A 286,936-nucleotide genomic window follows, 5' to 3' on the forward strand; every position below is an offset into this window, starting at 1 on the left:
GCGGCGCACAGTTAGCGACACGTTCACCCAGCAGCGGTTTGTCGTCCAGAGAGAGCAGGTGGTTCACATGCGACATAACAGTTTTGTTTCCCTCTGGTTTCTGCTTGTGTTGGGAGTAAACAGTTAACGTCACTGTTAACGGTCAGGGGCAGACAAACAAAGAAAAGACCAATAACAGCGGACGATGAAACTAAAAATAAATTTGCAAATCGCTGTCATGTGGCGTTGTCATGGAGGCGTGGCAAAGCTGACAACAACAACTGACTGACATCACACAGGCGACACTGGATCTCTGGGAAGCAGTGAGGCCCAAAAATACACCTGCAATCGCTGCTTCCATAAATCTTCGAGACTGCCACTTTAATTATATGATTATATATTTGTTTGTTTATTTGAGCATATTATTATATAATTATGCATTTATTCATTTATGCGGGGATTTAATTATACACCTACAGTACTTTTGTATGTTTATATTTTTTTTTAAATAAATTTAGCTTTGGCCCCTGAAACCCTCCATAGGCAGTACAGCAGAGATAAAGTAGCATAATTATTCTCTTTTTTTTAATATTAGTATTTCTTTTGTACCTTTGTCCCATTTCTGTCCTCTTGGCGACCGCCGGGTGTCCCCGAGCCGTAGATTGGGAACCTCTGCGCCGCCTGAGACTCATTTCCTGATTGGCTGACTGGAAGCTGCGTGCTGTCACAAAAAGCCCAGCTGAAAGGACTTCTCTCTGCTGGTAACTTTCTGTCAGCCTCTTGACAACCACACACGCGATTAACTGGCGTGTCCACGTGCTCAATCAATCAATTAATCAATCAGTCCGTCATGGAATTATTGGGTCGATATCTGGACAGGAGCAACTCCATTAGGTGAGTTATCTTTTTTTAATGGGTGACGTTTAAAACTTATTTTCTACATTTTAACACCTGCTTACGTGTTAAGTGTTACAAAGAATATAAAATCTAATGTGTGGACTGAACTGAAACAGCTTATTTACACAACATAGATGTTGTTGTCTTGCATCGAAACATCAGCACCAGCTATTCAACACATCTGACAGCAGCAGGCAGGTACTTACCTCAGCACATAGCCTACAGCTGCAAGTAGCTGTGAAATGTGTCATTTAACTACAGATTAACTCCCAACGTAAAAAAAAAGAAGGGGTGGATTTGGAAAGTCGAGGCTGTGGGCAGGCTGCTGGGAAAATATTGAAAGTGCATTCACTGAGCTAACCTTGGACTTGAACCCAGGTAGCACCATGAATGCAGGCAGTGTACTGAGTACATGGAGTCCTTCCTGTAACAAAAAAAAAAACGGCCATGCTGCTGCAGACACAACTATTGCTCAAGCAGAAGAAAACGATTTCATGAAATAGCTGCTTTCACTTCTGTTTTTGAGGCACCATATTCAGGCCTTTTTCTCTTGTCAAAAATGAGTGGAAAATAACGGTGAATCAGTTTCTCATGTCACTGTTTGTGTTGTTTCAGCTCTGTCACAACTCAAGATGTCATCAAGGAGGAGAACCTGAGAGATGACCTCAAGTTTTACTTCATGAGCCCGTGTGAGAAGTACCGGGCCAGGCGACACCTTCCCTGGAAACTTGGGGTGCAGATTCTCAAAATTGTCATGATCACTACACAAGTATGTCCCCTGAAACATGTTTTCCAGGAATCAGCAAACGAGTTGGTGGTGATGTTTGTGTGGAGTTTCACATGGGGAGGGGTCCTACATAACATCTGAGACGTCTGTTTTTGTCAAATGGGAGATGATGAAATCGGTGAACTCCACCCATGTATCTGCACATTGCTCCTCTGGCTGCTTGTTATTCTGAAGAAAATAAGTATGTAGTTGTTTCTCTAGACTGCAAAAATCAAACAGAAAAATAAGTACACATTAACGTCACCTAGGACATGAAGTCCTTCGTTGTGCTCTTTAAAATGCTGAGAGAACAAAGTTCGTATCAGTGTTGTAAATTGAAATGACAGATATTGCAGGTTGTTATGATTTCAGCTCTGGAGGCCAACATTACATAAGTTGAAACCAGTGGTGTACAAAGTAAAAGAACCGCACTCAAACAGTTATTATCAGCAAAATGTACTTCAAGTATCTCAAGTAAAAGTAGTCATTGTGTAGTCAAATGTAACATTTAATCCTTCAGTTTAGATCAGAAAATAATCAAAATCAACACATCTGGAGATGTTTGTTTTTCACTTGACAGGAAGGGGAGAAAAATTAAAATCTGACAGTAAGAGGTCACTAAATCTGTCAAGTGTAGTGAAAAGAAAGTACAGTGTTTCTTCACATTTGGCATCAACATTCGTCCTGAATGTTCTGATGCTTCACGCCCGTCAGTTTTAACATGCATCTCGAGTGACCACTTCTGATTGGATCTCACTTCCCTGCTCTATATGCAAATAAACACGCATTACTGGAACAAACAGATGTGTTTTTAAACAAAGAAAGAAATATCTTCATGTATAATATTTGCTGAATTAACAGGAAGGCTCAAATAGTTAAAGATTCGCTGCAGACTGTGTTTCACAAAATTTATAAAGTTTCTCATAACGCAACAACACTCAAAATTGAGCGTTTTTGTAAGGGAGTCTGGGGACTTTATCCACAGTCGTCAAAGAAGTTACCTATTGGTTACTGTGTACTGTATTTGTAAAATTTGACATGTTTGATCCGATCACAAGTGGACAGCTTTACACCTGGCAGCTCACAGCTGGCATTAACTTTGAGTGACCACATGTGATTGGATCTCTTGTACCCGCTCTATATGCAAATAAACACATAATGGATACGTTTTTTACACAAAGAAAAACATATCCTTAGGTGTAAGGTTTGCAGAATTAACAAGAAGGCCCAGATAGTTAAGAATGTGTGGTAGACAGCTTTTCACAACGTTTATAAAGCATCTCTAAATATAAGAAGTCTCAAAATGATGTGTTTTCTGTAGCTCATCCTCTTTGGCCTCAACAACCAGCTGGTGGTGTCCTATAAGGAGGAGAACACGATAGCCCTTAAAAACCTCTTCCTGAAGGACTACAGTGGCGTGGACGAGGACGACTACAGTGTTGCTGTCTACACGCAGCAGGGCGTCAAGGAGAGTCTGTTTTATGTCCTGGATCAGGCAAGTTCCTTTACGTGCACACATGAATATTTTCCGATTCCTTTGCTCCTCTGTGACAGCAAATTGAATATCTTTGGATTGTGGACAAACTCAAGACGTTTGAGGACGTCATGTTGGGCTTTGGGAAACATTTATTGACAATTTTCGCCATTTTCTATCATTTTATAGACCGAACAACTCATTGATTGATTGAGAAAATAATCTCCATAATAACGGACAATGAAAATAATCGTGAGTTACAGCCCTAATTCAAGACATGGCTGCACAGACCTGCTCAGAAACATGAACGCAATGGTCATTTTGTTCAAGTAAACAGGGATATGAAATACCACATATCCCAAATGTGATCAAAACTGGGTTGCCAGTCTTTATGTGGTTTAAAACAACATGATACATTTTCTTCAGTTACCAGTTAATCTGACTCTCTTCGTGTGTGTAATACGGAAATTGCAGCTTCTCTTCAACGTTCTGTAAATCGCCCTGGGTCAGTGTGTTTTACTGGAGGCTTCTGATGTTTACAGTACAGCCAGTTAGGCCGGCTCACTGTGGGTCCCATCAGCTACGCTGAGGATGAAGATGGCCAGCTGCTGCCTCTCGTCATCTGTAAAGAGTACTACAAGAAGGGCAGTGTGGAGCCGTCAGATGAGGCTTATGACATAGACGCTCAGCTGGAGGAAGGTGAGGGGAAGCGATTATATTTTGTGTTATTTTTGCTGCTTATTTAGGCCATCAGCATCTCAATCTCACCTTACTGTTACGTTACTTACGTTCTGTTCTTAAAATGTCTCTCTGCTTTAAAACACTTTAGTAGTTTCAGATTCTGTCACAAACTTAATTTCCTGTGTTTTAAACAAACACTTGTATGTAACGGCAGCAACCAGTTATTCTGTTTCTCAATGCATCGCTGTGGAAATGCTTGCGCCTGTATTTTGCTGTAAAGCAGAAGTGCAGATCATTATTCTGATGACACATCACACATTGAAAGGTTCCCTCTGTTCATCTCCCCTCTCTCAGTTTGTATGTCACATGATCCAACGACTGCAAACCTGTGGAAAACACAGAATTCATCCTTTTTTGATCTGGACTTTTACAGGTATAGATCATCCATCAATACGACTGCAGCACATTCATTTTATTTTATTTTTTTCTCTTTGTATATTAAAATCCTCTTTTTCCCTTCCAGGCTAGTTGACATCAAAATAACCTTCCAGCTGAAAGGAATCAACCTACAGACAGTTCGTACACGGGAGTTACCGGACTGCTACTCTTTCTACGTTGCGGTACGCTTCAGCCATATTTTCTATCATTATGAAATGAAGTGTAGGTAAGCAGGTGAAATCCAGTTGAAGACTTTGTTACTTTTCATTGGTGAGTAATAATAAGACAACACATTTTTTAATAACTTTTACTAATCTTGTTTACTCTCTTCCTGTCTCTAGATAACATTTGACAACCAGTGTCACAGTGGGAAGGTGAAAATATTCCTGGACATCGATTCTGAGAGCTCTGCGTGTAGAGGCTGGAAGATATCTGGGACGGGTAAATTGTAGTTTTCTAATCTAATGGAGAAACTTAAAAGGAGATGATGAATAAAACCAACACAGACAATCAATACTAAGAGGATAAACAGGACTGATTATGAGATGAAGAGCTGTTTGTAGATTTTGGCTGTTACAGAGTGCAGACAGTGGTTAGCACACAAGCATATCTGTCATATTTATACATTATTTTCAATCAATAAAATTCTTATTTATACAGTATAAGTAAATAAATATTAAACAAATCAAATGCAGTTCAAAGTGCTTTACAAAACAAAATGTAGGCTGTTTGAAAATGAATAAATAAAGGGATGCGCACCGAAAAAAACAACCAAAGACGGCATTAAAAGATTGGTAGTTTAAATAATGTGAGATAAAATATAGTTCAGTCAATAAAAATAACAATAAATAAATAATGGAATTGGATAAAGCTACATATTAATAATTGGTTATGATTTAAAAGATAAAACGTTAATTCAATAAAATGTTGATTAAATAACAATGATAATACATAAACGTTGGGCTATAAACGGACTACATTGCGGTTGCATTACTAAAAACGTTTTCTATTAATTGATCAATCCTACAAATTGTAAAGTTGGAGTTAGATGTGCCAAATCTCTAAACGATTTCTGGGTTTTAGGACTACAGACTATTCAAATTGTACTCAGTACTCAATTATTATTATTTAAAAGTAACTTAGTAGATTACACAGTGTAATACATACTTAAGTGAAAGTACAGACTAGGACTTGGAGGAACTTTCAACCCTTGATATAAGCAAATGTACACAGTATGGTCACCATCAATTTTCCCACTTTCCCACTGTGATATATGGTAGGTGACTTGCGAATACTTCTCTGCAGTTATCCAGAATTAACTTAATGTACTGCATGTTCACAACACTGTTTGACCCAGTATACAGTTTAATTGTTGACTGGTAATGAGGCGTTTTCCTGTAAGCTTATCAGTAATGAGTGTGAGCGAGTTCAGTGAAAGATAAACCCTCACTATCAGCACACTTGTCTCTATTCCAGCTCAGAAGAACACGCACTATCTGCTGGTGTTTGACGGCTTCGTCATTATCGTCTGCCTCACGTCAGCTGTGCTGTGCACACGCTCCATCGTGCTGGCTGTCGGTCTGCTCCAGGTCAGCTGTTCAGTCTCTGCTCCTATTATATAATATCATACAGGGAGTGGTTTTTTCCTTCCTGGTCAGTCTTTCCTGCTTCTAGTCTGGTTTTCTTTATTTAGTTTCTGGTTGTTAAGAAAAGGAAAGTGATAAGGACAGATATGTTCTTTAGGCAAATGTCACAATAAGCACAAAACATTCAGATTAATTCATTATGACGTTATCTTAACGTCCTATCCATATCAATCTGCAGGATTTACTTACTGTTCTGATAATGTTGTCTATTCAGATTTACCATTTAGTGATTACATCATTCTGTGTTTGATAAGAAACTGAATTTTCGTTGGCGTATTTTCAGAGATTCTCCAGATTCCTGCATGAAAACTACAACCGCAAAGTGTGTGAGGATGACCAGGGTGAGTTCCTGAACGGCTGGTACGTGCTGGTCATTGTGAGCGACCTGTTGGCCATAGTTGGGTCCATACTGAAGATGGAAATACAAGCAAAGGTAAAATGGCTCATGTGCTTCTTTCTATTTTTAGAGAGACAGTTACTGTGGATCACCTTTTTTCGATTTTACAACCTGTCGTCTGGGAGCGTCTCAGTGGACTTTGGAGTGAGGAGACTTCAGTGTAGACACTGTAAAGATCTGTTTATTTTAACCCGACTCTCTGTCCTTTATATAGCCACCATGTTAAGTGTCTACCCCAAGCTTGACAGGAGGAAATATAAACGATTCCCTTATACACCCTCCCCCCTGAGGCTTTTGTTTTAGAGGAAGACACTGCTGGTCGTCTGTTGTGAGTGTTGTGGATGACTCCTGACGGTGTCTTGAATACACTGTTCACGGCTGACATTTTGACTTGTCATAGCAGGAAAAGCAGAGGTGTAAACATTAACCTTAACAGTAAACATGCAAAATACCAGAGTTGTAAAACTGGCTCACTTTAAAGGAGCACAGCCACAGTGTTGGTGAGTAGTGAATTACATGTAATTAAACTAGTAGTTTTTCATTTTGCAGTTGTTTGCTGGTAGTTCAACTAGTAGTTAATTTACTTATTCACCCATTTTTTTTTTTTCTTTCACTGAAACTACAAAACAATTTTTGGCCATTAAGGTGCACTATGTAGTTTTGGAGAATAAATTCAAACTCAGAATTTTAATATTTACAATATTAATGAGGTAATAAAACAAACTCATAAATATTATAAACAAGCTGTTCTCAGAGGAAAATAAGGTCCCAAACACTGTTTGATGCTAGAAAGGTGGCAGGGTCCGCCACATATAAACAAAGTAAAACAATCAAAGTCAACAATTGATAAGATGTTCCTCTGTTGCAGTTCCACATTGTACTTTAAACCCTAATAAAATAATCCACGCCGATAACTTCACAGTTTACTGCCAGCTGTGCAGATTAACGTGACTGTGTAATTAACCTACTTGGTGCAGTAGAGGTCTGACTGTGCCAACTTTTACCAACACTGAATATTTGCTCATCCCAGACTGAGTCCAGGCGAGTAAGATGAAGATCAAGCTGCTTTCTTTGTCCTCTTTGTCCTGATTTCTTTTTTTCCCTCTGTCCTGTAGAGTCTGACCAGTTATGATGTGTGCAGTATCTTCCTGGGAACGTCTACGTTAATGGTGTGGGTCGGTGTGATCAGGTACCTCGGATACTTCCAGAAATACAACGTGAGTCTGTGAGCATTTTCCTCGCTTCGTAAGCGACCTCACAACGTCTTGATGAGCCACACAAACAACCAACTGTGTGCAGAGTTGGTGCTTTATTTATTCATTCATTCATTCAACCTTTATTTATACTCAAAAGCTCATTAAGGGACGACCCTTATTTGCAATGACATCCAGTGAATTACAAAACAAAGGGAAAAAAACAACAACAAATAAAGATACAGAAAAGGCAGAACCAAATTTGGCTAATTAAAAGCCATTAAAAACTTTTAGATTACAGAGGATTATTTGATAAATAAGATAATTTACTGTATTTTTATTTGACATTTTTGGCAAAATGTACTTTTCACCCCCTCTCCACCCCTAATGAAACTATTTCTTTCCTTCACAGTCAAGAGGCTTATGTTTTTTCTTTTCAACTCCACTACATTTATCTTTTTGTTATTGTCATTTTTGGGAAAAAAAGTGCAAAAAAATAAAAAGCAACAACAAACAAATCGAACAACAAAACAATGACATGTTGTTTTTTGTCTTTAGCTGTTTTTTGATGTATCAATTGTGGTGTAACATCATGTTTCCACACTTTTCTGTGTCTAGGTGTTAATTTTAACCATGAAAGCAGCCTTCCCCAAAGTGCTGCGTTTCTGCTGCTGTGCCGGCATGATCTACCTCGGCTACACCTTCTGTGGGTGGATCGTACTGGGACCGTACCATGAGAAGGTAGCTATAACTGGTTTGAGGCAAGCAGATGAAGCCTGGTGGGGGTGCCGGTATGAATCACTGCAACGGCTGTTATTGTCACGAGTGTGAGGAAATGAGAGGAACTAACAAGGCCTTTGTTTTTTTTGCTCCAATTTATTCCTGCAAAATTGCTGAGGCCTAAAGAACATTATGTCCTGCTAATTCAGCGAACTGCAAAAATGGCCTTTGGCTTCTTCTTCTTTGCAACTTAAAGTTATCAGTCTTTTAGTTTGTTGTTAATATTAACGACCACTAGATGTCAGTATGTGTTCAATCTATTAAACCTACAGCTTCAACGAGCGCATCTTTCCATGCTTGGAGCCAAACTGTGAAAAACCCAGACACAAGCTCTTCCCACAAACACACCTAAGCATTCACAGACTTGTCTCTGCTTGATACAAGCAAGTATTTCTCGGTGGATTTGTTTCCCTTTTTATCACAGTGAGAGAATCGAGAGAGGACATAGATTAATGTGAGAGAAATGTGGGATGAAAGATCTCACTGCAGTGCTGTAAGAAGTAGCTAAACCATACTTGAGCAAAAGTAAAGATATCAATGTTACATACTTGAGTAAAAGTCGTCAAGGGACTGATGGTAAATGTACTTAAGTATTTTACATTTGTTTACATTTCAGTTTTCTGATGATCTGAACCAGTTTTTATCCGAATGCTGATAAAATAAATTAAAAAATAACCCTTTGGCTCTGATGCAGCACTAACTAGTAACTAAAGTTATCAATAATTGTAGTGGTGTAAAAGTACAATATTTACCTCCGAAATGAGCGAGAGTGGAAGTATAACGTAGCAGAAAAAGGAAATACTCAAGTACTTTAAAGCACAAGTACGCCAAAATAGTACTTAGGTACAGTACTACAAAAAGTACAAAAAACGTCATACTTGAGTAAAAATAAAGATACTGTTTTAAAATATAACTTTTACTCCTTTAAGTACCAAAAGAACATAGTATTTTCTGCATATACTGTATGTGTTGACTCATCATCAGCCGAGCATTTTTCTAATGATGCTGATAAAATGGATCTAAAAAATGTGCTACTTGCAAGAAACTAGTGACTAAAGTTGTTAAATAAATGTGGAGCAAAAAGTACAAAATGCCTTCAGAATGTGGTCGAGTGGACGTATAAAGTAGCAGAAAAAGGAAATACTCAAGTACTGAACTTGAGTACAATTCTGTACTTCTTTGATTGAATGTAACTGATTACATTTAGTCAAGGACCGTCAAAATGGGGATGTTATGATTCCATGATCAGCATCTTAAACACTTGAGTCACAACGAAACAATCATATTTATTTATTTTGTTGAGTTCCCCTTCTTGAAGGAGAAAAAACTGCTCAAACTACAAAAAAATGACAGTCACATTGAGTTTAAAATCTCTTTGACAAGTGATTTTAATAAGAAGGTAAAAAACGGAGAGCGTCATGGTTTTTGTGTGCTCTGAAAGCAGAGAATCAACAGAGATTAAAACAGATGGAGATCCTTGGACAAGCAGTGCCATCAGAGGAAAAAATGCATGTGTTTAGCTGTCCTCGCCCGCTTAGATAAATTATTTACGGAAGTCCGAGCATGCAGTGGGCGTCTAAACAAGGCAGCGCTCCTGCTGTAGGAGGGACGAGATGTGACATAGATCAGTCGCCCCGGGCCGAGCGACGTCTCACTGACCAACTGGAAATCTGTTGATAATCTTAAACTGAAGAGGAGTAACTGCTGTAAATAAGTCTGTAGTGCGCTTGTCAGGTCAGTTTAGGTGAGGATGCTGATGACTTATGGTCCACAGCTGGACTGACTGCCTGTGGACAGAATCATTCAAAAATAATGCATTTGTGTTTGCAGCTTTTCATTTGTAAATTAGCTGTTAAATGAGCTCATTGTTTCATATTCAAACCAAAAGAACGGATGATATCGTCACATCAGAATCACATTAATTGCATCTTTCCACAGCAGTCACCTGCAGTCGAAGTGCAACAGGTTTCAGTTCTGTGTGTCCGACCCTGCAGTCGACTGATACTCGGTCACGATATTTACATTGCGGCGGTTGGGGGAGTCCCCCGTAGTGTGCCGTCAGCTCTTCCAGGCTCTTCTGTGTATTTACTGAAGGAATAAACAGAGGATGTTCGAGGACCTGCCATCCCACACGTCTTCAAGTGCTGTGCCCTCGATCCATACGGTCGCAGTGGGATGTTGTGTTAAGATGCTATCACAATCTAGAGAAACTCCTTCACATAATGTTTGTGCCTGGCGCTCAGGCTCTCCTTTTCAGCCATCTGTTACTTTGTTAGTCTTTCTGTCTTCATCGTTACGCCTCTATTAACCGTCATGCTCATGTCCGTCTTCTGCAGCGCCTTCTCCTATACATATTGGTTTAAGGACCAATGTTTTTGATTTGTCAAAGTGCTGGTATACTGGTAGTGCTGTTTTTTTGCCATTAAAACAATTAATATAATATATTAGGATGAAACATGAAACTCGCACAAATGTCCAGTACGATAGAATGATGAAGTGATGACATTTACAGTATATCCAAAAGTTCACCATGACCTCATAATAGTCTGCAAGAAAAGGTTTTAAAAAAGTCCTTTTTTTTATTGAACCTTTATTTAACCAGGAAAGACGTCTCATTGAGATAAGCAATCTTTTTCAAGACAGTTCCTGCCAAGATAGGCAGCCGCACAGTTTGTTATAGTTACAGTTGCAGACTTTAAACAAACATAATAATAAAAGTGTGAGCGGTTAGTCGTTCTGGGAGCCTGAAGAAGAAAAGAAAATGTCCAGTAATTCACAAGCAAAAATTAGAGATTAGAAACATCAGATAAAATAGTTTGTCGCAGAAATACTCCTTTTATGTACTGGCCTTAAGTTAACTGTTTGCCTAATGTCTCCTCTTCTAGTTCGAGGGCCTGAGCCGTGTAGCCGAGTGCCTTTTCTCCCTGTTGAATGGCGACGACATGTTCACCACCTTCGCCCAGCTGAAGGACAAAAACACTTTGGTGTGGCTCTTCAGCCGGGCCTACCTCTACTCCTTCATCTCCCTGTTCATCTACATGGTGCTGTCGCTCTTCATCGCCCTCATCACCGACGCCTATGAGACCATCAAGGTCTATACATCTTCTTACGTAGAGAAAAAACATTTTGTCATTTGCTGGTTGCATGGTTCGATTATTTGTGATTTATCCAACAGAGCTACCAGAAGGAAGGATTCCCGTTGACGGACCTGCAGAAGTTCCTGAGAGAGCAGAAAGATGTCCGTGTTGCAGAGGAGGGCAGTCAGACGGACGTCAACGTCAAATACTCCATGTTCTGCTGCTGCCAAAGGTGAGACGGTGAACTTTTGATGCTTTTAATGATATAACACCTACGTACATCACTTAAACGTAACAATATTATGGTTTAAATGCCTCCTCGCTCAAGCGCAGTGCGTAAGCTAGTAACACATCTCTCATTCCTCTACTTGTATTTTCATTATTGATGTGACAGTTGACAACCTGCTCAGTAACGACTGACAGCTGCAGCTCTAGAAAGATGTAGTGGGTGTTTCCAAGCAGCACCAGGAGCCTCATTACGGAAAAATGTCCGAGCATTCTTGTCCTATTTTAAGTTTCAAAGATGGGAAAAAGCTTGTGTCTTAATACAGAAGCAATTCCTCAACTCATGGTTGTGTCCTATCCTGTCTCTGACCTCGTATGTTAACTTAAGAAATCCTAACTAGTTTAATCTGTAAACAAGTTTCTTCAATCAGCACCCATACTGTTAGCTTCTTGACAGTCTTAGACTCTCCAGTAGGCTAATGCCATTGTTAACTTCTTCAGCAGGCTAACATTGATGTAAGCTTCTTCAAAACGCAAACGTCAGGGCTAGCTCCGACAGGCTAACCTCAGTGTCAGCTTCTCTAGTAATTTAAGGTTTGCATAGCCTTTCAATCAAAATATTTCAGTGTTCATGTTGTTCCCCATCTTCATTGTCATTGCCATACAGACCTACTGTAACAATAGTGGTGCTGCCATTTTTGGCAGTCATTTTGAATTTAGGACGGGGTCTATAGAATCCTATCATTGGAAATTGTTAGGATGTTTCTGTAATGGTTAGGCTATCCTAACCAAAGATAAGATAGGATCTATTTCTTACATGCAGATAGGAAACATGCAGATGTTTTTTTTTAGTTTTAGTAAAAATCCTGAAAGTCATCTTAAACTGAGACTTACAATGAGACCCCTGATGTATTAGTTTGATCTCTTTTTTTATTAAAGAAACACTACACATACGGACACATTCCTAAACAGAAAACTCAATCTGCTTTGCTTACACCTTGTTGCTACAGCAGGACGTTGTATTTCTCTATACGTCCCTGTTTGTTGCTCATTCCTTCTCTATGAGCCAATCTCTAACATCAGCGGGCAGCAGACTGGAGCGGAGTTTCCTCCACGCTGTGGTTTGGCTCGCGCATACGTGGTCTGAGAGCAATGAAATTAGTGGTGGGAGCTATGCAGACACACCCAGTGATGGGCTGATTACAGAGAAACTGAGGCTGTACGCTGGGAAGAACCCCCACACACACGCCCCTCTTCACCCCCCTCGGCCATCGCTGCCTCTTTGCTGCGTTGCCTCCAAAATAAACAGGCCTCGATCAACACTCAGTTAAGACTCAGCCAATTGGGCCGGAAAAGTTTTGTTAAAGCCCGGTGGTTAATTAGGAAGATATTTGATCCGAGTGTGACGGGTGAAAGTTTAACTCCAGTTGCCTTTTTAATGTGGTGTACAGTTTAGTTTAGTGGCTCTCTGGTGTGTGGTTTCTTCTTCTTCTCTTCACTTTCTTATCCTACTTTTGTAATCGGATGACTGATTATCATCATAAGAATACTTTTAATTGCGGTTATTGTTGGTTACAGGCCACATTGGAACATTTTTCAGCTGATGTTTTATATGCATCAATGAGTGACGTGGCTACAAAATAATGGAATGGAAAACAGTATCTTAAATCAACGGAGCAAAACCAAAAAAGTGTATAAAACAAACAAGTAAGCACTAATACAGGATTAACGTTGTCAAACATTCATCCTACACCTTCACCCTCCCTCAGACCATCAGATGACATTTCTGACGATTACGTCCTGTGCAATACCTCCAAAATGAGTTGCATTTCTTGTGTTTTCAGTCATCACTTCCTCTTTAACTGTTTGTTTCTACCAAACAGAAAAGTTACAAAACTCAACCAAACGCAGCACTTAATCAGACTGCGGTGCGTTACTTTTACTCTTGGTTCCCCAAAATGTTATATAACGATAAAATATATTATTAAATCTCCCTATTTTGCATCAATTAAGTTTATATTCAGGAAAAGACTTTACTGCAAACCGACACCAGGCCTAGTTTCTGAAGCCATCACCATCCTTCCACATAAAGAGCCCATTTTAGTGCGAAAAGATGTTGTTTATGCCAGAAAACCAACTACTGTAGTCATCATTTGCCATCGGACTATTATTTTCTGCATGCCAGAACCTCGAATGTTTGTACACACTGTAAAAATAATTTAGAGTCATGTAATCAGTGGGGGGAAAAAACTGAATATAGTTAAAGATGGAAAAGTTTTCTTTGCTTTTTCTAAAGTATCAGTTTTTCTTTTCAGGGTTCTTCCATCATTATTGCTTTACCAGACATTAACACTCTCGACTCTGTGGTCTTCTCTGCGAGCTCCACAGCCGATTTCTATCAGAGTAGTCCGCTTTTCCCGCTCAGAGTGTTTTAAGGAAATTAAGTCTCAGTTACAGAGCCATTATGTAATAATGTATAATAGTGCAACGTGATGCAAAAGTGACAATTGATTGTGCATTTCTGTGTGGAGATGAAGGCTTTTTTTTAATAATGTAGTCATTAGGAGGACTCTTGTCAAGTTACACTCGGTCTGTAATTGCAATCATTTGCAACCTCTGACCTGAGCAAATTTCATTTCTACTAGTATCTTTGTCTCGCTGCGCTCACAAAAATTAGATCAGCGTTCTCAGCAAACACGTTAATTAATGTCTTACTGGATGAAATTTCATCTGCATACAATTAGCCTCTTCCTGCTGTTATCTTCTGCTGCAGCTGCAGTCAGTAAGTCTTGTGTGGAAAGCAAGTTTGGTAGTAAGAGTGTCAGTCTAAATGACGTATTATCGCTTAAGAGAGACTTGAATGCATCTGCTGCAAATCATAACCAATTTACACAATATGATACAGCAGCTTAGCAAAAGAGTGGAGGAGAGATTTGATAAAAGGAGCACTTGGCTTTGCATTAAAGGATAAGTTCACCCAAAAATGAAAGACAAGTGGAGTTTTGTGGTCCTCAAAACTTTTAAAACGGATAAAAATAATAGAAAAAACTCAAAATAGCTCTGTACAGCTAATGATTTTAGCTTAGTGGCTGCAGTAAAGATTTCGGTTTTAAAGAGTGCAAATGGCTTATGGCTTCTTTTAGCACGATTAAGCTGGACGGAGCAACTTTGTTTTCCTCATCTACTTCAGTTCAGTTTAGGAGAAAGCTGCAACGCTGTTTTGCTGTGAAGATCCAGAAATCTTCTCTCGTCTTTCTATCGGTATGAAAGTGAGAAGATAATGAATCTCACTTTCGGATGAACCCATCCTTTTAAAACAATGTACACTGAAACCTTGAGTTTTGCTTTCCAAGAGAATGATTGGACAGAACTTCCTGCTTTCTGTGAAAATACGTTCACAACCTCAAACAGCTGCAGCAGTTTGTGGAACAGAGAGTCTGAGACTTTCTCTACAAACAACAGCGGTACAATGTTGTGCACATCATAAAGATGAAGGGAAAATGTCTGATTGTTTACAGATTTAATTTAACAGGAACATAAGTGGCTGTTTGCTCTCATGAGAAAAACAACCAAACGCAAAACTGTGTTCGAGACGCTCGTTGACGAGGCTATCATTTTCAAACTGCTTGTTTGGGGGATTTATTCTCAGAGCGGGTACACACAGTCACCAGAAATACAGACCTCTTCCTGCATCCCGTCATTGACTCTCTTTGTGTCCAGGCCAAACCCTGCATGCAGGTGGAAGCCCACAGAATAAAGAGGCATGCTTGTACTTGTTTGAATTGTAGGAAATTAACTGAGTGGATGAAGACTGTGTAGGGGATTACCTAACAGTTTATAATGTAGCAAGAGTTTAGAGAAACTTCCCCGGTCTGAACAAACAGCTGCTGAATTTAAACTCCAGTGACCTTTTTGTGACTTGTTGGATGTAACGTCTCAAAACAAATGACTCAGAAACAGTCTGAGATAATAGTTTCACTCAACGCTGGTGTCGCTGACTTCAGTATTTAGCAATAGTTGAAGAAAAATCTGATCAAGAGATAAGAGATTCAGACTTAAATGTTCACATGGACCCCAAAGCATTTTTGCTGGTCTGAGCCTGGTCTGTTCTATATAAGCCCACTCTACCAAACACCCCTTGAAAGTATGATATTTTATACATAGACACATCTAAAAGTGTGTAAAACATGATGTCTGGTGATTCAGCACAAACATCGTATGAATTTGGCTCATACCCTTTTGATAAAGCTTTCATTATTTTGACCAAATTTTCGCTTCTATACCTGCTGTTAACTCGTACCAAGTAACATCGATTTGATGAAAAAGTGGTCCTGGAAACAACAGGCAGACCAATTTATAAAAGTTGATATTTTATTGTTAGAAGTGATACTTTTTCAATGGGATTTACGTGAAATTAAGGACGTGAACATAACTGTAGGTGATTTGTAAAAGGTCTGACAGTCGTGTTGTTTTGTTATACAGTGCATTCTCCGTGTTTCTTTCCCTCTTTGAAACTATATATTTATTCCAGGCAGACAGAATGGGATTAAGCGTTTATGTGGTTATAGCCGCCAATATTTTCCCATTGATCAAACTATCAAAGAAGCACTTCACCTTTTTATTCAGATTTTTTGAGTCCATCCTCAAGTCCAACAGATTACTTTTTCATTTGGGTTGTCCGCTTTTTTACTCAACAAATCATATAATTATGAGAAAAGATTGACGCAAATGTCTAGAAGTGTAAGATAAGGATCCATGTAAGGGCAACTGCTTTCGACTTGAATCATAACAAACCACACCCACGCAGACCAAATGAAGCCGGGGCCATTTCAACACATCTGCATCTTGCAACATGAGATCATTTTTCTTCCAGATTAACTTTGACACATTTCTCAAACCAAATCAAATGCCAACACACGGGGAACACGTTAAATGCCCTTCAGTCATTTGTGCCAACATTTGGACTTTAATGATTCAGAATATTGACCAATATCAACAATGTGTGACAAGAACTGACAAGAACTGTATGATACATTGCCGAGACATTTGCTGATGCACTGCCTTTTATTAATGACCTAAAGTAGAAAGCATGTGTGTTCAACTTGATGTCGGGGTGTCTCATGCTTCTCTCTGAATCATGATTTTGCAGGGTTCCTGAGAATGACGATGTCATACTGATCAGCTGACCGCCATCTCACCTGTTCATGGAGGAGGAGACTTCAGACGTCTGATATGGACTTGGAGATGAAACAATACACCGCACAATCCTGAGGAATAAAGTGTCACTGTTTCAAGAGAGATTCTTTCTGTGAGGTGCAATATGAGGCTGTTCTCCTGAAGATGAAAGTGGAACTAGAAACAAAAACGTTTCCTAACGGTATCTATTGAAGTTCAGGATGCTGTTGAGAAGTTTACAGGGCCTGTTTACGGTCTGCACATGCATCAAGTTGCCAAAGAAATGGACTCAGTGTTTTCTGCATTTCACTGTTGCTGCAAACTCTGCTGCTGTGCGACATTGTGCTGTGCAAGATGTAATTTATTTGTCAAGTGTTGTAAAGATTGCAGTAAATCTAATTTTTTCATTTGTTCATGGTATGTTAATGTTTCCTGTCTTTGCTGTAAGTGTGCATATTGATCTTGAAGTAAGCCAACGAAGCTGCAGACTAACTGGATTGTTGACTTGTTCAGTATTATAATAACCATAGAGGGAAAGTAATATATAGAACACAAACACACAACACATTATTACATTTCTGAGGGTTTTTGTCATTGCATGACACATTCAGAGCCAGGTAGAGATTGAGTAAGCAGGGAGTTTACCGTGACTCCACCGGGACTACAGTGTGAGTCAGTTTTATCGCCAAATCTACCAGCAGGTTTAGATGTTGAGACAAGCCGGAGCATGACTTCTTACTTGGAGTGTTCTTACTTTGATAAAATCAAAAGACGGTGTTCTCTTGAAACCTAACGATACGCTGGATCAAATTAAGAGTTATTTATAGTGAGCCCTCCGTCGTCGAGTGGTGCCATTTCATTTTAATGTCATCCAAAACATCTTTTGACTGATTTCATCTTGTATGTGACACGATGCCTGAGGCAGAGGTGATTTTATGAGCCCTGTTAATGAGACAATACGTCATTAAGTGCCACCCCATTGAGTGTATTTCCTATGTGGCAATATAGTATATGAGTAATATCTGATTTTGAACCGAGATGCAATTTCAAGTCAAAACTGAGACCAGGGCAGGGCAAATAAAATCAAATCCTTAAAAAAAATTAAGAAGCAAGGGCAGGGTATTTACTTAAAGGATCTCCGTTTAAAAGATCTGTGTGTTTGTGGGTCAACAAACATCACTGTCTCCTTTCAACACAATGTGATCTACTAATGTCAATATGCGTGTGTGTAATCTGAACAAAGCGAGACGAGTCAACACTGCATTAAAGACGACTATGACTGGGGATCTTCGTATAAACAGTTGTGTAGTTCCAAACATAAAACCCGTCATTTAAAGGGGATTCGCATGTTTAGTGAATTCAAATATTATATATGTTCTTCGGGACAGTTGGGTGTGTTTCCGAACTTGGACTGCACTTTTGCTGAAAGAAGAAAGAAGTGAGTTGTAGCCTGGATGGATTGCCAAATAAGCAAAGCAGGTAACAGGCCCATGCAGGGCCCCAGACCTCCTGGTGCCCCAAATGACCTCAAGCTAATTTAACCAGAAAACAAGAGTACTGGTTGGGTTCTAGTGTCTCTGGGCTGCCAGTCTACTGTGTGCCTTGTGTTTAACGGGATCTTGGAGGAGACAAAACAAGGCACATACACTCTATACTGACTCCACACACAAAGCACAGTGTGTGGAGTCGGTATCGGGGTCAAACAACAAATTTGTGGGACCCCATTATCAATAAACCCGGCCGTGCTTTGAGATCGAGGAATAGGGTAACTACCATTGTCAGTGATAACTTTTGTAAAGTCCCAATAATGAATCACTCCAAAATGAAAATACTTCATTACAACTGATGAAGTAAATTGAGTAAAAGTAGACAATGTTATCAGCAAAATGTACTTAAAATATCGGAAATAAAAGTGCTCGTGCATAAAAATGTGGCTAACTGTATATTGTTTTTTAATTATCAATACTAAGTAGGGGCAAGTATGTTTTTACTATGGAAAGTGGTCGATGTGGAGCTAGTTTTAACTGCTTTAATATAGCCGACAGTTTTGTGGCCTTGAGGGGGACCTGTTATTAAACTGAAACCAGGTGAGAGGTTTAGAGATGACGTGTGTCTTTGATGCAGCTGAGCAACTCAGAGATCTGAAACGTGACAAGGGGCCCCAACTGGACACATGCCTGAATGAAAAGGGTCTTAAAGGGGTCATAAGACAAAAACAATGTTTTTTTTGTTTTTTTTTTCTAATGTTAATCTTAATCAAAAAAACAACAAGGCCTACTAACTTCAACTTTAAAGTAAATGTAGCTTAGTAGAGTAAAAGTACAATTTCCCTCTGAAATGTAGTGTAGTAGAAGTACAAAGTAGCACTCAGTGTTGTAAAAAGGACCCAAAGGTCATACATTTCAGTAAAAGTAAAGATATCATGTTAAAATATTACTTTGGCAAAAGTGAAAGTCACCCTAGTACTTGAGTAAACATCCTGAAGTATCAAATATTTAATGTACTTCATTGTACTTCTATCAAAAGTAGCTACAAACATTACACATATATTTACATGTATGTTTACTGTTTAATATGGGTCGACCGATGACTAAGTTAAAGGGTAGCTTCACCAATTTTACTCATTAAACCGTGTTTACAGGTCTTGAGGAGTCCTACGAGGTACGTGAAAAAAGTAATATAAAGCCTTGTGTGACTTCAGACTGACGCTGATGTGATCTGATAAAGCGCCCCCAGTCACTCAGTGGCCAAGTTGCATTGTGGGTAATGTTGGCACGAGTCCACTGATCTACACTGCACTCCTATAGCACTGTTGGGCTCATTATGGACAGTTTAATAACAAATAACCAAACTTGATACAGCAGAACCAGAGATGCCCCCTCTTCTATTATACACATTCTTCTTCCGTTTCAAAACATGGCGCCTATATCACCCACAATGCAACTTGGCCACTGAGTGACATCACTGGAGGGAATTTATTTAATCACACGCAGCTTTTTTCTTTCTTCTGTTCTCCAAATATCCAAACACACTTAATTCATACACACTCTACCTATAATCTCATCTAATTACATATGCGGCAGGACTCAACACCTGTAAACACACTGTAATGTGTAAGTTACCCTTTAAGTACCTAAAAACTGCACTTAAGTAGAGTAATGGAGTAAATGTACTTAGTTACATTCCATCACCTTGGGAGAAGTGGTCAAGCACGTGTTTTTTTCAGGTGAAATAAATAGTTTGGAGTGTCATGACTGAAATGAAATCCTGTAGGATTGTCTTCACTTTTTTTTTTTCCTGCCTCGCGCGTTCAGCAGGAGGAGTTCACGTGTGAGCCTGGGTGGCACACGCCCTCTACGTCACCGAGCCGGAGCCTCAGCCTGGAGACGGTCACTCCTCTTGACTTCAGTCCGTGCTGTGAGCGCTGGTCTGCCGTCACCTCCTTGCCTCTGTCCGTCCACCGCCGCCGCTGCTGGGGGGGAAACATGTTCATTACCTCGGCACGGAACATTTCGCACCCTGTAGCCTACTGACGCCCTTCATTCACCACAGGTAAACTCACCTGGCTCATTGTTTTTTTTCCTCCTGCCTACCTGGGTTGTGCTTCTCTTTAACATGACCTGTTATGTCTTTTTGTTTAATTTATCTTTCTGTGGGAAATGTCCTCTTTCCCTCTTTTCCGTTGTCGGGTTGTGAAGTTATTTGCATAAGAAAGGAGGGGAAACTGCACTTTAGACTGGCTTACACTGAAAATCTCGTTTCGCAGCATATCTGCAGTGTTTGTCCACAGGAATGTTTGAACAGATACTTTCTAATGTTACTCGACTGAGTTGAACGTTTCGGCTCTCATTTTACTGTCTAAATGGAGTTTACTGTGGTTTTAGTTGTATTCAGAGTAGTAGTATCTTATTGTAACTTGGTTTTGGCATGTGCACTTGCATCCAGAGTCAAGTCACCAGTACAAAGTTGAAGTACTTCGGGGCAAGTATTATATTGTTGCAGCTTTAGTAACAAGTTACTTTACAAATGAAGATTTGTGCTTACAAAACATGAAGAGCTCTTTAAACAGCATGTTTTTTTTGTTGTTGTCTAAATTAAACTAAATAAAGAAGTAAAGCTGATACAATCAGTCTATCAGACAGTGAGATGAATGACAGGAAATGATTGGGCAACTATTTTAATGATCATTTCAGTCAACGCTCAAAGCTTTTTCTTTTAATAACATTTTTTGTGATAATTTTGGATTTCGGATAAAACAAGCATTTTGAAGTTGTCACTTTTTGTTAATTGGACTCTGGGTAATCATAATATGTACTTACAGTATATAGCATAGTGTATTCTTCAATATTCCTCAATATAGGGCTGCAACTAACCAATAAATACATTAATATTTATATAAATTAAGGTACCTGATTATTAGAGCAATTGTTTCGTCAACACAATGATTTTCAGAATCTTAATTTCCTATAATAACAATAATAATAATAATAATAATAATAATAAACTTTATTGATATACCGCGATCCATACATTAAATGCAACTCAAAGTGCTGAACATAAAAGCAGATGATCAAAACATTAATGATTAAACAATAATAACAAAATAGAATTGAATTTAAACGGCAGATTAGGATAGAAGATAAAACAAGAAAAGGCAAGTCATCAGGGAAACGCTTTAAGAGGAAGCAATTTCGAAGAATGAAACAATAGTATTCAAACAGCAGGATAAGATAAGATAAAACACCATTACATAAATCAGCTCAGGAGAAACAATAGTAAAAAGATGTGTCTTAAGATTTCAGTTTAGACTCCCTAAGACCTCGTAGCGGACTGTTCCAGAGGTTTAACCACGCCTGCCTCTCCGTATTTTTTTGTCTTGACTTCAGGAACAATCTGGGATCCAGTAAGCCAAGTCCATGTCTTTACATGTCTTGTTTTGTCCCAACATTAGTCCAAAACTCAAATTTATTTAGTTTACGATCGCATAAGACAAAGAAAAGCAGAAAATCCTCATTTATTGAGGAGCAGGAAAGTGGTATTTTGCTCGATGAATAGCAGTTTTTCGCCTAATCATTTCAGCTCTTCTTGATCTGATAAATGAAAAAAGAAAACAAAGAAAAGGAAGAGCAGTAACAAAGAGAGATACTGACAAAGTAAAAGCACTCCCACAACAGGCAAGAAAAAAGCAAAAGCCATTTCAAAAAACATTAATTGGATAAATATTTGTATGAAATTAAATTAACATTCAGTTACATTAACCCCATAAAGCGTTGCCGTTATGCTGGATAACTTAATAAATAGTAAAAAGTACATTGAAAATATGATTTATTATCTGATAAAATAATCATAAATGTTTGACTTCTTACATTTTCTTGTTCTCATTTGACAGAATCGGCTCTAAAATGGCCCAGCAGAACCTCAGCTGTCACTATAATGAGTCCATGGGCTTCTTCTACCAGAACATCAACGCTGAAGATAAATGGGACAAAACGCAGCTCATCCTGGTGCAGGTGGTGGGCTCTCTCTTCTGCTGTTTCATCCTGGTCTCCAATGCCATGGTCGTAGCTGCTGTCATCACCAACAAGAGGTTTCACTACCCTTTCTACTATCTTCTCTCCAACCTCGCCGCCTCGGACTTCCTGGCCGGCATCGCATATGTGTACCTCATGTTTAACACGGGCGAGGTGTCACGTAAGCTCACAGTGAAAGGATACTTCATCCGTCAAGGTCTTCTGGACATCAGTCTCTCGGCCTCGCTGGCTAACCTGCTGGTCATAGCTCTGGAGCGCTACATCTCCGTCATGAACTGGAAAGTCCACAGCAACCTGACGAAGAGAAGGGTGACCCTGCTGATCGTGCTGGTGTGGGCCATCTCCATCTTCATGGGGGCTGTGCCGAGTCTGGGCTGGAACTGCATCTGCAACCTGAGCGACTGCTCCCAGCTGGCTCCCATCTTCAGCCGGAGCTACCTGATCTTCTGGTCCGTGTCTAACCTGGTGGTGTTCCTGGTGATGGTGGTTATCTACATGAGGATCTACACCTATGTCAAGAAGAAGACGTCTGTGCTCACGCCGCACACCAGCGGCTCCATCAACCGCAAGAGGACACCCATCAAACTCATCAAGACGGTCATGGTTGTGCTCGGTAAGTGCTGGTCATAAAAGTGTCTGTGCTTCAAGATTCATGCGACAACAGTGAGTCAGAACATTTACAGCATTAGTCAGATGTAAGTAGTAGTGGTTTGCAGCTCGTCTGGGGTTTATGAGGACACTGAGTCACTGCTGAGCAGGCTGGATTGTAACCTGTGTTTTCCTGATAAGAGAGAAAAACCTTGAGCATTATAACAAACACTTAAGATTCTCAGTGAATGTAGGGAGTTGAAAATGAAAGCAGAAGAGGAGTAGGCAAAAAGTTTCTTTTATTTCTCTGTAGCTTGTGTTATTTGTCTCCACAGTCCGATTATTTGCTCGCTCACTCACCCATTATTGCTTATTCTGTCATTTGATCACGTGCTCATCAGATCAATCATTCAGTGCGTGTGATGTAATAATTAATTATCCATTGCCCTGAGGGACGTCCTCTTTAAAAAAAAACCCAAGAGATTCAGCTTACAGGATGTCAAACAAGGAAGGGTTAATACCTCACTGAATCGTGGCTTGGTGCCAGACTGTGTTGCTTTATTGAAGTCTGTTGTATGTTGTATGACTTCTAATGAAGAAATACCTCCAGAAAACACACTTCACAGACTATTTTAACGACTGATTTTTTTGTTATCAACACACTGTTCATTCCTTGAAAGGCTCCTGTTCACAGTACAATTGCTGTCATCAGTGGAAATCAGTCAGACGTGCCCACTTTGATCACAAATAAAAGAAAGATTAGTTGTAAACCTACTTTCTGAAGTGTTCTTTCATTTTCTGAAGGCATTTCTTCTCAGAAGTCATGCGACGTAGATGTGTTTGGTTTGAGTATGTTTCAGTAAAGTCTGGTACCAAAGCAAGATTCAGAGATGTATTGACCCTCCCTTCTTATTTATGTTCCTTGATGTAAAACAGGGAAATAAAACCAAATAAACCTGCTATAAATTGCTTAAAAAATGAGTGAATTATGGACTTCTGTGCAGTTCATTTTCAGTTCATCAGCGAATCGTTTAACCAACTAATTTGTGCAGCCAAACTCAAAAAGTCTGAAGTTTCAAAAAAGAGAAATATTCAAGGTGCTCTACTGGCATTAAGGTTAAAGGTTAAGGTTATGTAGATGCCCATTTCATACTGAAATTCTGGAAAACAAAGACAATGCATGTTAAAAGCTAATATTTAACATGCATAGTCAATGTTTTTGAAGAATTTCATAATGAAACAGCATCTCAGGAAAGGCTATTTGACCTTTTTGCTAGAAGAGTGCTTTAGATTTTTCTCCACCAAAGAGCACCTTCATCACAACTTCCCTTTTCTTTCTGAAGTCTGTAGTTTCCGTCTCCTCTCACGTGTTTTCATCCTGAATGAGGCTCTCATATATCCTGGTCTGGCTCTCTTTGTTTAGGTGGTGCAACAGGATACTTTGCAATAGAGGCAAAGAACTCAAATTGTTTCCCTCCCAGCGCCTTCCTTTAAAAATTGAACAATAGGACTGTACCAGTTTTTTCAACTGGGGCGCTAAAACAGGGCGCTAAATGCATATTACCATGCCAGTACAGCACACATTGTATACAGTTAATGCCATACCATCAGACTCAGGAATTCTGGTGAGTCAGATGAGTTCATCTCAGCGTTGAATGCACTCAGTTTGCTTCTTTTATTCACTCCTCATGCATTCATCCAGATAAAAACACGCATGAGATAGTGGTAGTGATTTTGGCGCAGTCGCCCTGCAGGATAAAGGTTTGCCATTGTTCCTTGTCTCTTTGGGAACTTGGCGTGCCGACCAGATGGCTCGATACACTTTGTAGCGTAGGAGCCGTCTGCCTCTGTACACACTTTATTCCAGACTGCTGTGTAATTATCTCTCCCTGCAAGGACACTGCTGCTCAGCCTGTGTGGCGAACCGTCCACACCACACCACACTGGCCTTCAATGAACGTCCCCTCCTCCCCACCCATCAAAAAAGGAAAAAAAGGCAAAAAGGAAGAGGAAGAGGCTATACTTGAGGTCAATTGCTTTCACATCCTTTGCAGAGTTCCCTTAAGCCTGTGGAAGTTTTAGCACACAGGTGTCATTCTTAAATCTGCTGTGAAGATTGTAGAAAAGTGCCTGATGCACTCTTATCGTAGAACATCTGAGAGAAAAAGGACTTCAATCTAAAAGGATATCAAAAATACATATTTTCCTCTTGCCTGTTGTGATCTTTATCTATCAATATCATTGCCACGTTTTGGAGATGTCTGCCCGCTCTCTAATATAATGGAACTAGATGGCTTGTGGTGCTTGAAATAATAAGTTTGAAAAACTCAGCTCAACCTTTTCCAGATATCATGATTCAGTTATTCGAGATAATCCGCAGATGTTGTCGTAAGCAACTTCATGTCACCCCTCATCACTTGTTTCTGCACTATGTAACTTCAGTGAGAGGGTATTACATTTGACAAATTGTTACAGACCTGGGATTTGCATTTACGACAGCGGTGTTGCACTCAGAAACGGTTGGGGGGGGCGCCAAATCACACAAAATACCAATTTCTACATAATGTTGCTTTAGTGGCTGAGCTGTAATGTTTGTTAGCTTAGTTAGCTGACCTCTCATAAGCAGGTTATGATTTCTGGAAAGAGTCTTTGCTGTTGAATTTATTAAATAGATTTTTTGAACGTTTTGAGCACTACAAGCAAGCTATTACTATTATATTCGAGAGAAAACAGACATCTCTATGGCCAATATCTCTAAAATTCAACAACTCGCACCAAAACAATCTAGATAGATAAATAGCATTTGGGTAAAAGAGGAGGTGTATTTAAAATTGGGGTGCACTGTCCCTTTAGGACAGACGGTAAGGTCCAGGGCCATCATGGGATATTTTAGGAATGGCAGAAAAATCCTTTTAACTCTTGTTCCAGGTGAAAAGCAGTTTGCTGAGGCGGAAATCTCAACTGGGCAAACCAGTTCGTAGACTAGTAACCCACACATGCTTTGTTTGAACCAGAGTAAAATTAATGAGTTAAGCGTTGGACAGGGACTTCACATTTGGACGCTGGTGTTTGCCTGTGCTGGCATCAGCAACCTAAGAAATAAAGGACAAACTCACAGGTGTGCAGTGAAGTTTTTCCGGTTACTCTAATATCTGACAAAGAAGTATAAGGAATGACTTCTTTTGGGCTCTCTTCCTTTGTACTTCACTCCTCATGGCACTAGTTTGGTAAAATATATTTCTTGTAGTTTAATAGCTGACAGCTGTAGTATGCCTGCCCTGAGCGCACTGGAGCCTGTTTGTGAAGTGAAGCTTTTAAACTACGCTACGCATATTCAGATTTGTTTTTATTCTTTCACTGCAACCACCATCATCAAACGAATACCGACTGAGAGCAGAACATGTGCTTGAAACGTGTGTCCCTAAACCCCTGTTGTTTTTTTTCTCTTCTTTGTCAAAGATTTAAGGGGAAGAAAGTCCACTTTTAAACTTCAATACATGAAAAAGTGCCAATGGAAGAAACATTTAATAGGTTTTCTCACTCAATTCCAGTTCAGCTCACTTTATTTTGAGCATGCGGGCCATCAAAGACAAAGGAAAGAGGAAGGAATAAAAATAGGATTTAACTGTAAAAATGTGGCCAACCTTTTGCCTTTCAGCCCAAAAAGCAGTGAAAAACATAAAAGATCAACGCGTCTACCAGATCTACTGTAGCTGTATGCACATGTACCCGTGTGACAGACAAAGAGAGAGCGAGGGTTGTATAGAACAGTACTTGTTTTTGTTCTGCAGATATATTGAAGCTGTACAGATGCTGGTTGTGTCAACACTACTGTTGGTAGACAAGTCGCAGCTTGTAGCTTCCCTTCAGTTCCAGAAATCTCTTAGTCGCTCTGTTTTGTGCCCAAACATGTTTGAAATCGATGGCTAATTAGCTGCCTCAGTGGTCCTGTGAACTACCATTTTATTTACCAAACACACAGCATTAAGGAATGAACACAATACTGTCATTGTTTCTCAACTGGTGCCTGCTTGTTGCAATAGTACAAGAATGGGTTGATGCACATCTGGGCAATCAGATACAGACACTTTGATTTGGCGAGCCACCAAACCCAAAGTGTCTGAATCAATATAAGGGTGCATTAAGCAAGAGTTGTTGGTGGTTAATAAAGTACTTGGCAATGCTTTACAGATCAGAAATAATATGATTTATTGCAATAATGTGTTTCGTCTTTCCACATTTTACGTCAGATTCCTTTAGGTGGGACTGTTTATCTTTCGCCAAAGTAACTTGTTGATGTAATTAAGCTTGAAACACCCTTATACTGGAAAAGGCTGCAGGGAATCAGGGCTGTACTTAAAAATAAAATGTATAAACATTTTTATTTACAGGTTGTAATAAACCGTAGATTTCCGCTTCATACTACACCTTAAGCCAGTGCCTGGCAACATCATGGCGATAACATGACTCCAGAAAGTTCCTCCACGAAGACAAGAAACAGTCTTTTAAAACTACCTTTTTGTGCAAAGTGTAACACGGGGAAAGCAGACACATGTGAGAAATAAGAGTCTAAACAACCAAACTGTGTGTGATTTTCTCCTGAAGGGGCCTTTGTGATCTGCTGGACTCCCGGCCTGGTGGTTCTGCTGCTGGACGGCCTCAACTGCTCAAGCTGCAATGTCGTGAAATTAAAACGCTGGCTGCTGCTCCTGGCTGTGCTCAACTCCGTCATGAACCCCTGCATCTACTCCTACAAGGACGAGGAAATGTGGCAAACCTTCAAGAACCTCCTGCGCTGCATCGGAAACGGCACGCGACGGCAGCGCTCGACGAAGGCCAACGCCAGGCCGCTCAGCTCTGGTCAGGACACGGGCAGTCAGCTTCCATCAGAGGAGACAAAAAAAGACGACAGCATACTCAAGACCTGAAACTTGTTACCAGAACTTCTGTTCAGCTCTGACTGGATGTACCTTATGAAAATACAGACAGGAGGTGACCTGAAAGAGAAGGTACACCATCATCTCCAGTTGGTCTCAGGGGGTCGTTAAACTAAAAGTACTTGTTTGAAGAGACACTACAGGCCAGCTGCTTCACTATAGAGCTGGAGGTAAGAGACCTTGATGGACTACTAATTCCCTAAATGGAGGCAAGGTTTTCAGGATCTTACTGTTTTTGGACTCATAACTCCCATTCGTGTGTAAAGTGGGACCCCTGTTGCTCTTTTGGTCTTCCTCGTCACATTCCTGTGGGTAATTTAAACTTGGATAAAACTGCTCTCCAGTGGCTGAAGAATCCAGTATGAAGAAACAGTGGTACATTTCTACTTCCATCTGTAAAAACGGCTAAAAATCATGCATACTTTCATACTTTCTCCCGAATATAAAGTCGTCTACATCTGCTCGATCTTGTAAGTTTACTTCACGTGTAGCTTTCGAGAAAGCAGCACTGTAATGCATGATTTAGTTAAGAAATGTAAGTTGTTCAGAGCCAGGTACTATAAAACTGTAGTTTTGTTTGGGTAGGGCACAGTTTTTTAAGATTATTTCCTGTTTTTAAGCTAAAAATACTGTAAACTGCTGTACTATACGTATGTATCTACTTGTACATCCTGTAAGATGCTTTCAGGAGGAGGTGAAGTAATGTCTAACCTAGTTCACACCCTTTTGTCTTCTGTAAGGCAGGTTTGCCTCTGGGGAACAGATAACAGGGTCGCTCCTTTCTTGTACCTTTTGTTATCTTTTTATCGGTTCATCTAAACAAACCGATTCATTCTCGCCGGCAGCACCTCGTGGCGCCAAACTCGTTCTCCCTGTAGCATTTTAACACGTCCGCTTCAACTCACTGAATGGCTGCTGATGCTGTGACGAAACAGCTGTTCACCCGACATTGCAGGGCTTTAAAAGTGATTGCGACACACTGGATTCCTGCAGGAACCGAAGAGGATACGACTGAATAGACTGTAACTCTGACAAATACATACATGCATACGACTTCATTGCTAAATCATTGACAGGGTTCAAACTGCTGTACAGTATTTATACTACTCCTGCTGTAAAGGACACAACGTCACCAAAGCTGTTTTGTTTTTATCTTGGGAGTGTCGGAATGCCACATATGAGGTTTACAGCTCAAGTGGTGGTGTATTGTTTTTTTTTTTATTAAAATGAGATTATTCATGGACAGTCCTGTGTGGCATGCCATTGGACTTCTGGAAATCATATAAATGAACTGTTTTTAATTAACAGCTTGTGGAGTTTCATGTTTTTTTTTTTCTGTTATGTGTACAATATGTGGATTGATCCAGATGAAATGACATGATACAGAAACAGCAAGCAGCTCAGGGGTTCATTTGAAGAGCTTGCAGCTATATTTCAGTAAATAACGAGTATGACTTTCACTACACAGTTAATAGGACCTCTGATATGAACATCAGTTTGAATATGATCCCTCAAAGTCACGTTTAAGTCATGCGATCGCATTGTCGTCTGTTTAGAGCCTAACACTGGCTTTTTACGTCTAGCGATTTAATTTATGCTTAGAAAATCACAAAAGTTGTGTTTATCTGTGGAGATTATCTTCCTGAACAAAACATGTAAGTATCATAAACTTGTGTTTGCCACAGAGCTTATTTCCTTCAAAAATGCGTCATCGCTACGCCACTCTGTACTTGCAAAACCAATGTTTGCAGCAGCTAGTTTGTAGTGCAAATTAGCAAATCCTAGCATACTACATGTTAAACTAATATGGTCAACAAAGTAAACATTGCACCTGCTGAACATCAGAATGCTAACATTGCTTTTGTGAGCATGTTAGCATGCTGATATTGGCATTAGGTCAGCCTCACAACACCTGTAGCTGGCTGTAGCTTTTGTTAATTGTTGCACACACCTCCCACTGTGCATCCAACCTTTGCCAAACCGAACCACAAGATTACTTGTAAATCCTGTTTGGCTGAGTCAGGTTGTCTCCTGAATTTTAAATGAAAACAACTACTGATGTTACTGATTGTGCAGACATTAGTGTGCTAACAAAAAACAGTCTTGTTACATGACTTGTACTGCAGTCTGATGAAGTACCGTTCCTTGAGATTTCTTATGCTTGAGAGCCGCCACTTTAGGATGATTTACCTTGTTCAGGCCAATTATTTCCACTCAGGGAGTTAGCCTGCATTATCAGCTAAAGAGCTGAAAAGCAGAATTGACTCTTAGTTGGAGGAACAAGATCCTCCTCTGAATTAGCCTGCAAAGCACTTAAAACAATATCAGTAACCACATAATTCAAATTTACTACAGCTTTCAGTGATTGGCTGCGTTAGCTGACACTATTTAAATTGCCCTTTTATATGTCATCGTATGTGCATCTGATGCTGTTTAATACTACATACTGTAGCCAATGTAGTACATAGCTCCCCAGAGAGCCTTTGAATCGTTACATCTGCCCTCTAATTTACTCAAGTCAACATGCTTGAAATGCAAGCCTATTGTTCATAACCTTTCACTCTTTGCAACCACAAACCCACGGCTGTTTTAATTGTTCCCTCACTCTGTTGGTAACCGGTTTTTATTACAATCCTAATCCCATGTTTGATCCCTTTTGTGCAGTAAAAACCCACTCACATTTAATCCACTGAAACACAACCAGCATCCTTTGACAGCAGAAGAAAAGATTCAACAGTTAAAACATTTTCCTCATAGAAAACTACTCAGTTATGTTTCAGGTTGCGCTTAGGCTTGATTAAACTCATGTTGTCTCCATTAAAAATATGCTATATTGTAGCGACGACTGTGTCCTAAAGCGCTCTGTAGACCTGTCGTGACTGCTCCTTGCCACTCCGGTTTTACATTCCCAAAAACATGAACTGTAAACTGTGTGGTGTGGCAGACTTTTTTCTACTGCTGTGCTGTAATTATGCATTCTTGAAAAGCCAATTAAATTTCACAGATGTTCATAAATGCTGTCTTTTGGTTTGGTCTTCATCTCAGGGCGAAACAGATGTAGGCAGCGAATGAAAATGCCCATGGGTACACAGGGTATGATGTTATATAAATATCCCTTGTGCCATAAAGGCGAGGACTCATTTGGAGGCGAAGTTCAAAGTTAAATAAGGTATCACTTATTTCCTCCTACATAGTTGCGACATACATCATTATTCAGTGTGTTTATTCAACTGAACTCTGATACACATAGTTTTATGGCTGATAAATAGAGGCTGGGAACTTCACTGTACAATGCTGACTCATACTGTGTACAGGAGAGGACAGCGGTACGGTAAACGTGACAGTGTAAGATTAAGTAATCAGACTGGATTTAGTGCGTGAACAAAATCAAGCAGTGACGCAATTCTCCAGTGATCAGAGTAACTAGTATGGTGATTTGTGGCTGGAAGCTTCAGAAAATACTTGTTGTAGTATATTTGTCCAACAATTGAGTAGTTTGGCCCTTTTTTTTTAAAGTAACATAATGCAGAAATTGGCATTGTAAGCAATTTGCCCCCCCCCCAGAGACAAGTGATAGGGGGGCAACCAGAGACACCATTCACCCTAATACAAGACACTGTACCATCACCATGATTTCTGAAGCTGCTATTTTAAGGTTGAAAAAGTAACATAACGCTGCTGTTATGGGTTGATCAATGTTGGCTATCTCTTTAGTTTTGTTTTTGGCAACAGTATTAAAATATGTAGCCCGACCACAAGATCACAGGTCTGGAGCTGATGTTTCCTGTTGACACTACATGCACATTGAGGAAGACAATAACATCCTTTCTGCATTGTGAGCTCAGTGTCCTGGATATAATATTTTTTACCCTTCCGATCCAGTGAAAACCATGTCTTCTTAAAATTTGCTGATTTTGAATTAGATTTTTCCTCATAAACTGAAGGATTTAGTGTTCCTTTAAGGTTTGAGATCATCATTTTCATCATCATCATTGAGAAATGCATCATCACAAAGCTGAAACAGGGCTTTTTCCTCTGAGTTTGTGAAAACTTGACTTTGTTGGGAATGACGATCTTATAGAATATGATCCATCGCTGTAGACTAAACTACCCAGCAGTATATAAAGGAGTCAAAATGAGCTCAACCATTAAAATCTACAGCAGAAGAATGCAACACACACATCCACGCAGCAGTCTACTTTTAATCCATAAACATCAGATATAATAGTAAAACACTGACGGGGATCATTTTTCTGCAGAATACTTTGATTTTTGATAATCCCAGTTAATTTTGCTGCAGGGGTGTGTTGGTGTTTGCACACAGGGACGGGTTTGGGCTAGCTAGTTAGCATACTAACTGCGGTAGATATCTGTAAAACACAATATACATAAATCACAATGTTAAAACTGTTATTTCTTAATAATTTTAGTTATTTTTTAATGTTTTCAACTACAATTTATACACATCGCACCTTTAAATAAAGTAAAGGAGCTGAAGATTTCTTCCACCACTGTGCCTAAAATGTAAAGTGTGATAACATTAAAGCGTCTATAGTCATGTTTACAAGAGTTGAATGCTCAAATTATATATCAAGTTCGTTGAAATAAAGTTTGCCATGCTGAATATCACTAATTTAAGAAGGTAGAAATGGAGTCAGCTCATGTGATAGAAACAGTGGTGGTCAGTTCAGGGTGTTTCTGACCTGTAGGACGTTGAAGGTGAGTTGAAGCACCTCGTGAATGAGTACATAATCAGACTGTGATTGGAGAGCCTCTTCTGTTGATTGGACAATTAGGGACAAAGGAGAGGGTGGGCCACAAGAAAAAAGGGGTAAGGGTACTTTAGCGGGGTTGAGGTGACCGCACACACACTCACACACGCACAGATTTGGCCATCCAGTCAGTCAGTCAGTCAGTTGAGAGCAGGTCCAGCCATGGCAGCAAACCTCCTCATGGCTCTACAGACGGCAGCATCCTTCTACCTGTGTTTCCTGCTGGTAAGTTCTCACACAGTCGAAGATTTACACATATGAATTAGATTGATTTAAAAAGATTTGATTACAGAGAGGAACTGGGACTAAAAAGCCACATTTTGCTAAAGGTTAACCTGTAAATGTACTGTGCATTGATGTGAAATGAGGGCAGAGGTGGTGCATGTTATTAAAAAGAAAGAACACAAACTACTGTGTAGACTGAGTGTACAATATTCACATTTTCATGTATTGCTGAGGAACCCTCCATGCTTTTGTTGTCTTGTCAGAAACACTTGTTGCTGTGAGCATGTGGTCCTGGGCTTGTGGTGTTTCTGTGTATCGCTGGGTTTATTCTCAGCTTCTTGTGGGGCTGATTTCCTCGATAATGAAATGTTCTGTAATCAGTTTTAAATGAGAGATAATACTGTGTTACTGTGATAATACTTAAGCTACCATAGTGCTTTTGCTTGTGCTGTTAATGTTGTCGGGTGCTGTTTGATTTTACTCTTTATCATTTTGGCTCCAAACCAACAAAGCTTTACACAGTCGAGTTATGTATTTAATTCACTAACACACACTAACATGAACAGCCCTGACTCTCTGATAAGATATTTACACACATTAGGCTTTTCAAAAATGTTGACACATATGAAAAAATTGCCTTTGCATAAAAAAGCTTCCCGTCTTGCCTACAGGGAGGGAATTGCTGGCATGATCTGGACAACACAGAGTTCGACTGTTGGCCCATCAACGGTCCAAATGATTACAACATGATCAGCTGTGGTGGTGAGTATTTATACATGTATCTGTTTGCCTGGCTCTCTGTTTGGTTAACTGCTTCACTGCAGCTGGTTTTTAGACGATTTAGAAAAATCGGATGTTTTTTCCTTTTGTGGCTGAAAAGGAAGGAGGCAACCTTTGAAGCATTTGTCCAGGATTAGTTACAGTGACTTGGGTGATTTATGTGCAAACACAGCACATAGTATCACTCAACATATTGTATGCAGACTCTTGTGACTGAATGTTTGCGTTGAGGCGACATGTGTGTTGTCACACAGGTCTGGAAATGGCCTGGGTGCAGCGTCCTCCAGAGAAAGTAACCAATGGGGAAGAGTTCAACGTCTCGTACACGGTGACAGCATCAGATTCCTTCTACGACTACACAGTCAGGAACAAGATTTTCCAGTTCAGGTGAGTGTGTTATAGAAACGCACCTGGAATCCTAAACGTCTGCCATGCCCAGAACGCACACACAGGCAGCAGACACACAGTTACAGAGACATATTAATACGCTCATCTGTGATGAGTCTGCTGGGAAAAGTTACTTCCTTCCTGATGACTGAAACACAAACACACACACACAGACGTGTGCCAGCTGCCTCACCACCACAACAAAAGGAACAGTGTGTGTGTGTCGGAAGTTTTCAGAAATCAATATTTTAACTATGTAGTCTCAATAAACTTTACACAAAAAGCAAGAGGACGACTGAAATTAATCAGATAATACAAATAATCTATTACTTATTTCTGACTGATGAATGTGTGTAACTAAACATGTCATATAACTTAATTTGGGCTAAAACCTGCTTTTATTTTCAAGTTCAAGCTGTAAGAAAGACGAGCTGGTCTCTTCTAGCATAAACATCATCATGGGATTGTGTATTTATTAATGTATTTGTCTATCCACCCTTGCTCCCTTGTAGTAACGCATCAGACGCAAAGAGATTCTGTCATGAACACGACTGCCCGGCAAACTGGAACAACGCCAATGAAATGAACTGTTGCGTGTATCACGCCAACATCCACTCCTGTCCTCTTGGTCTCATGGTGAGTACCCGGCAGCACTGGTGTCATGTCACCAAACAGATGCAGTAAGCTTCTTAGGACCTCATTATATACTTTAACTTATCGTTTAGGATAATCTGATTCATTGTTTTGCTAGTCATTTAAGCTTTTTACATTCTGTTGAACCCTTGTACAATGAATTAACTCATAATTTCAAAAGTATCTGTTTTTAAGGTACAAGGTAAATTTAGAGTCTTTGAGTCCTGCTACATCAATTATACGGAGTCAATTTGAGCAAAATCTTACTTCAGTTGTAATAAAAGTTTTTGAGATAAGTAGAGACATATCATCTCCATGAATGAGCACACAGCTTATTAAACCCTGAACCGTTATAATACAATGCTGGCACTTACTAACAGGTGAATAAACTGTCTTAAGGACACATTTTGGACTCAAACCTCCCCCAACTGTCGCTCTGTCTCCTCTCAGAAACAAGGTGGGATCTGTGGCCCGTGGATTCCTGACGATGGTAAAATAGTGACTCACACTGTATCCAAAGCAGGCAAGATGACCCAGAAATACTGGACTTCAAAGGTGAGCCAACCCAAACAAAACTCTTCAAAGGAACGGGTAATTTCTTGCATGTGCTGAGGTTTGGAGAAGATCTGCAGTATTTCTTACAGTCCCATATCAAATATCTAATTTCATGTACCGTCATTAACACCTTTTTTGGGGGACTGTCAAATGGCAGATGTTCAGCTTTGACTTTGTTGTCTGAGGGGGATTCATCTTGCACCCAGCCAAAATATAAAAGTCACGATCAAAGTGACACACTGTAAAGGCTGCAGTCTGTTATGTTGGTATGTCACGATACAACATGGCAGCAGGTTGTAATTACTTGTCTCTTAGCAGAAAATTACAAGGGCAAGCCGTTCTTTGGGTTGTGGCTCATCAAACGACTGTAAATGTATAAGTACTGAAAACTGAGTAAAAAGAACAAGAATGAAATCATTTATACTAAAGTTTTATTGTTGTGGTTCAGCTCACACATACATCCACGTCTCTGATGGTTTCCTGATTGTTTGGATTCATTTTTAGGTCAAAGTTTTCTGAAGGATTTCTTTCTTTCTATATTTTTTAATACATGTAGTCAGAGGTCTGAATAATTTGCAGAACTGCTTTTTCATTCATGCATCTAATGAATCTTTCATTGAAAAAAAGTTTTTAAAAAAAAGAAACATTATCCATCATACACCTTCCTCCTTTTTGTTTTAATACACATCCAAACTCTTCCATGCTACAAGTTTGTTTTTGGTTTCTCTCATGGTGTTTTCTCACACAGGTGGTGTTGATCCATGTGGGAGTCACCTCAGTCATTGCTCATATCAAAATAGGACAGATGCACGCAGCACTGGAATCCAAAGTGCTTGTGGTCAGCGCTCAAGGTCAGTCTGCTCACACCCGTTGTTGATTTGCTGAATCAGTACAGTGTGTGCTGAGTAATGGCCTCTGCTGCTCAGCCATGACCTGTAATAACAATATAAGCACAACATTTCTGAGTTGTTGAGCAATTTTAAATCACTTTTAAAGATTTGTTTTAATTGAAAGTCCTTCTTATAAATGTGGTGTTTACTTTTTTTTTGTCTTTATTTCTTCTTTTTGGTTTGTTTTAATGTACCTATTGTTTTCTTGGTGTCTTTATGGTTTTACTCGTCCATTGTTATATGTTTTATGTCTCTATTATTCCTTTATGCCGGCCTGTTTGCTCTTACATTACCTTGTATTTTATTGTTGTGTTTTTGTGTTTGTTTTAAAGCACTTTGTAAGGCTGGTTTTGATTAAATAAACTAATAATAACTAATAATTACACAGCACTAAATAAACAAGCTTTTTATTTACCAAGCAAAGACACTGAGAGCACAGTCTTGTTTACATCCTGAATCCTCAGACACTTTAGGAAAACATGTGCAGTTGTTTGTGACCTTGCAGTAGACTATTATTTTAAAACAACTGCCTCACTATCAGCTTCATTAAAATAATAAACATTGTTTTCATGTGCATTATCATGTGCCCCAGTTACATTTTAACTCAATCAGTGGTGTATTTAAGTCAGATTTGAAATAATTGTACTCTACTTGAGTTCTTCAATTTTCTGCTACTCGTATTTGATAACTGTAGTCACTTTTCAGATTCAGGTTAATGCAAAAGTGAGTCAACAAACAAATCATGATGTATTATTATGGGTAAAGATGGGATAAAATAAGAACTTAATGAATACAAATTGGAAAACTTGGCAAACTGACTCAAATTAGCCCCACCTTTAAATAGTTGCACACATGAATGCATCAATAATTATGATCCGATAATTGAGGGGTGAGAACCAGAGGGGCATACAGTAAGAGACATTTGACCAAGTTTACAGGAGAGAGCCAAAACAAAAAAATGGCCATACCATGTCATATTTATCCTGACTATGTTAAATAAATTCAATCTTTAATTTAAAATCTGATGACAGTATATCTAATTAACATTTTTTTTTTTACATTTATTGAAAAAGCATTGAAATAACACGTTTAATATAAGTGCACTTGCATCCTTTGGGTGCCAAAGAGTTCACAGTGTTCAGTGTTGGGTCTTCTGGTTTTCGATTAATAACTTTGGGTAGGTTAAGAAGTCACATGTGCTCTTTCTACAGGAAGAGAGCTTTTATTTAATGTAAGTATATAAAAGTTATTTTCGCCCAAAATGTCTCAACACCCCTCTGGTTCTCACACTTCTTAATGTAAGATACATTCTTCTAAAATGAACTATATTTTCAAACTATTCCAGAATTTGGACTGAGAGACTTTTCCTCTTAAAGGAGTATTTTTACAGTGTGGTTTTGTTGCTTGTAGTTAAGTTAAAGATCTGAGTTCTTCCTCTGCCACTGAATTCAGTGAAAGGGAACCCAAATTGTATGATGTGTGATTGTGTTTCAGTGTGTGGGGATGACGTCTGTGAGCCGGAGGAAAACTGTCTGAACTGTCCTGCAGACTGCGGCATCTGCCCAATGTCCATCACTACCAAGGTGGCCATCGGGCTCCCTGTCGCTCTCTTCAGCAGCGGCTTCATCCTGACCATGGTGGTCAGTCTTTGCTACACAGACACACGCACTCACACGCACTCACACACTCACAAACACAGGAGGTGATCATGCGCTGATGTTTATCTGAATTTCCTCAGTGGCTCCAGTACCAGAAACAGAGGATGTTTTGGGATGAAAGCTGGATCATCAACTACAAGAGCATAATATTTAGTAAGTTGTCCCACACTGGGGCTGTTAAAAGACTCTGTTTACGGATGTACAGAAAACTCTCAAAAATAATCTATATATCTCTCATGTATCTGTTAGAAATGTTGCTATGATGTGAATAGCATTCTCAGATTAGACTTATTATGTAAATAAGAGTGGGCCATAACTGAAGTTTACCCACTGAACACCTTCCAATGAAAGCATTTTTTCATCGATATATACAACACAGGCGTGCTTGGACTCGATTTTAACACTTTTATATTTCAGCAGTAGATTTTCTCCAAACTATTCTTAACATTAAACTGAGCTGGTCTGTACTTAAATGTATGCAGGTAGAGTGTGCTGCTTGGGCCTCGGCAGCACCACCAGCATACAGCGCATCAAGAGTATTTCCACCATCAGTCGCACGACTGATGTGACCGTGTGTACCGGGATCAACACCTGCTGCAAACAAGGCTTCATCCAGCCAGGCATCTAGTGAGCAACACCATTATTAGTTTATTAAATGCTCGTAGTAATATAAGTAATAAAATGCAATGTAAAGTAAAAATGTAATATATGATGAATATTTTCTTCTATATTGTATATTAAGGTGATTTCGTCTCACTTGATGATCTTAACTGTGTTGCAGTGATGGGAAGACGGTGGCAGTGAAGCACATCCAGAATAAAAATTTCACCCTCTCTAAAACCATTAGGAAGGAGGTGAAAGAAGTAAGGTGAGGAAAATCCTGCAGAGGAGCAAGAGAATGATTTTCCTGACATAATAAAGTCTCCCAACTGAAAGAACAACTCCTGCAGCTTGGGTATTTTTGTCATATCGGCTACAGGCAACTGGACCACCCAAATCTATGCAAGTTCATTGGTGGATCCATCGAGGTCCCGTACGTCAGCATCATCACAGAGTACTGCCCCAAAGGAAGCCTGTCTGATGTGCTGCTGAATGATGACATCCCCATAAACTGGGGCTTCAGGTGGGAGAAAAATCACAGTTTAAGTTTTAAGATGTTGACCATTTAGCGGATTTTCCTTTCTTTGTTTACCTTTCCTTTATCTTTCGAATATTTCTACGTTTTTAAAGTTTGAAAGCTAAAATCATGGTCTTGTCACTGCTTGTTGTTGATAGGATGAAGGATTTTAGGGTGTTTTATTCGACAGATGACTGTTATGGAATGCAAAATGTATTTTTCTGATTAAAACCTCAGCAGGAAATGCCAGATTTTGGTTTGAATCCTTCAGATGAGCCATGATGATGACTCAGTATTCTACACCACCAGTGAACAGTCACATAATCTATCATAGAAAGGGTTAAAATACATTTTATTCAATAGACAGTAATGCAATTCAAGCTGCGAGAAAGTCAGTATTACATTTCTGTGTTGTCTGCAGACTGTCCTTTGCTACTGACATCGCCCGTGGGATGTCATACCTCCACCAGCACAAGATGTTTCATGGGAGACTTCACTCCAGAAACTGTGTCATTGATGATCGCTGGGTGTGCAAAATCTCAGGTAACAGTATATCATCCTCAGACACAGATTATAACCTTCAACTAGTCTTTTTATCAGAGTATGTAGCCTGACAAGTCAAAGTGTTCACCAAAGTTCGTCCCCATTGTGAGAATTCACTCCATGTAAAGTAAAAATTAAGTGTGTTCTGAGTTTGTTACATCACGGAAAGTTGTGTCATTAAACACCTTAAACTAGCAGATATCCTCTGCAATCCTCCATTAAAAGGGTTTATTTTCATTAGTTTTATTATTATTTTATTAATCATCCATTCATCTTTTGAATGGGTGTTTTTTTGTTTGTTTGTGAACTTATCCATTATTTAATCACAACAAACCAACCGGCAGACTTAATGTTGGCATTTCTGCAAACCCCAATCTATTAAATTAAATAAGCTTCTTTAAATTTAAATTTTCATGTTGTCACAACACTGTGGTTCAGGTCTTGTTAGATTGAGGAACAAAACCCAATTGGTCAGGGTCAGGAAAAGATGTTTTGGCTCAAAATATTTGGTTTTGTTGACACAAAGCTGGCTGCTAAATTCCCGGACGTCTCCTTGAAAACATGGAAACGTCATCCCGAAAATGTACAAATATAACATATCTGTGGTTTGAAGATGTGATAAGTCTCTCAACACACAAGAAACAAATCATGTCTTTATATGAGTCATTGCACTACTCTGCCAGATCCTACACCAGCACCAACGTTATCATCGAGGCAAAAACAACACCCTGCTCACTGTACTCTGTATTTTTCTGTGTTTGGCTTCAGATTATGGGCTAACAGCCTACAGAAAAGAGAACTTAGAGACCTTCAATAATGGCTTCACTTGTGGGGATGTAAATCGCATATATTGTGCCCCAGAGGTCCTGCTGGGAAGCAGCACCAACATGACACCAGCAGCAGATGTCTACAGGTGTGTTGGTCTGTCACAGTATAAACGGCAATATGTTTTTGGATTGTAATACTTCAGCCACAGGACAGTGGAAAGTGTCTTCATTCATATGAAAGGTGTTGCTCTTCGTAACTGCACTGGCAAATAGATGGAAAATGAAATCCTTTCTCTGCTCTCCCCTCCTCTCTGCAGCTACTCCATGATTCTGGTTGAGATTGCAACTCGCTCTGACCTCATTTCAGTGAGTATGACAGCCGTCTCTGAAGATTACAACCTTCGGCCTCCTTTTGAGCTTTGCTTTGTAACCAGCAGTCCTCTCTGTCAGGACCAGGCTGAGGGAGTGAGGCTGGATCTCATGTGGCGCCCCCCTCTGCCTGAAGTCAAAATAGGGAAGACAGATACTGACTGTCCCAGTCAAGGAGACTACTGTGAGGTCTGTCACATGTGCAGAAGTTGCCAGAACTGTAAATGTTAGATGAATCTTATGTCATGAGAATATTTTTGTATTTAACAATAAGGTGTTGCTTTCTACTCTGAAACTCTCGAGCAGCTCATTAAGAAGTGCTGGTCTAATAATGTCACCATGAGGCCCACGTTTGAGCAGGTGAAGAAGATCCTTGACAAAATGAATCCACACAAAGTCAGCCCTGTGGACATGATGATGAACCTGGTAATAACCCACTGAAATATGGAGAAAATATCATGGAATAATACTAATGTAAAGATGCACAGTATACATTATAATAACCTGAATAGTACAAGAAATACACCATATGTAATGTGACATTATTTGGATCAGAGAGTGCATTTCCAAAATGGTTGTATATCCAAGACAAATGCTGAGAATACAAAATGAAATGCTATTTGTGCCATCTGGATGGTTGTGAGTTTCAGACACAAGTTTCTTTAACTGCAGATGGAGAAGTACAGCAAACATTTGGAGTCCATAGTTGCAGAAAGAACACAAGACCTCCTTCAAGAGAAACAAAAGACAGATCGCCTCTTATACAGTAAGATGTGAAACATTTGCATGTCTCTGATAAGTGTTCCCAGGCAGAATCATGCTATCAGCCAGGTACAGCTGTGTTAGTAGATAACAGAGATAACACTCATATATATCAAATATAAGCAGGGCTGTATTTGTGTAGTGCATTATGTAAGGGGTGATAAAGAGCAAAGTATAAAATGAGCAGATAGACATTCATGTGAAAGAGTTGTTACTGTTTAGTTAATGTCAATTCATTATTCATACAAATTAATCTGGAAGCATGAAAGCACACAATCAAATGTGCTCACTGCCATCTAGTGGTACAGAAGCAGCACTGGAGCATTTTTCAGCAGAAATAAGTCATGAAACTCCTGTGCAGGTATGTTACCAAAGCCGGTGGCTGATGACCTTCGTCAGGGTCGAACAACAGAGGCTCAGAGCTTTTCCAACGCCACCGTCTACTTCAGGTGTGTGTTGTGTAAAGCAAGTTCATCACATGAAATTATATTTTTAAATGGACATTCTCCCAGTTGCAGTGTATAACCTAAATATGTCTCAATTTAGTTTATAGTCTCAGTTTTTTGTTTTGTTTTTTTGAATTTTTTTTCACCCCCTTTTATGTTATTTTACAAGCAATTTCAGATTGTATGATAACTGACTCTGTATTATTCCTGTGACAGTGATATTGTCGGCTTCACTCAGCTGTCTGGTGCCAGCACTCCCCACCAGGTTGTCAACTTCCTCAATCAGCTATACACCACCTTCGATGACATCATTGACAATTATGACGTCTACAAAGTGGAGACAATAGGCGATGCTTGTAAGAAAGGATGAAAAAACTAATTTTAAACTACTACAAAGTGATAAATCGTTTTTGATAAAGCATGATTATATGGAAGCCCTGAGAGGCATGTAAGAAAAAAAATATCTGGTGATTTATAAGTCTTATCCAAACTGTTTTATTCTCCTGTGTTTGTCACTTAAGAACAAGTAATCTGTTAAATGGACGGAAAAAGTTTTGAATTTTGAATTTGTTTCGGTCAGATTATTACTGTTGCAATAATCATTATGGCCACTAGAGGGTGGCGCACACCACAATGTTATTATGGATCTCACTGCCTCTGTTCTCTATAATAATGTGGTGGTGCACTTCACCTTGTTGTGGTGAAATAGAGTATTGCAACAACAAACACAAAATTAACCTGACAAAAAAAAGAAAAAGGAAAAAAAAGCAATATTAAAAACACCTGTCACATTTTTTAATAACCATTAACACGAATGAAAGAAGGTAACAGAAGAATGATTCATACGAAATGTTTAAAATAATCACCCATCAAAACTTTTTTCTAAACAGATGAAATAAAAGCAGCATAGAAAAATGATGAGACTAAAGTAAAGAAATACAAAAAAACCCTACACATTCTTTTCACCCCCTCTTAAGTAATAAACACAAGAGAGAAGAGAAGATCAGACATGCTTCCCCAGATTTTTTTCCTCACTTGCCTTCAGGGCTTCCATAGCATTCTAAAAAATATATCTCAGCTTAAAAACAAGCAGATGAAAATATATGATTGGCATCTAAAAAGGCTAAAACAATATTTACTGTCTGAAGAGCAACTGAATGTGTGTTCTGACGTTTTATTATCAGATTATCTCCCTATCCCTCTTCCTTTATTGTTGTTTTCATGGACTAATGGCTCCCCCTCCAGACATGGTGGTCTCTGGGGTCCCTCAGGAAAATGGCATCAATCATGCTGGAGAGATAGCCAGCATGGCACTTGATCTGGTCAGTGTCTGCCACAGTTTCAAGATCCCTCACAAGCCTGACACACAGCTGAAGATACGTGCCGGCATCCACTCAGGTGCCGACTCCAATTTTAAAAATCACATATAATCTTAAGTTTGAGGGCAGTCCGATCACAGAATATTTCCTTTTAGCCTCAGAAACCTCTTTTTACTTTAATTCATTTAGGACACAAGTCATCAGAAGTGTATGATTCACAATAGCAGGACAATGACCCTTTATGCAGTATTTTCCCAGAGATAACAGATGGCTTTCAGAGGACATATTATAGTTTTACAATGTTCAAAGGTTGAGAATGTGATAGACTTACCATAAACAACCCGTATGCACATATCAGATGCTACTGTATTGTATTGATCGATAGATATATAATGTTTCATGAGCAACACCAAAGCTTTTACAGTTTTTAATATCTCATCATGTTGAAAAGGATAATGCATTGTTATTGTGATCATTTCCCAGTCTAAGTCTTTAAAACTTTTTTTTGAGAGGCATTTATTCAATTAAATGTATTATATATAATATAGCTAAAGTAAGAAAAAAGCCTGGTACAGCCTGGTCTGTACAAATAATCAATTCATTATTATTTTTGCATCACATACCTCCAGCTAAAAAGATGTTTTTATGTGAAGACTTGCATCATCAAAATGGGCCTCACTGATACATGACACATGACACAAGATGCCTTTTTTTTAAAATACATATTTTAGTAAAACTTTCCCTTCTTACTTTGATAAATGTTCCTGTTCGTCATGAGAAAACCCTCCTGTATGCTCGTACCTCTGTCATTCATCCTGATCAGCTCCACATTTACACATGTATGCATCAATATCACAGTTTTAGTTCTCAGGGTTTCATCTTTTCGTTGATTTTACTGCTTCATTTATATATTCATGTGGGCAAAAGTAACTTAAATAACCCCAAATGCATTTTGATCATGCAGTGTTATGCAGTGCTATTCACCAACAGTGTTGCTCTTTGCTGTTTTTCTCTGCCAGGACCTGTAGTTGCTGGTGTAGTTGGCACCAAAATGCCCCGATACTGCCTATTTGGGGACACTGTGAACACATCATCACGGATGGAATCAACAAGTGAAGGTAATGAAGGATTAGACACGCTGCCTTTCATCCAATTAAAACCTCAAAGCGAAGCAGTAGGTCACACAAAATGTCAGGTAAAGTTATTAATGAAGAGCTTTTTCTGCACTGCTGTTGTAACTGGCTCCAGTGGCGTTTCAGGATTAGCCTTTGGCCTGTGCTTTGGCTTCTGCAATGGTGTCAAACATGATGGTCTCTGTGGTCGCTCACCAGCACATCGCAGTGGAGTTAGCAACACGGAGGATTGGACAATGTGCTCGCCAGGCACTTAATCCTCTGCATTAAACTAATGGGATGACGGAAGAGCACTGAGTGACTTTTGGTCCAGAAGTAAAAACAAAAGCCTAAACTTTAAAGGAGCACTATGTAGTTCTGGAGAAGAAATTCACAATCATAATTTTCATATTTACAATATTAATGAGGTAATAATACAAACTCAGAATTATTTTGAATTTCCATAACGGAATAAACAAGCTGCTCTCGGAGGAAAATAAGGTCCCCAGAACACTGTTTGAAGCTAGAAAGGTGGCAGGGTCCGCCACATAAAAGCAAAGTAAAACAGTATGAAACTGTGTTCTCCTTTAAGGTCAGCTGTTTATTCAGTTTAATTCAGTCATGAAAACAAAGAGAGGAGATCTTTCTCTCTCTCGTCTGATTAAAATTTCTTCCCCAAACTACACAGTGCACCTTTAAAGATAAATAGATATATTCAGAAATGAATTATGAGATAAATTCTGGACTGTGTGAGTGTTATACGAAAAGTTAGAGCTAGGTTTGTGCACACAGTGAAGCGTCCTATACAGTATGTTGCAAAATGTGTGAGTTACATAACTGGTATATACATCTCATACCACCTTGTAATGTATGTATAAGATTTAAATGCAACAACATACGGCGTACTGAACTAAAGATACAAAGCAGACTGTACTATTACTACTGTATGAAATTGGTTTTGAAGTGACTATAATGATATGACAAAAATCCAACATATTATGTAAGATGTATTATAACATCTACTCACAAATGAACAGATGTTATATCGAACTGCAGCAATATGGTTTTATATATGTAATTTCAATTTGCTGATCAGCACATTGTGTACAAATAATGTTGATTGAACTGAGGTTATCAAAATCATGCAGTACATTTTAGACATAATGATGCACCAAGATCATACAAAACAATACAACTGATACAATTCATTTCAGGCATACCTTGTTCGTATTACTGCATAGTATCACACGCTGTGTATGTCCACAGCTCTGAAGATCCAGGTGAGTGGTGCCACAGCTGACCTGCTTCAAACACTCAGAGGATACGTTCTGACATGCAGAGGAACACTAAATGTGAAGGTAACGTTATATTCATACATTATGTGTTTATGTTATATATTCGCTATGCTAAATAATATTGACATATATTTGCTGGGTGCAGTGGAAAACCCAGGAAATGTATGAGCTTCCTGTAGCTGTTCTGTCAGCGTTTTGTCACCCCCAACACATCAAATACAGCAGCCTGGTCAATGGTCCAACACTTCTAAATTTGACGCTGTAGTTACACCTCCAGCATCACTTCTTGAAGCGCCCCTCTAGTGCAAGTGGAGTCGTTGGATGGGTCATACACAAGACGTTCTCTCCGGAGATCCTGTTTGTGACCAAGAGTCAAGAGTTATTTGTTTTTAAGTTATGTTACGTGTAACTGTGATGACGTCATGTGAGTGATGTACATATTGTCCCACAGGTGATCCATGTAAAAAAAAAAAAAAAAGAAACCCGATGCCTATATGGTAGATAAAACATTTTAAAGTGCTCTCTACAGTGACCCAATGTCTCTCTAGGGTGCCCTTTTTATTTTCTTCACACTTCCCCTCAGACAGCCTGAGTCTGCCTCTGCTTCATAAAACGCTGAAGAGAACTGAAGAAGCCCCTTGGATGAGATTTAAAACATTTTCAAGTATCTACAACTAAGTTCAGTTGCCCTAGATTCAACCCTCCTTGGATAGCCATGACTTGGATGACTGAGTGAAAATCGTTGGAGAGAGGGTTGTGTTGATTACATTCCTGTCATGGTCATGGTGGTTACTCTGGTGATTGGACCTTTTTTATTGTGTTGGAATGAAGATCTCACTGGACAGAGCTGATACACTCTCAGTTGCCTGTTTATAAGGTTCTTGCAGATAAAACTAAAGCAGTCTAATACAACCGTCCTACAATATATCCTGCTTCCATTAAAGGTTTATATTATTTTTTTGCATCTTTCTTCTGTCAATGAGTGTAGGCTAAATAACAAAACACCTCTCTGTATACTGAACACTATAACCTTTATAAAGGAAGGATTTATTGCAGGAATGATCTTGGGCTAGGTGCATCTAATAAACTGGAGTGTACATCCACAGCATCTCTTGAATTTAACCCAATTAAAGTGATGAACTTTGTTGCATATAATGCTTTTTACTTCCTTTGATGTGTGCCGTTGTGAAGTTAACTGCTAAATACGCAGTGATAACCACATACAAGCTGGTGTACTGCTTTGAAAACCGACTGAAAACGACAAAGGATTTATGAGGCTAAGATTTGAAAAGATCACAGGAAATTCAAAACTTCCCTCCAAGGGAAAATAGACTGGGTGTGTCTGGTATTCATTCTCTTTTTCGGGGAGGTACTGCATTATCCAGCTCCACTAGCTTCTAATCACATTGCAACCTAAGACCTCTTTTTGGGTGGTGCCCGTGTGATTATGGGGGAGGGGTTTACTTCTCGGGTCCCAGCGGACAGGGCCTGCATTGCTGACACTTGATGTCTTGCTAAGAGGTGGCCTCAGCTGCTGCTCTCTGCCCCCCATCAAACCCTAATGGCTTTATTTAAAATTCAAAGGCACACATGCTTTGCAATATGACTCTCCCCTCTTTCTTATTCACTCCGTCTCTCAATTTTCTTGACCCGACAGGGAAAAGGAGACATGACAACATGGTGGCTCGAAGCAAAGAGAGAAGATTACACAGACCCACTGACAGGCACATCTGAATACAGAGTGGGGGTCCCTGTACCAGTTAGTGACTAGATCTGTAAAACGTGAAGAAATGTGTATGGAAACTGTTCAGGTTTTGTGAGTTAAATGTGCAGATACAATGATAGGATGAAAATCTAGTTAATTATAATTTTAATGTCATACTAACTTGTAAATACAGTAGATGTTACCATTAAAGTGTTTAAAAGTGTTTGCCATTATCATGGTTTCATTGTTGTGACAAGAAGTGATGATGACAAGTAAAATGATGACAAGTAAAATCCCTCTGAGATTAATTTGTAGAAATAACCAGAAAAGCACAATATTAAAAAAAAACAAAAAACTATGGAGATAGTCAAATGACATTATCATTATTTTATAATTATCATTTCTTTGCACAAGCTGGGAATAATGTAAAAAAAAAAAATATGCAGAGAAATGTGCCAGGATTGAGAAAATAATCATAAGTTAGCCTATTATTTTTTTTTCTCTCATGTAAAGTTTTGTTTGTATTTTTACGACACAAAGCACTTTTGTCTTCTTCTACATTAAATGGGCACTATGTAGTTTTGGAGAAGAAATGTAAACTCAGTATTGTAATCCTATACTACTACTATACTACTGTAATACTACAAAAAGGGGCAACACAGTTTCATACTGGTTTACTTTGTTTATATTTGGCAGACCCTGCCACTTTTCTAGCTTCAAACAGTTTTCCTGGGACCCTATTTTCCTCTGAGAACAGCTTGTTTGTTCAATTATGGAAAAAAATAAACATCTCTGAGTTTGTATTATTACCTGATTAATATTGTAAATATTAAAATTCTGAGTTTGAATGTCTTCTCCAAAACTACATAGTGTCCCCTTTAATGCTTCTTATGATTTCCAAATGATGTGGTTTGCCTTGAACAAAATTGTGCATGCCTTGTTGATGCAGCATAGATTTAATACACAGAAAACACATAGCCAACTCAACTGAACTAGCTGAATTTTTAAATAAGAATGTACAGTTGTCTGTCTGTAGTCATTTTTGTAAGGTGTTGCTGACTGTGCAGCGCAATAAGCTGTTTGACTTCGTTGGTCTTATTCAGTGATTATATAAATTACAATAAAGTTACTTTGAAGCTTCATTTTACAATTGTGGTGTATCTATCTGTTAGGCAAGACATTTTTTGAAATCTTGATCCTTCTTGACTTTGGCTGATATTTCTGAATATAGCACAATAAATAACTTAAATGATGAAGTAATTATTTTCTAGTTTGTTTGATGGTAGCCATGTCTTAATGTCCAAATTAATAATATTCCCCTAAAAACACTTACAGCGTCTCACAGCCGAGGGCCAATCATGTTGAGCCGTGCTTGGTTGCTAGACAACGAGTCGGCCAATTAGCGTGCTGGTTGGTTTGCGTGCCCTGGTGTGTAGTCTGTCATTCGGACGTTTTCGACATGGATTAAGGAGCTGCAGAGTCCTGAAGCAAGGAGGAGTTGAGAAATACATTACAAACTGCTACGTCAAGTAAGTATTTTAAACACTTTTACACACCTATTTGCTCATAACGTCAACATTTACAACACGTCTGCTTCCGTATCTCGTCAACTTGTTTGGCTAAAATAGCCAGAGCCGCTCGGCTTCAATGTCAGATTGTTTTGACTCAGTGTGTAACGTTAACGTTTGGTGTCAAAGAGCTGCATAACGATGGCTGAGGAACAAAACACGTCTACGAAATATCTCCTCAACAACACGACGTTAACTCAGCTAGGTTACATGTGTATGTGGCTAATACAGTAACTTACAGGCGGTGTAAACGCTAGCATAAATAATGTGACACATTAAGCATTTGTTTACTTAACGTTAGCTTACCGGAGACATGTAGCTAACTAGAAGTGAGGTAAATTAAGCTAATATTTTCTGTCCATCTAAATCTGTGTTTTGGGTTGGGTTTTTTCCCCCCCACAACCTTTTCTGACGAGTTCCAGTAATTATAAAGTTACTGAGATGACACTTTAAAGTTTTATTGCAAACATTTTCATTTCAAGAGCACTAAAGTGACTTCAAGTTGACTGCATAGATATTGTGACATTTCACAAACACTAGGATATAATGCCTATAAAATGTATGTTAGTTTATTAGGTGCACCTAGCTAAATCTAATGGAGTGTTAAAACAACAGCCCTGCAATGAATCCTACCTTCATGAAGGTATAATGTTAAAAACGAGGCAAAGGTAGCAGCCGAAAGCATAGCATAGCAAAATACAACATATGAAACATGATACTGTACACAAAAATCTACAGTAAACAAAAGAACAGCTATATGAACACAGTGGCCTCTCCACATTCCTGATGCCCTTAGTTGTTCCATGAGCAAGGTGCATAATGAAAATGCATTTTTTCCCTAAATCTGTCAACACCTGGGGTACATTAAAAAACACAAACATCTGCAGGAGTGAAGCTGGTAACAGATATGGGTACAGAGATAATTTTGAAGTTTACCTAGTATAACTTTAAACATAAAAAACTGCCAGCAATGAATGATGTCCAGCCCACCAAATCATAAAGAATGTAATGCAATTTATTGAGGTATTATTTTTGTCAGGGCTGTTTTTTTACACTATATTAGTTTTAGCCAGGTTTAGCTACAAACTGAATGCTGACAGATCAGTATGAGTGTCCTGTGATCCCGTCACCCCTCTTGGTTGAAAATCTGATTTAAACTACATGCCTCTTAGGGATCACAAACCCTAATATCCAATGATTCAATTCTTTGGAGACTGTATACTGTAAAGACATTTGACTAATCAGTTAAAGGTTAGCACTTGTGGAGTAGTCAGTCTAAGAAGGGTCTAGGCTTCTTAAGCTGTGGGGCTGTAGGCCTGCCATCTGTCTCACCAGGTTGATTAAGTATCACTGAAACCAAAGAGTAGGTCCCCTGAGTTGATCATGAGCCGCAGCTTTTTCATGACGGAATTTATAAATAGTTCATAAAGTTTTCTTATAAAAAGAACACTATAACTTTTTCATTAAGGTGCACCATCATATAATTTAGGGGCACCCAATAATACATTTTGTAAAAAAAAAAAAAAAACGGAATAAAGTTGCAAATACATGTTTTTCTTCATTTAAATTACATGCAACAAGAAAATGTGATAACCTAAATTGCAAAAGAACTAAACTCTTAAATTTCAGGTGCACCGGTACGTTCAATAAAATTGTTAAGTCGGACTTGACAGATTTTGGGACGCATGTGCGACCTAAATGGTCACATGTTGGTGTGTGTTTAGTGTGTTTATTTGTTAAAAACACAAGCACTACTCCTACAGGACAAAAAATGTTTTTGTTCTGTGTATCGTTGTATGGGTCTGCAGACAAGTCACCATACTGTCTGTCTGGGATTAGTCTGATCAGCTGATGATAAGAGCATTGAGATGAGACACAGGCTCTGGTAGCAACATGCATCCTGTTAAATACTCAGCAGTGACACCCACAGCAACGATAACAGTCATAGTAAGAGTATAGTTTAGCTCCCTGCCAGTGTTTGATAAATGAATTAGCCTTTGTCCTCACACACTGTGTTATTTAGGTTACTGCGTGTTTCCTCCCCTCACTGCTGCATGTTTACTTCCATTGCCTTGTAATCCAGACTGTGTTTAATGAGCACCGTTAATCTGACCCTCTATTTCAGGAGTGGAGTGCGTAGGTGGATCTTGTGGCGAGCTTTGTGTATCGTGCACATGTAATAGATGATCCAGACACGTAGCCTGAAGGCTGCACTGCAACAATGCCAGAGTCGTCCCTGGGTGAGTTCAGATTTTTGACATTTTTGAAGAACAATGAATATGCAGTATTAAGGAGACATGTTGTCTGTTGTACTCAGACTTTGTGAGTCAGAAACAGGTTAAACTAACAGATGATGTTTGTTTTTCACTTGTAACATTAACTATATATATGGGTTATCATTGTTGTGTCAAGCATTAAGAATTTAGCTTGTCCTCACTGTATACATATAAAGAATGTTTGACAGACATTTTTATCCACAGAAGACAAGGACATTTGCAGCAGCTCTGAATGTAGAACGTCCCCCTTGAGGCAGTTTAGCCAATCATCGCTGCCACTGCACAGAAAGTCTTACATGCTCAGTACCTTCTGCACAGAGCACAACGTGCAAGAATGTCGATCACACATCAATCAGGTTGGTAACCTCACATGTGTCTTTGATGTATTATTAGCACAGTTATTGATATGTAAAAGCCTGTGTTTAGTGGTCTAAGACATGTGCAATATGGCTGCAATCATTTACTTTTTTCCTCTACTCTCCCTGGTACAGGAGGTGTCATCTCTCGGCCTCCCACCAGTTTGGACGGAGTCGGGCGGCAGCTCAGAGATGAATGTTGTGGCTGTGCTAAATTGCATGTACGACCTGATTCAGATGCACCGCAGGGGCCTCCGGAGCCTGGAAAACATGGAAGTGGAGCAGCTGAAGTCTAGCAGCAATGTCGACTACCTGCAGCTCACCAGCACTCGGCTAAAAGTACAGTAACATTTACACCATCTTAATATGAAAATATAGATCATAAGGCTAATGTGGACCAAAACTAAGCACCTCAAGAGTTGCTTGGTAATACTGAAAACATTAACTCTGATATTAAGTGCCCATGTCTATGTCAATGCTATTCTGTTATCACAGGAGCAGCTTGAACTGTCTAAAAGAGAAAACACAGGACTCCTTGAGAGAGAGCGACAACTGCAGCTAAAAGTGAAGAGTTTGCAAAACTGCCTGAAAAATGAAAAAGAAGAGGTACATTATTTGTTTATACTGCCCCTGACAATGTTGAGTTAATCCACAGTCAGTTTTTTTGTCCCAGCTACAGACACGACAATATAAACAACAGTACACACTTGTTTTACTCCCCCCTGCCAGGTGCAAAAACTTCAAAACATAATTGCAAGCCGGGCCAGCCAGTATAATCATGAGATGAAAAGGAAAGAGAGAGAATTCACCAAACTGAAGGAGCGCTTGAATCAACTTCTGGTGGACAAAAAAGAGAAGAAACAAGGTTAATAGAACCAGTCCACCCTGATCTAATCCTTTGCCCCAAATTTTGACATTTTGAGATTAAATCACTGTCTTTACACACTCAAATGTTCACACCTTTCTCTCTATGTCTGATATCCTATATTTGACCTTTGCTTCCAGCTATTGATGTATTAAACAACATTGGAAGAGCTGATGGGAAGAGAAGTCTTTGGAAAACTGAAAAGACAGAAGCAAAGTAAGTTATGTCATTTTACAGTATCTATGAACTTTGTCTTGAAAGAGTTGTACTTTGTAATATACAGAAAGTACTACTCACTTACTTTTGCATCTTAGACAAGTTGCACACCAGCTCCTTTGTCAGTTTTCTAGGTGACACAGATTTATTTTAGGAACACAGGCTTCAAACATGGTGGCGCTGCTGAATGAATCCTGAATGTTGCTTAAGCTTTAATTAATTTCCTCTGAAGATGTATCACATGAGATTATAACCAATAAATAAACATAGATGATTGTCTTTCTGATCCCAAGGCATGAGGCTGAGATGTATAAGACTCTGCTGAGCGACTATGACACCCGGCAAAGGGAGCTGCTGCTGGAAAATGCAGAGTTGAATAAAGTGTTGCAGCAGATGAAAAAGGACATGGTGTCTATTCTGAGTTCAAAGAAGCCGATCCTGAAGGGCGACAAATATCAAGATGATGGTGCACAGGTAGGACAAGTTGTTTTTCTCTTTTATCTTGCTAACATTTAGCAGTAAAATGAGAGATGCTACTTTAGCGCTCTGACTTCAATGTTCAATCTGACTACAGGGTCATTTCATGCCAAATCACTTAGAATTCAGAACTTTTCCCAGTTGGTGTCCCAGTCTGGGTCTGTATTAATCAATATATTAATCAACATATATATATAAAAAATAAGTATATATATATTTTACCTGAAAGAAGAAACTTTCATTTTCAAAAATAAGTGTCTCCACATGTTTTAATTTTGTTGCAACCAAATTTTTATTCTGTGCAATATCAATGTATTTCTATCACATTTAGAAATTATCTGCTCCTGCGTAAACCTGCCATAGACATTGCTAAATATAACTTCAGAGATGAAATAAAAACTTTTTTAAGATACTGTGACTGTATATAGAAGGATTAGTTTGATTTCCTTTTTTATGGAAAAGTAAATAGTCATTGCAGAGATGAAAAAGATGCCATGTTACTACTACTATGATACTACTTCTGCTATAATTAGACACATATTTTCATTGTCATTGTCAGGCTGACTCGGAGGATGAAGAGGAAGTCTTTGATTCTAGTAAAGAAAGCGTAGAGCTGTATTGTGTTCACGCCCGGGAGAAGCTGACCAACAGTATTCGCCTCCAGTGGAGAAGACTGAAGAGCCACGTTGAAAGATTGGACAGCCAAGGTAGCCCTCATGCAGCTCTGTCACTGTTTGACCTTTATACATGAAGGAATGCCACTTTTTGTCATTGTCATGTAAGGATTCCACAAACTGTCTGTTTCTGCATTGTTTTACTATTATCATTTACTTGGTGTTTGTGTTTTTTTTGTTAGCATCTTTGGCTCAGACGGGCGGGAGTAGAAATAGTGATGCTGTCTCCCAAGAGACTCACAAGGAGGAGATGGACAGACTGAAGCTGGAGATCCAGCAGTGCAAAGACTTTATTCAAACACAGCAGCAGCTCCTGCAGGTAAGACCAAAGCTACCATGAATTTTTAGCTATTAATCTCCCTGGAGAGTTTTTAGTAGGAGTTTGAGGGCTTTACATTTTAAACTGCTTGTTTAAACATCAGTTGACCCATGACATTTTGTCTTATACCAATGTATTATCTTTGTTGCATAAAATCACTTTTCTTTTTTTAAATCCTGCCTGTTCCATCTTTCTTGCAGCAGCAGCTAAGCTCTCCATGTGATGAAGAGACGGCGTCGCTGCTGAGCGACTGCTACATGCTGCAGGAGAAGGAGCGCCTCAGAGATGAGTGGAAGACGCTGGAGGAACAGAGGACGATCTTTGAGCGGGAGAGGAGGAACTTCACTGAAGCAGCTATCAGACTGAGCCACGAGGTGATTTGTAAAAAATTGTCCAGAAATTTGTATGAAATAGAAGTTAGGAATACAACAAATGTTACTCTGTTTGCCAAGAGGCCTTGTTTATGTCTTTGTGCTCACTTTAAGTTGAAAAAGTGAATGTTTTTTAAATGACTTGCGTCTGGTTTAACTTGCAGAGGAAGGCTTTTGAGGAGGATCGGGCAACGTGGCTCAAACACCAGTTTTTAAACTTGAGTCCATTTCCTGACTCAAAGAAACCCCCGATGTCAAAGTCTAAAAGTGCCTTTTTATTATGTGAGTGTCTGTTGTTTTACAATGTACTGGACCTGTTCACCAACTTCCTGATATTGGAATCCTTAATTGTTTAATAATTAATTGTAATTTATAAACTGAAGAATAATGATACTTATGGATTATGAATAGTCTGAACAATGTGCCAATCTTTTATACCCCAACTGTTTCAACTAACTGAATAATTAAATTTTTTTTACAAAGTGGGATCATATTAAAATTTTGTTCCCCTGCTTGATGTTTACTATCAACAAGTCAACTTCCTGATGAGATCAATAAAATAAATAAAATTGAATCTCTTCTTCGCAGCTGAAACAAAGGCGAGTGCTGTGTCGGCTCCAGAAAAGCTAATCAGATGCCCGTCTGGCACAAACTCGCCCACACCCAGATGTGTCCCACACACATCGTCGACAGCAGACCTGTATCGCACACTTTGCCTTATTCCAGAGAACGGGTACAGTGTCTTTATTTGCACAGTGATTTGTGAAATAATGCAAATCATGACAGGCTTTACCTGTTAATTAACGCCGACTGTCAATTTTCATGTTTCAGCTCCACCAAACCAAAGAGAAAGACTGACCATGCAGAAGAATCCAGCGTCTTTTTTAATGGAAAGGCTCCAGTTCGACACAAACAGTGGAATGACAGTGAAGAGCACAGCAGCCACACAAAGGAAAAGAACAGCTCTATATGAAGCCGTCGTCATCAGAATTATTGTTGTTGTCAGTTAATTCCTGATTTGTGGTATTTCAGAAATACACCTCAACTGTTTATGCCAAACACTTGCAGATGAACTGTAGTCAATGATCAAATAGCTGTGCGCATGTGAAGTGTTCTGTGAGACTGAGGGAAAGTTTGTGATCTGTTTCTTTTTTAATAACTATCTGTTTTATTTTTTAGATTATGTGATAAATGTGATACATTTTCCACACCCAAGCAGCACTCCTTGCACCTGTTTATTGACTATGTGATACATGTATTTATTTATTTATGTGATACTGTAAATCTTCAGTCTTCATGTCATATGTCTAGGATCCTAATCCGAAGCTAGTATTTTTTTGGCAATGCAGATGTGCCACAAAAGATCATGTGTCCTGGGACATTGCTTGTTAGTGGTGGCTGTTGCACCTAAACTTGCCTAAATGTTGCCGTTTATATCACAGCTTTCCAGCTTCGGTTCGTCGTGTTACACTCATCACCTGGCACAATGGTTTATAGTGTAGATTTAATGCTGCTGTTTCGTTGAATGCAATAAGAAAACTGGGTAAGATATGAATGTATGTTGTTTTTGTTTAACATAGAAATGTGGTTTACAACATTGTTTTCTAGTAACTGTTGTATTAGCAGCAGGTAATGTACGATGTGAAATAGAAAGAAAAGGCTGTGAAATTTAACACAAATTACACAATGTGTTGTAGACACTGGCACTGAGGTGAGATCACTCTGATGTCAACATGAATGTAAACCCCTCTCACCATTTTCTTTTTAAATTCATGTTATTTTAGTTGCTTTATATTGACAGATTAGCCTGATTGTAACCACAGGAATGTACCATGATGTATTCTAGACAATCCCATTTTTGAAACATTCATTATACAGTCTTGAAACACAAGTTTCTTGTCATTTGACCTTTATTGACCTCTATCAGAAACAATGCTCAGTCACTGATCAATGTTACTGTGTCACCTGTCCTGTCCCAATAATTGCTGTCAACTTATCAAAAAGGGGACTGTAAACCACTCAGTGAAGCAGCAATCCAACAGGACAGACCAGTACTCAAGTAAGTACTGAACCGTCTTGCAGTATTGGCAAGCATCATTGTTATCGATTTATATCAAGTCTGCAGATATTGTACAGGGATGATTTTGCATTATTGTTACAAAGCATTAAAGTACATTATCACAGAAATGTACTCAATACCATGACCACAGAAAGTTGTAACTGAAACTCTGATTTTTGGGAGTGGTGACTTCCAGTTTTTCTCTGGAGGTGTCTGTTGAGAGCATTTTGCACATTATTTTTTTGAACAATAATGGTATAAATCTCCCAAACTGTTCCATTTAGCGGCAGCACAGTGACACATTAGTTGGCGCTGTTGCCCCACAGCAAGAAGGATCTGGGTTCGAGACCAGGCACGGCCTTTCTGTGTGGAGTTTGCAGGTTCTCTCTGGGTACTCTGCCTTACTCCAACAAGCAAAAGACATGCAAAAGTTAGGTTAATTGTTAATCAGTAACTTAAAATTGTCTGTAGGTGTGGTTGTTTGTCCCTATACGTCAGCCCTGTGGTGAACTGGCGACTTATCCAGGGTGTATCCCACCATCGCCCAATGTCAGATAATGTTTCAGATAATGGATTGATGCAATATGCAAGAATTCTAGTTAAAACTAAAGAATTAGCTAAAATCATTAACATAATGTGAAGAAATAATGTCAGATGTCTATGTATTGTGTTGCATATCTATTGAAGTAGTAGGCATGAAGTAAGCATGCTAAACAGCTACCCCCAAGCTTGTTTGTATTTCCAGGTGAAGTCCGATGGTGAACAATACCTATAGGATGCTGCAGGGATGACATATTTTGTAGGCGAACAACAATTAGCATTGCCTTGGCTCCCTCGATATAAAGCTTATGGGATTTTTCCATTGGATTTTGGTTTATTGCTCTGTGGCAAACTACATTGCAGTTGCATGAGTTTAACGTCAACAACACAAAGTGTCTTACTACAAAGTGTATTTTTCTAAAAAAAGGGTCCCATGTTCCCCACTGTTCACCCAAAGAGTCCTATGTTCCCTGCTGTGTATGTGACCGGGGAACACAGGAACTTTTTTTCGAAAAAGGGCCCTATGTTCCCCGCTGTTAGGGTTAGGGTTAGGTTAGGGTTAGGGTTCCCCGATCGGGGAACATAGGACCCGGGGAACATAGGTACGCTCCCGTTTTAGGACCCACTCCTGCAGCAGTCTGTTTGTAAAAATGGTAGTTTAAAAAATGTGTAAATCAACTATAATTAGGTATCAATAGAATGTGATGAAATAACACTTGATGTTATGTTGCAGAGATATCTATTTAAGTTAGCATGCTAAACAGTTAGCCCCTAGCCTGTTTGTACTTGAAGAGGTGATAGTCTGATAGTAAACAACGCCAACAATCCCTTGGTTCTCGGAGCTCCCAGTCCTAACAGAGTCAGCTAATACAAGCTAGCTGCTAGCTGCACAGTTAACTAGGCTTACTAGCTAACAGCAGCTACAGTTAACAGTTACTCTGGTGATAAAGGCTAATGCCCCCTATTTGTAATAAATAGGAATTTGACAGCTGACAAGTTCTCACATATTGCATGTAATACATTGCAGTAGCTCTGTGGAGTCGGTATAAATGAAAGAACTTGAACAGAGACTTAATTTGAGATGCAGTCAAGAGCCGATCAAATTTTATTTCAAGATAAAAATGTAAGTGACTGACATAGGACAATATTATTAAGCACACTGAGCAGTACAGCTGCAGGCCAGGTGGGCCTCTGCTGTTTCCCTCAGGTCCACACTGTTGTTGGTGATGCTGCTCAGACTCTCTGGGCGATTCAGGGCAGACTCTGCACAAGTGAGGGGAGAAAAGCGATTAGGAACTGTAATTTTTCTCCATATTCTCAATTTCTGTCTCTTGAACCAGCTAGGATTTCTTGCAGACTCACCAGCAGGCACGCAGTGGTAACCGATAGTGACAGTGGTGGTCTTCACAGGGAAGCAGCCGGGCAGGCAGCGCAGCACGGGCTCAACAGAGAAGCATTTGGATTCCTGGCCATGGATGTTCACCTGCTTCTCCAGCTGCACAGATTCAAGCTTCATACGGCACTCTGTGATAGAAAGGTGTTGATCATCATTACGTGTTCAAAAGACTTGCTTTAACCAAATGCAGTTAAAGCTAAAAATGAGTGTTGCTGTCAATGAACCATTGTGTCTCACCAGTGGTGTCCCTACAGCTCTCGGCAGGCAGAACCCAGGAATGAGCATAACTGACTGCGCTCTTGGTCACACGTCCGTTGGGTGTGCGGTACTCCTGTCTGACTTCCCCATCAGCCTTTCCACAGAGTCCACAGGTTTGTCCCTTCATCCAGTCCACCACTTTAACCTGCATGAGAAGATCGAACGAAAAGTGTCATCGAAAGTGTAACAGCTCTTTAAAGATCTTTATCTTTTTTCTCAGAGGTCAAAGTTGTAAGCCTGGAAATCCATTTATACTAAAAAAAACCTTTATATTTAAAGGAAAGGATGTTAATTTTACATAAACTTGTCCATAGTTAATGTTGCCTTTACCGTCCATGAGTTCCTGTCGAAGTAGACTTCATGAAGACCAAGGCTGGGAGCATACACAGAGATGCCCTCACCCTTTGGTCTGATCTGGATTTTGGCTGACAGAACAAACAACCGGATCAGAATCCTTTACTTCAAACTAATTTAAATACATCACATGAAAATAATTTTAAACTTTGTGTACCTGTAGGATGCTGGTAAGGCAGGTTGTTAATGGGTATTTCCATTCCATTGACCTTCACGATCACGTCAGTGTTCTTCGGGTACAGGTCAATATCACTATAAGTGCAGAAGCGATAATGTTATTTAGTTTTTCCGCCTTGTGGATGGAAACCACAGATTCATTCTTGTTTTTAATGTACACTCACATGTCAGCAATTTTCACATTGATGTGGTTCTGTTCAATGTGATCCTTCTTCAGCAGAACCATGAATTTCAGCTCATCTGTGCAATCCTGTGCCAGAACTTGGTAGCAAGACAACGGCATCTCGTTCTTGTATTTCCTGCCGTTGAATGTGGTCAGTGCGTCTCTGTTGAAGCTACACTCGGCTATGAAGAAAGAAAATTGTTAGTAATTAATGTTTATGGATTTCATATTAAACAAGGTGTCACCTCTTACCTGCGGCAGCCTTTGCAAACAAGTAGTGGACTTGATCAGCTAAGCCATCGAAGGGGGTGAGACCTTTGATTCCATCAAGCGGCAGAGGGTAGGGAAGATGCAAAGCCAGCTTATAGAAAGTACGCTGGGGACAGAATAGTTCACAATTATTAGAAACAAAATGCAAAAACAAATGTGACTTTATATTTTGGGAGAAGTATGTAATTATTAGTACTGTTGGTGATTTCCAAATGAAGTCAATGGTCCTGTCAGATGTGGCAATCACTGTCATTGATAGCTGATTGACGCTGTTTTCATCCTTTCCTTTAATCAAGCCAGGCAGCATGTTAGCAGGAATGAGGTCGTACACCCTGTAAAAGAATTTCCAAATGTCAGACATTTCACATCTATTATGCATGTGAGTAGGCTAACAGTCCATTGGAAGTTGCATACTTCTTTGCGTAGTGTTTAATGGAAGAAGGGAGGTCGTTCCAGGCAACTCTGACGCGAGCTGCAGGGCTTGGACCAACAAGACCAGTCTCAGCTGTAATCATGGTGTCATACTGCTTGCATTCTGCTCCCCAGCCGATTTTAGCCTATTGAGAGACAGATGCAATGATAGGATGGATGATTTTAACAGTAGCCTTTTTAAATTGTGTCCTTGTATCTATATAAGCAAGACAATATCTTACAGTGACTTTGTGCTTGCTCAGCAGAGCTCCATCAGCACAGAGCTTCCAGTTGTTGTCGGCAGCCAAGGCAGCCAGAATAATCTGAAGTCTGGTGGAAGGTTTGTCCAAGTACACTGCCAGCTGGTATCCCATCATCTTATTGTCGGCTCTGACAGCACGGACGATGATGGCAAAGGCAGGAGGTACTTCATTGCCAAGGAATTTGTTCTGTGAGAACGATCGGGGTTAATTCAGTACATCAACAAAACCCATTAGTGAAAAGATTTGAAGATGTTTTTTAATTCATTTAAGATGACCAAAGATTCACCTGTTTAGTGAGGGCCTCAAAGCTTGCGGCACTGCTTCTGCTCTTGGAAAGTAATGCTGCTTGAGAAGTGAGAGCCTACAACAATAATGCAAGGAAGTTAAAGGCCGCCACGAGAAAGCTGCAACTTAGGTCAAAACATGTTACAACTGCACAATACATTGTCGTTGGTTAAAGCACCATCTAAACATACCTGCTTCTTGTGGTCCTTCTGGAACTTGTGGGGATAAGCCACTCTCTGTTCAGAGGAAATATCTTTGTCAGATCCCTCACTAACTGTTACATGTACTTATATTCTTACACGCAACGTCCCAAAACAATCTTAAGGTGTTTACCTTTGAGACACGAGCACTGGAGCGAGAGGAGCTTGAGCTAGCACTGAAGAGTGATGCAAGGCTAGATGCAGAGCTGGTCCTGGAAGAAGAGCTGCTCACAGATCTGGAGGAGCTGCTGCTGCTCCTGCTGCTGCTGCTCCTTCTGCTGCTGCTGCTGCTGCTCCTTCTGCTGCTGCTACTGCCACTGCTGCTGCTGCTGCTGCTGCTGCTCCTACTGTTTATGCTTTTGCGAGCAGCTACATCAATGGCCTTGCTGGTGACCCAAGATGAGGAGCTGGAAGAGGACTTTGAGCTTACGCTTGAGCGAGAGCTGCTTGAGCTAGAAGAGGAGGATGAGGTGCGATTCCTCAGACCAGGAGCCAGGATCTTCTTCAGCTTCATCAAAGCTGGTCTGCCCTCAACGATTTCTTCTTCGCTCAGATTGATCTGTTTAATAAGCTTCTCTGCAGCCTTTGGTCCAACTTGAATCTCCATCTCCAGTCTCTCAATGACTTCCCCTTCAACTGAAAGTGAAATTAAATAATTCCATTAATATTTGGTGCCATTAATGCCATTAATATTTGACATTAAACACCTGAGATTGAGTATGAAAGATCTCCATCCAGTACTTGTTAAAACTCGGGCATGAGCAGTACATATGGATGATGGAGGCTTCAGCTTTTGAAATATGAGCCCTATGTACCACTTTGAACTGGATTAAGCAGTGATGAGCCCATAGAGAGGTTGAATTAACCAGTTTAATATAGCAGAATATAGCAGCTTAATCCATGAAGTAAAGTTCGGTCTGAAACCAAAATAATCCAGAACAGCAAATAGGTCGTATCATTCAACACGATCAAATGCTTTCTCTGCATCAAGAGAAAAAGACATTCAGGGACTTTTTCAGAGGCCAAATAAATGACATCAAATAATCGTCGTTGGTCAGCTAGCATTTTCTCAGATTTGTCCCCATATATGTAAAACATGGCCTTTTTTTCTTAGAAGGTAGTGTTCAATTGAATGAGTTGTAAGCAGGTCAAATATAGTTTTGAGTTCCAGTCGTTTTTTATAAAGGCCTCGAGGTCGAGCATATTGCTTGTCAATCTCTACGATTTGGTGGGCCAGATCTGATCGCTCTTCACAGGATTTTGCTCGACTTGGCACCTTTCGGTGCGTCAGGGTTAGAGGGTTTGTCAGGAGAAAAGTTAGAGAAATAAGAAAAGGAACACGAGAAAAAAGACAGGCTTTGTTTTGGCGTGGAAGTTAGAGGGCTGAATGTAATAAAAAGTGAAAAGTTTACTGGAGCATTCACCTATCAACTGGAAGTCGTCATGCCATTGTTTCTACAAAATGCAGTGCAAAGTATTGTATTCTGAAGACTTACTTGGTTTGAAAGAAAGAATAACAGAGTGCTTTCCAGCCAGTTTGTACAGGGGAATGTCCCTGATGAAAGCGGCATTGTCAGTGGCAACCTTGAAACAGCCCTTCAGTCCAACGGCAGCAACTTTAGCACAGTACTTCTTCTCATACTGAGCAGCTTTGGTTTTCACAATGTGCTCGGCATCAGCCACATGTTGGTCAATGATCTCTGAGGACTGTGACTATGAAAAGAATGAAATAATAATTATTTTGTAAATGTAGATACTTTTATAGTTATTTTAAAAGACAAAGGTTAAATGCTCACAGAACTAGCAGAAGCAGATGCAAGCTTAGAAGTGAGAATCTCCCTTGAGAAAGGCTTCAAGACTTTGGCAGGGATGATGGGAGTGATTCTTGCAGCAGCAAGATCCTCAATGTTTCTTGCCACAGCAAAAGTCTCAACACTGTTGAAAGAAAAAGAACTTAATCACATAAGCTCAAAAGATAAGTACTTCTTACAAGGTGCAGACAGAGTTTTAAAAAGTCAGACTTACTGCACAGCTGCAATGTTTTCAGGCACAGAAACAGGCAGGGCTTCGATCTTAAAGTTGCCCTCATTGATGTCAAGCCTTGCAACGATCTTGGCTGGCACAATCGAGTTCAGTTTAGCTCTTGAAATCAGCGCAGCCTGGAGCATGGCAGTGTTAACACCCATCACAGCAAATGTGTTCACAGCAACACTAGAAGCAGAGGACATTTGTAAGTGACATCTCATGACATGATGTACTTTGAACTCATTTATGTGTCAGACATTGTATATACCTTGGTCTGATCTCGGTCTCCAACTGAATGTCTGTCTTCAGAAGGTGAGCCAGAAGGAAGTTTTCTGGCAGAGCTGGTGTTGTGGTGGCCTTGACTAAGAAAAAAAATAAAACCATGCATCACCACCTAGTATAATTCTTTTAACGATCTTGGTTCCACTATTAGATGGCCAAGACAACACCTTTTCTAATAAGAAAAGCTACATTAGTGGGATAAGTACCATAACAAGCTAAACTGTGGATGTTTTTATAGCTTCCGCTTACCTTGGACGGCTGCGGCAGCCACAGCAGCAGTGTACAGACTGAGCTCCATTGGAAGACCAGCAGCAGTAGGCAGGATACGCCTCACCTCAGTGGCCAGCAGAGGCTTAGCAACATGGAAGGATGAACCAGACAGCAGAGCCTTGATGGCATTCTTACCAAATGTATGCAAAGAGGGGCCAGTGGCGAGCTGTAGGGTGGAGTTTACAATTACTATTGTGTCTCACAAAAAAATGTGATAAACAATTATGAAATCGGTCTTGACGTTGACTTTGGAGTCGTACCGCAATGGCCTGGTCAATTATGTTTTTGTCAATGTTGGCAAAGGCAATTTCCTGTCCGAAGAATTTGATGTAGACGGAGGCCAAAGGTGTTCTGGCGGGTAAAGACCTCAGCTCAGAGATCTGTGGAAAAAGGGAAAACATCGTCAAACTCATCAATAGCTTGCTGTGTTTTATCATGCGCCATTATATTCTAATCTGTTCTTGTATTTGCGACTTCCTGGTGTTTCATTCCTTACAGCCTTAATGACACGCTTCATCTTGGTCATCCTGTCGGCATTGTTGATCAGTGCAGGGTTTTTCAGAAGAGCCTCCTGGAGTCCCTCAGTTCTGACTCCAACCTAGGACAAATGCAACATGTTAAAAACATCACATTTCTGATTGAATACCTCAGAGAGCAGGTACTTTCTTTTCCTTATACCTCCAGAACATCAGCAGCAGCTCCAGCAAGGTAGGCGCTGGTCTTGGCCACAAAAGATCTGGGCAGAATGGTGGCAGCATCATTGATGTAGAAAGCGCTGGCAGCAGCACCAATCATCAAGGGACCTGAAAAAGTTTGATGTTAGTCAATGCTACAGAAAAGAAAAGAAACTTGAGGTAACATTAATCAGATGTCACATCTGCCTTACTGTTATAGCTGTCCACATGGATGGCTTTGCTGAAACGCATGCTCAGTCTGTTCAGCTTTGGGCTCAAGATTTTGACAGCGACGTTGCAAGCTGCAGCACTGCAATGAAAACATACAAGAGCTGAGTAAGTGGACATGAGGAGATAGACTTGATGATGAATGGGGATCAGACTGCGCTCTTACACTGAGGCATGGATAGCAGCGGTGCTCCTGGTCAGGGACTTCATGTGTGAGTAGGTGAAGCTTGCTACCTGCAGATTCTCCTCTTGCTTCACAATGTTGGCAAGAGTTGTCACCAGACCCATGGCAGGCCTTGTCTCAAACAGCAGGATGCATGCAAGCATACGCAGCTCAGGGTGAAGAGCCTTGTCCATGTACAGCTGAAGAGCCAGTTCTTGGATCTAATTTACAGGAGAAAGCAAATTGAGTACGGAGTTTTATGTAAAAACTAGAATAGCTTGAAATACTCTTCAGTGTTAAGAGTTCACCATTCTGGGCTCCTTCTTTGCAATGTTCCTCAGAGCCATGATGGCATCAGCATGGACTTTCATGGGCAGAGAAGCAGCTGCAGTGCCGTGGATGGGCAGGATCTTTGTGATTGGTTTAAGGCTTGAAGGATGGCCAGCATTACCCAAAACCTTCAGGAGCAGGATGATTTCTTGGGTATCAGCTTTAGCAACAGCACCTGCAAGGAGATCCTGGATGGGCTGATGAGGAAAATGAGAAATTAGAATAACCATTTCTCATCCTGAAATGTGCAGGAGAGTTTAAAGTATATGAAAAGAACCAGGTTGAATCACCTTGATGAGTTCTGCAGGGCAGACAGCCATTTCAGCACAGTATTTGGAAATCATGGTACCATAGCCAAGGAGGATGATCTCACGCAGAATTGGGGTTTCCACTATTTTGTTGTTGACTGCCAGGGCCTAGAAGAGAGCAACGATCAGAAATTTGTTGTGTATCCATTCTTATTGCCACCAGAATAACTTGCTTTGTTGTTTATATGTTGATTTGTTGTTCATACCCACCTCAAGCTGCTTGATGGCCTCAGTGCTTGCTGACACCATGTGAATGGATGCAACCAAAGCCTGAGCTGCTTCAGCAACAGTCAGGTCATGAGCCAAGAATTTCTCCTTGATGAATCTCAGAGCTGCAGGAGTTCCAATGACGGGGATGGCATCCAGGATCCACTGTCTGGAAGATGAAAGTGGAGTGAGTGAACCTGTACACATGCCATATATTGTCTTTTTCAAATATTAAAAGTCACCTGTAGGCTGGTCTTGTTCTGTACTGGCTCCAGAGCATTTCCAGGTCTTCAAAACGGGCTGAGCGGAGGAGCTGAATGAGTTCCAAGAACTTAAGAGGGGCATCCTCGTGAACTGTCTGCACGTTGTGGGTGACCAGATGGTTCAGAATCTCCACAATCTACATGTAAGAACACAGGATTAAAGAGGAAGTCATTTAATATAGTGGAGATTCACATACTGTCATTTATGGCTTCACCGAAGTAGTCTGAGACGATACCTGGGTCTGCACATTGTTGACCTTGATGAGCTGGATGGGTGTCTGAAGGAGCTCAGTGGAGAACTCGTACTTCAGAGATCCACGGTGAAGATACTGAGCTGCGATGGGTGCAATTGGGGCCTTCTGGATCTCAAGGAACACCAAGGATTGCCTTGAAAGTAATCAGAGAAAGGTTCATCTGCAGCTCCACCACCTTCAAACAATAGCTTATTACATTCCCAGTATCTTTTGACATACTTGGTCTGCATCTGAGCAGCGCCATTCATCTCAGTGAAAGGTGAGAACTGGATCAGCTCATTGACAGCTGCCTCAAGGACTACAATGCCGCCAGCAGTTTGCTTCAGGATGTAGTTGTACGCTGTGGCTCCTCTTAGGTTCTTTGAATCCTGTGAAGATGAACCACAAAGTTTCTTAATCTCATGCAACATTTCATACTTTTGCATTGCACAAAAATGGCTTGAACTTACCTGCTGACACTTGGCACATTTCTCAGTATATGCCAACCCCAAGTCCTTCATGACCTTCTCCTGACAGTGGTTCAGATCCCTGGTCTTTGTCAAAAGGATGCGTTCAGCCTTTTCGTCTTCAGCGATGGCATAGAGGGTTTTGCATACACCCTGAGCTCCAGCCTGATGAGAAGAGAATACATTTACGGGGAGATTCAACTTCCTGTAAAGGATTTAGGATCAGTGCTAAAGGATCTTTGACAAACCTCCTGCAACTCATAGACGTTGTGTGTCTTCTTGATGTTGAGCTGAAGGACATTCAGGATACCTCTGTAAACGTTAAGCACCATTGTAGAGACTCCCTCAGGGGCGAACATTTTCCCAACAACACCATTGGTGTACTCAAACTTGATGGGTGTCATGAGCTGAGCTGCCAGGGCTGAAGTCAGCTTGGTTGCTGGGATTAAAGGATCCTTGGGCCAGATGCCACTCAACTCAAAGATTTCCGGTTCCGCAAGCTAGAGTGAGAAAATGAAATGTATAACATGTCGTTTGTCATGTGCGTTTAAAATGAAAATGGATTGTTTTCTTAAACATGATTTTTATCTTTACCTTCAGCATGTATATATTTTCGGCTGTGGCACTGATGAGAACTTTGCTGCTGATTTTGAGCCCAGCTTTTGCCAAACCCTCCTCGGGCAAACCGCCCAGGAGCAACGTCTCATACTTGTAAACATAAGTCCTGCCAGCAGCAAACTCAGGAGCTGTAAGAACAATTTCACTCAGAGAAGTGAGAAGTATTCCACCTTATCCCCAAAAATATCCGAGTTATATCTGACATCATCATGAACCATGAATTATGAAACAGATAGATTGTACCATGATAGTTTACTTTCAGTTAACTTTAGCTGCGGTAAATGTTGCAATGCAACGTCTTTCTTTTTTTTTTTTTATCAGTCGCCATATATTGATCGAAAAAATTAAAATAAGATCATAAAAAAGTCCTGAACTTACCAAGGTTATGAGGTTGACCAGCTGAAATAAAATTTAAAAGAAATCAGTAATCCATCAAGTAAATGGTAAAACTATTAAATCTAATTTCAAACATTTTAGCACTTTTTATAGAATTAGAAAAATCCAATGTAATATTATTCCATTGTAGATACCTTAAAATTCAAAAACTAAATACTTAAAGGTAGAAGTGAAATTGAAAAATGTTTTTCAGTTTTCAATTTTGTCTTTAAATTAACTTTATCTAATTAAACATTACATTCCATTTACTGGGGTCATAATATGACTTAAAAAAACAGGAAAACTGGAAACATCAACCAGTTAGCCTGCACTGTTACATTAGCAAAGAAAAAAGCTCAAACAAAGGAATTGTATTTTAACTTAAACTTACTTCATGACAAACTGGATAAAAGTTTAAAAACAATGTGCTGTTTACATAAATGAAATGAAATTTAAAGCCAATGTACCATGATACACAACATTTAACTTTAAATTCTTTGTTAAAAATAAACATTTCACAGAGATTATTTTAAAACGACACAAAATGTAAAGTAATATTCAGTGTCTGATAAAAATTGTAAAAAAGTAATGCTTTTGTAAAAACCAAAGTCGTACTCACCCACAAGGGCCAGCGTAAGGGCAAGCAAAACCGCTCTCATGGCTGATGGGGTTGTGAACATCTGCAGTCACAGGCAGCCTTTTAAGAAAAAAATTCTGCTGACAAAGCACAACCAGGATGACATGGAGAGTACATCTGATAAAGGCACTTTATGAGATAGATCGGTTATATCGCCCTTTAGATTCAAACAAACTGTCTTTTTGAGTATGGGGCAGTGTGTTGGATGGGTGGATGAAAAGTTAGGGTCACCTGACCTTATTCTCCTCAAATCTGCCAAGTCAAAGTTAATCATCCTGTTTCAAAATGTTTGCTGTGTCTCACAATTCATTTTACAATAATATGGTAGAAGAAAACCCTGTTTTCCTATAATAATCCTTTCTTTATTTGAAAATATCACCTTTGGCAGTTACTCTATGTGTCCTTATTTGTAAATATGTAGTTTTTATTTGATATACCATATAAAAGAAGAAAAAGAAACAATTTAAAGATTTATAAAAAAAAAAAACATATCGTGAATAAACTTAAGGAGTTTAACAGTTAGTTACAACCTTTTCCCAAACGATGAAAAGAAACCCATGTTGTTGTTTTTTACCCAAAGTTTGTAGGACCCCACATTTTTTATTAAAGTTGGAAAGAAATGACAAAATCTTTATTTAGCTCGAGCGAAATTGATTCTGTTAATTTCTGCTTCATACTCGTTGGCTTGAATAATTGTTGTCTTCCATTTTTCATAACAGAGCTATTCATTTATTTTGTGAATGCTGTAAATGTCTGTGCCTTCTCTTCATCATATTGTTGAAAAGGAGTTTCAAAGTTCACACAAGAGGGCACCACGACTGTGACTGTTTGCTCACTGTATTTGCCGTGGTCAGGGTGACCACTGACGTGATGACATTTCTGCTCCGTTCAGCTGTGAATTGGAGGTGTTATTACCATGCGTTGACACAAAATGTTTTTTGCTTGTTCATTTACTAACAAGTGTCGGTGCGGCTCTGTCTATTTCTTGAAAATACGTCCAAGCTTAGTTGACAGGTGTTTCAATAAATCTCTTTAGTACATGTTCTTCATTTTAGCTGTTTACAATGAATCTACACAGTGCTGGAAAATTCATCATTAGCAAACTAAATAATACAGAATATCAATTATTAACAAATATTTCTCTTTCATACAGTAGGCAAGCTCTATTGACATTTTCAAATGTAATCTATTTTCTCTCCTGACTTCACCAGCTGGGAACTCATTGACAATCCTGTTATGGATAAACTGAATGACCCTTTTTTATTTAAATTACTTCTCAACCTTGTAGTCTCATTACACTATAACCAAATATATAAACTATAATTAACCATTTAACACCTGTTTTCCACAGCCTTGTTGTTGTTGATTTATTTCTAAAGACCTTTTTATTTTTAATTTTTGTTTTTTATTAAGAAGTGTTTATTTAAATTATAGTATAGTATTTTACATCTATACTAAAGTATTTTACATCTCAATTCATAGATTGCGGGTCCGGACGCTGGTGGTTTGACAATTTTTCGAGCCTACAGTGAACCGTGAGTCAAGTCATTTCTCTCTTGACTTTTTCTGATATCTAAAAAAAAGAGTGTTACCTATTGCCCAGTGGTATCATTCTTAATAACTGAATAATAAATGTCTCCTGTATACTGTACACATTTCTAAAAGGTCTTGCCACAGAGTTAGATGATGTGTTTGCAGCATTTCAATCACAAAGTTAGTCAGTTGTCATTTTTAATTATGAATGACTCAGTTTTTCATTTATTACATTTCTTTTTAAATGATAAAATAATTAAATCAATAATTGTTTTGTTCATGTTCACATTTGATTGAGTAATTCATTCACTGTCTCTGTACAACTCAGTACATTCAGGCATATTCATGTATTCACAGCTATCGTATATATGGGCACGACAAAAATTTCATACAACAAGCAGTATGCAGGGAGTGCTGCTCGAGTGTGGAAGATGATGCTTCTTTGGCGCTCCTCAGTTTTGGGATCCTACTAGTTCAGAGTTGTTGAAGAAGTCTGAGGCACTAAAGAGGTCGATGGGTTAAAAAACCTTTCAAATCTGATAAAAACATGCGCCTGCATTGCAGCCGTTAAGGCCTTCATCAGGGCAAGTACAACATTTTTGTCATCCAGATGTACTTGTAATCAGCTCTGAATCTAATTGAGCTCTGATCTGTCTTAATTCCTTTGATCTTTGTAACAATTGTTCTCAATTAACATGGCCAGATTAACATGCTAGAGAGGTAAAAATTATCTTAGAGCCCCTCCTGATGCACAATTTCATGTATGAACACTTCCCTCCTGGCCTTGCCTGTGAAATTTCAGAGCTGTGTGAATAATTCCCCCCAGGGATTTATAAAGTATTCTGATTCTGATTCTGATCAATATATTGCCAAAACACTGATTTTCAAATAAGAAAGTCATTTTTTTGGACCAGTTCTATATTTTGATTAGAACAGATGCCGTTAAAGTTAGAAGTTTGTAACCTGTATTAGATTAGGTATTAGTCTCTTAGGCAACATGAGGCATTTATGACTGACAGGGGTGAGGATGGCTGTACATATTTTCTCTGTCATACTCCTTTTCTCAGCATGCCGAGTCAGAGGGTTAGAAATAATGAAGCACAAATGGACCCTCTGAAGTGAGGGCCTCAACATCAGGAATAAAACAGGACCTTTAAGATTTTAGTTGATATAACCATTTATCAGTGCATATTCACAAAAAAAAAATGCATTTAGTCAAAACAGGTGAACCTGCACAGTGTCCCACTTTTCATGCATCCTGTTTTTTTGCCAGTTTATGGATCTGCAACTTTAACATACTCAGATATACTTATACTGGCATTATACTAATACAACCTTGTTTATCATAATGTCACTGATTTTGAGAAGGCTGGGCAGATTGATAAATTGTCATTTATCAAGAAATTGTTGCAACACGAACCTCCCTTAAAAGCACAAAATGATGTTTTTACAGTGTTGTTTTCATCTGACATTATCTAGATACAGCAGGTAATTTGGTGAGCTTTAAAGGTGCTGATGGGCATGTTTGAAACATCAAACAAAAAGAAGTGGCATGTTCAACTCAAAAGTCCTATCAGTGTACTGGGTGTCTACACACACAAAAAATCACAAAACAACTGATGACAGCCTGAAGGGGGCCTCGGGCTGAAACGTGTCTGTTTCTTTCTGCTGCTGTGCCTTATTAAAAGTATTATCAAGGCTACTTAATTGCGAGTGCTGATGACTTCATTTGATATTTTGATATTTCTGAAATAGCCAAGCTCGCCGCTTACCCCTGCTTCAAGTGTTTATGCTAAACGTAGCTAATCGACTAATCATTCTCTATATAAACCAAAACCCCTCTATTCTCTATAATATGATAAACTGTATAACTCTATAAACTGTATAACTCTTTCCTGTTCTGTAGGAAGGACAGCTGAAACAAAGGACACTCACAAAATGATATTGATATTATGTACACTATTACCTTTTTCATCATGTGCAGTATCATTCATTACTATTATCATATATAATATAATGTTGATATTATTTGTATTATTACGTTGATTATCAGGTGCAATATTACTTCTTTTTGCTACCTTCAATATCACTACCAATTTGACTCTCAATGTCATTGTCAATGCTACTTTTTTCTATTTTAGTTTATTTTTAGTTTACTTTTGTACTTGTCATACTTCTATTGTTGTTGTATTGGACACTGGTTTTTGCATTTAACTCATTAAACACTTTATATTTTGTATATTTCACTAATATTTATATGTATATAATATAATATAATATAATATAATATATAAACTTTATTTATATAGGACCTTTAAAAACAGAGTTTACAAAGAGCTTTTTTTGCAAATAAAGCAAAAGCAGGAAACTCAGGAAGACGATATTACAGAATAAACACTCAACAGTCAAGCCAAACACAAGGAAGCCTCATCTTAGGTGAGTTAAAATAAGAAGCCAGAACAGAAAGTGTAAGAGCACAAAAAGTCAATATGTTCAGGAAGTAATGCAAAAATAGAAATAAATAATAGATTAATATCAATAAAGGACGATAAGAAGATGACATCACATCAAGACAACAAATAAAAGCAGTAAAGAAAAAAAGACATCACAAGGGAGGAATTAAATTTAATACTCGTATTTTCTTAAACTGCTGTGGATGACCCTGACCTGGGGAACCTACTAGTTATCACTGTTTTGTTTTTTTGTTTTTTTTATTGTATTGTAAATATTTGTAACAATCTCCTTTGGGATTATAAAGTTCAATCGTATATTGTCAGTCCCAGTCAAACACATTCATTTTGAATTTTCAAAATTTACACACCGACGTGACTTTATGTCATGTCTGTTGTCTTAGACTGAGTCGACTCTGGAGAATCATGTTTGCCTGTTTATGATTTTGCCTGCATTTTTAATGATTTCTTATTTATTCATATGAGCTATGTTTCATATTGACATGTACGGTGGTGATCATAAAGAATGAATGCGAAGTGAAAGTGAACTTTGATTTTGTTTTATTGATGTTTAGCAGCTGCACCTGTAAAGAAATTCAGATAACACATGCTTGATGCTTCTGATATTTATTTAAATTTACAGATCAAACGAAGTCATAGCGCTTGAATGAAACACAGAATAAAACATGATATGGCTGAAGGCAAAGATGTTAAGCGCACTGAGCGGTGCAGCGACAGGCAACGTGGGCTTCTGCTGTTTCCCTCAGGTCGACGCTCTTCTCGTAGATGCTGCTCAGACCCTCAGAGCGGTTCAGGGTAGTGTCTGCGAAAATGGAGAGAGTAAAGCAGTTAAAGATAAGATAAATGCAGTATCAGTCAGTTTTGTGAAGACTGTTTCTTGCAGACTTACCAGCAGGCACGCAGTGGTAGCCGACTTTGACGGTGGTGGTTCTCAATGGCATGCAGCCGGGCAGGCAGCGCAGCACGGGCTCAACAGAGTAGCATTTGGACTCCTCGCCGAGGTGGATCACCTGCTTCTCCAACTTCACAGATTCAAGCTTCATGTAACACTCTGGAGAAGAGTGAAAAAGGCAGGTCAGCAGTGTAGAAACACGTTTAACTACAGTTGTCCTTATGTATTGTTTCTTGACAGTTTTTTCTAGAGTTATTTAAACACTGATGTGGTGTGGTTTGTTATAATTACCAGATGCATCACGGCAGGTCTTTCCAGGCAGAACCCAGGAATGAGCGTAGCTGACTGCGTTCTTGCTCAGGCGTTCGTTGGGTGTGCTGTACTCCTGTCTGACTTCACCGTCAGCCTTGCCACAGAGTCCACAGGTCTGTCCTCTCATCCAGTCCACAACTTTGACCTGAAAAACAAAACCCAAACAGTTCAGCGTTTGCAGATTTGAATCAAAGTCAAATGCGATCCAAATTTAAAGATGGAGCCAGATTTGTTGCATCACCTTCAGTGCGTTCAGATCAAAGTAGACTTCCTGGAGACCATGGGTGGGAGCGTGGAGAGCGATGCCCTCACCTCTCTGTCTGATCTGAATCTTGCCTGAAAGTGCAAATATGTGATTTTTTAGCTTTCAGCTAATTAAAAAAAATGTGAGCTTGACAGCTAAATTTGAATTAATAAAATAAAAAACCTGCAGGATGGTGATATGGCAGGTTGCTGATGGGGATTTCAACTCCATTAACCTTCACCATTACAACACTGTCCTTGGGGTACATGTCGACATCACTGTTGAAACACAATTGAAACACATGTTATATAGTCAATTTCCAGAAACGGACCATTGTCTGTCTTTCCCCAAAAAGATTTAGACATAAATGCTGCTTGTCCTTACATGTCTGCGATCTTGACATTGATCTGGTTCTGTTCCTGTGTCTGGTCCCTCTTCAGCAGAACTATGAATTTAAGTTCTGGTGTGCAGTCCTGAGCCAAAACTTGGTAGCAAGAATGGGGCATGTCGTTCTTGAATTTCCTGTTGTTGAATGTGACCAGTGTGTCTTTGACCATGGCACACTCAGCTGGAGAGGACAGAAAAGATGAATTATTATCAGTTTTCTACTAGTTGTCCACGGATCAGCCTCAGTATTCAGTGATTCTTCAAATGTCTTCACCTGCGTGAGCCTTGGTGAGCATGAAGGAGATCTTGTCAGCCCAGTTGTCCTGGTACGCTTCCAGCTCAGCAGCGGTGTCTCCGAATGGCATATTAACAGGGAGACCAACGTCGAGTTTGTACATGGTCCTCTGTAATATTAAATCAAAATGGTTATGAATAGTGTGCATATACAAACTGGTTGACACAGTACAATGCAGATATTTTCTGCACGCAGATAAAACTGTACCTTTGGGGTCTTCAGCACGACATTCAGGCTTGTCTCAGTAGCAACAGCTATAGTCAGTCTGATCTGATTATGACTGTTCTTGACCTTTGCCACGCTGATTTTTGCCTCCTGAACGATGCGGGAAATGTACTCAGAGATCCTAGGCGGACATAAAGATTAAGGTTATTTTTAAGTTTTTAATAACTTGAAAAACGGATGAAAATGTTTGAAATCTGAATTAATTTGTGACATTACTCCTTTGCGTAGCGCTTCATGCCCTTTGGCAGTTTCTCCCAGGACACCTTCAGGAGGACTGCGGGCTCTTTACCCACAAAACCAGTCTCAGCTATGATTTCTGTCGTGTATTGTTTGCACTCAATGCCCCAGGCAAGCTTGGCCTGAGAGAAATTTAAATCAGTTAACATCTAAAGCGTGATACACATTTGTTACTTTTTCCAATGTAACCAAATCAAAGTTTTTTACCATCAGCTTGTGGTCACTCAGCTTCACACCATCAGCACAGATTCTCCAGTGGTCGTTCTCGGCCAGGTTAGCGAAAATGACCTGCACTCTGGCAGCGTTTCTGTCAAAATAAGCTGCGATCTGGTATCCCTGAACCTTGTGGTCGGCTCTCACAGCGCGGATGAGGACGGTCACAGCAGGAGAGATGGCGTTGGCCAGGTACTTGGCCTTAGAGTGCAAACAATAGATTAACCCTAATGAGTTTTATAAATGTTTAATTTTGTTTTCCACTGAGTACAAGAGTCCTGACAAGCCTTGGTCTGATGACTTACCTTGTTGTAGATGGCTTCGAAACTATAGGCGCTGCTCTTGCTGTTGGTGCGGGCTGTGGAGAGGGCATGCTGCGAACAAAGAAACCATACATTTAACCTGTTCAAACAGAGTACATGATGCAGCTGTCTCAAAACAATCAGAAGATTACCTGGTGGATGTGGTTTTTAGTAAACTTCATCGCGTACAGCTTTTGCTGTAATGGAAAAATAAGTAGATTAGTTGCTGCACATACTTTATGATTCTGTTTTTTAATAGAGTTGGAGTTGTCTCACCTTGGACAGGGAGCTGGACTGGGAGGAGCTGGAGCTGGAGGAGCTGGACTTGGAAGATGAGCGACTGGTTGAAGCGCTGCTGGAGGAGCTCTTTGAGCCAAGGCTAGACCTGCTGGAGGAACTGCTGGAGCGTCCACTTGATTTGATGCTGCTGCTGGAGGAGCTGCTGGAGCGGTGGGTCACCCTCTTGGATGTCGTGCCGATGGGTACATCAGCATTGACTATCTTGCTAGTGCGGCGAGAGGAGGAGCTGGAGGAGGAGCTGGAGGAGGACCGTGATGACGCAGAGGAGGAGCTGCTAGAGCGAGAGCTGAGAGAACGAGAGCTGCTGGAGCTGGAAGAACTTGATGTTCTGTTCTTCAGACCAGGAACCAGGATATTCTTGAGTTTCATCAGCACGTTCTTGTCCTCAAGAATTTCCTCTTCTTCGCTCATGTTGATCACTTTGACGATCTTTTCTGCTGCTTTATCTCCGACCTGAATCTCAATTTCAATCTTCTCAATGATTGGTCCGGCAGCTGCAACCAAATAAATAAACAGATACTACATTTTAGCAACTTCTTAAAAAAAAACAACTCTATCAGTAATTTAAGTCATCCATTTCACTTGCCTGGAGCAACCTCAACTGAGACAGCATGTTTTCCAATGATGGCGTAGAGTGGGCAGTCTCTGATGAAGGCGGCGTTGCGAGATTCGATCTCAGTGCATGCCTTTATTCCAAAGGTTTCAATCACAGCACACATTCTCTTCTCAAAGCCCTTAGGGAGTTTCAGTTTGCTGACAATTTTCCATGGCAGGTCAACAGGAATGATTTCAGATGATGCTGACTGTGAGACGACACCAGAAGTCACCACGTTAATTTGAAGTAAGGTAGATGTTTGTGTTGGAAAAGGCGGTCAATGATTCAAACTCACCATATCACCAAGCAGAGAGGATGACATCCTAGAAATCTTTGAGGTGAAGATCTCCCTTGACAGCTGTGTTGCAACTTCAGCTGGAATCATTGGTGTCATTTTGGCAGCTGCGAGGTCCTCCACATTTCTTGCGATAGCAAAAGTCTCAACACTGTTTAAGAAAAGAAAAATAGTATTAAGAAAAAGATTCAAAACCCGGTGATACACGCTGCTTGGTGATGTGATGTACATACAGTGCATTTGCGATCTTATCGATGCCCTGAACAGGCAGGAACTGAAGCTTGAAGTTGCCCTTGATCAAATCGATTCTTGCTTCCATCTTTGCAGGAACGATTGTGTGAACTCTGGCTCTTGACATCAGGGCAGCCTGGATCAGAGCGGTATTCACTCCCATAACTGCATAGGTATGCATGGAGATACTGTAAAGGACATAAAACATTAACATTAAGTGTTTACGTTTTTGTTTTTTGATAATCAAACTGATTAAGAAAGGAGCGTAATTAGTCCTCGAGTCTCAAGTAGATTACCTTGGAGCAATGGCAGCCCTCATGCTGATATCAGACTTCAGAAGCTGGGCAGCGTGGAAGTTCTCAGGCAGAGGTGGTGACACAGTTGCTTGGACTACAAAAAACACATATTTAGCATCAGTATACATCATTTTTTAAATCAGCAACAGTTAAGCTACACCAGTGGAACCTACACTCAACAGATGCAGCAGCCACGGCAGCAGTGTAGAAACTGAGCTCCATGGGCAGACCGACAGTGGTGGGAAGGATGCGACGAACCTCAGCAACCAGCATTGGTTTGGCATAATGCAAGGCGAAACCAGACATCAGAGCGTCCAAAGCCTTCCTGCCATAAGTCTGAATTGCTGGTCCACTTGCAAGCTGTAAACATGAAATTATCAACAAGATATCAGATAATGAGTTCACAATAGAAATATTATTTAGCAGTCATTTGTGCAGTAGAAAATGCTGTACCTCAATCAACTGATCAACAATGGCTTTGTCAATGTTGGCAAAAGCAATTTCCTGTCCGAAGAACTTGACATACATGGAGGCCAGGGGCTGGCTTGTGGGATGAGCCCTCCAATCAGAAAGCTGTGCAGGGAAGGAAATAGTAAATCAAACACCATAGCTTCTACAAACAAATTGCACTGATTGCATAATAAGATCCCTTGAACTTACAGCCTTCAAGACTTGTTTCATCTTCACGATCCTCTCAGCATTCTCAGGAAGGTTGTGGACTTTCAGAAGGGCCTCCTGGATTCCCTCAGTTCTTACTCCAAACTGAGAAAAGGAAAAATAGCCAATATAGCCATACTAACTATACCTTGCATATAATTACAGCATATATTTACAGCAAATATATCTAATCTGAAGATTACCAATGCACAGAATCCAAAGGTTAATAGCCTGAGGTGTAGACATTAATCCAACAGGCTAGCTATATTTCCTTAACCCTAACCCTGCCCCAAGGTTTGTAAGTCTTGCATGCCAGATATATATGAGCATTTCAGAGCATTAACCTGCTATATGAGACATGATTGTCATACCTCAAGAACATCAGCATAAGCCCCTGCAAGGTAGGTGCGAGCTTTGGCCAAGATGGCTTTCGGCATAACAGTTGCAGCATCGTTGATGTAGAAGGCGCTGGCAGCAGCACCCATCATCCAGGGGTCTGCGGGGAGAAATTCTCTGTCAAACCACATTTAAAAAAAAATTTGAAATCTCTCATGATACATTTTTATGCTGCTGTGCTCTTACTGTGGTAGGCATCGAAGTGGAGTGCTCTGCTGAAGCGGTAGCTCAGTCTGTCGAACTTGGGGCTGAGGATCTTCACGGCAACGTTACAAGCAGCAGCACTGTTCAGAGTTAAAGTATATGAGATTCTAGGCGCTGACATGTTTAAATGGCAAGAAACTGGAAAAAGAAATATTTAAATTCTTACACAGAGGCAAAGTCAGGAGCGGTGTTCTTGGTCATGGCCTTCATGTAAGAGTAGACAAAGCTAGCGACCTGCAGATTTGATTCCTTCAAAAGGGTATCAGCGAGAGTGGTCACCAGACCCATGGGCAGCTTGGTCTCAAACAGAATGATAGCAGCGACCATACGGAGCTCTGGGCGGAGAGCCTTATCCATGAACAGCTGAACAGCTATATCCTGGACCTAATTCACAAAGATGAATGTTATTAATGAAACTGCACAACAGCTCTGGAGTGCATTTGCTTATAATAATGGTAGGAATCAGAAAATGAGGTCTCACCATCTTGGGCTCCTTCTTAGCAATGTTCCTCAGGGCCAGAGCAGTATCAATGTGAACTCTGTGTGGCAGAGAAGCACCAGTTGTGCCAAAGCTGGGTAGGAGCTTCATGATTGGCTTAAGACTGGCAGGGTGGCCAGCGTTACCCAGGACTTTAAGGGCGACAATGAGCTGCTCAATTTCACCTTTGGCGACAGCCTGGACAACAATCTCATGGATTGGCTGTGGGAGGAACAGAAAAAGATTCAAGTCACTGGTGTTTCAAGTCAATTTCAGTCATATAAAACACATGTAAAAGTGATACATACCTTCACAAGCTCAGCTGGGCAAGTTGGGTTCTCTGCACAATATTTAGCAACCAGGGTACCGTATCCCAGCATGACGATCTCACGCAGAACTGGGTTTGATTGGACCTTGTGGTGCATAGCCAGGCCCTGAGGAGTGGCAATAAAGATAAAGAACTGAGTATGCCTCCCAGTTCTCACATAATCAACAAAAAGCTCAACAAAACCTTTAGTATTGACCTACCTCAGCAAGCTTGATGGCCTCCATGTCAGCTGTCACCATGTGCACAGATGCCAGAAGGGCCTGAGCAGCTTCAGCAATAGTCAGCTCACCAACCAGGAACTTCTCCTTGAGGAACCTCAGAGCAGTGTGAGTACCAATGGCAGGGATAGCATTCAGGATCCAGTGCCTAGGGAAGAGAGATATTATTATTTTATCAAGAGCACTATTTTCCTTTGCCCTTCATGGACTGAAAGTTGCAGTTACCTGTAATCTGGTCTAGCTTTGTACTGAGTCCAGAGGGCCTCAATATTCTCAAATCTTGCCACACGCAGCAGCTGGATGAGCTCAATAAACTTCAGAGGGGCATCTTCGTGGACCTTGGCCACGTTGTTGGCCACCAGGTGGTTCAGAATCTCGACCATCTGTCAGTAAACAAAATATTTCCTGTGTCAAAGTTTGTTGCTACAGGATGAATTAAACTAAAATCTGATTAAGAAGGAATATTTCTTAAAGTACCTGAGCCTCGGCATTGCTGATCCTCAGAAGCTGGATGGGTGTCTGGAGAAGCTCGCTGCCAAACTCGTACTGCAGGGATCCACGGTGAAGATATTCAGCTCTGATGGGCTCCACTGGGGTATTCTGGATCTCCAGGAAGGTCAGGCTTTGCCTGTGAGTAAAAATAAGCACTACATCAGTCTGTACTGTGACACTTTGTGCTGAGGGAAATGCTTCTTTTTTATTTAATCCACATACTTAGCCTCCATCTGGGCAGCGCCATTCAAGATGTTGAAAGGTGAGAACTGGATGAGCTCTGTAGCAGTTGCCTCCAGGAGCAGAGCACCTGTGGCTGTTGGCTTCATGACGTAGTTAAAAGCAGCAGTTCCCTTCAGGGTCGTTCCTCTCTGCATTGACAAACCAACAACTGTCATCACACTGGCAGTGTCCCGGAGAGTATTAGAGAGTATGAAGGGAGACAGAAATTGCACTTACAGCTTCACACTCAGCGCATCTCTCAGTGTAGGCCAAGCCGATGTCCTTAACAATTCTCTCCTGGCAGTGGTTCAGGTCCTTGGTCTTGGTCAACAGGATGCGATCAGCCTTTGCGTCCTCACTGATGACGTAGTGGGTCTTGCACACACCCTGAGCACCAGGCTGGTTCACAAACATCAATATAAAATCAATATAAAGTCACTTTAAGTATTGCAGCATTTTATAGGTTAAAACTAAAAAAAAAGGGGCATTCATACCTCTTGCAGCTCATAGACATTCTGAGTCTTCTTGATGTTCAGCTGGAGGATGTTGAGGATTCCCCTGTAGATGTTCAGCACAGTTGCAGAGACGCCAGCAGGGGCAAACACTTTGCCCACAACGCCGTTAGCGTACTCAAACTTGATGGGGGTCAAGAGCTGAGCAGCCAGGGCTGAGGTGAGTTTGGTGGCTGGGATGAAAGCATCTTTGGGCCAGATGCCACTGTACTCAAAGATTTCAGGCTCAACAAGCTGTGAGGAGGAGTGACAGTTTGAATGAATGTGAACACTTGGAGAATCATTATTCTAATTCACTTGTTATTGATTATAAATGAATAGTGTTAAAACATTTTGAAGGTCTTTACCTTCAGTATGAAGACATCAGCAGCCACTGGACCGATCAGAACTTTGCTACGGACTTTCACTCCGGCCCGTGCCAGACCCTCCTCAGGCAGGCCGCCCATGAGAAGTGCTTCATATTTGTACATGTGCGTCCTTCCCGCAGCAAACTCTGGGGCTGCAATAGTAGACAAGAAAACAAACTTGAGTGAATGCATTCAGTAAAATTCGTAAACTGAGAGACAGAAACATGCTGTTCTAATTTTTATTTAATTTGACATTTTTAATGTGATGAGTGACAACTTACCAAGGTTGACCTGGTAGCAAGCTACAAAATAGAAAAAAAACCAGGTTATTTTGGTGTTCATAAAGGAAAAATAAGTTTTAAAAAACTCTGGAAAATGGAGATATACTTTTCCCAAAACTGGCAAATTGACACTTATAACTTAAGAACTTAATGTCTATTTTTTCTGTTGTAGCATTGGTCATATATAAACATTACACTAGTAGTTAAAATACAATTATTGTCAATCAGTATCTTATTTAATTTATTTTTTCCAAATAAAACACAATATCAGGGTTGAATTGTAACACCCCTGTAATCATTACTATTATCTCATTCTACAAAAAAACATTTTCCTAAAAATAATGTCATTTTAAGTTTTATCCTAGTTTGAATTCACTGTAAATGCATAAAGACATACTTACTGGCAAGAGCCACAGTGAGAGCTAGTGCAAGCACCCTCATGGCTGGTGAATGTGAATGATGGTAACCACAGGCTCCCTTTTTAAAGCCAGTTTTTGCTGACTGTGTGCCAGTCAAAATGTATCATTAACTAAATATCAGATTTCATTGTCACTGATGTTACGGTGCCCTGAATACGCAGGTCAGACAAACAGAGTGCTTTCCTGGCACAAACAGCCTGATGTCCAAAACCCAAAGAAGTTTTCTCTCTCATGACAGAAACAAATAATCATAATCAATTATTACAACCGAAAAAACATTCTAGTGAAATAAAATGTGTAATGAAAATATGTAGGATGTTATCATAGAAGGTCGAGACGTGGACGTTTCCGTCTTTTCACAAAATGTCATGACCTGCAATTTTGTCAACCTGATCCTGAAGTGTTGACACGCCAAAGGCAGCAATCTGACATATATTTGTTCAAGAAAGAAAAAAGTCTAAAAACAAACAAAACAAAAAAAATAATGAAGGTGCTCTTTGGTAGGGAACAAAAAAAAATAAATTCAAGGCACTTTTCTGGCAAAAAGGTGGAAAAGCCTTCATTGGTGATGGCTATTTCATACTGAAATTCTTAAAAACATTGACGGTGAATATTTTTAAAAAAGCTGAGTCGCAACCCACGCGTAGAGGCACACATGGCCTTCTTCATAATCCTCAGCACACAGTTGCCCCTTTATGAAGGTTGAGGATAATTGCCCACACTTGAGTGAAAAGAATTTAAATAAAGGACAAACTGGGAGAAAAATTAGCTGAGATAAAACTGAAGTGGAACACAAAACAGTGCGGAGCACAAAACAGTGAGTGTTCATACAAAGTCACTGTTTTGTGTTCTGCTCTCAGTATATCCATTTTACTCTCAATTTGTCCTTCATTTAAATTATTTTTCTTTTTTTCCCCACACACGTTGTACAGTACAGCCATCTAGAGGTCAGGTGTATTTGTCACCTGTGAATTTACCTGTTTCCTGCTCAGGTTTGTGCAACTATCCTATACCTTTATAAAGGGGAATCGGTGTGCTGGAGGTTAATAATAATAATGATAATAATAAAACTATGTAGTGTAAAAAAAAAAAAAAATTGGCATCATGCAAACAGACAAGCATGGTTTAAAAAATCCTGAAAATGAATGAATATTAGGTAGTTAGTATCAGGACTGATGTTGGTTGGAAAATGTAACCTAGTGAAAGTTTAAAATAACATTAATATGTAGTATTTTTATGGGAGTTTATGACATGGAACATGGACGTGTATTTTTTAAATTATTATTATTATTTATTTTTTTATCATTTGCATGAGGATATGATTTATGCTAAGCTATGCTAAACTCTGTATATATAGTTATGGCAACATAAAAGTTCATTTAAGTTCTTCATTTTACGAACAACTTCGCGCTGTACGCTGTCCAGATGAAGTTTGTACCATGTCAGCCCCCGTACAGACGTGACGTCGCTCACAGGAGTTGTGGACAGTTTGAAGTCGGGCTGAAACTGGACCGACTCCACTGAAACTTTGAACTTTAAATCCTCGTGCTGGTCCAAAAATGTCCTGGTTTCTTCTGTTGCTGTCGTCGACAGTGTTGGCCTGCAGGGCTGCAGTCTGTCCGTGCGAGAGACCGGAGCTCTGTCTGCACATCCGACAGGAGAGAGACTTTGAGGTAGCTAACGTCAGAAAACGTCTGTAAACGTTAGCTTGTCAAACTCACGACAACAGTTACAACGTGGTGTTGTTGGACCTCCACTACCATCAAAACGTCCTCAACTCATTACTGACAGCTTAGCTAGCTAGTATTTAAACATACCATTAGGTGTTCATGACTTTAGAGCTGATGCTAACTGACAGTGATCGATTAGTAGGTTATTGATGATCAGTGTAAACTGAAAGATGGTCATTATGGCAGCCAAGCTGCTGCTATAGCCCAGACCTGACAAGTGTAGCTGAATTATTTCGAGATAAATATAATGATAAATTAAATAGGGGGGAGAAGTTTCTGCCCGGTGATAAAAATATATCACAAACCTCTTGTGCACATGACTGTCATAAAATTGATGTCTTATGATAGAAGTCCATAAAATGTTACGCTCTGGTAGTGAGCATTAAACTGGCATAGTCACCTCCAGAAGATTGAATTTATCATAGTCAAGACTCATTTATAAATCCAAAAGGTTTACTCAGAGCAGACAAAATAACACGTCTTTAGCCATTTCATGACAGAGGAAATTAAAAGTGACAGGAAAGCGTGAATGTATTGGTTTTATGGCAATAAGCACTATTTAGTGAACCTATCTACTGTAGTTCCTGTTAAAGTTTCACATTTAGATGGTTGTTCCTCTTTATCCATGCATGCAGTGTCTGTGTTTGGTTTATTGTCATGTGATATTTGAGAAGGTTCCTCTTTTTAGGCACATCTGGCCTCTTGGACATCTGTTAGGTGTGTCATATTGCTTCAGAAATCACACATCAAAGTGCTAATTTTAAAAAAACAAAGCGTTTGTAGCTATTCAATCATCAATAGTCAGCATTTTACTAGACAAATTCTACAAATAGACCCTTCTCAGCTGCATTCCAGTGGAATCTACTACTTTTTAAATGTAAAAAATGATACGTAAACTGATAATGTTTTGTCTGAAATTCGTCAGTCAAAAAATGCTGAAAAGAAAAAATAATGGGACATGAATTTGAATCGGAGCAGTTAATCTCACAGTCATGTGTCCGTGTTGTTTTTCTGTGTCTCTTTCAGGTGTTTGTGTTTGACGTCGGTGGAAAGACTTGGAAGTCCTACAACTGGAGCATGGTGACGACGGTGGCAACGTTTGGAAAATATGACCCTGAACTCATGTGTTACGCTCACTCTAAAGGAGCACGGGTTGTACTCAAAGGTAGAGTGAGTTTCGCACTAAGCTACAGTATGAATTGGTCATGATTAATTTACCAGCAGTTTTACAAAGGTCAAAGGATAAATTTATAGCACCTACATGATAGGTTTTTTTTGTAAAATCTCCCACTGTCCATCAGCTCAGTGAATCTTATTGTTCATTTCTTGAACTGCTTCTCGCTCCTGCTGTCAGCAGTTCATCGATACATCTTCCTCATAATCATGTTCATCTCTGTCTTTCCTTGTTGGTGGGAACAGGTGACATTCCCCTCTCCAACATTGTGGACCAAGCAAACAGGACAGCGTGGATAACAGAGAAGGTCAGCTTGGCCAAGAGTCAGTTTATGGATGGGATCAACCTCGACATTGAACAGTCAGTGGAGGAGGGCTCACCAGAGTACTATGCTCTGACAGACCTGGTCAAAGAGACCACTGAGGCCTTTCACAGGGAGATCCCAGGTTCACAGGTGAGACTGTTTTGACATTGTTGTGTCGGCCATATTCTTTTTTCTTTTTTCTGGTAAATTCAGTGAAAGCCTCAAACCTCTCTATCACCCTAAATAGGAGTTAACCAGGTCGGAAAGTGAATGAATAAAGTGCTGTTTCTTATCCTGATCTCTAGGTCTCATTCGATGTTGCCTGGTCACCAAAATGCATCGACAAGCGCTGCTATGATTACGTAGCCATCGCTGAATCCTGCGACCTGCTGTTTGTGATGTCCTATGATGAACAGAGCCAGATCATGGGCGACTGTATCGCAATGGCAAATGCCCCACTCTCTCAGACACTGAATGGTTTGTTGTCCTGTTGTTCGGTCAGCTTGTTAATGCAGACAATACTCACCAACACATTTGTGTGTTGTATATGTATATGAACTGCCTGTTATCTTTCTTTTAAGCTTATGACCAATATTTGAATCTGAAGATTGATCGAAAGAAGCTGGTGATGGGAGTGCCATGGTACGGCTATGACTACCCATGCCTCAACCTCACCCAGGTAAGATAGTGTTCAATTAAAAAGCTACACAGTTAACATGTTAGCTATAAAAAAAATATATACATGGCGTGTCATGTGTCATGATATTTTTGACAGACATGCTGACATTCATGGTCCTCAGAGGCTGAATGTGACAGTAAGATGCAAGATGAGACAAAAGCTTAACATTAAGCTACACTAAAGATGTTAACAAACAAGTTAGACAAACATTTACACATCAAGCACGTATTAGTAAAATCAAATCGAACAGTGTTGACCATGAAACGTATCACATGTTTGACGTTGGTGAACTCTTTTCATGTAGCCAGCAGCCACGAGCAGTTTGACATTTTTGGAATTAGGTACATTAGGAGATTCATGATCCTCACAGGATTAATCCTAACACCTTTAGTAATCCTCTGACCTTTCTGCTAGCATCACAAGCAGGTCAAAGTTTTCACTTACTTTGAGAACATTTACTCGATGTATTGACAAATGTGATACAGACATTCATGGTCCCCAGACTATAGATCTTAAAAGGGAATTCCATTTTTTATTAACTTGGGCCCTATAAAAACATGTTTCGGTGTGTAAATGATTCATACCTAAAAAATCTGGCCACATGGCTGTAACGTAATCCTTTGGTGCAACTTCAGCATTCAAAGTTACACCCAAAAAATACCAGAATTTCCCTTTAATGATTTGCTAATCCCTGGCTTTTATACTAGCACCATCATGAGGTTGACATTTGTGGTTTTAAATGAAACAAATTTATGTCCACCTCAGGATGATGAAGATCCTTTTACTTTTCATCTAGCACCATCTTCTGGTCAAACATTATACCTGTCTAGCACTTTGGTTTATGTCCAAATACATGTAAAACTTATAACAATCCCATCAGCATCATCAGCATCATGCATGTGGTTAGCATTCTGAAGTAAACACTTCATATTGTCAACGGATTCATGAAAAAACTAAAACTAATAATGATTTGATTCTATTGACAAGTACTGCCTGTGCAGCCAAAACCTCTGTTGTTGTCCTCCATTTATTTTTAAAAAACTTTAATGAACTGCAGAACTTGCACTGAACGACATGTTCCTTCATTACCATGAACGTGCGCACTTTATTTTTGAGTCAGGCCCACATACACCGTACTGCTCCTGTAAATATTGACAGCAGCACTAAAAGTGTATTAATCTGACCTTACTGTTATTTATGCAATGTTCATTTCCTAGTTAATTCCTCCAGCAGAGACAGATGGTGAGAGGGAAGTCAGAGAGGTTTAAGAGACAGACTAATTAAGGCATTATTATGTTGGTACTTTTATTGGATTGGTTGACAATAAGAAAACATAAAAGCACACCAGAGTTTTGGTTTAATGCATTATATAACTCATTTAAAGATTGCCTTTGTTATGATATACGGTACAATTTAACATCTTACATTATTCACAATGAAATTATAAAGCTATGTCTAGTTAAAGTATTTCACCTTTCCCCTTTTTCCTGTCATCCGTGCTCTTAAATGGTATTTGTTACATCCCAGCAAATGTTGTTAAAGGGAACGCATTATTTACACTTACATTACTGTTGCAGGATATTGTTATTTGTTCTGTCTTAAATGTTAACACAGGTATCCCTTTATGTCTTCTCCACTACCAGGAGGGAACATGTTATATAGCCAAAGTTCCTTTCCGCGGAGCCCCCTGCAGCGATGCAGCTGGAAAGCAGAAAACATACAAGTGGATGATGAAGCAGGTCAACATCTCACTGTCCGGCAGGCTCTGGGACAATGAACAGCAGGCTCCTTTCTTCAACTACAAGGTACATTGTGTTTATTTTATAGTTCAAGTCTTTATTCTGTTTTAATTTGCCTTAAAATGTACAATCGGTTTGTGCTTAAATGTTTTATTGGTTAGCAAAGTGGGCACCTATTTTACGTATTATTTTTCTTTCTGCCAAGGTCAAGCTTGACTGCTATAGGTAATTTTTCACGACTCAACAAATCAGGCAGAGCTGTTTATTTCAAGTGTTGGCGTCCAATCGAGCTACCACAGTGTCACAAAACAAATCACCACTTCAAAAAAGCAATAAAACATTACTGCTGAGCACTGTCTCGTTGGGCCTTAGGGTCTTCTCACACCACACGATGGCGCCTTCATCAGCTCTCATTTTGTTGTCAATCATCTGCACTTTTTTCCCCCCACAGGACGAGAAAGGACAGATTCATCAGGTTTGGTACGATGACCCACAGACTATTTGTCCCAAGGCGGACTATGTGACATCTAAAGGTTTGAGGGGCATTGGCATGTGGAATGGCAACATCTTGGACTACAGCGATGAACCTGTCGCCAGGCAGCAGACCGCGATGATGTGGAATGCTCTCTTAGGATGCTAGCTGGGATACGGTTAACACTGCTGCAGAAATTTACATCGCTACTCAGCCTGCTGTTTGTTGCTAAGTCAATATATCCTTCTGTTGCAGTAATGGGGTGAGACTTCTCTCTGAGTTCAGGGACGCATACTTGCACTTCAGGGTTTATTGTGGCTTTTATTGCTGTTGTCTTTGAATGTAGTTAACGTCTCAGACATTCCTCTGTGCTAACAGAAGCAACTGTCATTCTACAACCAATCATTGTAACGTGACGGACACAAACAGTGTTTTTGATTGAGCTTACTGAGCTCTGTGCACTTTATATTTTCAAAAATAAAACATTTTCTGAAGCACTTTAGTTTTAGCTTTTCTTCCGTCAACAGTGTCAGCATCACTAACAAATCAAATGGCATATTAAAGGGTAACTGCTCCTTTTGTGGCTCCAAAGGAAGCTGCGTGTAATACATACATTTCCTCCAGTGATGTTACCTAGTGGCTCAGTTGCATTGTGGGAAATGTAGACGGCAGGAACATGTGGAATAAAAAAAGCGATATGTCTGGTTCTGCTGTAATGATTTAGATCAGTGTAGATTAGACTGGTGGACTGCTTTTCAAAACCTGGAGCCTACATTACCCACAATGCAACAATGCTACTGAGTGACATCACTGGAGGCAGTTTATCAGATTACATGCAGCTTCCTCTGCTTCCTCCACAAAATTCTTCATTTACTTTTTTCACATACAGCAGTACTCCTCAAGACCTGTAAACACACTTAAATGTGTAAAAATTGGGGGAGTTACCCTTTAAGTAAAAATAAAATGTGGAAAAAACAACAGCACAAAAATACAAAACTCGCGGACAAAACAGTAAACCGTGTAGAAAGTACAGCTGCATAAAATCAAACACTTTAGACACAAACATGCAATAAAATCTGTCTGGTCCCCAGAGACAACGGTCTTCTTCACAGTTCTGTATCTGCTGAGTTAGATGGAGGTGCTTTGGACCTGCGCTCTGTCCCGTGTTGGGTTTCCAAAGCAGAGAGAGACCGTGGGACCAGGATGACAGGACTGGCTCTTCTTCTGGGCCAGCTCAGCCTTCAGGGCCCTCAGCTCTGTGGCAGCCTGTTTCCTCAACTACACAGCACAGTCATTGAAAAATAACACAGTTTGTTACTACAATACACCAGATGGCACAGCAGCTGTAAGGCAGCCTAACCCGATAAAAGGAGCTCATGTAATACTTAAAGTAAAGATTAAAACATGAGTGTTTTTAGGCTATCACGCTAAAATCCCAGTCGTAACAGGGTTTGTTGAAATGGAAAGTACATCTGTGTGACTTTGGGTTTTATAAAAATGACTATGCTGAGTGTGAAGTGGATATGGGGCTTAAAATGAACCAAATAACTATGTATTTATTGTTGGAATATGCTGACAGAGTGTTGAAAAAAGATGTGACTTTGCAAATTAAAAAAAAAAAAAGTCTCATTACCAACAAGTTAAACACAGCATGTAATTTCAGCTAAAACCGGTCTCTCAATCAAAACAAGACGTAAGCAGTGTGGGATTATGGGAGTTGTTGTCTTTATTGTCAAATATCCATCATTGCTGATGAAAATCTATCTATGTACACTCAGAGATGTTCATGGACGAGGTAATGTTTGAGATTTTTATTCACGTTGTGTTTATCCTTGTTCGCCGACTTTCTCACATAAGTTAAAGCAACAGGTGGGCAAATGAAACGAACCGTTACCTTGAACAAAATTACGGATTTCTCTGGTTTGGAACATTGTCCAAAATGTTTGGACTAATGGGATAATACACAGGTACACAACTCAAACTCTACTCGTTTTGGGAAATTTAAATGCAGAAATGTTACATATTATATCTGTAGCTTCCTTTGTTACTTGATAGAAAATAGCTTGATAGAAAATCAGTTACCTTTATCTCTGTTACCAGCTTCATCTTGGCGTCCTCTATCTTCCTCTTCAGGTTGTCAATCTCGTGGCTCTCTGTCATGATCTGAATGATGAGTTCATTCTGAAATTCACAATCTGTCTTTTAGTGATTTATGTGACTAAAGTTTGACAAATTTCATCAAATATGTGTTTTATTAACTGCACTATTGAAACTTTGAGCCAGTAAGTTCTTCAATAGACCTTTTCATCAGACATGCAGTAAAAAAAAGGTATATTGGCAACATTTGGACTTATACTGAATCTACTGAAGAATGCAAGAAATCTGAAAAGAATTATTCATCCAAATATATTCCTCGCTACCTTTTAATACAAGGCAAAACTGACAAAACAGTTTATAAAATCAAGATAGACTAGATTTTACCTTCATGGAGGATCTGCCCTGCCGCCTTGGCTTCCCTCTGTTGTCTCTGGCCTGCAGCTGGTGCAAGAGTTTGTTATAAAACGTCTCCAGCTCTTGTCGCAGGTTTCTCAGATTTTCCTCCAGCGGTGCCGTGGCTTTCTTGGTTTCAAAATATTTCTTCTTCCAACTGTCGCGAGCTATTCAAAAATAAGAATTACATTTTTTACTTCTTCTCCATCTTCATCTTATTGACCACTGCAATTAAAACATCAAACACCGTTATGTTACACGTTTTTGGAAGCACATAAGGAACAATTATGGGGACAAAGTAAGAACTTGGATTATTCCTTCTAAAATACTTTTTTAGTATTTCTTCCTCGCCTTGGTTCCTGCGGTGTCTGTTCTGAGCCAGCAAATCCTTCCCCTTTCTCAGCAACTCTTGCCTCGTCCACTCCAGCTGCTTTCTCTCCTCCCTCACCAGCTTGATTTCTTCGATCAGTTCCTCTCCTAACACACACAAACCATGTCAGTTGTGCTAAAAAAAATGTAATGATTATTAATGCTTGGTATGTGGCCAACGGGACAGCTTACTGTTTGTCTGAAAGACGGAAGAGCCGGACGTTTTTTGTGTGACCTTGGCCAAGTGTACACCTGGAGGGGGAGAGGTGCACCGAACAGGCCGAGACAACACCGCGGGACTTTCTGTCACCTAAAAACAAGCAATAAATACAACAGAATGAGTCTACTGAACATCTAAATAGACTTTTATGTCTGTATTCCAGCTCTTTGTTCACTTCAGAGAGCTCACACACTCCAGTAGGCCCACCTGCTGACACTGGAATTTGGACTAATCACCAAACAACAAGAAACTGAACACTTCCTGCTTGTTTTTAAAGTCCTGTGGGAGACATGCTGAGTTATATGTATAAAAAAGACATATATAATGCAATACATTACTCCACTTGTTGGTTTATTCCTGATGGACTTCAGAGCATCCTTTGATTTCCCGAGCCTGCAAACAGACACACGGTTAGAACAACCAGCTGTGGTAGCGCTGGTATTCGCTGCAGAGTACAAATGTGGCACAGCACCCATCTGTGAGGGAGAAGCCTGAATCTCTGTCCTCCAGAGACGGGGCTTCTCCTGAATCTCTGGCCGCTCTGTTCTGTCTGTGGTGCTGTTTCTTCTTTCTGGAGCTTTCTTCGGCCCCCGGGAACTCCTTCACCTGAGCTGAATCAGCCTCACGCCGTTGTAAAGCTGCAGGTAAAGAGGAACCGAAGAGCTTAGTTTTGTGATGTGAGATCCAGAGGATTAGTTTTAAAGAAGGGCGCTGATATGGGCACATGTACAAACCTTTTCCACCAATGCCTAAATTGCCTGGTTAAAGGGGCAGTTCACCCCAACATCAAAAATACGTATTTTTCCTCTTACCTGTAGTGCTACGTAACCATCTGGATTGTTTTGGTGTGAGTTGCCAAGCTTTGGAAATGTTTGGAGATAGAGATGTCTGATTTCTCCTGAATATAATGGAACTAGATGACACTATGTTTGTAGTGCTAAAAGTGCAGAAAAATGTGGTGACGTGGTTACTCAAAATAACCCTGTAAGACCCTGTAATGAGACTTTTTGAATGTCCATGGAATCACCATGCAAAAGAGAGCACGAATCTAGTCATGGACGAGGGGCATGTACTTGTTACAGCGCTGGATGTTGATGGCTGAGCTGTGGCGAATTTAGTTAGCCTCTTGTTCATAAGTATAGATGCACGTTTCCTTCTGCGTGGTGATACAGAAAGAAAATAGTTCCGACTTGAAACTGCTCACGACAAGGTCTGTGGATTATTGCTATTGGAGTAGCAGGGTCATGATTTCGTGAAAGACTTTGCCGTCACACCAAAACAATCTGGATGGATAAACAGCACTACAGGTAAGAGGAAATGTGTGTAATTTTGATTTTGGGGTGACCTTTACCTTTAACCATATTATAGAATGCAGTGGAAGCTACAGATGTACTTCTTTTTTCACGTTAAAAGAATTAAAGATTAATTTTAGGGGCTGTGAGCTTGTCTGTTTGCCTGCAATGGGCTTTTCAGTGAAGATGACCTTTCTGCACATCCACAGTGAGGACATTTCAGCAGAGATGACTTCCAAAACATGGTGAATATCAGCAGAACTGAAACGTGCACTTTCATCACAGGACATAACTGCACAAGAGCAGATTCAGGCAAGGTGCCACTTGGAGGCAGATAACCCGTCACAGTAATGACAGAAGATTTGTACAATGACAGTGAATAGTAGATTCTTTGTTGCAGAGTAAATGTGTGTATTGTACCTTTAATTGTACCTTTATTCTGTGGAACAGCCTGTGGGGCTCTTTGATTCTGACGCTTCCTTAGGCAACATTCCTGCTCTGCCCACTCTAAATTGTTAGAAGAAAGACCCCCCTCTTCATTTTCTCCCTCTGCCTCTGAAGAACCATAGCTCTGCTCCTCATCTTCTTCCTCCTCCTCCTCTTCCTCCTCTTCCAGGCTGGGGGTGGGAGGTGGCTGATGGGAACACTGGGGGATGAGGGGGAATTTAACAGGCTCTTTTGTTCCTGCTGGCAGGCTGCACGTCTTGGGAGGGTGGTAATAGGTCTGGTGGTCTGGGGAGCTGCTGCTTGTGTCGGGGGTGAGAGACTGGGAGCAAACGCTGCTGTCGCTCTCCACAAAGGGCAGCAGGTAAAGCTCTGGCTGTGGGGCCTGCAAACAGGTGAAGACAAGATATTAAACATTAAAGGATAACTTCACCAAAAAAGAAAATTCAGTCATTATCGACTCACCCTCATGTCGATGGAAAGTGAAGTTTCGTAGTCCACAAAACATTTCCGTAGCTTCACAGCAAAACAGAGTTGCTGCATTCTCCTAAACAACTGAAGTACATGGGGACTTGTTTTGAAACGTGAAAAAACAACAGCAAAAAAAGAAACAAACATACAGTTTGTCTGGTGTAATCAAAGTCTCCATGAACCCTGAGATCCCAATTTGATCTGAGAAAATGTTATTTACAGCCTTTTAAAAGTGTTAGCGCACAACCCGTCTGAAGTAAATAAATATTGTTTTTTTCAAATCAATTTGGGATCTCGGGGCTTCATGAGACTCGGATCACACCAGACATGCTGAATGGAGCCTTTTTTCGGTTGTTTTTTTGACATTGTAAAACAAGTCCCCATCTACTTTAGTTGTTTAGGTAAATGCTGCAACACTGTTTTGCTGTGAAGCTCCAGAAATGTTTTGTGGACTACAAAACTTCACCCATCTTTCCATCGCCATGGGGCCGAGTACATATTGACAGAATTTTCATTTTTGGGCAATCTTATCCTTTAAGCATCCAAAGATCACCAGATAATGCAGAATTGCTGAGCTAAGAAACACATTAGTCAGATCTAAAAGTACATCCGGGAATCACTGAAGTTCATAACAAATTAAAGGAAAAAAATTGCTGCATAGATGGAAAACAAACACAAAATTTAAAGGTAATAGTCACACAGACACACAATAGTCATCCACCTTCTGTGACTTGGCGCAAAAGAGCATATCAGGTTCTTTAGACATTTTAGTTCTTTCTCCTTTGAAAACCTGAAACACTATCTAACTATAAAGAAAGAATCTCTGTCTGTCGGTTTGTTACAGGCATATCTCGAGAACTGTCCAGCCGATCTACTTCACACTTGCCAGGTTTGTTGCTGAGGACCAAAGGAAGTGCAGTGTCGAATTAGGTACAATTTGGACATACAGCTGGACTCACGTGATCCCTCTCACGTGATCTCATGGGGAAGCAGACATAAACAGAATGGAGATCAGCGTGTGGCAACAACTTGCTGCGATGACTCATGGCAGTGAGAAAAATACTAAAGCAGACGGTTAAATGAGCCTGGATGAGTCAGCAGATGTGCTCAACACCAGTTTTCTTCAGCGAGAACTGGAGGTGAGATTTTAAGTTTCTGTCAACAGTAGTATGCTAGCTAGAGTTAGCCTCCAGAAGAGTGTTTATCGTTGCTTGACGTTGGTTGTTGTAGTCCAATGTAATCATCCAACAAGTACTATTAATAATACCAAAAAAAACCAAATCTCACTAAAAATGTAAAACATATATATATATATATATATGTATGTAATTTTTCTTCAAGAGATTCTTGTATTTGTTAAGGAGGAAAAACAGTTAAATGTATATATGAAACATGGATGCTACATACATATGGTGGAGCGAATGTTTTCACTTTCAGATCCCTCTCCTGTTTGCTCTTGACCTGTAGTAGAAAAGAATTTGCTTGTTGTGAGAGGCGTGACAGTAAAATCTGTGTTCACTCTCTCTCTCTCTTCACACACACATACTTTACACCCTCTAGTGTTGGAGCTTGAATAGTGAACTTGTTAATCAAACTGTCTGCATTGTTTGTCTCGACGGTCTGCCCCGTGAAACACAACCAGCCATAGAAAATAAAACACAGTAAACAGCCAGCTGCTCTCACCAGTGCCAAACTGCGCCCCACACATTTCAGGAAGGAGAATTTGTCGACGCTCCTCTCTGCGCCAAGGAGAGCTCCAAGCTCGCTCCTCAGAGTTTTCAGTGTGATATCGGGATAAACTCTGATACCACAGTGGGAAAAAAGGAGATTTATATTTAACATAGGATCAGTTGACTTTATGACATATGTTTTCACACTGACAGCAAAGGAGAGACCACATGAAACAGCATCTTGTCTGGGTTTCAATTGATTTTAGTTGCCTGTTATAGTCTAAATGCTGTTAACACAAATAAGAATGAAACATTTATTATATGCTGGAATTAAACAGAAACACAGAAGTTTAAGCTGTTATCAAGCTTTAAAAGCAAGTATGATATATTTACTCACGTGCTGTACTGCACTTTGAAAACTTTAAGCTACTGACACTTATTTTGAGACTTTTTGGTTTCCCTTAAGTAAATATTAAAAAGACATTTTTTTTCTTCACAGTATTTGTCTGACAGTTGCTGTGACTTAGCAGATTAAGACTGGACAAGTAGTAAGTAACAATCCAAGAGGACGTCACTCACTGAAGGGGTTTTATTAAATTATTGCTTTACTTTAACTTACATTTATTTATGTCAAAACCCTCAGAACAGTTATAAATGCAGTTAATGATGGTTCATTAAAAAGAAGAATTGGAATACCTGATAACAAAACTTCCTAATCAGTGCAACAAGGTCTTTCAAATATCTCTCTAAAGCATACATATATATAGCCTTTGGATGTGTGAAACCAAGCTACAATTTAAAACAAATTCTCATCCACTTGTGGGTTTAATGTCTTGAAACAAGTTAAAACATTTGCAGCAGTTTCACCTGATGAAGCTGGCAGATATGAAGCTCTCTATGGCTTCAGCAGGGACTTTATTGAGCTTCACATCCCACTGGTCATCTGGCACATACAACACATGGAGCTCCACAAACTGAACACATACACAACAGACATCAATACTTTTCAATGAGGATATGTCTTTACAAGTAACTCTAATTCCATTACATCAATCCCTTCAGCATACCTTGCAACTGGCTGGTCTTCTGCCCTCAGGATACCTCACTGACTCACAAGACAGCTCCATTATCAGTCCAGCTCAGCTTCAGGAGCGGCAGAAACAGCCTCACTCAGACAGGAGGGTAGATTTCCGTTAGTTTATTTGCAGGAAGCCTGTGGAGGCGTGGACTGCCAAGTAACAATCTGGTGTAATCAAACACAGTCAGTCGTCTGGTAGAGTTTCTTTTATGAGCGTTCCAGCAGTGGTTGCTCTGGTGCTGATGATGACAACTAGAGCTGGAAATGTCTTAGTTGCACCCATAAGGTAGGTATAATCAATTTTTATACGCACTCTTTCATTAGCTATTTTTGTATTCATTTAAGTTAAAAGTGTGACTGCTGGCATTGTGGTTATGGGATTTTATTTTACATTTTTTTCATTAAAGTATTATCTGGACTGAAGGAATTATGTAGTTTTAACAAGGTAAAGCAGCACGTGATATGGTTGATTTGTTTTGTCGTATTGTTTTATAGCTCATCTGACTACTTTACATTAAACAAAATGAATTCATAAATTAACAAACTCATAATTACATGGGAAACAGGGTTTTATGTAGAGATTGTCTTGTATGGCAGGTTATGATGTTCAGTGTGATGACGCATTTTCACCACTAGAGGCCGCAGCTCCATTTTCACTGATGCTGCCTTCACGTACACTAGGAGTTGTTAAGGTCGTAATAATTAACAAAAAAATAGTTTTTTTCCCTTAAAAGCCCAGCCGTGTTTTTAAGGTGAGGTTTACATTGACCAGACAACATACACTAGGACGTCTACAATCGATAACAAAGTCGAAGTATTGGAGAATTTTCGGCAAAAATGTGAACGAAAGCATAAATAATGTTAAAGCTATACATTTCCCCCTCATTGCTGTGAATTTAGATAGTGAATATTTTCTTCAGGCTCCAACTCCAACTCCAACAAAAAAAGCTTCTTCCTTTCACATGTACCTGTTGTCATTTGGTGAAATTTCCTCAAATAAGTTCAGGTGGAGACAGTCGGAAAAATAATAATCGCAGTTTCCGCACACCTCATGAAGGCAACATCGGCGGACACTCCTTTAAATAAAACCGGAAACGAGGAAGAAGTAGTTAACAAGCTAGCTTAGCAACACTGAAGTGTTCGTAAAGTTTCATACTATTCCTTTTGAAGACTACATTCCCTCAAAATCTTAACAATGTCGGGATCATCCAGCATCGTAGCGATGAAGAAAGTCGTGCAACAGTTACGCCTTGAAGCTGGCATAAACAGAGTTAAGGTTAGTCACTGGTTTAGACCGCTAATCATTTAGGGCGTGTGTTGTGTTCACTTGTTGCTTTCTTTTTGTTGTAATGCCGATGATGTGACCCAACAGACCCGCTTTATTTAGGTTACAGAGCTGTTACAGTAGACATCATGGGATAACTCTCCGGTTGTTTCCCACAGGTGTCCCAGGCCGCAGCGGACCTGCAGCAGTTTTGCCTCCAGAACGCCCAGCAGGACCCTCTGCTCACCGGCATGTCGTCCAGCAACAACCCGTTCAGACCGCAGAAAGTCTGCTCCTTCCTATAGCACCGACTGACCGAGCCTCTGCCTCTGTGAGTACCACAGCAGCCAGACCAGCTCAGTTCATTCTCTGTGGTTGTCACAAAACTTTCACCACCTGTTTTCGATCACACCCATCGATTCTTACAACATCTTATTCACTCAGATGAACGTTAGTTACAATATTGAGCAGTGGTAGTAGAGAAGCACCAATAGATGGCTGCACTAGAAGCTCTGACTTCAGTTTGAACATCTTGAAAAGACACATTTCTCCACATTTATGGAGGGTTTTAAAGGCCAAACCGCACTATATATAAATACATTAATGATTATTCAATTTAATACTTACAGAGACATTGTGTAGTTTTGTGGAAGACATTTTAATCATCTTCAATGAAGAAAAAAGTTTTATGCCTTAACAAAATCGCTTTCACAACACAATTTTATGCTGTTTAACTTTGTTTATATGTGGCAGACCCTGCCACCTTTCTAGCTTCAAACAGTGTTCTGGGGACCGTATTTTCCTCTGAGAACAGCTTGTTTATTCCCTTATGGAAAAGATCTTTTTTTTAATTCTGTATTATTACCTCATTAATATTGTAAATATTAAAATTCTGATTTTGAATTTCTTCCCCAAAACTACGTAGTGCTCATGTAATTGTCACCATAGATAAATGACAAATTAAATATATTAATGTTAAATTTGTGTACTTATTTATTTTATTTATTCACACATTTATTTATCTATTTACAAATGTATTTATATTTATTACCATGTATTTAATCTACATAACTGTGTATTTACCAATCAGTATGGAGGGTTTTCTAGGGCAGAAACTAAATATATTCAATATAGAAATAATTCTGTAATTTATTTCCTAAATAAACAATTAAATAAAAAAAATATATAATTGATGCTTGTCCCCATGAATAAATCCTGAATGAAGACACATGAAATATGAAATTGTAAAAACTGTCTGTGTATTGATTTATGTACACTTACCTATTCATAATTTCATTTATATTTAGGTTTAATATGTTATATTTATAGTCTGTAATACTGTCACCAATCACTAGATGGGAATCTTCTACACCACTTAGTGCATTATTTTATACACATTTCCTTCTTCTGCCTGACATGATATCTGGGAAGTTTTAGATCATGACTTGAGCATAAATAGTTATATGGGTTTCAGCAATTGGCTGCAAAACACTATTGATATCAATATTTTACCATTATGGAAACTGAAATGTAAGTGTTTTTCTTGGCAAGTCACTTATTGTCCAAAGTAACACAAGATTACAAACATCATTATTTACGGAAAAGGAAAAAAACACAGACACTTGAAGACCAACTGCATGTCAAGTGTTTTTTTTTCTTTTCCATAAATAATGATGTTTGTAAACTTGTGTTACAGGATAGGCATGTCAGAAAAGCTTTAACTGTTTTTGTACCAATATCACTTATCACTACATTAGGATGGAAATGGTTTCAGTTTCTTAACTCCTCTGACAGTAGCTGAAAACCTTTTGGTTATTGAAGATGTCTTCTTCTTCTTTGGAAACACTGATCAACATTTTTACCATTTTCTGACATTTTATAGATCAAACAACTAATAGGTTAATCGACAATTAAAAATGAACATTATTTGCAGCCCTAAGTATACATACGTGTGGTGCTACACTACAGTACCTGGAGCAGCATGTAAGAGACCATAAACTAATTTCAAAATTGTTGGATGACATACAGTTCTGCTTCTGAGAAAAATGTTATTTAGCTTCGACTAATCAATGTGATGGTCTGGCAGGTTGTGGACGTTGTGGTGCCTTGTAGAACTGGGCTGCAGGACCTGCGCTGTGGACTGGAATCGTCTCAGGAGTGTTCGGGAATTTGGGGACAAACATCTAACTTAACAGTTTTTTTGTTTTGTTTTTTACTTTTGCCTTTGTAAAATCTCACACAGAAACATTTCCAGGTGCTCATGTGGCACAGTAAATGTCTTAACCTTCTTAGAAGGCTTAAAAGTAACTAACCCATATCAACACACACGTGCCTTTTGAATTGTACATTTTATCATGCTGATTTTGAGAAGAAATAAATGGTATTTCCACATTTTAAACTTGCAGCTACATGTTTTATTAAAGAGTATATACACATTTAGAAAAGTGTTTGTGTCATATGCTATTAATTTGAAAGTCCCGTCACATACAAAAGCAGCTGCACTGTAGACAATTTGAAGGACTTCCACATTTCCACACACTGGCTCCTTTGCACTTAATTCACTGCAATTACATCGACTTTGAATGTGGCCCAAAATTTACCAAACAGTTTATGAATATGATAGGAACTTAAAAGTCAATACAAGTCTGACATACAAGATAACACACTGATCCGAGTTTTCAGGTTATAAAGATTCCTGTGGAGTCCCAGCATGTCTCCCGACTAACAGAGATGGAAAAAGTCCTTGTTATGAGCTACAGGCTCCTGTCCCACCACTCAAGTCTCCAGAAGGAATCACAGATGCAGCTTTATAGAAGCCATGTCCGTGTGTGTGACAATCTATGGCGATGTGCTCTCATAGAATCCAGTCATGAGCGTTCAACCTCCAATTGTGTGTAAACTGTTGGCTACTAGTCGTCCTCGAATCTGGATATCCACTTTAAATTCCATCTGTACAAAGCCACAAACAGCGGTAATATCTTGGATAAGCTGGTTGATATTTTGCTTTCAAAGCTGGAACTTCCGTCTGCAGGCATCGTTCTCATGGCGCTGGAAACAGAAAAATGTTATCTTTTAGATTTACAGGAGAAAGCCTGGGACATTACTCAAATGTTGACTCGCATTTAAAGAGTGCTTTTAACATGTCACTAAAGTACATTGCAAACAAATATGAATGCTGACAACTCATGCAGTTTTTGCAGTAGTCTCCCTGCCAGAGTGGCATGAAACAAATTACTATTGATAAAGAGCCGACATTAGATATACAGTACAGCTCTTCTTGCATCTCAAAGAAAAATGTAACAGCAGGGAGACTCACCTTCAGGACCCACTCGTACTCCCCAAACTTTGAGTCAAAGGTGCCTTTCTGTAGAGAGCGCAGCTTGAGGGTGAAGCGGGGTCCAAGCTCTTGAATGCCAACTTTCTTCTCATTCTTGAAGATGTACCTTAAGAGATCCAATAAACTGTTTAATATTGGCCTTCTAAATTTTAAGAAAAATCTTACACAGCTTCTGAAAATGGACCAAAGGTCACAGTTAAAATTCTCACCTGTGGAATCTGAAAAAGACGAAGTCTCTCTGATTGTGGAAGGTGGCGACCTGTCGGCCCACAAACTGGGGGTCTTGTGGAAAGAGAGCGGCAAACAGCCGGCCGATGCTGTGGCCCAGACGTGTACTGAAGTTGTTGAGGATCACCTCTGGGGAGTGTTCAGTTGGCTCTTTGCCTCGTCTCTGCAGAGAGGAAACAATAATTAAGATGGGATCACACAGAAACATGCTATATAAACCCACTATCATTGTCATGGTGTTACACATTTAATCAGAACAGAGACGTGGGGGAAAGAGTTTGGATTTAACAATTTACCTTCATCTCCTTACGTAGTCTTACACTGCTGACCTTGAAGTGTGCCGTCGGCCCATCAGGTAAATGACAGAGAACCAGACCATCTTAAGTCACAGTTAAGGGAGCAGACATTAAAAACAGCTCAGCTAGTCAAAGTTTGCCAGGGTAGAGTCGTATTTAGTTACTCGCTGTGACTTTCTAGGGTTCCACCAAATGTCCTCTGTTTAAGTGCTCTGTTAACGCAGGTGTGTGCATCACTTCATTTGCAACAAGCAGGAGAGCAAACCAAACCAGGTCTGGTCTGAAGCAAAATATTTTGTTCTATTAAACCATGATGTGAATTTTGGAAATGGTTACACCTATGGACTACAATGCTCTGGAGTTATTGGAAATGTCTGATCACACAAGTCAAACAATCCTATGCAGCCACGACTGGAATAGTATAATACTAATAATATTAGTGCCACCTAATTTTTATCTGAAACTGCGCAGGAATAGTGGGTTTAAACAGAATGAATACACATGCAAGAAAAAATGGATGCATAAAAATAATTGAAATGCCAACATTATTAATGAAGCTTTGGACTATTTGGTACTTTCATACTCATTATTGAGCTTTCTTTAAATAAAAGTGGTCTGAAGTTGGTGAGATTCAAAGGCAGAGTAAAGTTGCCTTGATTTGATTAAACAGAGTCCTGACACAGCTGGGTTTGAGGATACTGGGCACTTTGCGATCCTCGTTGATGACCACGACGTAGGTGAAGTTCCTGGCGATGCACTGAGGGACGACCCTCTTCAGGGCCAAACCTCTTCTGTAGTACACGTGGGCGTTTGGGATCACTGTGGCCAGCTGCTCACAAAACCTCACCGTCCTCTGAAAGAAACATCAGAGAAGGATCAATGTGTTAAACAGACACAGTTTGAAAATGATGTGAGACATTGTAACGCAGATGCCACTTCACTACCTCAGGACAATTCCTACAGCGTCTTTAACATGTCAGTCACACACTGAAGGTACAACAGCCTCAATGTTTTATTACCTATTCTGGCAACTTTGATGAAATAATGAAAAGTGTCATGCAAACACATATTTTTCTGAGCAGCTGCCACTTACCCCTCTGGGTCTGTCTGATGTTGTGATGAGCACTTTGGGGTTTGTCAGCCCGTTGAAGTAGGAAGAAAACTCATCAGTTCCCTCGTCAAATGCAACCTGAAGATGACACACAAATGAATGCAGATTCAATCCAATTATAACCTGAGATCATTTTTCAAGCTCAGCCAGATTTGGGCCATACCTCTTCATCTTCTGGGTTGACTGTTGTCTCGTCGTACACCCTCTGGTTTTCTATCGTCTTCGGGACCTCTTTTGGTGGTGCCTACATTAGGGACAGAATAAAGGAAAAAAATGAATGCCCAACATCAACACTACTACTTTATATAATGGTAAAATATATTTAAGAGTAAGAGTGAAATGAATGGCGTCATTTGGGACAAGACAGAGTAAAAAAATAAAATAAAAAAAAAACTCACCTTGTCACCTAAAGCTTCCCTTTCTTTTTTCTTCTTTTTCTTCAGCTGTATCTTTTGCTGAAATATGAAGACAGAGAAAATGTGAACACAGAAAATACAGGAGGATTGCGGTTACATCTAAAAAACTAAATTGATTAATCGTCAGAAAATTATGAACAGCAGTGAACAGCATATCAACAACAATATCATTGATTGCGAAATGTTAGGGCAGGACAAATTTGTGATATAAATTTTGGATATTGCCTGATTTATAGCGATATTGGACATTTTTACCCCATCAGTATCGACGCATGCCTTAAAAATTGAGCATTGGTCGTTTTCGAAGTTGCGACCTGAAGATGCCACCTTGGTCTCTTGTAAATGGTAACAGGCATTTAAAAAAAAAAAAAGTTTTCAGACTAAGATGGATCCAATACCTATCTGATAGACTGATCAACAATGATTATACACTACTCAACATTAGTCAATGATATTGGGATGTGGGTGCATATATGCATGTGCATAGGTATGCACTACAAGTCAAATGAAATGTGTCCAAAAATATTCACAAAACAAAAAATAAAAATTCAGATTCGTCACAGAATCTAGTGAAACACTAAAAAATATCCCAATACCCCCAACTAACTTTAAGGTTGTAGTGTATTGCATGTATAAATCATAAGTCATGAAATCATACTGCAATATAACCAATTTCTAGAGCTTTTAGATAAATATCGTGGGGAAAAATGTCAAACATTTTCCTCTAAAATGTAGCATGGCACATAGCATAGCATTGAAGCTCCCAACTAAAGTACATCATATTTGCAGTGAATGTTACCTTACACCTACACTAAATATGATAATATTAGGAATACTCTCAGCTTAACACAGTGCCATTCAACATGAACCAGACCTGAACTTTATCACCTTACATGAAGAGGGTATTTATGACAAGACTGTCTGTTATATCGGACTGCATTGGTTCAGCTAGCTGTAAGTAATAAGCTAGCAGCTAAGTGTACAGTAGCTTAGTTATCTTACTAATGACAGCGCCACCTACTATAGTCCTTTTGTTACCTTTCTTTTCTCCTGCTTGAACTTCATGAACATGACGTGTCTCCGCTGTTTATTCTTGATTTCGGACACACTGAAGGTGGGGGGGAAAGCAGCAGCTGCCTGCTCGCTCTGCTCCATCTTCTCCTCCTTCTTCTCAACAACTCCGCTGCCTTCTCCATTTCCCTCCTCGCTTACCCTCTTCTTCTTCGGCGTCTTATTCTTCTTTTTCTTACCCTTGTTGTCCTGACTCACGGGGACCTCTGTGATGTCCATCTTGTGTCAGTTGTCTGTTTTGGCTGTTATCTTTGCCCCTCACGTGTGTGCTGCCTGTCGCCTGTTCGTGTGTTCACTACCGGGGACAGGAAGTGACCGAGTTGTGGTCGTCGGAGAAAATGTGGTGGGGACACCTAGTGGTGAGGAGGAGTATAGCGGGGGGAAAAGTCCACACCTACAGAGGCTCCTCTCTAGTAAAACAAGGCTATAACATATGCCGAAATTACAAGAAGGCCCAAGTAATTAAGAATGTGTCAAAAAGAGCACTTTGCAAAGTTAATAAAGTCTCTGCTAACTCAACAACTCACAAAATGGAGAGATTTTATAAGGGAGTCTGGGGAACATCTCTCCCTCTTAATCTCCTTGCTGTTGTTGACTGTAGTTGATGTGGCTGCTTTGACCTATAATACATTGGTGTTCAAGATTGCCGTCTGCTGTAGTGCAAAATGTTCTCAAATTATTGTTAATCATTGTTAATAAGGACCAGATCTGTTGTTGTTAGCAATGCTGGCTCAGGTGTGCCAGAGCTGACCAATAAGAGCCAACTGTCTATTCAGGAGGGGGGGGCACCTTAAAGAGACAGGAGCTAAAACAGACCAGACCATGGAGAAGCTTCTTTCCCCAGGCTGTGAGACTCCTCAGTTCCTCCCTCCACACTCCACACCACTCCATGAGTCCTGTTTTTTGTTTTGTGTTGAATGATTTCTCTATGTTTGCAACCTGGTTTGTAAATAAATGACTAATAAATATTTTTATTCATGTACAAAAGCAGAGTTTAATCAATAAATGCTTTCATTTAATAGTTTATTTCTTATGAAGATAGAAGTGACTTCTGAAACAGGACAAACTGAAAGACTCCAAGCAGGTACATTAAACCAAGGTGGTCTCTGGAGGTCATCTGCATCTAAAACCAAACGCACATGCAGTTATACCCTAACTATAATCCTCTCCTATGGGCCCTACTTTATGGAATAAAACCTAATCAACATTGAAGTCTGAGGACTTTGAGTCTATTCGTTTGTACATGCAGTGTGGTTAGAAGTCCGAGCCCATCTTGCTCTGATGAAGACTTTTTTTCACAGTTTCTCAATTCATGTGAAGCCAGCTCATTTTTACCTAGGGCCCCTTAAACCGTTCAATCCATCCTTTGTCAAGAAAAACAAAACAAAACAAAACAAAACAAAACAAAAACAGAAAACAACAGCAGCAACAAAGAATTTGTAATTTATTATTGATAAAATCATTCATTTCAATTCATTTCATCTGGAGTAATAGTAGCATGATTGTATAGAACGTTAAGTTTAATGCTTAAGACGTGATTTTGAAAATAAAAGCATTGCAGATTTTTCATTGATTAAAATACTTAAAACACTCAAAAGAGATCAGTTACAAACATTAAAACATGAAGTAGAAAACATACAAAATGTCAGCTCACAGCAGTTTTAAGTCTGGATATGTAATGACATAGTCAATATGATATCTGACTCCAGTCTTGTTTTAGTTTTTGTGCAGCCACACTTTTCTTTACATTTTGATAAAACTGGTGCCTTTAAAGCTCTCTGTGTTCAAAATCAGCTTCATCTGCACATGGCTCATACTCTCTGATCAGTGCATAGAAAGCCCTCCCAACTTTAACATCATTAGTGCAGATCGCTCCTCCACCTCTGCTCATCTGACTCACTTCTCTGTTCATATCAGCTATGCAGGTCCAACCTCGATCAGGTGTCACACACCACTTGGAGTGATCGACAGTATCACTGAAGGGCTTCCCACTCGGGAGCTGTACTGTCTTCACATTGTACACATGATGACTGATGGTGGTGCTGCAGTTTGAAGGCAGAGGGCGACGCATCCTTCCCCAGCTCTTAACATACAGATTCTGCTGCAAGTGGTTCACAATAAGGCCGGAGTAGAGATCTACAATAAAACAAAACATATTATGTATAAATATATAAAAAATCAGTCAGGACAATATATTAGAAATACATTTCACACACAAGAATAAAATTGCAACAAAAAAGCAGTGATATACAGAGAATAGTTTGTTGTTGTCAACAGTACAGGCAGCCTGACACTTCCAGGACGAATAAAGGGTCCCTGTGGATCTTCTGTGTCGTGCTGGAAGCCGGTTGTTAGTTTATGTTAGCGGGCTCCATTTCTAAGCTAACGATAGCGAAGCAGAGAGAGGCACTCGAGAACGTGCATAAAGTCACATCCTTTGGACTGTCACAGAAAATCCGACCCGAGTCCTTCACAAAGAAATCAACAGTACAGCAGCATTAAACAACTTAACAAATCATCCACAGGCTTGAATAGGCAACCAAGAGAGACGGGAAAGATCTAATTTTTCATGGCATGACCACTAAAAGTGATTAATACATGTAAATTACTAAAATTATTACATAGAGCCCCTTTAAAGTGTAAAACTGTTCCCAATTTTGCTCTGTTAAAAAACTTTCATCATCAACCTAACATGAAATCTTAACACTTGAATCCTGAAATGTGTGTTGAAAACACTCACCATCCCCAAAACGTGTGTATTTTGCAAAGCTTGAGAACGGTTTTCCAGCCACTGAAGTCAGCGGCATCACACGATACCAGGGTGCCGTTTTTGGGTAGCAGCTTCGCTGTGCAACACATCGCAGCTCATTGTGAAAGGTTGTCGGGATGTCAGAGTCAAATGAATAAGCGTGGATGTACATGAGCTGCAATCCTAAGAATTCAGTTGAAAATTGCATGATTATATATTTGGCAAATAACTTTGATCAGTAAACAAGATTGCAGTATAACTGGCGGTGACCAACCTATTTCCTTGAATTTATCATAGGAGTAAGTCACACACATGAATGTTTGAGCGTTGTCATTTGCACTGTTTGGCCAGAAGGTTCTTCTACTGGCTGGAAACTTTGGTGTACTGTGTGAGAGCCAAACTCCAGTTTGTTTGTCCAACATCACGACTCCTTTAGGAAGAAAAACAGTAGAAAACAACAGAAACAGAGTTTTATTGCAGTATGATGTTTGTAATGCAATAAGGTGAAACACTGCTGCACTCACCTTTACTGTGGCCAAATGAGTTGGAAGCGCTACCTTCTGGAGGCTGGTCATTATAGAGCATGTATCCAAAGCCTTCAGTCTACGACAAAACATTTCTCTGAATCAGTGTCCTGAATTAATCAAAGTGCTGTACAAGAGACTCGTTAATACGTCACCTTTGTGGCATAAAAGTCAAAAAGAGGTTTCAGGGTGTTTGCCAGAGTGCCAGTGTTACTGTTGATCTTCTCTCTGCTGGGTTCCCATCCTTTGGTGCTCCCATCCATATACAGATACGACAAACCATCATCAGTTCCTTTGGGCAGCTTGTATAAAATATACCTAATGATACAGATTTACATCATTTATTCATATTATGTATTCTGCTGACACTGAGAATAGGTGAAAATATAAATTGCCAAATCTCAAAATTTCCACCAACCAGTCCACCTCGTTTCCAGCGTCATTCCTGCATTTCACATCTGAATCACACCCTTGAAAAAGGATCCCAACACTTAGAAGGAATCTCATCATTGTTCCCTGAAACAAACATAAATCATGATAGAATAAGATGGACAGGAGGTGGTCCAGACACCATTCATCCTATTACAAGACACTGCAACATCAAAATGATGTTATAATTGTTATTTAAGGTGAAAAGGTTCCATAATGTGGCTTTAAAACCACATACAGGGAAGACTGTCAGCGATTCGATATGTACTTGAACACAGAAACACAAGTCTGTGCATGAACCTATGACTTATGAATGTACTTTTGAGTATTGCCAAATTGAGAAAGTAAAAACAATTGGTCTTAAACTCGCCAGTGATTCTGCCTTTCATGAAGGAAAACTACTGTAGCTGTGATACATATTTCCAGCTAAGGCAAACACAGAGGTAGAATCTAGAATCTGTCCAGGAAGTGAGAACTTAAATTAAGAGCTGATGTTGTTTTAGGTCAGCAGGTTGCAAAAGTTGGTTTACACTTTCCACACGCTGTAACTGTAACACAGAGGGGTGACAACCAGAGGTGGCAAAAGTGCATTCATTCTTTTATCAAGTAGAAGAACGGATACTAAAAACAGGAAATAAAAAGAATACTTCAACTACTTTACTCAAGTAAAAGTAATAAAGTAGAGGCTCTAAAATGTACTCAAAGTATAGAAGTTAAAGGGGACATTTCTACTGCTCGTTTCTGTGCAAAGCTGAAGCTGAGCCTTTGTCACTTCACACCTTTTCTCCTCATTCGAGTCTCCCTCTCTGCCTGTTTCCGTCTTGTTGCTTCCTTTCTGTCGTTTTTGTCTTGCGACATCTGCCGTGTGTGATATGCACTGACATTGAAACCAGTCCTGTGATGTTGGCAAGGCGGCGTGCAATAAGGCAAAATAAAAACAACTGATAATTCCCCTCAAATGCATTCAAACTAAAGTAGCGAGCATGTTTTGAAAATGTAAGGAAAGTACAGACATCTGAAAAATCTACTTAAGTACAGCAACAAAGTATTTGGTACTTCCCCTCTGAACAGTGTAAGTGTCAGTAAAGTCTTGGGCAACCACAGCCCCACAGAGCAGCTTCAGGGCTGACTGGCAGATTGTACACGGCTCTGAGAGATGAACATCATTCTTTCAAAAGATATTTCCTCGTTTGCTTTTACAATGATAGTAGGAGAGATTGTTGCTGTTTTTAAGACTTTGTAATAACATATGCTTTGCATTATTTTCCCACTCATTCAAACCAGTCAGTGACCATTTGTGCCTCTGCATTCATCATGTTTCTTTCCTTATTTTTACCTTGAACTTGTTATGAATGTATCACAGATTCTTTTAGGCACCACCATCAGTGGTTATGAGGAACACTCATTTAATTTCAAAGCTTTTTTAAGAATTTCACCTATGATTTTGGAAGAATGTCAGTTTAAACAGGAGGTTGAGTTACCAGAGATCTGCATTTCTATAGAGGAACTTCCTGGACCAACAAGATTAATGTCACAGATATCGCAACAACAATTTTCAAGAGTATGACATGTCAAAAAAACAGCAAACACATTAAAACAACGTCTCCTCTCAGCAGCAAGTATGTTTATAATCCTGACACTGGAACAGAAGAGTTCATTTCAATATTCTGATATATGTATATGTATAAATATGCATTTTAACAATTTAAAGTTGTATCTATAAGTATTTTGAGCATAATTTTAAACATGTGAACATTTTACTCACGTATTCAGCCATCATCAGCTCTCTTCACAGTCACCTATACGTCTGTTTTGCAAAGCTGCCTTTCAAAATATCTCATTGTGAAATGAAACTGACACCCACATCTCTTATATTTCATTTACTTCCTTGTTATGAGTTCGAGTGAAAATTATTCATTGACTGAGAGCAGAATGCTGATATACCTGTTGTAAAATGTGAACAGTGGAAGGGATTTAAATGCTGTGTGGGAAGTAGGACCCAGTTTATGACTGAACTCTTGTATCAAGGCTCAGCAGAAAGACTGGTCATCATGAAAGTGAAAGGTGGTTTCACAAATGGTTTTGATAACAGTGACATTACTGCACCCATCTGGCACTTGCAGGGCATTAGAACAGATAACATGCCAGCAAAAAGGAACTGAAGGCAACACGAAAAAGTGCAGCAACAAAAGGTTCATTTTGTTGCGGTCACAGTCTTCACCTTTTTGTAAAATCACAAAACATTCATTAGATTGGATGTTGATGGCGTCTGTCTTTCAGTGATTCAGGGAATGTTTCATGGAGCAAACTGCTTTCTTTTTCAGAAACACCACACACACTCACACTGACTCACCAGTACAACACCAGTCTGATACGCAGCTGGCCACTGGGCAAGGTCCAGTGGAGAAGTTTGTGGTTACGGGACTTTATTATCATGTTGTCTGTAATCTATTTATTTAACCGACTTGGCCAGGTCTCCCTTCAAAAAGACATAACTGACCTTAGTGGGACTACAGTGATGACACTGAAACGCTTGTTTCTTACATGTTTATTATTCAAACAACACAGTCACATCATACAGCCTATGTAACATTGTAAAAAAAGACAAAAATTACACAAATTCACACAGCTGGTGGAATAAACCATATATTCTTCACGTCAAAGGCCTCAACTGATAATATCATGCTTAAAATGTTGTGGGATTTTGGCGCCCCAGTGCAACACCACCGTCGTTAATACAAATCCCAGGTCTGCAACAGTTTGCCAGACGTAAGGTAGGTGGCTAACTACAAACAAAACTCATTACGTTAAAACAATGTTATGTGTTGAAAACGTGTACATTGAAGTAAACATGTATGTAACGCTGTGATCCTACCCTCTCACTGAAGTCACATAGTGCAGAAACAAGTGACGGGGGGTTGGAGTGTCAGCGGTTCAATATGTACTTGAACACAGAAACACAAGTCTTTGTGTGAACCTATGAATTATGAATGTACTTTTGAGTATTGCCAGATTGAGAAAGTAGAAAAATTGGTCTTCAACTTGCCAGTGATTCTGCCTTCAATGAAGGAAAACTACTGTAGCTGTTTATATATCACCAGCTGAGGCAAACACAGAGGTAGAATCTAGAATCTGTCCAAGAAATGAGAACTTAAATTAAGAGTTAAACTTATTTTAATATTTTATTTTATTTTATCTTTTTAAATTGATGTTTAATTCAACCCTAACAGGATCTAACTTCACACATCAATACACATTTAGTCCCATACATTCAAAATAAACTCAAACTCAAACCATGCTGTGTGAGACTAATCCAGTACCAATAATCCTATCTTTCTCTCTTTTTCAACAACTGATGTACCAGTCCACCGCCTGTCTGAAGGCCTTGTAAATCAGGGGGTTGTAGGAGCAGACCAGCCCCCCAGCACGCCACATTTGGGCTTCCTCCCTGTTCAAATCCCCCAGGCAGGTCACCTGGTCCTCATAGGCCCATGACACGCACCACTTTGAGTGGTCGTAGTGAGACTGGAAGCGGACCGGTCCGGGGAGCTGAACCCTCTTGATGTTCAGGGCGTGTCTGGGCAGGGAGCAGTTGGAGGGCAGCTCGTGACCTTGTGTCTGCCAGCTCTCCACCAGCAGGTCGGCATCCAGAGCCTGAGCCACCCAGCCTGTGTAGATGTCTGAATGAATAACAGAGACGGGGTGAGTTAAGCTTCATTGACATAAAATACGACATAAAAAAGCAGACAGTAAATGTAGGTCACACAGTTAATTAAACACACAAAAATAGTTGAATGTTTTAAATAATATTCCAACAAATTGTTTATGTATCTTGTTTTGGTAGTTTTATAGATAATAAAAAAAGAGAATTAACACATGACATGAAATCATCTGCATTTGCTGTCTTAACTTACCTGAAGTAAAGTACAAGTACCTCAAAACTGTATTTAAGTACAGTACTTGAGCAAATGTACTTAGTTACATTCCAACACCGAGTTTAGAGCAGTGACCACACCCAAGATAAATCTGAGCGGTCATAAGATGATTTAAAGTGATGAGAAAGAAAAAACAAAAACTCTGTTACATTCCTGACTGATTTTTTCTTCTATTTATCAACAAAAAGCAGGGTCTTCTGAAAATCACACAAATTAAGTATGTGAGTAAGTAAGGTTTTCTGAAAAGTTCCAAAAACTGTATATATTCTTTGTACAGCAGCCAATGAGCAATTAAATGTCTTACTAGTAAAATATAAATGACCAAGATTATATGAGGAATATCTTACCATCCACAAAGCTTTCAGATTTGACAAAGCTGACAAACTTGTCTCCTCGGATTGTGAAAAGTGTTGTCACACTCTTATCTGCTGCCGGTACTGGTTTGGTGCCCTCACATAACTGCGCGAGCTGCGGCAGGTCGGCCGAGAATGCAGCAGGTACAGAGCAGTTGTAGAAACGTGGGTAAAGATACGCCAACTGCTTTGCTGGAGAGGGAGGAGAGAAACAAGAGATGCCGTGTGTTAGGAAACTAAAGGGTCCACTAGAGGGAGCTGATTTACATTTTACCTGATTGGGTTTGAATTCATTATTAATTTGCTGTATATTATATCTGTGTCTACAAGAACACGGCTATACAAAAGATTATTTTCTTTCCATGTTCATCTATTAATTGAATTGTTTTGTCATGTATTTTGTTAATTATCTAAATGCTTCATGTATTCCAGATTTTCTCTGTCCAACACAAAGTCGAAGTGGGCCAACCTAAAATCTTCAGAGTCAATTTTATCAATGAGACTGACCTCACTCTCCTAATCTTGCTGTTTGTTTGATGGCAAAGAAAGTGGATTCTCCAAAATGTTGTGATATTCCTTTAAAGACCTGTTTAACCATTAACATGTTTCTTTAGCTGGTAGAACTTGAAGATACTGATTAATGTCACAAAATACACGTGATCACAATAAAAAACAAATGCATCACGGATTAAAACTCTACATTCGTCAAACCCTGTAATCATTGCAGGAACACTGTGGACAATATTTAATGACAACCAGACCTTGTTTAAACCAAGAGAAAAAAAAAGTGTGTTTCATTTGGCCTGTCGCTACAATTTCCACAAGAGTCAGAGAGTAATATAACATAACGTGTATAAAACTTTAATACATTGTTGTCATCATCAATGGTGGTTGTTTCAAAATGAAGACAACTCCCATCATCCCATGCAACTTGCTACTTGCCATTGCTTTGATCTGGAACAGGAAACTGTACAAGATATTGCCGCTTTATTAGTGATTATCAAGCACTTATTAATGCCATGTTCTCCAAGACAATGTTCTACAACTACCAGGCCATAGGGTCGTCAAAAACCTCAAAATATCAATACATAACAATTCTGAATATGTGAAATGGATTCAATACTCCTTTTTTTCCAGTATCTATTCACCAAATGCATTTTTTTGCTATCGTCACCTGCAGCGAGTTCACACACATGCACCGCTGCAGTGCCCACATAGCTTCACCTCCTCCAGAAGTGAATTAACTGAGACACTGCTGTTCTTAACACGCAGTAAACAAGCCTTGTTGTATTTGTCTGTTAATAAAAATCTAAAATGTAATACCCCATCGATGTTGGGGCAGTTTTTACTAAATATCAACATTTTTCAAGGTATTACATCGAAGTAAGAAATTCAAGTATTACGACCCAACCCTACATGAACATAATTTGTTTTGAGCAAGAGCTACTGTAGAACGTCACACACGTGGTGCCCTGGCAGCTCGGCTGGTAAAGCGTGCACAGAGTCTGTGTCCTCAAATCCAATCTGCGGCCATTTGCTGCATGTCAACTCCCCCATCCTGTTTCTTGTCATCTCTCCGAGCTGTATTATCTAATAAAGCCACGAAAAGGCCCCCCAAAAAAGGAATGGTGAACATATAATTACTTGGACACTGTTAACACTTGAAGTTTTGTGCCTTGTTACATAAGAATAAACCATATTTATTATGTGTCATTAATTGAGAATGACTATTCTTTTGGTGCTACCACCATTCAAGGCCCATACTGAGCAAAGCATATAAAGATAATAATTCAAGTACAACAAGTTCCTTATTTACTATCAACAAGCAGTGATCAGGAGGTTACTGAGGAAACCCTAACCTTAACCCTGGCATTAATACGTACTTTATAATGACTGGTAAAAAGCCAATATGCATGTTGATTAGAAACTAGTTAAATGCTGTGTCTTTTCTAATTTTAAATCTTATTAATAAACAATATTTTTCCTTCACAAGGTTTAACTGCTGGACACAAGATGTCTCCAATTTTACTAACCAATTTTCAGTGTATGCGCCTTATGTTTTTACATCATACTTGTTTAATTTTGCCTATTGGATCATGAGTTTTAGTGGAGGGGGGCGATTATAATAAGAGACTAGACCCTTCAAACATTGAAGACATACTGCAAGTCATGTCTGTATGGACTGACATAAGACCAGACCACTGTGTAAATGTTTTCTTGTTTTTCAGCAAATAGAGAATTTTGCAAGTTGCAGTCTGCCATGTGTACAGAACTGTCGAGCCCTGTTACCTCATGAGCGTTCACTCACCTATACTCAGGAACTGATCATAGTGGTAGGTCATACAGAGAGCAGTCTGGCCGTTGACTTTGCCAGAGGAGGGGTAGAGGTAGCCCCTCTCAGGGAACGAGGGGAAATGGGGGATGCTGTGCGACAGCCAGAAACCTTGAGAGCGATCAAAGAGCAGAACCCCTGCAGGATGCACACAAACGACACTCAATGCACGTACGCTGAAAACCAGCATGCAAAAACATTTTCATCAAAGTCATGTCAGGGAGGTCGATAACCCAGAGTCAACAGCAGTTATCAGACGGATGCTCTTTGCCTGTTTCTTCCCCCTGAAACTATATTGATTTGGTCTTTTTTGCAAAATCAAAGCATTGCCTGGAAATACACCTGTCACAAAAAACAGTGCACAGGTCTTTGAATGCATCATATGGCAATCATTTTTCATATTAGTATAACCGATGGACAACTACAAAATGTGCAATCTGACGCTTTTTATCCAGATCTTGATAAAAAAAATTATATATGTACCAACATAGATGATGAAAAATGACTGTTCTGTCTAAAACACACATTAACTACAAATACTGGACTGAATAGTGTGTGATAATATTGTCTTTTAAATGTTCTAACATTATCTGTTGTGAAGAGTAGTAGCGTCTTCATACAGACACAATCACAATTCATCCTATTGAAGTCAAATCAAACCTTCAAAACTGCTGCAAACAAAGCCGAATTTTCATAATTCAGTGTACCTTTAGTGTGTCCATATCCTTGGAGGTATTTCAGGATCGGCGGTCCATCATTGTAGAGTGCGTAGACTGAACTGTTAGACTGAGGGAAATCATTGTTTTATACAAACAATATGTGGAGGGGGATTTTTCTTCAACATTTCAGTCATTTTGTTTAATCCAGCCTGTGTTCAGCTTGTTTCACCTCGCTGAGAGCTAAGTGCCAGGATCAAAGTCTCACATTTGTTTATTAAATGTGAGCTCAAGAGCCAACAGACAGTTAGCTTAGCTTAGCACAAAGACCGGAAACAGGGTATAGTCTGAACTGTTTCCCTGAGCACCTCATGGTGATGACAAGACTTCATCAGTCCTGGCCAGTGATGGAATGTAACAAAGTACATTTACTCAAGAACTGTACTAAAGTTAAATTTTGAGGTAGTTATACTTTACTTGAGTATTTCCATTTTCTGCTACTTTAAACTTCCACTCTGCTACATTTTGGAGGACAAAATTGTACCTTTTACTCTTTGGTTACTAATTACGTTGCAGTTTGCATTCTGCATCAGAGCCAAAGTAGCACATTTCTAAATTAATTCATTTTATCGGCAATCAGTAGAAAACCCACTAATTTCAATAATTAGAGAAATGCTGAATATTGTATCCGATAATTGGTCAACCCATTATTATTTATGTATGATGATGATGATAAGTAATTTTTGATAACAACTACATTTAATATCAGACACTTTAAGATTTTACTCTTGTACTATATACAAATAGTAAATGATTTTCACGGTTACCAAAGTAATATTTTAACATGATATCTTTACTTTTACTCAAGTAAGACTTTTGTGTATTTTTTCCAACACTGGTTATGGATAGTTTGGCTCATAATCCCTCACCAATGTGTCATTTACCGTTCAGGCTGGGGAAGCTCGTTAATGTCCGGCTTCAGCTCAGTTCCCCACAGCAAACGGAAATAGTGTCTACTCAGCAATCTGGCACCAGCATCAGCTCTGTTAAGTCTGATTAAAGCCTGATGCAGGGGCTCCATCTGTCTATACACAGGAGTCAGAGGATAAACCCCACTTAAAGAACAAGGACGTGATCTCACCATGTAGACCTTTCCCTCATAAAGCTGGTTGAGTGTGCTCCCTATGGCTCCTTGACTGGTGTTCACCATGAATTTACTCATCTGCCAGCTCCCCACTGAGGAGTCCAGGTACATGTAATCCACCCCACTGCCCACCTCACCAATCAGGTACCTGGGCAGCTTGTAGATGATAAACCTGCAGTGGAAGGAGGGAGAAATAATGTTTTCTTTTGTATTTACCAAAATAATGTAAGAGATTTTATTTTGATTTCATGTCCAAATATACAGTTTATCTGTTTATCCTCCAAAAGGCCGAGCACTATATCTTGAAGCGTCTAATTGTGCCATTCTCAGTCAGTTAACTGCAATAAATCATATAAACTCACCAGTCAACAGGCTCACCAGCTTCATTTCTACAGGAAATGTCAGCACTACACACTGTGCAACACAAAAGCACGATAATAATCTGTGAGCATAAACTGAAGCGTGCGGCCATCATGTACGACTCCTCCATGTAGAGTGAACACAGCAGAGAGCAAAAAAGGGAATTCGAAATGTTTTGTTACTTTGTGTGTTTCATGATTGGGCAACTTTGAAAGTGAATGCAGTGCAGCTGCATGTAGATGCAAAACAGGAAGTCATAAGATGTGATCACATGACAAAGGGACAATAAAAGGACAGTGAGAGTTTAATGGATCATAATTAGATTAAATGTTTGGATGCTTTCATCGGCTCTCAATCTATGAGTCTACTGTAGATGCTGCATCTTGATTTATCCAGTTATTATCCAGATTTCAGTACGAACACTTCATCTTTCAGGTCATCTTTTATTAGCGATGGGGCCGCTGATCACTGAACTGGAAACCATCTGGTGGGAAACTTTCACCTGCGAGCAAGAAGAGAAATGAAACTCTTTGATTGAACTTTGAACTTTTTCAGCAGCATTGATTTAGGCTGATTGATTAAATGAGAAGCAGATCTTAGCGAGAGAGATTTAACTTAATTAGACACAAAACTGACATTGAGCAGTTTCCCCTCTAATCTCTCAGATTAAGAAAACCACAAGTGGATGGTAAAAACTCTACTGAACTCTAAACTCTACTCTCTCTACTGAAAGTAAAATACATGTAACAGTAAATTATTGACATAGAGATCACATGGCAAGAAGTTGAATTAAAAACATGTAAGGTAACATTTTTTATTCAGTGTTTGAGCTCAGTGACTTTGTGGCTGCGTGTCCAGACCACATAAAAATGAAAAAATCTGTAACCACACGTATGTTGGTTTGCTTTTTAATCTTCTTTTCTTATTATATTTAGGCTTTGGCCACAAGGGAGTACTATTTTAAGATAGAGTTAAAATAGATAAATAAAGATAAAGATATATTTATAATTATATATACTGTACAAAAGACTTATCTGCATAAACTGTATCAGCAGATGGTCTCTGGACAATTATTACAGAGGTCATAGTTCACTTAAACTCATTGTAGCTGGAATTTATTTCAGCATGTTTACATACACCACTTTTAAACAAAGCACACTTTGTACTTTAAGCGTCCATTAGTTAAAACTTACAGTTGTATTCATGGTTAATAAATCAACTGCTTGTGTTTTATAAATCAATGAATTGCCAGGTTGTGAAAAATCTCCTTAACTGGTATTTATCAAGCAGCACCCCTCCAACGGACTGTACCATCATTTACCTCCTTGGGAAGGTCTGCAGAGCATCTGGACCCAAATCCATTTATGAAAAACTTGTTAATATTTATAACTGCAGACTTGATGGCTCCATAGAGGGTGACCAACCCATTACCCATCATGTATGACTAACATGACAAAGACACACTCAAGACATGAATTAAAGTCTTAAATTAAAGCAAAGACTAATGTACTTTACATTAAAGGTTGTGTCGTAAATTTGTATGATCGAATTTGAGCCCTTTCTGAATGATTTCTGAGAGCTCAGTTATCCAGTTTCCATCCAAACCTTGTGCGCAAGTCATGAAAGGAGCAACCATTCTCCTTTACTGAAAAGATAAAAAGTAGATGTGAACCAAATTCACATTTTCTTTGGACCAGCTAAACACATTGGCTAACATGGGTCTTACTTACAGCTGCCAACATCACACCTGGACCGGACTACAGAGGAAGGAAAACTAGCCTCTTGGCTCATTGTTGCATATTTACAGTAATGTTTATTATTAGGCCATTTGTTCCTGTGAAAGAAAGAAAGAAAGAAAGAAACAAACAAACAAACATGGTGACAATCTAGATATTGAGAAAACAATGAGACCTCATCATATGCCAGTACAAACTATTTCTGCAAGTTGTACACTTGTTTAAAACAACTGACTGTTGATAATAAAATAGGCTTACTTCCTTTGTTTTTCACCACCTTAGACATTACAAATGTTGCTCTTATTATTGGCTTACAATTTATTTGTGGAACAGTAGTAAATTATATTCAATAAAGCCTTTAGTTCATATTGATAAAGCCTTTATAAAGGTGACAGTGGTGTTTACATCATGTCTGTTTACTGAATGAATAAATAACTTATGCACACATTATTAAACAAAAAAATCTGCATGTGCACTCAAAAAAAGCAAGACAAAAGTGTATGCCTGTGTGCACATTACGTGTATGAAAGTGTAACCACACACACACACCCTGAACAGGTATAACAAGTTGAACTTAACCTAACATAGCTTCCAATAGCCTAAGAGCAAAAGTAGCACCACCCTCTCTACTAAATACTCGTTGATCGGTAGAGACTCTTTCTGCCGGAGACACACAGGACAGACAGACAGCAGGTAAAGGAGGAAGATACCATGGCAACTGCTTCAGATCAGGTAACTACGCTTCTTTTTTTACACAAAAAAGTTTTGAAACAGAGCAAGTTTTTTTTGAAGATACCTTAAATAATTCAGCACTGGATTTTATCTAACTTTTGAGGTGAATGACCACCAGGCCAACAGTCTGTTCTGCCCAACAAACCAGCGTCCACGTCTCAAAAAATAAATAACCATGTTGAAATCGTAAGCTATTGTCAAAGCCTGATGCCGAAAGATCGTCACATTGAGACTAATACTATAAATGTGCACAGTTTTCATTATGAGCAATTCAAATGTGTGATATCATATTAACCCCTTGTCTTGCTAAGTCTTACTAATACATTACAGGGATGAATGAGTGTTGGAAAATGGCAAATAGTTGTGCTCAAGCAAACATTTGAAATTTTAAGTACATGTAACATAAAAGAAAAATCAGCTAACTGTAATTGATAAACATTTTGGATGTATCTGTTACAGCTAATCGAAATAATAACAAAGTGCTGAACATATATCCCAGGTGACTACAAACTGACTAAAAGCTACATTTTAAAAGAAAGAAAGAAGAGAAAGACAATACAAAACAATATGTTCATCCAACTACACACTTATGTCACACCTCAATATGTCAATAATCTGCTCCTACTGTCTGCAGAGTGTGGAGTTTGTGCGAACAGGCTACGGCAAGAACACAGTGAAGGTTCTCGTCATCAGGAGACAGGGGAGCCACCACTCCATCATCGAGCTGAAAGCTGACGTGGAGCTCACGCTCAAATCACGCAAGGATTACCTGACCGGGGACAACTCAGACATCATCCCCACCGACACCATCAAGAACACCGTCCACGCTCTGGCCAAGCTCAAAGGGGTAGGATGAGGAACATGGCTACAAATTACAGTTATATGATATATCTTTCCACTCATCACAGCAAAGAAGAAAGATCTTTGTCATCCAGCTTTAAACTGAACTAGAAGCAGCTACATAGAAGTTTGATATGAAGAGAGATTCAACAGGATTAATGGCAAAATACAGTACTTGTGACCTGACTGTACTTCTCAAGGGTTAATTTCTATAGACTGAATTCATTTCATTAACACAATTTAGAATTTTACAGGGATTCTCGTTTGTTAAATTAAAATACAGAGATGTTACAGTCAATGTGGCGCCCCTCTCCCCTCTACTGTTGCATTCACACCACAACACTGCTGCTGTTCAAAGCTTTGACCCCCTCAGGTGGTTGCCAAACGTCAATGTTGCTAAAGCTACTGTAGCTAACGTATCAACGGTCACAAATCTCATACAGAGATAAACAAAACAATCATTTTGGACCCAACAAAGATTAATTCACAATCATAATATTGTTTTTTAAGAGAAGGAGATGCTTTTTTCTGCACCTTTCTACAACCTCTGTAGGTGTATTATTTAAAAAAAAAAAGATTTGTCAACATACATTTTTTTTTAAGAGAGACAGCTAGGTATTTAACAATTATTCAATTAATATTTAATTAACAAGTATTAAGTAACTGTTAACAAATGTATTTTGTTACTAGAAACATGGTAATTAAGCTCCAAACTAACTTACCTTTATTGTAAATAAGGTACTCCTAATATGGTCTTTCATTGCCAAGCCACAGCTCAAACACACACTGATCAAATAATATCAAGAGGAAACAAACCTGTTGACTTTAGTTTTAGTCTGCCCTTCCTTCATGTTTCTATTCATCTGTTGTTGATGTTACTCAGACTTCTTTGAGATGGTCTTACCCGTCGCTCTGCTTTTTATTTTATACGCACCTGCTACAGGTAAAGACCATCGAGCAGTTTTCCCTGGATATCTGTAATCATTTCCTGACCTCTTTCAACCATGTGCTGAGGGCCAAAGTTCACATGGAGGAGGCGCCGTGGAAAAGGCTGGAGAAGGTAAAAAACAGTTTTTAGTGAGAGTTTGCCTTTTTGATGGCAAACATGTGGAACCAGTGATACTAAAGTGTAACTTAATGTGTGTGTTGTAGCATCAGAGCACACTGTTAAACCACTGGTGGTCAGCAAAAAACAGGTTTATGTGACTAACAATGGTTGAAGTCTCTGATAGAATTCATCCATAATTATTAGCAAATAGATGAAAAAACATTGTAATTTACCTTAACTCATCATAAGAAGTGTGTCTTTTACTCAAACTATTTAAGCAGCACCATAACCTGTGCACATCCTAACTTATTCAACTATGTGACACATCAATCCTCTAATGTGATTTTAACCCAGTTTGTCGTCATTTATTTTTTTTCTCAGAATGGAGTAGAGCATGCTCATGCATTTATCATCAGCCCAGATGCTTGTCGCTTCTGTGATGTTGAACAGAATCTCAATGGTAAGCACAATTACAGACCCACAGGCAGTATTTGAAATCAGTGTAGTTGAAATTGCATTCTTCATCTGTGTCCAGTTTCAACTCTTAAGGCATGTTGATTAAATCCTGTTAACTACGGGATCTATAACTGAGGCTAGGTCCTTAGCATTACTGGATGTCACTGATGCTGCTGATGACAGAGTTGTGATGTTTCCTGATGTTTCTAAATTCTCCACACTCACCAACTCTGTGCCCCACGCAGGTATCCCCGTGCTTCACAGTGGGGTGCAGAACATGACGGTGCTGAAAACCACCCAGTCTGGTTTTGTGGGTTTCCACCGAGACCGCTTCACTACTCTGCAGGAGGCCAAGGACAGGTGTTTCTGCACCTCTGTCTACTCCAGGTGGCGCTACAACAAGATTCAGGATGTCGACTTTGATGCTGCATGGTAATCATCTGATGAAAAACGTCTGTTAAAAATCTCTTTTTCACATCAATCAGACAAAAACTCTAAAAGTGAAATTACATACTTTCACCGCCCTTCCAGGAAGTGTGTGAAGGAGACGATTATTGAGAAGTTTGCTGGCCCCTATGATAGTGGAGAGTACTCACCATCTGTGCAGAAGACCCTTTATGAAACACAAGTTCTGGTTCTGGACAGAGTTCCTGAGGTAAGCCCCCATTTTAGATCATAAGATTTATAACAAAGCTCCAGTTAAAATAGGTTTTAGTCGTGTCATCAATGCTTCCTACACATGTTCATGACACATGATTACTTGTCAAAAGAGAACAGTAAACACGGTAAAAACAGAAAAATAATTTAAGAAAATGCACATTTTCTAGGCAACTGTCTTCACTAACTCTTAAGTTTAAAAGAACCACATAAAATTTTTACAACCAATAATCTTATGTTGAGATAATTTACTTTTCTTCTTTAGAAAAACTTGAATGTTACTGTGCGTTCATGTGCTGCTGGCATTAAAACATTTTTCAGACTTGAACAGTTCTCATGAATGCCCTCTCAAATCGGAACAGCAACTCGGAAAGTCTAAGAAAATTTTGGTACATGAGTTGATGTCATATGACTCTAAAACATGGCGGACAAAAGTAAATATTGGGTTGATGGAGAAAAACTTTTACCAAAGTCACGTATTGTATAGTCATTGTAACATTTCCAAATATTGGAAACAGTTGTCAACATGGTGTTTAAACACTCTGAGTGATAAAATGCAAAACACCTTCTTTATGGTGTCCATGTTGCTCCGACATGACGCACATGAACACATCGAAGTCAGAAGAACGACTTTCCAACTCAGGAGTACATCAACGCAACATGGGAAACAATTATTATTATTTTTTATGTGTTTCAGAAATTGTTCACAGAAAGGGTGTGAAGCCTATTTTTCATTATTTGGGTTCTCTAGATTAAATGGTTGCCATTGAAAATATACAACTACTAATTGTAATTCACATTAATGAGTTTTCTCAACAATTCTTGACATACTGATTTTGTTGTTTCTAAAAAAACAATTAGTATATAAGTATGGAAGAAAGTCTCAATAAAAGGCAATGCACAAATATTCTTGAGGACAGTTGCCTTGAAATGTTTTTTTTTTTTTTTACAGTGCAAGTACAGTCAGCCATATGTGTCTTTACAAAAACTGTATGGCAGATGACTTTTGCGCACACAAAAGTCACTGTACGGTCAAATGAGGGAATGAATGCCTGGAGGACAAACCATTATATGTGTTACATCGCATAAGACAATCTGAGCTCATTCTGAAAAATCCTGGTCTAAGTATTCTGTCTTCTAGGTGGATGAAATAGAGATGGTCATGCCCAACAAGCACTACTTTACCATAGACATGACAAAAATGGGCCTCAGCAACAAAGATGAAGTAAGTTCTGTTATTACAACTAATCTTTAAAAAGGTGTTAAATCATGAATTACTTGGTTACTGACAAGTATTTTCACACTCCCAGGTTCTTCTTCCCCTGGACAACCCCTCAGGTAACATCACAGGAACAGTGCGCAGGAAACAGCTGGCCAAGCTGTGAAGAAAATGTTGCTGATCTACGAATCAAATCAAGTTCTGAGAAGAATGACCTTTAAACATACAATCAAACACAAGAAAACAAAAACAAAACAAACAATCACAACTGCAACTCAAGATTTCTCAAGCACAATAAAGCTTTTGGTCATGTAATGTGAATCTATAATAGAGATAATATAATAAAAGAATAAATTGATAAACTAATGTTGTTCTTTGGTGAGAAAAGAGCACCATTTATTGCAAATCTTTGATTCAGATATTCAAACTCCAGTGTTATGTTGCACATGTACATTGGTCATACACACTTCAACAAAGTTGTCTTTAAGACAATGCTGAAAGCACCACAGGTAGGAACATAATAAGAATATATACACATAAATAATTTCATATCAAGAGCTTTGAGCCTAGATAACTGCAGGAACAAAGAGGCTTTCGACTGACTTCTTGTGTCTGGGAAAACAAAATGCTTCACTGTTACATGCCAAGGACGACTCAGGGATTCAGCTGCGCGAGTTGGAGCATAAAAACTGATTTTAGGGCAAAATACGATGCAGCAGAATAATTTTCTGCTTGTATCAAAGTGTTCAGGTACGATAGGACATACAGTTTTCAACTTTATATCATCTTATATACAAATATTTTTTTTTAAACCAACAAAGGTTAATTCACATTGTACACACGCACGCACACAAAATCATGGTCTCCTCAAATTTCCTTCTTTTAAATAAAACCCACACACACACACACACAAAAAAAACATAAAAATACATTTCTCAAGCAGCAGAAACAAGAATGGCTGAAAGGGTAAACAGCTGAGTGGACTCCATGTGCAACCCATTTTTGGGGTCCACGCTTATAAAAACATACAGCATTCAAATCCCGTTAAGGTGCCACTGTGGCCAGAGGAGTCTTTATGAAGCAGTGGCTAACCTGGGGTCACCTGACACGATGATTGTCACTGAGGTGGGTGCACTGACGGCCTGCGGTGCTACGAGGCATTGGTCTTCAGGTGTTGAGTTTGCAGTGGCTTCACGTGATACTCGTAGATTTTCAGCGCAGGGCCGAGCTTTATCGACAGCCCTGTCAGGACGTCGTTACGCGTCATCAGGAGCAGGGACTTGCCATCGATTTCCTGTCAGGTGGAGAGAGAAATATTTTATTTTAACCCTCCGTAGCTTGTTTTTTATCACGCGACAGGTATCCTGAGCAAGGAGAGCACTCCAACCTGATCCTGAAAAGCTGTGGCTTGCTCCTCAAACCCTGTTGCTTTGAAGTAATTGACGACATCGGCGACCCCCCAGCTGGCAGGATCCGGCAGCTGACCGTTCTCCACTGGGCTGTGGGGTCACAGTGAATGGTTTAATGTGCGCTCAACTGTAACAGCTGTTCAGCAACAATATACAATGTCTTACACTTATTAGAGATGATACCTTTTGGTGTCAACAGAGCCATTTGCCTTGTCTTCCATGCTGGCTGTAAAAAAAAAAGCAACTATATAAATACAGTAATAATCATCAAAATGTACATTGCAACATGTAGTAATTCCAACTATCAACTTCATTTTTTCAAACATCTGACAATCTAACTCTAACCCACAATTAACTGAAAAAGTGGTGATTTTTGTTTATAGATGAATCAACCAGTTCCACAAAAAAGGCAATACTACATAAAATGAAATACATTATGAATATTCAAAATCATTACCAGGGCTGCAACTAATGACTTCTCATTATCAATTCATCTTTCAATCAGTTGTTTGGTCTGTAAAATTGAAAAATATAATTGTGAAAAGTCAGTAACTAAATGTATCAAATAAATGTAGTGGAGAGGAAGTATATGTAGCAGAAAATGGAAATAAGTAAAGTACCTGAAAATTGTTCTTAAGAACAACACTTGAGAAAAATTAACTTAGGTTTATTCTAGCAGTGATTGTTTGACATTTTGACACAAAGAGCTTCAGTTTTACTGCAAATATCTGCCTCAAATATCAGTTTTCAGCCTCCTTGATGTCTGGATCATGAGTTGTTGTGCGAGTTTTAAACAGTGGTCACAAAACATGGGATCGTGATTAACCTATCAAAAGGTTATGATGGGTTTCAGCAGCACACAAAAACTACTTTCAAACAGACACTTTGCTGCTACGTTTGACTGCCTGTGTTGTCACTGAGCCCATGAAACATTAATTCAGTCTCTTACAATCAGTAACGCTGCAGGGAGTTTTCATCAGATGTCTTCTCTCGGAGAGCTCAGTGGGTTGGCAGCTCAAACACCTTCATTGTTTCTCTTTCACAGTCCGTCTTCACTGCAACCACAGTAAAAACAAGTACAGCTGGTGAAGCAGTAAAAGGGGACATTCACAAGCCAAACGTAGCTAAAGAGCAAAGCTAACGTTAGTACTGTGTCAATAAGTGACATCGGGGAGCTGCATTGTGAAAATGACGACCTAAAACTCACGTTAGCTGGAATAATAACAGCAAAATAACGTTCACGCCGAATGAAAATGATTTAATTGCCGCATAAATTATTAAAATTAGAAATAGCGCAATAACTGCAGCACAATAGCTAGATAACGTTACGCTGTGTCGATAGCTGATATTTAATCGCTATTTCGTATTAAGCTAACAGGGGTAGTTAGCTCGGTTTGCTAATACAAAATTTAACAGTTACCTTATTTTAGATGATTCCTGCTTGACAACAACAGTTCGTCCGAGATAGACACGTACTTTGGATAAGAATAAAACTGTCTAATAACAGCGACGGTTTACAAATACAGAAAAGGCGATAATTGTTTGATAAAATCAAGATTTAATCAAGTAAAGCCAACTAGCCCCTCTTCATCCGTTTAGCTTCCTTCGCCCACATGACAGCAGAGAATCATGGGAAGTGGAGTTTTTTTCTCCCGCCGTTTGTAGTTCAACACCAGCAGCCACCAACAATACATACAGTGATATCTCTCTTCACACAGGACACGGTCACCAACACTTATAGTTTTTAATAAAAAGAATTTATTATAGTGACATATCCTTTGTTACATAAAATCTGCTACAGCAAAGTATATTCCCCTTGCAAACACAAGTAAATATGGGTGGGAAAAAAAAAAAACGTGTCAGCCTTCTAAATGATGTGCAAAATGTCCCACAAACTAAATACAGACACATTTCAGATTATTGATCCCATACTGGCATGTGTGACTAGCTACGAAGAACTCATAAACTGATTTCCTTCAGGCAGGAGTGTGAGGTGACTCAGGGAAAAGTGCCATCAATTACATCAAATATGACAAACATTATTACACACATGGGGGAGAATGACACATGAGAAGAGCTGTGGATTTCCTACACACATTCTGGGAAGGTTTACACACAGGCAGTTTGGATTGAAACATGCTGAAGTCCCAGGTGTAGTTTTCAAAGTTGATCCAAATTAAAAAACACGTTACCGATTCTGCAATTACATTCTGTTCACCCCTTCAAACTGGAGAAGTAATGTTGGATCCCAGTTTATCAAGTTAATTACAAATCAAAAGAAGAAAAAGAAAAAAAATAAGTTAGATTAAAAAAGGCATCAATGTGTGTTAACTGTGGTAAATACGTTTATTTCTATATATGATTTAGTTTTTAATATGGGCAAGTTTTTCCAAAATAAAAGTACAAATAAATAATCCAATATATTCACCGTCTATAACACTTTTGTGAATAAAACAGTTGAAGTCTCCTTATATATCGTGACAACTATGCAGGTTAAAACATTAAAACTTTAAATTTATTAGACATCTCTAATATAAATAAAATAGCATCAGAAACAGTTGTGCCTTTTGAAATAAAATTAGGGCTAAATAAAATGTCATCATGTGCTCAATATATGAAAAAAAAAAAAGTTAAATTCAGGCATAGCCAATATCCATATACAGTACATCAGTACCTTAAAATAAAAAAGCATTCAGTCCCCAAAGCTTTTTCACATTTGGTTGTCTAAGATTGTTGAAATTGATTAAATTGCATTTTTCCTCATCTACAAACACTTGAGCACCATGTCAAATAATGAGCAAAACTTCGGAAGAGACTGTCAACAAACGCATCATTGTATCCATAAGATGTGAAACGCAGAAGATTGATTTCCCCACAACCCTGAGTGTCCGACCTGCAGAAATGACCTCGAGCTCTGACCTCCGTGTGGATGGCAGAGAAAACTTCCCCTGTAGGGAATCAAAGGACCACAGACACAGGAACAAGACATCTCTAAATTCAACAATGGACACCTTGGCCTAGTAGATCCTATGATCACCTGTTAAATACACATGTCAGCCTGCCACGCGGGTGAGGACTTTTCAGAGGCAGGGACTACATTTCAGCAACAAGGACAGGAAGTGTGAGAATTCAAGGGAAATGAATGGTGCCCGGTATAGAAAAATCCCTCATAAAACTTACATATCTCTTAGGGGGAGAAATATATATTAAATATGTGTAGACAATAACTTAACAGGAGAGGTTAACAATGAAACAAAATGTTCTTCAAAGTCAGACTCTTGACCTTATTCCCTTTAAAAATCTGTAACAAGACCGCAACATTTTTGTCTGTGAACGTTCTCGAACTGACCTGACTCAGCCTGAGCAATTTTGCGAGGAAGAACGAGCAAATATTGCTCCATCACAGTGTACAAATTGGTTAAAAAAAATGATGCAAAGAGACTACAAGCTATAATTGAGGTAAGTATATGTTTCAACCAAGTCGTGACCAAGATGAATGAATACTTTTAAGGTTATGATATTTCAGTTTTCTGTTATTATTTAAGGTGAATGATTTAATTTTGCTTTCATGGGATTTTGCAGAGGAATATGTCACTCACTCACTCTTAAAAACTGCTTCAATATCCCAGGTTATGAAACAATTTAAAAGGTAACGAAACAAAACAACAACAAAAAATGATGGGAACACTTTCAGGGAGCTATTAGCGTGTTGTGACGCTGCTGTACAAACGTAACAAACATGCAAAAGTAAAAATGAAAATAAAACAAATATGGCAGTTAACACAATGATTTCCAAGTGCTCTGCTGAAGCACAACTAGCATTTGAAAACAAAAATCAAAAAGCAACCCCGGATGGACAAAATATGTGTCTGTGTGACCAACACTGCTTTGTATCCACAACAACATACTCTGAAGGAAATTTAACAATCTGACCTTCCTGCTGTTAAACAAAAAACGTCTATGCAAATCATACATTTTTGCACATACCAATGACAGATGACCTGTTAAGTCCTGTGGAGTGACAAACTTCAGTTTCCCTTCTTGTGAGACAGAGATGTACCTGAAAAATATATCATCTCATTCCATTCATTTAATACCAAAACTAGTCTGAGGTAAAAGGAAATGTCCTGTGACTGGATATGGATAAAACAATGCTACAATTGATGAGTTAATACAGCACTGACAAGTTTCTGCTTCATTATAACACTTGTCACTGTTGATCAACCTCCTCAAGAATTAAATGTCTGAGCGCTAAATCTCAGAAACTTCAAGAAGTCGTCAGTTTTCCTTCACTAAACACGAGTTTCTTTGAATTTTGGTCATGCTCTAATAACACAAAAGTGTTGAAAGTCTTTTGTCTCATATATGTATATTCCTATATGCACAAATACACGGTTCTAGGTCTTAAGGACGCCAGAATGATGAATAACGGTTAATGTTGAAGTGTTCATGATTAATGAATAATTAACTGAACCCCAAAACACACTCAGGCATGTAACAGATGACAGATAACTGGAAAAACTCAATGCTGGAAATTCGAACAAAATCAATATCCCTTCTTTTTTTCCCCAAAGCTTAAATCACAATATGTGCAACACCAGCTAATACAATCAATCACTCTTTGTGCCACTTGAAAATGGGCAATAATATTAATTTTCATGTTGCTTTTTCAAATAATTATTTGAGAAGGAAGGCTTTTCAGAGGTGGCAAACAAAAAAAAAAAAAAAAGAAAACAAAAGAAAAAAGACAAAAGATGAAAACGTGGTCTAGTATTTTTGTGTTGCAGCACAGGGGGTGTCTGCATAATGTGCCTGTGTATAGGTTAGTGCTAACTGCACGCAGGATCATGGCAAGAAGGACCTCATTCAGCTGTGTGGAATGAAGGAACGAGGCATTTGTTTTGAACACGTGACGGCCTCTGTTCCACCTTAACCCTCAGGAGAGTGCAAATATCCCAAAACACGTGAGCCCTGATGGGACTCTTGGCCCACTCACTAGAACTCAGCAAACTCTTTTGCACACTTTTCTGTTTGTGAGACATGGATGTCCTCCTCTTCGTAGTCGTCAAAGTTGCTTGTGTCTCCTGGTCCTCTGCACTTTGGCAAGAAGGGCGCTTCAACCTAAGAACAGAGAAGAAAATAGGATGTTTTTCTTTTTCAGATTATTAATCAAATATACCAACTCAAATGATTTTGACAGCAAGGAATTTCTTAGTCCCTTTTTGTTTATAGAGAGTGACACAGAATAATTCATTAAACGTACATTCTAACTTCCAAGATAGCCACGATACTCCTTAAAAATGTTTAATTTGAAGGTCTTAAAATTCATTCATTAATAATTTAAAATTTAATTCAATGCACAATATGTCATTTCTGCTGCTAGGGGTCTCTCAATCAAAACAGCAGGGCAGTTGGACAGAGCTGCCTCTCAGCTGTTCAGACCCAGCCAGCTTTTGAGGAGAGAGTCAGGTGCAGGGCCAGACCTTCTGGAGGAATGAACAACTGCAGTCACATCGGATTCTGCTGTCATTTGGAGCCATTTACTGATGGTAGGAGAGCGCAGCGATTACTTTTCAGCCTTTGGGATTAAAGAAGTGGCTTTATTTAGGCAACAACGATTTTACGGAGGTGACCTACATTGTTGGGTGTTTATCTAGTGTAATGGTGACTGCTGAGTGAAGCTGGAGGGGAACTGCACTTTACTTCATGAGGTTACTTTACAGAGGAGAGAGGGGAAAAGAAGAGAGAGAACCACAGACTCTGGTGAGTACCGAGTTCGGTCAGAGGTTGACCTGGATTCAAACACACAGTCAGTGCATGCCGTTGCTTGTTAGCTTGCAGCTAATGTACAGTACAGTACAGCATCAGTAATACAGAAGCTGGTTGGGGCCAATAAACACTTGCACGTGTAACCTATAAACAGCCGCGGTCAGACTTGCAGGAGTACTGTGGAGTAACACAACCACCATTGCGATGAGAATCTATCGGACCTGACACGAATGTTCATAGATGATGTAATCTTAAAAGGTTTTATTCACATTATGTTTAGCCTTTTTCAAATAAACTTAGATTTCCCCTGGGTTTGCACATTGTTGGGAACATTTTGACTAATGTAAATAAAAAACTCAACATGTATAACAAAGGTCTAGTCATTTTTAGACATTTTAATGCAGAATTTCTTTCTTCTTTAAGTTCTTTGTAGATTGAATCAGACTATCTTGTAATATCACATTCTGTGGGCATACTGTCAACTTTAACAAGCGTGAGACTGCACTGCATAACGGTCATAAGGCAAGACAATTCAGTGGAGTTTGCAGAGAGTGACCCCGTCTCCTGCCTATTTATACTACATTTGAGGTATAGATTTTAAAAACAGCGTTATCTGACTTTTTTAAGCACAACAACAACAAAGTTTTTGGATTCAAAACCCCATTATAACACCTACCTTTCTCTCGTATATGGCGATCCAGTCTGTTGTGGAGAACCACTTGTGATTTTTTATGTCATTCACACCATTCTTCAGGTTGCCAAATCTCTTTGTCAGGTCTACCTGGAGCAGGTTTCTTAGCAGATCCTTCAGGTCAGAGCTAAAGTGAGACGGGAATCGTACCTACAGGAGTGAGAAAAGAGGGGGACAATGGATTATCAAGCCATATGTCATTTTTACTTACTTTAATTGAATATGCTTAAGGAGATGAGACACTAGAGAGACAAAGCAAAGTTGATGCATGTGGTTGAAAAACAAGCGGTGAAATGACAGAGCAATAAAATATTTTGACTGAGACTTTGCACATACCTTGCCAGACACAATCTTTTCGTAGATCTGGATAGGCTGGTCAGCAAAAAAGGGAGGGTAACCAGCAGCCATTTCATAGATAAGGACTCCAAGTGCCCACCAGTCCACAGCTTTGTTGTAGCCCTGGAAGAATCAGAATCAGAATCAGAATAAAGTAACCAGAGAAAATAAAATAGGAGTAAGCAGTTTACATCATATCACTGGTGAAGTAATTGAATCAGTGTTTTTAAACAGTCCGTTTAACATTTGGTTGCAGATTCTTTGCATTTGATGACTAGCTGAAGTGAACACCCAAAGACATAAGCACACACGTCTTTGTTCTAAGCTTCAATTCCTCCTTTTTCACTTTTTGTTTGTCTCGTCAACTTATTATTTACACTGTCCAGATATGAATGTGAGAAAATGATATTGAAATGATATTATCATAATATGCATGTGGGCTATGTTGGGGTATAAATGACTGACCTTGCTGAGGATGATCTCTGGAGCGAGGTACTCAGGAGTTCCACACAATGTCCAGGTCCTGCCTTTTACTCTTTTGGCAAAGCCGAAGTCTGTGACCTGAAGAGAGACCAAATGTAGTGTGATGAGGAAGGCAAGCATGTAAGGGCAAAGTAAGCATGTACTACACTAAGCCTACGTTTGTTTGTCAGGTTTTATCATTATCTAACTTGGGGTCAAACTTAATGAATGTATTAATTTGCTATTCTTGGCTGTTACCAGCAGGGACATAGTTTACAGACTTATTGATGGCTGACACTTTCTGTTTACTTTTCTTATATTAAACGTTACACACCTGGATATACCCATGTTGATCTATGAGCAGGTTTTCAGGCTTCAGGTCTCTGTAGATGAGGTCCAAGGAGTGAAGGTACTCAAAGGTGAGTATTATCTGAGCTGCATAAAATCTTGCATGGTGTTCACTGAAAGGAGGGAGGGTGGACAGTCAGACATTGGCGACTATTCTCAACTCTCTTCTGAGCGAGGGAGCTAATTCAATCGTTCAGTGTACGTCCACCTTCAAATTATGCCTTTCTCAAGCTATTTCATCAGTGACACGAAAAAGTGGAAACTTTGTCGAGTCCAGTGTTGGGTAACGTTACTTTTAAAAGTAACTCGTTACTTTACTGCATTATCTACTGAGAAAAGTAACGCGTTAGAGTACTTTAGCGTTACCAAAAATTATGGTAAAACTCCTTTGTGACTCATTGCGCACGTCGGTTATATTGTCCAGACGGCGTGTAGCCAACTGTACAAGTACTTTTGAATGTATTGGCTCTACCATCATTTTGTAGCCTTCTTTACGGCCCACAATCGGTCACTCTGCAGCCTGATAGTAGGAATGACGAAATACAACATTTACAGCTGTTTATTTTGCTAACAATCTGACATTGAACTGGGCAGAGGTATACAGTATTATGTACAGCTATTTCAAAGAAAACAATACAACACGGCCCTTTATAGCCCGGTTTATGATGCAGCTGACAAGCATTTATCCTCCAGGCACAACTTGCATTTTACCGTGATGTTGTTCTTGTCCTTTTTTCGCCCAAAAATTCAAAACAATGGGAATATTTCTTCAAAGTTAATGCTGTCCTTTCTGCAATCTTGCTACATTGAATTAGCTAGCTATGCATGCGCACTGACACAACTGTAGGTTTACCTTCCACTGGCACGCAGCCGCCTGCTGAGCAGCAGGAGAGAAACAGAAAAAGTGCAAATGCTTCAGGGATTTTATTTTTGTGGCGACAAAGGGAAAGGAACAGACAGCACATTGTTTTTTCAAGTAACGATTACTTTTATGAAAAAGTAAATTAATAACGGATTACTTGAATTGCAGAACTAACGCGTTACGTTACGTTACTCGTCACAACAAAAAAGCAATCAGAGTACTCTAACGGATTACTTTGTAACGCGTTACCCCCAACACTGGTGGAGTCTTTATCCACTGATAAGTGGCCGACACAACACTCTAAATAAAAGAAATAAATAAAATACTTAAAAGAAAATGTTAAATTCTTCGTTAATTATACCTGAACCTTCCAATACGTCTGAGGTGTGAGAACATCTCTCCACCGGGAACGTACTCCATCACCATGTAGAGGTTTGAGTTGTCCTGAAAAAAACAACAACAAACAAATGCAGCTGATTGCATCTTATTTATAGATATCAATTGTATGATCACCTTCATGTTGGGAGAAAAACACCCCAATCTGATTAAATGTTGGTTGCTTGCTGGTTATTTTGAGAAGTACTGTGACAGGGGAACACAACAGGCCTGCTAGGTTAGCGATAGGATGTTGTATCCATGTAGTTTGGTTGTAAGCAGTGGGTGTAAGCACGTACCTTGAAAGAGTACTCCAATCTGACGAGGAAAGGGAAGGAGACGGCCTGTAGTATTCTCTTTTCGTTAAGTGTGTGTTCTATCTGCTTCAATTTCACCACCTGGAAAAACAAGGCAAAAAAGGTATTAGGCCTATATTCAGAAGAGGATGTTGTTGATATTTGCTTGTTATATAATTGGCAAATTACAAAATATATGCATTAAGTAAGCACAAACTGTTGAGTCTCGATTAGATGTTGCTCTATTGTAGATGTTTTGTGGTAGCCGTTTGTTTTTGTTTTTTTTTGCTTCCACTGCGGGTATCTTCCGTTTACAGTATCGTGTGTTGAGTAATTTTACTAAGTTTCTGATCATTGTGGTTTCTTGTCTTATTGACACTACGTGATTTTGTACAGTCGTCTTTCTGTTGTTCCTCTTTTTGTAGAGACCACAAAAAGACTTTTGTTACATTTTGAAACTGTGTCTGTCCCCCTCTCCAATCAGCTACTGACTTCCATTCATTTCAGTATGGTGTGATCAGTATGTGATGATTTTTACTTGTGGCTCCAGAGGAAGCTGTGTGTAATTTGATAAATTGCCTCCGGTGATGTCACTCAGTGACTAAGATGCACTGTGGGTAATGTAGGCACCAGGTTTCAAAATGCAGTCCACTGGTCTGCATTGCACTCATATAACACTGTTGGACTCATTACAGACAGTTTAAAAACAAATGATCAAAATGGATACAGCAGAGATATCACCTTTTTTATTTCACACATTGTCCATCTTTTTTTAGATCCTGGCACCTACATTACCCACAATGCAACTTAGCCACTGAGTGACATGACTGGAGGCAATTTATCAGATTAAAGGAAGCTTCCTCTCTGGAGCCACAAAAGTTTTATACTACTTCTTTATGCATGTAGTAATAATAGTAAAAAAAGACCTGGAAACACACTTACATGCATAAAACTGGTGTACTTATCCTTTAAAGCAACAAAATGTAACTTTCTGGAGAAAGTCAGTTGTCCAGAAAGTTAATACTGATGCAAAACATCAGTATTTGAAAACCTGAGGATGACACTCAAGAATCAACTACAGTGCCTATAAAAAAGTATTTACCACTGAAACGTTTCCCCTTTTATTGCATTTATAAAGTAATAAGTAATGTCAATTAATTTAAAAAAATATACATATAAAATTTTAATATAGATATAAAATAAGTGATTGAATAAGTATTCACCCACTTCAAGTCAGTATTTGGTAGATGCACCTTTTATTCACACATGAGCCATATTCCTTCCATTCCTTAATGATGGATTTAACTGAAATCCGGGGGATGTTCAGTGACTTAGAAATGTTTTTGTATCCATCCCCTGACTTATGAGTAACGTTTTGTTGCTTTAAACTTAAACTAAGATTGAGCTGTATGATATAAAACATTTCTCAAGAATTACTGACGAATAGTTGTAATTTATGCAACTTATTTAAAAAGTCAGCCAGTCTGGTGCATTTATGAGTTGGTGGTAAGCTCGGACGTATGAGACTTGAGAGTCAGGTGTTCAACAGCACTGCCCGCAAGAGCTATATTATATGAAAATCAAAGTCTGAAGATCTAAATAAGTAAACACAAGCATCGTGGAAATGAAAGCCCTGTCTTGCAAGGTACTTGGTTTAAAAAGACTAGTGTTCACAGGCTGGGTCTTTAGTCTGAGGTGCCAGAGATTCAAACAAGCATGTCAGCACACTAGATTGTCTCAGTCCATAGGTTTAACCCCATTGCCACACAATGACAAAAACACCTGGCCATGACACTTACTGTGATGAATAACCTATTGTATCTCACACACATTTCAAGTCCAAGTCTCTGCAGGTGTATTTGCATACTGTACTGAAATATCTAAATGGAAAACAATGGCTACTGTAAGGCAGTAAAAACACATTCAGAAATCTTTCTGACCACAGTTGTCTGGCAGTACAGCTAAAACAGAAAGTCAGACAGGTTTACGCCTGATAACAAAAGTGTGAAATTCAAGGGAACAGCTAGACAAGCAACTCACTGAGGATGTGCTAACCTCCTCCCACAACTCTCACATCAGTATTTAGAGAACGAAACTCTCATGTGAAGCCTCTCTGAGGTTTTCAGCGATAACGTGCCGGCAGCGCATGAGAGGAAACTTTCCATTTCCTTTTATGAGACGTGCCGCATTTATGTAGTTACAGCATTTGTCAAGCATGCAGGAGACTGCTTTTCACATACTGATCAAGATTTACAACACAAGTTCTTATGAGATGTTTTCTTTAAAACCACATGCTTACTTTTTGTTTGTCCAAGATCTTCATGGCGTAGAACTGGTTCGATTCTTTATGTTTGACGAGCATAACTCGGCCGAACGAGCCAGTGCCCAGAGTCTTGAACCTATCGAAGTCATCCAGGCCTGTTGTGCTCTGAGGAAACACATTGTAAGTGGAAGTGAGACAGCGAACTGAGGACTGAAAATGCTCAAGTTCTATTTGTATGTTTGGGTAGCTCTTGTAAATGCCACTGGTAGGACAAATACATAAGCTGGATGGAGATGTTTTTACAATAAATGCCTCTTACTGACACAATACCATTACGCAAACAGCGAGCATTAAAGTCAACAAGATGTGAGGAGGAAGTGGCTTGGCGTTATCACATATCATATACAATGTCTAATCGTTCTGCATCATGAAATAACAGATGAGTCCAGAGTGCAAAGGGAAATTTGAATAGAGAACAACGTACCTGTGGTGGACACTCCCATTTTCTTAAAAAATCTTCTTTGGCTTTAGCTAAGAACTCTTTCACTATAAAGAGAGACAAAAGTGTGATTTCACTATGAGCATATTGGTGCCCGCACAAGGTCGGGTAACAGGTTGGGGGAACTAAGAAACTGGGGCGGTTTAACGCGTTCAGGAAAGTAAACAAAGGCAGTTCACATGTTGAGGGAAATGCATTAAGGTCAGGCAAATGTCAAGTACTGGGGATGCAGGACTATACTGGACAAAACAGCAAAAAATACCGCCTAAAAACAACTCAAAACCACACGTCTAAGCAGGAAATTCTACTTAATAAAGTGATGCAAAGAGCTCTTGTGGTCTTTACAGAATCGGCCAATTCAAACACAAGCTATTCTGCATCCCTTTCAGGAGTAAGTGGGAGTCAAAAGGGGAGAGGCAGATAAAAAAAGACAAAATGCAGAACATAAGTGAGACTAGAGTGCAGGCATTAGAAAGACAGTGCATTGTGAAAGTCACAGCAGACATGAGATGTCCAAAGTCACAGAGTCATGGCAAGTATCTAATGTCTAGTTGGTGTTGTACTTTGTATGCAGATTTAAATGCATGCCTGGCATTAAAGGACCGCTATATGTGTGGAAGCTGTGTGTTAACAGACTATCCGAATTAGATATTATATAACACAAGCCTTGTAGGCCTAAACTACAGAATAAACTTTTACTCTGTGACTTTGGATGGCTCATGGAAAATATGAGCATACCAAAAGTCTCTACAGTTCACCAAGGGTTTGCAGGAACATTCACCCACATGGATGGAAATGATGGAGAAGAGAAAGAGAGGAAGAAACATTTATGAAGTGCGTAAAAACAAGAACATTTGAGATTCAAGTGGATTTAAATGCAACACACAACAAAATGACACTGGAGAGGACGACATAAGGAATCCCTAAAACCTGACAAAAGTTATTCTACACTGAAAGACAAAACTGTTTTAGTTGGAGGACTTTTTTTATCTTACATTATCTTTCAAACGCTAAAACAAATAGTGATTAAAGAATATGTCAGTCAGTTCTTTACAATTAAGCAAAATTGTTATACAGTTTCTTGTCTCGGTTTCTTGTTTTTGATTCTGCAAAATGGTAGTATTAAATATTTAGAACCAACGCTCTCTCTTTTTCTTTCATTCTTTCTTACCAGTATTGGAGGAGGCTTTCATTATCCTCCACTGAATAAAATGATGTTAAACTACAAACATCCGTCACAAAAGATATAAAACAACAGTGATTGAAAAGACATTGTAAAAAGCACACATAACAAGACATTTCATACTGGAAAAACAGTACACAAAAATGAAAGGAGGACAGCGTTATTAAGATGAAGTAAACGACTGAAACACAACAAATGGTCTGTTCTACAAAGTGTTATGCCTAAATTGCTTTCAGTGATGTCTCTGGTGGATCAAGAATGTGTACAAATACAGCAACCTGATGAGGAAGGTGATGGGAAACTCCAAACGAGTAAAGACCTTGAAACCGGGCTGCTATTGACAAACTATAGATGGCCAACCTAACAACCATGTACATGAAGAAAATCAATAATCAAACTTAAAGGCTTACCAAACCCATTAGAAGACAATTTAAAGAACGCCACTTGCTCTATTTTATATGCTACATTTAATCAGTTCTGCTGCAAACAACGGGTAAATGCAAGCGGAGACAAATCCCGCTCAGAGCAGCAGAGGGTCGCCGCCACACTTTAAGTTTAAAAGCAAAATGTCGCACTTACTAAGCTTATCCCACATGATGGTGAACTCAGAGATGCGAGGCACCTCACTCTCTTGTCCTCTCTGCTCCGTGCTATTCTTACGATATTTGTGGAAAATACGGCTGGCGAAGGAACCCTGGGCCATTTTGACACCGTGAAACTTACAGGCTCAGAGAAAAAAGGCAACCGTTTCAGCCCAAAGACCAATGAGATATACTAACTTCCTGTTTGCAGCCCAAGTGCACTGCAATGCTTGGCTAACCACATAAAGTTAAGCTTCCTGTTCAAGTGCTCTGCTTCAGTTTCAACGGCATGTCTACTTTTTCTCCGTGGTGGCGTTGTTGAAAACACTTATTGGTCTCCTGTGCAAATGGTGACCACGTTTTGACAAAGGTGAGCAAAGTCAGCAAAGCACACACATAAGCCAGCCTCATAATGTTATGTCAAAAACAAGGCACAGCTGTGGTGCATTCAGAGAGCTGATAAGGAAACTGTAGGCCTGTCACACCCACTGACTGACTTAGAGGGGGAAGTTATCTCCAGGTTATCGTGCTCTCTGGTGGTGAAGTTTAATAATGCAGCTTTCTTCTGTGCATAAAGTTAAGAAATGACCCTCATGCTGCATGTGGTGTTCCAGAAATGTGGTTTTGGAGTGGCACCAGATATACGAAGGATAAGGTCACCCAAAAATGAAAATTCAGTCAATATCTACTCACACACGTGCCAAAGGAAAGTCAGGTGAAGTTACATAGTCGACAAAACATTTCTGGAGCTTCAAAGCAAAACAGGGTTGCAGCATTTTCCAAAACTGAACTAAAGTAGATGGGGACTTGTTTTAAAATGTAAAAATAAAAAACTTAAATTGGCTCCATACAGCTTGTCCAGCGTAATACAAGTTTCCTGAAGCCCAGAGATCCCAAATTAATTTGAAAAGATGCTATTTAGACCCTTCTGTTAATCCGACATCTTCACTGTAACCGCTAAAGTAAAAGCACTAGCACACTTGTCAAATATGGTTTGTTTAAATACATTTTGGATCCAAGGGCTTCTGCAGAGTTGGATTACAGCTTGTTTCCTCCCCTAATCTACTTCAGGTGCTTGGGAGAATGCTGCAACGCTGTTTTGTTGTGAAGCTCCAAGAAGGTTTTGTGGACTACAAAACTTCACCTGACCTTCCATCGGCATGAGGGCGAGTAGATAATGCCTGAGTTTTCATTTTTGGGTGAACGTCTCCGTGTAACACCTACATTTGTAAATGACATACATGACATAAATGTTTACAGTGTGTTTTTGTAGCTCTGTTCACATCACAGTGTTCATAGTATATAACCCTCAGCCCCTCCCTGTAGAAACTACAGGTGGCTTAAGTCACAACAAGCGGCAGACTGTATGGACTACTGCCAATCAGAAAGCAGGTCAAGATCAGTGTTCTCCAGACAGACTGACATAGTAGGCATAGTACAGTTTAGTGGATTACCTCGATCATTAATGACAAATGCACCCTGAACACAACAAAGTGCCCTCTGGCTACTTCTCTCAAGTGATCGATGGAGCAGTTAATATTGCAGAATTGCTATCATTCAACAGATTTGACAAAGAAGGGAGCTGCTTTTGAATCATGTTATAGCATCAACACAACAGGTGAATGTCACTGTAAGAACAGGCATAACATTTCGATTTACACTAAATTTGTTGACAGCTGACTTGACGAGCCATCTTGTAGACCTCCTTTAAAAGAAGAAAGGGCAACACTATAAAGCAAAACATGTGTTTATTACAATCTTTAGCCTGCTTTGACCACATCAAGCAGCCTTTTGCTCAACTTGCCTGTTATCATGTACCTGTTGTTAGCAGTGACTAGGCCTTGTACTGCAGCTTTAGTTCAAACCAGTGTTTGCTGATGTTATCTGGCTCCAGCAGGCAGCTGACATTAGTTAGCTCTTTGAAAATTAAACATGTCGCCTTGATAACTTCAGTTTAACGTCACAGAGAGCTTTTGTTTGATTGAGTCGAGGATGCTGCTGTGGGAAACCTTCAACGTAAAGGTGAGGACCTCACTGCTGCCATTTGCTCATATTTCGCTTTCAATAATTAGCTAGCTGCATCATCTGTGACTCCATACCCAAGTGAGACAGGCAAACAGAAATCGTTAGGAGGCAGCTAGCACACCTTGTAAACTACCCTACCAAAGATGGTTCTTCTCTGCAACCCTTATCCCTGTACTGTCTGCCAACACTGGACAACAACTGCTAAAGGCTGACTTCATCCACTGACTTCATTATAAGCAAGCTCAGGCAGAACAATAGCCAACGTTACACGGCTAACAGGCTAGCTGGATGGTTTTCAGGTGCTCACCGCTTTCTTGCTCATTGCCTTTCTTGGCAGTTGCTGCGTTTCCCATCGTAGGAAGACAGGGCGATGCACAGCTGGCTCGGAGCGATGATGGTGGCGGTTAGCTAACAGGGTCCTCCGTTAGCTAGCTAACAAATTTCAGCTTGTGCTAGCTGCTTGGCTAACAACAACATCAATGTCTTCTCTTCGTGGACAGAACCTCGACGTGCTCGGCTAACCGCCCTGTTGATCTTTATTTACAATGTCCTTTGTCGTTCAAGTATGCCTCCGCTGGAATGAAAACATGATCCAGACTTTTCACCTCTGCCTGCTGTCGTTTTGTGGTGCGTTCAAGTCATGTGGGAATACCCAGATTAGTTGAATGTGCGTTCAAGTGCCGGTCGGAAATCATAGCATTTGATTTGTATTTTTTTTTTTTTTTTTTTTTTTTTGGTAAACGTATTTAAGTTATTATATATATATATATATATATATATATATATATATATATATATATATATATATATATTCCCTGAATATATATATTCAGGGAAGGTTTAAATTGAATGATTGCACTACTGAAGTGGCAGACTATATTTTTCAGGGCCCTCCCTACACGCACATTAATACTTGGTAAACAAAATTACCTGACTACCACCTTATTATTATGCTAATTATCGATATTTTTTAAACTATTGATATATACTTTTTACGCAATACTTATATGAAATATATATATATATATATATATATATATATATATATATATATATATATATATATATATATTTCATTTAAATATATATATGTACACACACACATACATACATACATACATAAAATATGTTAAACATTATCTAATGTAATCAGTTGATATTCCTTTCCCCTCTGTCTGGGATCCCCCGTGTCAAGGAGGCCCTATATGCATAGAATGCCTGTGGCTAGATCGGTCCCAGGATATATTCATAGCAGAAATGTGACTGAAGACATTTGGTCAAAGTCTCAAGTAAGTCCTAAGTCATTTATCTTCGGCTAGTCAAGTCCTAAGGGAAGTCCACCCCAAAGATACTGCAGTATCTGGTCTTTATAAAGAAAAAAGGAAGTATCAATACCTGTCTATTGCGAGTTAATCTAATCTGTCCAAAAAGTATGGCAATGAATTGAATTTGTATTAGAATTAATGATATTCAATGAAATAAATGCAATCAAACAAAAAACTTTTTAAAAGCTTATTTATTTATTTATTATTTATAATTTATTCTCAATCATAAAAATACTCCCTCCCCACCCCTTTTTAACAGTAAAATACTGATGGCCAGACTAAAATCTTTTTAAAAAAAACTCAACTGAAAATGTAAAATTAACACAGACAAGGCATTTGTTTCATTATCATTAAGTCAAGTCACTAGTCTTTAACTTTCAAGTCCCAGTTGAGTGTCAAGTTATTCATTTCTGTCAAGTCAAGTTGCAGGTCATCAAAATGATGACTCAAGTCGATGTCCAAGTTCAATTCCAAGCCACAATCACTGCATTACAGTAAAGTGATGTATTTTCTGAGGCTTCAGTCATCCAGGTCATGGCAATTCTAAGTGCTAAATATCGTAGGCAACTGAACTTGTTTCATTTTCTTGAAGAAGCTTCTTCAAGAGGTCAGGTCAATGACCCACAAGTGGACCTAACAACTCTGAAACTCAGAGCTCACACGTGTCCTTTAAGACTCTGTAAGTTCACTCCCACACAGGATTTAAAAGCCTGCAACTCCCCTCCAGTTACTTAGAACTGAAGAAACTTCTTGGATGAGAGGTGAAACGTCTTCAAGAAACTGAAACAAGTCCAGTTGCTTACGATACAGCACTTAGAACAATTTATACAGTATTTTGACGTTGTTTTTTCATCCATTATGTTCATTAAAGCAGTGATAAGCGATTTAAATAGCTCTTTATTCCAACAGTAATCACTGTTGTAGAGGTTTTGGTCAGTAACCAATGGGCTTGAGGTAAAAATATTTATGTTCTCATATTATTAGTAAACAAAGTAGAATTGAATCGGTATCTAATTTTTAATCTTGACTCACCTTTAAAGCGTTAGCTGGGATTTAAGTTGCATCCCTAAGGCTAGATGATAAGGTAGTGGCTAACAAGGCACGACTGTTAATAATGTACACATGAACAGTAAAATGTCAAAAAATATAATTGCACAACTTGTTTGAATACAAATGCCTTAAACTCAATAGCAAAGTAATGTTTTGTGAAATGAAGTAATCTGTTTACAGAAAAATTGTTTCATCACATCCATGAGAAAACAGTTTGACCCCACCACTTGTAGCCCTTTTGCACTACTTCTTTCTTCAATTCCTTGCTTTATGTGAAACAAAGGCCTATTGAATCAGTATGTAAGGTGTTATATAATGTATAACTCTTAACTTTGTTGCTGACTGTGAGCTTTGACCTCCAAGGGGGCACAGGTCAGAGAAATACTCACCCTACAAGGATAGGGCTGAGTACATCAAAATAAATCATTTTAACAAAGACATATGCCCGAGGGACATTGTGTCACTTCTAGTGTGGATAACACTTTGCATCAAAAGCAAGAATTTCAGAGATGCCTGTTATTCAAGGGAGTTGTGATACTTTAAACTTGTCTTTGAGGTGTTGAAATAAATCAGCATAAGAATGACTGGCTGAATACAATAAGTGTTAAAAATTAACAAGGGTTGGATAGATTATCCACCTGGCCAATAATTGAGGTCGATATTCAGCATTTTTCCAGTAATCAGTATTGTGTTTTTTGTGTCCGATAAAAAAAATGAATTTAAAAATTCATGTAGTCACCACTGTGCTCTCAATCAATGTCTTTCCCACAACACTATCTGATTGGTTACATGTTGCAAGAAATAGCCTATCAAGACTGAATAATCAGTATCTGAAAAGTCCCTTAAAATTGTACTTAAGTACAGAACTTGAGCAAATTGTATATTTCATCAATTGTAACACCAGGATTTTAATGTTTACTGCAAATGTATTTCGGTTATAAACATCAGTTGTTGGTCTCGTGGATTATTAATAATTGTTATCCATATTGGACCCTGAAAAAGCCTTATGGGTGGATCCCTAAGATAAGCACACCTAAACAAACTACTGAAACAAAGGGAAACCAATACAATTCATGGTGGCCTCCTAGGAAGTGCCCTTGGTTGCAAAACATGATGGAACCACTAACAAAGTGGAAACAAATGCCAATGGTGAATTTGATAATAAAGATATTTAGAAAATGCATCATAAACATGAGTAGGGAAGAGAGAGTCTGTTGAGGAACATTCCCACGTTATAACAGGGAAACATAGGTAGCTATTGAGAAGTGAATGGGGCGTTAATGACCTCTGAGCGGGTCGCACCCATACTCGGCAGGTTTGCCTTTTAGCACCATGGTCAGCGACGCAGTTGCTAGGTAGCTTCCCTGTGTTTGTACCAGCGAGTTGTGGAGGAAGAGCAGCACCGAAACCAACATTGAACAAAGACTTGCAGGTGTACGAAACACAACTCGCGGCTGTGTTAAGACTTTAATTTTCACTCACAACTTCTTAAGAGTTTAAAATGATACGTGCTGACTTATCATACACGCCCTGCAGTACACCACACGGTCACGTTGGTGCCAGATTGGGAATGCAAACTTCAGCACTTCTCTGGGGTTCCCCCCTCCTACAGAGACGAATGGTTTTGCCCATGGACCCGCTCCAGCACTCACAGCACACAAGAGGTCTACAAGATACTGATTTTTTTTGTGTCTGTCAACCAACGTCAGTCTTCAGTAGTAACGCCATTACACCCCATAAACACTGTTACAGTCGTGAAAATAATCTCGGGACTGGACGGGTTCTCTAAATAGATCCAGTGTCTCCTTTAAAAAAAACGGCGGCTGTGTCGTTCGGATGAGACCAGCAAAAGAGCTGCACTGCCAGTGCCTGGAATAAATAAGGTAACGTTAACGGGCTACTCCGCTTTCGCCTCTCCATCCTTTGCTAGGTAGTGCGGCTAAGCTAACTGTAGAGTAGCCCAGGGTCATTGTGTTTCCTTTGAAACATTAGACGCTGTCTCATTCACGTTTATATTTGTAATTTAATTTTGAAGCAGCAAGAAATGAAAACGCCCTCGTTCGCACGGCAGCTAAACGTTAACGTCGCTGTAGCGCCACATTTGATGTCAGCAAGTTGACTGAATAGCAGCATTGCCAGATTGTTTCCCTGTTTGATCATTCCACCTGACCTGTGCAAGTGGCTAGCAACCTGACGTTAGCTACTGCCTGCTAGCAGCTATTATTACATAGCAATAATGCACCTGCTTCGGCTTTGTGACATTTAATTAGTCAGCTCAACCAATTTCCTGAAAAACTCCCTAATATCCGAGATAATACATGTGGGATTTAGGATCTGCATCTTACGCTAATCCTGAAATACAGTCAAGATCTGTAAAAGGGGATGGCCTACTATCCTTCCAGTGATCTGGAAGATACCATATTGACTGCTGTGCTGTGACAGGCATAGGTCCCCTCGCTGCTTTTAGTAGCATAGCATCTTAGCTCAGGCTAGCCTTGCAAGTGCACTTAAGGTTTTTCTCCTGTATTGCTGACGCTCTGCTGTGGATGCTCAGAGCCTGGTTAATTACACAGGGATGTGGTGTTTGAAGAGCCATTTGATTTAGTCTGGTCTGTTTGTAGTCCAGTGTGCCACTTAGAGACCACATGCTGATATAGCACCCTGGAGATGACCATTCCCAACAGAGCAGATGGATTACATAATAATAACAGCATAACATATGAGTTTTGGGTGGCATTCTGCCTTCTGGACATATCCCAGGGATAAGGCTATTAAGATGGATATGATATGTGTGTAATCTTTTATTTTCATACAGGCTACAGCTGGCATCAAGTTTATTTTGGATTAATACAGTATATTTGTTGCAGTACGGCACTGACAATATTTAAGTGATTAGGCTTGGTTGCTCTTTGATACATCTAAAGTGATAGACCACCTTAAATAAAGGTACGTTTGGGCTTTTTGTTCACTCCAAAGACTGGTCTTTTACATTGGTTATCAGGTTTACATTTAAAATGCTATGTGCACAGACTTTTTTTGGACAAAATGCTGTACAAGGAAATCAACCTCTGACTGTGAACCATGTAACAAGGGGAACTGTACAACAGTGCAGTGCATTTGAACAAACAGTTTTGTGCACAGTGTCGCAGCTATAAGTTATTTGCTCCACTTTGTCTTACCTAAAATAAGGTCAGGCCGGATCGCAGTTGAAATAACTGTTTCAGAGCATTACAAAGACAGTGGCGGAATTTTAACTTTGACCGTTTTGCCTGTATTTCTGTAGATTCTCTCTGATAAAGTCAAAGCTTAGCACGCAGCTGTTTGTTGGTGTATTTCAGTACCCTGTGGGCTGATAGCTCCCACACTTGTTCCTCCTCATATCTGGAAGAAGGCACGAAGCCAGAGTTGGGTCACTGGTTCGAGCTAATTTTAGATCTGCAGGCAATTCTAAACCAGCTACTTTTCCTGTGAGAGTAGTCGGCAAACTCAGCTATCATTTTTCCTGGGAGGACAATGTTGTGGTAGTGGCCAGATATAAAAAGATAGAAGTAGAACTTGTTTTCACAAAGGGGATCTTGCTATCATACTGTTATGTTTAGACCATGATGATGATGTTGTGCCTTTTAAGTGTAAGAAAACGTCCAGTGACAGAGTTTATACTACTTACATGACAAAAGGCCCATTCTGTATTTGAAAATTCTTTTGTTTACATTTGCTTTTCAGTCAAGGATGCATAATAGTACAATGTGTCTCTATTCTCTGCCCTTTAAATGGTTATACATACCCTGAGGTCCCAGCACTGCTGTAATGGCAAGTCCAGGACATGCTGCATGCACAGAAAAGAACCTGTGTCTACAAATCCTGCACTTTCAGCACAATGTGAGGCTAAGTGGTGATTCCCCAAGCCTCTTTATTGATTCTGTATTTGATGACTGCTTTCAAGATGTAGTTTTATGTAAGGCATGAAAAAAAAAAAACATAAAACAAACCCCTCAGGGACGTACTGCTGGTTGTTGAAGGGACTTGTGTTGTGACAGCGCTTGTCATGAATAAATAGCCTACTGCTTTTGTTCAGCTTTTCCTTTGGCATACTTCTTGTAAAGCTATTTGTGCTGTCTTTTTGGATTTGCTTGTGATATAAAAGGGGGTACCGTATTTTTGAAGTGCCATTGTTATGATAGTGGGATAATATCTGTATGAAGATGAATTTCTAGGTTTCTAGTTTGAACTACAACCACTTTACTTCCTGTAATTGTATCCTGAAATATTTGTGTTGTAGACTAAACGCTGCAGACAAAATATGTGTTTTTGAGAGAGAAACTTGACGTACAGTAATGTGACACACACATTAACAGCTTGTGCTGGATACTTACCGGGACATTCTGCATAACAGTGCCCTGCAAGACAGACATGCATTTGTCATGCATAAAGAAGCTGTGAAACTGAGAGTGATGCAGCTGAGCAGCATGAAGAGCTGACTCTACAATGAAGCCTTTCTGTGTTGTGTGTGGCAAAGGGGCAGTGCATGAGCTCAGCATCCATAGGAGATCAGCCCATTCAGCTCTGCTCTGCTGTGATGGCCCTCTGCCTCCCTCTGTTGGAGAAAAAAATTAATTGCATCAGAGGATTAATGCTATACTCTACTTAGTGGAAGGGATTTAGTTAAAGATTTTGTCATTAATACTTCACTGAAGGATTAGTTGTGATGATGCCAGTAGTCGAATATATGGTCAAGTAATGCTTACAAATATGTTCCTGTTGAATCCTCCAACATATTACGAAGAATAGCCAGAAGGTTGAAAGAAACTACAGAGTGGGGGAAAAGGGGATATCCAAGTACAACAGCTTACAGATGCTCCAGCAATATGGTATAATATATGTGACAGAGTATTAAAGGCCATAAATGTTGCTTTCTATTCATATTAACCATACACTGTCTGTACTGTCTCTTTCTGAAGATTGTGTCTTTTCTAACTGACTAGAGGGACGCACCAATTGTGAAACGTGTGAAAGGATTCTTTTTTTTAAAAAAAGAAGTTATTGCTTGAAAGTTATCAGCCAGCTGTACAAAAACCTACTGAATGAGAAAACATGTTCAGTACTTACATAGTACTTACAAACTTATTGCAGGGATGTCACGAGCCAGTAGCTCATGAAGGTGCCAGTGCAAAATTGATGCAACAAAACAGATAAACGTCGGCCACTGCAATCAGTGAATGTGATCTTATTTGCAGGTTGGCAAAAGCAGTCAACAAGGCGAATATCGGCAAATATTGACATTCAGAATTGGTGCACCCCAACTAATTAGACTGGAAATCTTAAAGGGTATGACACGAGACAGTGGTCTCTGATCTCAATTCAAACCTGTTTCACAAAAGCTTGTATCCCTCTAGCAGTCAGTGATTAACAGTCACTCTAATCTAATCTGGTGTTTGCCTGCATTGTAAATCCCACTTCTGTCATGTGAATGCAAGTAAAACTAGGCCATCTTGCGGTTGATTACCACCACTACTACTAACACAAATGAGCATGACAGAGCCTAGTTTTGCTGGGTCATCCATCAGTGCGATAAAAGCCTGAACTGTGACCATTGTAGTAGTCAGGCAAATGCGCTTCAACATAAATCTGTGTTGACAGACACACGAAGAGGAGCAAGGAAAGAAATGTAATCACATGATCAGATATTAGAAAACTTAATTTTTACATGCTCATGTGCTTCTCTTTCAGTTATTAGGGTAGCCTAAGTTTTGCACCCAAGCTTACTGGAAAAATATTATCGATTTAAAATTAATATCTGAAACAATGTTGTTAATAGTATTAATAAATGTTACAACTGGGATATAAAGCAACATTACAAATTATGTTTAATTTAGAAAGTGAGCTGTAGTGGAAAACAATCAAAATAAGATAATAAAACACAAAAAGAGCAATAAAATAAGTTCTTTATTTTGAGGATTAATATTCCTGTAATACTGTGCAGAATAATTAATATAACTTTACAGCTCTTATCTGTATTTTGTAGGTGTTTAGTTGCATCACATGTGACTGTCAGATCCCCCACTGTTCCTGAGGGTTTACATGACACCAAGGTCCAGTGCTCCTGTAGAGACAGAGTTCCCGGCCTCCTGTACAGATATCCAGTACACCACTGGGAGGTGGGGGCTGGTTGTCAACAGCATGGCTTGCCTCACTTTATCACCCTGACTCTTTGTTGTTGCTTTCCCCCTCTGTGCTGATCTTATTCCAGTCTCGGTCCTCCCCGGGATCAATGTCTTGTGCTTACCACAGGCAGACCAGAGGCTGACAGTGAAGACTGCAGGGTGATCAAGTAATTCGATTGGACTGTTACACATTCTTATTTGTTCGGAGGTTGCTGATCGAACCGATAGGTTTGCGTTTCAAGTCAGCCTGTGTGCATATTTTCTTATGTGTGCACATGTACACTTACAGATGTATCTGTGACAATAAACATTGGTAGATGGGAAATGAGATTTCCAGCGTATTCTCGCCACTAGAGGCTACTGTTGATCTCTTTATGAAATGCAAAAGAGGCACCATAAGCCTGTGTACTGTAGATGTACCTGTTGTATACTGTTTAACCTCTGATTTATAGTTTTATGTGGCTAAAACTGTTACTATACCTTATGGACTTGATACTTTGCATCCTTTTTTGAGACCACATGTCACTGGTTTAATATGGTAATGTGTTGTGACCAGGTCAGTCAAAGTGAGATATATGATCATGGTCACATCTTATTTTATCAGAATAATTTGAAGGGACTTGAAAAGTTATAATTATCCAACCATTTTAGATTTAACTTGTGACCCCTTGAAGAGGAGGCAGGGGTTCTGAATCCCCAATCCATAAGTATCGATCATTGTTGACTCAGAATAAAGCAGCTACAGGCAGTATTTGACGTGCAAGGATCCTGAGTGGCTGTAATTGTTCCAAGCATGTAAATTTGGGAAACAATTTACAGCTTGCCAGTCCATTACTGGACGCATTCCCACAAAACCAGACCTGTGGGCTGTTTGGAGTCGCCAGTCTTTGAAAATAGGACAAATTTAAAGCACCTCCACTTGAGAACCCATAGTTACAAAAGAAGAACATGCAAATAGGGGTGGGTGATCTGGTTAAAAACTAATATCACAATCTGTTAAGGCACATTACAATCCATTTTGAAATGCTGTGTAAACTGTAGCTAACTCAAGATAGCCTGTGAATTTTTCCATTTGCACAAGGACTGCACGATATAGTTAAAAAATCATATTGTGATTATTTTGACAAATATTGCGATTGTGATATTATTTACAATTTTTGCATCACAATTTTCAGTTTCACTAAAAAATATTAAAAGCATGATGTTTTTAATATTAATATTTGTGTTGGTGTCTGTACTACACAAACATGTTTTCTTACATCTGGAGAACAAGACTTGCTTGTCAAACATTGTACCTTTTTTTTTTACAAAAAATTGCAATTATTGCAATTTCGAGATTGCATTTAGCCATATTACGATTATGATTATTTTGCGATTAATTCTGCAGCCCTAATTTGCACCATTAAATACAATATTGCATCAATGATAGTTCTTTTTCAGCACAAGCTCCTAACCAGCCTTGCTACTAGCTTTAACTCAATTTGGATTCCCAAGACTACGTCACCCAAAGAAAGAGCCACGAGAGGTAATTTGTCAGTCAACTTAGCCATCTAGTTGGCTACATCACTCGTTTGGCTTGTTCATGTAGCATGGATCTGCTAGTCAGTGAGGTTCTGTGAAGTTTGGAAACAGAAGTGAGAGGACATTAAATTCAGCAGCCTGTACGATTCGCCCGAAAATAAGTTAAGTTAAATAAGATGTTGGCTGTTTTTGAGATCAATCATGATCTAAAATTGTCAGATCGCCCACTCCTACATGGAAACCCCTCACAAAGAAGACAGAGACTCGAGCACAGTCCCCTTTTTGCTGCGAGGCAACAGTACTACCCACTGAGTCACTGTGCTGCCCCAGCCAGCAAAGAATTAAATGTGACAGGACATCTCAACAATAGTGTACTGCATCCAAAAGTGGTTTGAAGACAAACACTCAGACCACAGCCAAACAATAACAGGATTTGGCTGATGACTGGTGTTAATTTCCCACACTGTTCATAGCCTGAAGCATCCTTTTAACAAACCACTGTAAAGATGCCATCTGTTTGAATGAAGTGACCTCTCAGCCATACAATGAAACCCAGCTGGCACAAACATGAGACACAGTGAGATGCTGCAAACCCTTTACTTGACAACCACATTAATATTTCACAATGGCTCTGCGGAATACCAATTAGTCCAGTGGACATCACACAGCTTTAGATTATTTCATTAGTAGTACTGCAGTGTCAGAGCTGTACAGAATTCTCACTGAACTGTTAGGCTCAGTGTCAGATTGACTGATGTAGCCTGTGATAGGCCTGTATGCCCCTTTTGCCGCTGCTTTACATCAAAAGCATGTCCAATGCACTCCAGTCCAGTGAGAAAATACCCACAGATCCACAGTGAGGAGCAGTCAGCCTGCTACTACTGTTCTGCAGCTGTAAAATATCTTTTTTCTTCTTCTCTACAGGCATTCCTATCCATCCCTCTGTCCACCCCCCCTCCCTCCCTGTCTCCTCTCGGGGCTGTAAATAAGCTGGGGCTGTGCAGACCCTTGAGAGGCCCTTCCCCTCCCGCTCTTCCCCCACCACTGCTACCCCCTTCCTAACTCCCCTGCCCACTCAGACTCTGCTGCTGCTCTTTATGCTGCTGAAAGGCGCCAGGGAGATGCTCAGATGATCCATTGGGCCATCCTCAACCACATCGTCCATACAGCCCAAGACAGGGAAGACTAACTAGTGCGAGAGTGAGAGACCCCGTGGAGGGTGCTAAGAGTACCCTGTGAGGCCCTCCCGCCCCGCCAAGCCTGGCAGAAAGCTTGGCTTGCCCCCTCACTCCTGCAGCTCCTGAGATGCCCTCCCCTCCCAATGAAGGAGGTGAGTAAGAGAGGTCCAACTCTTTGCGGGGACAGGATTATTCTGTTAGATGTTGTACACACACTGTGGCACATAAAGCACACACACACCTGGCCACCTGCTCATATACAGCCTGCCTGCACAGTCAGTACGATTCTCTCCTGCACAGAGCCCCACACTCTCGCACAAACACACACACACAGATTATGATAAAAGGATCATGATGCATGCAGCTATAACAAACTAGACGCCTAATTCATTTACACCCTAGCTCCATAAACAAACCCCACTAAATCCCCTGTAGAAATGAGGAAAATATATTACAATACGCCTGCTCCCCTCCCAGTTCGGAGCACAAGCTGTGACTGTATCTAGTTTTGTTGTATGCTGTCTCCTCCTCCTCCTCCTCCAGAGGATCAAGGAGCGTCCCCCGTGAACGGGCCATCTGTGGGCTCCTACCAGAGCAGTGGGAAGAGGAAGGTGCGCACCAAAAAGAAGAAAGGCACTATCACCGCCAATGTTGCTGGCACCAAATACGAGATTGGTACGGTAACCTCTTACTAATAATATTAAAACACTTTGAAAGTTACAGTAATTACAACAACATATACAAATGTTCAGCAAAGATTGGAGACACGATTAAAATGAGGCTTGAAAAGGAGCTAAAAATGGCATATACGCAACAGAAATGTAACTCTTTACAAAGAAGACATCTTTTGATCAAAGAGTTTGTCTTAATCAAAGAATTCGCCTCTCTTCATCCTTTGTGTAGGATGAAAAGAGGCTTTCTTTGAGATGGCTGATGAAATCTTTTCATTGATGTGCCCGCACATTATCTTAGTATTGATGTTTTTTGTTGAAAAACAAGCCTGAAATGGCTCCAGTTTCAGTTGTAGTATTAGTATTACTTTAGGTATCCCTTGCTTCTTACGTAGAAGGATTCACGATTAAGATGAAAGGGGCACTATGTAGTTTGGCTTTACAGCACAAATGAGGTAACAACACAAAAACAGAGATTTTTTTTTATAACTGAATAAACAAGCTGTTCTCTGAGGAAAACAATGTACCCAGAACACTGTTTGAAGCTAGAAAGGTGGCAGGGTCCGCCAAATATAAATACATTAAAATAGTATGAAATTGTGTTGTCCTTTAAGGTCAGTTAAGGTTTGTTTAGTCATGGAAACAAAGAGTGTTTGTTTATTTAGTTTGTTTAGGCAAAACAAAATCAGTCAGTGAAGATCTCTCTCTTTTGATCAAAATGTCTCTCCCAAAATGACATAGTCCCACTTTAATGAACACCTGGTAAGAGATCATTGGTCTTGTCTGGTGAGCTAATTTTATGTCAAATCTACATACAGTGTGTTTAGAGTAAAACAAAAGCCTCAGATTACACGCTTCCAATTTTATATTTTGATTGTATTTGAATTTCATGAGTCAGCAAGACCAACATTGCAGGTGGTCCTGCAGATAGGATTAATGCACTGTGACACAGTGAATTGCATAATAATTTTGGAAAGAGCTCTCAGTATGGCTCGGTCGGTTCCTCAAAACACAGCAGAATCCAATCACAGTGTTGTCTCAACAATAAAATCAGATTTGCTCTCATGGATTGTTGTTGTTTGTTGTTTAATGTTGCAAATGAAACCTAATAGAGTCGCAGTGCAAACAGTTCACACGGTGACAGCTCGGCCTTACATACATACATAAATCTTTATAGAGGTAATTTAACTTGGCAGTGAGGTTTTTTTTTTGAGGAGGGCCAAAAGAGCACAGTAAGCACTCCTCACATGTTCAGTATATTGTGTGGTATCGCAGCTCTCAGGGGGTGAACTACAACCCAGGAAACTAAGGAGTCAGCAGCAGCAAGTACAAGTTGGGGGTTGCTGGGATCCAGGATGTAGATGGAAGTCTAGCTGTGAGTCAGTTTGCTAGCTGTGACGAGACTCTCACAGTGGCCATTCTGAGGGTAGTGCGGGGCTATTTTGGAGGAAAATTAACACTAAGGGCCAGATGGATGGCTCGTTTTTGCTGTTACCTTTTTTGCAGCTGTCTTTTTTTGTTTCAGAATTGATAGTATTACAGGTAAAGGCTAAAGGTCAAGGAAATTTGCTCACTGAGCAGGGAATGCAAACTCTGGCCCTAAGGATGTCTGTTGGGTGAGATTGATTATAGCTTTGTACCGAAAGACCAAACTGTTATCTGTAAACCCTCCATGTTCCAGTTAGCAAAACACAGTTAGCCTCTACCGACGTTAGCAGATGGATGAAGTTACATCGGTAACACCTTTTTCCCATTCAAGTGCCATCATGCAACATTAGGCAAGGCTTCTCCAGGTTTGCTAAGGCTTTCAAGAAATTAATTAATACCTCGTTTCGTTAGGGCATATGAATTTTTCATTACTCACTGAATAATGAATAGTTGTCGGATTAATGTCCAAATGGGCTTGCCACCTATCTCTCATACTATGGGGTTTCCAGTGGGATTTGAATGCATTACAGACAATTAATTTATCTTTCTGAAGAGAGGCATTACGATTGGCTGCTCTGCAACCATTCCATGAATGGTAAATATGGCTGTGAGCCTCTTGATCTATCATTTCCAGAAGTCATTTCATTCTTAATGTATGCAAAAACAGAGTTTAAGCCTAGCAAAATGTGTGTGAGTGAAACATAAAGTGGAAATATTTGATTGTGAGTTTGAAGTTATATCTTGCATTCATATGTTATTAATATGGCTTAATGAGTGTATAAAGTTTATTTATATGATGAATAAAATCTAATGTGAGTGTTTTTCCCCAGTTCGTATAGCCATCAGCGAGATGGACTTCATCAAGACCCGAGATGAGGACGAGACTGCCAACCTCATCTGGAATGACTCGGCCGTGCAGCATGAGAAAATCGCTGAGCTCAGGAACTATCAGGTACGCTGCATGGCGACCATGTCAAGTCAGCACACCGTGTATAGAAGCCTAGAGGTTAGAGAAGAGAGCTTAAGAATAAGGCTGTCAGATCCAATTGCTGCACAGGACAGGAAAATCTGGATCTTAACCTTTACAGTATGCTCCAATAAAGCTGCTCAGTCACCAGCAGCCAAATACCATGATACTGATAAGCTGCCAGTGGATGTGTGTAAGTGGAAATGAAAAGTCTTGACCAAGCAGATCTGAAAAAGATCATGTGTTCCGCATACTTTAGAGGTAAACCAAATGTTAAAACCAAAATAACCTGCCCCCAATAGCACTAGTTGGTAAGGTGAGAAGGGATTTTTCCCCCCAAGGATTCCTTAAGGCAAAAGGTGAAAGAGATGCCTCTGAAGTTAAATGCTGCAGTGCAGCAGGAGAAAGGGATTTAAAGGATGAAACGAACATGACGGCTACTTTAACTCTCCTGTGCTTGGAGAATTTTTATCGAAATGATTTTCCTAGTTAGAGCTGAATAAACATGACATGATTCTTCTGCAGATTTTTTTAAACTTATTAAACAAAGCATTCCCTAGTAACGCTTTTTGGTGCTCTTGTAGAGTGAACAAAATACTAAATAACTGTGATGTTAAATTAAATCAGAATTGTAACAATTGTATAGGGAGAAAAACAATTGAACCTGAAATTAATCTGTGTTACCAGATATCATAGTCGTTGTGGCATTACACACATACGGCTGACTTACCGCAGCAATGAGCACATGCCTACAATATGGCATGCTAGTAATTAAAAAAATAACTTATCTTTCTAATTGACACATGAACGTTTAAAAACGATCACCCTGAAGCCTATTTGTCTGACCAAACAGTTAAGAACAATTAAAACAACACAATGCAGACCACCAAAATCCACCTGAGGACACTAGGTCATTGTAACAACATTTTTTTTTTTTTTTTTGAGTTTTAGAAAGAACTTGAACAAGCATAGACATACACTTGGTTTAAGGGATGCAGTTCAACATCACATATACAGTGGTTGTAAAATTGTCAGGCGTAAAGGGTTACTCTGCCATTTTCCGGGGAAAATACTGTTGCAACAACATTTGTATATTCCTTACTCACTGTTAGCACTACCTGTTAACATTATATGGAAATTATCGTATGACCACATAGTGTACATAAATGGAACAGCTTCCATCAAGACCATTGCTCGGGTTCCTCAACCTAATTAACCTAATCATTTTTTGTGTAATGTGGTATCTCTGGCTCCAACTCCGCCACCACACCCAAGGCCTATTGGCTGTTTTCACACCACCCTGCCTTACATTTTTCTTCTTGTCTCCAGTGGTTTAGAGGTAATGGAAAATATAAGGAAAAAAGAGATTAGAGTGGATGGAAAGGTGATGTTATATAGAGGAATTTGGGAAAGATGGAGTGGGGGAAAAAAAGGAAAAGTGAAGATTATTCATATGATGATTCATATTCATATTATGCTTTTTATTTTTTTAGTTTAGTCTCTTTTAGTTTAAATATGTTCTTGTACATGTAAAAGATCTTGAAAGTTAAAAAGGTCAAAGTCCGCACCAAACAGCAGCTCCTCCCTCCCACAGGACACACTGCTCCTGAAACGCCTTGTCAGTTGTCCTGCCTTTCATTCTGTGAAGTTGTGACTTCACACTACGTCAACATGTCACACATTTGCACAATTTAAGGCTTGAGACTAGTTTGGCTCATAAGAATTGATTTAGCACAGATGCTCTGTTGTTGTTAGCGGTGCTGGCTCAGGCGTGTGTGAGCTGACCAATCAAAGGGGGCTGGGTATTTTGGAGGGGGGGCCTTAAAGAGACAGGAGCTAAAACAGAGTGTTTCAGACAGAAACGCTGCAGCACTGGACAATATGAGAAAACTGATGTGTTTTTTGAGAATTACAGCATGTAAACCTATTCTAGTAGTAACCCAAAATAAAATTATAAAACTGAAAATGAGGCATAACATGTCTCCTTTAAGTAAAGCAATTATAAGAATGAAAAAGAATGGAAAGAAAGGAAAAAAGTTACTGCGATTTTTTCAGACCCTGGGAGATAAGAGAGAGACAAGCAAGACAGGCGATAGGAAAGTGGAGTGGACAGAGTGAGAGGGAACAACAGAGCTTACACACACAGAGACTGATGAGAAGATTGACAGGTAGACTGACAAGTTGTGAACAGCAGGGGGTGGGGGTCAGGTTTCAGATGTCACTGGTGATGTTGACAAGACGGGCCTAAACAACAAGGGTTTCTCTTAGTTCTGTGCACTAACCTGACAGTGATCTTACCTCTATTTGACCTCCACGTCCTGCAGAGTGAACTTGCCGCTGCTACTCCGAGCGTTAGCCATCCATCTTCCCGAGTGCTTATTTGATTAGACTGGGCACTAATGATTGATTAAATCACAAGCTACTCAGAGTATGGCTTGTTAGGACAGGGGCAGCAAGAGTTCAGTTCAGCAGATTGAATATTAAAAATACTATAACAGCTTAACGTGTAGCAATGCAGCTAATGTGTCACATGGAACTGGTGATTTGCTGTCAGTTGTTTTCACTCATTCTCCCGCGCTGCCGTGGTGTTTCATGAGATAATTTCTCAGTAGAAAAGTAGAAGTCCCTCAACAATTGGTTTTGATTTCCCCGCACAAGCCACGTCGTCTCGCGGCATTGGCATAATTGTGCAATCTCTTCCGAATCCCTAATTACGTCTGTCTCGTTTGGATAATAATCACGGGATCCTTTTACACTGCGCTCTTTTTTTCCATCCTCTCCTCTCTCTCTCTCCCTCTTTTAATTTTTCCCTTTTTTCCGTTTAGTGATGTACTGTGAGAGTTTGCTGTCAAGTTTCAGTTCATACGAGCCTAATTAACGCCCCTGTTCAGGCTCATTTGGTCAAAGAATACAGAAAACCCAGAGTTTTTCCTTTACCCCCCCCCCCCCCTTTCGGCACATTCAAAGCAATTCATTCAACTGTCACTGCAGGAGCTTGCGATGCAGAACCAATTACCTCGGCCCCTCGGAGTTGAGATTGATCGTCTTTTTTTTTCTCGCCTCTTCCCTCCCCAACCTTTAAATAGTATTAAAAAAAACAGGGTAAACTAAATAAGGGTTGAGAAAGGTCTCAGCGTCACCTTTTTGTTTTGAGTCCGTAATTGGGCATAAATGTCAGAACATCGTAAGCTCACTTCAGGTTGCTGCCTTTAATGTGCTCATTTTTATGAAGGGGTGGGGGTGGAATTGAGTGGCGTAATGACCATAACAACATTATTATGTCTGCCTGTCCCTCTGCAGAGAATTAACCATTTCCCCGGCATGGGCGAAATCTGCCGCAAAGACTGCCTCGCAAGAAACATGTCCAAGTAAGTATTCTCACTTTAAACACACGACGACAGCACTTTGGTTCAGTTGCAGATGTGCAAAAACAAGAGTATTTCAAAGCTGAGTTTTCAGCCAGCTAGTGCTTTAAGAAGTTACAGCTGAGTACTTGTAGCCAAAAAAGTAGAAGAAACTGCTGTAAAAGCACAAAATTAATTTTTACTCTAATAGAAATGCAAAAGTACAACAGTCGATGATGACAACAGACGATTCTAAAAGTGTAAAATGTTGTCAAGTTACCCCCACACAATCTGTTTCTTTGTTTCTCCAGAATGATCAAGTGCCAGCCTCAAGAGTACAGCTTCATACCCAAAACCTGGATCTTCCCTGCCGAGTACACTCAGTTCCAGAACTACGTCAAGGAGCTACGCAGGAAACGCAAGCAGAAAACCTTTATCGTCAAACCCGCCAATGGAGCCATGGGTCATGGGTAGGTCAGAGGCTGGCAAGTGCCCCAAGCCAATCTAACACACCCACTGTAGGAGGGAGCCAGGGCAGGAAAGAGAAGGAGAGAGTGGCTAAAGCAGAGGATAGAAAGCAAGAGAGTGAGCAAGTGGAGGAGGAAATTAGAAGTAGAGCAAGTAGAGGACGAGCACAACAAAACAAGGCAATGAGAGTTTGTGACCCTGACATGGGTGTCTATGGAAATAGCATTATGGCTGGGACCAGACTGAGTATTTGAGCTGAGAGGGTGTAGTGAATCTCATTGTTGGCCTCATTGTCCTCGATGGTCACACTCTCCATAAATCAGAGGTTATCGCTACCAGTGGAGGACACACACACACACACACACAAACGTGCGATCCCTGGCAGTTACTGTAGTTCCTTCCCTGAAGGTCTCTGCATGTGATTATTGGATTCCTTTATGAGGCACCATCAGCAGAGACCAGTCAGACTAGAAAATGGACCAAGATGGCTGCTGCAGGGGGACTCTGTCTCTCAATAGCATCTCTTTATCAAGAGATGAGCAGGCTGTGGTACCTGAATGCATATTTCATAGTTGCAGTCTATTTGATTGAGAGCCCATCTCAGGTTGTGATGTCACATTTTTTATGGTATGTTTCACTACCATTACAGTTGCAGTCATGAAGTATTTGGAAATTTCTTTTTTCCGAACTGAAAGGATTGTGACTTGGTCTTTGTACTCCTGCACTTTTTTGAGTCTGTAGTGATCAGTGTTCTGTTTTGAATTATATGTTAATGTGCTACCAATATTCTGTCCCTGTGATGTGTGAAAGTAGGTGTGGACAAAACATTGCAAACCAAAATTTACCAGAGTTGAACTGAATGACACAGTGTTGAACATAATAACCTGGTTTAGTGTGGGGATGGTATTGATTTCAAAGCCTCTTTGCTTTGAGAGCAGCCAGCTGACCTGATTTGGTCATCTAGTAAGAGTGCTGCTGGCTTTAGGAGGAGGTCCAGGTGAGTGGGAGGAGATCCTGGGGCAGAGCCATGACACCCTGGAAGAATGACATCTCCTTCCCAGCAGGAGTTGATGGGAATTAGGAAGCTCCCTGGGGATATTTGGGCTTTTCTACTCTTTTGCCATCACAACACTAACCAGGACAAGTGCCTTAAAAAACTAGATGGATGCAACAATTCAATTAATATTCAAGAAGTGGTGAAGAACAAGTATCCTAAATCGTTTTCTAAAATAATCTCAGGAATTTATTCTAATGTTCTATGTATGAGCCCAACCAACTCATTTGGCATTCAAAACAGAATTCTCTTGATCTATGATGTGATCTTTGTGCAGGTCAATGATAAGACTAAAATAAAGTGAGAATGTAAAGTTCAAAGATTCAAGTGTGGTTGGTTTTGCGAATGATTCTGTTTCATAAGCTAAAAGATGAACTAAAAGACAGGTCAAACTGTGAATATTATGATTCGTCTAAAATACAGGGCCTTCTAAAAGACTTTGTTTTTGCTTTCCACATAACTCTCTTGAGCACTTCAAAATATGTTAAAACTTCTAATCTTGTATTAATTATTCTTTTTGCTTCTTGCTTTTGAAAACGTGATCTCTGAAGTGCATGTATGAAGAAAAACTTTGGAGTGCATTCATCACTGGCACCAATAGGTGGGGATATTGAAGTACAAATAGCTCAGTGTGCTTCACCTCTCCCTCAAATTCTCTTTGAATTTGTCCTTTCTGGTATAATGTGAGCATTACTTATAACTCCGTGCTGCACTAAGCCCTTATTTATTAAAGAATAAAAGGCAGCAAAGGCTGAATTATTGCAATACATTAAGAATATGAAAGATGATGAGTTTAGCTCGTCCACTCAACGGCGGGCGGCTCACAAGATTAGATTTTTCTCTATTTTTTTGTGCGTGGTGTGACGCGGCAGGAAATTAAGTTATATCTACCCCGTGTAATTTATTTTTCCGTCGGCCAACTAAATGAAGTTATTGTTTGTGTCTGAAGCTCAGCTTGTTATAAGGGAAACAAAATAAAAGCGCGTGCCGGGCTTAAAAAGGCGAGATCCCCCTCCGGTGCCAAATTAAATAGGCAGGGGAGAGTGGGCCGTGATTATCTGACACCACAGCTCATCAATCATGTCGTCTTCTCCTCAGCTTCTCCTCCTCGACTAACTAACACCGTTAACCCTGTCCTCATCATTCAGCTTGCTGTCTGCCTGTTAGGAGGGCCCCTCACATCGTCGGTCAAGCTCCTGTCAACTTCTCCCTGTTTTCTTCTGTTCAAATACTGTGATAAGCAGGCCAAAGAGGTGCTCGTCTATGAATACCGCAGTATTTTGTGTTGCCAGGAGCTCATGGTGATAGATAAATCAACAACTACATCATACTAAAGCAGATCTACAAACCACTGAAGGAACTAGGACCTTATTTCATCATAACTTGAAAGGCAGTAAATGGATCCCCGTCTATGTTCACACTTTAAGCTCATCAACAATGCGCTCACGTTTTTGCTTCTCAGTTAAGCGATAACTAATAAAACAAAAACTAATAAAACTAAATATACTGCACTGCTCCCAAGATACTGTATGTTATGGCTGTGATTATAGAAGCCACAAAGCAGAACGATGTTTGCCCTCTGGTGGCTTGGTGCCACAATATCTCAATACCTCAAACTGTACTTTGTGAACAGTCAAGTCTTAACATCCCAGCCAAGTATTTTGTTTGTGTTTGTGGTGTGCCTGCTCACATGTGTATAACAAGGCCTTCCAGCCTGTACATGTAAGCAATTTAAGCAAAGTCTGCCCTAACTATGAGTGATGGTGATATAGGTCAGTCCTGATGCTTGAACATAGTGGGAGATTGTTTAACAATGACCCCTCACCCTCACTACTCACGAGCATACACCCACACACTTTCACATTCACAGCGTTTTGAAAGTATTGCCCCTCACCCTTGTGTGCGCGGCCACATGGACGCACACAAACTAACACAAGTCATTCTTGAATCCAGCTAGCAATGGCCTGCGTATTGCAAGGTCTGAGTGCCAGTGACATGAGACCAAAGCAAATGAATTAGAGTGAAGGCTGAAACGGAGGACAACGTCTGCTCCTATTAACCTGCGCACAGCTAAAAGACCCTGCTGCAGCATTTGATGTACTGTGCTGTTCAGACAGAGCAGAGTTGGACTTCAGAAAATCACAATGTTCTCCAGATGCTCGCACAGTTTTTTCCAGACAAAACAGTGTTTGTGCTGAACATGTCAATTTTTTGTACGTTTATTTTCCAACTGTTTTATTTAGATGGCCGGGTAATGAGCAGACTAACAAAGTTTCTAGATCGTTCGATGCACCACAGAGCCAAACAGCTTGTCCTGCTTAAACTAGACCTGAGGCAGACTGAGTACGCTAATTTATATACAATTTCAGGGAAGGTTCTGGAGCATTGGAAGGTCACACGAATACCGTCAGGGCACTGTGGCTCTGACCCTTTCACTCCTAAGGGTCTTCAATGTAAATGTACGATCCGTTGCTTTGAGAAACAGAAAAACAAAACTTAATCTTGCGCTGTGAAGATTGAAGGTATCAGCATAAGAGACAGATGTGGCACCCCAGAAATATGCCCCCAACTTTTCCGAGTGACTTCGAAATGAAATATTGTGTTGAAACACATAAAATCTGTATATTGTTTGGCTGAAATTTTTGTGCTTCAACACGTATATAAAGACAGTGCCAGTGTCATCAGTCATGTTCACGGTCCCTGCTATGCTCCCATCTATCATTTTTTTAATTATCTTTTTTGTCTTTACCATGCCATATTTTATTATGCTGGTGACGACACCCCAATTTCCCCCCCGAGGATTAATAAAGTTTCTGTCTATCCAGGATCTCGCTTATCCGTAACTGTGAGAAGCTGCCAGCCCAGGAGCACTTTATCGTTCAGGAGTACCTGGACAAGCCCTTTCTGATGGAGGGCTACAAGTTTGACCTGCGCATCTACATCCTTGTCACTTCCTGCGACCCACTTCGCATTTTTCTCTACAATGATGGCCTGGTTCGCATGGGCACGGAGAAGTACCATGCACCCAGTGAGGCAAACCTGGTGAGTATGAACAAAAATGATAATAGCCTTTATTTGTGTAGCAGTTTTCATAGCAGAGAGTGCGTCACACAGAGCTGCACTTATCTTTCTTGGTCTGCTCCCACACTACCTTTGTATCTTTATCATGCAGAAAAGTGCCGGACAGTAGTCTGCGTCTTGTGTCCTAAATGCCTCGGTGGAAATTGGAAAAAAGGGTGTTTATGTATTCAGCACCCTCGGCATAGAATTATGCTGCAGAATGACTTGAAACTCAAACAGTTAATCTCATTAAATGCTTTCAAATCCAAAATGAAAGCATTAGAGGCAGATCCCTCAGGATGTCAATGTTTTAATTTACCTGGTTACAAAATTGACTCTTAGAAATTTCTCTTTTGAAATGCGAGTTCCCTCTGCTTGTTTATTGTTTTTTGTCTCCTTTTGTGTTTTCTGTCTGTAACTATGTGTGTGTTTTAGTTTTGCTGTTGACTGTCTAGGCCAGGTATGCCTGAAAAAGAGATTCTTTATCTCAATGTGACTCTCCTCATGAAATAAAGGATAAAAAAAATACACTTGGAAACACACACACACGGTCGAAGACGCATACTCTGTACGTGCTAACTATATGCATCTTTATCTGTGTACCATCTGTGCACAAGGCCAGTCTGATGTTTTTTAGACATACACGAAAATAGATTTACTTTAGAAAGTACAGTACTTTGTGTGTGGCCAATAGGGTGAGTGGGAAAACGCATTACCGACAGAAAGTAGAAGTAGATTCACATAAAAATGTATTTGCCACACAGGAAACAGGACTCTTGGGCTTGTGCTAATCACCAAAATAAAACTGGACACACAAACAGGGAAAACACACCGTAATCTTCGCATGATTACCAAAACATGCTTGTACTTGTATAAACAATCAACATTGCCCAAATGCTGACAACTGTAAGGCTGATATTGTTCTTAAACACACACAAACACACACGAACACACACAGAATGTGCAGGCATACTGTATGAACACAGCTGAGCTTAAATGTCCACATGCCAGATGTCTCCTGTAATATCAAGCCGCTCATATTTGCCTTGAGGTTCAGCACCTGCTGAAGCACAGTCTGTTGCAGATGATGGGGTGTACACACACACACACACACACACACACACACACACACACACAACCACACACACACACACACACACACACACACACACACACACACAAAGCTTCCCATCAAGCATGATGCTTATCTAGAATATGAACACACGCACACACATAGACACACTGGACCCATCCTGTGACACAAGTGTGTATTGTCTTACCAAGTCTGTGACACATGATGGAGTGAGTCATGCCATGCAGATGGATGTTCAATCCCACAGAGAGTGGCTCCCAGACATCAGGGGCTGGTGTGGCCTGCAGCAACAGTGTTATTACCATGCAGGTTACGGACAAGGATGTATTGTCTTAAACTGTGAGGGATAGTGTTCAAAGAGAAGGATACAACAAGGGTTACACAATGGCTAGTTATAGTCACTCGATGATGCATTTTATCAATGCACTGTGGCAACTGTAGGGCACTGTGGCTCTGACAACTCTTATCACTGACGCTTGAGATGTTCTATCGTTGTGAGCTTAATTATCAATCATCATCTAAGAACCATTTTTAAGATAAAGCGAGAACAGCTCTTCACTTTCTTTGCTGCTCCATTTATTACCCTCTTCAGTTGTTGTCAGGGGACTAGTTTGTGATGTTTTTGCTTTTTCCTTTATTCTTGCCTTCCCGTATTACTTTGGAGAAAATGCTTTACATTAAAAACTGCTCTGTGATGATAAAAGCATGAACACCCTTGAGGACGGTCTGTGCTGTGATGATTATCATCGCTGACAAAGGTGTAATAACACTGATGAACCAAGCACAATCACAGGTATCGCAAGTAGTTAAATACAATATACAGTATGTACACGTTGTTTTAAAAGAATATCTCATTCTATCTACTGTAGCACTGTCATCCCCCTTGCTTGTAATAGATTGTGGTTGTACTGGGCAACTCTGTACTGAGGTTTGAATGCCTCTAAGTTGGAGTAGGAAGCAGGTGAAAGGGAGCTTAATTTCTTCGTCATCTCAGTAAATAAAGGAATTCAGTGTGAAGAGGAAGAGAATGATTTTTATGCAACAACAAACAAAACATGCCATCTGGTGCAAATATGATCTGCTGTTGCCATGACATTAGATTTTTAATGTTGTCAGAGCTCACAAAGTTAAGTTGTTTTACAAGTACACCACAGACCTTTCACTCTTGGTCTACTACATCCAGCCAAACAGAGATCAGATATTCTGTGTTTATCAGTATTAAAGAAAATGACAATGTGTAGTGACTTAAAAAATCATGCCGATCCGTGTTCCTGTGTTAGACCTATCCCATGTTGTACTCCTATCAAATCAAATAAAGGTAGAAATTGTTGGCGTGAACATGCGTACGTTAATGTCATGCTTTCTCTCGTCTCCACAGAGCCAGCTCTACATGCATCTGACTAACTATTCAGTCAACAAACACAACGAGAACTTTGAGCGAGACGAGACAGTTGACAAAGGCAGCAAGAGGTCCATCAGTTGGTTCACCGAGTTCCTCCGCATCAACGACTACGATGTGGCCAAATTCTGGGGAGATGTCTCGGTACGTGGGTAGCCGTCCACCCAAACAGACACAAACACAGTTACATATCGTGGCAGATGTACACTTCCACCAAAGCAAGGATGTGCATTAAGATGGCAAAACACGCCACAAATGCAAGCAACACATGCATTCACCTGTCAGTGTAATCTGTAACTCGTATATATCGTATCTGTTACGACACCTTTCTTTTCTGCCCATTTCTTTAGCTCTGGTTAATGTTCTATTTCTATTCCTGTTTTCTATTTCATTCTTGACCTCTACTTTTTGTCCCCCTGTCCGCAGTCATTTGGGTTGTATGGTCCCTTAGTGCTTGTTCACTGTTTTACTGTCTGTTCTCATGCTACCAGCATTCAACCTCAAAATCAAATCCCATTGGTTATTATACTCTCCTCAAGGCAATCTTTGATTTCCTCTTCTTTCCATCAGGGTTTCACTTTTCTTTATGCTCGTGTTAAACAAAGTGTCTTTGACTTGTAGGCACTGTGGCCAGTGCTTTACTTGTTTTGTTAAATTCTTGTTTTAGTAATGTTTCTTTTTCTTTACTCCTCTTTTAACGGTCTTGTGTAATCTCTACATGTGCTTCATTTTGACAAAAGCATTAAAGTTCTGGTTCTTGTTTCTTTTCCTCTCATCTTTCTTGTCCCTCTGTGCCACACTAGAGTGTCGCCCTCTGACTCAGCCCGGCCGTCCTCCTCCTCTCTCGCTCTCTCACCATTTTTTTTTTCTCCCATGCTCTTTCTTCAGAAGTCGCACCACTTTGGTGTTAGTGCTGTCCGTTCGCACTCCTCGCACGCTGGGTTTTGTTTCAACTCTGTATTTATGCTCTCCACTCGCTCTCCTCTCTCTTTCTCTTTTCATCTCTCCTCTTACATTTTGTTCCCATACAGACCTAGCGGGCTGCCCTGACTCCTCCCGCCAACGGTCATGGTCAGAGAGTCAGAGAGTTTGTTTGCCAAAAGATTGTCTGTGGGGGTTAAGACTATGGTGTTTTTTTTTCATGTGAAACACTGACATCCCTTTCATATTGAGGTACCATTGATGTGCTACATGAGGCAAAGTGTCCAAGGTTTGACCAGCAAGCTTTTTTATGTGGATGTAATTTTGAGAGCAGTGTCTGACTACAAATGGGCTAGTTATGGAGTCCAGGGCCAGACCACCATACCTTACTTGTCTCCTGCAGGGGTACTGTGTGGGGTTTGATGGGTGAGGGGAAGCTTTGTGCAGAGTGTGTGTCAGAGTGAGTCAGTACAATGAAATGGTTACACATTGTCCTCTCCAATGAGGGTGGCATTAATGCTCCTTTTCTGATCCATTAAGGCCTATTGATTTTTTTAGTGGACATTCAGAAACAATAAAGGATACAGTTAAAGCTTCAACAATTAATTGAATCATAGATTAGATGTGAACTATTAGGGATGGGTCAGGATTTTCGAATATGTGAATGGTAGTTTAGTTTGGAAAAAAATTTAATAGTTCATGCGACTATGGTTTTGTCTGAAAAAGTAAGTTTTCCATAGTTTTTTCCCTTGTTTTTACTGGTGCCTGGAAATAACGTGATACCACCAGGTGCTGTGTTATTACAGGCCTTGGTAGAACTGCGTCACTATTAGCAGGCTTTGGTAAAACGTGTGTAGCACAGTCTTTTCCACACAAGGTCAGTATAAGCCTGTGCCACTATATGCAACAGTACATACAAATAGCAGATCTTTGAATAACAGAATAATCGCAGAATAGTGTCTGGTGACTATCGAATAGCATTTTTGCTTGAAATGCCTAGCCCTGCTAACTATTAAATCAAACATCCAGCTATTTTGTTAATCGATTCATTGGTTTGAGTATTTTTTTAAGAAAAAAAAGGCCTTTTTTAATTTTTTATTCCAGCTTCTTAAATTAAAATATTTTCCAGTTTCTTTACTATTCTATGGTAGTCAACTGATATTTTTGGGTTTTAGACAAAACAAAGCATTAGAGGAAGACATCTTGGGCTTTGGGAAAAACTATTTCACCATTTTTTGACATTTGAGGGACCAAACAACCAATTGATCAGTTGAGAAGCTAATCGATAGATGAATCATAATCTTTAGTTACAGCCCTAGTTTGCAGCCATTCGAAAATAATATTTTGCAAGTGATCTCTGCGCCCTACAGTAAACATAGATAGCCATTCAAAATGCAGAGTTCTAGAAGAGTTCTTGTGCATACATTTTACTACACTTTACATTTTAGTAAAAGACATAAATCCTTAATTAATCCAGTTGATGCTTTTCAACTTCATACATGCTAGGATTAAAAGAAAAAAATGAAATGTCAGGATATTTTTGACCACATATCTCGATATCTATACTGCAACAATATTGTTGAGATGAATATTGGTACTTTCACAAAATACAATGATATTTTTGATAAATAATCATCAATAATGTGGATATGAAGACTAAGTGGGTAAGGCAAGTATTAGTACAAGTCGAACAGTCTGGTAAGTTCAGACCCCTTTTTCACATTTTGTTATGTTGCAGCCTTATGGTAAAATCATTTAAATTCATTTTTTTCCCTCATAAATCTACACTGAATACCCTTTTCCATTTTAATACATTTTAGCAAATGTTTTAAAAAGGAAAAACTGAAATATCACATTGACCTAAGTATTTAGACCCTTTACTCAGTACTTAGTTGAAGCACTTTTGGCAGCGATTACAGCATCAAGTCTTCTTGGGTATGACACGACAAGTTTTGTCAGGTTGGATGGGGACCGTCGGTGGACAGCCATTTTCAGGTCTCTCCAGAGATGTTCGATGGGGTTCAAGACAGGGCTCTGGCTGGGCCACTCAAGGACATTCACAGAGTTGTCCCGAAGCCACTCCTGTGTTGTCTTGGATGTGTACTTAGGGTCATTGTCCTATTGGAAGGTGAACCTTCGGCCCAGTCTGAGGTCCTGAGCACTGTGGACCAGGTTTTCATTAAGGATATCTCTGTACTTTGCTACGTTCAGCGTTCCCTTTCCCTTTCGCTGAAAAACACCACCAAAGCATGATACTACCACCACCATGCTTCATCGTTTGGATGGTACTGGGCGAGTGATGAGCGGTGCCTGGTTTCCTCCAGACATGACGCTTAGAATTGAGTCCAAAGAGTTCAATATTGGTTCATCAGACCAGAGAATCTTGTTTCTCACAGTCTCATTTTCTTTTAGGTGCTTTTTTGCAAACTTTCACTGAGGAGATGCTTCCATCTGGCCACTAGCCCAGATCGGTGGAGTGTTGCAGTGATAGTTGTCCTTCTGGAAGTTTCTCCCATCTCCACACAGGATCTCTGGACCTCAGCCAAGTGACCATCGGGTTCTTGGTAACCTCTCTTACCATGGCCCCATTCCCCCAATTGCTCAGTTTGGCCGGACGGCTAGCTCAGGGAAGAGTCCTGGTTGTTCCAAACTTCTTCCATTTAAGAATAATGGAGGTCACTGTGCTCTTGGGGACCTTCAATGCAGCAGAATTATTTTTTGTAGCCTTCCTCAGATCTGTGTCTCGACACAATCCTGTCTCTGAGCTCTGCAGGCAGTTCCTAAGACCTTATGGCTTGATTATTTGCTCTAATATGCATTGTCAGCTGTGAGACCTTATATAGACAGGTGTGTGATTTTCCAAATCATGTCCAATCAATGGAAATTACCACAGGTGGACTCCAGTCAAGGTGGAGAAACATCTCAAAGATGATCAGGAGAAATGGGAGGCACCTGAGCTAAATTTCAAGTGTCATAGCAAAGGGTCGAAATACTTATGTCAATGTGATATTTCAGTTTTTCCTTTTAAAAAAATATGCAAAAATTCTGTTTCCGCTTTGTCATTATGGTGTATTGAAGCTAGATTGATGAGGGGAAAAAAGGCTTAGCATAATGCTGCAGCATAACAAAATGTGAAAAAAGCGAAGGGGTCTGAATACTTTCTGAATGCGCTGTATATCATATTTATTGCCCAGCCCTACTTCAAATTTTACTTACTTTCTGTTTTATCTGTCACTTCAGCCAAGGAACCTACAGTTAAGAAAAAACCTCCCAGATATCTTGCTGTCTCTAGATTAAATAAATAAATTATACTTGCACACGTTAAAGTAACATACATGTTTGTGCAGGTGATTAGAAAAATAAAAGGATCAAAGGGGCTTTTAAAAAAAGCATTTAGGCCAACAAATCACAGGCGCACACATGCACAGTGCGAGGCAGTGGCCAGTGCTGGGGGCTCAGGATAAGGAGGGAAGTGATGGGGGCAGGGACAAACACACACACCCGCCAGTACTGGGGACTTCGGGCATAAACGGTGGGAGCAGGTGTTTATGCTGGGCAGCCTGTGGGTCAGACTGGTGGATGGACAGACAGATGGATGGAGGTGTGTGAGCGACAGACAGATAGGAAAAGAGGAGGGGGGCTGCTGCCTTATCAGGCCAGGGCCAGACCACCAAACCCCTCTCCTGCACCCAGCAGTCAGACAGGACTGAGCAAACTGCAGGCCAGCAGCACCGCGTGGGGCTTGAATGGTGAGGGGAAGCTTTTTGCACGGTGTGTGTGTGTGTGTGTGTGTGTGTGTGTGTGTGTGTGTCAGAGTGAGCATGTTTACTGCAGCTGCACAGTGGGAGTTAGCAAGCAGGCAGGCAGGTAGCAGCCAGCAAACATACGTGCAAACACACACGGACACAGGTTGAGAGCCACTACCCGCACAAATGGACCACCACCAACACTGGTGAAAATTCAAAAGGCTCTGTGCCAGTAACACTTTGTGTTTCTCCTCGGTTTTTAAACTGTATATTGGAGGAGAATACAGGAGAGGATCAAAGAGAATACAGGAGAGGATCAAACTGGGTTGTAGTCCTACCTCTTTAAAGCAGGTCTGTAGGTTTCAGGTCTAGTATGTATGTGTCGTGATTACTCCATTGTCAGAGTTTTAAAACCTGCAATTAAAGCGGGACTACTAATTGCACCATTTTTAGTTTAAGAAACCTTCATGCAGCTGCTGTAAAAACATCAGCCTGTGGCTTTTTAGGATAGGTTCTGACAACTTGATCATTCTCTCTCTTTCTTTTTTGTGTTTGTGTATGTGCGACCTGCCAGGAGCTGGTGGTGAAGACGTTAATTGTGGCTGAGCCTCATGTGCTGCACGCCTATCGCATGTGTCGCCCCGGCCAGCCACCAGGGAGCGACAGCGTCTGCTTTGAGGTCCTGGGCTTCGACATCATCCTGGACCGCAAACTCAAACCCTGGCTACTGGAGGTACAACTCTGTGTGTGTGTGTGTGTGTGTGTGTGTGTGAGAAACAGTTTTTCCATGTCATCGCTACTTGTTTTTTAAATTTTTTATTACATTTTATGATGTAAATAATTGCTTTTTACTAATTTAGGATTTTTCAATTCTAGAATTGGGTCATTGTCCTGTCTAGAATGCATTTTCAATTATTATTTTTACGTTGTATATTATGCAAATCTTACTAATGTTAAATTCAAAACATAATGAAAATAATTTAAGGAACAGTGGGAGACTTAATTCTGTGGAATTTGTGTGTGTGTGTGTGTGTGTGTGTGTGTGTGTGTGTGTGTGTGTGTGTGTGTGTGTGTGTGTGTTTGTGTCAGAAAGCGGAAGGCTGCAGTCTGTGGAGTCTCACCTGTCTATGCTGCTACCAAAGTGACAGTGGCTCCTAGACTGAAGTAATGTGGCATCAGCAGGAGACAGGCAGACATTGCCCCACACTGACAGAAAGCATAAATACACACTGATTTTGCTTACACACACTCGTCCCTGGTGCACAGACACACACACAAACATCCATGCGGTCTTGAGTATGTATTTATGCATCCCAACACAAGGAGCGACACATTCCCATGTAAAATGAAAGGGTCGTACACAACCGCAAACACTCACGCACAATTACATGCATGTGTGCATTCACACACCCACGCCTGCACACAAAGCAGCATATATGACAAGACAAAGACGTCTTTTCCTCGTACAAAGGCGCGCACACACCCACACACACATGCAGGCTCTAAAAATATAGGTCAGGATGGCAGGTTGACTAGCAAGACACCCGCCCCTCATTCTCCCAGTGTCAGTCTCTCAAGTGTCAGTCATTCAGGAGATGGATTCGAGTTCAGATTCCACTCCAGGATTTCAGTCTCACCGTTCTGATGTCAGCCAGTCAGTTAAAGCGTGACCTAAATCCTTTAACCCAAAGTGGCTGCGCGCCTTTTCCCCCCCTCTCCCACAAATTGACTCAAGGATGGGAAATGCCTCTGGGATAATTGTTTGTTTTCCCCCATCATGCCAACCCAAAATAAACCTTGCGATTTACAATAGCGTTTGATTTGGAGAAAAAAAAAGTGACATTTTATAGTTGGTTGGTGTTTTTCAGAAGAGTCATCGCGGAATTAGGGTGTTATAATTACCCTACCTGCCTCTTTTTGTGTGGTTGAGCAGTAGCACTATATGACAAAAGGATGTACAAGAGAGAGCAAGAGGATGGTGTTCCTTTTGACTGCTGGTGCACTTTATGTATGTGTGCATTTTGTGTGTGTGTGCGTGTGTGTGTGTGCGTGTGTGTGTGTAAATGTGTATGAGACATGGCAAACAGCCGTGAATGCAGTTGTTCCACTCCAGCAGTAATGATCCCCCCTGTGCTACTAGCAGCTCTCTATAACTCTCATCAATTAACATCCCACGCACACACACACACTCACACACACACAACCCTGCTTCTCTTTCACGCAACATTTACAGCAACAATCATTTATTTCCAAAATTCAACTGATTAGTCAGGGGATAGTTGCAAGCATAGAGACCCCTTCTCAAACCCTCACTGCGTACGCTGTCAGGCCTGAAAATAACTTTATTACCACTTTTTAGCCCGTCGACGTTCATTCCTATTCAGCAGGGACGAAACAAGCAGCCGGCCCCATCGGCTGCTTTCCACAAACGGTACCTGATGGCAAGCCCTCAGGTCCAAATTAAAATTTTCAGCAGATCACTTTGTAACATTTTGTGGCAAATTGAATCTATTTCACCCCATTTCACCATTTTTTCATTTTCGCCACCTCCCCTCAAGTCATAAAACAGTAAAAATTGTGTCAGGAATTGAAACAATATCTAGGTCTTCCAGGTTTTTTTTCTTTTTTTTCCTAATTTGTGGACTCTCAGGTTTCCTCGTTGGTGTCACTGTGAATTACGTGTGCCACGCCTCGTTGGTACTTTACCCAGACTGCTGTTCCGACACTGTCTTCCTGTCTTACTCTTTAAAACGTCAAAGTTGGTTGTAGGACATGCAAACTCGCCGCCAGGAAATGAGAGTTCAACCTGTGTAAACTCAAAGCCAGTCGGGTACCTGAAAGCTAGATGGTATCATATATAAGGAACTGTCAAATGACATTAGTCCTGCCCTTTGTATTTGTGTTTTTGTCTGCTGTGCGTAGGAGGCTTGGGAGGGAAAAGGAACATGATTGCCTCTTGTATCCTCCAATTACAGCTCCAGAATACAGTCACTGTTTTTTTTTATTTTTTATTCAAGATAGTGCAACTCCAAACTCCTGTGATTAGAGGACACGTCCGCCTCTATCTTGCCTTTGCAAGAAAACCCCTGTGCAAGGTACAATACGCTGGCTCTTTGAAAGCAGACAAGCTCAAAGAGAAATCATTGCAAATATACTGATAACGAATTCAGATACTCAAGAGGAACAACCCACAGACCAGCGCACACCTGCTAAATAGCTTGTCACAAGGGTGAAAACAGAGAAGGCAGGAGTGATGCTTCTCAAACCAAGGCCAGGCATAAAACAGGCGCTTTGTGCTCACAGCAAGTATCGAAAGGGGAGAAGAGAGGGTAAAAAGAGTGAGAGAGAGACAGGCTTTTGTGTGATCCTTATCTTAATTCAGCAGGGTTTTCAACACAAGTTTTACCTCCTATTGACATTCAAAACATCAGCGCTACATGGGCGCACACACATACACACACTTGCTCAAATGGCGTAACCCGAGACGTTCACTTTCATTAAACCAGCCCAGACAGCATCTGTGTCTCGTATAGGAAAGGCGTTTCATTGAGCCGTGATCTTAGCTTCACGCAGGCACACACACGAGCGCCACACACGAACGCACACACACACACACACACACACACACACACACACACACACACACACACACACACACACACACACACACACAGTACATATTCACACACACAGCCTGCTTAAACTGTAGGTTGTGTTGTCAGTGCCAAGGCTTTTGCATTCAGGGCTTCATTGAGTGTTTCTTTGTCTTTTAAAAGAGAAAAAAATACAAAGGAAGACATAATCTATGCAGAAATGCACATATATTCAGTTAAGCTCAGGGAACGTCTCTTGACACAGGTTCTGCTCATAAATTCTGCTCGCAATAGGTGGTGTCTTAAAATTGGGGTGCGCGGGTCAAAGAGAACAGCAGGCATCTCCAAATCCAGTGCGAGTCATAAGGAGTGCATTTACTCAATGGCAAAAATATAGAAATGGGACATCATTAACACCCCTGCAACTGCTTCCTCTCTCAGGTTGATCCTATGAGCTGTAAGCCGGCATGACAAATAATGTCAACCAGAGTGAGGAAAATGGAGAAAATATCACTGGATTTTTGGTGGGTGATGGGTGAAGACAAGAGGAATATAAAAAACTATTCCTTTAAATGCTCCACCCCTATTTGAAACAGAACCTGACAGATATCTTAATTTATTGTTCTCATGAGGTCCTGATTGGTGTCCATGGATTCCAACACAAGGACGGGTGGATTGAGGCCCAGCCTAATTAATGGCTCTGGCTTGCTTATTTTTTTTTTTCCTTTTTTTTTTCTTTTTTTAGTTGTTCCCCCACTCGCAGCAGAAAAAAAACCTCTAGCTGGTCAACTGTAAATAAAAAGAAACACAAAAAGTGTTTGTAGTGAGCATGAATAATTAGAAACCTGCCTGGTCCGTTCGAAGCTGTCTCTTGGATGTCGGGCTCCAGGCAGCTCAAAGGCTGGTCGGCTTGCTTGTTAGGGCCACAGTCAGTGTGCGTGTAAATAATGTTAGTTAGTGTGTCTGTGAATCTAAATTTGATTTGTGCTGTGTCAATGTGTGTGGTATTCCAACGCGTACATACTGTAGTTACTGTATGTGTGTTTGCCTGCACTATAAACACACATATACACTATGAAAGCAGCTGCATACAACTAGGGGTGTTTCAGTGTTTCTTGTGAATGTGTCTACTCCCCTATGTGTGTGAGTATCTGGATGTGTGGTCTTTTTGCCTCCGGGAATAGTCCTCTGTAGTGTGTGTGTGTGTGTATGTGTGTGTGGTTGGCCATTCTGATCTGCCTACCAAACCAACTCCAGCCCACAACCCTACTTTTTATCCAGCCAGATAGGCATGGAGGAATTCAGCTTAAAACACAAAAACGGACCAATTCAAGTAAGTTACAAAATAACGAGAGGAGCAGGACACCTTGTTTGTTCACGGTGTTTTACGTGTTCAGTATAACGATGCCATCTCACACAGGAGCTTAGGCAGCGTGATTACTGATGGCTGCATCTCCTCATCCATCTCTTTCCCGCTTTCTACCCCTCCTGGACGGGCTGTGCAGAGTGATTGGCAGCTAATGAGGCGGGCATGGTTAGGTCAACCGTGGCACGGGTTTGTTTGTGTCTCGGCGTGTGTTTTTGTGTGTGTGTGTGTGTGCGTGAATGGGCATTACGACAACAGGCCAACGGACTGCAGCTGGACTGCTCCCCTAAGGGCGGTGATTCTTCATCCCTCTCCTCCCCTCCCTTCACCCCTTCCTGCAACTTTCCTTTCTGCGCTCCGTCCCCGATTGTTTCAAGATGAATTTGGTTTGCTTGTCCATCCCTCAAAGCCAACATAATCCAGACTTCCTCTCCTTTTGAGTCCAAGTGTATATATGTGTGTGTGTTTGTGTTGGGGGTGTGTTTGTGGGGAGTAATCTGCGCTGGCAAGTGTAAACAGATGCCACGATACACTAACAAACACATCGATGTTTTTTTTTTTTTTTTTTTCTTTTAGTCTCCCACATCCACAACGCACACAAACACACATTGTAAATGAACTCCGACTGCTGAAAATGCTGTTAATTTCCTGTGTGGAATAAATAGCGCTTCACACTTAAGCTTTCAATTGAAATTCTGTTTTATCTGTGTACATGAAAATTGTATGTTCTCATAGCTCTTCATAAAAGTCTAAAGAGTAGCCATTTCAGGCGTAGCTGTTTTCCTAGGAGTTTTAGAAGCAGAATTTAGAGGTTAGCCTGCCTTTCAGATATTTCCACAGGAAATCTAAGAAGTGTTTTCTAACCCCTACACCAGCAGGGTCGGACATTATTGTGTATTCAGGGTGATTAAGGAGGAATTTACTTGCTACCTGTGCTCTCCAAATAATTTTCATCCCCTCATGATTGAATTTTCCAGGGTGAAAAATGATAGAGGAGAACACATACAGTTTGATATTCTCAATTATCTCTCAGAGTCTCTCTTGCACCCTTCCACCTTTCATTCTCCTTTTGCCTTTGATTAATCTTTGGCACTTAGTAGGATTCATTCTTATTTAAATGTGCATGGATATCCTTTAGCTCTGAGGGAGTGTCTTTCTCCCTGTGAACCCTAGGTGGCAGTAGTTACCTACGCAGCCACTCTTTTGCTTATAAGAGGTTTATTAAAGAATAATTAGAATGATGTATGGGACTGTCTGTCTCTATCCACATCCATTTTCCCCCAACATGACTATTTCATGGAATAAGTATCAAATTAGGAGCATGCGGGCCTCGTATGTGGGGCAGTTGAAAACACACCCCAACATTTAGTCATTTATCATCAGGCATGTATGGCAGCATCAGTGACTCTGAGTGTGTGTGTTTGTGTGTGTGTGTGTGTGTGTTTGTGTGCATGCGTGTGATTGAGAGGGAAGATATATATTTTATGTTTATGAGTGACATATGGAGCTGTGTGTGGCTGAGTATGCAAGAGACTGTAAAGGCAGACATATATTCTTGCATATTTATGACTTTAGGTGTGTTTTGTTGATATATTACTGCATCTTTGGAAGTACTTTGGTGGGAAATTAGGTTTGTGTGCAAACTACGTCCAATCTTCTCCTTTTTTGTTCACCTTTAAAAGCACCTTTTGTTTTTTGTCACTGTGCCTGTCTGATCGTATCTCTGTGTGTCTTAAAAAAAGCAGCACTCCTTGCACCCTGCCAGCCAGCCAGTCAGGCAGGTCAGGCTGACTGGTGGCTAAGCTAAGCGTTGGCCCGCTCACTCCCAGGACCTTTACCAGCAGCTCAGCACGCTCAGCTAGAGTTTCCCCGTGTCCGACAGGACCACTAAAAACGCCACGAAAAGAACAAAACAGTGATTGATAAGACGGCTGAAACAAGAGAACGACTTAACATGGCGGCCAGCTGTCTGTCTTTCTGTCGCTCTGCTACTCATGCTCTCCCTCTCTCTCTCTCTCTCTCTCTCTCACTCCCTGCCTCCCTTTCTTATTCCACCATTGTGCGGCAACAAACACTCCATTCTGACAGGGGTTGAACTGTGCCGATACCCTCGAGTGTGCGGGGCTTGTCAAAGCAGTGGTTGTTTACACTCTGCCAGGAATAATAAGAGGGGGGTCGTTTTTCTGAACCGATTAATCACGAGCAGCCCTTGCACTTGTTTGACGAATATTCCAGACACACTGTAGATGTCGATGGGGGGAGGCAATTTGTTGTGGAAAGAAAGCAGCTGATTGTTGTTCATCCAACGCAGTTGCTATGTTATTAGGATCGGTGTGACACAGCGGAGGCCACAGGCGCAAACTGTGTGATGCCCACAACATTTCAAACAATGAGTGAGTCATATAATCATTGTAAGTTTTTTTTTTTTACTGGGTTTATTCATAATTGAAATGATAATAATGAATTATTTGAGCATTGGAATCTGAGTAATTTTCATACCATAGAATGAACTGAGATTGACTCTCCTCTGTAGGTGTGAAGAATGGCCTGTGGCTACATTAATAGCAGTGTTATTGTGAGAGTTTAATTTTGCTATACAGCCATTACTTGAACAACACAGGGGTTACCAACCATAATGAGCCTGACCCTGCGAGCAAATCAGAGGATGAAGGAATTTCCCACTTGGAAAGTACATGTAATCACCTATATCAAATAAAATAAGTTAAATGTTATGGTTGTTCATGAACACAATTCAAACCAAATGGATAGTTAAAAGAATATAATAACCCCACACTACCACAAGCTTTATTTCACGACTGCCATCATAAACACTGGCAGGGTACTTGTGTGTCTCAGTCACACACCTCCAGGTGCAAAAAATGAAAGAGCTACATGTCCTCGACAATGCACGTTAATGGTTTGCAGCTCCGCCTCTGATCTTTGTATGTTTAATTGGATGATCAGATGAAGATAAACCTGTCCTGTGAAAATTATACACTGACAAGTTTTTCCTACATCCTCATTCTGCTGTTTGACCGAGTAATATTTGGGCTGCGTTGATGCGACGCTGATGCTGAACCGAATCAAAGCACGACTAAAAAGGAGTTTCTAATCTTTTCATCTGACATTTTTATTGAATGCGTCTTGGAGAAACCGAGGGCTCCTTTAAGACCCTGCCAGAGTCACTTAAGGAAATCAGAGTGGGGGTTTTGGGAGCCTGCAGGGGTTCATTAGGACCAGACTGGTCCAACTTCCTCTGCCAGGGAGGAAAAGGAGAACAGGAAAAAAAAAAAGAGAAGAGAAATAAATAAGAGAGGTAACGACCAGAGAGTAAGGGCTAGAGAGTGGAGGGGGCGAATGAGTGACCAGAGAGAAAACGGGCGAGAGACAGCAAGAAACAGAGCGGGGAGAGAAACTAACCAGAAGAAGCGTGCGACAGGCGGAGAGGGAGAGAGACGAACGATTGAGGGAGAGCAAAGAAAGACAGCGAGAGCCGCGATGCCAGTCTACTGGGTGACAGCTTGACACCACAAATCAAACTAAGAAATGAAGACAAGTAACGAGACAACCGTCGCCAGGATCACTGCCAGACTGGCTGTTACCTATAGGCTACGGCGCTCTAAAGCCATACTCTTTTCATTGTGGCTGTCATATCGGAGAGTGCTCTAAATGAAAACAGACCTCTCCCCTCTTTTTCTTTTGTAGAGGGTTTTTTTTTTCCTTAGGTAAGGTACTGTAGGTTGAAGTGGAGCTCTGTCCCTCTCAGCACAGAGGGATGTATTGTAGACTTCATTCTATTGAGTGAAAGAGTTGGATAGGGTCTCTGTTCCTTTTTTCCTCCTTTTGCGCTGGGAGACATTCATCACCTACCCCTCCACCCCCTCCTTCTGATAAATGGTTGCTGTGAAGAAAAACGCATATGTGGGTGCGCACACACACTGACGAAGGCACGCCCATACAAACCCAAATCATGTTGGTGTAGATTTAGTGGCTCACTTGTGGTATTTTTGGATCTCTGAAGTAGTCAAAGAGACCCAGGCAGTGATAGCCCAATAGGCTCAGTTGCTTCAGGTTAACATCGACAGCTACGGCTCAGGATGCCTTTTCTTATCCTTGTGTGCTCTTGCTGGCTTCATACAGCTACATGCAGCTTCCTTGCACAACTATATTCATATGCTTCGTAGGAGTTTGGGTCTTAGGTGTCTTGCTGAAAGTGGTGGGAGAAGTGCTCAGATCTTTTTCTTAAATATACTACAAGGATCTTTGAACTGGTTATGAAACAGTCTCAATTTAATACTGATGCCTCTATATGACCTACATAAACAATCAAGACCATAAATGAGAATACTGGCTACTTTTGAATTGAAATTACAGTATTATGATTAATCTATTGTCATTCTTAATGCCTGTCAGGAGGTCAGATAGGTCATAACATTTAAACTTTTTTTTCATGGCAGAGTGCAGAAAATAATTTGTGGCGTTTCACAGGCTGAGGAAAAAAGCTGTTTCTGTAGTCAGGTGGTGCAGCCTAAAACTAAGTCTATGTTGCTTCACCATTATCATATCACAGCTTAATTAATCTTATATGATTTCAAATAAATTCATTTTTTTCATCGTCCTGCATCCTGCAAACAGCTGTGCTTAAAAATAGTATTAAAAAATATGTTTCCTCTTTCTTTTACTCACCTCCAAAACAAGTCCACACACTGGCCAGATCAAAATCTTTATGAAAGGAGCCAGAGTCGCTAATACCGCTTTTGTCCACAGGGGCCGCCCCAACCAAGACAAAAGATTGTTCCTTGAAGCAGCTTTAAGTAAAGGTAATAATACCACAGTGTAGAAATACACTGTTGCAAGTAAAAGTCCTGCATTCAAAATTTCACCTAAGTAAAAGCACAAAATTATTACAATCAAAATATACTTACAGTACATAAAATAGAATGATTCATACAGAATGGCCCATATCAGAATAATTTATATTATATTGAATAATATTAATTGGTGTATCACTATCTGCATTTTCACTATGGCAGCTGGTTAAGGTGGAGCTATTTTAAAAAATATATATACTGTTCGGTAGCTTGTGAATTTTACCCTTTGGGATCATTTTATCTTTTCCATTTTATTACATTGTTTGTCTATCATATTTTGTATTTTTAATTGAAACTGGAAAATGGCTTAAAGTATCACATCAATGCAGTTAATTATAAAGAACAGTATGTAAGGCTGCTGGGAAGGATACGTTTCCAACAGGGTACTTTAAAGTACATGTACCTTGAAATTGAAATTGGAAAGCAACTGAGTAAATGTGCTTAGATATTTTCCGTAATTGCTTGCTGAAGGACAGTTCACGAGTAAGCTTGTGATCCAAGTTGACAGTCTTTAGTAGTTACTGCTCTTTTTTCAGGATACCTGCCCCACAGTCTGGCAACACTGGCTTTGGAGCTTGGTTGCGATGTAAATATTATCTTACAGCACTGTTCCTGAATCTGCCACACAGCACTTTGTGTCAGGATTAGTAATGGCTAGTTTAGAAGAAGGGAAGAAAAAAGAGAGATTGAGTTTCTGTGTGCTACCCCCCGTAACCCTCGACATGCTTTGCACATCTCTGTAAAGGAGCGTTTGCTCATTTTTTCAGCCAAAAACTCTTTATGGTTCCAAATGTCCTCATGTCGCACACCAATCTGTTTTCTCATTGGCCTCTTTCACTGTCCGTTACCCAAGTTCCTGATTGGTGGATAGAAATAAACTAAAATGCGCTCTTAAACATCTGATTGGCTCAGTGTTGCTCCGTTACCGAAATCACGATTTGTGATTGGTTGTCGTGCTGCTTTGATGAGTTCAACTGTATCCAGCTGCTTTTTTCTAAAGGAAGATAGGAACAGGATGGAAAATGTTTCTGACACAAATACTCACACTGACTGCAGATTAGGTCACTGGGAAGGATTGCATTTCCAGCTAAGTATTAGCAGTGATTTGCATTTGCTTGATTTGATGATCATTGATTTTCACAGATGTAGCTGTGTGCGGTCATTGTACAGTAGTAGTAAGCACAAATGTCTTTAAATTATTAAGAGTGAAAACAAAGCAGTTTATCCTATATACTGGCCTACACAGGTCCCTACATGGATTATAAGTATTTTTTACTAAATGTTATCTGTCTAGTGATTCATTACACACCTTTCGAGTCAGCTATCTCTTCGTGTTGAAGAAATTAGGTCACAGTTCTCACATTTACTATTCTCGTTCAACATAATAAAAGCTATTGCAAATCTAATGACACCCAAAAGGTGCCGATCACACTATTGTTCCCCCATGAAAGAGAAAATAGGTGGTTTGAGCATTTGAGCGACGTTAGAAGGAGACCTGACTTATCTCAACCATCAAGGTTTATCAACCGGAGCCAACAATTTCGGTGGGCATCTGTTGCATTGTCACTTGAAGTCACCTCATAGGAAGACGGCATTCCAATCACAGTCGCCAGTTCATTCACCCTCCCCACCGCACATCTCCCTCCATTTGCTGGTCCTTTTGTTGTCTCAAACAATCTCTTTCTCACCTTGGGAGAGACACAGAGGGTACACAACAAAAAAGCAAAGGGGAAGAATTGATTTGTTTTGTCAGGTATAATAACTGACATCTGAATACTTTGCACCAGTGCTAGAAATTGTTCTGTTAAGAAAGGTAAGCTGATCTTGAATTTTTCCCCCGGTGATATTGGCTTTTGTACCTCAAATCACAGGTGGCTTATTCTGTTTTGCCCAGTTGACTCTCTCTGAGTGCTCCCTGATTGTATATGGTGGCACTGAGCTGAGCGGTGGATCACTGCTGATGCTCACAAAGAGATTATTGGTGGAAGTGGTGTTGCGGTGCCTGGCATACTTAGGTTACAGACTCATGGGCTGCTTGCTGTGGTTGGCTGAAAGTGGCACGGTCACTAATCTGGTGACACTTTAACCTACACAATCTGTTCGTATGTGTGCACTCACACACACATATGCTCTTCTTCTCCATGCACGAGCGTACACACATCAGTGTCGGACAGGATTTATGCCCAAGCAAAGGCTAAGAGTTCCAAAGTGTCCTTGAAAGGGAAAAAAAACCCTCCTTTCCCTTCTCTGTCTCCCCTCTTCTTCTTTCCTCTTTCCTCTCCTTCTTGTGGGAACAGATCTCTTTATTCCAAAGATGCCCTAAATCCACTCCTGTAATTGCATAGCATTTCTGTCTGCTGAATTGAGAAGAAAGAAAAAAAAAATGAGATGAAGTTGAAAAAAAAAGCCCAGAATATTCTTTGAATGTTTCTCTTCTCTCCTCTCCGGCAGATCAATCGAGCTCCGAGCTTTGGGACCGATCAGAAGATTGATTACGACGTGAAGAAAGGGGTGCTGCTCAATGCGCTCAAACTCCTGAACATTCGGTACGGTCATACACACACACATGCTCGTGCTTGCAGATACACACAAACATGAGTTGCATCTAGCGGCCCATTCACTTTAATGTGCAGAGATGAAGCTCACGTCAAACTTTATTATATTATTTATTATTTTTTTCTCTCCGAAATTTTAAGGATTTCAATCAGTTTCCTTTATTCGGCAAGTGTGAAAACTTTGGAATTCCTTTGATTTCACAGCACAATCGAGCCTTTATCTTGTTTTGTTTCGAAACCGGCGACACAGTAGCAACATTAGTCTGAAACTAACGGGAGGTTTGAGCTGTGGACAAAAACAAAAATGCTGTACCTGTAAATTTGTGTGTTGGTGCTGCTGTGGTGGATACAAAGACAGATAATGGCCAAGGTGCAAAGCTATGCCTCTATTGTGCGCTTTGTGCACCCTTCAATCAGAGCACTGTGTGTGCTTGTGCATGTGTGTGTGCGTGTGTGTGAGATAGGAACAGGATAACAGTTTTTCTATCTGTATTTTAGAGTCTACATTGTTTATCATTCTCTGTGTATTTAAACAAGCTTCCTGTGTTGCTTTTTTACTTTGCTTCTGCGGGTGTATCTGTTTGCTATGCATACTGTCATTCTTGTTGTTTAATGTATTTTGTGTACATATGCAGTATTTGTGTTTGTGTGTGTTTGCTGGCATGCTTTTCTGTCCCCTGGCTACAGTGAGTCTGTCCACTGATTGATCATCGTACACCAGACCTCTGGATCTTTGCTCTCTTTTCCCCCTTCTCTATCTGTGCTTGTCCTCCTCTTACTGCTCTAAATATAGTCTCAACTCCACTTCACACACACATACACACACACACACATACACAATGGATCAATTACATGCAGCACCATAGATCTAGTTTGGCCAAGTGTGGAACGCGGTGCAGCCATCCTACATAAAAAGTCACTCCATCCTCCCACCGAGCTTCAGTCGGCACAAACAAATCTCTTATCAAAATGATTTGTTTCATGGCCGTTGTTTGCTGCGTTCCCACAGATTAAAAGGGGAGATTTGATTATTTCATGACAAATAAATCGTAGGAGGCCTCAAAAAAGCGGCGGTGAGCTCTTTCCGCAGGACAAACTGCTTATGTTCACGCTGGAGTGAATGAGGGCTTTGTTCTACCTCACTCACTTTTTCCCTTATATAGTAATGGCTTTGCTTCCCAAAAGGGAGGGGGATCGGTGGTGTGTAGAGGTAGGGTCGACTCTTAACTCTGCTCACAACACAAACTGTATCAACGTGGGATCAATTCAAACCCGGCCGGGCATGGACATTGATAAACCTCAGCCCCCCAACAGCACTCAATATCCAATTTAAAGGGCCAGCGATTGACTAAAATGAATTGCCCTTTATCCAGACCGCAGTGGCCCACTTGTTCAGAATTAGCTGTCTGGTCCTGTTCACTCTGGGTTTGTCGGTTTGTTTGTGTCTCAGCTGTATCTTTTATCTCTGTATTGTTCAGTGTTTTGTGTGGGATTTTCTTTTTTTTTTTAAACTACCACAGTGATGTGTTCAAAAGGCAAATTCAAGCCAGTCAACCAGTAAGGGATGAGACCTGCATGCCATCATAGTTTCAAGCAATCAAGAAACCCTGTTTCCGCTGATAACATCTGTTCTTATCGCAGCACGGTGTGAAAAAATGAAGTCAGTCTTGCGTATTCTGAAAGAACTAATACAGTCCATGGTTTTGAAATAGAAATGAGAAAGGGAAAGAACATTTAACACTGTGTGACAAGTTTTCAGTCATAGTGCATTTGTTTCTCAACAGCAGCCAGACCTGTGACAGAAAATGAGTCGAAGATGGGAAAGTATTATTGGAAAACAGTAAATGTTGTCACAGCTTCAGTGGGAAAACACTGAAAATGCACTGTAGCACTGTGCACATTTGTATTGTTAGATAATTTACTTGAATAGTGTTGCACTCTTTTCTTATGTTTTCAGTGTGTATTCTCTTGACTCTGTGCTTGTTTTGTGTTGATTCAGGGCCAGTGACAAGAAACGCAACCTGGCCCAGCAAAAGGCGGAGGCTCAGAGACGGCTCTATGGACACGGCTCAATGAAAAAACTCTCTGCTGCTTCATCAGACTGGGAGAAACAGCGTCAAACACTGGAGCGAAGAAGAGAAGAGCTGGTAAGGCACAGTTATATTTACATTTGATTCAAACCATTGGCTGTATATAAAGATGAACGACACCACAGCTCCCCTCAAGTGTAGCCAAAACATCTCAATCACCCATACACTCCACCCCCTCCATGTTAGCAGTCAGGACATGGGACAAACTAAGTAGTAAGTAAATGAAAATCAAATCAAATCAGTTTTATTTATATCGCCTAAAATCACAATAACATTGTCTCTGTGGGCTTTACAGTCTGCTCAGATAAATTGTACAAATACATTTTTCCCACAGATTATTTTTTGTCATTTTTGGTTTGTTAATGATTTTGGTTTTCCTTGACTTGATGCTATAACATAGGGGTGTGACATCATTATTGATAGCTGAGTCTTGATCAAATGGGGACCTCGATACCACTGCTCCAATCCCTGATCACTGGGATTGATTCTGCACGCACTGTGGCAACAAATTACATCACAAGTGCAAGATGGTGGTGCTCATATCTGAGATATTTGGTTTCACTTTTGTACAGTAAGAGAAAATGGGGATGCGTCATCCATCTCTATATACAGTCAATGGTTTAAAACTTATTTCTCACTATGAAAAGACTTCTGAGCAAGACTGTGCCTCACATTTATACAGTTACACATATTCCCACCTGGGATCTGCCCAGTAAAACTACAAGTCGCAGCGCTGGCAACTGACCAACTGCAGTGGAGCATCTGGGATGCTAAGCACCTGTTCAGGGTGGTGCACCTTTACCGTGGTCAAGGGAGTTAAGAGCGAAACTCATTCATTTCAAAAACAGCCTAGGGACTGAAACAATGGCTGTACAATCATAAGCCCCTATAAGTCATCATCATGAGATGCCCTTTAAGCCTTTTAGGCCACACCAGAATGAGCACAAAGGGTGGCTTGGCTTCAGGGACAGGTGCTCATCAGACATTTGTTCAGCGATAGCATCGGAGACATTTATTAAACACTTTAAACAATCTGTTAGTACTTCAGTAAACAACCAAACAATACACCAGCATGTTTCCGTATGACTGAAACATGAAACATTTAAGGGCACAATCATACGCAAATGCAGGTGAATGACCATCGGCTTTCAGTGCTGAATGTGGGTAGGTATGACGGCAGTCATAGCTTTTATTCGTCTATCGGTTGTAGGGAACTCCACGCGAAGTTAAGATGAAAATTTGCTTCCCTACTGAATGGGATCGTTTTATCATTTGCCCCTTTGCTCGCATAGAATGGAAGTGAACGGGAGGCAAACATTTGCCACTGTTGATTTTATGTATGTGTGACAGCGTCCTAAAGCCTGAGCAGAAACTCAGTTTCACTTACTTCTTACTCCGAGTCAAAAGTGTCAAAGTCTTCCATGACAAGCACACCATTTAATTATTTTCTCTTTGAAATGAAGGAGTCAGGGGAGCTTTTCTCAACTATATGGGGGAAAAGTGGCAGCCACTAGTACTTTATGCCTCTCTCCCTCTCTGATTAGCCTTTTGATCAGCCACGGCAGTAATCAGCAGGAATAAGGAAAGATGGCGCAGAGGCACTATTTTTAAAAGGGCACTACCTCATCTTTAAGTGCTGTTACGGCTGAAGTGTGAGACCAGGTTCAGGTCTATTGAAGGCACATATCTCTCACAGCTCGAAAGATATTGCAGAGTGAGTAGTGGAGTGAACCCCTCCTCTCTCCTTTATGTCAAATTGGCCAACTGAGCTCCACAATTATACCTTCGTAATATATTAATAAGACAGTAGATGGAAGAATGCCTCCAAATTCAGAGTCATTGGTGGGCAAGACTATTTTTTTCTTACCTTTCTCCCCTCTTCTCATTTCTAGACATGATTTTCTATTTATAAGGTGGCTGTGGCAGTGACTCTTACCTGAGAGATTTAGTCCTTTATCCTTTGGTTTTCTTCTATTTCTAGAAAGAGCGACTGGCACAGGTCCGCAAGCAGATCTCCAGGGAGGAGCATGAAAAGCAACATCTGGGGAACTACAGGTAAGGAAGAGGCAAACAGACGGGGAGAGGGGGTTATCCCTCCAGGAGCTCCACCCACTCTACCGGTGCCAGCTCTGCTTACATTTATGGGGTCATCTGCGAGGCACCAAGCTCGCAGGAGAATAAATAATGCTGCTGAAGAGAGAATAAGAAAAGAGAGCACTAATGTTTTGTGTGTGAGGCAGAAGAATTAGGGCCGAGAGAATATGTAAAACAGAAAGGACATCAGAGGTAGTCTGTAATGGCAGGGTTCAAATTGTTACTCCTCTGTGCACAATGTTACCTTTTCAGCATTTCAGAATTGCAAATCAGCATGTACAGTGTACTGCAAGCCATTCTGCATCATCTTCCCCCCACACCTTTATTCTTTTCTCCTGCAACTCCAACCAGAACTTTGGAAGACATTGAGCGTGTCAATTTTTATTAGTCACCTCACAGACAGAGCAGATCCAACCTTAGAGCATGAGTCAGCAACACCAAGTTCTGATTTGCCGCTTATCCCTAGAAAAACTGTTAAAGCTCCTTCACTCCCTCAGTTTGTCTTCCCTTCTCTGTCTCTTTATCTCACATGTACACACATAGGCATTTCCAGGTCCTGATTTTCTTTCCCTCGCCTGCACACACAAATAGACACACGCCTACAAAATTGGCTCACGCACACACACTTGCCCTTCTTGCTGTCTCCCCAAGTGTAAGTGACTCCTTGACTCATCACTTGACTGAATGGCTAGTCAGAATGCTGATCCCAGCCTGCATGAAGTGCTGTCACCTCCTTCCTCTTTTCCGACACGCAGCCAGACAGTCAATCAGACAGGCTGAGGTCTGTCTGGAGCACCCCTAATAAAGACCTCTTAGCATTCAAACAGTGTCCCGGCGCAGCACTGGAGTCTGATTAACACACTGCTTCTCATTAGATGAGTTCGGGTAATGAACTTACTTACATTCTGCTATTAGATGGAACTTGCATCAGGTACAGACAAGCCAGGACCCTGTGGCATCAGAGGGAAACCCAGCTGCTTGATGCCATTGTTGATGATCATTTAATGTCATTTAAGCAGTTGGAATCAGGAGGCTTGAGAGACAGTGACTATGTTTATATTCCCTTATTCTGAAAAATACAATATTCCTACTAAGCTATTTACATGGCTAATGAAAATGATTATTCTACTACATATATATATATATATATATATATATATATATATGTATGTATTCATCACGTCAATATATGCAAAAGTGGAGTGGCTGGAGCTGTATTGAAATACATTTTTTTCACCAGTTTCAACTTGTTTGACCATACGAACACAGCCTCCCTCTTATATTTGTTCATCCACCTTCTTGAAAAGTCATCTTTGTGATATTTGTACATATCCAAAAACCTGTTGATATCCAAGTCTTTCATAATGTTGAAAAGTTGCTGTGTTTCTCCTTCCCACCAGAAATGTGGGCTTTTCTTTGAGACATGCATCTCTACCCCAGCCTTGATAAATGTTGGCTAGTTGGTTTGTATACAACTCATCCACGACAACACACAAAGCCAACCGTAAAAAAGCAAGAGGCCGTATGTCACAAACTGCGGTTAAAAACCCCATCTGAGATGCGTAATTTTGGATCCTACCGGACTTCTTGTAAGACCCGCCCTGCTCCTCTACTCCGGCCTTGATTTGCTTACCTCCAACGCTATCGTATGATGTAGGTCTCTATGGCTTGTTGATCCTGGAACTCTGTGCTTATTACATCCATTAAGTTTTTCAATGGTACAAGACCAGAAAAGCAGTGAAGTTCAACTGATAGGCGCCCCCTCCCCTTTGCAAAAACTGAATTAATTGAATGAGAGATTTTCCTGGCCTGGTAGTCCACTGGACAGAAATAGGGAGGAAGATTGGTGGGGCCTGTGCCCACAGCTGAGTGCCTGTTCTCAGCATTCCTACCATGTCCACACACCCCTGGGTGCCCTGTAGTCTGCTGGACAACCAAAGGAAGGAAGGGAGGTCAGTGGGCCATGATGAATTTACTGAATTTACTGTACAAACAGCCAGCGCAGAGCTGACAGCAGATTGTGAGCTGTAGTTCCCCTGGTAAACACACCAACCTCTTTGGCTGTTGCAACTTCAGTGTTTCTGGGCTCGTTAGGTAAAACGGACAAGCTGGGCAGGGAAGCTCGGCAGAAGCCTGAGTATTAGGCGGGGTCTTACAAAACGTCCAGAGGGATCCACAATAACATATCTGAGTCACATTTTCGGAATATTTACGTGACCCGTATCAAATTCGGAATATTGTCATCTTTGGAATAATAGTGAAATAAAAGTGTGCATGTAAATATAGTCACTGTTGATTTAAACTGATGTAAATGGAATAAGAATATTAGTTTTCCAACCGGGAACATGTGGGAGGAAAATAAGCTGCAGCATGAACATTTAATTTAAAAAATACTGTAGGGTCACCCTCAAATAAAATGTCCATATGTTCAGAGATGGAGAGTGCCAAAAAAAGGGAGCAGTTAACATCCACTATTAAAGTGTTGACCTTATGCACTTCAGTCAAGTGATTTACGCCGCTCTTTGAGGACTGACAAGCTCTGGCTCTCATCATATATTATCATTTCGATTCAGTTTATCCATGTGTCATGAGGAGTCTTTTTCCACATTTTTCAGAGTGTCTCTCATGAGTAGGAAAAAAATCTGGTCCATGCACCTTAAAGGTGGTTAAAAAGTAAGGCAGTTAAAAGCCTCATATAGTATAGTGCCAAGGAAAGGCAATAAAGTGACTGGTTCATCTCAGGTCTCTCAACGTTCAGTGGTTGCTTGATTTAAACTGCAGTGACTAAAGTAATGCATAAAAATTAGGTCAACTTCTCAACAATATGGAAATCATGTAGTCAGAACAGCATTGCTGCATAAAATAGTTAAATGGCAGACTGGGTGCAGTAAAAGTTTTAATGGTGAAACTGTGAAATGTTGAACTTTACTTGACATTGTACTTGCATGAATTGCTCAGTAGTAATCAATATTTACAAAAAAACAACAAAAAACTGCCTGTCATCTTGGTCACTAGGGCTAAAAATGTACACCTACATAAACATGACATCTAACTTCATGTCTTTATGCTTTTAAAAAGGAGGTCTGTGCTTTAACTGCCTTCAACTTGAACTCCCTGTTGATTCGAAAAGGCCAACTCGGGAGGAGTCTGGCTCTTAATACGTCAGTGTGGACGCCAGAATATTTCCCTGCTTTAACACTCAACACAGGCCAATGCTCATTTTGATAAAAACACAGTCGTTGTTTTGATTTGACAGCTTAAGCAAGGACTTGCGGGTAGAGTTTGGAGATGTATTATGAGGATAACCAGGCAGAGGTTTATACATTTTCCTAATCCCCTCAGGCCAAAGATAAACAATGAGCACTGTTAAAACTAAGCAGAACGTGTGAAGAGCTACATTAGCAAAGACGGCGACAAACGTTCAATTGCACATCCCTGTGAGTGTGTATTTGTGGGAAGCAGTTGTGCATTAATGCATTATGGCATGTGAAAAGACTGAAGTTTCTTAACTCAAGGTCTCCATTAATACTTCTGTCTTTGCTCCCTCCTCCTTGATTCTTCTTTCTCGCTTGTGCCACTCACCTTTCTTTTGTCTCCATCATTTCACACCTCTCATTGAAATACTTATAATTCTGTCCGTCTGTGTTTCTCCTCCCGCTCGCTCTTTTTCTCCCCCCTGCTGTGCCTCGACCTCTCATTCCATCCACTCCACCCTCTTCTATAATCAATCTCTCCATCTTTGTATTCCTTCTCTACTTCTTTACCGCTTATTTTCTTCATCTTTCTCTCTCCTTCTCCATTCTTCTCTTGCCCTTCTTCTGCCTTTTATCCGTCACTGCTCCCTCCTTCTCAATTCTGCCACTGCTCCTCCTCTCACCTCGTATCCCTCTTTTGCTGAACCCAAATCCCCCATTCTTTCTTTCTCTACACTCCATCATTCTCACCCTCTTCTTTGTGAACCCCAACTGTTTTCTCTTTCTTTCTTTCTCTATTTCTCTATTTCATCATCTCTTCCCTCTCTCCCTGTATTGATGACCCTCCTCTTTTTGCCTTTTCTTTCTCCACTCCTAACTCACTCTCCTTGCTTTTCTCTGTCTCTTCGGCCCGCAGACGTATTTACCCCCCAGACGACAAGCTGCTGTTGGAGAAGTATGAAAGCCTGCTCTCGGCCGCCTTTCAGACCTTCCTCGCCGGGCGAGCTGCCTCACTTCAAAAGGAAATGAATAATCCTCTGAAACGAATGAAGGCACGTACGTCAGTGGCAGACTGTCACGCACACACACACACACACACACACACACACACATACACATCATAGAAACCTGCGGAGACCTACACACAAACATATACACACAATATGACACTTGTGGACAAGCGCATGCCAAAGTAAAGAAACACACGCGCATTTCTATTAAGATTCTGCCCACAGAGACAGAAAAGGATGCGCAAATAATGCGGAAAGTGAGCCGCAGTCCTTCGTATTTGTTAGAATGTCTGACAGAATGTCCTTCCTCTCCTCTATCTGCCTCGCTTTCCCGTCGCCATTCACTCTCTCTCGCTCTCTGTTTCTCCACAAATATTTATTGTGCCATGTTCACAAGCTTTTAAAAGCAAATCAAATCCCACACAACAATGACATTTTTGATTCTTTACAGTTAGACACTCAGACAACTTCAGATTTCCTTGTCCTCTTTCTGCATCTTCTGTATCTTTTTATATTGCCGTCTGTCAAAGTAGCTGTGACGAGGCGTCAAAGCTGATTGCATTCGCTGCCTATTTTTTTAATGTACTTTCCTACAGGTTAATTATTTATTTTTTGACAAAGATTCAAGGATGCACAGTCAAACTTATACGTGTAAATACACGTGCACATTCACAAACAAACGTGTGGCCATGCAGAAAGCTATGTGCATGTTTTTACAACAGTAGAAGTCATTGTTTGCATACAAATGGCAAAGCCTCTCTGGTACCGGGAGGAATGTAGCTTAGCTAAACTTTGAAGGTGAAAATATGAATAGAAGTTGATTTCCATACCAGACAACTTTATGGGAGTAAGCAGAGCATAGAGAGGAATGTGGAGTATTTCAATGGCAACGATGGAAGGATGAGAAAAATAGTGAAGTGAAAAGATGGTGAGCGGCTAATACAGATAGTTGTTTTGTCACTTTTATTTTTTTGTAAAATACTTATTCTTGAAGTACTGTGACAGACTCCCATTATGAACACACTCTGAATCATGAATCAGGACTTGAGTAGAGTACAAAAAATATGCAACAGAAACAACCAATTTTCTGTTTCAAGTCCGGTTATGTATTCAGAAAGAACAAATCAATGAAACAAAAAGACACAGAGAAAGGCATTGTGGGATTTTAAAATACGTGCAGAGAAGAAGCATTTATGAGACGGAAAGATGGAGATGAAACAAAAAAAACCTCTTTTGGCAACTGAATAGTAGTGAATACTGAATATGGATATTTTTGACAGTAGTATTGACGTTACAAATTCATATCAAAGCACTGGGAGCAGTTGTCATATGCAACCATTGCAGCTTTTGTAGAAACAAACCTACCCCAACAGTGTCTAGCCCTTCGCAGTTTGTTTTTCAGAAAGTTATTGTATGTGTCCTTTCAAGAGTGAAATCTCTGCAGAGGTGTCAATCAAAAATCAGGCAGCATTGAAGCACCAGGCCGAGGTAAGTTTAATTTAGTCAGCACACAGAGATGTGGCTCCCGTTCAAAGTACGGAGAGAGGGAGATAATAAGAACAAAGGACGCTCTAGAGTTTGCTATCTAATAACATGATCATGAGTGACAACTGGACAAAGGGACAGTGTGAGACACTAATCTCTGCAATTTATAGGAAAGAAAGGAAGTTGAATGGATGAATTTGAATTTGAGTATTTTCAGGCCTATCTGCTGTCAAGAATGAAACGTGACTTGAGTTACTTTACTTGACAGACTTCAGATGGCTTTGTTTGTGCTCCTCAGCTTTGCTTTTGCTTTGTCATTGTCCATGGCTGCACACATTGAAGGTGGAGAGAGTTTAGGTTATTTGTAGGCTGCATGATTTGCACCTTTGCTGTATTTGCATAGTGGAATTAGCTTGAATGCTGTAGTTGCCTGTTTGTAGTTATTATAGCTAATGTTAGCATTAGCTGTCTCACAGTTGACCTTTGGTGTGTAGCTGTACTTGCTTTGTGAAAGTATAAACTGCACAGGATGTGTCAACCCATCTGAAGGTCAGTGTGTAGGATTTAGGGGGATCTATTGGTAGTTATATTAACCGCTTGCTGCTGCTTAGTGTACTTTTTGCTGTAGCTGTCTTTGGCTGTAACGGCTGGCTGCTGTTAGCTAAGTGGTCCTAACGGTAGCAACAGCAACCGATGATAGATGGACTCATGGCAGTCGGTGGAGCCCAGTTCAGCCAGTCTTAGCATAAGCAAAGCATAGTCTCTGAAACTATTGGGCTAACTGACTAGCGCCTCCTGTGTCATGAAATGGTATTGTGAGACAGGACAGGCTGGATCTAGCTGGTTAGCATGCTAACTTCGGTAGACATATTTGCAACGCAGTACATAGTTGTCTTTGACATGTAGGTAATGTGAGTTCTTTTTTTTATGTTTTAAACTTAAATTCGGGCCATATCTTACAAAAATCCTCTTTAAGGTTTGAACGTAAACATGAATATGTGTGATCTTATTATAACCCAACGCTTCTAATTCTGTGTATCAGTTGTACTGCTTTGGCCTTTAACCCAGATGGGATCTTTATTCACCATCTGATGTGCAGTGCTTTGCCTGTTTTTCGCCTTGCAATGGACCGGGGGTTGGTTGCCAGAGTCCATCAACATCTGTCAGGTCTGACAGACATCGTGCCCACATGACTCGTGTTTGCTGCCTTTGTGGGCTTCTCAGGGCCATGAATTGAAAAATGTCATGGATTGTCACACTATCAAAGAAAATAAAACGTGTGTTGTAATCCGAGTGATAACATGCTGATGCACTGCAGTGCACCCTCTCCCGGCTTCAGTTCTGTGCTACAGACAAGGCAGCTGCAGTTACACTGGTTTCTACAGGGTTTGCATCACCCTTCTCCCCACTTCCATTACTGTTAGGTTGACAGGTATGCATCAAACTATTAGTGCTGTTGTTAGCGATCTATGATTTCTGCCAGCTCAGCTGATGTTTTCCCATTCCTCCATTTTCCTCACATGAATACTGAAAATAAAAAATGAAAGATGTTGTTGAGCAGATGCATGCTCAGCTGGCCTGAAGTGCTCTGCCAATATAAATAAAAAATACACGAACTAAAAGTGTTGTCTGTGAGAACTTCACAGTCAGTCAGTCTGCAAAAATACCCATGTTTTTTTGTCAAGTCCGAGTCTGCTTTTAAAAGAACAGAGTTTCCAATGGAGTATATTTCAAAAAGTTTTATTTCTTGCTGTATGAAGACACTGCTCACTACAGTGTATGGTTAACAGGGTACCCTTGGTGCCAACAACGCCAAATGTCCTTCTAGTAATAGACAGTAAAAAGGGAAAATAGGGAGAAAACACCAAAGGCCTGCTGATTGTGTTGCACATCATGCGGAGCTAATCGTTGATGGGAAGCGCCTGAAACCAGGAACAGCCAGAGCCCCTGCAGCTCCAGTCCAACCATCGCCACCTACAGGCAAAAAAGTTACAGCAGCAACAGTTCAGAGCTGCGGATGTGCACCATACAGACAACCAAAGGAATGAGAGTCAGACCTACAGTTCTTACAGTTGAACCTATTTTCTGCTGAACAGTGGGAGTGTCGCTGTCCATCCTGTTTACACCAAGACTATCTTCCTTGATTTGAAAGAGGAAATGAGGAGGGTCCTGACCAGGTTTTATTTGTCTTGTGCCCTAACGCACTGAAGTTTTCTGCTGGCTCAGGGATATGTTTTTTTTTTGTCTTTACCATTAGAGGAAATAAATTCCTAAACCAGTGGAAAGTGTCTTCTGACTACATTACCACAGAAATGGTTGAGACAGGGTCATCTGTCAAACAGCCAAGAAATATGGAGTCAGAGAAGGGCACGGTAGAAGCTGCCAGCAATAGAAAAAAAAATACTGGGTTCTCAACAAAAATGGATAAAAATACAACATCAGCTTGCTCTGAAGATGCCTGGAAAGGACTACACATGTCTACTCTCTTGTGCCAAAAAAAGTATTTTGTTTGGACAAAATGAGTGTAAAACATCATTGGTGGCAGTAAGGTACTGTAATGATCAGCTACATTGAGCGGGCTGTCAGGCACAGAGGGTATAAAAAATTTAATGCGTAAAGTCATCATTAAACAGCATCAGCCAGTTTGGAATTACTTGTAAATGACAGCACAGCCAGTGATTGGTGAATAAGAGCTCTCTCCAATCTATGGAGCTACATTTTAAACACTTTTACTTAAGAGAAAGTAAATAGCTTCAGTTTGTCTGTATTTTCTATATATGCATCAAGTTCAGTTTTCTTCCATGCTGTAAAACATGTCAAAACATCCATGTAATCTGCTTGGGTGCAATTTAACAAGGTAATGGGTCTCCAGTGGTTTTTAAAACACTGTGGGTGGAGAAGCTTTCACCTCGTGAAAAGTCGGCAGACTTTTACTGGAGGAAATTCCTTCTTATTCAAGGCAAAGTACTGTTTTCTTACTGCTTTTAATTATCATGTTTAATAAACAGAAAATTACAGATTTGGATTTTTGCCTTCTCAGGACCACTTATACAATCCATTTAGTGCATAATATGTTACAGCATCTTATCCCACCTTAATGAGTAGCTGCACACAATGCGGTATTTCATAACAGTTTTGTTTTTCCTATACCTACTGAGGTTCTCTCGAGACATATTAGCAGCTGCAGTCTACTGCAGTAAACAGCTGGCATACTTATTTTCAACATAAAGTTAAAAGAAACATGATGCTCATTTCCAGGTTCATAATTTACTTCTAGATGAGGTTTACATGCTTTAATGCTCAAAAAACACGAGACTGTTCAGTGCTGCAGCACTGTATTCCCCCTCTGTTTGAGATGCTCTTGTTTTAGCAATTTACCAAATCAGCAATAATAACTCAAGTTTTTTGCCTCAAACTGGTAACTACCAAGACAGTTGATGCTGACGAAACACATACTGTACACCACGTGATACCACCTGCTTTATACTATTGGCTGACAAACCAACTGTCAGAATTCTTTTATTCTGCACCTTCTGTAGATGTAGTTTTTTGAGAAATGATTTGTCTCTATAAAATGTTATCAATATGACCTTTAAATCTGCTTGTAAAGTTTCTCTCCTTCTTTTAATGATTGTAGTTGTAATACGAGGTCTTGGTAGAGAATTTACAAGTTTTCACTTCCATGTCTGACTCTAGCTCAACTGTCAAAGGTTATCCCAAGCTGTTCATGCTGACACATTTACAAGTTCACAACCTCACAAACGTACACGCTTGCATAATCCTGTAAGCACAAAGTACAATATATAAACTCAAAAGGCACACAACAAAATACCACTGTACATATATGCACACACACACAGACACACACACACATACCACAGAGCGCCTGGGGCAAAGTGACCTGTTCATGGACCCCAGAAGGCAGCTTGATGGCTAATCTGAGAGAAAACAATCACTTTTCATCTGTATTTGAGTGGCAAGTGGGAGCTTTTTAGGTCCCAGACATGAAGCAACATTAATCACCTTTGCCTGCATTTCAGCTACGGCCAAATGGCCAAGGCCCCAGCATATTGGCGATGGCCGTGACGCTGCCTTTTCCAAATCCAGGCTCTATAACTGCTGCCAAATTGCAATGCTCTCTTCAGCCAGGGCCTTTTTTTAACCCCTAGATAAGGCACATAATACGCCTGTGAAGTCCAACTTTTTCTTATTTTCTCATACCTTATTTTGACTTCAAAGTAATTAAACATAAGAAACATCAAATAATTTCAATTATTTTTTATCAGTGTATCATCAGGATTTAACTACCCTATTAGCCTTTCGCTTATATGTAACAAAAAAATCACCACCTTCTGCTTAGTCTCATCTACCTTGTGTTTTTCGGTATGTGTTATAGGAGGAGGACATCTTGGACCTGCTGGAGCAATGTGAACTGGACGACGAGAAGCTGATGGGCAAGTCCTCCAGGCAACGAGGCCCTAAGGTGGGTGAGAGGGAGAGAGAGGTAGGGAGACGGAGAGACCAAGAGAGGGGAGGGTGAATAAGGGCCACATGCCTCAAGGGACCTAAAAGAAAGTGCCAAAAGACGAGTGTCAGAGAGAGACAGAGGGAGGGAGGGGACAGGCAGGTAGGCAGATGCCTGGAGCTAACGCCCACAGAAAGCACACAGGACGTGATTGAGAAAAATAAAGAGGGGGGGGGGAGCTGGGCGAGAAAGAAAAGAATCAGAAAAAGACCCAAAGAAAAGACCCAACTCCCCAAGGGGACAGCTGTCAGGCTGTCTCTCTCGCTCCCTCCGTGCTATCTTTCTTTCTGTCGATCTCCCTCTCTTTCTCTCTGTCACCTACACCTATACGCCCCCTCGATTTCCCACGACAGCACATTACTCCCTCCATCACCTTGCCTCACCCCCCTCCCTTCGCCTCTCCATCCCCTTTTTTTTCTCTCCCCACACATCTACATCCATCCCTCACTCGAGGGCTAAATTGGCTGGAACACTCAAAGAGTATGTTAGGGACTCGACAGGGCAGTTGAGCGCTGCATTAGAGGGGCCTTAGCCGGAATGAGGAGTTGTTCAGACACAATCACTGTTGTCCAAATTAATTTGGGCCCCGTCAGTTACGATGTTGCCGAGGCTGAGTGTGCCGAGAGAGACATTGAGAGCAGGGGGGGTAAGAAAGAGCTGTGACGGATAGATTCACTCCTCGGGGTGCAGTGCTCACAAGCCATCTGGTGAAACTGAACCAACGAGTGTGCGAAAGCTAGAAGAGAGAAGTGAGGCGAAGGGATTAGAGACAGGATTTCAAGGGAAGGAAGGGCGATAGAGATGGAGGGGTAGAAAGGAAGGAAGGCAGGAGGTGAAATGGGGGGAGGAGGGAGAGCTAGCAAGTGCATTCTTTCTTTTTCCTCTTATTTAGTTGTTTCTTTTATTGCCTTCCTCTGTCTTTTGACTCCTACCTCTCGCTCTCTCTCACTCCCTCTTCACTTTGTCTCTCCTCATCTGTTCAGTGTCTGGCCTTCTCTCTTTGCCTTGCTCCCCACTGTTTATCCACTGTCTGTTCCTGTCTCCACTCGTATGTTCAGCGTCCTTTTCTCTCCCTCTCTCTGTGTTCATTTCCGTTCGCCCCGTCTATTCAATGCCTCCTCTCTCCGCTCCCATACTCAAGACTCACCTTGTCCTCCTCTTTATTTCTCTCCCCATCAATCTGATGTTCCCATCTTCCTCTTTTATTTCCCTCTCATGTATTTAATCTCTCTCTGTCTCTATCCTCCTCTATCACTCACCCACACAGCTACCCAGCGGTGACTGTGTAAGCCCTGTGATCACTTCCTGCCTATTAATTCGGGCGGCCTGACAGTGCTGGCCGCGCTAACCGTTGAATAACAGATGTTTAAATGCTTTATTAATGCTTCAGCGTGTCCCCTTCCAGGATGTGAAATAGACACTCAACTTAATGAACCCTTACCTTAAAAAAAAAATGCTAAGGCGCTTGTGTTTTGATGAATCAGATGACTTCATGTTTGCAGGAGTCTGTCGTTTTTACTTTGCTGAGATTAGAAGTTTTGAATATCATCCAAACCTTCAGATATATAAAGCATTCAATATCTTAAGAAGCTTTTACATTGAATTCAACCTTTACATATCCAATCACATCCAATTTGTTCAAGGTATGAAGCCACTTGTGTTCCTCTTCATAGTTACGACATGACTTTTAAAGGAGTGCATGTCTAATTGCGTATCCGTGCATAATGAGCCTACAAACATACAAACTTGTGGGCACGTGGGCAATCTGTGTCACCACCAGGTCTCCCAGTGACAGATGGTAATGGGCCGAGGGTGAGGAGAGGCCGAGGAAGGTTGACAACATCTCAGTGTCTTTATGTATAAGTGGCCTGTGTGTGTGTGTGTGTGTGTGTGTGTGTGCCTGCCTGTGTGCGTGTGTGTTTATTATTGTACTTATGTCCTTGTGAGAGGCTGTTTGAGTTTGGAAGGAAGACGTTTTTCTAAAATGAGGTAATTTTGGACGGTTTAGGGTTAGTGGAAGATCCCATGAGGATAAAAGGAGAAGGAGAGAAAGAGCATATGTTTAATTTCATCTGTGTATACCTGCACAAATCTGTTTATTATATAATAAATTATAGTATGCGTTAGAATTATGCATACATGTGTCTGTATCTCTATCTTTGTCCCTGCCAGACCTTGACCGCCATGCCAGAATGTAGTCAGACACCAAGACGTCAGCGACCCGACTACCTGGCCGACTTCACCAGCGGCAGCAGCGCTGATAACTCCTGCTCCTCCTCGGACGAAGAAGACGAGGAGAGGAGGAAAGCAGGAGGAGGAAGAGGAGGGGGAGGAAGAGGTGGAGAGAAAAGGGAGAAGAAAGTTTCCTACGACCTTGGGGAGAGCAAGGAGAAGAACTTGGCTGAGCGCTCAGGTAAAGCAGCAGGATATATAAAAGTGTCCAAGTATGTCTTTATTAGGGAGTTGGAGCGCTGAGGTTTGACAGGGACTTTCCTTTCCTTTCCTTTCCTTTCCTTTCTTTTCCTTTTCTTTGTTCTCTTCCCTTCCTTTCTTTTTGCATTCCTTGACTTTGTTTGCTTTCTCCTCAGTCTGTGTTCTCTCTTCCTCCGCCCTGTTTTTTTCTCTCTTTTTTAGCTGGACCTCTCCATCTTATTACAGCAGCTGTCTCAATTGCTGAAACAAACTTCTTCCCCATTTCCATTTTTATCTGACTACAAGAGCAGACAGGAAAGATAGCGAGTGTGAATGATTAAAATGATGCAATAAGGAAATTGAAATTGATACTGTGATGCTCCAAGCACATGACATGCACTCCAGCCTGGTACACTTTCTACATTTATACAGTTTGAAAAGTCTTCATAGCGGTACAGAACACATTTCCATATACATGCACATGCGCACACACTTTTTAAAATACAAATGCTGAGAGTTTTGCTTTGATCAGTACATACAGTGCATGCACAGGCACATACTCTCCCAGCAGCGAGGTTGTGATAGTGTGAGGCACCAGGTGCCACATTACAGATGTTCATCAGCCCGCCAGTATTTATGTGCCTAATTGATGTGATGAAATGATAGTAGATCACTGGATTTTAATTAGTGTAAGCTAGAGCTGTAACAACTAGTTGATTAATTAATGTCAGTTCAATTCTGTCATTTTTCAAGCAAAAATGTCAAACATATGCTGGATACTGCTCCTTGAATGTAAGGATTCGCTGCTTTTTCGTCATTTATGACAATAAATGAGGAGTTTTTGGTTGTGAACTGTTTGTTGGACAAAGAGTAAATGTCATATCGTTCTTTGCAGCCCTAGTGTAAGCAGGGTGACCATAGGCTGTGACCTGTCGGATGTGGCTCTTTGTTGCTAAGTTCCTGAATAAAGGAGAGTCCTAGTTTCACACACTCGCTGGACACACACACACACACACACAGATGTCAAGGCACTGAAAAGCACTCGAGGAAAGAAATGTGAGAAGGCCGCATTTGATTGAAAGGGAGAGAAAAAGACCTTTTCTTGTTGTTTACCTTGAAAACACCTTGAGTTTAATGCTTAAATATTCGCTGTTTTATAGCGAGAGTGATAAGTGTCAAGCATTCCCACAAATTAGTCACATACATCAACTCACTTTCAGCTCTCTGAAGTGAGAAAGAGGGCACCCTTCACAGCTGCCGACCTTGGAAAGAAAAAAGTCCCCGGTTGCATTGTGGGCTGCCGCTTTTACTGCTCAGTAGAGAGGACCCTTGCATGAGCTCATTCCATTTATCACAAAATAAGAGACAAACCCATGAAAAAGCCCAACTTTTCGACACACTCTGTGTGTGTGTGTGTGTGTGTGTGTGTGTGTGTGTGTGCAGAGACAGACTGCAACCCTGCCAAGCCCTACTCCATACCAAGCCACCGAAGAGCTGCTCGGACTAAGCCCCATAATGCTCTCATTTGGCAATGTCCAAACCTCGAAAGGTTCAGCAGCCACACACACACACTCTCACAGACGGACTGACACATATAATCACTTGTGTGCACACTTGATGTCAGACACACACACAGACACACTGCAGGAATAGAAAACAGACTAATACACTGGCTGGTAGTCAATCTGGAGGAGAGTCAAGGGTGATGGAGAGTGTCACTGTGGGTTTTCAGCTTCATTTTCGGTGCATTTGCTTGTGTGTGTGAGAGAGAGCTGCTCTTTGATTCATCCCAAAACCAGACAGGACTACTGTTTAGTTTTGGGTTTCGACTACACATGCTGCGACCGTTAATAGAATACACACACTGGGCCACTGTGCCACTGTGCCAGAGCGTGAGTGAAGCGATGGGAGTTTTAACGCCACACTTCATCTCCAAAGCCACCCGGCAACGGATGGAAAGCAGAGAGGAGAGTTTGACAGTGACTGGGGCACTGAGACAGGATCACGGAAGAAAAGAAATTGAAGTGTGACAGTGAGTCAGTGTCAGCCTCCTCCCTTCTCCTTCAATCTTTTCCTCTATTTCTTTACAGGTCGCATCCACTGGAAACCTCCAATCAAGTCGCTCAAAACCAGCCCCGCCCCCTCCGCTTCCCCGACTCTTTCCGGTCCAATCAGGCGCTCCATCTCCTGCCCTCGCTCAATCTCCTCCCTCTCATCGCCCAGTGAGGTGCGGGCGTTGTCCACCAGGCCGTTTCCCACAGTTCCCATGGCCACTCCCCTCGTCAGGCCGAGCTCCGCCACGCTGCGCTCTCACTCGCTGAGCCGCAGTGGCTCCGCCCAACGCGTGCCTCACAGCAACAGCCTGGGGACCATCCACTCGCACATAGTAAGATGCTCAATGCACACACGCACAAAGTTTGGCGCCGCTCTTTACAATTCAGAGTGTGTTATATAAGATGTCAGTCACAGAGACAGAGAGAGTATGCTGAATTTATTTTCAAATAGTCAAGCTGTCATTTTTCGACGTGGCAATCCTCTGCTGATCCACTACTCCAGCTAGGTTCGAAGTAAACAATCAAGAATTACTTTTCAATTCTATCTCACCAAATGTACAAATTTACTTTGTCTGCCATCGTAGCTTTTACCTTTCCCCTTTGCTTTTCTCCTCCTGTGGCATATATTGTATTCAGGCCCACAAGGAATCTCTTAAGCAGCTCCTTCAATACTGTATAGGCCTACTGTAGCCCACCACAATGATCTTTTATTATGTTGCCATCTGTTGCTTTCTGCCTGCCTCCTCCATTCCCCTTCCTTCTTAACAAGGACGCTCGTAACCTTTGGATACAGTGGAACGAAGTGAAACGAAGCAGAACAGTTATTAACATTGATAATAGATCTTTTTATACTAATAAAGGCCATCGAGTGCACTGGTTATATGCTTGTGTCCTGACACACATATATTCAAAGTGACAGGAGAATTTCTTCTTTTTTGAACCTTCTCGCACACTTGATTTGTCTGCACAAAAAATGTCAAATTGGATATAGCATCACAAAGAATATAATAAAGTAGCATTTTTCAGAAGGGTTATTTTTTACAAAGACGATACATATTACTGATACTGCTCAGGGCCGACTGCTGTGGAAAGAAAATAATGATCTGTGACTATAAGAGGTAGCAGCAAGATCATAAATTAATGAGCCTGTGCAATTTAAAGTGCTCCCGATAATTTGCAATAATAATGACTAATATATGTTATACAGTCTTAACACATTACACCCTGCTCACATTGTTTTGACATGTTAATAAATACTCATGTGTGAATAAGAGAGGAGACAAATCAAACCCCACAACACCGGAGATGGAGGGTGTATGACACACATCCCGCCCCTTTCCCTCAAAAGCCAATCATCTGCTTTATCACAGCCCAACCTGGAAACATATCAGCCAGTCGAATTGTATTGACGTAAGTGCACAGTTAGGATTCACAACAGTTTCAACTGATTTTGATAAGAATGGGAGAGGATGATGTCACGCTAATGTACAGGATTACCCAGAAGGGTGTTGTGATTCAAACATTAGACATTGAACTCACATTCGTTCATGTGCTCAGGCAGGATGAGCTGGATTGAGCTATAAAAAAAGTTGGTCTCGTGCAACCATGCAAATGCATAGTAGAAATATAACCAGTGGAAAGAAAGTGTCTTAAACATTATTATTATGGGGCAACATCCCTGAACTTGTAAGCTTTTTAAAAAAAAATCAGGTTTGACTGGTGATTCTAAACATGCAGTTTTTATGTCCCAGTGACCATTGAAAGTGTCAAAGGCTCTCTCCCAATTCATTTAGATAGGGGCCTGGTGTCCTTAGCCCAACATTAAATGGCAAAACGTGCCTAAAAGGACTTTGATAAAATGTTCTAACACGAAAAATGTTCTTCTGGCTTGATCGTCGTGTGTGTGCATGTGCAGGGTGATCCGCTGATAAACCTGAGGAGTAAAGAGCAGGAGGCTGAGCTGGTGCGTCAGACCCTGGCAGCCCTCACCGCCATGAGGATCAGGTTTCCGGGCAAAACGGAGGAAGAAGCCGAGTCTGTGCTGGATGAGGTGGGTACATATTGCTATTGTATGTGTATGTGTGTGTGCGTGTGTGTGTGTGTGTGTGTGTATGCTACCTTTTACAATACTCCAATGTGTATTTTTGTGTGTGTCAAAATGTTTCAGATTCAGAGGCAGAAACAGTGTACACATGTGACAAAGTAACATAAGAAGAAGACTGAAATGAACAAAAAGAAACCACTGTATTCCCAGAACCCCCTCTGTGGCCAGGTGCGGTCACTCTGCAGCCTAACTAAAAGAGACCTCCTCACCTCCCTCTACAATAGCCTGTCCGCTCTGGCTTGGCTCCCATTGTCTTTCAAACGACCCCAGTGACAACCTGTCGGTCATTTTGCAGCTGCGCACTATTCCCCACCGCTCCTTTGTATTAATCAGTGCCTCCTGTTTGTGGTCAGATCTCTGTGCACTTGCATTGGTGCTTTTATGTGTGTTTGTGCGATTGCTAAAGCTATTGCTTAAATGTATGTTTTTCTAAAATAGTACTGCACAAACAATAGAAGAATTGGCTCTTATGGCTGACTGTAATATCCTGAACCTATAGATGTAGGTAAAGTTTATTATGGATGTTCTGTTGAAAGCACATTAGTTAACTAGCATCTCTTAGCAGCTAGAAAACACATGTATTACTTTATTGTGGGCCATCCAGTAACTTGGCGATGTAGGTTTAGTTCATGCATTCTCCAAACATCTTTATTTAATTTATTAATTATTATTCATTTAAAATTACAAGAGAAAAGCTGAAGCGGATATTACAAAGAAAGGCAGCGACTCACCTTGAATTCACACCAGAAGCAACACATCAGCGGCACAAAAGTACTATGAAAGAGTCCATCCGTCCAATCTGCACCGACTCTGACCTCTGTTACGGCCATCGCTGTCCTCACAACCAGCTGTCCTTTCAGCACCACAGCTCCCGCGGTGCTGAAAGGACAGCAGCCGGCCAGACTCCAGTCTTCACCGGGGTGACTAATGACAGAAATACCACAAAAACAACATGTTCAATGGACCAAAAATGTTTTCTGTAGGCTTCGAGGGAAGTATACAGAAAGAAAATAGAAGTTGTTTATTTTTGTTTATGTAGGTCACATGTGGGTGCAAGGTGGAAGTCACTCTCTCAGGTGGCTGCTTTTCTTTCAAAAGCCAGTGGGTGAAGTGGCTGGGTGGCTGGAAGCTTTGTAAGCTTGACTCTGCAGTGCTACATTTAATAGCGACAAAGAGGCAACTATTGAAACACCAGATGTGAGCTACTCGAGATGGTCTGACAAAATAGTGATTTTAATTTGTCAGTAAGACTCATGATTTAATGCCTCTGTTCATCGTCTGTGATATCATATTCCCACACAGTCAAAGAAATAAAAAGTGTTTGTTTAGTTATAAAATCCCTGTGCACCATGTAGCAGCTCTCCTCCCTGGCTGCTGACAGCACTGTCAGCCCAAGAGTCAGTCCCACTGGATGGTATTAAAGGAGGTTGTAGCACTGTCTGGTTCAAAAGGAGTTTAGCTGACTTCGCTAACTTTTAGCAAAGAGGCTGAGTGTGTTAGCACAGCAAACAGAAACAAGGCGTGCTGTCTCGCTGCTGTCTGTATCACAGTTTTGTAGTTAGGTCATTTTGAGACAAGTTTACAGCCTGCCAAGTTGTTCCCCTTTGTTATTCTGACACATCTAAAAAAAGGGGGGCAGGGATTCCATTACATGTGTATTGATTTGATTATGAGCATTTCTTCTTTCTGTAAGGCTCAGAGTAAAGCATGTAGTTGTTATGATTAAGGTTAAGTTAGGGCAAGCCACCAAGTAATTAATGTAAGCCCATACAACGTCCTCACAAGAACAGCGAACACAGTTTGTGTGTGTGCGTGGCCTTCTGGGTGTGCCGAGGTCGTGAGAGACAATTACCGCCACACCTGTACTGTTAACGAACCCTAATGAGAGCACCATGGAAACACAGATGAGAAACTGCACCTGTACTGTTCGCTCCTTGCCTCAGGAGAGAAGGAGCATTCGCCTGGCAGGAAAACAGTCTTTGTCAATTTATGTTGTTCATGATTTAAAGTTGAGGTCTAATTGGACTAATGATGTGTTTGTATCCAGGTAATTGTGTCCCGTATCTTTCACTCAAAACCTGCCTTTTTGTCGCAGTCGGAGCCGTTGAGAGGTGGAATGCATCAAGTGTGTTTTGTTGTCCTTTAATTGAGGGTAATCTGTGTATGTATGAAACAAATGTGACAAATGAACACAACTCACCAGACAAGGTTGATAAGGTTCCTATTGAAAGAGAATGCTTAACAAGCAAACATGTGACTTTCTGCGAATGAAAGTGTTCACTGTATACCTTAGCTGTGTATCTGTGATTCCTCATGGATTGTTTTTTTTGTGCATGCGTGTGTGTGTTTGTGTGTGTGAGTAAACATAAAGTTTACACTGGAGCTTCCCAGTGGGAGCACTGTTTGCAAGGGATCTAGCATGCTACGTGAGAGGTTTATGTGCACCAGTGGGGAGATGTAGACTAAGTCAACAGAGCAACAATAACAGTGCCTGTAGGTACACAGTGATGCTGGCACTAGGAGCAAGTGCATGGGAATATCCAGCACAGCTTTTGAGCATAACGACACATGCCCCAAGGATTTTTGACACACCTGCAAAACATGGGGGTTTTTCTGCTAAAAGAGCAGATATCACAACACAGTTTTTCTACTATCCCTGAGTTGTGCTGCAGTTAAATTCACCTAAGGAAAGATACCACACAAAAGTTTATTGCAAACAAGTGTTATATGCTGTAAACGCCCCTGTATTGACCGACAATCAGAGATGGGCCCAAATACATCAAGCATCTTGTCACAAATTACAAATTCTTAAAATACAAGTAATTTGTCATTTCAAAGTCATTGTTTTTTTTTATTATTAAGTTGATTATTCAAGTAACTTGGTGTTTACTTTATCTGTTCTTTTTACTCCTAATGTAGCCCAGTCTGATCATGTCAGGGGTTAAAACAGTTTTCTAATTGAAAAACATTCCTACCAATTTCATATATTCTTAATGATTAACCGATAATCGCGTGTGTGACTCAGCCTCTAAACTTGATATGAGGCTATATGTAACCTTAGATTTTGGATATTGTTTTATCGTGATATGGCAGCGCTGCATTGCATTAAAGTGATGTCATTTTCTGAACTTACCAGACTGTTCTTGTTCTAATACCTGCTTTTACCCACTTAGTCGTTGTATCCACATTACTGATGATTATTGAGCAAAAATCTCATTGTGTAAACATTTTAGAAAGTACCAATAGTCACCCCTACAGTATTATTGCAATATCGATATCGAGGTATTTGGTAAAACATATTGTGTGATATTTTATTTTGTCGTCCAGTCCTAACATTTATTTAAACTTTTATTTTTTTCAAGAAATGTAAAAATATCTAGATATACAGTACATTGTTACATGATATAGCCAGTCGCGATATTAGTTGAAGGCCTAGTCTTATGCCAGAGCTACTCTGCAATGTTTGCATCATGACTACACACTGAAGACAAAATAACCAGATAGCGTACTGGTGTGCTGCAGTGAACAACCCCCCCCCCCCGGCATCGTACTGTATCTCCTGCGTTGTCTATTATCAGGTGCCAGATGTCCAATATCGCACAAGAATTGCACCTCTATACATAATAGTTCTGTCATGTTCAGACATGAAACTAAGGGGGCCATCGGTGTGAAAGCCAGAAGACCCTTTACATTAACAGATGGATAACCCAAGCAATGTTATAAACACACGTCTGGGCTGAAGTGTGAAAGGAGAGTGTGTGACAGTGGGAATGAGGTCTACGGTCTTTTTTAAATCGAAGGATTGGTGGTCTGTACTAAAACTAATATTTTGTGCATTTTTAAAGGTTATTTTTACTTTTCATCCACAGATCCTCGACAACTGGAAATACCATAAATCAAAGGTGGCCTCCTATTGGCTAGTGAAGCTGGACTCTACCAAACAACGCAAGGTTAGTCTTATGGAATCAGATCGCAAGATATTTGAGTCAATTTAAGATTGACCTCATCTAGCACCAGGTCATCGGCAGCTACGGATGCTCAGCAGAATATGCGGCAAAAACTTTTACTTTCACATTATCTCAGACATCTTTTTTGGAAGAATCTCGATCAGAAGTCACTGCTTCCCTCGAGATCATAAGATAAGATAGTCAAAGACAATCCAACAAAGAAAAGGAAAATTGGAGGAACTTGGACAGCTGTAAGGGAAATGTTGTTGCGGCCTTGAACTGCAGAAGATCAGTTATCTGAGTGAGAACACCTGATTTTTTATTCATTGTTCACTGTGACGCTGCTTGTAAGCAGTAGTGAGCAGTTACTATAGCGCTTACTTTAGAGCTATCGGTCTATCTGGGTTGAGGTAGAGCAGCTGGAGGACAGCAGAGGGAGAACCAGAAAATATTTTCAATATAAAATATGATCCGGTTTCACTCAAATCAGTGAATAAAGTTATGAAGCTGTGTTTGAGTTATTAACTTGTGTTTTTTGTACAGTAATCCACGAGGCCTGGCACCCAAAACACTCAGCACTTTCTTTTTCTTTTCTCTTCTTTTTAAACATCCATCACAGCATCGTAAGAATCGAGAGGCCTCCAAATGCAGGTTGTTTTTTTTTTCTTCAGGGAATAACAAACTCTAAACTACCAATAAACATATATAGAAACTATAAGGAACTTTTTTGCCATTGTTGGGCATGATGCTGGTGTATATGTGAGATATAAGGCAAGACATATGTAAGACATACTATATAAACATATACATTTCATATTTTGACTTTACTTGTAGACAAGTAAGAATAGTGACGCTCTCAGACACTATTGTCAGAGTTATGTTAATAGCGAAAGTCTGAAAAATGGTCCAAAGTTGTACAAATTGCCTGCCTCTGTACGGACAGCCTATATAGAGTGGATGTTGTTAAAGCCAGTGAATATAACAAAATGTCACCACTGATACGTGTGCCTTCGAATGTTTTTGAACAACTTTTAAAACATGACAAATGATCCCCAAATCAAACATCAGAGAAAAAATACAAAAATCATACAAGCATGAAGATCATTATCATGTCAGACAGTGAGAGGTAGACACACCAAATAGGATGTAAACAAAACAGAAGAGGGGGACAAGACGTGAAATGGCATCCAGTAGGCGTGTCAGTAATGATGTGATCTCTCAGCCACCGCTTTCTGCTCAACTATGCTCGGCTGTGTTGTGGGCTGTGGCGCTGCGAGCCGATGTTTTATTTGGAGTGGAGCAGCCTAATGAGCAGCAGGCAGAGGTCAGGAATGTAGCGCCCACCGCTCTGCCATCTGATTACCATACCAAAACATATCTGTGTGTGTGTTTACTCATCTATCAGTTTGTCTGAGTGTGGATGCGTGTCTCGCTCGCCTCACATTGCTGTAGGGAAATCTCGCCTCCATGCATCGCAAACAGGCACACACTCGTACACACACACACTGAGTCAGAGAGGCACGTCAGTAATGAGGAGCGAGGAATCAAAGTCAAAAGGGCCACAGCGCTGCACTCTGAGCGGGGTGAAAAGAGAGAGAAAAAGGGAGGAAGAGAAGGCAGTGAGGTGGGGAGGGATGGGAAAACAAAGAAGGGAAGATGGAAGGCTGGTGCAGGTGTCCCCAGACCGCCTGGGAACTTCTGACATCTTCTCTGCAAGACTGACGTCGGTGCAGCAATTAGTCCTCTCCCATGCTCTCCGCTGTCTGCCCTGGCACTTTTTGTCCTGCCACACACACACACACACACACACACACACACACGGCAGGCTTTATGTCTGTGCTTGCGTTAACATAAATGCAGAGACAAACCTTCCTAAATCTTTAATATAGTATAAGTTCTGATTAAATTTGACATGATGTGTTAGTGCATATACTACATGTGCTGGTGTTGTGAGTGTGCGTGGCTGTTTATTCATGAGTGCAAGTTCGCTCTCTGCTTCTCAGTGAATGCATTAGCCTTTGTGATTGCTAATTTTATGGTAAAATTAAGAAAACAGAGAAAGAAATCTCACAGTTGGAACAAATACCAACTCACGCATATCAATTAGAAATGCTGTCACCTTTACCACCATTAATTTCCTTAATTATCACACGCTTGTTTCAACTTCTGTCGCTCTCTCCTGTCTTTTATCTCTGACACTCAGGTGTTGGATATTGTACGTACAAATGTACGGTCAGCGCTGCAGCGGATCTGGAGGGAGCCAGACGTAGATAGTCTCCACCTGTATCGCCTCTTCAACCGCGTCTTCAACCGGCTGCTCTGGAGTCACGGCCAGGGCCTGTGGAACTGCTTCTCCAACACTGGGTAGGCCAACCTGAGCGAGGCTGCGAGTTGAAGTTGTAATGGCTGCGGTATGCTTGAAACTAGACAGTTAGTACAACATGCTGTCTGACCACGTCACAATCCCAGGTAGTGAGAAAAGCCTGCCATCACAGAGAGGGGTAAGGCACACTGGACGGACAGATGGGGATAAGGGAGCACACATTCGGAAAGATTCTCCTCAAAGGCATCATGGTGTTGCACCCAAAAGTGACAGATGTATCCTTGTGAAGAGTAAAAAAAGAGCTTGAGAGACCAGTTCAAACCCTGCTCACTTTCTCACCTCTGCACAGCAGGTGAAAATGCGTGAGGAGGGACTGATTGACGGATTGCTGATTTCAGAAAGTTACAGAAATTGTCAGCATCTCACTGCTGTGACTGTGAGATCAGAAAGGTGTGAGGCGAGGGGGTTTCAAATGCTGTTCAAGGATACAATATGTTTTTCCTGATGCTGGAAAAAAGATGGACAAATGATCATAGATGCTGTAACTTCCAATTTATTTTATGAGGCATTTTACAGTGAAGTTCGTTAGCTGTGGCGAAATTCAACATGTACTGTATTAAAATTTTACAGGCAGCGAAATTAAAGACCTGATGCACCAGGTGAAGGTGAAGTCAGGTGAAGTTTGGAAGTCCACAAAACATTTCTGGAGCTTCACAGCAAAACAGTGGTTGTAGCATTCTTCTAAACAAATGAAGTAGATGGAGAATTGTTTTAAAAATTTGAGAAACAGGAAGGCTACATTACATCTGTGTGGAGTGATGAGGAGACTGTATTAATCTGCTGCTAAATTTCTGATCTTCACTGGAGCAGAAGCTTCAGTTGGGGCAGAAACAGCTGATCAGTCATGTGATTCACATTTGAAAGAACTTATTTGGAAAAAGTGTTTCCATCGCACATAAAAATACATCGATGGAAGCACGACTATTGAATAAAACGCTCCTTAATGTTGATGGCAACATGACTACAATTTCTGCGACATCAGCACAAACAAGTGACCACACTGCAGGCCAATTACTGAAGCCACTCTTTCCTCTCCATAGTTCGCGCTCTATGAAATCTCCCCATGTTCTCAAGCCCAGTGTTCGTCAATATATCAATTTCTGTGACAGCAGCGACAATTTGCTATTTTTATTCAGTATAAGCGGGGAAGCAACAGTAGCTGAATGACAGAGAGTGAGTGACAGACCAACCAGACCCCGCTGCACTTTACTGAAAGCTCTCGGGATGAAAGAAACATGTTACTCTGTGGAGACAGGGTGCAAATTAAGGTCACAAATCGTTGCTGTTAATCAGGGCTTTTTCACAGGTGAGAGCAAGAAAAAGAGAGGGAGGGATGGAAGCAGGAAGAAGGTGAATGAAGGCCTCTTAGTTCTTTCACTTTAGTTTGTTATCAGATACTTTGAAGTTTTCTTTGGGGTTCTTCTTCCTCCTGCTTTGATGTGGCAGAGAGTGACTTCCTACAAGATGAGTCACTGCAGTGACAGCCCACTTGATCGTGTCCCTATAGAAACCCCCAAACAGCAGACGAGACACACAAACGCACACACACACCCACACACAAAAATGCTGTTTCCCATCAGTGATTCACATTGGAACACATATTTTACTTCCCTCAAAGACAGACGACAGACACACACAGCGAGGCATCTTCAGATGCGTGAAGTCGGTTTCCACACACTTATTTCTTCACACATTAGCACCCTCAAACAGAGCCACACACCCAGCGCAACACGCACATATACACAACCCCTGACATGCAGACAGCTGCTGCGCTGGTAGCTTTTCATCTCGGCTGTGATAAAGGTGTGACCTTCTTGAATCTCGTCCTCTTCATATTCGTTACAGTTAAGTTGTTCAGTGGCCGTGTTTCCCTCGACACAGAGGGCTCAGGGGCTGTAACTGAAGTCCACACTCCTCCTCCCTCGCTTCCTTGGCAGTCGTGATTGAGGGAGAGTGAGGAAGGGAGTGAGCGGGTGATGTAGATGAAGGGGAAGGAGAGAAGGGGAGGGACTAGGTGACAGAGAAAAAGCGGAGAGGAGAGTGATTGAAAATGAGACATCGTAAAAAAAAGGCTAGAGAAGAGAGTGGGTGGAAGTGTAGAAGCCCGGGAGGATTAGCCTAGCCTAGCTTCAGCTACCCCCAGCACGCTGCGCCCCATGCAGCTTTTGTCTGATCACAGCCAGCCCGGGATGATCCAGCTAGCTTGCTAGCCTGCCGCCCAGCCCCTCCCTAACAACAGGCCGTGGCCCAAACATGGATGAACCCAACAGGGGGCCCCGGTGTCACGCTGCCACAGTAAAGCGGTGGACCCCGAAAACACTCTCCAAACCGAGTGAAGCCCCCGCCACTCCACCCTCCTTCGTCTCTTGTTTGATATTTTATCTAAGGGACTTAACAACAATCAAACGGCCCAGCAGCTATTGTGGGTGATGAATTCAACAGGCTTTGAAAACGACTTAGAGGAAGAGAATGGAAACACACACAGTTTTGAACCCTTTCAGAGGAAGCGCCCCCTCCCCATCTCCCAAGAAGTGAAAGGGGGTAGACATCAAACGCACCCCCCGGAGTTGTGTGTCTCAGTTGTTGAAGCTCTCTCACAGTCAGGGGTATGTCCGGGGTTGTAAAGGGGGTTAACTGTACTTGGATTTGTTTCATCCTTCCTCTCCTTGCATCTGTCTGTCTTCCTGCATGTCTGTGTGAGAGAGTGTTTGGATGTAAATGCACCACTAAAGGCCACACATTAGCAACACATATGTCTATGTATGTGACTGTGGCTGTGATATACATGCACTGTATGCTTTTGTATAACTGCCAGCTTAATTTCACTCCGTGTGTGTGCTGTCTCGTTTACTCTCCAGTTCATCGTGGGAGACCATCTTCAGTAAGAGCAGCGAGGTGGTGTCACCCCAGGAGCTGCAGTGCTGCCGCCGGCTGGTCCAGCTGTGCCGAGACTGCCTGTTGGTCGTCTACAAGTTTGTCTCAGAGTCCCGCGGCTCTTTGACCGGACTCAGCCCCGAATGGGATGACACCAGGTGAGGAGGACACCCGACTCTTTGATAGCTTCCCACTGAGTTCTCTGTTTTTGAAAGATTCTTATAGCATTCCTGCTGCAATAGATCAGTTTATTATACAGTAGGGTGGCTGGATAAGAGTCAAGGAAACAATGGGAGTCTACTGGGAGGTCCCAGGTTAAAGCTGGTGTCTTTGTGCAAGTGTTTGAGCTCTTTGTTTGAGCATGAATCTGAATGAGGGGTCGACCGATATGGCTTTTTCAGGGCTGAAACCGGTACTGATTATTTGAAATCAAGGACATTTAATTTGATATTTGGGACCAATATTCATTTGCAGCAAAAATAAATCTCTGTGTCAAAATTTTGAACAATCAGTTAACTTGAGTATTTCCATTTTCTGCATCCTCTCCACTACATTTATTTGATCATTTTTAGTTAACTTTGCAGATTCAGATTTTTAAATGTTTATAGGCTATTGACTGTGGTGTGTAACCAATCAGATAGTGTTGTGGATGAGACATTGTGGAAGAGGATGCTGCATCAGAGCCAAATTAACATATTGTTAAATAAGTTTATCTTATCAGCAATCTGATGTAAAAAAAACAATAATCGGAAATATGCTGAATCGGTCTACCCCTAATCTAAACGCCTGAAAAGAAAACATAAAACGGTTTAAGGAAATCCCAAACAGTGAGGGTAACAGATTTTGTGGATAACCATAAGTTATAAGGTAATATTCACAATTAATGCTATGCAATTAATGTTTATGTCCAGGATTACAGATCAAAGTAGTGCCTCATGTAAATGAAGGCCTGTCAAAGTGTTTATCGTCATATGCACAGTTAAAGAAAAAACCCTAAACATGAGGTGTTTTTTTTTTTGCGACTTTATAAAAAACATATATAAGAAACATATATAAGAAAGCGCATAACGCTGCTGGGAGAGCGAAACAAAAAGCCAAGCCAGTGTGCCTGCAAGGTAGACAACCAAGGCAATACTATGTTATATAGGCTCTTAAAGCGATTCTGAAGAAAGATAGTTGATTTTTGAGTCTCATTCTCAGGTCATCAAAAACACCGCGCTGTGGGAAAATCATGTTGGCTAAAATTTTGGTGACATTATTACGTAAACAAACATGCATGTAAACACAACAATATCAGAAGTATCAAGGTCTACAGAAATTATCGGTGTCATGTGAATACATCAATGAGTAGATAAGATGTTAAGAGGTTAAAAATGTATTTATCATGATAGGCCTAATCATATACAGTATATTGCCATAACAGTATCAAAAAACACAGTGTAGACTCCATATCAGGTGCAATAAAATAAGCCCATCAGGACATTGAAGCTGAGATTAACCAGGAGACATCCTTGGTGTTCGCAGTATCTATTTTGGTGTCTTGGTCTTTTAGGTCTAAATGGAAACTGGTGAAAGCTCAGTTTGTTGAAGCAGTCTGAACCCACAGAGAAGCCTCCGAATAAACTTTGTGAACACTCCCTTTAGAAAAAAGGGACCTAAATTGAGTAAAAAAGAATAAAGAATAAACACACTTTGACATACAGACAAGAAAACTTTGATTTGAAAATCTTCAACAGCTATCATCATTAAACCCCTCTCAGAAAACATTTCCTGTCTCTCCCCTCCACTGAGCCTTAGAGCCATCATCTTCATCACACAACCCTGATAAAACAAACAAACAAACCGAAAAAAAAAAAAAAGGGAGAAAGAAATCAGCCTGATTCTATTTTTAAGGTTGATCCCCGCAGGAGACAGCAGCTCAGGTTGGGAGTGAGCGAACTTTTAAAAAGCACATATGCTTTGGGCTGGCAGACAGTGAGCGAGGGAGGTGGGGAGGGATGGTGAGGAGAGGAGAGGAGGAGAAGGAGTGTGCTGTTAACAGGAAATAATGGCCCACAGATTAGCGCTCAGGTTAGCCCGGGGCCCCCCGAGGCCTGCTTAATTCAATTAGAGCCCAGATGAGCCTGTGCAGCAAATGACCTTACGAGAGAGAGAGCTCCTTTTTTCCTGGGGCCTCGCTTTACATGATTCATAACTCTTGCGCATATTTTAACAGGCTATCACTTTGCGCCTACAGTATAATAACCTCAGCTGTTAAAAAGAAAACTATGTGTACAGTTTTAGAGCTACTTATTCCAACTTGTTGCTATTCATTGTTTTAATTTGAGCATATTTGTTTTGAGGAAAGAATCACGAATATGAATTTATCAGTGGACTATGTGAGGATTTAACTGTAATTGGATTTAATAACTCAAGCATGCACAAAATGACACACTGGTGTATACATATCTTTGCAGTAGTCATCCTTAAGAGTCCATTTAAGCATGCATTGGTCTGTCTCTCCTTATTTCTTCTGTGTCTATATATGTCTGTGTAAAAAAGCTTACCATTCGCTGCTGGACCAGCCTCTACCCATGGCTCCACCCCTGCTGCTGTCGCTGCCGCTTCTTCCTCCTCTTCCTCCGTCTCTTCGCCCCTCGACGCAGGTCTTTGCTCGGTTTAGTTCTGCTAAACCCCTCCCATCTTCCAGCACCGTCCCTCTTCCCTGCTTTCCGCTGCTCCCACCACCTCACAGCTGCAACTAAGGCTTGGTCCCACCTGCCCACTGATGGTTGCTTTGGCTCACCCTAACAGTCTAGCATGGTCTCCTCTCCTTTCCCTCACTAAAATTCAAATGATGATGTTTTGATTGACTTACCCAACATGACAGTGAGATATGTTTCGGCCCAAAACTGTAAACAGCGTATTGAAAATGAAGGAGATGGGAGAAGGAAGCATATTAAGACTGTTTGGAGCACTGTTTGTCAACACTGCAACCACCGGCAACCAGATTGCTGTACATAACCAGCCAATCACCCTCGCTACCACATGCTAAACTACGCCTTTCACTCAATGCTTTTCTCAAGAGCATCTTACCCTGAGTGCATTTTCAATACGAGTGGCCTCAGTGGGATCGGAGCGCCTCACCTGCACGCCATCAGCACCATGATCAACCCAAGCACCGCTCTCTTCTTCTTGTCTCAAGAAGACAGAAAATGGCTCGGCTTTGCATCGTGTGGTTTGCAGTTTCACAACACAAAACGGTTCACATCTCTCCATCAGGCATGCAGGGAGCAGTCACAGCCCGCCTCCTCCTCAGATAGCTGAGAAGCAATTAGGATTATTCTCTCATTGGTGCGGAAGCTTTCTATGAGAGGGTAAACCATGCGTGTGTGCACGTGCGCGTGTGCATGCACATATCATGCGACTGTTATGCAAAAATCATCTGTCTCGCCTCAGTGTTTCAACCTCAGCTAACCCCAAACTATTTCTCTCCGGCCAAGTACATTCAAAAGGACAGGTCCACACTTTTTTTAGCCTGTTTTGAATCAATACTTGCATGATCGTTATAGTTGGGCAATAATCAGAATTATATCGTTGTTGTTGTTGTATGAGACTTTATATCGTGTTAGATTTCGGGTTTTGTATCGTGATATGACATAAGTGTTGTCCTCTCCTGGTTTTAAAGGCTGCATTATAGTAAAGTGATGTTGTACTTGTTCTAACACTTGCCTTTACCCACCTAGTCATTACATCCATATCACTGATGATTATCTCTCAGATATCTCATCGTGTTAATATTGTGAGAACGCAACAATTGCGATTCCTAAAATATTGTTGCAATATTGATGTTGAGGTATTTGGTCGAAAATGTTGTGATATTTGATTTTGTCTCCTAGTCCGAGCATTTTCAAAATGAAATAGATACATATCGCCTTTTGGGATATGGCCTAAAAATATGTCAATATTATTTTAAGGACGTGTCGCTCAGCCCTTATGCCCATATGTACATTCAAACCGTTCTCTGGTTGTCCGTACTGCCTGTGAGATCCCTTTCAAACACTTCCAGTGTTTGAGATGTTGGACAAAATCCACAGTATTTGTTCCCCTAATAAAGAATTCTTAATACTGTCTTTCCATCGTCTGGGGGAACACAGAGAGGTAATATCATACTAAAAAGAGTAGCCCTGGAAGATGCCAGCTTGACTTGCCCAACTCAGTCTGCTGAAGCCACATCATGGATTACAATGAATTTTGCATATACAGTAGTTCTCCATCTCTTACATTAGAATCATCTTTGTAGGGACATGAGTAACTAGAATGGTTCTCAGTGATCCAATATGAAATAAAACATATTTAAAGGCGCAAAATGAAAGAGCCGGCTACCTGTTGAACTCATACTCAGAACAAATTGGGAGCAGCATATCATCAGAGTAACCTCTAACTGCTGCTAACTGTAGTTGCTGTTAGCTTATTAGCTCAGTTAGCCGAGCAGTTAGCAGTCCAGACTGTGACCTCAACATAGCGGGAAAGTGTTGGTATTTACACTGCTAATAGTATTGGACCAGGATGGAGCTGATTAGCGTGCTAAATATACTTTGACACAATACATATACATTGTAACGTCAGAACTGTTGTTCCTTCACATTTGTCGATAGTTTTAGTAAAGTCTTGAATGTTTTCAACCATAATTCTTAGATATTGCACGTTTAAATCCACTCTATCTGGATTTGGATTTGGATCCACATCAATTTGTACTCACTCATACATACCAGCCACCTTAATACACCTTGATCCATGAATTATTCCCTAAGAAATTAACAAAAGTGTTAAAAAATGCCCAAATCTCTCAATGTTAAACATAGTGAGAAAAAAATTCCTGGATCTGTCCCTTCATCTGGATCCATGCCAAAAGTGTATTCTGGGCCGAGACCCATCCTCCATCCAAGTTTCATGAAAATCGGTTCAGTAGTTTTTGCTGACAAACCAACCAACAAACAAACAGACACGGGTGGAAACACGTCCAGAGGGTTTGACAGTACAGATGGTCATGAGAGAATTGTTTTGAAATGGGTGAAAACAATGTGAACTTATCCTTCAGTCAAACTTGTAAATAATAATTTAATAATTAAAACTAATTAGGTTTATTAAATCAAGTCAATATCACAATTTTTCTGAACTAAACTGAATGTTGGATAAAAAACACCAGTGAAATAGTGGGTCAAGAATCGATTTTCAATTAGATGATTTCTTTTAATTGTGAAATATCGTGATGCACCAGCTGGTTCCGCTTTTCCAGTTCAATACCTAATTCAAACATACAAACTGATTGTCTGGGAGCCCAGGCCGGCAGATGTCCCCATTCTCACTACTTCAACTATTTCACACATGGAAATCAGAGATCATATATGCCGGCAAATTTGGCTCCACACTGTCTCATGTGCATGTACACACACTCTCATAACACACACTCGCAGAGCTCTTGGCAGCCGTTGGCACACATCAAAGTGGGTCTGTTAGTCAAGCTCCTCGGGGTCTCCGTTGTTGACCACACCTGCCCGCTCTTGTTCAAGCATCCTTCCTCTGTGGAGTGCTCTGATCAGGTGTGTCAACAGTCTCATGGGTCTGAGAAAAGTCCTTCAGTCTGTGTGGGCAGATGAGAGGAAGTAGCCAAATAGCTCCACTAATGACTTTCTTGTTAAGCCTGGAATTACTGTCACTACCCAAAGACAATTTCCCCATGATGACAAAAGTTTCAGATTCTATTAACTTTCATCTGTCTGAAAAGTGTGCAGTAATTAGGGTTAATTGGGGTGTTGAGCCGAATGTGGGCTGCAGATAACCTTCAAGCCTCTTTGTACCTCTTGGTTTAGGATTGCGTCAGCTATCGCGGCAGTCTCCCCCCTCCATCCTTAGTCATGGCATTTCGTCTCGTCTGGCCTCCTCTTAATTCGCTGTGGCAGTTGCATCTCGATGGAGGACTTAGGAGTAGCGTGGAAGGCCTGTCAGTAAGAATAGTGGTGGATTGTAGCTTTGCATGTGAGGAACAGAGCAGGAGAGTATCTTTCTGTCTCCCCGTCAACTGATGGATTGAAGCAAAGCACAAGTGCATGAACAAGCCTCCCTCTGGCTTTCAAGCATGCACGCTGTTGCCAAGACCTTCTTCATGATCAAAAGGAGGACGAACCTGGAAGATGCCGAATGAGGGTCCAATTAAATATAGCCTGCAGAGACAGCGGCCGCTTGGACGCGAGAAGCCTCCCCACCACCACCCCCACTCCCACTTACCCAACCCCTTGCCACTACCACCACGGTGATTCTTTCTATGAGCAGAATATTCTCAAAGTGAATAGCATAGGATCTCTGAAGAACACACTCGGGCCCCAATGAATGTTCAATATTTGATTTTCTTTCCATTTTTTTCTGCCATTTCCATGCCTGGCTTGGGGTTTTCAGTGAAAACCTTATGGAAATGGAGGGGAGAAAGGGAGAAACCGCACTGCAAGTCCATGAGCAGAATACCAATGGACGTGTGGTGTATCTCATAGAAGAGGTTGGAGAAGAGAAACATGAGAAATGAATCCAAGGATGTCATAAAATCACAGTATGAAACCACTAAATGTCACCTTGAACTGCACAAGAAGAAAATGTGAATGACTTGAAGCAAAGTAGATCCTGCCCGCCTGTTCTCTGGGGTTTGATCGGAGGACTTTAAGAAGAAGCGCCGGACTGAGCCCTCACCGAGTCCAGTCAGAGTCGAAGAAGAAGAAGATGTGCTGGAGGGATACCTACGGCCCACTTGAAGCTGTTTCAAGGACACTCTCTTTGGACTAAATGAAGTTAATTTGAATCCCTCGTAACTCTCCTGGGTTTCGGGCTGTGTTGAAGCGGACGCCCTCAGCGACATGCGCCTTTTTTTTTCTCTTTTCCGGTCGACTTTAGAAGAAGCCGCTCTGCTAATTTGTTCAAGGGCTATTTCACAAGGAGAGAGAGCTGTCAGAGGAGAAAAAGTATGCTATCTCTGCACCAGCTTAAAAGAAGATATTATTTCTTCACTCTGTAATCCTCAGCCCCAGTGGCTCCCTTTTGATTAGATTGTCACATCTTAAACACTTCCACAGGGACTATTTCTTTTGACCATTGTACTCGTTTAACTAAACGAGTATTAGATGTATTTTTTATTAGCTAAAGATCCTTCCTGCGGATGTGGCAAGAAGGTCACATAACGTGTGCTGTGAAAGCCCATAAATGTAAGTCATTCTTCCAACTGATCAGTCTGGGAGAATTCAAATTTCCCTGTCTCATGTCTTCTGAACAGTACCCCCTCGACATTTGCATAACCTTCAGTTAACCTTGTCCAGGATTTGATCATCTCATCTGACATTGCTCTGACAACCATATCTGACTCATTTCCAGTAACTAAGGAAGATGGGAGCAGGGTTCAGCCCCTCCTGACTCTTATCTGAACCTGACGCTGGTCTCATTCTCAGGTACTGGAACGCTGTTAGCAGGAGCTGCCTCACTGCTCTGTCTCGGTGGAAGGTGTCATAGAAAAGTCTTAGACAGATTCTGACGTCTATGCCTCGGAATGATAGGTGAGGATTTTATGTTCATGATACTAAAAATTTAAGGGTCAATCGTTTTCCTGAGAGGTATAAGGCCCAAAATTAACTCCTTGAGCAGATACATCAAAATCTGTATATACAGTATAACCTAATTAAACGGATGTGTATGGCATTTCAGATTTGGTGCATACAGCAAATTTATAGCTGCAATGATTAATTTTAATGGTCAATTGACAGAAAATGAGTCCATTTTCTATTCAAATATCACTTTACTCGTTTTTTTTTTAAACAAAAATGTCAAACATTTGCTGTTTCTATCTTCTCAAATATGAGGATTTAATGCTGTCCTTCTTAAATGACACTTGATTGAATGTATTTGTGTTGTTGGTCTGATAAAACAAGTCTTTTTAAGTCGTTAGCCTTATTCTGTGGGGAATTATAATTCCCCTGCACATTAATTGACAATTAAAATAATCATTAGTTGCAGCACTACACACAGACTCGTTTTCAAGGGGAGGGTGATGTCATAACATCTTGAAATCACCAGGACTTTATTAAAGATGAAATGTGCAAACGGAGATGGCCATAAATGGTAGAGTCAATATATGAAAAGTGGGCAATATGTGTTCTCAGTGCTGAGCACTCATGCTGCGATGACCTCTAAATTGTGACCTTTGCATATCTAATCCTCTCATTATGTTCATCCTTTCCCCCCTAATCCCTCCATCCCTCGCTCTTGTCCGTCTGTCCAGGTATCTGCTGCCAGTGACCTCCCAGTTCATCATGAAGTGGCCTTCGTCCAGCTTTGGCCGCATCTCCTCGGCCATGCCACGCTCGCGCAGCCTTTTCGCCGCCAGGATGGGCCACTTCTGAGGTCACCGTGGCAACCCTGGCTTATGACACCTCGCCTTTTGACCTCGACACCTCCCCTCCCCTGACTCTCACCCAGCCAAACTCCGATCTAAGCAATTCCGGTATGGATCCGGATTAGGGGGGCAGCTCTGGACGCCGGATAAAGCCTCAACCTTGGCCAAACCCCCTGTGGAAGACCGACAAAGACAGGCCGGGTGATTTGGGATTGCTAAAGGGCCTTGTTTAGATTAGTTTGGACCTGCGTAGACCAGCAGACCATCCGTACCCTCGACCCCTACCTTTAACCCAAATAACACCAGACAATGGGTGTACCCCTCTTTTCTCATTGTAATTGCTGTATTATACCAACTCACTGTACAGTTACAAGTCATGGTACTGTAAAAGGAAAGAATAACAAATACTAAACAATGCAAGGATTATTTATTTATGTACTTACTTATTTTGTAAGGTATTCCATGAATGCAGTGAATGCTGATGCAGAATGCAGATATGGAATGATATGAACAAAGCTATCCCTTGTTTGAGAAAGTGGATGTAAACAAAAAAAACAACAAAAAGCTTATTTTTGCTGGCTGTAATCAGTTATTTTATTTCTGATTTTAATTTATTTCATAACTTATATTTGAGAAGCTTTACGTTTATATAAGTTTTAACGGTCACTTTAAGTTCTAGTTTTTACAGAAGAGAGGTGGTGCCCGGAGAACTCAAACATGTTTAACTTCTGAATGCTAACGCTTAATGTTTTACCGGTGTGATATTGAGCCCAGCACTATTAAGCGACACAGTGTTTAGAATGTCAGTGTAGCTAAGCCAAGCCTCTTTGCCTCGTAGAGAACGAGCCGAGTCCGACGCCGCAGCGTAAAGAGCCAAACATTAAGTCTCAGAGAGCACCCGGCTTGTAATATGCACTTTGCAGCTTGTCACAGAGAGAGAAAGCGGGTGCACATTACAAGTAGTGTTTGCATGCTTAGATTTTAGCCCGTCACTCAGATGTAGAGGTTAGACAGAAGAGCTGCGTTTGGAATATACTTGAAGTTTTGTGTTGTCATTAATTATTGTGTCTTTGTGTCGGCTGCACTCAGAAGAAGACACTTCACTTGTAGATTTGTCGGATGCGTTCAGGATGATAAGGACGTGGTGCATCGCTTCTTAGAGATTGTTGCAGCACGATGAATGACTCGGCTCATCAGCTCAAATGTACTGCAGTGTAACAGCTGCACCTTTTTCCCCCCACCAGGGATGTAAGATGTGCCAATAATAAGACACATCTACTACATGTGTTCAGTTGGATTTTATTTAAGGTTAATATGTCGTCAAACTACTGTAGGACCTCAGTTAAATACAGTATTAAATGTTTATAGGGAGAAACGCAGTGTTATATGTTTAGTAGTTTATTTTCTGTGTAGTAACCCATGGGATGATAGAGTGAGTAGACTTTTAAAGTTGGTAGTCTGTCAGCAGACTGTACAATAACAGTACAGTGCAATGCATTTTATAACATGTGCTAAATCTGCTCAAATGAAGTCCACTGAACATCCATTCACAATGCCAAATATTTTTATTTTGCCTGATTTTACTTGTGTTATTTAAAAGTAGTACTTTTTCATCGGAGGTATGAGATTTTTAATTTTACATAGCAATAAAAATGTTTAAACAAACAATTTTCTTCCTTTTGTCATTTGTGAAATCACTGTAGGCTGTTTTCAAATTGACGATTTTATATGTTTTTCACACAAATGAGCTGCAACACACAGTAAGAAAATAAATGGAAAGAAAGAAAGAAAGAAAGAAAGAAAGAAAGAAAGAAAGAAAAGATAATGTATGAAACGCAAGGCACACATGAAATTAAACTATTTGGTCTGACATTTTTTGTGATGAAATAAAAAAATACAGATTGGCGTCTTTTCTTTTAAAAAAAAGTTTTTGTAAAAAAAGGTTTGAAAAGGACAGATCATAGTGTAACAGACAGGAAAAAGGGACGGAGAGAAACAAAGTACTTTGGCTGGAGCTGAGCCAGGGATGTTATTGTTATATTTGCCTAAACCAGCCATTCCCAAAATTAAAAATGTCATGGCTCTATTTGAAAATCGGAAAATCTTCAGGGCCCACTCTTAATCACATCTCTGTTCCCGTCTCTGACACGATGTAAGATGTGTGTCCGTGTCGTGTCAAAGTCTGTTCCCCAATTACTTAATGTTGCCCCTCAGTAGAGCCTTACTTAAATCTCCATAGTTGGGTGCAGGTTAAGGTCGGTAGGCAGCACACGTATATATGGAAAACACAGCATCAAATAAACATAGGTCGTATAAATGAAGAATAATCTGCAATTTAACCACCGTGTTTTTTATCACTTCTCATAAATTGAATTTTATTATTAAATTGATATAAATATTAAAATCAATATTAAAACATTGACTGATTTTATTAGCCTTTTATTGAATTTCATTAATTGATCTACAACAGAGATGAGAGAAAATGCAGCACAGACTGAGCCAGGTTCAAGCCAATAAGACTGCAGCTAATGATTATCTTATTGATTAATCATCTAATTTTTTCACACTTAATCATTTAGTGTTTGAAAAGTTGTGAAAATGTCTTCAAATTGCTTTTCCAACTAACAGTGAAAAAACCCCAAAGTCTTCATTTACTATCATAAATGACAAAGATGAGCAGCAAAAGTTTGACATTTTTGCTTTAAAAAATTACTTAAAGGATTATTTAGCAGCTCTACAAAGTATTTACTACAAAAAGTCTGTAATAGCCGACAAACTTATAGGTAAGGCAAGTGTATTTATAAAGGACCATTCAGATACACTACAATTTAAAGTGCTTTACAGAGACATAGAAATGCATTAAAATTGAAAAATTGAGACATTAACATTTTTAGAATATATTTAAAATACAATAAAAAGAAACAGCAAAATTAAAAATAGTTGCAGATTTAAATTTCTTTTTTAAAGTTAACAAAAACAAGAGCAAGCAAATAAAAATGTACAGATTAAAAACAAGTGTATGTTGTCACGTCATGTTGTATGTTGCGTCATGTTGTATGTTGCAGCAGATTTATGTTTATATTTATTTAAGGATCCCCATTAGAAGCACATGGACGTGCCTCTAGTCTTCCTGGGGTCCTGAACATAAAAATACAACACAGACATACAATAAGAAAGCACAAACTATTTAAAATTAGTAAACAATCAAACAAACTACGCAGGCAGACTACAAGAGTTGAGCATGAGTGATGGAGGATTACAAGCAGGTACAAAAATAAACAAAACACCGAAATTTAAAAAAAAAGCGGTACATAATTATGTATGTATATATGTATATCAAATGCTCTAAAGTCCCGGTACTGATCCAGGGGTTGGGAACTTCATCTCATTTCAAAAATGCAGATAGTTACATTACAATTCATCCAGCAGCTCTTTGATGGCACGTCAAAGAAATGCCAGTTATTTTTCAAACAATTAATTACCTGAGATAGTATCAATGGAAGTAGGAGCTGTGAAACAAATAAATAGGCAAAATCAAGCGTAACTAATTATAAACATTGAGTTTAAGTGCTGTCAAACTCTAATGGCTTCTTGAAACTTCCTGTCCACCTGATATCCATTACTTGAGCAGCTCTGGGGGCATGTGGGTCAGCATCTGAGCGGTATCACATTTCCCACCAGAGGCCCCTGCGGACAGGTGACACTCCTGAACTGTCACTCGCCTCAGAAATGAGAGTGTACACCCAGCAGCACATCCTTGTTCCATCTTGACCCGAAAGCTGCCCTGCAATGATGTGTGTGTGTGTGTGCGTGTGTGTTTGTGTGTGTGCACATCTACGAAGAATGAAGCCGGTTTTATTTAGACCTGGAACAGCAGCATGGCGTCCAGCTTCTTGCGACCTTTCCACCCCTTCTCCCTTCCTCCCTCCCTCGCTCTTTCTGTCAGCAGAAGAGGTGCGGGGCGTGACCTTGAGGCTTGCCGGCCCTCCGCCTTGGCCGCGGCAGAGCAGAGGCTGATAGTCTGGCACTGCGACCCCGGCGTGCTATCCAAAAATATCTCCCACAGCAACGGGGCTGCGCTGTTCCGTCCTGACCTTTCCACTCGTCACTCTCCTCGGCACCATCAATTGCTCCATCCCTTTCTCCCCTACCTGCGGTGCGTCCAGGCAGCTTTGCAGCCAGTGTCCAGCCTTTATTATTATTTTTTTTTCCAAAAACCAACACCCAGATGACCCAGTTTCAGGGCCCTGAGCCGACCTCTCCGGCTCGGAGACTAAAAAAAGCGTCTGGGGGGCCGTGTGAGAGGTGGATGGTTCAGATGAGATAACGAAGCAGGCACACTCGCGCGAATCCAGATGGCAGTGCTTCAAAAATCTGCTTTTTTTTTTTTGCTCTTAATCCACTATTTCAAATAACATGGAGAGAAAAGAGCAGTGTGATTTGTTCTGTAATTATGACTGCCTGAGTGAGGTGTCCAGAGGCACGGCTGGCCTCCTTTTCCTCTCTGGTAAAGCTTTAAAAGTGGAGCCTGCAGTGGGTTGTGTGCTTTCAAATGACAAAAGTGACCTTTCTTATCAGACAAATACTGCCTGTGTATGAAAAAGTGTGTGTGTGTGTGTGTGTGTGTGTGTGTGTGTGTGTGTGTGTGTGTGTGTGTGTGTGGATTATGTGTCTCTCTACCAACCGTATGTGTGTAATGGCAGCATGCACTCTACTGTATGTGCTTGTATAGCATGTTCACATATGTTCAGTGCTGTGTTATATTGGTTTTTCAGGCCTCACACCTGCCTCTGTGTCCTGACATTTGTACGTGTGTGTGTGTGTGTGTGTGTGTGTGTTTTTATGTGTATTCTCAAAGGGACGCCTTCAATGACACCCGCTGCAATACATTATCTGTGGCGCCTCGTTTACAACATCTTTGCTCTCAGCAGGGGTCCTGCCTGTAACTGACACATAAACCAACAGATAAACACATGCACACTGAGGAGCCTGGACGCTCTTCACTCAGCCTGTCCCACTGGCTCGGGTTATTTACTGAACACACACGTTTCTGCTTCTCTGCAACACATTCACATGTTCAGAGCAAAGCAGACTAAAGATTTAACTGGAATATATTCTGCTAATGAGTCAACTTCTCAGGCAGGGTGCAAAATGATTAAAATGTCATTCTGGCTGTTGCTTGTTTATTTATTATTTCACCTGGTGGCCATATTTGATTTCGACTATGCTTTCAAGTAAGTGACATAATTGGAGGATTAAGTTTTAATGAAATCGATTTTTTTCTCCTACCGTTCATTGGACCTGATTTTGGACCAGTAATGAAATGATGATATGCTAATTCATCAATAGATTGTCGTAAAATAATCGAAAGCATATTTTAAAATTCAAAAAGCTGTTGTTCAAGTCATTTATCGAGCAAAACAAGGTTTCAGCTTCTGTAATATGCTGGGTTTTACTGTCAGTGTAATTGGGTGTTGGACTGTTGGTTGGACCAGTGGGTCCTGCAGTGGGTGCTGGTGGGTGTACATGGATGAATAAACAAATTGCTATGAATGAAAAAACTAAAAAGTTTCTCAACCACTGTGTTGGACAGGAGAAGCAACATGAGCTAGACTAAACATTTAACAGATCCACTTTGAAAACATTATCTGCAATCCTAATGTAGACCTTCCTGCGTGACTTCGTCCGACACTGTCATCTTTCAAATATTCTGATTTCAAACTTTAACAGTGTCTGGTGGTGACATGGCCAGTGTTTCTTCAATTTGATTGAAATCGTCAAACTTAACTGATCACAAGAACGCTACATAAAGTCATCAGAATATGTGCGTTTACATGCCTCAAAGCATTTACTCAAAATAACTTTTCTGACCTGAGCAAAGTCTTTCTGCCTGCTGTGAGGCGTCCAATCTGCTGGAAATATAACAGATGAAGAAAAATAGGTTCAAGTCTCAACGTAGCTTATTTGTCAACACAGGGTTGCATAAGGAAATGAGAGTTTGTAAACTCCTTCATGCCACACATACATAGAACATGTAGTGTACAGTTATTTAGGCTACACATATATACACCCAGGTAATAATGCTGTTTTGTGCTTATGCATTTTTATGTTTCTGTGTTTTTGCTTTCTGTTGTGCACTGAGAGCCTGGGCTGGGTTTCCCCTCACCGGAGTTGCTGACGCACACACACACCTGCAGCAGATTGGCAACCAGCGCCTGCTGAAAAGCCCAGTTCTTCACTCTACCTTCTGCCAGATGATTTCGTCAGCTCGACGTGGTATATGGCTCCTGCTAAGTCGCTTCATAGAGCTTCTACTCTGTGTTTTCTCTCAGAGATCTAACTTTCCTTTGTTCTGCCTCCAGCGATCACCTGCGTTTCCCAGCTACCAACGGCTCCGCTCCCAGTAACCCAGCTCTCCGCACCTCTGAAGCCAACAGCCTCGCCCTGTGCTCACCTGAGCCTCCACATGCCACGCTACCAGTGCCACCGTGAGCAACCTGTCCTCCTCCTCCCTCCTCTCCGACGGAGTCTCCAGCCGGAGTTTCTCTCCACCTTCACCTGCACATACCTTGTGAAGTATAAATAAACCCCCTTGCACTCAACTCCCTCGTTGTTCGCTCTTGGGTCCTACCAAACACTACTCACTGTGACAATCAAGTTTCAAGTATAATCCAAACATACGTGATCCACGCTTACATCTCATCATAACCGTGGTGTCATTTGTCGCAGTGACTTAATTTGTAGCTTTGCGCGCGCTCACGCACACACATAAAATGCTGGATATGAAGCTAATTCAAGGTGATGCTTGTTTATTCATGCAGAGGTCACCATGCTTTCGTCTTTCTTCGACAAGCACAAAAGGGTAATCAACAAACTAACTAGGAAACGTTGCATCCTGTGTAATGGAAAAGAATAATCTTCCATTATTTTGTTTCATGGCCAAAACACACACACACACGCACTGATCATTGTGCATCACTCTCCATACCCTTGGCTCGCCCTGTTTGAATTTTAATGGTAAGCCGATGTTGGTTTGGTGTGCCTGAGTGTGAGTCCTCCAGTGTTTTCTACTTTGATCCACCCCATCAGCTATCTTGTTTTTTTACCTCTATTTATCAGGGGGAAAGGTTGTGCTGAGCGTGCATGCTTTTCCAAGCTCTGCTTTGTTTCACGTTCACATATCAACACACTTTCACACCTGGGAGCCGAGCAGTGACCCCTGGCTGCTGTTGGCTGCGGAGCGGTCACATGACGTCTCACTGTGGGCAGAAAGTTGCTGGTTCACCTTAACTGCCAGATTTCTACTCACGCGTACACATTTAAATTTAAACCAGTGACCTTCTACCCATAAACCCACTCCACTAACCTTTACGGCCCCGGCTGGGCGGACTTCTATGCAGAGCCGCTGAATCTCACTGCACTGCACCACTTCTGAATGTTAACCTTGGTTTCAACACTCAAGGAGTCTACTGTACTTTGTTCCAGCCACAGGGGGTTATAGATGAGCGCAGTTCTGCATATGGCCATCATTCACAGCCCCGGGCTCCCCCTGAGTGTGTGTCTTGAGTGTGTGTAACAAATGGAGCCGAGCAGTAAAGGTATTAATGTGAAGGAACGAGCCCTGTGGTGGAAGTACAGCAGGAAGTCACTTTCTCCCCCATCTGGCCCCTAACAAGATGGAGAGGAGCAGGCAGGTGTGAGCGGTGGTCTGCACCTCTGCCGCCTGGATTAGCACTTCTGATGCCAGAGAAGAGAAGAGAACGATCCTCGGCGTGCGCTGTCATTCTCTCTCCTCTCTTTTCTCCCCCCTCCTTCCCTCCATCTCCTCCCTCAGACATCTCCTCGCCTCCTCTGTGATCACTGCTCTCTGCCCCTCACTCGGCAGCGACTGCGAGAGGGGAGACTCAAAATGAGAATAAATGAGGTGCGGGGAAGGCGTTCGGGCAGTGTGCCTGTTTGTGTGCACGTGTGTGCATGTGTACCTGCCGTCTATCGTGTTCAGATCTCTTCCTCTGCTGCAGTGTCTAGCTGTGGAGCCAAAAGACCGTCCAGGGACTCTTCATCCACTTGCTGCTGAGCGCCCCAGGGGATGGATTGAGCCTTGCAGGCTGGGATATTATCAATACAGTCCCTCCAGGCAGCCTGGGAGACAGGAGACGGAGCCACTGACTCACTCTGCCTATTAGTCTACTGCTGAGCATCGGTGTTAGGGGGAACAGCTGGTTTGACTGGAGCCTGTGCCAACTAGTCCTCCATCTTAGCCTCATCCTTTTCTTTCTGAATCTCCTCGCGGATCTCTCTTTTCACTTTTTTTGTTTCATTCTTCCTCAACCTCCAAATTTGCAGTCCCTCCTCTGGCCTCGCTCTTTCTCTCACGGATCTCTTCATAATCTTCACACCATTATTACTCTTGTTTCTTGTTCATTCCCCCTGCCTTCGACGGTGCCAAGGTGCGCCTCCATTCGCACGTTGCTGCCCACTCCTGTAATTACACGTGCCCTGCTCCTTTTAACAGCTTTGTTTCATGCTTTCTGCCCAGACTCACGTCTGTGTCACTCCTCTGTATTTAAATTATCCACTTTGTTTCAGAGTTGTTTGATATTCCATTTGCGTAATGAGGAGGCTGACCTTGTATTTGCATTTCTGAAAATTACAAATAGTTGAAACATCCACGTGTTGAACGGAAGCCAGAGAACTGAACGTGTGATTTCTGTGGAAAAGTGGTCTGCTGTGATCTGTTTTATACGCTCATTGTGAATTCACGGCACTGTCTGCTGCAAAATCCTCTACAAAATAGGAAGATTCAGATATAAATGGGCGGCCATACATATTTCAGCACGCAGTAATATATAAAATATGGCTCCAATGAAGAGTTGTGGGTAATAGATGCATCGCTCACTGAGTTACTGTCTAATGGTCGACCTTTGGTCATTTTTTAGCTTTCCCACCACGTCGCTGCCAACTACACAAATGCCAAATCATTCCCAATCTTCACTTTAACCTTGATGATTCACAGGCGCAGATCTCTGACCGATCTGCTCTCAGCTCCTGCACGATGGAAACTGGAGAAACCCTCGACTTAAAACCACAGCTCACTCTCCGGAACCATCAGCCATTTTGAATCCCTCTCAGATGGGTTAAACAGCCATAACCGTGACCTCATCTTTGTTCAAAAACAAGAGGAATTTAAAAATGGTGACCCTGCGAACCTCTTAGAGCTGCCTGTCTTTTCCCCCTCCTACGTCTGCAATCCTTTTTCCTCTCTGACTCCACTTCACATGTCTGACTGTCTTTGTTTCGGCTTGATCCAGAGATCTAACCCTCGCGTATAAAAGTCTGCAGTCCCTCTCTGTGCCTTATTAGTCAGTTTTGTGTGAAGCAGAGTATTTTGTGTGAGCGCCGGGAGAGTGGACATGTTGTGATGTTCTGCCTCACAGCATTTTGCTAACTTAGACTGAAAGTTGGACTGGAGAGTTTAAATAGCATGGTTTGGTGAGATTAGACTTCCCAGATTTAGTGAGAGATCTGTGTGTGTGATGTGGCATGTGTGCATTATGTTTTTAGCGTGTGTGTGTTTGTGTGTGTGTGCTCACTCTGTGTATTGTGTATTTAGGCAAATCAGTGTTTGTGTTCACTGGCAGTGTGGTAATTTTGCATGAAATCACTTTAGTAAATATAGCTGTTATCTTGCTCCCATTATGTCTCAGAAAGCCAGTCTTTTGAAGCTGACATTTTAAATATACATACCCACAGGAAGATGCGTACCACTCAAGGTCCCTCAAACTTCTTTTTCCTTTCAGCGTCGGTGAAATTTGTGTCGCAGCTGCTGAAAATACTTTTGAAACTAAGGTGGTACATCAAAGTGGCCTACGTAAATGGATGACTAAAAAACAAACTTGCTTTCAAATGTAAGGCTGACGTTAATTAGCCTAGGTACTCAATGGGAGCAAATTGTTCTAGAGTATCTGCAGCTTTTCAGAAACTGAACAAGCTCAGTTTTCGATAATTAGTGGAGCATTCTCACAGCCTCTGAAACTGGAAATAATTGGCTTCTCAGACTGCTGGTGTGTCTGCAGCTCTCAGCTTGTACAGCTTCATCCTTGAACCCCCGATTGCTTTGCCTACGCTACGTCGCCCCAATGCTAATTGACATTATCAACATGAAGCAGCATGCATGTTCTACATCTAAAAAGTTCAAAACAATGACGCCAAAGTCAAGCTGAATTGAAAAATTACTTTTTGAACATTTTATATTACATCTACCATGTCCTGTACCTATTTAACAATATATGCCCAAAAAGTTACAAATAAATCAGTATCTTTGTATTTTTATATCTGAATCCATGCAGCTAGAGTCACTGATTACTGCCCAAAAACACAAATTCATACCTTTATTCCCTGATTGAGGTGAAACTGGAACATATTTTATGTAGTTTTCTAGTTTTCCCTATAATGTCCTCTGCTGTTCTGCCTGAACCCTCGCTGATTTAGAGTTTCCTGCGGTTGGCGCTTTCTCTTTAGCCATGCAGCTAATGTTAGCGGTCCTATTAGCTGACTAACATTAGGCCCCAGGTTTCCAGGAACCAAACCTGGCAAGAAAACTACCTCGGTATGTCATGGTTTGGGTTTATAGTTTTGTGATTTCCTGTTTTATGTTGAAAGTATATCCTCATTTCCTCTCTTTGTCTGTTTTCCTGCCCCTTTTTCTGTGTACACCTGTGTCTCACTGGTTAATCACTCCCTGTGTATTAAGGCCTGTGTTTTCCCCTCACTCTTCCTGTCATCCTGTTCTCCTTTTACATCTCCTGTGTCTTTTCCCCGGTTCTGGTGGGCTCCCTGTGTTCTGGATTGGTTCCCCACAGCTTTAAGTCCTTCGTTCTTGTTTTACTGTTTAGTTTTCTGGATTCTCTTTGTTGCCAGCCTTTTTGTTAATCACTTTTTAGATTTTGGACTTTGCTTATTAGCATTCATTAAAGCTAGCATTTTTTGCTGAACCTGCCTGCTTCATCAAAATGGCAGCCGTTTGTCTCAGGTGCTGTGTCAGGTGTTTTGCCAGCCCTCTCATAACCTGATCAGCCGTCTTCACTGGGAACTCCCGATTGATCTGGTCAGACTGAGTTGGCTACTTTGACGTGTAGCTGCATGGCGGGGGGCATTCTAGACTAACACTACCGGCTGCCTGACCGTAGTGATAGGAAATATGTAAATAAGCAGAATCGAATAACACCGTCCGTTTCATGCGAACTTTAAACCTTTGAGAAATCGCCCACATGTAGCCTTCTTAAAATATTCATCACATCACTGTCAGTTAGCTGACATTAAGCTGACTTTTCTGTACTTCTTTAGGTCTTACTACTTTTACTTAAGTGCAGAACATGTCTTCCGACACTGTTTATACATTGTGTCATCTAAAAAGGGCAGTTTGACCACACATTCACATTCACAGACACACACACTGCTGTTGATAATAGTGAGTAGGTCTTAGGAAATGAAGTCATGAATTGTATTTTCTATTCAATACACCTATCAGCATAATGGCTTCATAGCTTCACCATCCAACAACACTGGAGCAGTGTGACTCTGCTAATTACAGACGTAATGGACTCATTACTGTCACATGCACTGAAACTTATAATTAAGCTGATCATTTTTTAGACCAAAAATCTAGTGAATGCAGCTTAGTGAGAGTTAGTGCATACAGCACATTAGAAAGTATTAAAGGATAAAGCTGGTGATATTCTATATTTTTCTTACAGTCAGCTAATCCCACGAGAAGATCAGAACCTACGTACTGCGTACATTCTGTTTAATAAATGCCTGAATGAGTATAAAAAGCTCCACTGTTGCCAAAAACCTGTTAAAACATTTAAATAGGCTGCCCTGTTGCAAAAGGCAACATGTTCTTTTATTAATAGGAACACACACACACACACACTAGTTTATCTTGGGTCAATCCCAAACACACCGTCCTGCTGAATTAAATGCTCATTAGAGCACCAAATGTGTATTAATCCGTGTTGAAAAATTGTATTTTATTGAAAGTGTGTCTTCGTAACATGCTTTTAAAGATTTACGTACAGTAGAGAAACAGGAGCTGTATTTCCATCCAATGTCAAACCATTTGCCTCTACCACTTAGCCCTGCTCCTCTGTTTTGTGTGCTCACGTCCAGGGATAGGCGTAGGGCAAAGTGTTAGCGCTTCATGGCCCTCCAAGTGGAGGCTTTTCAGAGGCACACTTCAAACCAAGGGTAATGAAAACTGTTTTATGGTCCTTTTCTTTATAACAAGCACAAAACAACCACTACCAGTCTGCTGATGTCTCGGTAGCTAACAAGCTAGCTAGCCAACGTTACATTGTTATTGCTAATTTGTGCATGACAGTCCTGCATTTTGAAGTATTTCAATGCTTCTTCCCCTTTCGATTGCATATGACACCCAAAAATTAAATAAAGTCAAGCAGCGATGTTGCTGCACTTGGTACCGCTCCTCTAATGTGAGTAGGGACTGGCAGAGTGCCTGTTTATTTGATGACCGGATTGATAGCGTGAAGGTGTGAATGAATGCTTTTATTTCTCCATCAGATAAATGAAGAATGGCATTGTGATTATACCAGGATTTCTACAGTAATGCAAGAGAATCACCACAGTGAAAGATTTTTGGAAATATCCGATTATGTCTGTTTACATTATCTCCATTGACGACTTCTGATGACATATGAGAGTCTTGAAGGGTTGTCTTCAACCACTACCCCTCTGATCTGAGGGGTAAAAATTGGAAATGGGATAGGGCCTGAATTCTGCGTCTTCTCTTGGAGCAAACCAGCTGATCCGTCACATGAGTTAAATGTTTGCTACTTCAGAACCTATTTCAAGAAAGGTGTTTCCATCTCCCCTTAAAGGTCCAATTTGAAAGAAAGTTGATTGTTGAGTCTCATTCCCAACTCATCAAATATAATAATGATGCTGAAGTCGATGGCTGACCCAACATACCAACCCAAAGCGTCAGTATTTGATGAGTTGGGAATAAGACTCAACAATCAACTTTCTTAGAAATTGGACTTTTAAGCCAATAAACTTAAAAAAAGGGGAAAAATCGAGTTTTTGAATTTTTGCTTTTTTCATCAACCTTTTCTGGCATGATACTTGAAAATTCAATTAAAAACATGTTGATGGAAACACAGCTGTTATAGAGAAACAGACTGACACATCGCTCTTTTTATTTGATCTGCTGAAAATAAAGAAGAAAAAAAAAACTCTCAAGGCTAATCCTTTAAGGTAGAGGTTTGTTGCTATCTCAAAAATGTACTTCAATGCAATGTCTAGTCTTTCTTGTGACAACCCGCTTTACACTGTCATCTCAATGAAAACTATAAACACTACATACTGAAGACCTTGTAGCTACCCCTGAAAAGCAGAGATGTGTAGGTGTTTAAATCTACTCAGTAATTCAGGAATCCGCAGGGAAACGATACCAGGCTAATGGGTAAGCGTGTCAGAACAACCACAGCCGGGGGCATCTGGAGCGAGCCTCCATCAGCTGTAGGTGCAGATTTCTTGCTTAAGTCCGTCACTGGAGGATGAATGACCGGATTAATAATCTATTTCTGTTCTCTTTTCTCATCTAGGAATATGTGCAGGAAGGCTACAGTCTCTGCAGCTATAGCATGTAATAGTCCTGGTTTGTGGAGTTTGCTGCATCAGAGAGACGAGGAGGAGGAGGAGCATCCCCGAGTTCAAATGCAGAAGAATGTGACGAGGGGGAAAAGCAGACTGCAAAAGCGAAAATTCCGGCTTGATTTTAAAGTGAGCATTCCTTTGCTGTGCGATAATTTCAAAGGCCTTGTGTGGATATAAACGTTACAGATCATCTGAGGTTTTTGGGGACTTCAAACACCCTGGATGGGGAAAGGCAAAAAGAGAGAGCTGCCTTTGGCCCTGAACTATGCTCTTGAAATGTTTGCAGTGTTGGATAATTAATCCCAATCCTCTTCTGTCTCGTTAAACTGTGTGAATGACCAAATATATTCAGGAGTTTATTTAAGTAGGAAAAGAAAAGACTCAGAGACACATAGTTGGCTTTCTCTGACAAACAGACCGAGAGACAGATGGGGAGCAAAAGATTTTTCGGGAGGGAGGGAGTAAACACGCCAATACACAAGTAATAACCATGACTAGTACGCCGATGAAGATGCCAGCACCAGACTCTGAGCATAAGACCCCACTTTGGTGTGTCATGTTTAAAAATCAAGTTGTCAATCAGCAGCCTGCGAAAATATATCCAGCCTCAGAGTGACTGTAAACAAGAAAACTTCCAGCGACCTAACGGAGCTCCAACAGGCCAAATGTGAGCTGCTGCTGTGGCGGCATCCCACCGCGCCGCGTCCTCGAGGTGACAGGATTGCGATTTTCCACCAGCTGGAGGTCCGCCGCCACGTGTCATGTTGTGTGTTTGTGTGTGTTGATGTGCAGCATCATGAACCGAACATGTTGCTGACCTTCCACAGTGTCAGTCAAGCTGGGAAACACGGACGGAGTGGGAGGGGCTGATAGACAAGGATTGTTTGGAGCTGTAGTTAAGAGTCATTAAAGGTCATTGAGAGGTACAGCAGAGCGTGTATTACGTTCATGACAAACTTTGGCCTGGTTAGATCTTAAACCTGATTGCTTTAAGCTTAAGTTTTGCTCTTTTTGAATCAAGTGTGATAAGAAATGGATCCTATATTGCCAATATCCACAACATGAAATTACGACAGTCTTCTGGATTATTTATAAATACTTCTGGGTTGCCATCAGTCTGGTATGGCTAATGGCTCTAAAGTCTACTAATACCCATGAGCCTCAGCTACTGTTGCTGTAGAGAAGGAGGCAGTCAGAGGCATGAAACAACCAAACTCATCCGAATCTGAACACAAATCGGATTTTCACAGATTTACACACAACTAAATCTTTATCTAGCTTCTGCTTATGCATGCGACATACATTTAAGCAAGGTGATTGGATGTTTCATGCTGAAATCTTGTGGTCCTTGTCATGGTTTTGGATTACAATATAGTTCTTTCCTGTTTCATGTTGTGCGTCTCTCCTCATGCGTGATGTTTTGTTTTACACTTCCTGTCTTTGACGTTTGCCTTATTTCCTTTTTTCCTGTCTTCTTTCTCATTTGTTAATTAGTCCCAGCGTATCGAAGTCATTGTTTCCCTCATGCTTGAACGGTTCATCTGCATTCTTCACATCTGATCCCCAGTTCTGTCATGCTCCTCGTGTCTTACCTTCGTTTTTGCTGCCTGTGTTCCTCGTGTCATCCCGGTTTGTACTTACTTTATTTTGTTGCTCTTCATTTCTTGCTTTCGTGGCTTGCCTTTGTTTTTGGACCTTAGCTTATTAATAAAGCTCGCTTGCACCCCTGTCCTTTGTTTCTGCCTTTGAGTCTTCGCCTTTTTGCAAACCTCAACATTCCTTATTGTTTTTACATGCACAGCTTTTGTACATAAGAAAATGGTTTGCTGTGTGTGTGTTTTCAGGGTTTGTTTTCAGCATCTCTTGCCTTCGATAGACATTTGAGGACATTACACACACAGGGTTGTTCTGGTTCGTAAGGATGTGAATCAAGAACTGTTGAAAACTGGCTCCAAATTGTCTGAAGCCTCAGAACTGTATGCCTCCAAGCTTTTCACTCCGTTAATCAGACCAAGCATTTTTCCTGACAGTTGCAAAATAGTGACGTCATACTAATACGCTGCTGGAGTCTTGCAACAAGAAGGAGTCGTGTGAGAGAGGAAGAAACAGTCCAAATGGCGGCTTCATGTCACAAGGCTTCTCATATCAAGAAAGATGGCAAAGTGCCTGTTGTAACGTCTTTAAAAAGCTAAATTGTCTCTCAAGGTGGACTAAGGGCTATATGCTTAAACATCCGTCTACACAACATGGGCTTAGATTAGGAATGCTGTGTATTTGACACTCTAAGCACGAGTGCTACAGCTTCCCAATGGATCAGCACGTCTGTTACCGAGGGTAAATATCCTGTGTTAATATAATATTAGCGCCACACAGACAGGCTTGATTCATTTCAGATGATGACAGACAGACTGTTGCCACAGCTATCTCTCAGGATAAAGCCAGTTTGACAAAAAATAATCAGGAATCAATAAAGGAATTGATAAAGAATCAGACCAATAAGCAGAATCAATAATGGCAATCAATTGCCATCCCTAGTGGTTCATGGTCATCACCTAACCCCAATACCCCCAGGGTCCTCCTACTTACTGTCTACGTCCAGCTTATAAACTAACTGTCTATACAATACATGAATGATTTTTCACTTCCAAAACTGCAACGCTCTTAAGTTCTGTCTGAATCTGAAATCTATACACTACATTTATTGCTCCTCTAAATAGTAGGAAAATCCTACATTTAGTCTTTTTTAAGGTGGAGGCTGTAGATTCTTTCCAGCGTCTCAGGAGACAGAAGTGAAATCCTTTACCACTCGTCAGACACAACTTTAAAACACCACACAAACCTCTCCGAGCTCCAACACGGCGGAAGTATGTGACTACAGTCTTGCCTGTGGCTTCATATTAGATGTGACTGTGTCTTCACGTGTGATTGTGTGTGTGCTGAATTTGCATGTACACAAGTGTGTGTGTGCTGTGTCACTGTATTTCTGTGTGTGAGAACAACGTGCCCTCTCCGAGCAACTCAAAGTGGATGAGCCCGAGGGGCCCGTAGGGGTTGGTAAAAATAGCCCCGAGGCTGATTAGGAGCGAGGCGGCGGGGGGATTTTAAAAACCTGCTCATTACAGCACCTGTAAGGCCTCTTTAAGTAGCCCTTCTGCAGAGCCCAGCTGCTCACATCTGCCAAGAGCTGCTCACCATGCCCGTAAACTCCTCTCGCACATCCTCCAGGGGCGGGACATCAGAACCCAAGACAACGACAATGGTGGGTAAAAACTATGGCCTCAATACATCCCCCAACACAAAAAAAGTAACTTTATTCATGCTAAAGCAGCGTGCTGGTTGAATTTTTAATGACATCCTCCTTTTGCTATTCTCCGTATGGAACAGGAACGTTTTCGGTATAACCTCCAAATTAAAAACTAGATTCATCAAATCTGAAGCTTCAGTTTTCCTCCATTTCTTGTATGAAGGTGACAAACGGTGCAAAGCTGAGGAAAGTTTTGTGGCCGGCTGCATTCCCCACACACCTAAATGAAAAACTGACACTGTCTAGAAAAAAAAGAAATGACTTACCACTCCTTTAAAACAATAACACAAACAGCTCAACCATGGTTGATTAAAGTTGTCCTCTATAAAGGGTATACGAACTCCCTGAGAGCGGTGCTCGGCGCCATTATTGAACCAGCAATCCGTGGGGTCTGAAGAGGCTACGCCCCTCTGTCAAAGTACTGCTATGAAGTCTCAGCCTGCCCTGACCCCGGTTGACTCCCATCAGCCCTCCTGCTGGGACAGTAAAACAAACGCACCCCCCATAGACAGGCTGTTTAGAAATGCGCTGTACTGAAGCCTGTCCCTGAATGCCTCTTGGAGGAAGAGGCACAGGAAAAGAAAGATGCAGTATGAAAACAGACAGACGCTGTGATAGCTGTGAGAGAGCGAAACACAGCATTTATCAGTGATCACAAACGTGATCAAACTCTCCCTGTTAAGTTTCAAATGTTTTCATACAACTGCATTACGATGCCAGACAAGAAAAAACGCGTAGAGCAGCGTGTTTCCTGTGTTTGAATTAGTCCACTTTGTAAGCAACAAATCATCAGTGATTTTGCCTCTGATGTTTGGATGTCGGTTGATGTCAGCTCTGTAAGTGAAATAGTTGGGTATTTGGTTCCTGGCAGGAGTTTTGGCAAACAGCTGGGTTTGGATTCAGTTCAGGATGTGGTGGACTATCTGACGCTGCTGCCATGTTTTCTGCTGTTTGGCTGTCTTTATCCATTTTAATTTTTCTTTTAATTACTCCAATCCATGTGCTTACCTACATGTAGACATACACCCTCTGAAAATAACCCTGAAGTGTCAATTTAGCTTGCAGGACTCTGTTGGTGTAAATAGAAAGTTTTGGCAAAATTAAACTTGCTACACAAGTATTAATTAATATCAAGCTTATGACTATTGGAAGAGAATCAGAATCAGCTTTATTGGCAAAGCATGTGTACACATAATAGGTTGCAACAGCATGAGATCTTCTCAGTATGATAACGATCTCAAGAAAATTTAACAGTTTAATAGTACCATGGTACACAATATTACACAATTACACACTTATTATTATCATTTGCAATGACACTGAAAGGACTGAGAGCAGAAATGCTTTTGGTTGAACAAACACTTTATTATCAGCTCACAAAAACATGTCCTGAAAGACATGACACTTAAACATATATATACTGTAGATTTAGTCACATTATCATGATAGAATTTAAGACTGTAGACAAGAAAATTTGAACGGTAAGATAACCATCAGTTTTACATACAAGTATGATAATAGATAAACACATATTCAACATATGGTGAAAAACTACATGCAATGTCTTGAAGTTTAAACTTAGACCAGTCGACTTGTCTAAATTTAGAAAAAAGTCTAAATCGAGCAGCATATTAACATGTTTTGTTGTCTCAGCAGGCAGCAGCACGGCTGCAGTGTGATCCTTTGGGGCAACTTTGACTGTCAAAGTTACCTCCATTGAAGTGCTTGTTTTTGCCACTGACAGGCTGAGGTTGTTGAGTGTCTGACAACATTACGGAAACACTTCCTACAGAGATAGACCTGAGCCTCGCTCTGAAATCTAACAAAGTGAGTTGTCACAGCTGTTGCCTCATCTAGACTTTCAGTGTAACTATAAAGGTCAGCTAAGACTTTGAAAATAAATTCTTGCTTACATTTACTTTAAGTAAACTCCAAACTCCTCTCTCCAACTCTGGCTCACATTTCCACTGTCACGTTCCTGCAACAACTGTCCTCTTTTTGAGATCTCAGTGCGAGTCTTCTCCCTGAGTGAAACTTCTGTTTCTGACAAACAAACTAACAGATAATGTTGTCAGACTTTTAGAATGACAACCTCAGCCTGGACGCAACTTTGACAGTTGGAGTTGCACCCAAGGATTATGTTGCAGCCATGTTGCGGCCTCCAGCTGCGGTGATCTGCTGGACCATATCCAAAACTTTTGGTTAAGTATGAGTGATTTATACACCAAAACATGTAAATATAGGGCCCGGGAATTCCCCTTCAGCATCAGTAATGGATGCTCGTTTTTTTATAAAACAGCATTTGACTGCAGGGAGACATGACATTGAAAAAAATGCAAATTGTGTCAGTATGTCATTTAAATGTCTACATTAATAAAATAATAATAATAGTTTTAACTGACCTGAGTTAAATCAAATAGTCAACTAATAGCGCACGCTCCTGGTTTTGATGCAATATCAAGAAATTATTATAAGCTCGGTTTTAATGTCTAAATATAGAGGAGAAATGGTCTGTAACTTTCGTCCAGAGAAGACAGCTTTCTACTGGACACCATGAGAAAGACCTTGACACACGTATAAATACACACATTCCTGTTTACTTTTCTATTCAGTTTCACATGTTTACAAATACCTGTATTCATGCAGTGAAGGTCACCTGAGCCTGTTCGCCCTTATCCATCTCTCGGATTTACATTCACACTTCCGTACATTCATGACTGAAATCTGCCCAGTAAAATTACAGTCTTCTTCTGTTTGCTGGATACTAACCTGACGCCCCTCCATATGTACACACACGTATGTAGGGCACACACACATGCACCTCCTTGCATACAAATGTCAAACACAATCTTTCCCATCCTTCAATCCACCACCCATCCTTTAATCTTTTGTATCCTTTCCTTCTCCCTCACACACACACGCTGCAGCCACAGCTGTAGGTTTTCACCTAATCCAGCTGTCCTCTCATGTTATAACAGCTCTGAACTCGAGCCCTTGGAGAGAGGGGGCTCGCCCACATCGTGTTTTCACAAACCGCAGCATCTGGACCGGGAGACGTCACTCCTACGGTGTCCTGTTTGGGGTCAAGGACACATTGGAGGATCAAAAAAGAGTCGACATATATCACTTGTTAAAGATAATATACTTTGCGAGTAGTGGATGAGTGAGTGGTAACGTAATAAGATGCTATGGGGAAGATTCAAGCTATGCGAGGCATGTTGAAGAAGTCACACCTTAGTTTCAACTTCCTGAATATTAGGTTGTTTTTTTACTTCATAAGTCCAAACTAAATGTATATAAAACAGAAAATGTGTATTGTGAAAAATACTTTCTTTCCTACAGTTCTTAGTGGCTTATGCTCTGTTTATAGCCCCCCTTCTCTTGTCTTTTCTACCACACTTTATTTTCCTTTTTATCTCTTTATTTCATTGCCTCTTCCATCTCTCTCTCCCTCCTGGATCATAGCCCTCCTGACCTGCTTTGTCCAGAGCACACAAACATATTTTCTGTGATGTCTGCCAGCTGCCTGGCTTAGCTTGGCTCACCCCAGCTCATCTACGGCTCCAGTTTTTCTGTTGACCACTGCTGAACCGTCCGGGGCCCGCTTTAAACAATCAGATGCTCCCCCAGCCTTATCTAGGCATTTCCTGGGTCACCTGAGCAGCGTGCACCCCTCTCTCCCCAACATCCTCCCGCTCCCTGCCCCTCGCCGGCTCTTCCTGCCTGGTTTAGGAGGTCCTGAGAGGGGTCAGAGTGGCCTGGTGCGCAAGTGGGAGCCATACTGCGGATATTTATTATTTCATTTAAGTCCTCCCTTTGCTCTGGAGAGTAGGGAGGCCAGTGATGTCTAACGGAGGTTGAAGGATAGTTCACAAGGTGACCATGTGAACTGTTGAACCCCAAAGCAGGGCTGGGTGTGTGTGTGGGTTTTTACATTGTGTGTGTGTGTCTGTGAGAGTGCTTTTAAAAAGGCCCCCTGAAGAGTTTAGCAACTATGAGTTTATGTGACATGATAAATTCACAGGAGCACATGAACGAGCGGCCACACACAAACACAGACACACACATGGTCACAGCTGTGCAATTTGGGAGAGGGATGTGTAGTGTCTTTTAAGTAATTGCACTATTTGTTTTATGTTGTTTGGCAAAGGGAAACATGCACTGAAACACCTTTAAGCCCACTCTGTCCCCCCCGACCTCACAATGTTATTAAAAGGAAGTTCCATAAAACTGCAGTCTTATTTAGTTTTGGCCATCATTCTTATCTGTAATAATAGGTTTGCACGCATAAAGTTAATTGCTAAGATCTGGGAGCACGGTGACACGGTTGAAAGAAGTTCGACAGGGCAAGAAACATGAGAGGTCTCTCTGGTTAATAGACACACTTATTTGGAAGAGGAAATGAAACTGAATAGTCAATCACAGTTTAAGAGAACAGTTTGATGTTGTCCACCCGGGGTTTTCATGAAGATTCCAGAGGAGCTGACCTGCACACTTACTGGAACACATGTTGTACAGCTTTGTGCGTCAAACAAGCTGATTGGTCAGCCCAGTCTCACGCCAAAGCTTGTAGTAGACCAATCCACTCAAGGATAGCGTTTGAGTGTAATCGTTTGGTTCGCCTAAACCTGGAAGGTACACACAAGTCAGGGTGGATGGGTGGCTTCATTCACAGGACTTTCAGCCCTGTGTGAAGCCAATGGTTGATTGTGATTGTTTTAAGGAAATATTTATTTTAAGCCCAACTATTATCTTTTCCTAAACCTAACCAAGTAGTTTTGGCACCTTTATTTCGAAGGTTTAACTGCACATTGCATATTTATCATTGCTAACTTCCAACTTCCTGTCAGGAGGCAGGTTCCAAAGGGAAAAGAAAAAAAAACAAAACAACAACAACAAAAACACCTGTACACGTTCACTTTGGTTTTGACAGTATAAAAAATTAACGCAGCTTCTGGGAATAGGTTTTTAAAGAAGGACTAGATACCAGATGCAAAGATGGCGCCCATTCAAACCAATGAGAATCGCTCACCAAGCGCATACAGCAAAAAAGTTTTCTGGCTTCTGTGGCCCATTGAATATTTCTCCCGCTGGCCCCGCCTATGAGTTCCCGCTTGGCCCACAGACTTTAAATTGTGATGATGTCACAGATTTTTAGATCACTTTTATCAGCTTGGGGAAGTTTTGCAAATATAAAACCTACATGAATAAAAAAAATCACAACAAAAACAGTCATAATCGACCTTGTTTGCAGTTCTTGATGTCCTGTTAAGAGTTTTACAGCCATCTCTTAGAATGCCGGTCTATGGAGAAAATACTTGCACGCAGCAATACCACGAGTGGCCACCATGTCCGATTTGAAGCAAGGCTGAGCAGCACCCTCCAGGGCCTGCTTCCGGGTCTGAAAAGGGAAGCCATTGTGGAAGTGCCTTAACCTGCAATCTTTCTAATGGCCAGCAGAGGGCAAAGGAATTTGATCGTATGTAAGCTTATAAGAAAATGACTTCACACTTGATTTATCACCTCATTTAACAGTTTCCTAATGAGTTTATGGTCTGGTTTATAGCTGGTTTCAAATCTTCTTCAATACAGAATAATGTTCATTTTGTAAATTGTGGTCACATTTAGAGTAAAATAGACCATTAAGCAGGGTACGCTTTGGGATGTGGCTACCATGTGATTGACAAGTTGCTACCTCAGAATAAAAAGAATGAGAAGATCCTCTCCAACTCCAAATATGGTCACTTAATGATCATGCTCGACAGCTGTAATGTCAAACTTGAGGCTTCAAAGTAGTAGTCCACAAACCAATGAGTGACGCAGGGTGAAGCATGTTCTAGTTTTTTCCAGCGTTAACATGCATGGTTTTCTGTCCAGTGAGAGGTTAATACAGGCTTATTGCACGCATTTAGTTTTGGTTTCCACCGAATAAAATTAGTTTTATTACTCGTTTTGCAACCTGTCTCACCATTTGACTGCGTTGTAGCAAGGTTGCCATGTTCCTAGATCTCTCAGAGCACAATGTTGTCATAACCTCTATGAGCAAATGCCACAGAAACCAAAAATCAGACCAACCAGATATGATCAAAAGTTACAACTTTCTCCTCCTTTAATGTCAACTCCCATTTTAAAATCATAACAAGTAACAGTCATGCTGTGCAGCCACACATGGTTCAACCAGAAAAACTTTATTTTAAATTCTAATAGAGCAAAGTTTCCAAAGATACTAAATGTGTCAGGCTGGATTTCTGGGAAAATAAGTATTAAATGATGCACCAGACAGCTAGAAAAATTTGCTTTTGATGTAATGGTGCAGCAACACGTTTTTTATTTGATTTCATTTTTTCAGGAAAAACGGTTTGTTATCCTTATGTTGTTATGTTTCACATATGTGTAAGTGCCTGTATACAAATAAAATATTACATGTGAATGAAATATTGGTTTATCTTGAGTGTACTGTATTTGTCTATGCACCCCATTGTGTGTGTGTGTGTGTGTGTGTGCATGCATATTTTCATTATGTGTGCATGTGTGTCTGCAGTGTAAACTGAGGTTTAACCTGTTAAGGGAAGTTTCAATGCAGTCTGGCCAATATCAGCTTCTCCCCCAAAGCCAAATGGAGGTTGGCTGGGGAGCCGGAGCCCGACAAACCAGAGCAGCACAGAGTCCTAACATCATTATAGGGCTGAGAGAGGCAATAAAGCCAAGTCTTGGGAGATTACCTCTGCTACAGCCAGAGTACAAACCCATTGCTTTCTGGTTTGCGCGTGTGATCTTTTTGTCCGGTCTTGTACGACAACATGATAGATGATTTGGTCTCGAGGCAGCACGTGAACTCATCCTGGTTCCCATCACCTGCAGAACCCTCTGATACGTTTATATGTCACCACTTATTGCGAGTGCGTGCTACAACCTTGGGACAAAAAGAGAGGAGTTTTTACAAGAGTGACTACAGGCTTTAATTTCAGATTGTAACATGTCAGCGCGGATGTAAGCTGCCTTAGTACCAAGACGGAACAGATGAAGGTATCGCTTAGCGGAACAAGACAGGGATGGATACCATCTGCAACCAGTTGCTCCTGGGGAGGAATGAGATTAATGATTTTATGAACATGATGAATGGCTGAGATCAGTGATGACAGCCTTTGAGTGACAAGTTACAGGTGTACACCCTCCCAATTCCCAAAAGTCTCAAACTCAAACTCCACCGTCGCTCCCCTCCTTTCTTCTTCCAAGGAAACAAGTGCGACAGGCGCTCTTGTCCGCCACCGCCTTTTTTCTCCAGCCAGCCGCGACGGCGTGGCCCCGCCTGAGGTTATTAGGCACCGCGTGACCCCTGACCCCGTGTAATAAACACGGTTAGCCAGGTCTGTGAAGTCTGGCCGTCGGTAGTCACCAGCTGAATCCCTGGGACTTTGCTGCTTGTTTGCTGCACTCAGTCTTTGCCAAGCAGAGAAACAGTTAAGCTGTCACACATCAGAGAGGACAAGCAGCAGCCTTTTGTGCAACAGAGTACCAGTTGGCCTGATTGTTGAGAGGAAAAAGGAAAATCAAAGGGCCTGCGAAAAACAGCTGCAGATGGGGTTAGGGTTACAAAATAAAGATGACGAGGACCAGGCCAGACTGTGGTCATTTGTGCAAGACTGGCTGTCGAAGTTTTACAGCCATTACTGAGGGGCTGCTATTCAAGTTTTGACAAGACGTCACCTTTCACTAACATTCGCCGTCGACAATGCTTCTGATCTGGAGTGGCATCAAAACCGAGGCGACGACTGACAACACACTGAAGCCTTATTAATGCAGCCTGTCATTTCGTTTATCGTCGCTCCTCAATGCAAACATTCCTGCTGTTTTGACTTCATCATCTGCCACTAAGTGTAACATGGCTTAATGGTAGGTCTTGAAGATTAAAATGACTGGTTTGATGTGGTGCTTTGTGAATTCATTTGTCCAGACCTTTTTTAAACTAATGATTTTTCTCCCCAAGTTATCTGCCACTTATTTTCCTGACTGGCATATAAAATGGAAAAATGCCCATCACAAAGAGTGAGGTGACATCTTGAGATTGCTTATTTCCTCCGACCAAAAAGTCCAAAACTCAGAGGTACTCGGTTTAATAGCACCTGAGTCAAAGAAAACCATAAAATACTTATAACTGAGAGACTGTAGCTAGGAAATGTTTGACATTGTCGCTTGAGGCTAAATTTGCAACTAATTGATTAGTCATTAATTTGGGTCTTGTTTTAAAATGTATTATATACATATATATACATATATATATTAATTTAAGGTTTTTATCTCTCATACAACAAACTGGAAATGTGCTTTTTAATATATATATATTTATTTACTTTTCATATATATCTGTTTTTTCGGAGTAAAATAATTACTCCAACTAAGCACAGGCTTTTTTTGGTTTACCTAAATTAAAGCAGACACTTTTATTTATTTCTTGGGGACACTGAGTAACTTATATTACGGATAAAACAGCGAATAGATTTGGAGTGGTTAGTGGCGTACATGTGGCCGCCACACATTCATGCTGCAGGTTAAAGAGAGCAGGGAAAAGTCTAGGGACTGGACGGATGAAGGGATCAGCTAGAAGTGTAAAAGCCGTTTTTATCCTACAATGGTCCTCTATACATGCCGCACTTTTTCCTCTGAGTCAAAATGAAAGGCAGCAGCAGGGAGCACACAAGGCTGAATCACGCCACTCTGTAAACTGACCTGACAGCGACTGATATCGCATCCTCTATTTCTTTTTCACAGAAGGTCCTCACTTTTCCGCCGCTCGCTCACTCTCTTCTTCTGTCTAAGGCCCTGCGGTGTGCAGAGGCTGCTCGGTAGCAACTCTTTCTGAGAGTTTCTCACAAAGCAGATAATGGAGGCTGTTAGTACTATACACAAACACTCACAAAATCACGTTGTGGATACTAAAAGACAAGTAATAAGCATATCCTTTAATCTGTATGTACAAATGTTGCATCTAAGAGAGCCTGTTCCTCCCTCTTATTTCCTCTCCTTTACATTCCATCTCTCTTTGTGCATTTGTAATGACTAGCAGACAGTGAGTAATATGGCGGGGAATTACACAGAAATGTCCATTTCTCTTATGTGAGAAGATAAACTTGTGGAAAGTAGGACGCCGGTGATCAGAAATGCCCCCACCCACTCTTACAAAGAAAAAAAAAGAGGCAGCGGTCACCTTGGATACAGCGAATCTTACCCTCCAATTTTCTTTTGCAATCGCACAAACACGTCGGGACACAGCCGCACACACACCTGCAAACACAAACACACTCAAGCAAAGACAGGACTTGCTCCAACTCAAATATACTTTCTTTCTCTCTTACACACATACACACACAAACACAAACACCCACTGGGAGGCTTTGCAGAGTGCCCGCCTCAATGTCCAACCTCGCTGTTGCGCAGAGCTCATGAAATCTGGCTGTCATGCGTCCGCTTGACAAGTATCCTTGACAAAGCAAATCCCAATCTATATGCAGTGTGGCAGGCGGGGACCTTGTCAAATGCTAATGCCAGGGACACTTTAGAGGTTGTTGCCCTCTGTGGCTATTTTTATAAACTCTATATCTCTCTGGTATCCCTGTTTGTGGAGCAGTACTGGAGTGGGCCAGCTGGTGGCGGTGTCTGCACTTGCTTCATCAATCACTCCCTTTCGCTTTCTCTCCCTCTGCCCTCTCTTCTTGTTATTCATTAAAGCGCCTCGGAATAATAAGTCCCCAAGAAACTGGGAACATGTGATGAAGTCGTAGTTAATAATGTATACGCCACCCTCCCCCCTCCACCCTCCATCTTTTTTATCCCCACTTCTCCCTCTGCCTCTCTTCCTTAACTCTCTCCCCATTCAGCCCCCTTCCACCACACAACTGCGTGCTCCACCACACTCAATGCGCCCGTGCCCTTGCGGTGAATGGGGGTAAACACGCATTAACATATTTATATCTTAAGCCCCCCATCCGAAAAAAAATTGTGACAACAACGCCGATGTAAATGGGCTCATTTGAAAGCCTCGAGAACACAACTCCATTCACACTTCAGCGACGCTCCTTAATTATGCCGTCTTAATGTGTCGGTGGACCCTAACGTGGCCAAAGTCTGCTGCAGGAATGGTCACTTGCATGTTTTTGGCTGTTGTGGTCATACACACTGAAAATTAGCTCAGACTCTCGTGGTGAGGAGTGTATGCGTGGAGAGATTAGGGTGCTGTGATCTATCTGAGGAGCCCTTCTTTACGATGCTCTCAGTGACGTAGCCGGCGGCGCTTTCGTGCGCTACATCTCTCGTTGACCGCTGCACATTTAGAGCCTCGTGCAGATCCCATCTGATATCAAACTTCAAACAGATCAAGCTAACATAGGAGAGAGAATGTGTTCAATCCATCAAGGCGGTTTTATTTTCCTCTTCGCCCCCTTTTTCCTCCCTCCATCTTCTCCGTAAGGAATCAAACCCGAATCCTAAAATCATCCAGGTATTATCAGCAGTCAGGCCCTGCAGTTTTGTGGGGGCAGACCCAGGGATTGTCCTCAGCGCCTGAGTCAGAATTCATACATACTTTGCTGATCTAATGTTGAATGTCGCTCATTCACTCACAGGCTTTTCCCCCCACGAGCAGGCCTTGAGGGAGATGCACTTTCAACGGCACGAATAGGAACAACAGGGACGTCATTGTTCTGCATTGGCGGCTCAATTATTGAAGCGCAAGAATCGATACCGCAGCTCCGGAGTATTTTTTTTTATAAGGAGCTGAGTAATGCATGCTGCTCATGACACTGTCACAGGAAATGGAGGATAATACTGTGTACACTGTGGAAAAAGCAGGCTCAGGAGAATCCAAATCGATTTAATTCAATTTGGGTCAGCCTGTCTTATTTCAAGGTGGGTTTTTTTTTCACTTATGGGCAAGAAAAAGAGAATCTGGACAAAGTCTCTCTTACACTCCCCCCTTTTTTCTCCCCTTTCTGCCTTTATTTGTCCAGGAGAGAAATGACTTGGGTGACAGGATAAATTATTTATTTCGAAAATTGACTGTATCCTTCATGCTTCTCTCTCATTCTTTCTGTCTCTCATAAGCTCCAGATGCAAATGTGACTGTGTCCCTTCCCTATAAATAGCAGCCGCCAGAGGGTTTCTTCCAGGAGTCTACCGCACCAAAATAACCAGGGGAGGGGAGAGCGCGTGAGCAACACTGTGGCAATACAGCCATTCTCACATTCAGTCAGAATACTCCATCAGCATAGAGATAAGTAACGAGAGGAGAATGAAGCGAGAGAAAAAAAAGTTTTGAGTGATTCGTCAGCACGACCTGGAGCAGGCTCCTGATAGGACGCCTGCCTGACGGTGCTCTGCTTTGATTGGCTGTTGCAGCGTGCCCCAGTTTGGTGCGTATCTTTCCCTCACGGTTGGAGATTTGAGTTTAATGAATCTCACAACTGTCCATGGTGTTGATAATAAGAACTTCACAATTAGCCTTTAAATGATGGTCTTGTGTATTGAAGTGTTATAAATACAGTGCCTCGCAGAATTATTGGCACCCTGATGAGCTAAAGAGGCTCCAAAAGAGAGGCAAATTTAGAAAATTGAGAATGTTGTATTCTTTTGTTCGGGTGTGATTGCTCTGTAAATTTATTTTAATTTAGTTGTATTAGCACAACGAGGACATTTTTCACTCCGAAAATGTGTCAATTATTGCTTCGGCGTGCAATGTTTTGTATCCACGGAGTGCCTCTGTCATGCCTCCACTGCAGTGTTGTCGAGTGTGTTTTTGTGGTTTTCAGGTATGTGGAGCAGGTCTGCTGTTAACGTTCATGGCTGAATACAGAATGTCAACGAGGGAGAATGTGAACCGGCAACAGTAGCTGTCTTACTGTGACCAAGACAGGAATAGAGAGGCTTTGTGTGCTCTGACTGGTTCTCTGTTGATGTTTAAGAGAACCCCGTTTTAACTGTATTTTAATTAGAGCCCGAATGATGCTGGAGTTCTGGGGCCGATGCTGATAGTGGTAAAAAAAAAAGACCAGAAAAAGAAAAACACAAGCAAAGAATTTTTGTTGGTGATATATATTGGCTCACACACACACACACACACACACACACACACACACACAGACACAGAATATACTTATCACACACTTTTTTTAACGTTCCCTTAAATGTGGTCAAACATTTGTGACGAAATGTGTACTGACACAATAAACTTTAGGATTCAGTTATTATAAATAGCATCTATGCATTATGTTCTGTTAAACGTGATGCAGTTTCCATATTGACGCATATCGAATAATACACACCGATATCAATCGATACCTGTGATAGGCCAATGTCGGCCAACTAATATAAAGGCTGGGCTCTAATTTTAAAGTTATTACAAACATTGCAATAGTTTAAAGAGGTAATGCTGTGGTGTGTATCACGTGATCGCCATATTTGGTAATGCAGATCAACTCAACAGCTACAAAAGCTTAAAAGCAGTAAAAATCTAAAGGCAAGACTAAATGTCAATCTTAAGGTTGAGCACAGAGCTCATCTACAGTATTTAGTTTTCTTACACAAAATATAATCATTCAATGAAATGTAATTTAGTGTCGACAATAATGTAACTTCACATTCATGCCAATAAAGCTTACTTAAATTTCATGTAGTTAAGCTTGATGAAGTTATAGCAAAAAAGGATTCATTTTACGAAAGAAAGAAAAAATTGTCGACCATTTTTTAAAAGCTTTGATTATCTTGGCCATCTGTTTGTCAACAAAATATTTTTCTGTTTCATCACGAGGACTGAAATAAAATATAATTTTCCTAATTTCCTGACTGTGACAGCAGCTAACTGAAAAATGTGTTCATCTGCAATTATCTTTTTTAGTCTTCCTTATTAAAAGGTAGCACTAATTCATTAACTTTTTTTTACGTACCGTTACTTTCAAATACTGACAAAATTCTAAATCCTACTGGGTTATGTGTGTTTTTTAATTAAATACAAAAAAAAAAAAAAAGTTGAAACCACTATGTCTGAATCTAAACAGCGCTAATGTGTGTTGCCAGTCTTATTTTTTTTAAACTTAAACTCCGACGGTCTGACAATTCAAATGATTGTGTATTCTGTGTGAATAAAATCCAGAGGGGCACCACTTCTACTGTCTTTCACCACGAATATTCATGATAATTAAACATCTAATCTTTGAAGAGACTTGAAAAATTAAATTCAACAGCACTCAAGTGAGAATTTTAAAGGAGATTCGTTCGTTTTTATGCCTGAAGGTTGGAAGAACTGCGATGCAGAGTGTTTGATTTAAAAAGAAAAAAAAAAGAAAACTCTTGTGGAAAGATGTAGAGGATCTGAGTGACTGTGACACAAACCCTCTAAATACATACTCACTCTTTCTGATCTCCTTCCCTTTCATTTCAGTGGCATAACACAAACACACACACAAATATCACGCAGGTACACAGATGCACACACAGTCCTTGCCTCTCCGTCCTCATTAGGGAGGCTGTATTGTTTCACAGCTGATTGTGAGGACTGCACAAAGTGATCCTGATGAAGTCTTTATTTTCCATCCCAGCTAACTAATCAATTTCATATTCTCTTTTCCCCACGTCCCCCCGTCTGTCTCGCCCCACCTCTCTCTCTCTCTGTCTCTCCTCCTAAAAGCCTGACACAGAGCCAGGAGTGAGACAAACACCCATGGAAATCATTTCAATAAAGACTGCCATCATATATCCGTGGTGCTAACACTGTGATAGCAGGATTCATAGCAATTCAATTAACTAAAAAGGAGCAGGATGATGGAAACGTCTCCGCCTGGTAATAGTCGCTTTACTCGCCAAGCTTTGTGTTGAAAAAAACCAAAGACAAATGTGTGAGAAAACCCCGATTTTCAAGTGAAGCACAAGTTATTTATGAAAATATTCATGTGGTTTTAGTTTTGGGGATCTCACGGGCATGTGATTGCATGGTTTTATTCATACATTCAAATCTGTTTTAGAGTGCTTGAAAAAAAATGAGGTAGGGTCACTTCCATGGAATACAATTGAATGAATGAGGATGAAAAATTGTGAAAAAACCCACCCAAATGCACACAAAGCCATTTTGCTCATGCAACCAGAACGCAGCCATGCACAGCCTAAACATTCACTATACAGCACAATCTAAATAAATGGCTGCCCCTTGTTATTTAATGTATTCACTCAAAGCAACCTGAATTACATTCCCTGTGAATGATATCACTGTTGAAAATGCATGAACACTTGTTCGCAGGCCCGACCTTTCAGAGCCAGCAGTGGCTCTTCCCTGAAGAGACTGTACTCTTGAATTGTTTAAGTCTGTCTGTCTCTCCCCGTCGACTATTCCCACAACAAGACGCAGGCATGAGACCCGTGTCGCCGAGGAGTCAAGCCGCCTGAGTCCTGAGACAATGGCCCCTAATCCAGTGGTGTTTTCAAAGCAAGATGAAGGGGCAATGGAGTGCACACAAGTGCAGATTTTAGTGGAGCAGCTAAGCTATGGTAAAATATTTGGAGCCAGCAGAGCACGGATTTAGCTTCTGAAACAGCACGCTCCACTCCACTAGACGCCATTTTTGGGGTGTGTGAATACGAGGAGACAACTGACTTTTGTTAAATTGGGTTTGTGCTCAATTCAAATATTTTGCCTGTTAGGGAGGGTGTAAGGAAAAATCTACACAACAGTTACACTGAAGGTGCTGAAAGTGTTGACGAACTAAGTACAAGACCTCCTGCTTTTATAAATATATAAAAATGTTATGAGAAAAACAAAAACCATACTGTGATTGCAACATTGTTGCAAACCATTTCAAATACCACCCATTTATTTATATATTTAAAAACAATGTATTTTTAAAAGATTTTTTTTTCTATTTTGCATTTACTATTTTAAAATACTGTAGCCTGTGAGCCACAACATAATAATAAAAGCGTAATAATATTAATAATTATAACAATAGTAATAATATTTATTTCTGTAATATCTTGCTTGTTTTCTCTTTATTCCACAGGGGAACAAAACTAAATGGATATTGAAAACCAATTTTGCCCACAGAGGCTGCTCCGTGCTCGCTGCCTGCCATTTGCAGGCCTCTGAAGCTCCATTAGTTGGCTTGGTGAGCTCCAGCGATGGAGCCTCACAGGACAGCAAATAACAGCTCGGTTGAAGGCTCTTTGAGAATGACCGATTGTACATTTGTGGGAGAGAGAGCCCATCGCCCAAAAAAAGAAAAAGAAAAAAGAATTCCATTGTGAGTGTCAACATTCATCGAAACTGAGACTTATTCTTTCCCCCTTTTTGACTTCTGCGCCATATTTGCAAGTGATGAAAATGAGATTGTGAACTCCAAAGGATATTTCTGTTGAGGGGGCGGGCGATATTTATCTCTTTGGGTCTGTTTACCTTTTTCACCGGCAGGAATATTAACAGGAATCTAACATTTAGTGCAGCAGTAATCCCAGTGATTAAGACCTGCTGACAGTTGAAGGTAAAGTTTATTGTTACTCTGGGACCCGGGGTGCGCTGCCATATTAAAAACTGGCTCTGCATGCAGAGCTGGCCGTGAAAGCAGACACAAGAGACGAGGCGAGATCAAAGGGCTGCCCAGTGAGGATCTCACCACTACAGTGGTGCTGTTCAGCTGGGGAATGTGTGCGTGTGTGTGTGTGTGTGTATGTGTACTGTAATATAGCATCACTTAGAAACAAAATAGCTCTGTGTAAGCATACTCGGTAATGTAGAGGGAAATGAAGATGTAGATAAAATGAGACCTTCCGTTGGTCGTATCAAGATCATCACAACCAAGAAAACATAAATACTTAATATTAAAAAAAAGTAGAAAAGAAACCCTAAAAAAGCTTGTAAGACTCATGACCTTCAATATCTTAATATCCGGATATTTTATGTTAATTTTCTGCTGTTTAACTGTGCTCTTACGTCACGTTTAATGGGCGAATAAACTACATATATTATGAAAATAAATTAAGAGGTAGGCTCAATTGATTTGGGTTAGGTCTAATTCAAGTACAGATTGTAGAAAAACAAAAACTGTTTTGGATACAACACAACAACGATCAAACATTAAAAAAAAAACACAAAAAAACAAAATGCAACAAAACAAAACAGGAAAAGAAAAAAGGAACGGCTGGTTCGAGGGCACAAAAACAGGTCCCGCACTGCCATACAGCACATTACCAATTGCACTAGTTTTTAAGAAAGCACAGGATCCATTTTTTGACTCTCGCACCCGGTGTCCAATCAGATGCTCAGGTCGGAAGATGAAAATGCCACTTTTCCTGCAGGCAGCCCCAGGCATGTCATTAGGAGAGGAATTTGATGCCCTGTACAAGCGCTTGGAACTATCAAGTGCAGTAAAAGTGAAAACTCATCAGTTTTTCTCCAAATTTCGCCATGTCCTTGACTCAAGTGTTCGTGAGAGAAGGAGAGAGAGGGAGAGAGAGACAGAGAGGGCCTATAGGATTAGGCCTTTAGGTGTCACTGTACTTTCAAGAATCCGTCCTGCCCCCTCACACAAACACGAGCACTCACACACTGTAACAAAATGGTGTCACGTCGGGCCATCTATTGTTCAAGATCGCTGGGTCTGGCTTTCAGTCTGTCGTGGCAACACAGAGAGGGCCCTGTGCTCCACTGAGTTCCCCTCTGCAGGGACGGGTGATTAATGGCCGAAGCAACAACTTTGGAGTTGCTCACAAAATCAAATTTCTCACAGAGGCGTCAATCCTGACCCCAACTTTGACTGCCATCGAGTTTTCTCGAACCCAGTTGTTTTATTTGCCCAAAACTTCAGACTCGTCTACTCTACTACCTTTTTTTTTTTTTTAAAACAGCAAATGTTCCAGATCTCCGCAACCACAAGAAAGCTGCAAGAGTGCAAGTAGGTTTATAAGGTGTAATTGCGACAAATTATACTAGCGTTTACTTGTAATATACCTTGTAATTCCATTCTCGCAGAGTAAAATGCCTTCCTGAAAAAAAAAAGCAGGGGAAAGCGGAAAAAACAAGAGATGAAAAGAGGCTTTTTAAAGTCTCAACATTACACATTCAACACTGCGAGAACAAAGCGGTGCCATAAATACATCCATATGCTCTCTGTTTGTGGCTACACATATTTCTATTCAAGGAAAAACATGCGGTTTTATGCTGAAAGACTTACTATTCAGAAAATAACCTTTGTAGATGAGAAGATTTGAAACAGTTTTTCTTCCCTCCCTTCCTCCCTCCTTCTCCCTTTCGCTGTGCTTCCTCTCTCTCTCTCTCTCTCTCTCTCTCTCTCCCTCTCCCAGCATGATTTTACTGCTGTATCACCCCAGATAGAGATCTGCCATCTATGCTGCGTTCAAGACTAATCAGCCCTAGCATTGTTATGTTGTTAATATTCAGACAACCCTCTGCCAAAAAAAAAACGACAGGCATAATCACAGGGCCTGTGCAAGAGAAACGACAAACACAGCCCCAAAGACTACAAATACCGTCCGTAAACACATGCTAATAAACACAACGCTGACTGTTTTGAGTCAGTGATCTGGGGGGACGAAAGGCAGACCTAGTTAAATGAGGTCTGTCTATAAAAAAAAAAGAAGAAAAATTTGTGTATTTATTTGTCGGAGCTGCTCGCGTCGAGGAAATGTCACCTAGAGCGGGTGCTGTTGTCATGGTGTCCTTCTCACCTCGTTAGGATTTGTGCGGGCCACTCTTTGTGTTGCTGAGAGCAGCCTGTGAAAGCTGCAAATGGCGCTAAAGCACCCGTAGGAGTCTCACCGGGGAGCATTAAAAATATAACGAGGGGTAACCAGTTCTGGGCAAGATGGACATGGGCTGTCTGACATGCTTGATAACAAAAACAAGCAAACCTCACACAAACTGTACTGCATGCAGCTGTCTATTCCAAACATGATAATTACATGAATGAACATTTTCTTGCGTTTCCCCACCCTTGACTTCTTCATCCTCCCAACCTGCTTTTTGCATCACCATTGCAATGTTTTCTTTATCACAGAAAAAGCCAATGTTGTTTTGGGACAAACGGCTCTGCCTGCTGAGCTGAAACGAACACTTCTGACAAGATTCGGGTAAAGTAAGGACAGTTTTTCTGCTTGGGATTTCACTACAAGCCCTGAAAAACATTCAAAAAAGATGGTAAGGCAACGAGCAGAAACTGCGTTTTCCTCCCTTTGCCTCCTCTCTCTCCCTCCCTCCTTTTTCCCCAATTGCTTTTTTTTTTCTTCTTTCTCTTTCTACTTTATGCCTCTGTTGGAAATTAGCTGCAAGACAAAGAAGCCATGTGTTGTGACATGGCATGCGTGCTGTACCGGTGTGGTTGGGATTTCCGGTGCATGACCTTCCAGGCATGGCTGCACAGGTAATTAAAACTCATTTGGATTCTTTCTACATCTCTGCTGACAGGGCTGTTTGGGGCGAGACTTTAGGGGACAAAGGTAGCTTGGCACAGTTTTATGGGGTACGGGGCTGATATGACTCCAACTGAGCATGTGTGGGAGAGAAAGGGGGAAGGAAGTGACAAAGAATACGGATGTTGAATGAGGCGGATGTGTGTGTGTGTGTGTATAGAGTAGTCAGGAGAGTTTAGGGGGCAGTGTGTTTAAGCAGAGATAGGCAGCAGCCTGTACAGGAGGCTTTGTGACCTACATTGAGGTGGGAAGAGGTGATAAACAGAGGAAAGTAGTGAGAGACAGGCCAGGCATAGGAGAGTGAGGAAGGGAATGAAAAACAGAGAAAGAAGTAAGTGATAAAGACGTGAGAGATAGAGGTGAAAGAAAGAATGAAGGATGGAGGGAGGGAAGGAGGGAGGGGGAGAGGAGTAATCCTAAAGAAAGAAAAAGGAAGCGGGCGAAAAAGTGTTGGGTTTCAAATCCAGCGCTCCCGACAGTGGCACGCCAGATGACCTTGGGCATGTCACGCTGCCATCTGTTCCCTCTGTCTGCCCTGTCAACATACCTCTAAGTCCAGTTAAAACATGACATTCCAGCTTCCTTACACACTGAGGGGCAGCCGTCGTCACCCCGAGCGAGCGAGATAGAGAGACGCAGACAGCGAGAAACAGAGAGAGAGAGAGAGGGAGAATCCGTGGAGGAATCATGAGACGGACGGGAGAGGAGAGATACAGTACGGGCACGGAAGGGAGTGACCTTTTCCTCCAACAGCCTATCTTTATGAGCTGATATTGTTATCAATGTATTACTCCCTGGATGGCCACTAGAGCTACAATAACGCCATTGAACAGACAGTCCATCATCATAGGACAAAGAGGGGTGCTAACACTGACATCCTATGGGGCATTGGGTTGCAACTGATTGCACTCATAAATGAGCATGGCTCTCATAAAATCATGTGGTAACTGCTTAGCGGTGCACAGGGTGATGGCTTTTGTTATCAACAGCAGCTCGAGTGCCACGCGAGGCCGCCTGTTTGCCGTGGTGTCCGGGCGTCCAGGTCGTGTTTTCAGATGTGGAGTTAATCATGCATCCATTGAAATGTGTTATTGCAACATGGAGGGAAGAGGGAGGCAGTTGAATTATTTTTCCGATTTTTGTTTGCATTTATTTCGATATGAGAATTTTCTGGAATTTCTTTTTCCTTGACTTCATTTCTTTCGCTCTCTTCTGTGGGATTTGCATGTTTTCTAAAAGAGTGGGTCAGTGCTGTGCGCTCATTTTTTTATTAAAATTTATTCTGGCAGCTGCAAAAGGACAGAGCTCTGATGGGTTTCGATCTTAGCAGGGCAGCAGGCTCCCAAAGCGGCAGTCGAACCACGTAACTATCCCATGACACATGTTTATCGTCTTTTATATGTGGCAATAAATACTCCTTAATTGTTAATGACGTGGGCTGGGTGTGTGCATGGAGAAACCTGCCAGAACAGGAAATGCCGTGTAGCAAATTTAGAAATAAACAAAAGTAAATATGGATGAATATCAAGGGAGATTTCAGGACTCGGGATGTTTCTCTTCTGCCTTTGGATAACTCCTCGTGCATAAAAATGAGCATTCCCTACTATTCCCTACAGCTACACAGTGGTTCATGTTCCCAAATATTGATTGAGCCATCTTAGGCCAGGAGTATGGGAAATATGAATTGGGTTCCAAGATATTAGAAAACCTGCACCGATAGCTTTTTTCAGTTCATAATACTCACCAATTACTAGTCCGTTTTGATGAGCCAATATTGGCTGTCTTCCCATGCCCTTAAGCAAACTTTTCACGGCCGTGGAGTGATGGAGGGATTTAGATTTTGATGATGGTTAATCGTGACCGTGATCTACAGAAATGTGCTCCCCTACCCCAAATACATTTTAAAATTGGTCAAGAGACTGAGAGGAACTCAGGGATCAAGCTACTTAATGTATTGATGGTATTAGTCCTGAGTCTGTTAGATTAAGTCGCCTGTGGCTGGGTTTGGGTGAGAGGCACTGGCCCATTAACTTCACACAGGTGATTTTTTTTTGTGTGGAAGGGAGGTGGGGTGTATTCAAAGCAGGCCGCTTAATGACCACACCGCAATGAATATGGAGTGTGTTTGGACTGCTACCTTTCTTTGGGGATTCAAAAGCGAACCGGAGAGAGGAAGTGAGCTTAGAAGAGGAAGACGGAGACCTGCTATTTGGGTCAAAAACCTTGCCGGAAAAAAATCTGAAAAATAATCCCTCCTACCACCAGCTACTTAAATCATTATCGAGCTCTTTTCAGGGGGCAACATTTTACTTCCACCGTTAATGTATTCTCTTTCAGTTCCTGAGCAAACCATCCCCTCTTCACTTACTGCTGCCAAGTGAGGTGAGGTGACGTGCTGACGTTACAGAACAACTCGACGGAAAGCATCGTGGGATGTGTGCCAATAACCAGAAAGATAATGACACCTGTGAGGAAATTCCCCAGCAATTATGAATGGAATAATTACATTTTAAGCTGCAGTCTTGAGAAAAAAAAAAAAAAAAAAACATTCTCTGTAGCTTTCACATTTCCCCTCACATAACCTCACGCGCCCTGCCAAACAACAGCATGCTTTCCCTCGCAGTCCTGACACTCTGGGGGATTAGGGGAGGTAATTCTACAAAGACCATGCCTCGCGCGTTCCTCCTCATCCTTCAGTGACTGATCTGTAAGGGAAGCAGGACCCTGACCCACTCCTGACTTGGGGAAATTGCTGTGACCTCTCTGTGCTTTTGGGAGGAAGCCAGACCTGGCACATACGCACCGCGGTCCTGTGGTAGACTCTTGTGACCCCAAGGACCTTTAGCTGGCCTACCCCCCTTTGGCCATTTATTCACACACACATGCAGCTCCTGCTGGATGGATTGGGTTACCCCTTAGTAGCCTCTGCTTTGCATCCTCTCTCCCCCATTTTCATCCTGGGAGCCGAGGAATGCCCCCGTCATTAACACCAGCGGCGCGTCTGTACTGGCAGCTAAAAGGTCTGCATTCATGAGAGCCATCCTGGAAACCAGATGTGCTCGTGCTGTGAGAATATGTGTGTATTTGTGTACATGTGTATATGCGGTGGCTGGAGTGAAATTGTTCAGGAGAAGCAGATCTGGCCATGTGTGTGCCTGAGCCCCCAGGGCGCGAGCGGTGCACAGGTCACCAAAGAAAAAGTGGAGCTGGTGCAGGAGGATCACGCACTCCCACACACTCTTGGGAAAACAGCAATGTGCATTTAACATTTTAACTGACTATTAGGAACCTCCCAAAAAGGGTTGTGGACTGAATGACCTGGCTTTGTTATTTGCTTTTGTGTGTATGTTAAAAAAGATATTTCCCCACTTTCCCAAGAGATATCCAAACTTGCAGATATATTCTAGGTTTCGTGTGCCAAAGTTTTGAGGTGTCACCCGCTGAGAAACCCACTAAAAACAGCCTCTAATGAAATCTGTTGACAGCAGGGTCTGTGGATTATATGAAGCAACCAGGACATTGTTTCTGCAAAGACACTTTGTTGATTTGATTTTTAAATATTTCAACAGGGTGGCGGCAGAAGTCTAAGCAGAACATATCTCAAAACCTCAGCAAATTAAACCAAGACTGACTGCATGGATTGATGATAGTGGGGAAATATCTTTCTTGGGATTTTAGTGAACAAACCTTTTTTGATTTGTTGCAAATCAGCAAACACCCATGCTGAAACTATGACTGGGTGTGAATTAAAAATCTAACACTGGCAGGGTTTGGTTTACCCTCCCCCCCCCTAGGGTCTGTAATATTTATAATTTTCAACCAATATGATTTCCCTAAATTTAGTCTGTGGGAGTCCACGAGGTAATCTTCACTGACTAAATATCATACCTGGGAAATACAGCTGAACGTTAGTTATTAAACACACCATAGGACGCCGTGAAATACTGTCAACAGCTCTAATTAGGGAGTTTTAATTCTTGTCTTTAATTCACTTTTCCCACACAAATCCAAGACTGAAGATACGAAACGCTGCCAACTAATCTTTGCCACCCACGGAAAAACAACACCACTGCCAGAACTAAAACAAAATGAAAATACATTGAATACGTTTCAGAGAGTCAATTATTTTCTTCCAGTGAGAGCCCTGCTAACACTGGGCAGGACTGTACCATTTTGAAGTGGCAATCCATTTTGGCTAAGTGATGTCATGCAGCCTGTCACGTTAGTCTGTGTGAAGCAGTGGGCCTATTCCTCATCTCAGCTGCCGCTCGCTCATGGTGGGGACAAACGACATTTCCTTCTCATTTGGAAGGAATAACGGGGCCAGAAACTGCGCTGGCAGCCAAACAGAATATGTGCCCAGAGCTACACACAACCAAGGACGCCAGCAAGTCTTTGTTTGTTTTTTTTTTCTTTCATTTTTTTTTTTTTTTTTAGTAACACTAAAAGAGCTGTGTAGACGTGCTCTGATATTACTGAGGTTATTTCACTTTTTGAGCTGCTCTCAGTAGTTTCAGGCTGGCCACGTGCTGGGCAGTCGTTTCCACTGGACACCGCAAAAAACAGTAGCAGTGACTTTGGTTGTGGGAATAGCAAGCCCCCATTTAGGTCACTACAGTCACATATATATTCCCTCTATTCCAATTTTCATGACCTGCACACGGAAATCCTTACGCCAGAGACAGCTTCATTATTAGCGAGCCTTGCACAGAGCTCAATGGCAGGATATTGCATAGAGAAGCATATAACAGCCGAGCAATTTGAGTTGGGCAGCTGGGCATGCAGGTATTGTAATTTTAATTCCCTTCTCAATTCCCACGTCCCCATACAGTGGGCTGTTGTTCTTCTCAAACGAGTTTGAGACATTTCATTTCTCTGGGATTGCTCTCTGTGCTGTAACTGGGACATTTTGCATAGCATTTTGCTCAAATTTTAAAGCACTTTACATACTTTCTTGCATACCTTGTATGAAACTGTCAAACCTACAGTATCACGCATGGACAGTGAGAATAAAAGAAATAAGATAAGATACTTTATTGACCCCAAGGGGAAATTTTGCCTGGGCGTGCATAATACAGCCACAATAAACTTACCCATCCGTAACTGACAAGAGAGTACAGTGGTATCCAAGATAATTGTACCCGACACACAATAAGAAGTTACATACGCTAAAATAAACAAATGCAAAATAGTGCTCATGCCCTGAGAGGTTAAAAAGAACAGGAAAAAGTGTTTAAGAATGAGGCAGTAATCATGAAAACAACAAACCAGAAGAGTGTTTTTCTAAAGTATAATTACCAGACAACCAAGAATTTACCACAATAAACTCGACATATTCTAAGAAGTCTGAAGCGAATTGTGAGCTTTTTTTTTTTTTTTTTTAAATCTTGAGTATAATTCAAATACATGATAGCTTCTGCTTCCATCACCACATCTGTGGAGTAAAATGCCTCCCTGTTATCCACCATCTAAATGGCCATTAGCTGGACTAACCCAATTAGCGGAACAAGATCTAACATAGCCTTCCTGTCCTTCCATCACAGGAAACAGTAGAGGTTTGCTGCATTCTGATCAAATGTATGGTGATTAATGACTGCGCTCTCACTATGTTGACAGGCTGTAACAGCTCCAAAAATTCAGCCCCACATTGGCGCTACACATATTTGTCTGCATAACTGACACTTGAATGAATAAATTGGGCTATAGCTCCATCACCGACCTGACTACCTGTACCCAAATTTTTTCCCAAATGAACAACAGGAGTGAGATGCTGTCAGGCTCGTGTTCCCGCGCTGACATGCCACATCTGTGCATCGGGAATAATGACCAGGCTAAAAATATTAGAAACTCTGCAGCAAATTGCTTAAAGGTCGTTTTAATTATACGGATGGGCTGTCGAGCAGTCACGCTTGACAGGAAATAGAAACAAATGATGTAATGCCTGAATGAGGAAGGGGCGTCGATAGCTTGGTGGGCACCGTCGCAGGAAGCCCCTGAGCGAGATGAAAAAGTATGAAAAAACAAAAATATTTTGACCTACATCAATGCGTACGTTTTTTTTGTTTCTCACACAAAAGTTCTGACAGAGTTGTTCAAATCCGAGGCAAGTGGGTGAAATGGATTAAATGCGCAGCTGGAGAGCATGTCTGTGTATGTGGGTCATTTTCTCGGCCTCAAACATGTTTTATTTACACTTCTCTCTACTCACAACATTTGTGTGCTGGGGCCATAACACTGTGTGCGACTTTTTTTTTTTCCACGAGCGACAATACATGAGCTTATGAACATGTCTTAAAAGCTTAAACACGATAGAGAAAGAATCAGTGGTCGTGTCATGTATTTCTAGAGAAAGTGGGTTGAGTTGCATTAAAAAACCTGCAGAGGTACAGTAAATCCTAATAGTCAAGTAAATCATGTCGACTATGATACATAAAGCAGGGGAAAACCTTGGCTGAAAGAAGAGTAAAACAAAAAAGACCAGAGCAACACAACAAGAATGAGAGAAACAGATGAACAGAGGGGGAAGTATGAAGAGAGAAAGAGAGAAAAAAGCTCTCTCTGCCTGTGAGGTGTATTTAAATGATCCCCATTTGAAAAAGGAAAAAAAAAAAAAAGAAAAAGAAAAGTTCGAGGCACTTATCAAGCCATAAATCTCCGGCCCAGGAATTAAAAAAAGTAAAAGAGAAATAACAAACACCAAACGTCATGCTGCTTTGAATGTCTGCCGTCTTTCCCCCACACCGCAGGAGTTCAAAAGAATAATAACTTTGCCCTCACTCATCACCGCCCAGAGAAGCGTTAGGGCAGCTCGTAATATTGTTTTTTTTTTCCCTTCTTCTTTTTTTTTTTTTTAATTAGTAAGTCTAATCTGATCATTAAGGGCAGCAAAAATCAGCATAGCTATAGTACAACTGTGAACAGGGCTAGTAATTGAAGTGACGGCGGAGTCATAGTTGGAACGCTCACATCTGTCTGATGACACTTTGTGCCATCGCTACCAGATTACGTGCTGTGACCAGAAGGCAAAGGGGACGTTTACTGAGAGACAGTGTGTGGGAGGGGAAGTTAAAGTCTGACAGAGTGCAGGAGAGTATTCAGGATCGATATGTTGGGTTCTACATGTGTGTTGTAGGTTAACATTCAGGGGGGGAAAGGTTAAAGCCTCTGCCATCAGCTTCTTAGGTAAAGAAATCAGAACAGGCGAAGATCTTCAAACCAGAAAGGAGGTTGAGTCCAGCTACAAGAGGGTTAAGAGACAGTGAGAGCCAGAAGGGAAGAGGATGGAGGCAAAGCGGTGGAGTGGTACTGTAAGGCCGCTGATGGAGAACAGATGGAAGGAGCAGGGGGTTGTGATTAGTGCTACATGGGGACTGGGCCTCCGCAGTGCTTAGTGTCTAGTGGTGGTTGGCCCTGAGGCTGCGGCGTCCACAGCACTCATTCCCCTCCCATGGTACTACCGTCACTGGCCAGAGAATCCCAGCATGCCTGCCCGCTCTTCCATCCACTCAGCGCTGTGCAACACCGAGACCATTTCTCAACATTCTCGTTCTGGCACAAACAAGACGTCCCGTTGGCATCAAAGTGTCCCTGAAGGAATTACACGCTTGGTCTCATCGTTTACATCTCCTCTATGCTGGATGAGTCTGAGATTTACTCAGAGATTGTGTTTATTATGATGCCGCGCGCATGTCACATTATTGCCACAGATATTGCCTTTGTTTTGCATTTTTATTTATTTACTTATTTATTTTATTAGTACTATTATGATTTTTTTTTTCATTCCACACCAGATCCATTGCCGACCCCCTCCACCCCCCCCGGCAGCTTCAATTCAACCATCACTCAGCGCAGCACAATTTCAGCCAGAGCCTCAGCCGGCCGAATTAGGGTAACTTGAGCTGCTCCAGATTGTAATCAAAGCGAAAATAATGAGTGCAGGACAAAGGCCGGCGCTATTACTCTAGCTGGCTTAACATTTCTCTCTCTTAGTGTTTTTTTCTTCTTGCTCTCTTTCTGTCTCCTTCTCCTCCCTCAGAGTCTGGAGAAACAAACAGCAGAACAGAGGGGGGAAAAAAAGAAAGAGAGGATGGAGAAAGAGAGGCTGGTAGCCAAAGAATAAGGCAGACAGAGAGTGTAAGGGCTAAACACAGAAAGGCAGAGAGCGGGCCTGCACTAGCCTCCACAGCCGGGGACTTGCAAATGAACTAATCACCTGAGGGGATTCTCCTCAGCTTACTTAAACAACCAGTAAGTTAAACACACATGCTTCACGGCCATCACTGCGTTGGGGTATATGTGTGTGTGTGCGTGCCTATGTGCCCTCATGGGTATGTGAGCATTTGTGACCTGCTGCCCAACTGACTGAGGCAAGCAGCAGGCCGTCAAAATAAGAAGGCATCTGTTCCAGCAAATCCTGGCAGCGGCAGAGACAGTTAGTGAGATGAACTGGGAGGGACGCCGGAGCCAGGGATGAGATCAGTCCATGGTGGCCCCCATTTGAGGTTTTCTGATTGTTTTTCTTTGCAATAATACAGGGAAACTAAATGATATGTGACTGCAATTTGTAAAGAAAACACAGGGGCCTGCTGCAAATTAGGCATGCTGCAGTACTTCCACCTCTTTGCCATGTAAATATAAGTGGCTTTGGGTTGTGACAAGGAGGCAGGAAAGGAAAACAGGGTAAAAAGGAGAGAAAGAGTGAAGCACTTCAATGGGATCTCACTTTATGCTCGTCTTTGAGTCTTGCGTTTCGAACTATTTTTTCCTTTGTTCTATTAGCTGCACCAACAGAATTGCAGGAGTAATTGAAAGACGTAAACAAAAAGCAATTTAACCAGCACAAATGATGCCACTGAAGTTCTATCATACAAGGAAAATTCAATGTCACCCACCAATTCTGCCGTCTTAGCCGCATTGTGGAATTTTGTGCAAAATCTGGCAAAACATCACATCCGAATTTTTGCACTCCATTCATCCAGCCTTGTAGTCTTCTCTCAGAGCCACTTTCCGACAATACCCCGATACAGGCACAGAGGCAGCTGCACGACCAACGTAAGAAATTCTGTAAATTTCACACTCTGCTGCTTGCCAAAAAACCCTGGGCCCAGATTTGGTGATTTGGCCACTCAAGTCTCATTCCAATCTTCCCCCCGCCTGCCACCAGCAGAGGACCCTGTTCCTGCTGCACCCCTGTTTGGATGCAGCACCCAGAAAACATCTTCAAGTCACCAGCTATGGGGTCACATCAAACAAGTCGAACAAGCTCAGATCTGTGCCACTGTGCAATCTGCATTGTGCTCAGAGGAGCCATGAGGAAACCAATTACAAGACATGACTAAAGAGAAACAGCAGTAAAAAAAAATCTGAAAGAAAGAGAAAAACAATCAGAGCAACAGTGAATTTAGAGTCAATATGAGAAAATATTCTTCTGTTAGTAATTAGTAATAGTTTTATCAAAATATATGTTGTGTAAGCAATAACATGATAGACATGATCGATGCTTTATCAACAGCAATGAGAACAACGTTCAATAGAGAGTTTGATCGGTTCTCCTAGATCCATTAAATACAAACTGAAAACAGAACAAAAACACTTTGGCTCATAAACAACCTAACATGTCCCTTAATAATGGAGCGTAGTCTGTGACACGCAGACAGGCAATCATTTAACAGGTCTGTTGTTGCACTATCAACATGCGACAGCAGAAACAGTGTGAGTGAGGACATTGTTAATTTAAGAGGATAGGTTGGCAGGTTAGGTTAGCTCTAAAACAAAGTGTGGATATAAGATAAGTCTGGCTATAAAGGACGAGTTCACTAGTATGGCAGTTCTTTGGTTGTGGTTAATTTAGGGAAAGGCACTTCGCTCAACAACAGGACTCAGCTGCAATGTTTAGGACACTGCTTGCATTCAGCTAATGGTGAGTAACATACATGTTAGCATTTAGTAGTTTCATAATGAACCACAGACAGTTTCCTGTGTTGTATTAGTAGCAACAATAACACAAATATTGAGGCAATTAGACAAGCACAGTTAAGACAAATATGCAAGTCCTTACATTCAGTCGCGCAAAGTAATTAGGTACAATTTTGAGGTACTTGGCCTTTACTTGATTATTTCCAGTTCATACTACAGTGCTTTATACTATCAGAGTATTAATACAAAACAGAATCAACAAATGCATTCTACTTTATCATATGAGATTAAACTGTATTATGTAGTTAAGATTAGCTCTACTTTACCAGCAGCACCATTAAAAATGATGTACACATTAATGTATCAATAATTAGAATCCAATAACATACAGGACTTTGAAATGGATCATGATTCTGCATTATGAGTATTTTTACTTTCTGTACTTTAAGTATATTGTAATTCGTATACAATGCTGATGTACATACTTACTTAGTATTTCTACACTGGTGGTGTTGCAACATTTACATAAGTAAAAGATCTGAGTACTTCTTAACACTGATTTCATAATAAATTTTTTTTTTTATCTTTAAAACCAAAATTTTAAGATACAAAAGTGGTTAACTTCTAAATAAAGGGGTTAAATTAAACCTGGTTTCTTCTGGTCTTTATTCAAAATACAACATTAAAGGTTACGATAAATAAATTAGCAACTGAAATTAAACGTTTTGTCATGCTAAATTTTCAGTCAGGCTGCACGATTAGTAAAAAAAAAAAAAAAAAATAATAATCAAAATAAAAATAAGCTGCAATTTTTTGATTCAGGTAATGTGTGAGCTATATAAAGTACTGTAGTGCTGCAGAGATGTCCTGGCCTACTAGTCTTGTTCTCCAGATGTAAGAAAACAGGTTTGTTTGGTACAGACACCTACAAAGGTCACATTATCATAATATTTTTAGTTAAAATGAAAATTGTGATGCCAAGATGATAATTACCACTCATTATGAATCATATCACGATCGTACATTCTGTCAAAATAGTCACAATTTGATTTTTTAACCATATCGTGCTATTTTTCAGCTTTATCGCCCAGCCCTAATGTGAAGGCCAGAAAGAATCAGATGAGCTCTGACACAAGACTGCACAGGGACTTATCGACAACAGTGAACACATAGTGACATACAACAGCATGTAGTGAACGTGACCATGTAGTACGTGGCTGATGGGTGCTGGACTGCCACGCTGCGTTTTTCTTTCTTTTTGTTTCTGTCTTGTGTGATGACATCTCTCTAACAGAGAAATCGTGAAAATGTTTCTGCCAAGAAACACACAGGACCTCCCCTTTAATTCTATCTGGCCAGCAGAGAGATGAGCTGTAGGCTGCCGACACTATCAGGGGATTGTTATGCATTTTGATGCTCCGATGCCTGGAGGGGGGCAGAGGAAATGTATTGATGGGAAATAGAGGTCCTGAGTCAAGCAATTTATAGGTCCTCCTCTTTCCCATATGAGAAAAAAAGAAAGTTAAGTGAATCACAATAAGCGCTGTGGCATGCAGAGTTTCCAGCTGGGGTCTCTCTGCGTGCTTCTGTGAGGAGTGTTTACATCACAGGGAAAACATAGAATATACATTAACTGCTTTGGAGGTAATGAAAAATGCATAAACCAGCCTTATAATTGTTTTGGGAATTAATGCAATTGTGTGCAATTAAATGAGTAAATAAGGCAGGTCATGAAATAATTAGCGTGTCAATGAGTGTGTGAGAAAATGTGTAACAAGGAGTTGATATTTGAGGGGAAAGAAAGATATACAGCTCTTATATGATGAGTGTGTGTGCAGTATATTTTCTGCATCCCCCCTTTTGTTTCTATCCACCACTTAAGCAAATGAAATGCCAAGTTTTTCCAAAACCAAGCTTCAAGAGTATTTGCCTTTTTACAGCATAAGCATTTTCCTACCGTGCAATTTTCATGCGCAAGGAAAACCACTAAACATGCCATTCCACAATTGAATTACTTCTCTATTTCCTCGTCATTGGGGAGTTAATAGCTGGTTACATGTTACCGTTACATGTTATGTGACATATTTATTGTGCCACTGGCTGCACGACTGCAAAAAAAATATATACATCACTGCTTTAAACCTGGAGAGTCGCCAAGCCACGGGTACAACGCTGTAAATTAAAAGTGGATTAGAATTTCACCTCAACCTAAAAACAATTTTAAAGGCTCAGAGAGAGTGATGTAAGTGAAATCTGAGATGCTTTAAAAATGTTAGGACATTTTTAAAGGATGTATTAAAACACAAATGCAATAAATATTTGAAATTAACACCATGTAGCCACACTGAATGACAAATCAACATTGTGTGTTTTTTTTTTTGTTTTTTTTTGCTGGTCAATTCTCAACCCTTTCATTTGGATGACTGCAGCATCTTGTGAGGGCAGCCAGTGGGCTTCAATCAGGAGCTGGATTTGTTTTGCAGCATCCCAGTAATTAACTGATTGATAATTTCTGGGTTGGTTCCCCTTAATTACGGGGCTGATTGTAAATGAACATGGTGATCTAGTGAATTGGAAGCGACCTACACAACGTGAGACACCTCTTCCAGATTTCTGCCATGTCTGGTCACCGCCCACACTCTGTTGTGCCTGCTCATGTGATGTTGAGGAAATCTTCTCCTGCCTCGCCCCCTTTTCCACACTTTTATTATCGCCTTAGACACACAGGCAAGGCTGGAATTTATTGTGCTGTGTAAACATAATGTATAATTATATACCATTAAAGATTTTAATTAACATTTTATACATTCTAACTTGATTTATGTATTTAATAACCTTAACAATATATCCTCAATTATGCATGTAACTAATGTTTTACAGACAGTCACTGTCATTTCTATGAAAGCACAGAGAGTACATTTATACTAAAACATTTTAAATCACTGTTTGGCACAGCATGTGATGGAGTAACGTCGTTTCAACAGGGGGAGCCACCCTGCTGTCACGGACTGGGGTTTTAACAAGACAACATGACGTTCTGTCTAACAGGTAAACATGCACAGTAGTCGGACTTTTTTATTTTTTTATTTTATTTCCAGCCGGTTAAGAGAGAGATCAATGTTTTGCAGGTTGACTGTAAAGATTCAGGCAAACCTGAAGGACGTTTTGCCTTTCAGTGATTTGAAAGCAGTACTTTCGCATTTGTGTTTGTACTGCCTTGAATGTGTTTGCAAAAGAAGAAAAAAACAAAATAATTGCCTATCACTAAAATGAGAATCAAACCACAAACAACAAACAATTAAAAAAGTAAATGAAATAAAAAATGTTCAAGTTAATTTCAATTTCAAGGAAAAGACACATGAATCATTTTTTTTGGTAACGTGTTAGCCAGTTTGCTAATCTTCAACTGCAGTCCTTTAGCAAGATTTTTTGAAACCTATAAAGTCACAAAATTTAAACAACAAAGATTCGAGACACCATAAAGACATCAACAGCAACAAAACAAAAATTCTCAAGACAGAGCACAAGCCATGCGGAGCGACAAGAAACAGCAGTACAATAATAAAGTAGCAAACAACACCATTTCAGCGTGAAGGAACAACAGACAGCCAAGAAATACTGACCACAACCATCTTTTGATGCATGCAGCCATGCAGAGCAGCAATAAACAGTAAATTACATTCGACAATCATTATGTTTATATCTCCACCAAGAAGCTGAATTTCCAGGAGGCGAAACACCATTACATGTAACTGCTCAGAAAACTATTACCCCATTTCATGGAGCATTTCTTTACATTTTAAGTGCCTCACATTATAGGTTAACTCGGCATGTTTAAGGAGTCGCGGGACTGCAAGTGATATACATTGACAAAATGGTCTGAGGAGATGGCAGGTTGTATAGGAGCCAGACAGATGATTGAAGGAGTTCAAGAGTCACTCTGCCATGTGGAGGAGTGTTCTACAGCAGCTGCAATCAAGGCCTTTATGGCGGCCATTACTCCCAGCTGATGGGAGAAGCGGAACCTCCTCATTATGGCTGCCTGACAGGGATCAAGGCCAGTAAAACCTCCACAACCTCTGCGCTAACCATGACCCAGTCGCTCACCTTCCAGTGACATCAACACTACGACAAGGAGGGAGAAATGAGGGAGGAAAAACAAAACCAAAGATGGCATTCTCTGCACACTCATCTCTGAGTATTTCCTCTTAATCCCCTCAAATGAGGAGCAGTTGTAAGGCAACTGTGTTTGTAATAGCTGGTAATAGAAATATCAATTTCAGCACTTGTGGTACTTCTGAGGTATGGGGGCTTCTTTTGTCTGGGGACCGCTCCTCGGCAAAGCACCAGTGAGCTATGCTTTGCAGGATTTTCTTGTCTCTTTATTTCAACATCTTTCTGGAAAGGTATGTGGAAAATTGTTTTGATAAACAGAGCTGACGGGGGGAAAAAAAACTCAAATTCAGACCAGGATAGTGTACAGTCAAGCATATGTCTGCAATTCAGTTTTAAGTCCGGATGAAGTCACAACGGAGTTTTGTTTACTGTATCATCAACATCGGAGCATGCTTTGGCAACGCTTGCACAACTGCAGAACGATCACATAATTTGTTTGCATGTGAAAGTGTTTTTCTATATCTGAGCAGAGGGAAATTTTCCAAATGACTCATTGTTTATTGTCTGAAATAATGAGTCAAGAGCGAAGGAAGATTTCAGGCAACCCATATGGGCTTTATCTTTAAAGACGCAACGGTTGAGTTGATGAAGCGAGCATGTTGCGGTAATACAGTTTGCATGTGAGTCGCCCCAAATGCTCAAAAATTTAAGAAATTCTGGAGTTGGAAAAAAGCTTTTCAGACAGCACAGCAGGGACAAAACACATTTACTGTAAACCTGTATCTCCCTGAGCTGCTGCCTTAATCTAAAAAAGAAAAAGAAAAAAAACAGAAAAAAGGAAAAACGTCCACTGCCTCTCTATTCTATGAGAGACCAAGGAGCCATCCATCACTATTTTCCACAGTGCTTTACCGCCCAAACTGCTCTCTCAACATAGAAATGAGTACTGTGGGGCTGGCCAGAGGTTTCTGGCCTCTGAAAAACTGTACACAGTGAGATATATTAAACATCCATTACCACATTGTTTTCAGCTGAGTGGAAGCAAAGTGCAAATATTGTTTTTATTTAAAAGATTTATGTAGGATTTATTTTTCAGACTGAGGATATAAAAAAGTACATCTAAAATAATCTATTTTTAATGAATTGTGTTTAATCATCTTTATATATTTTTATACATCTATAATTGTCGGCCATGAAAATATCGGGAAATCTTTTCATAAGTCAAACAAGGTCAATACAATACGCTCTACACACAGCGACACAGTGACGCACAGCAGGAATGCTCTGTCAGGTGGATATCATGTGATTTCTTTAAGGCACTTTGCGTGAAACAAAATGGAGATGAGATTTGATTTAAATGACAAAAGAGTGCGAATAAAACAAAACCAACAAACCCCCCAAAAATCCCTTAATTTTGTATTCATAACATCAAATCCGACCGAACCCTCGTAGGTTAAGTCTCGGTCAACATGCTCTCCTTTCAGCGTTAACAGAATCAACAGTAAATTATACATGAGAAGCAAGCTTCTACCTAACCCATTAAAAAACACCCTAACCTGCAGGTCAGGCGGCAGACAGCAATAACAGAATCTACCATCGCACCTTTCCTCGTCATGTCAGTGGAGATAATAAGGGCCTCGGCTGGGGGCATGACACGAACACATTCTGATACTGCAGCGGAACAAAAGTGGGGCCACTGAGCGTCCCTGTCAAGTGCCAAAGAATAGAAATACAGTCGTTGAATAGCCATGCAGCCAAATCCAGCACCACTGTGCCCTCAGACAATAGGTGCTGTGCTAATCCCCCTTCATGGGGTCTGCATCCCCTGTCATGCCCAGTGGTGAACCATGCTGAGACGCTGCGTTGGCGACTGACACCTTGACAAAGGCGGCGTCCCGGGCCACTGTTGGGCCTGTGTGCTCTGCACTGCTGTGCATGGAATCTGCATTGGTGGGGAATAAAAGAGATGAGCAATGTGTTAAACAATAAGCTGCCCGGGTGCCGAGACCCCCGTCAAGAGGCTCGGTGTGGCCACCCATCAAAAACCCTTGAGCCCAGCATTCAAGGCTGGCAGGCAGATCAGCCCACGCCCACCCCCTCTGCCATCCACCCCTATCAGTCTCATGTCTGGGTTGGGCCTGGTTGGTCCTGCTCTTCTGTCCTCTGCTCTGCTCTGGTGGATCTGACAGCTGTTACCGGGGAAGGTTATTCACTCAGCGCATCTCTCCATACACACACACAATGACCCCGTAGCCCCCGCCTGTCTAGCCAACCAGCTCTTATGCTCTGCACCCAACAGACAAGGTGGAGAAAACGAGCTGACAATGTCACTCGTCCGCCACTTGCATTTCACGCTAGATATGTGCCCGAAGACGGCTCTTTTTCGCCCCAAAATAACTGAGCTGACTGAAATACAGTGACACCGTTTGTATTTTTTTCCTTTAACACGTTCAAGGCGAGCTTGCTGAAAATAGGTCAAACACCACGCAGATGTGGTTCAACTGAAAATGGCTGCGGTGGAGGGCGTGTTCACCGGAACGGAGGGCTGCAATAGCACCGAGCGGAGAAGGGTGGCGCTCTTACTATACTTACAATAGAGCCCCATCATCACAAAATAATGGACAGCTTCCTTCTGGTTTGGATAGACAAAAAAAAAAAAAAAAGATCTTTCTTTCTTTATCTCTGAATTAATAGAAATACAGCTTGTCAAAAATCAATTGTCAGCACAGCGCAGACTAAGATCTGAAGCAGTCAGAAAAGACAGTTAAAAAAAAAAACGAGAGCAAATATTTTTAAGATGTTGCATCAAAAATCTTAAATTTGCAATGATTTCCAGACTTTTCAGCTCACTTCTGGTCTTATTTTTTAAGTCAGTTATGTGGCCTCCGCTCACTCCTTTGTATCTGACCCTGCCTCAGCCTTTGTGAGGAGGACGTTCGCTAATGTCTTTTAACCACAAACACATTCCTTTGCCTTCAGCCTGTTGCCCTTGTAAAGATAAAAACAAGCAGGGTCAGCTTTATGTTGTCCTCCTGCTGATATTTCTATTAAATTTTATCTGTCATGCTGCAGATTTAAAGCTACTGTAATTCAGATATTTGGTTATTTTCTATTCACATTCCTAGCCTAGGTTGGCACTTTGTACGGGCTACCATGGCCTTCATTATCTTTAATGTATTTTATTCCAGCTCACTGGAATTATTTCTCATGCAGCACACTCGCTATGATCTATCCTTTGTGGAGCCTTTTACTGCCTGGTGTTGGGTTTCTTGTTATTTACAGATAAGAGAGGAGATGTATTTATGGTATGGTGCAGTAGTTGATCTTTCTGTGCCGTGCTCATGCGGTGTACAGTTTGCTAATTGGAAAATAATGAGGGTAATAATGGCAAACCACTCATTAAAATTCATCTGTTGAGCCTACATATTGAGCATGAATGAAATGACACAGAGAGAAGAGACATTAGAATATCATCTCTCACTTAATCATATAAAAAAGCTGCTTCTGTTGGGGGAACAACCTGAATATCTATATGCATAATGAGCATGTAATAATTCCCTAAGCTGAGCCACACTGTGGCTTTACCATGCCGGCTAAATATACATTAGTGGAAAACAGTTCACTGCACCATGAAAACACGTAATACTGCTGATAATATGCAGTACACTGCCTCTGTATGTTTAATGTGTTCTTATGAAAAGGGCTGCTATTTATGACCTGAGGATCTACAGACTTAATTAATGAGCATGTAATCATACTTTTGACAGACCTACTTTATGAATGCAGACGAAATATAAACTAGAAAAAGCTGTTAACTGCATCACACACACACACACACACACACACACACACACACACACACACACACACACACACACACACACACACACACGTGTTATTTTGAAAATATGTATTCCTCATACAGGATGTAATGTGAACAATTTCTCTCACTCACAGAACACAATGCATTAAAATATTCCCACATGCATGCAGAATAAAAACATGCATTAACATATATTGAACACATTCATGTACATCTGGAGCGTAAACAGGAATGTGTTTTGATAGAACAATGACTCATCAATATGCACAGCCATCACCGTCCCAGTTACCATTGTCACCACCATTATTATCATTTCTACCATCACAACTGATTTTTTTCTTGGAGAAGCATCATTACCACATCTAGTTTCTTCAGCTCAGTCAGCTGAGCGGGCAAACACACAGACACACACACAGTCAGAAGCCAGCACATAATACACGTACACACACATAAAAACACACATAGCCTACTCTGTCATGTGGCAGGGGCCAGTCACGCATTGTTCTCTCTGCCTCCATCCCTGATGGCAAAGCTGTACTGCCAGTTTACCTTGCCCCAGGACATCCATGGGACAGCCTATCAGCCTTCTTCCCACTGCCAAAGACATGTAGTCCTGTTTATCACCTAATTGACTCTCAGAGGAAGGCTGAGATTGACAGTGTCGCTCCCACATCACTTAAGTCCTTTTTAGCCAAGCAAACCCTGCACGCCCTCACCTGTTAATAAAACATCGCAGCAGACTTACTTTGCTGATAAGCACCGCTTCACCTCGAACTTTAGTCAAATACAGCCGAGAGGAGAGTCGTTAGAAGCCAATCACGTCGTCTCATTTGAGGAGATGACTTTCTCGGACACTTTTTTCCACCACTTCTGTCTCACATCTACAATCAGGAAACTCAGAAGTGATTGAGTTTCGGAGAGGCTAGAGGGAGCAACATGTCCTGACAAACCCAAACAAGTCTGGGGTTTTCGCTTGTTTCGTATTCCCCCCAGTCGTGATCAAATGGAGCAGTGCTCATTTTGTCCAGTGTGGCAGCACAATTAGGGAGGGCTGCTGCTGCCAACAGCTGACAGAAGTGTTGAGATAACATATATTGTAGAGCGTGTTTATTATGCGTTGACGGATGGGGAGACAGACTGGAGTTGTTGTAACAACTCTAAACAGAAATGACGGGATTGATTGAGACTAATTGACAGCATGAGAAAGCAGTGGTGAAGAAAAAAAAAAATCAGGGTGATGTGTTTAATTTTCTTTCTCCCCTGCCACTTACTTGTCATCACCTGACAGAAAGCAACTTCCCTTATGCCGATACACGCTGGGCGTTTGACACCTTTCCAAAAGCTCGGCCTGCCTCTCGTGATGGCGGAGGATGGGGTAAAAGGGCGTCGGGTGGGAGTTCAAGCCAAGATGGCCCTTGTCCTCGTCTGTCGGAGATTATTTCGTGGGTCGTGACTGGCGTGCTGGCAGTTTGTCATGCGCCACTTGCCGTGATGTCACCGAGGCCACCCTTGCAGAACCTTGGCCAGCTGGGTGCCGTCATAGAGCCTCATCATGTCTCAACTAAGCAGTCCTAGACTTTTTAAAACGCTGGGGGGATATTAATAGAGCTGCATAGTTACATGATCAGCAAGGATATTGGAAAATAGTTACATTAGAGGGTCTGCTCTGAAACAGGTAAACAAATTACTCTGGGCACCTGGATAAAACTCCTGGCTGTCAGGATGAGACGGAAAGCGGGAGAGTTGGCGTTTAATCAACGTTTTAATGAATAAGAAAGCTCCACACATGCACACAAGAGCGAATCACCTCCCTTTTATCACTTGTTTGATATCCCCGTGCTCTTTGTCTTGGCTCCCAAGGGTCTTTGGGTTGTCTTCCAAGTTTACAACAAGCCCGCTTCTGTCCTGTGTTGTAATTCATTCAGTACCACTACAAGCACATCAAAGCCTCTTTCACTTCCCTATGATACTTGTGTTTGTCAGCGGCTGACTAAAAAAACGCAGTGTTTTTCATCCTGAAATTATTGTCTAGGCTGAGACGCTTTGTAGGTGCCGTCGTCGCATGTCTGGAGCCTGGTGAACATAAAGCTCAGATCTTCAGCATGCGTCCTCATAATACGAGCAATCTGCACACAAGAAAACTACCAAGACCTGGAGACAGGACTGTCGGGGTGCCAAAAGGCTTTATTAATTCTCTTAGCAAGCTTGTTTGAGCTGTGCTTTACTTCAAACGTACACGGAAACAGAGGACTCACCTGGGGAGAAGAAAGGTTGTCTGCAGCTGAGAGAATCTGATTTTCACCCTTTTGTATCCATCTCCTTAAGCCATCACTTATTGAGGAAATCCTCCTCACTGCCCAAAGTACTTCAGCTCATTATGCGCTAATGATCTGTCCGCTTTTTCAAAGTGTCCTCTTTGATTACATGAGTAAGGACACAAACTTCTTTGGACAGAACGCAGCAGAAGAACATGAGAATTACTTTTCACTTCTGGCAAAGAGCTAGTTTCTCAGCGGGCAGGAGAGCAAGGAACAAAACAAAAGAACATTTTAACAAGACCTTCGAAAAGAGCCACAAGATTTTCCAGTGATGGAAGTAAAATATGTAAAAGTAACTAGTGGATCAGTCACGGCAACACACACACACACACACACACACACACGCACACACACACACAAACACACACTCACAGCTGAAGAAATTAGCCCAACCTTGTGCAATTTCTTCTGATGTTGTTCACTCTGCTCCAGCAAGTTGTTAGAATGGCACGCTGACTATCTCCCTGTGACGCTTAAATGTGTGTGTTTCTGTGCGTGCGGGAGTGTGAGTGTGTCTGCAAGCGTGGAGGTGTGAGTGTCCGTTGGAAAGGGGAGGGGGTAATCTCATTCTCCTTTTCAATCCGGTAATTAACTTGACAGCATGAAAAATGGACACGATCAGCTGTCTGCCTCCATAAGACACAAATATGCCGTATTACACGCTTCTATGTGGGACTCCGCTCCGCAAGAAAGACATTAGAGAATAGCAACTCAAATGGAATCAAGTCGAGTAGAGCTGCATTTTTTGTTTGAAAAGAGCAATAGAGAAGTAGAGACAACACAAATGGACGTGTAAAAACAAAAAACACAGCAGACGCACACCGAGGCAGATGTTTATTTGATAGCAGTCCTCCCTTACTTCTACACCATGGCTCTCACACAGTCTGCCCCCTGTTAGGCCTAATGGCACAGAGGAGTCGACTTGTCTAAGTACAGCCTACTGTATATCACTGCACTGTCTCTCCCCATATCTGTCCCTCCCTCCCTCCCCTCTGCTCTCCCTCCATCCCTACTGCCATTAATCTATCCCTCCCTCCATCCCTCTATCTTGAATACCTGATTTGGCTGAGAGCTTTGCACTTCACTACCCTGCTGCCTGTTCCTGAGACTTAGTGCATGTGGTTCGACTTAAAAACACATACGCATTATTGGAAGACTTATCCAATTATACACACATACACACACGCACACACACACACACACACATGCGCACACACACAGACACACATACAGTATACTCAAAAAGAAGCTCTAAAAGCATGGGATGACCTGTGGTGGCTCTCTGTATGATAGCAAATATGATGTGTGTCATTGATATCCCATTTTGAGGCCCTGTAGGTCCCTGTGTCACCTATATGGGCTGTCACATTAAAGTAGACGTGAAAACTCCAGGTAGCCAATTTAATTTAGTTATGTGCAGCTCTGCATTAAAATAATACTGCCTCAAAGCATCCAGAGACAGCATCTCCTGATAATGGAATGCATCAGATATCATCTTGAAAGGATATTTTTTTGAGAGCATTAGAACAGAATAAATACACAAAATAATCCCTTCCTGGCAAAGCAACCAGGCGTGCTCCGGTTACTGATATTTACACAGTACAAAATAATAACAATGCTAATGTCAATAGAAACACAATAATGTCCCAATCAGATTACGGAGCCCGTGTGTGTATGGCGAGTAGAAAATTAAATTTGAAATTTGAGAACTTGCCTCTGTCTGTAATGTATTACGGTGGGGGCTGGGGTGGTGGAGGTGGTGGTAGTGGTGGGGGGGAGGTGGGGGTGGAATTTAATAAACCCGCCAAAAAATTTTAAAATGCATATTGGCCCGAGATAAGGTGGAGACTGTCCTTTTTTCTAAAGTAATTATGAGATTTTATTCATTTCTGTCATTAGTCAAACTGACAGCTGGTCCCTGCAGGCTGGACTTGTCCCATTCTCCTCTCCTGCTCACCTATCTGGGAAGGAACCCCATAATGAATGTTTACAACACACAGGTAACAGAGTAAATATTGGACTCATCAATTATGGAGGGCGAGGGAACTGGCAATCAAATCCCATGATTATTGTTAGCGTCGGGGGCAACATGAGCCCTGACAGTGGCTGCTGGTCACACAGGACGAGCAGTGCAAGAATAGCCCGCACTCATAAACACATGCACATACACACCGGGATAGATACGGACACAAAAACGCACACGCGCCCTCTCACCTTGTCATTCTGTGGAGCTGTTTTCTAACCCACAGCAGATAGGGCAGAAAAGGAGCTTGTTAACATTGTGTTGGGGAAAACGGAGCGAACGGGAGAGAGATAATGGGAGAGAGAAAACAAGGAAAATGGAGAGAAAAGACATTTAAATGATACCGTTATCATCAAGGGCAGTTGCTCTCAAAGCAAAGGTTGGTAAAAATTTATATGGTTTACATTTCCAAAAAGGGGTATAAATATTTATAGCCTTCACTGTGCCTGGGTGAGCAATGATTACTTTCAAAATAAATGGCAAACAAGGGGCTTTTGGTTCCTTTGTTGATGGTGGTGTGGTCCGTTCCTGTAAAACTTAGTTAATCAACGAGCTGGAGAAAAAATAGCTTGTGTTGCTATTGTTTCTGACTCAGTAAGTGTGTGTGTTTTCTTTTGCTTCCATAATAGTCTAGAGACTTCATTTGTGTGGCGCTCAAAAGAACTGCATGTCTAGGCACGGCGACTTGGACTCCCTCTCTCTAAGTTTGTGCTGATGTGTGCGCCTATCGTGTTCTGACAGCACCTCTCTCCCGCTATTCCACATTTTGGACAGCAGGACCCACGGCTCAGAGACGGTAAACTGACACCATCTCCCAATTTTCCCAAAACTCCCTCATTACAGCAAAGGATTGCTGATGGGGCTTTGAAACCAGCCGTTGGTTCAGACAAGTTGGGGATACTCGTACAGGCTCTCCCATGTCTCCGTGGCTTTTTTGCTCGGTCAATTAAAATGTTCCAGCGTGAGCAAGACCTGCAGGTGCTTACTGACTCTGATAGCAACGGTATTTGTACTTTTGTTGTTTTGTTTTTTCTCCTCCGCAAACACAATGAACATGTATTGCAGATTGCGTTCTGCAGGCTAAGTGTCCCCTAGCATCTGTTTTGGCCTCTGAAGAAAGCTGAAGGGAGTTGGGAGCGGAGCAGGTGCCGGCAGTATGTAAACCTTATCACGGCGTTTCTCCACTGTTTGAGCACCGATCGGATGGCTGCAACTCTACTCGACACACAGCTGAATACAAGAGGGGGGTCATTAACATGTAATTACACACAACCAAGTATTCATGCACGTACACATTCACAGAAAAAATACAGCACTGGCAGCATGTACTCAAAGTTCCCCTCCCAGAGGGACCAATCTATGTTTTTATGTTGAACACCTGTTACCTGCTGCACGTGTACTGCATAGTCTGAGTGGTACACACAAACCAGGCAAAGGAGCGAAATTACACCATCGCTTCAGGTTCATGTAACCTAAAAAAGCAAGGACCACGATAGTCGTCCAAGTTTTAGAAAAAAAAGTTGGTCCGTTATGGTCAAATTTGTGAATTAACTGGAGGCGCACCGTGTATGCCCATAATGACTCCATATTACAATTGTGGTACAGCTGTGCCTCAGCCATTGAGTTTGCTAAGCTGCCAACGGCTGGGAACACACAGTCTCACACACACACACACACACACACACACATGCATAGCAAGCTAATAAATTGCCCTGACACACCCTTTGGCAGCAGCACAACCCACCACAACCACATCCCCCTCGCCCACAACCAGTCTAACTCCTAATTTAGCTGCGACTTTAACAGTGAGACATAGCCTCCCCCTATGAAGACTCCATTTTCAATGCAGGAAGCAAGGAGCTGCGAAGAGACGGAGGATTGTCATACAGTAGGGTTGGAGAATCTGGAAGTTGAATTAAACTTTTTGCACTTTTGGAAAGTTCATTTGGCCTGAAACTAGTGGGAGAGGCTCATAAAGTGGCTGGAGGATGTCACACGCAGTGGAGAGTAAAAGCATGCAGTACAGAGCACATACATTGGCTTTGCACCTCGGTTCACCTGCCATAATGTGAGCCAAGTTGACTTTTATACATTTGGCTTTCTTCATTTTGACAACTCTGCATAATGGAAAAAATAATAGCACTGCACTGCTTATAAACATTAAGAGAAATTGGCGGTCGTTCAAGAAGTTTCCTTCAACATGCAAGTAGCCAGATGGCTGATGTTTATCAAATTCAGAGCAGCAGTGGTGTAAAGTAGTTGCCCCTCCCTTATTACAACAACTGAGGTGCCCTTGAGCACTGCACATTACTCAGTGGCCAGCAGATAATTATGTAGTTGTGCGGGGCAGCGTCACAGTGTGTAAAGAATTCAGAAGGCTTAAAACAAATGACTTTATAGGACTTGTCATACAACCACATCTAATGGCAAGGATGTATATACTTAATCAAAAAGGCCACACTCAAGGGCAGCTGCATGGGTGTGCGTGAGTGTTGTGTTAATGTTAAAATTTGCCTATGCAGACCTATGTTTGGACGTCCACACGCCACCAAAACTTGTGACTGGGCTGTGCACACTAAAAGGGCACAAAGAATGCAAAGTGGATGTTTGTTTTAATCCTTGTTCTTGTTAAGCGCTCGCACACAGTATTTTCTTTTCTGACTTTTTCTTCTTCACCCAAGTGCAACAAACAAATGAGCTCTTCTTGCTATCAAGAAGTCGCCTCCTTGTTTTCTAGCGTGCTTGTGGGACCCCCGCTGTCCGCATTGACGGTGTCCATACTGAAGTATGATCAAAGCTCTACCTTAGCTTCACCTCTCTCCAAAAACTTGAGAGAAGGCGCTGTAGTCTTCAAGCGATGTAGTGTACAAATGGAGATGATGGCCACACTTTTGATTATCCGCAAAGGCTTCATGGTGTTGCACTCGGCTGTACACACAAAAAATGACAGAAGTAGCTGTCTGAATGGAGAGATCCCGAGACAGCAGTTCAAACCCTGCCTTGCTTTCACATCTTTGCGCACTTGCCTGTAAAGTTTTTTCTAGTTTAGAGAGTCTCAAGACTTGTCGGACGCCATACATCCATCCGATGTCAGAAAGGGGGTTTCAGACACTGTCAAGCACTTTGCTTTAAGCATACTCATGTCCTCACTGTAGAGAAGTATGTTGCTAAGAATAAATAAAAAAAACAGAACATAAATCTGTGCCTCTGGAAAGCCATCTACAATACATTACAGGCAGAGGTCTGTCACTTTCTATTACCTGTGTGATACTCCCCACACACCAGACTGACATAAAAAAAAAAACTAGCGGCGACAAAGGCTGACTGTTGCGTTGCCTCATGTCTCCTTTATCTCAGCCAAAAAGCTGCACTTGAACACACCGCAAAGGCTACAGCTGGCGGCCACCAAGTTTGTACGTTCAGCACCTGCGTGAAAGGAAATACCTCTCTGCCCACATACAAACCGTTATGCTTAAGCAGCATTTTTTGTCACCACTCTCACTAATATCGCTGCTCCTAATGGAGAATTTGTCTGATAAAAAGTTGCAAATGGCACTGGTGAAGAGGCAGAGGAGAAAAGCACGGAGAAACTGCACCCAATGGGTGAAATCATGGATACTACAGCAACAGACTCAAGTGATTTCTCTCACCGATGAGCTGCCGCTGATTCTACATGGTGAATGGACCAAAAATCCTCCGATAAGGACTGATAGGGGCAGACCAGTGCAAACGTTATGGGACACACCACACTGACTAGAGTCACAGACACTCACTGACTCAGGGACTTTAAAAGTCAAGGAGACGGATGGATGGATGAGCCACATCATAAGAGGCTACACTGGTGAGAGTAAACAAAAAGAGATAAAAGTAGGTTAGCATGCTCTCTTTAGTCCTTAAACTGGATTAAGTGCCAAATTAGGTGCCCATGTTGACTTCCTTTTGCTTGTTAACCGTGTGTGTATTGGAATGCATGAGATTTTTCTGGCTGCTTTTGTTACTATTGCTGCAATCACGATGGGGGATACATAAAATGACTTGAAACCACAATGTGACGCTGTGAGCTATTAGTTTTATGTTCTCTCGAGTAATTCAGTGGGTAAAGTTGAGGCGTGTGTGTGTGTGTGTGTGTGTGTCTAAGAATGGCAAGTGGAACTTTTGAGACCTCAAAAGTCACATCATCACCAGTCTTAAGTACTACACAAACAGCGTTTACATCTGTTGACACTGGCTCTACATCTCTTATGTCACCTGGCATCGTTAGAGCGGAGCGGGGCAGCGTAGTGAGAGGTATTAACCCCTGGGGATGTAAAACTGAAGTGAGACTGGTGAGGCGTGAGGATATCCTGAACGAAAGCCTGCCTGAATTGAGATTCATATCTTATTTTTCTCAGGCTCTCCGCCTCTCAAACACTCGCACATATACTCACTACGCTGCACTTCTCTGTTTAGTATGGCAAGGTAGGGTGACTGTGCTCAGGGGGACATTTTAACTAAATTGTAAATGGCCCGGGTGCAGCTGTTCTAGTCTGAAAGAGTTAGCAGGAAAAGGAGGTCAATGAATCACCCCTTGTTCTTCAGCATTGACAGTCTCTGTAAGGCAGTATGGAAGATGTCCATTCTCCTGAGACTCCAGTTTTGACAGACTTATTAGAAAGCACACACACTACTTGTCTGTGTGTTACATTTATATGCCTTGATCTCAGTGTTGGTCACTGTATCAATGAGAGCTTAACAGAGTCGTGGCAAATTTCAAGTGATAGACCTCGATTCAAGTGTTATTTGAAGGATGATGATCAAGGTGTCTTGAAAATAGGAATTATGAAACATGAACAGACTTACACATGTGTACACATGTGACACTCTCTCTCTCTCTCTCTCTCTCTCTCTCTCTCTCTCTCTCCCTCCCTTTCTTAATCTATCTGAAGTGACAGCTGGGTAAGTAACACCACCAGGAGCGTGGACACCACGATGAGATCCAGACCTCATGGGCACCATCATGTCTAATAAGTTTATCATTAATTGCAGCCTTTGGGGACGTTTGTTCTTGAATTAATTAGTCTTCAACAACTCAGGGCTCAGCACTTGTGAGGAAACACAACTCACTTAGCGAGGCGTGGTGGCCTGTCTCTTATTTTGTGTTGCTTCTCTACTTTACATCACTCTTCAGACATCACTGTCGGGTCCACCATCATCAACCTGCCCACTGGCTTGCCTGATGGAAAAGTCCCCATTAAACACAGCAGCACCGCAGGCAACGTTATCTGACAATGAAAGACAGTAGCCTTCGATTATATGTGAATTGTTCTACCTTTCAAAAATGTCAACCCTCAGACAGAAAAAAAAAGAAAGAGGGACCAGTCACTCTAGCCCTGTCTGTCAAATATTTACTTTCTTTTCTTTTTTTAATTACTGAATCATAATAACACAAGGACAAAAGAAATTTTCCCAAGCTAGATCAACCACAAACTTGAGAAAACTACTAAAAAGAAAACTAACTTAACTACAAGGGCACTTGGAGAGCGCAGACTTCTGTCATGGCCAATAGTTCACTCTTCTACTATATGGAGATCTGCAAGGACAATCGCTGTATATATATATATATATATATATATACACCATAACCAAAGTGGCATTTGATGATGTCCGTGGTGAAACATTGTAATGAACAATGACATAGTTAATGGGGGGGTGTCTCTCCCACATGTCACAATCACCGGCACCTCCAACCTCACAGCAACTCTGACGGGGGACACCCTCTGGCAGGTTCTCCTATTAAACTAATGTCCCTGAGTGATCCATAACGACTGCTTTCTGTAAGAAGTTTGAGAAGCTACATGTGTCAGTTACCCGAGAGAATAACTGATACCTGTGAATGTGGCTTGTGATGAAGCTATTTTATTTCTACATTACTACCATCTGCTCGATTTGAACATGATGTCATATCGTGCAATGTTGGCGATAAAAAAAAATATTTGTGTACCCGCCCCGAGATTCAGATCCACTCCAGAATTTAATGGACTTGTCCTTAGCCCATGCTAGACCCTTCCTCCAAGTTTCATTAAAATTGTTCTGGTAGTTTTTCTGTTATCCTGCAGACAAACAGAAAAACGGACAAACAGGCAAACAAACAAACCATACCGAAAAACATACCTTCCTTGGGGGGGGTGAAGATTGAGAAGAAACACTAACGAGCAATAACGAGGGCCAGTCCCATGCAGGCACCAAAAAGCACAGTGGTACGCTGCCTAAAGCTGGATCAAGTCCTCAGCCAGAGGAAAAAACATTGGAGCAATGTTCAGGATGGGGCGGTTTTGTGTACTGTAGCTCAGTGCACAGAAAATCACACTAACAATGCTGGGAATATGGCTCTGATGTCCTGTGGGGCATCAAAACCCCAACGCCCTGGCATGAAAATAAAGGATTTTGTAAGGTGCTATGGATAAAAGATACACACCAAAACAGGAGATTGTGTTCCCAAAGAGATGTAACAATGTGTAACAATGCACCCCTATTTAACCCATTGCTATCTGTCCATTGCCAAATGTATAAGAGAGACTTTTTAGCAATATCCAGTTGCTAATAATTTCCCTGTAGAGCTGTTGAGCGTGTGCAGAGGTTAGTACAGGGAGGCAGCTGAGCTCATAGAGGAAAGGCAGACTAAAGTACCTCACAAACTATACAGCAGTTGCCTCACTGGCCTTCAGTCCCCATTTAAGATTAATTTGTCAGGGGCTTTTAGTTGGTTTTTTAGCTGGGCTTACAATGTTTTGCTTGGAAAAACAGCAGCTGCTGCAGGCCCCCCAAAAGAGTGTCAAGTGGCACTTTGAAAAGTGAGGCTAACCAGAGACCTACTGTAGCGAGATAGGTAACTGCATTTGATATTGTTTTTGTTAGGCTTTGACACAATGCTAAGTACTCCCTGAGAGTCTCAGGGTCCCAAGAAAAAGTGTTAAGCGCTGTGCAAAAGACAGAAACTACAGAGAATTTTTCTCTTTGATGTATGTATATATGCTCAGTCCATTAAAGATAATGTCTTGGGTGGCATTTATTTTGGACTATTTTCTAAATGAGGCAGCAATTTGTCATTTGCAGAGTAGCTGCTAACAATGGCTGGTAAGAAGAACTACAAAGCTGCAAGCAGCTTTGACAGGCCCTCACACCCCCACTGCCTTGTTGCCGAACATCGACCGTTAGACATGGGCCTCATTTTTGATGTGTTTTGGACTCTGCACAAAGGAGTTCAATGTCACGTCATGTGTCCATGGTGGCGCTAGAGAACACCCACTAATTACACATTAGGCCCAGGTATATCAAGGGCAGACCACTCATGTAGATCAAATAATGACTGTCACAAAAGGCTTTCTTCCTTATACTAGTAAGTGGTACGATAACTTTAACCCCTAATTGGCATGTAGACATCTTGAGGCCAGGACTAAAATTTGGGGAAGACCGGACAATGTACAATCAAGTTACAACATCTTTCTGTTTGAAGCCAAAACCTCAAAATTCATTGTACCACCTAAACAAAAACATTTTATAACTTTTCATTGTTGAGGTGTTTACAGTATGTGGACCCGAAGTCTAGCAGATCTGATTATATCTGTAGGAGGAGTTTGTTCAAGCTCATGTTTATGCAAAAAAAAAAAAAAACTAAATTCAAAACGGCTGACTTCGTATTGGGTTTAGGGTATGGCACCAAGAAGCCTTTTTGTACAGTAGATCTACATGTGATACACATATCTATCAAATTTCATACATCTAGGTGAAATGCACTGCAAGGGCTTTTGCCACACCCAATCCTGTGATCCATATCAGATTATAATTTTCCCCACTTCCAACATTGGTGCCAATTTTTGTGAGCTTTCAAGTATCCCAAGACTCACAGAAATGCTTTGCAAAAGAAGGGAAATAATAATCTGTTTTAAAAAAACCCCAATAAATTAACAACTCCGGTGCCATTGGTCCCTGGCACCCTCAGAACTCGGGCCCTAATGACAAATCCTAAATGTTTGAGGCAAACTGTTATGGTTTGTAGAGATATACGCGATGTTTACTGTATGCATTTTTGGCAGGAAAGCAAAAACTCTGAGGCACTGAGGTCTGGCGTTAAAACAAACTACTGACTACACATCCATATGATTAGTAGAGACATTTTTCATTTAGTACAGACAACTGTGCACCAAAGTTTTCAACAAGGAAGTTTGACGTTTGTCCGAAAATGTTATTTTTACATCTTGACAGAGGTGCTGCAGAAACAGAAACCAAACACGTATCACAGTGTTCAACAAAGAGAAGCAGGCACATGTAAAAATAACTCTGGCAGAAACAAGTAGTTCAAGGGGAGAATAATAATGGTGGAAAAGATGGAAAGTCAAGCAAGTCATATGTGAAAGTTTCCTTCCTCACCTCTATTCAGCACAACCACTTGGGGTGATCGCCTGCTGAATTCATGCTCAGTCAACTTTGGATCGGCAGTCACGTCCGTCCTTTAAAAACCAGCACGCCAAACATGGCTATCAGCTTTCCTTCAGCTGCTGTCTATCAATGTCATACTGGATCAACAATGCAGAACCCTTTCTGACTCTCTGCTCCCCTGCTGCACAGCTACAACCCCTCCACCTCTACACCCCGTCTCTCTCTACACAGGCTTGGAGTATTGTCAAGGGCAGGTTGTGAACTCAGGTGCAGTGTAGTTGACTTATTTATATATATGTGTAACAGGCGCACAGATCAATATGAGTATTCTGCTGCAAAATAAGGCTGGACTGTCAAGAGACAGATTAGGGCTGACACAGCTTGGCGTCGCTCAGGTACCCCTTCTCACTTGACCTGTTGTAGGCCCACGATTGATCATGCACGCACAGCGCACACACGCGCACACGCCATGAAAACACACACACACACACACACACACACACACACACACACACACACACACACACACACACACACACACACACACAATAATTAAAAGAAAACTTGAGTATATCTTTGCAATACAAAGCACTACTAAAGAAAATATGCATGTACACACAGCACAAAGGGTTTGCTGACAAATAATGCTTGGCAGTTAATGGAGTACATGTAGCTAAAACTTATACAATCTAATGAAGCAGCCTTGCAATAAATCCTAACATGGTGAAGGTTATAATCAGTTTTTTATTGTCATTTTTGCGACTGTTTGTTGTGCTGTTGAACTGTGTTGCATTACAAGTTTAGAAGTAGTTTGGATCAAGTCACAGATTTATATTAAAAATTTGAATTTATTTTTGTATAATGATATTATAATAACTCAAAACTAACATCTAAAAATGGCAATTAATTCAGATCAACACAGCTTTAAAACTGAGCTGACATACACTATATAGTACAAACAATAACCAAGAGATGGACTTTTTTTCATATCCAGCTTAAGAGACACTCTCTTCCTTCCAGGAATATCTGGCATATAATTTAAATGAGATTCAAATCAAACAACCTCACACCTTCTATAAGTCAGCACGAAGCATGTTATTCTGCTCTAACAATGTAGGCCTTGTCATATAGAAAGTGAAAACTGATTGCGTTTGCCCACTTTGAAGGCAGCTCAGTCAGCTTAACCGGCGCAGGCATGACAAACACAAATTTCCTGACACTTGAGCGTACGGTTAATTTATTTATACTCCTGCAAGAGATACGACATTCTGATGAGCTCTTCACATTCTCCCCTTTCCAAACTTTGCCCCCCTCGACACCCCAAAAAATC

The 286,936-nt window shown here is 40.8% G+C and overlaps 16 protein-coding genes across 21 annotated transcripts; 8 read left to right on the forward strand and 8 right to left on the reverse strand.

Moving 5' to 3' along the window:
• The first annotated feature begins 713 nt into the window (after positions 1 to 713).
• Positions 714 to 17,141, forward strand: mcoln2 (mucolipin TRP cation channel 2). The gene is made up of 14 exons (XM_084354178.1): positions 714 to 873; positions 1,492 to 1,645; positions 2,964 to 3,137; positions 3,659 to 3,815; positions 4,152 to 4,230; positions 4,321 to 4,417; positions 4,577 to 4,676; positions 5,712 to 5,824; positions 6,165 to 6,314; positions 7,394 to 7,495; positions 8,090 to 8,212; positions 11,137 to 11,343; positions 11,427 to 11,560; positions 16,703 to 17,141. The coding sequence occupies exons 1-14, from the start codon at positions 830 to 832 to the stop codon at positions 16,737 to 16,739; spliced, it is 1,671 nt and encodes a 556-aa protein (XP_084210304.1). The 5' UTR covers positions 714 to 829; the 3' UTR covers positions 16,740 to 17,141.
• A 3,012-nt stretch (positions 17,142 to 20,153) lies between these two features.
• On the forward strand, positions 20,154 to 30,799 carry lpar3 (lysophosphatidic acid receptor 3). Its single transcript, XM_084355633.1, has 3 exons — positions 20,154 to 20,280; positions 22,118 to 22,872; positions 27,453 to 30,799. Exons 2-3 carry the CDS (start codon positions 22,131 to 22,133, stop codon positions 27,773 to 27,775), a joined length of 1,065 nt encoding a protein of 354 aa, XP_084211759.1. The 5' UTR covers positions 20,154 to 20,280; positions 22,118 to 22,130; the 3' UTR covers positions 27,776 to 30,799.
• Positions 30,800 to 32,703: 1,904 nt separating this feature from the next.
• Positions 32,704 to 48,261, forward strand: LOC311258541 (atrial natriuretic peptide receptor 2-like). The gene is made up of 23 exons (XM_084354878.1): positions 32,704 to 32,781; positions 33,453 to 33,543; positions 33,816 to 33,948; positions 34,461 to 34,584; positions 35,032 to 35,136; positions 35,885 to 35,987; positions 37,521 to 37,666; positions 37,765 to 37,837; positions 38,167 to 38,311; positions 38,466 to 38,552; positions 38,664 to 38,807; positions 39,223 to 39,344; positions 40,113 to 40,257; positions 40,429 to 40,477; positions 40,562 to 40,669; positions 40,787 to 40,906; positions 41,153 to 41,246; positions 41,604 to 41,691; positions 41,905 to 42,044; positions 42,934 to 43,086; positions 44,027 to 44,125; positions 45,386 to 45,477; positions 47,072 to 48,261. Exons 1-23 carry the CDS (start codon positions 32,719 to 32,721, stop codon positions 47,183 to 47,185), a joined length of 2,538 nt encoding a protein of 845 aa, XP_084211004.1. The 5' UTR covers positions 32,704 to 32,718; the 3' UTR covers positions 47,186 to 48,261.
• A 278-nt stretch (positions 48,262 to 48,539) lies between these two features.
• Positions 48,540 to 56,132, forward strand: LOC311258892 (afadin- and alpha-actinin-binding protein-like). 2 transcript variants are annotated; one of them, XM_084355572.1, is made up of 14 exons: positions 48,540 to 48,648; positions 50,813 to 50,927; positions 51,168 to 51,319; positions 51,455 to 51,658; positions 51,815 to 51,925; positions 52,049 to 52,184; positions 52,325 to 52,400; positions 52,694 to 52,874; positions 53,437 to 53,584; positions 53,734 to 53,870; positions 54,071 to 54,244; positions 54,406 to 54,523; positions 54,830 to 54,974; positions 55,073 to 56,132. In XM_084355572.1, the coding sequence occupies exons 2-14, from the start codon at positions 50,909 to 50,911 to the stop codon at positions 55,212 to 55,214; spliced, it is 1,743 nt and encodes a 580-aa protein (XP_084211698.1). In that variant the 5' UTR covers positions 48,540 to 48,648; positions 50,813 to 50,908; the 3' UTR covers positions 55,215 to 56,132. The 2 variants fall into 2 exon arrangements, with proteins under 2 accessions (XP_084211698.1, XP_084211699.1); XM_084355573.1 differs by having other exon boundaries at positions 51,171 to 51,319.
• A 1,858-nt stretch (positions 56,133 to 57,990) lies between these two features.
• LOC311258891 (vitellogenin-1-like) lies at positions 57,991 to 67,719 on the reverse strand (the record flags this gene model as incomplete). The annotated part of the gene is made up of 34 exons (XM_084355571.1): positions 57,991 to 58,103; positions 58,203 to 58,364; positions 58,474 to 58,639; positions 58,825 to 58,919; positions 59,006 to 59,100; positions 59,190 to 59,370; positions 59,441 to 59,564; positions 59,655 to 59,790; positions 59,873 to 60,015; positions 60,112 to 60,318; positions 60,419 to 60,493; positions 60,609 to 60,653; positions 60,751 to 61,253; positions 62,114 to 62,330; positions 62,414 to 62,552; positions 62,643 to 62,828; positions 62,911 to 63,004; positions 63,174 to 63,360; positions 63,455 to 63,574; positions 63,691 to 63,792; positions 63,873 to 63,997; positions 64,081 to 64,178; positions 64,263 to 64,480; positions 64,568 to 64,786; positions 64,880 to 65,005; positions 65,108 to 65,273; positions 65,347 to 65,504; positions 65,604 to 65,754; positions 65,841 to 65,989; positions 66,071 to 66,232; positions 66,316 to 66,567; positions 66,662 to 66,813; positions 67,064 to 67,084; positions 67,680 to 67,719. The coding sequence occupies 34 exons, from the start codon at positions 67,717 to 67,719 to the stop codon at positions 57,991 to 57,993; spliced, it is 5,127 nt and encodes a 1,708-aa protein (XP_084211697.1).
• Positions 67,720 to 72,329: 4,610 nt separating this feature from the next.
• LOC311258091 (vitellogenin-2-like) lies at positions 72,330 to 81,101 on the reverse strand (the record flags this gene model as incomplete). Its single annotated transcript, XM_084354137.1, has 34 exons — positions 72,330 to 72,503; positions 72,591 to 72,752; positions 72,885 to 73,050; positions 73,147 to 73,241; positions 73,333 to 73,427; positions 73,534 to 73,717; positions 73,811 to 73,940; positions 74,039 to 74,177; positions 74,273 to 74,415; positions 74,501 to 74,707; positions 74,812 to 74,880; positions 74,961 to 75,005; positions 75,085 to 75,602; positions 75,695 to 75,911; positions 75,999 to 76,149; positions 76,232 to 76,417; positions 76,526 to 76,619; positions 76,699 to 76,885; positions 76,979 to 77,098; positions 77,186 to 77,287; positions 77,554 to 77,678; positions 77,765 to 77,862; positions 77,949 to 78,166; positions 78,264 to 78,482; positions 78,569 to 78,694; positions 78,789 to 78,954; positions 79,032 to 79,189; positions 79,284 to 79,434; positions 79,521 to 79,669; positions 79,758 to 79,919; positions 80,015 to 80,266; positions 80,380 to 80,531; positions 80,661 to 80,681; positions 81,062 to 81,101. The coding sequence occupies 34 exons, from the start codon at positions 81,099 to 81,101 to the stop codon at positions 72,391 to 72,393; spliced, it is 5,160 nt and encodes a 1,719-aa protein (XP_084210263.1). The 3' UTR covers positions 72,330 to 72,390.
• A 1,413-nt stretch (positions 81,102 to 82,514) lies between these two features.
• On the forward strand, positions 82,515 to 87,674 carry ctbs (chitobiase, di-N-acetyl). The gene is made up of 7 exons (XM_084355982.1): positions 82,515 to 82,752; positions 83,836 to 83,974; positions 84,229 to 84,437; positions 84,593 to 84,764; positions 84,869 to 84,966; positions 86,610 to 86,771; positions 87,157 to 87,674. The coding sequence occupies exons 1-7, from the start codon at positions 82,639 to 82,641 to the stop codon at positions 87,343 to 87,345; spliced, it is 1,083 nt and encodes a 360-aa protein (XP_084212108.1). The 5' UTR covers positions 82,515 to 82,638; the 3' UTR covers positions 87,346 to 87,674.
• Positions 87,675 to 88,037: 363 nt separating this feature from the next.
• Positions 88,038 to 95,341, reverse strand: spata1 (spermatogenesis associated 1). Its single transcript, XM_084354436.1, has 12 exons — positions 95,201 to 95,341; positions 95,001 to 95,107; positions 94,147 to 94,264; positions 93,871 to 93,924; positions 91,981 to 92,377; positions 90,729 to 90,894; positions 90,595 to 90,649; positions 90,229 to 90,346; positions 90,019 to 90,144; positions 89,659 to 89,834; positions 89,260 to 89,358; positions 88,038 to 88,455 (listed from the first exon to the last, which is right to left on the reverse strand). Exons 1-12 carry the CDS (start codon positions 95,258 to 95,260, stop codon positions 88,306 to 88,308), a joined length of 1,626 nt encoding a protein of 541 aa, XP_084210562.1. The 5' UTR covers positions 95,261 to 95,341; the 3' UTR covers positions 88,038 to 88,305.
• Positions 95,342 to 96,295: 954 nt separating this feature from the next.
• LOC311259208 (guanine nucleotide-binding protein G(I)/G(S)/G(O) subunit gamma-5) lies at positions 96,296 to 98,873 on the forward strand. The gene is made up of 3 exons (XM_084356190.1): positions 96,296 to 96,487; positions 96,655 to 96,806; positions 98,562 to 98,873. The coding sequence occupies exons 1-2, from the start codon at positions 96,407 to 96,409 to the stop codon at positions 96,778 to 96,780; spliced, it is 207 nt and encodes a 68-aa protein (XP_084212316.1). The 5' UTR covers positions 96,296 to 96,406; the 3' UTR covers positions 96,781 to 96,806; positions 98,562 to 98,873.
• On the reverse strand, positions 98,852 to 103,244 carry rpf1 (ribosome production factor 1 homolog). The gene is made up of 9 exons (XM_084356189.1): positions 102,902 to 103,244; positions 101,846 to 101,902; positions 101,611 to 101,691; positions 101,430 to 101,525; positions 101,036 to 101,189; positions 100,337 to 100,419; positions 100,022 to 100,203; positions 99,792 to 99,918; positions 98,852 to 99,523 (listed from the first exon to the last, which is right to left on the reverse strand). Exons 1-9 carry the CDS (start codon positions 103,151 to 103,153, stop codon positions 99,482 to 99,484), a joined length of 1,074 nt encoding a protein of 357 aa, XP_084212315.1. The 5' UTR covers positions 103,154 to 103,244; the 3' UTR covers positions 98,852 to 99,481.
• Positions 103,245 to 104,422: 1,178 nt separating this feature from the next.
• LOC311258305 (deoxyribonuclease-2-alpha-like) lies at positions 104,423 to 106,717 on the reverse strand (the record flags this gene model as incomplete). The annotated part of the gene is made up of 6 exons (XM_084354463.1): positions 104,423 to 105,070; positions 105,675 to 105,866; positions 105,958 to 106,113; positions 106,208 to 106,286; positions 106,363 to 106,525; positions 106,626 to 106,717. 6 exons carry the CDS (start codon positions 106,715 to 106,717, stop codon positions 104,703 to 104,705), a joined length of 1,050 nt encoding a protein of 349 aa, XP_084210589.1. The 3' UTR covers positions 104,423 to 104,702.
• A 2,451-nt stretch (positions 106,718 to 109,168) lies between these two features.
• Positions 109,169 to 115,600, reverse strand: LOC311258401 (deoxyribonuclease-2-beta-like). Its single transcript, XM_084354651.1, has 6 exons — positions 115,419 to 115,600; positions 115,054 to 115,228; positions 113,964 to 114,042; positions 113,233 to 113,394; positions 110,919 to 111,116; positions 109,169 to 110,316 (listed from the first exon to the last, which is right to left on the reverse strand). The coding sequence occupies exons 1-6, from the start codon at positions 115,544 to 115,546 to the stop codon at positions 109,982 to 109,984; spliced, it is 1,077 nt and encodes a 358-aa protein (XP_084210777.1). The 5' UTR covers positions 115,547 to 115,600; the 3' UTR covers positions 109,169 to 109,981.
• Positions 115,601 to 117,815: 2,215 nt separating this feature from the next.
• Positions 117,816 to 122,460, forward strand: uox (urate oxidase). Its single transcript, XM_084354840.1, has 8 exons — positions 117,816 to 117,884; positions 118,519 to 118,731; positions 119,668 to 119,784; positions 120,154 to 120,232; positions 120,474 to 120,660; positions 120,760 to 120,883; positions 122,027 to 122,110; positions 122,196 to 122,460. Exons 1-8 carry the CDS (start codon positions 117,864 to 117,866, stop codon positions 122,268 to 122,270), a joined length of 900 nt encoding a protein of 299 aa, XP_084210966.1. The 5' UTR covers positions 117,816 to 117,863; the 3' UTR covers positions 122,271 to 122,460.
• A 12-nt stretch (positions 122,461 to 122,472) lies between these two features.
• samd13 (sterile alpha motif domain containing 13) lies at positions 122,473 to 125,125 on the reverse strand. The gene is made up of 5 exons (XM_084354841.1): positions 124,934 to 125,125; positions 124,463 to 124,568; positions 123,697 to 123,739; positions 123,492 to 123,603; positions 122,473 to 123,398 (listed from the first exon to the last, which is right to left on the reverse strand). The coding sequence occupies exons 2-5, from the start codon at positions 124,488 to 124,490 to the stop codon at positions 123,255 to 123,257; spliced, it is 327 nt and encodes a 108-aa protein (XP_084210967.1). The 5' UTR covers positions 124,491 to 124,568; positions 124,934 to 125,125; the 3' UTR covers positions 122,473 to 123,254.
• A 118-nt stretch (positions 125,126 to 125,243) lies between these two features.
• Positions 125,244 to 139,839, reverse strand: prkacba (protein kinase, cAMP-dependent, catalytic, beta a). 3 transcript variants are annotated; one of them, XM_084355594.1, is made up of 10 exons: positions 139,511 to 139,839; positions 135,400 to 135,461; positions 134,952 to 135,080; positions 132,656 to 132,754; positions 132,343 to 132,425; positions 131,106 to 131,232; positions 130,775 to 130,870; positions 130,310 to 130,432; positions 129,959 to 130,123; positions 125,244 to 128,634 (listed from the first exon to the last, which is right to left on the reverse strand). In XM_084355594.1, exons 1-10 carry the CDS (start codon positions 139,554 to 139,556, stop codon positions 128,509 to 128,511), a joined length of 1,056 nt encoding a protein of 351 aa, XP_084211720.1. In that variant the 5' UTR covers positions 139,557 to 139,839; the 3' UTR covers positions 125,244 to 128,508. The 3 variants fall into 3 exon arrangements, with proteins under 3 accessions (XP_084211720.1, XP_084211719.1, XP_084211721.1); XM_084355593.1 differs by lacking the exon at positions 139,511 to 139,839 and adding an exon at positions 137,177 to 137,324; XM_084355595.1 differs by lacking the exon at positions 135,400 to 135,461.
• Positions 139,840 to 143,202: 3,363 nt separating this feature from the next.
• Positions 143,203 to 221,224, forward strand: ttll7 (tubulin tyrosine ligase-like family, member 7). 3 transcript variants are annotated; one of them, XM_084355779.1, is made up of 23 exons: positions 143,203 to 143,461; positions 150,185 to 150,590; positions 150,982 to 151,113; positions 153,368 to 153,489; positions 156,805 to 156,872; positions 157,160 to 157,318; positions 161,196 to 161,412; positions 163,902 to 164,066; positions 169,164 to 169,322; positions 180,871 to 180,965; positions 182,974 to 183,121; positions 185,046 to 185,119; positions 189,269 to 189,404; positions 195,244 to 195,330; positions 197,545 to 197,785; positions 199,875 to 200,170; positions 201,754 to 201,888; positions 205,812 to 205,892; positions 208,093 to 208,253; positions 211,131 to 211,304; positions 213,688 to 213,791; positions 218,616 to 218,720; positions 219,443 to 219,542. In XM_084355779.1, exons 2-22 carry the CDS (start codon positions 150,566 to 150,568, stop codon positions 218,696 to 218,698), a joined length of 2,862 nt encoding a protein of 953 aa, XP_084211905.1. In that variant the 5' UTR covers positions 143,203 to 143,461; positions 150,185 to 150,565; the 3' UTR covers positions 218,699 to 218,720; positions 219,443 to 219,542. The 3 variants fall into 3 exon arrangements, with proteins under 3 accessions (XP_084211905.1, XP_084211907.1, XP_084211906.1); XM_084355781.1 differs by lacking the exon at positions 213,688 to 213,791 and having other exon boundaries at positions 143,204 to 143,461; XM_084355780.1 differs by lacking the exons at positions 213,688 to 213,791; positions 218,616 to 218,720 and having other exon boundaries at positions 143,204 to 143,461; positions 219,443 to 221,224.
• Positions 221,225 to 286,936: the final 65,712 nt, after the last annotated feature.

Source organism: Pagrus pagrus (assembly GCF_965226575.1).
Source record: "Pagrus pagrus genome assembly, chromosome: 6".
Taxonomy (NCBI): domain Eukaryota; kingdom Metazoa; phylum Chordata; class Actinopteri; order Spariformes; family Sparidae; genus Pagrus; species Pagrus pagrus.

Coding starts and splice junctions, on each gene's coding strand:
- mcoln2 (XM_084354178.1), top strand. CDS start 830: ATGGAATTATTGGGTCGATATCTGGACAGGAGCAACTCCATTAG. Junction 3,138..3,658: donor TGTTTTATGTCCTGGATCAG/GCAAGTTCCTTT, acceptor TGATGTTTACAG/TACAGCCAGTTAGGCCGGCT. Junction 5,825..6,164: donor TGGCTGTCGGTCTGCTCCAG/GTCAGCTGTTCA, acceptor GCGTATTTTCAG/AGATTCTCCAGATTCCTGCA.
- lpar3 (XM_084355633.1), top strand. CDS start 22,131: ATGGCCCAGCAGAACCTCAGCTGTCACTATAATGAGTCCATGGGCTTC. Junction 22,873..27,452: donor GACGGTCATGGTTGTGCTCG/GTAAGTGCTGGT, acceptor TTTCTCCTGAAG/GGGCCTTTGTGATCTGCTGG.
- LOC311258541 (XM_084354878.1), top strand. CDS start 32,719: ATGGCAGCAAACCTCCTCATGGCTCTACAGACGGCAGCATCCTTCTAC. Junction 37,838..38,166: donor CTACAAGAGCATAATATTTA/GTAAGTTGTCCC, acceptor AAATGTATGCAG/GTAGAGTGTGCTGCTTGGGC. Junction 41,692..41,904: donor AACGCCACCGTCTACTTCAG/GTGTGTGTTGTG, acceptor TTCCTGTGACAG/TGATATTGTCGGCTTCACTC.
- LOC311258892 (XM_084355572.1), top strand. Junction 51,926..52,048: donor TGAAAAATGAAAAAGAAGAG/GTACATTATTTG, acceptor CCCCCCTGCCAG/GTGCAAAAACTTCAAAACAT. Junction 52,185..52,324: donor CAAAAAAGAGAAGAAACAAG/GTTAATAGAACC, acceptor CTTTGCTTCCAG/CTATTGATGTATTAAACAAC.
- ctbs (XM_084355982.1), top strand. CDS start 82,639: ATGTCCTGGTTTCTTCTGTTGCTGTCGTCGACAGTGTTGGCCTGCAGG. Junction 82,753..83,835: donor GACAGGAGAGAGACTTTGAG/GTAGCTAACGTC, acceptor TGTCTCTTTCAG/GTGTTTGTGTTTGACGTCGG. Junction 86,772..87,156: donor CTCCTTTCTTCAACTACAAG/GTACATTGTGTT, acceptor TTCCCCCCACAG/GACGAGAAAGGACAGATTCA.
- spata1 (XM_084354436.1), bottom strand. CDS start 95,260: ATGGAGCTGTCTTGTGAGTCAGTGAGGTATCCTGAGGGCAGAAGACCA. Junction 89,835..90,018: donor CAGACACCGCAGGAACCAAG/GCGAGGAAGAAA, acceptor ATTTTTGAATAG/CTCGCGACAGTTGGAAGAAG. Junction 89,359..89,658: donor AGGGCAGATCCTCCATGAAG/GTAAAATCTAGT, acceptor TGTGAATTTCAG/AATGAACTCATCATTCAGAT.
- LOC311259208 (XM_084356190.1), top strand. CDS start 96,407: ATGTCGGGATCATCCAGCATCGTAGCGATGAAGAAAGTCGTGCAACAG. Junction 96,488..96,654: donor CTGGCATAAACAGAGTTAAG/GTTAGTCACTGG, acceptor TGTTTCCCACAG/GTGTCCCAGGCCGCAGCGGA.
- rpf1 (XM_084356189.1), bottom strand. CDS start 103,153: ATGGACATCACAGAGGTCCCCGTGAGTCAGGACAACAAGGGTAAGAAA. Junction 101,190..101,429: donor CATCAGACAGACCCAGAGGG/GTAAGTGGCAGC, acceptor TGTTTCTTTCAG/AGGACGGTGAGGTTTTGTGA. Junction 100,204..100,336: donor GACTACGTAAGGAGATGAAG/GTAAATTGTTAA, acceptor TCCTCTCTGCAG/AGACGAGGCAAAGAGCCAAC.
- LOC311258401 (XM_084354651.1), bottom strand. CDS start 115,546: ATGGAGGAGTCGTACATGATGGCCGCACGCTTCAGTTTATGCTCACAG. Junction 114,043..115,053: donor ATGAGGGAAAGGTCTACATG/GTGAGATCACGT, acceptor GATTTCCCTCAG/TCTAACAGTTCAGTCTACGC. Junction 110,317..110,918: donor ATCTGAAAGCTTTGTGGATG/GTAAGATATTCC, acceptor TTATTCATTCAG/ACATCTACACAGGCTGGGTG.
- uox (XM_084354840.1), top strand. CDS start 117,864: ATGGCAACTGCTTCAGATCAG. Junction 118,732..119,667: donor CTCTGGCCAAGCTCAAAGGG/GTAGGATGAGGA, acceptor CACCTGCTACAG/GTAAAGACCATCGAGCAGTT. Junction 120,233..120,473: donor TGTTGAACAGAATCTCAATG/GTAAGCACAATT, acceptor TGCCCCACGCAG/GTATCCCCGTGCTTCACAGT.
- samd13 (XM_084354841.1), bottom strand. CDS start 124,490: ATGAAAACTCCCTGCAGCGTTACTGATT. Junction 123,604..123,696: donor GGCTCTGTTGACACCAAAAG/GTATCATCTCTA, acceptor GTGACCCCACAG/CCCAGTGGAGAACGGTCAGC. Junction 123,399..123,491: donor CCACAGCTTTTCAGGATCAG/GTTGGAGTGCTC, acceptor TCCACCTGACAG/GAAATCGATGGCAAGTCCCT.
- prkacba (XM_084355593.1), bottom strand. CDS start 137,300: ATGGCCCAGGGTTCCTTCGCCAGCCGTATTTTCCACAAATATCGTAAG. Junction 130,433..130,774: donor CAGAGATCATCCTCAGCAAG/GTCAGTCATTTA, acceptor TGATTCTTCCAG/GGCTACAACAAAGCTGTGGA. Junction 128,635..129,958: donor TCGCCATATACGAGAGAAAG/GTAGGTGTTATA, acceptor CTCTGTTCTTAG/GTTGAAGCGCCCTTCTTGCC.
- ttll7 (XM_084355779.1), top strand. CDS start 150,566: ATGCCCTCCCCTCCCAATGAAGGAG. Junction 151,114..153,367: donor TGGCACCAAATACGAGATTG/GTACGGTAACCT, acceptor GTTTTTCCCCAG/TTCGTATAGCCATCAGCGAG. Junction 169,323..180,870: donor TCAAACCCTGGCTACTGGAG/GTACAACTCTGT, acceptor CCTCTCCGGCAG/ATCAATCGAGCTCCGAGCTT.